At 47.2% G+C, this 269,762-nt stretch overlaps 2 protein-coding genes across 2 annotated transcripts; both read left to right on the forward strand.

The window, feature by feature from the left end:
• Positions 1-40,916: 40,916 nt before the first annotated feature.
• BRWD1 (bromodomain and WD repeat domain containing 1) lies at positions 40,917-190,520 on the forward strand. Its single transcript, XM_040423088.1, has 39 exons — positions 40,917-41,061; positions 45,627-45,685; positions 47,334-47,363; positions 49,298-49,357; positions 64,252-64,399; positions 67,124-67,222; positions 67,316-67,476; positions 84,835-85,056; positions 87,919-88,016; positions 88,103-88,173; positions 89,084-89,184; positions 90,662-90,702; positions 92,964-93,065; positions 99,625-99,778; positions 115,383-115,517; positions 115,812-115,940; positions 116,768-116,993; positions 118,046-118,192; positions 118,283-118,445; positions 119,764-119,854; positions 130,915-131,067; positions 131,221-131,288; positions 131,981-132,179; positions 132,267-132,389; positions 132,889-132,997; positions 140,347-140,470; positions 141,393-141,475; positions 147,048-147,159; positions 147,240-147,301; positions 149,150-149,305; positions 150,380-150,500; positions 150,607-150,732; positions 154,308-154,377; positions 155,428-155,541; positions 177,183-177,335; positions 177,438-177,601; positions 177,710-177,951; positions 187,666-187,842; positions 188,535-190,520. The coding sequence occupies exons 1-39, from the start codon at positions 41,013-41,015 to the stop codon at positions 189,455-189,457; spliced, it is 5,565 nt and encodes a 1,854-aa protein (XP_040279022.1). The 5' UTR covers positions 40,917-41,012; the 3' UTR covers positions 189,458-190,520.
• A 19,067-nt stretch (positions 190,521-209,587) lies between these two features.
• PSMG1 (proteasome assembly chaperone 1) lies at positions 209,588-223,077 on the forward strand. The gene is made up of 7 exons (XM_040423089.1): positions 209,588-209,761; positions 211,152-211,261; positions 214,434-214,588; positions 214,823-214,885; positions 220,714-220,912; positions 221,290-221,426; positions 222,862-223,077. The coding sequence occupies exons 1-7, from the start codon at positions 209,619-209,621 to the stop codon at positions 222,934-222,936; spliced, it is 882 nt and encodes a 293-aa protein (XP_040279023.1). The 5' UTR covers positions 209,588-209,618; the 3' UTR covers positions 222,937-223,077.
• Positions 223,078-269,762: the final 46,685 nt, after the last annotated feature.

The following is a 269,762-nucleotide window of genomic DNA, read 5'->3' on the forward strand; positions in this document are numbered from 1 at the left end:
CATATGTTTAAAAGAACAAAAAATATAAAATTGGATTAAAAACATGGCTAACAAAATCCCCCCTCTTGAAAAAAAACCAAATGATAATAGTTAAAATTCAATAACACGTGGTCATCGTCAACAGGTGTTGAATTCCTCAGAGGTCCCAAACATTATTCATTCACCGGACAGAAAGGAACAAGTAATTATGTGGCTGGAGGTATATTAGAAGGTCATTCAATATCAATTTTACTGCAGGCCAGTGTAGTACAGGCCCCAAACATTAGGCATTTACCGGACAGAAAAGAACAATTGATAATGTGGCTGGAGGTAAATTAGGCGGTCACTGTATAACAATTTTACTGTTGGCCAGTTAGATTACAGGCCCCAAAAATTATGCATTCACCGTACATAAAAGATCAAGTGGTTATGTGGCCAGAGATATACTAGACAGTCAATGGATATCAATTTTACAGCAGGCCAGTGGACTACAGGCCCCAAACATTATTCATTCACCGTACAGAAAAGCACAATTGATAATGTGGCTGGAGGTAAATTAGGCGGTCACCATATAACAATTTTACTGTTCGCCAGTTAGATTACAGGCCCCAAAAATTATGCATTCACCGTACATAAATGATCAAGTGATTATGTGGCTGGAGGTATATTAGACGGCCATTCAATATCAATTTTACTGCAGGCCAGTGTACTACAGGCCCCAAACATTAGGCATTCACCGGACAGAAAAGAACAAGTAATTAGGTGGCTGGAGGCATATTAGAAGGTCATTAGATATAAATTTTACTGCAGGCCAGTACAAATAGATGTCAAATACATATGTTTAAAAGAACAAAAAATATAAAATTGGATTAAAAACATGGCTAACAAAATCCCCCCTCTTGAAAACCCCCCAAATGTTAATAGTTGAAATTCGATAACACGTGGTTGTCACAGGTGTTGAATTCTTCAGAGGTCCCAAACATTAGGCATTCACCGGACAGAAAAGGCCTTTTATGCCGCTGTATTTACCTAAGACAGGGACCATTATTTGCTCTGGGTGGTGGCGGATATTTGTGGGCTGTCATGAGGAAATTCAAGTAAACCTGGTCGTCACAGGGGCAAGCCAAGAGTTCCATGGCAAATTGTGCCAGCTCTGGCCACAGGTCAAGCCTGCACACCCAGTAATCCATGGGTTCCCCGCTTCTCAGAGCGTCCACATCGGCCGTTAACCCGATGTAGTCGGACACCTGTCGGTCTAGGCGTTCCCTGAGGCTGGATCCGGAGGGCAGCTGTCGATGGGTTGGCTGCAAGACTGATCTCCTATCCGAAGTGACCAACACATCTTTAAACCGCCCTCTTCTTGCATGCGCTGTTGGTACTCGCAACTGTTTCGCTGTGGGTGGAAATTCTCTTGCAGCAAGACCTGGAAATGCTGCATTCTGACAGTCCTCTGTGATGCTGGTAATATGTCCGCCATTTTGTGTTTGTACCGGGGTCTAAATACATTGTCAGGAGTGCGGAAAAAAAGGTGGTGTCAGTGTGAGGGGTTTTACAGTAGAATGTCACCTACCGCTCAAGTGAAGGAAAAAATTAAATGAATAAAAATGATGAAAAAAAAATAAAAAGCAGAGAGGAAGAAAAGAGGCAGAAGAAATGAGCGCCACTCCGTTAATAAATCCAAATTTTTTAAAAGTGTGACCTTAACGGTATATCTGACCGTTAAGGTCACACTTTTTTAAATTGTTCTATTGCCAATTTTTGACATTTGGATTTATTAACGGAGTGGCGCTCATTTTTTCTCCCTCTTTTCTTCCTCTCTGCTTTTTTTTTAGTTTTTTATTTTCATCATTTTTTATTCATTCAATTTTTTCCTTCACTTGAGCGGTAGGTGACGTTCTACTGTGAAACCCCTCACACTGACATCACCATTTTTTCTGCACTCCCGACATTGCCATTTGAGAGTGTTCTTGATTCCCTCAGAACACTGCCTATATAGCTGCCTTCTGGAATTCTACCTTCTTTCACCTCCTCACTATCCAGTCCACACCCCTGTCGACGCCCAACTTTATTTCATTCTTCGGTGGGATTTGTGGATCCCTCTAGGTTTGAAGTAACTTCCTCCTTTTTCTCTTTTCATTCCTACTATGTCTAAGTACATTGCCACCCAGTACTGGTCCTTCCCCTTTATGCTTTTTATACGGGGGTCCCTCTTCAAACACTGGAGCATGAAGGCCCCCATTTGCACTAAACTGGAAGCGGTGAAGCGCCCTTGCTCCTGCTCATCGCCCAGGAGAATGTCATCGGTGGTCTCCTCCCCCCATCCACAGACAACATCAGGGATCCTAGAAAAGTTTAAAGCCTGCTCTTCTTGCTCCTCCTCCTCCCCCCAGCCACCATCCTCCTCTGACTCCTCTTCAGACTCCTGCTGACTTGTCTCAGATGGAGTAGCCCCCCCTGGGAATTCATTGAGCATTGCGACTTCCTCATCTTCCTGCTCCTGCTCCTCGACGGCTTGATCAATGACACAACGCAATGCACGCTCCAAAAATAAGGCGTAAGGTACGATGTCACTGATGGCACCCTGACTGCGACTGACCAGTTTGGTGATCTCATCAAATGGCCGCAGAAGTCTGCATGCGTCGCGCATGAGCAGCCACTGGCACGGTGAAAAGAAAATAAGCTCCCCAGAACCTGTCCTGCCGCAGAGTTCGTACAGGTAGTCGTTAACGGCACGTTTCTGCTGGAGAAGTCTATCAAGCATATACAAGGTGGAGTTCCAGCTCGTCGGGCTGTCACAAATCAGACGTCTGACGGGCAAGTGGTGTCGCCGCTGAACGTCAGCAAGGCGAGCCATGGCCGTGTAAGATCTTCTAAAATGGGTAGAGATTTTCCTGGCCTGGCGCAAGACGTCCTAGACCTCGGGGTATTTGGCAATGACACACTGCATGACTAAGTTCAGAACATGTGCCATGCACGGCTCGTGTGTCATTTTGCCCTGTTTCACTGCTCTCAGCAGATTGGCACCGTTGTCGCATATCACTTCACCAACTTTCAAATTGAGCGGGGTTAGCCACTGATCGGCCTCTGACCGCAGAGCTGAAAGGAGTGCAGGACCTGTGTGGCTCTTGGCTTCTAGGCACAACATCCGGAGCACATCATGGCAACATCTCACCTGGCATGTCGAATAGGTTCTGGGGGGCAGCGGAAAAGGCGGTAGCAGTGGAAAAGGAGGAGTCAGCCGAGGAGGAGATGGAGGATGGAGTAGGAGAAGAAGAGGCAGGCCTGCACGCAATCCGTGGCGGTAACACCAAATCCACACGGGTGCCACGGGTTACATGCTTGGCGGCCGTCAGAAGGTTCACCCAGTGGGCAGTAAAAGGTATGTACCTTCTCTGCCCGTGTTTGCTAGACCACGTGTCTTTGGTCAGATGTATCTTGGCAGCGAAACTGTGTGCCAGAGATACATTCACTTACCGCTGAACGTGGCCATATAGCTCTGGGATGCCCTGCTGGGAGAAATATTTCCTTCCGGTGACCTTCCATTGCGGTGTGCCAATGGCCGCAAATTTTCTAAAGGCCTCAGATTCGACCAATTTATATGGCAGTAGTTGGCGGGCTAGCAGTTCCGACAAGCCAGCGGTCAGCCGTTGGGCAAGAGGATTATCAGGCATCATCATTTTTTTACGCTCGAACATTTGTGCCATGGAAGCCTGCCTTGTGCTAGATGAACGCGACGACAGCACGGTGGAAGGTGGAGTGGAGGACAAATGGGAGGAGAAGGAGAAGAGGCAGGACGTGGAGCACCAGGAGTGTGGCTTTGTGGGTTCTGACGGTGTTGCTCCCACTGGGCTCGGTGATGGGAGGCCAGATGTCTTCTTAAGGCGGTCGTCCCTAATTGAGTGTTGGGCTTACCGCGACTTATGCGTTGACAGCACAGGCTGCAGATGGCAACAATATTATCAGCAGCTGACACGTTAAAAAAAAGCCCACACTGCGAAGCCATGTGCCGGCCTCCTGGGAGCGCAAGATGTGACCGTGCATGGTGGATGACTCGCTCCATATAAATTAGCAGTCTTCTTTTTGCCTCCTGTGCACTGTGAGTTCTGCCTGCTTCTCCTCCCTATCTGCTACTCTGTCTCTCCCTCTGAACTCCCCTCGTCTTCCTCTTTCATGGGCAACCACGTGACGTCCATCGACACGGCATCATCGTCACCTTCACCACCACTGACATTAGAGATCTCGGAGTAGGCAGCAACAGCGGGGACCACCCTCCTCGGGCTGACCTGGGTACTGTCGTCAGACCGCTGGGTGGCGGCTGTTGCTACCTCCTCTTCCTGATCCGATGCCAAGAATGGCTGCGCATCGGTAAGGTTTGGGAATTGATGGGAAAATAATTCCTCTGACTCGAGTGGAGGGGCTATAGTGGTGGCGGTGTCTTTGGGGGTGCACACAGCAGAGAGTGAGAAGGGGGCAGATACAGAGGATGAGGAGGGTGCAGAAGCGGAAGGCTGAGTGAGCCACTCAACAAACCCTGGTGCGTCCTTTGACGTAATCGCATGCACCTTCTCCAACTACCCACTTAGGCGCCGGCCTGGTGCACCTGCCCGACCCCTACCACCCCTGCGGAATGGCCTGCCTCTTCCTCTGCCTGTCATTTTCAAAATGACCCTGTGACAAAGTCCCTATAGAAGAGCAGTATTTGTGGAAGCAGGCATATAGAACCGTTTAATGATTATTGGCTGGAAGCAGGTAAATCAAAGCCCTTGATCAGTTTTTTTTTTGGGGCAACTGGTATATCACACCAGTTGAAATGATTTGTTCCAATAGCGTTTGTCCCTCTGTATAGATGCGGTATCTCAGCAGAACCGCACACAACTGCTGCACAATACAAATGTACTATATGGAAATTATAATCTAGGTATATCACTCCCCTGCCTCAATCAGTTTTTTTGGGGGGCAACTGGTATATCACACCAGTTGCAATTAGTTGTTCCAATAGCGTTTGTTCCTCTGTATACCTGCAGTATCGCAGCAGAACCGCACATAACTGCTGGATAATACAAATGCACTATAATATACTTTCTATGTTAGAAAGTATATTATAAGTATATTACACCCCTCAGTATGTCACACCTATCGATAACTCACCTGTACCAGTCCTTTAAAGGACTTTTGTGGCCCTATTAGCTAGCGTTTGGTGTCTCTATACTCTCTAACTGCTCCACACAGCAACCTCTCCCTACACTGGCAAAAGACTGAATGTAAAATGGCGGCCAGATCAGGTTTATTTATAGGGTAGGGGGTACGTCCATGTGCTGAAATGTCTCAATTGGCTGTCCTGTCCCACCTGATGGATGTGTCATGGGTCAAAGTTCGGCGCTATGCAAAAAAAATATGGCTCGTGCGAATATTGCCATATGTTCGCATGTTCGGCGAACGAGCAAAGTTCGCTGCAAAACGACCGCTGGGCGAACCGCAAGGCCATCTCTATTCACCACCAAACCCCCGGCATACTGTCGGTATATTGATGACCTACTGCTAATTTGGTCTGGCTAGGAATAGGAACTACTGACATTTCATAATAACTTCAACAAGTTTCACCCAACCATCAGACTAAGGTTACATGCACACGACCGCAATACACGGGCAAAGGCCGTGTGCATTCCGCATCGCGGACCCATTCACTTGAATGGGTCCACAATCACTGAGATGCGGAACGGAGGTACGGATTGGAACCCCACGGAAGCACTACGGAGTGCTTCCATGGTGTTTCTTTCAGTGCCTCCGCACCTCAAAAAAGTAGCGCATGCACAACTTTTTTGTGGTGCGGATCTCCGGACTCCATTCAAGTGAATAGGTCCACGATCCACATGCGGCTGCCCCACGGTCTGTGCCCGTGCATTGCGGACCGCCATTTGAGGTCCGCAGCACGGGCACAGAGCCCTAACGTTGGTGTGCATGTAGCCTTACTCTCAATTACTCCCAATCCCACGTACATTTTCTGGACACTACCATATACATAAGGAATAATAACGTACAAACATCTATCTATTATATATTTATCTTAGGTGGGACAGCTTTCATCCAAAACACATTAAAAAGTCCATCATTTTTATCCAGACCCTACGATACATCCGTATTTGTTCAGACAGTGAGGACATACTAAGGAATACATTCCTACAACAGGGATATCATCCCCTGGTCATAGAAGAACAAATACTTAGAGCCATGAGGATTTCAAGGAGCAGCCTATTGGAGTACAGACAAAATAAGGACACCAGCTGGGTGCTTTTAGTGGTCATGTACAGCCCCCAAATGAACATCCTAAAGAAAATTGCATCGGACCTGTAATCCCTTATTCAATAAAGTCAAAAGACTAAAATAAATATTTCCGGAGTTACCTCTTCTGGCATACGAACAACCATCAAACTTGAGGAATCTCCTTGTCAAGAGTGCCCTCTCATCACCATCACAGACGGGCACTTTTCCATTCAACCACAAAAAATGCAAGACCTGCACACATGTCCACAAATACAGCCCGTATACCCAACACCCAATGGACCTATAAGATCACAGACACCTTCTCATGTGAATCCTCCAATGTGGTGTACATGATACTCTGTACAAGGTGTCCTAATGGAGGAATTTATATTGGGGACACTGTATAGAAACTGCGATCCAGAATTAACTTGCACAGATTCAAGATAAACCACAAGGCCGATACAACAGTGGGAATCCATTTCCCTGGACCAGGACACTCCATGGAAGACTTCAAGGTTTTAATTCTCAAAGGGAATTTTAAGAATGATAGAGACGGGAAAATTAGGGAATTTAAAATGATGACCACATTCTAGTCATTAACCCCTTAGGGACACAGCCTTATTTCACCTTAAGGACCAGGCCATTTTTTGCAAATCTGACCAGTGTCACTTTAAGTGGTGATAACTTTAAAACACTTTGACTTATCCAGGCCATTCTGAGATTGTTTTTTCGTCACATATTGTACTTCATGACACTGCTAAAATTGGGTCAAAAAAGTTATTTTTTTTCCATAAAAAAATACTTATTTTACCAAAAAATGGGAAAAATTAGCAAATTTCAAAATTTCAGTTTCTCTACTTCTGTAATACATAGTAATACCCCCAAAAATTGTGATGACTTAACATTCCCCATATGTCTACTTCATGTTTGAATTATTTTGGGAATGATATTTTATTTTTTGGGGATGTTACAAGACTTGAAATTTTTCAGAAATTTACAAAAACCCAATTTTTAGGGACCACTACAGGTCTGAAGTCACTTTGCGAGGCTTACATAATAGAAACCGCCCAAAAATGACCCCATTCTATAAACTACACCCCTCAAGGTATTCAAAACTGATTTTACAAACTTTGTTAACCCTTTAGGTGTTGCACAAGAGTTATTGGCAAATGGGGATGAAATTTGAGAATTTAATTTTTTTGCCTAATTTTCCATTTTAACCCATTTTTTCCACTAACAAAGCAAGGGTTAACAGCCAAACAAGACTGTATCTTTATTGCCCTGACTCTGCCGTTTACAGAAACACCCCATATGTGGCTGTAAACTACTGTACGGCCACACGGCAGGGCGCAGAAGGAAAGGTGCGCTGTTTGGTTTTTGGAAGCCAGATTTTGCTGGACTTTTTTTTTGACACCATGTCCCATTTAAAGCCCCCTGATGCACCCCTAGAGTAGAAACTCCATAAAAGTGACCCCCATCTAAGAAACTACACCCCTCAAGGTATTCAAAACTGGTTTTACAAACTTTGTTAACCCTTTAGGTGTTGCACAAGATTTAATGGAAAATAGAGATACAATTTCAAAATTTCACTTTTTTTGGCAGATTTTCCATTTTAATATTTTTTTTCCAGTTACAAAGCAAGGGTTAACAGCCAAACCAAACTCATTATTTATGGCCCTGATTCTGTAGTTTACAGAAACACCCCATATATGGTCGTAAACTGCTGTACGGGCACACGGCAGGGCGCAGAAGGAAAGGAATGCCATACGATTTTTGGAAGGCAGATTTTGCTGGACTGTTTTTTTGACACCATGTCCCATTTGAAGCCCCCCTGATGCACCCCTAGAGTAGAAACTCCAAAAAAGTGACCCCATTTTAGAAACTACGGAATAGGGTGGCAGTATTGTTGGTACTAGTTTAGGGTACATATGATTTTTGTGCGGCAAGGTAACAAGAAATAGCTTTTTTGGCACGTTTTTAATTTTTTTGTTATTTACAAAATTCATCTGACAGGTTAGCTCATGTGGTAATTTTATAGAGCAGGTTGTCACGGATGCGGCGATACCTAATATGTATACAATTTTTTTTATTTATGTAAGTGTTATACAATAACTTCATTTTTAAAACCAAAAAAATGTTTTAGTGTCTCCATAGTCTAAGAGCCATAGTTTTTTCAGTTTTTAGGCGATTATCTTGAGTAGTATCTCATTTTTTGCGAGATGAGATGACGGTTTGATTGGCACTATTTTGGGGTGCATATGACTTTTTGATCGCTTGCTATTACACTTTTTGTGACGTAAGATGGCAAAAAATGGCTTTTTTTACACCGTTTTTTTTTTTTTTTTTTACGGTGGTCATCTGAGGGGTTAGGTCATGTGATATTTTTATAGAGCCAGTCGATATGGACGCAGCGATACCTAATATGTATACTTTATTTTTATTTATGTAAGTTTTACACAATGATTTCTTTTTTGAGACAAAAAAAAATCATGTTTTAGTGTTTCCACAGTCTAAGAGCCATAGTTTTTTTAGTTTTTGGGCGATTATCTTGAGTAGGGTCTCATTTTTTGCGGGATGAGATGACGGTTTGATTGATACTATTTTGGCGTACATGCGACTTTTTTGATCACTTTTATTACCTTTTTTGGAAAGTAAGGTGGGCAAAATTTAAATTTTCTCATAGTTTTTATTTTTTTATTTTTATGGCGTTCACCATGCGGGGAAAGTAACATGACCGTTTTATAGATCAGGTCGTTACAGACGCGGCAATACCTAATATGTGTAGTGTATTTTTTTATTTATTTTTTTATTCAGTGATAAATGTTTTTTTTATCTTAACTTTTTTTACATTTTTTTGACCCAGACCCGCTTGGTTCTTGAAGATCCAGTGGGTCTGATGTCTGTATAATACAATACAGTACAATATATATTGTACTGTACTGTATTTTACTTACACTTTGTCTGAACAGATCTCTGCCTTTAGCACAGATTTGTTCAGCACCATGGACAGCAGGACGCCTGAGCAGGCGTCCTGTTGCCATGGGAACCTTCCCCGTCTGCCACAACTTCACAGACGGGGAAGGGTGAGTATCGGGCTTCGGGGGGCTCTCTCCCTCTCCATCGGGGGGCTGCAAAGGCACAGCAGCCCCCCGATGGGAGAGGGAGGGAGCCCCTTGACCCTGACAGTTAACCTTTTCCATACCGCGGTCCGTACGGACCGCGGTATGGAAAGGGTTAAACGGCTGACATCTGCACAGATGTCAGCCGTTTATACCAGGGTGTCAGCAATGTGCTGGCACCATGGTATAACCCACTAGAAGCCAACAAATTTTCAAGGGGAGGCGGGCGGGGGATCGCGATCCCGCCTCCCGCAACGCCCCCACTGCCCTCGACACCCCCTCTGCACCACCCGCCGGCATCAAATCGTGCAGGGGTGCAAAATCTTGATTTTAGGCACTCTAAAGTTTCTGATCCCCGCGGTCAGGGACCGCGGGGATCAGAAACTGCAAAAAGCGCAGCAAACCGCAGGTCTGAATTGACCTGCGGTTTGCTGCGATCGCCGACACGGGGGGGGGGGGGGTCACATGACCCCCCCTGGCATTGTGACAGGATGCCGGCTGAATGATTTCAGCCGGCATCCTGTTCAGATTAACCCCTGGGGCGCCGGAATGCCTATTTAAAGTTAGGACGTACCGGTACGCCCTGTGTCCTTAAGGGGTTAAAGGGGTTATCCAATATCATACAACATGGAGTTGGCCCTCTTGGGCAAAGACTCGTTTCATAGAATATGGCTGCCTGGGGGATCCGGGGGAGAGACCAAAATTGACAGTGTACTCACCAGAGGAATGCTACACACCTGCCACAGATCAAAGGAACTTAATTCAGGGCAAAGTAAGATTTTCCCCCTGGCCCCTATCTCAGTATTACCCACTCTTATGTGCCCCCAAATTAAATATCCCTCTGATATATGGCTTTCACTGTCAAATCATAGATTGGGAGATTTAGTGAGACTTGAAGCTACTGTTGATTTCTTAAACACCCTTTCAGGCGATATAGGCCTGGGGAAAAACTTTATTCAGAGAAATGATTTTGAGTCCATGTGTAGACAGTTCAAGTCCTCAAAGCTTGTCCCTTTAGCAGACCCGACGTGGCTGGAAAATTTTGTTTTACTCCCACGTTTGCCCCATAAGTGCACCACTCTCATATACAGACAAATCCTCAATGCCAGGGACTCCAACCCGCCGCCATGGGTAGCTGACTGGGAGAGGGAACTGCAACTCACTTTAAATGAAGCCGATAGGAAATGGATCCAAAAGTGTTCACACGGCTTTTCTAAATGTATAAAAATGCAAGAAAACTCTGTTAAGGTAGCATTTAGGTGGTATAGGACCCCTGAATTTCTATATAAAATCCAGTTGCTCCCCACAGATTTGTGCTGGCGATGCAATATTGCCACTGGCTCCATTTCTCATATCTGGTGGACGTGTCCAGGCATCCATAATTTCTGGGCGGAAGTGGAGCGTACTATAAATACGATTTGTAGCACATCCTTGAAGCTCACAGCCCAATTAGTACTTCTCTGGATACCTACCCCAGATTTTCGCCCTGGGAAACACTACCTGACCACACACTTGCTGATGGCCGCTAAACTTCTGATCCCTATAAAATGGAGGTCAGTAGATCCCCCGACCCTGGATATGTGGAGAGATAGGGTCCACCAGATATGCCAAATGGAGGAACTGATTGGGTGGACATACCATAACAGAAACCGCTTTCTACAGATCTGGCAGCCTTGGCTGCACTATAGAGCGGAATACCTGAACTCATTGCAGCCCGGTACTATTTAACCTATGAAAGGCGAGATGTCCATTCTGGACACTTTTTGAGACCCTCTCTTCCCCCCTTTGCCCCCTCCCAGCACACCTGTTTTTATCTCTCACTGGTAGGTTTTGACCAGAACTGATATGTTTGAAGATTTAGTTGACGCAATAAGCTATATTTTCTTTCTCAAACACTATGCGGATTGTAGTTTATTACATGAGGTGACGCAGTGTTAGAGCCGTTAGCTCTGTTCACTTGTTCTGTACAACATTCTTGTTTCTGTAGGATCATTTATCTAATGAGACTATTTGGTCTTAGATGAGTGGTCACCTCGTGATTACATGTATTGTTGGGCTATGCCCTTGATGATGTATGCCTTGCTTCCATAACGATGTGACTCACTCAACTTTGGATTGCTTTATTGAATTATGATCTTTTTTTGTCTAATAAAAAGAGATTTCAAACAATATCATACAACAGCTCCCCCCCCCCCCTATGTTCTGGGCCACTCAGAGGGAATATACTTAACCCGCTCTTGGTCCCCGCACCGCCGCTTCTCCCTGTACACGGATAAAAACATCCGGTGAGGGGGGGCAGCCGCTGCCATTTTTCATCCGTGTACAGGGAGAAGCAGCGGCGGGGACCAGGAGCGGCGCATGGAGCGGGGGTAAGTATATTCCCTCTGAGAGGCCCGGCACATGGGGGGCTGTTGTATAATATTGGATAACCCCTGTAACTGATGGACTGAATCTCACCCCTTGGTTTTATGACCCACTATTTAGACAAAGTTCACATCTCCCTCAGTTCGTCTCCCAATCCCTAATCTACATTGTCTCCGCTAGTTATTTCTACTTGTTGCTCGCTTTATCTTAATTATGCACCCCCCCCCCATGTACATGTTTTGCTGTAACATCCTTTAAGTGTTGTGCCTGTTTCTCAGTCTTCCATTTGTAACCTTGCCTGAAGGCTATGAAAGCTTGCAATATGTTTTTTTCTGGTTGGCCTATAAATGTATGACTAACTTAATACTTTTTTTTTCAACGTCACATCGTGTTTTCCGACTAACAAAGTACTATGCAATTCTTGCCACACACCCTTTCTAGTGGGGAAAGCAATCATTGATTATCCCCTTAATGACCAGGCCTGATCCTGCGATCATGTTTTTGCCATCCGTTTAATGTATACAAAAAATGTATATGTTAACGGATACCTAAGACTGATGCGTTCTATTGTAAAAAAAAAACTCTGGAAACATAGGTTAATCTGAATTGCATTATTGCTATACCTACTATACATGAAAATGAGAAGCTCTTTGTGCACATTTCAAATCAAAATTGTGATGAGCCCATCTACAGTCGTGGCCAAAAGTTTTGAGAATGACACAAATATTAGTTTTCACAAAGTTTGCTGCTAAACTGCTTTTAGATCTTTGTTTCAATTGTTTCTGTGATGTAGTGAAATATAATTACACTTCATACGTTTCAAAGGCTTTTATCGACAATTACATGACATTTATGCAAAGAGTCAGTATTTGCAGTGTTGGCCCTTCTTTTTCAGGACCTCTGCAATTCGACTGGGCATGCTCTCAATCAACTTCTGGGCCAATTCCTGACTGATAGCAACCCATTCTTTCATAATCACTTCTTGGAGTTTGTCAGAATTAGTGGGTTTTTGTTTGTCCATCCGCCTCTTGAGGATTGACCACAAGTTCTCAATGGGATTAAGATCTGGGGAGTTTCCATGGACCCAAAATGTCAACGTTTTGGTCCCCGAGCCACTTAGTCATCACTTTTGCCTTATGGCACGGTGTTCCATCGTGCTGGAAAATGCATTGTTCTTCACTAAACTGTTGTTGGATTGTTGGAAGAAGTTGCTGTTGGAGGGTGTTTTGGTACCATTCTTTATTCATGGCTGTGTTTTTGGGCAAAATTGTGAGTGAGCCCACTCCCTTGGATGAGAAGCAACCCCACACATGAATGGTCTCAGGATGCTTTACTGTTGGCATGACACAGGACTGATGGTAGCGCTCACCTTTTCTTCTTCGGACAAGCCTTTTTCCAGATGCCTCAAACAATCGGAAAGAGGCTTCATCGGAGAATATGACTTTGCCCCAGTCCTCAGCAGTCCATTCACCATACTTTCTGCAGAAGATCAATCTGTCCCTGATGTTTTTTTTGGAGAGAAGTGGCTTCTTTGCTGCCCTTTTTGACACCAGGCCATCTTCCAAAAGTCTTTGCCTCACTGTGCGTGCAGATGCGCTCACACCTGCCTGCTGCCATTCCTGAGCAAGCTCTGCACTGGTGGCACTCCGATCCCGCAGCTGAATCCTCTTTAGGAAACGATCCTGGCGCTTGCTGGACTTTCTTGGACGCCCTGAAGCCTTCTTAACAAGAATTGAACCTCTTTCCTTGAAGTTCTTGATGATCCTATAAATTGTTGATTGAGGTGCAATCTTAGTAGCCACAATATCCTTGCCTGTGAAGCCATTTTTATGCAACGCAATGATGGCTGCACGCGTTTCTTTGCAGGTCACCATGGTTAACAATGGAAGAACAATGATTTCAAGCATCACCCTCCTTTTAACATGTCAAGTCTGCCATTTTAACCCAATCAGCCTGACATAATGATCTCCAGCCTTGTGCTCGTCAACATTCTCACCTGAGTTAACAAGACTATTACTGAAATGATCTCAGCAGGTCCTTTAATGACAGCAATGAAATGCAGTGGAAAGTTTTTTTTGGGATTAAGTTAATTTTCATGGCAAAGAAGGACTATGCAATTCATCTGATCACTCTTCATAACATTCTGGAGTATATGCAAATTGCTATTATAAAAACTTAAGCAACAACTTTTCCAATTTCCAATATTTATGTCATTCTCAAAACTTTTGGCCACGACTGTAAGATGGCTTCTGCAGATGGGACTTACACTATCAGACTTTCCTCTCCTGGTCCCAGACATACTATATCTGGATCCTACACTGTCCTGAATTTTGTAGGCCTAGGCCAAGCAGAGGCAAGTCTGATACCAGTGAGCACTGCGGCCTCTTCCTAGGTTAGTAATATCACGTTCATCAGTCATGTGGCCTAGGGGCAGCTCAGTCCCATTCATGTGAATGGGCTTCAGCTGCAATACCAAGCACAGCGGCTATCCAATTGACATCACTGTGCTTGGTATGCCTTTCAAAGCCGATCGGGGGGGTGGGGGGTTGGTGCTGGGAGTCAGACTGATCAGTATTAAACACTTGTGTCGGGATCATGACTTAGACTGAGGATGGCAGCTTAAAGGCTCACCTACATTTTAACGTCAACTTCCTACTCTGATCCACAGGGTTCCCCCTTTTAGCTATCGGACATGTCACGATCCCTCCTGTGACAGAAGTTAGATCTGAGAGACTTGCATCACGTGAGGTTATCTGACAGCCTCTCGGTTTCACTTTGCAGTGTTGTTGTTGGTATGACCACACCTCTTGTTTCAGGTGTAGCTTGTGGTCATTACTATTCCTCTATTTAGTCTGGACTCACACTTCCTACCATGCAGTTGATATTATCTGCCTGGAGTTGGAAGAGCTGGTGTGTTATCCTCTTCTGAGTTCCTGCTCATCCATTTTCAATTGAAGATAAGTGTTCTCCCCTTTGTATTTTGTTTTCCCCTTTTGCTCATTGTTTCCTAGGCCTCAGGGAGACGCTAGCTCGTTCATCTGGGAAGGAACCAGTGGTCTTAGACCCTGTCACTACGCCTAGGGATTTTCAGGGTATCTAGGGCCTAGGTATACGGTGTATGAATATTCCCACCTTCAGGGTCTATTCATACTGACAGGAGTCAGGGCTAGGTTTAGGGTTTTCCTAGGTGGTGACCTTTTCCTTTCCCTAGCCGTGAGGCCTAGTTTCGGGTCATTTTCCTTCTAATTGTCATTCTGGTGTTCCTCCCCTCCCCCTACATTGTGACAGGACATCTACATCTAAGGGATATTAGCTGCCACCACTTGTCATATTAAGCGGACAAGACTCCTTAAACTAGTTAACTTACAATTACCCACTCCAACCCTCTACTCTCTCTATAATTCACAGGGTTACTGCACCAGTATACATAATGCTTCTTCTGAGGTCGTAGAATTGTTTAGAAAACAAAAAGGCTCTTCTTAAAGTGAAGTTTTAATATCTAAAGGACAGTGCGTACAATAAAATAGTTATCAACAGGTAAAAATACAAGGACATAGAAATACAATGTAAAACATAATAGTTTGGAAATAAAAAGGATAAAAGAAATGGGACTTAATAAGTTACGGTAGAGGTCCAGTTGCCTGGGGGTAGCAGGAAAGTTGGCCAGTTCATCAAACAAGTTGTCCCCAAAGAAATGATAATTTGCTACAGTGACGCATACACCTTAAGAAGGTCTGCAGATTTCCCCCGTTAACTCCCCTGCCTCTGATGTCAGGGACAGGCTAGTGTGTATGATAATGGTCTTCTACGACCAAGTTTTATGAGGTCAGTTCTTGGCTCAGAATCTGTTCACTAAGATAAATTTTCTTGTGGGCATCATAACGACTTCATACCACTTTCATCCAACCCATCAGATTGTTCCAGACACGTGCATATCAAACATGGAGGGGTTACAGGCAGTACGGTGTGCGTTTTTTAATTACCACAACTTGCAGAGCCCTAATTGAGGTGATGCCGGTGGATGGCCTTATTCCAATCATAAGCAGCACATGGCCAAGTTATGGATTAGGTCCAGTATTTCTTTGATTCATTTTCATCTGTATGGTTTTTAATACCTGACCCCTTCTCTACCTGGCCCTTTAAATAGCTCCACCAGGTCTAGGAGCTCTGAGGACATCTCAAATGCTAGGATAAGGTTTATGGTGTGCAATCTCCTGTCTGTGTGAAGTTGTTCTGCTTCCTTTGTTTTGTTTAGGCCTCATGCACACGACCGTTTTTTTTTTGCGGTCCGCAAAACGGATTTCCGTTGTTCCGTGATCCGTGACCGTTTTTTCTTCCGTGGGTCTTCCTTGATTTTTGGAGGATCCACGGACATTAAGGAAAAAGTCATTTTGGTGTCCGCCTGGCCGTGCGGAGCTAAACGGATCCGTCCTGGCTTACAATGCAAGTCAATGGGGACGGATCCCTTTGACGTTGACACAATATGGTGCAATTGCAAACGGATCCGTCCCCCATTGACTTTCAATGTAAAGTCAGGAGTCCCTATTATACCATCGGATCGGAGTTTTCTCCAATCCGATGGTATATTTTAACTTGAAGCGTCCCCATCACCATGGGAACGCCTCTATGTTAGAATATACCATCGGATTTGAGTTAGATCGTGAAACTCAGATCCGACAGTATATTCTAACACAGAGGCGTTCCCATAGTGAGGGGGACGCTTCAAGTTAGAATATACTGAAAACTGTGTAATAACTGCCCCCTACTGCCTGGCAGCACCCGATCTCTTACAGGGGGCTGTGATCCGCACAATTAACCCCTCAGGTGCCGCACTGTCGCTTACGCGTTTGGGCATACAAGCCCTTACTCATAGCATACAAGACATAGAAAATTATAAAAATGTATATACTAACAGGCATACTGAAAAAGCAGTAACACAGAAAATCTGGCATGGATGAAATAGGAGCTGGACTGGAAATATATTAATAAAAGAGTAATATAATATATCAAGCCTAGTACAGCCACATATTACAAAATATGCATATACAGTGCGGTCCATAAATATTGGGACAGCAACACAATTCTAACATTTTTGGCTCTATACACCACCACAATGGATTTGAAATATGTGAGGGGGGAAACTTTTCAAGATGGGTGGTGACCATGGCGGCCATTTTGAAGTCGGCCATTTTGAATCCAACTTTTGTTTTTTCAATAGGAAACTTGAATAGGAAAGTGGTCAGAAACTTGTAAATAACTCATGAAAGAATAAAGTTACGTTAAAACCAAGCACACCATTGTTTTTCTTGTGAAATTCCCAATAAGTTTGATGTGTCACATGACCCTCTTCCTATTGAAAAAACAAAAGTTGGATTCAAAATGGCCGACTTCAAAATGGCCGCCATGGTCACCACCGATCTTGAAAAGTTTCCCCCCTCACATATACTAATGTGCCACAAACAGGAAGTTAATATCACCAACCATTCCCATTTTATTAAGGTGTATCCATATAAATGGCCCACCCTGTATTTTGTTGCAATAATCTAAGTTCCCTTTCCATGATATTTTAGAATTTGTCCATGGAGTTGGTTCTTGACTGTAGCGGATAAAAACCAGGATTGGTGATAATAATAGGTGTCACCATAGTTTCACTAATTTTAGTGGGAAAAGCACTTAACTGTTCTGCCTGAGCCCAGCTTGGGCAGAAGGGGAAGGGGGGGGGCCACTTTAGCTGCTCATATTTCTGAATTGGTAGACATGGGCCTAGTCCAGGGATGGGCAAACTTGGCCCTCCAGCTGTTGTAAAACTACAAATCCCATCATTACCAGTCTACCTACAGCACGGCATGATGGGATTTGTAGTTTTAAAACAGCTGGAGGGTCGAGTTTGCCGATCCCTGGCTTAGTCACACAAGACCAGAATTACAGCATTAGCACAACGTCAGCAGGAGATATCACTGTTAGAAATTGAGTTGGGAATAAATGAAGTAAAAGCTGCTTTTACTTTCTCTTTCAGCTACGTTTACTGTATCCTGATTTCTAACAGTGATATCTTCCCATGTTGTGAAGATAATGCTGTGATTCTGGTATTGTTTGAAAACTTGGAATGTCAGCTTTCAACCATATATCTAGCTGCTAGCTATCTAAAGTCTGAAGGAGGGGAGGGGCAGTTGGGGAGGAGAGAAAAAAATAACAAAAAATATATAGAAATTTGTCATTATCATCATTGCAGTGACTCACAGAATAAAGTTGTTATTTATACCACACAGTGAACCTGTATATAAGTTTTTTCAGCTTAAAATAAAATGTTATTTAATACACTATATATACTCCAAAATGGTTCCTAAAAACTCTACAACTAAGGCTACTTTCACACTAGCGTCGGGGCTCCGCTTGTGAGCTTCGTTTGAAGGGGCTCACAAGCGGCCCCGAACGCATCCGTCCAGCCCTAATGCATTCTGAGTGGATGCGGATCCGCTCAGAATGCATCAGTTTGGCACCGTTTGTCCTCCGTTCCGCTCAGCAGGCGGACACCTGAACGCTGCTTGCAGCGTTCGGGTGTCCGCCTGGCCGTGCGGAGGCAAGCGGATCCGTCCAGACTTACAATGTAAGTCAATGGGGACGGATCCGTTTGAAGATGACACATTATGGCTCAATTTTCAAACGGATCCGTCCCCCATTGACTTTCAATGTAAAGTCTGGACGGATCCGTCTGAAGCTACTTTCGCACTTAGAATTTTTTCTACAATATAATGCAGACGGATCCGTTCTGAACGGATCCCAAGTCTGCATTATATGAGCGGATCCGTCTGGGCAGACCCCAGACGGATCCGCTCTGAATGGTAGTGTGAAAGTACCCTAATCCTGCCAAATAAAAAACATTTTTAGAAGAAAAAATAAAACAGCTATGACTGCTGGAACACAAAGGGGGAAAATGTTACTGGTCCTTAAGGCTAAAATTAGTTGTCACCAAGGTTTTAAAAATGCAATTGTGTCCCCCGAGTTGTGTGCCAACAAGATTTACTTTAGATACATATTAAAAATCTACAATAGAAAAAATATTATGTAATCGCCATCTGGTAAAAACAACTGACATGGTATGCGGTCTGTGACAAACCTGTGGCATGTTAAAGCAGGTGGTCATGCTTGGACCCTCCGAGGGCACTGTGGTGGTTTACACAATTGAAGTAGGAATTACATGGGATCAATTTTTTTTTTTATAGCAAAGTGAAGTAAAATTCAGCACTACATAAAAGTGTATCATTTTGTTTTTTGCACCTGCATCCCATGTGTTGAATTCGTATATAAAAACAGGGTCAGAATGGCATGAGAAAAAAAGAAGTCCTACTCACCGTACTGAGCCCCCACTGCTCCTGTCTGACACTTTTTAGGTTCTCCGCGCTGGTCTCCACTTCCTAAACCCTTTTGACATAAAGTGATTGGCTGAGCGGAAGCCTCAGACTGGGAGAGGTGGGGTGTCAGTGAGGCATCCCCCTTTTTTAAAAAAATTTACCGGCCAAACAGCCCTTTTAAAAGTCCTGTACATTTACAACCTTTTATTATTGATCCAGATTTCAGTCTCTATGGTAACAGACTACAAACAAACTCTGCGCAGTCTGATTATGCAGTTATCCTTTCTTCCACTCGCAAACTAGTTATAACTAACATACAATCCTTTTTCCTGTAACAATACAAATGTAGTGCCATCGACTTGCTTATAATTCTACCAGCCATGACATATTAGTATTGCTATAGTACAGTTTGTTTTTTGGCATAGAAAAGCTGCAAATTTTGTCACCAAAATGTGTGACTTCTTGCAGTTTTACACCACCCCTGTCACTTTTGTGTGGTTTAGTATGTTAATGAATTTCACTCCAAATTTATCACTGCACATTTTATAAAAAAAAAGAGGCAAGGAAAGGTGGTCGCTCCAGTAGGGGGCGGCATAAACAAAATGTAGTAGAATTTTTAGACAAAAAAAAGTGAGGTTTAACCCTTTCTACCCCAGGCCAGTTTTCAACTTCCTGCCCAGGCCATTTTTTGCAAATCTGGCATGTGTCACTTTATGTGGTAATAAATTTGGAACACTTTCACTTATCCAAGCCATTCTGAGATTGTTTTCTCCCGACACATTGTACTTCATGACAGTGATAAATTTGAGTCAATATATTTTTCCTTTATTCATTGAAAAATTTACCAAAAATTTAAAAAAATTCATAATTTTCTGAACTTTAATTTCTCTACTTTTAAGACAGATAGTAATGTCTCATAAAATATTTATCAGTCATTATTCCCCATATGTCTACTTTATGTTGGCATCATTTTGTAAATGTCATTTTATTTTTTTAGGACGTTAGAAGGCTTAGAAGTTTAGAAGCCATTTTTAAAATTTTCAAGAAAATTTACATAACCATTTTTTTAAGCACCAATTCACATATAAAGTGATTTTAAGGGGCTTACATAATGGAAACAACCCACAAATGACCCCCATTTTAAAAACTGATGTTACAAACGTTTTAACCCTTGAGGTGTTTCACAAGAATTAAAGGAAAATGGAGGCGAAATTTCAAAATTTCATTTTTTTGCATATTTTTTATGTTAATCAATTTTTTCTTGCAAAACAGCAAGGTATAACGGCAAAATAAACCTCAATATGCATTACTCTGATTCTGCAGTTTACAGAAATACCTGATATGTGGTGGTAAACTGCTCTATGGGCACGTGGCAGTGGTCAGAAGGAAAGGAGCGCCATATGGATTTTGGAGGCAGATTTTGCTAGAATGGTTTTTAGGCACCATTTTGTATTTGAAGAGACCCTGACCTACCCCTACAGTGGACACCCTCAAAAATTTACCCCATTTTGGAAACTACACCCCTCAAAGAATTATTAAGGGGTGTACTGAGCACTTTACGGAAGCGTTTTACGGAATTTGGAAACATTTGGCTGTGAAAATGTAAAGTTTCATTTCTTCCAATAAAATGTTGGTTTAGACCCAAATTTTTAATTTTCACAAGAAGCAAGAGGAGAAAAAGCACCCCATAATTTGTTACCCATTTTCTCCTGAATACGGCAACACCCCATATGTGGTGGTAAACTGCTGTGGGGGCACACAGCAGGACTTAGAACAGAAGGAGCGCCACATGGCTTTTGCAACGCAGATTTAAATAGATTGGTTTACGGGTGCCATTTGTTTATTTTTTAAGCAATTGTCTTATGCCAGGGTTCATTATTTGCAGGATGAGGTGACGTTTTAATTGAAACCATTTTGGGGTACATATGACTTTTCGATATTACGCATTTTGTAAGGTGAGGTGACAAAAAATGACTGTTCTGGCACAGTTTTTATCTATTTATTTTTACAGTGTTCATCTGACCGGGTAGGTGTCACGGAACCATGAACCAGACGTACAACAAGAGATAAGTGAAAATAAGAAGGCTTTATTGAAAATAAAGCTGTAAAGCAAAAGTCCAAACGGATGGTGAAACCGAGCAGTGTCTTTGCGAAGCCAGAGGTCAGGAACCAGAAGGGTAGTCAGATGAAGCCAGGATCAGGAACCAGCAGGGTAGTCAGACGAAGCCAGGATCAGGAACCAGCAGGGTAGTCAGACGAAGCCAGGATCAGGAACCAGCAGGGTAGTCAGACGAAGCCAGGATCAGGAACCAGAAGCAGCAGCAGTCTTAGAAGCATGTGAACACAAGAGGACCAAGCAAGGAACTGAAGCCACAGACCTCCTATATATATGAGCTAGGCATCCAGCTCCTCCCAGGGGAAGGAGGAGCCGCAGGGTGGAAGGCTACAAGAAACCCAGGACCCAAGATGGCCGCCAGCACATGTCAAACGAAGGAGAGCAGCAAGCAGGTAAGACCATGACAGTACCTCCCCCTCAAGGGCCCCTCCTCCGCGGAGCACAAAACGGTTTCTGAGGGAAGCGTGCGTGGAAGGCTCGGAGCAAGGCAGGAGCATGGACATCTGCGGAGGGAACCCAGGAACGCTCCTCTGGACCATAACCACGCCAATGGACCAAAAACTGCAACCGACCGCGGACCAGGCGTGAGTCCAGGATATTGCTCACCTCATATTCCTCACGATTGCCCACTTGGACCGGACGAGGCCGAGGAACCGAGGAAGTGAAACGATTACACACCAGTGGCTTCAACAGGGAGACATGAAACACGTTGGAGATCCGCATGCCAGGAGGAAGCGCAAGGGCATAGGCTACCGGGTTTACCCTGCGAAGCACTCGGAAGGGACCAACAAAGCGAGGCGCCAGCTTGGGAGTGGGCACTCGAAGGTTGAGGTTGCGGGTGGACAACCATACACGGTCTCCGACCTGGTAGGAAGGAGCAGGCGCTCGTCTGCGATCAGCCTGGAATCTCTGGCGCTGCGCAGAGACCTCAAGGGACTTCTGGATCTGTACCCAAGAAGCACGTAGGACGGAAAGGTGATCCTCCACAGCCGGAATATCCTGGGGAGAGAATACCTCCGGTAACACGGCAGGTTGGAACCCATAATTGGCCATGAAGGGAGACGTCCCAGAAGAAGAGTTCACCGCCGTGTTCCTGGCAAACTCAGCCCAAGGCAGGAGGTCAACCCAATTGTCTTGGTGATCGGAGACATAGCAACGAAGGAATTGCTCCAAGGCCTGATTGGATCGTTCAGCGGCCCCATTGGACTGAGGGTGGTAGGCCGAGGAGAAGGAGAGATGAATCCCCAACTGGGAGCAAAAGGCGCGCCAGAACCTGGACACAAACTGACTCCCCCGATCCGACACAATCTCCTTAGGCAAACCGTGCAACCGGAAGACCTCCCTGGCAAAAATCGTGGCCAACTCTTGTGCAGAGGGTAACTTCTTGAGAGGAACACAGTGGCACATTTTGGAAAACCGATCCACAATCATGAGAATGACCGTATGGCCTCGGGATGCAGGGAGGTCCACAATGAAATCCATCCCCAGGTGTGACCATGGGCGCTCCCCGGTGGCTATGGGTTGCAGAAGGCCCAACGGAAGGTGCCGAGGGGACTTACTCTGGGCACAAACGGAGCATGCCGCTACATATGCGGCGATGTCGGAACGTAGGGAAGGCCACCAGAACAGACGTGAAACAGCCCAGGACAGCTGATTCTTTCCAGGATGCCCCGCGGTCTTGGAGTTATGGTAGGTTCGCAACAACCGAGTGCGCAACTCCTCAGGCACAAAACATCTGCCGTTGGGTCTCCCAGAGGGAGCACCAGATTGAGCCGCCAAAATCTGCTCACCCAGGGGAGAGGTCAGGCTGGTGCGAATGGCGGCCAGGATCTGATTCGGAGGTATGACCGAAGTCGGAATCGACTCCTCCCTGGACAGCTCGGAGTACTGCCGTGATAAGGCATCCGCCCTGATGTTCTTGGAACCGGGTAGGTAGGAGACCACGTAATTAAAACGTGACAAGAACAGAGCCCATCTGGCCTGACGTGGTGTCAATCTCTTGGCCTCAGAAAGGTAGGTCAGATTCTTGTGGTCCGTCAGGATGAGAACCGGAACCACCGAACCCTCGAGCAAGTGCCTCCATTCTTTAAGGGCCTGCACGATGGCCAATAACTCCCTGTCACCAATCTGATAGTTGCACTCCGCGGAAGACAGTTTCCGGGAGTAGAACCCACAAGGAAGCAGAGGACCCTCTGGTGTTCTACGCTGAGACAGAAGGGCGCCTACTCCCGTCTCAGACGCGTCCACCTCGAGGACAAAGGGCAACCCAGGGTTGGGATGCGACAGAATCGGAGCCGACACAAAGGCGGACTTTAGGGCCTCAAAAGCTCGGATGGCCTCGAGCGGCCAGACCTGGGAATTACTGCCCTTCCTGGTCAGATCCGTGAGAGGCTTGGCCAGCATGGAAAAGTCCCTGATGAACTTCCGATAATAATTGGCGAAGCCCAAAAAGCGCTGCAGGGAACGAAGACCACTGGGCTGGGGCCACTGTAAGACAGCCGAAACCTTCTCAGGATCCATGGAGAACCCCTCAGCGGAAATGATGTAACCTAAGAAGGTTACCTGGGATCGGTGAAATTCGCATTTCTCAAGCTTACCGAACAGCTTGTTCTCTCGTAACCGTTGCAACACTCGTCTGACATCCAGAATGTGGGCCTCCATGGATTCAGAATATACCAAGATGTCATCCAAATAGACTACCACACACTGCTGCAACAGGTCACGGAAAACATCGTTGATGAATTCCTGAAAGACTGCGGGCGCATTGCACAACCCAAAGGGCATAACCAAGGATTCGTAATGACCGGTCCTGGTGTTAAACGCGGTCTTCCACTCATCGCCCGCCTTGATCCTTACCAGGTTATATGCCGCCCTCAGGTCGAGTTTGGTAAAGACCGTGGCCCCTTTAAGGCGATCGAACAGCTCGGAAATCAAGGGTATCGGGTAAGCGTTCTTGATCGTGATGCGATTGAGACCCCTGTAATCGATGCAAGGCCTCAACTCACCGCCCTTCTTTTTCACAAAGAAAAATCCAGCCCCTGCCGGGGACGAAGATTTGCGAATGTGTCCGCGTGAAAGCGCCTCCCTCACGTACTCCTCCATGGCCTCATTCTCCGCTACCGACAGTGGATAGACTTTGCCACGAGGAGGAACGGCACCAGATTGTAACTCTATGGCACAATCGTATGGGCGGTGCGGAGGTAGGGCAACCGCGCGCACCTTATCGAATACATCCCGGTACTCCTCGTATTCAGGAGGCAACAGAGAGTCCGAAGAAGTACACAGCAACTTGACAGACCCATGGATGCAACTAGCCCCACACTGCGGTGACCACGAGAGGATCTCGACCGATCTCCAATCGAAAGTCGGATTATGCTTCTGGAGCCAGGGGTACCCCAAGACCACCGAGTAGTGTGGAGACGAAATAACCTGGAGGCAGACCGACTCTCTGTGAACGGCACCAATGGCTATCCCCACTGGAAGGGTCTCATGAGTCACGTGTGGCGGCAGAAGGGGTCTGCCGTCTATCGCCTCAAGAGCCAGTGGGGAACCTCGAGCCTGCAGAGGAATGGAATTGGCGGCAGCGAACACACTATCAATGAACAAACCACCAGCACCAGAGTCCACCAACGCCTGGGTCGTCACCGAGCCCCCGACCCAGGAGAGGACAACAGTGATCAGTGGTTTGTCAACACGGGAAACCGGGGACGAGGAGACTCCACCCAAGATCTGCCCCCGACAGGATCTCAGGGTACGAGCGTTTCCCGGACGGTTCGGACATGCCAACCGAAAATGCCCACCGAGACCACAGTACATGCATCGGCCCTCGCGTCTCCGGAGTGCCCTCTCCCCCTCGGACAGGCGAGCAAACCCCAGCTGCATGGGTTCACCTCCAGACAAGTCATCCCCAGGAGGCGTGGGAGGAGAGGGAGGCACGGGTGGGACAGCAAACGTAGGCACCAATCTGTTAGAAGACCTCCGCAGGTTCTCCTTAAAGGAAGGTCTCTCCCTGAGTCTGGTGTCAATCAAAATCAGGAAAGAAATAAGAGACTCGAGCTCAACTGGTAGGTCCTTAGCTGCAACCTCATCCTTCAAGGCATCCGAGAGACCATGAGAGAAAGCAGCGACCAGAGCCTCATTATTCCAGCCCACCTCTGCTGCCAGGGTACGAAACTCAATGGCGTATTCAGCTACGGATCGTGAACCCTGTCTGATGGACATAAGGAGCTTCGCAGCAGAGGCAGCACGAGCCGGCACATCGAATACCTTCCGAAGAGAAGCAACAAAACCGGAAAACTCGGCAACCACCGGATTGTTGTTCTCCCATAAAGGGCTGGCCCAGGCCAAGGCCTTGTCCGAGAGCAGCGAGATCAAGAAGCCCACCTTTGATCTCTCAGTAGGAAAGGCATGTGGCAGCAACTCGAAATAAATGCCCACCTGGTTAAGGAAACCTCGGCACTGAGTTGGCTCTCCCCCAAAGCGCTGTGGAAGAGGGGCAGAACCGGTCATACCCCGAAACACCGCAGGCGCAACAACAGGTGTCGGGGTAGACTCTGGCGCAACAACCGGAGCGGCAGTAGGAGCGAGCCCAGGAGCGACAACCGACCCATCGGCAACGGGAGCGAAATGAGCCGTGCGTTCAAGCAGGGTTTGCAACGCCACAGCGAACCGACCCAACAGGTGATCCTGCTGATCAAGTCTGGCAACCAGCGTGGGTAGCGAGGATGGCCCTGTACCGTCAGAATTCATGGCTTGGTCCTAATGTCACGGAACCATGAACCAGACGTACAACAAGAGATAAGTGAAAATAAGAAGGCTTTATTGAAAATAAAGCTGTAAAGCAAAAGTCCAAACGGATGGTGAAACCGAGCAGTGTCTTTGCGAAGCCAGAGGTCAGGAACCAGAAGGGTAGTCAGATGAAGCCAGGATCAGGAACCAGCAGGGTAGTCAGACGAAGCCAGGATCAGGAACCAGCAGGGTAGTCAGACGAAGCCAGGATCAGGAACCAGCAGGGTAGTCAGACGAAGCCAGGATCAGGAACCAGAAGCAGCAGCAGTCTTAGAAGCATGTGAACACAAGAGGACCAAGCAAGGAACTGAAGCCACAGACCTCCTATATATATGAGCTAGGCATCCAGCTCCTCCCAGGGGAAGGAGGAGCCGCAGGGTGGAAGGCTACAAGAAACCCAGGACCCAAGATGGCCGCCAGCACATGTCAAACGAAGGAGAGCAGCAAGCAGGTAAGACCATGACAGTAGGTCATGTGATATTTTTATAGAGTAGGTTGTTTCGGACGCGGCAATACCTAATATGTCTATTATTTTATTTTCGTTAAGTTTTGTTAAAAGCATTTTTGAAAAGAATAAAATCTTGCTTTTGTGTTGCCATTTTCTGAGAGCCATATTTTTTTTTATTTTTTGAGCGATTGTCTTAGGAAGGGCCTAATTTTTTGCAGGATCAGACGACGGTTTGATTGGTACCATTTTGGGAGACATATGACTTTTTGATCACTTGGTATTACACTTTTTTTGAGGCATGGTGACAAAAAATGGTTGTTTTGGCACTTTTTACTTTTATTTTTTTGACAGCATTCAAGTTAGGGGATAGATATAGAGCAGGTTGTTACAGAAGCGGCGATACCTAATGTGTCTATTTTTTTTATTTTTGTTAAGTTTTACTCAGTAAAAGCATTTTTCTAAAGAAAAATATGCTTTTGTGTTGCCAATTTTGAGAGCCATATTCTTTTTATTTTTTGAGCGACTTATGTAGGGTCTAATTTTTTGAGGGATGAGATGACGGTTTGATTGGTACCATTTTGGGTTACATACGAATTTTTGGTCGCTTGGTATTACACTTTTTGTGAGGGGAGGTGACCAAAAAACAGCTGTTTTTTTTTTACAGCATTCACCTAACGCGGTGGATCATGTGTTATTTTTATAGAGCCTGTCGTTACAGATGCGGCGATACCCAATATGTCTACTTTTATTTATTTTCCTATTTTTTTTTTTTTTAAATGTATTACTTAATTATGGGAAAAGAACACTTTTTTTTTTTTACTTCAAACGTTTATTTTTTTTTATTATGCAAAACATTTTTTTTTACTCCCCCCCCCCTCGAACTTTTGGGGGTCTGATCCCCTCTCCAATGCATTACAATACATCTGTATTGTAATGCATTGGCTGTAAGTGTATTACACTGTGTAATACACTTACAGCCTTCCTGCCTGTGAAATCCGGGGGGCTGGGTCTCACAGGCTAAGGCCTCTTTCACATGGGCGAGATTTCCGCGCGGGTGCAATGCGTGAGGTGAACGCATTGCACCCGCACTGAATCCGGACCCATTCATTTCGATGGGGCTGCGCACATGAGCGGTGATTTTCACGCATCACTTTTGCGTTACGTGAAAATCGCAGCATGTTCTATATTGTGCGTTTTTCACGCAACGCAGGCCCCATAGAAGTGAATGGGGCTGCGTGAAAATCTCAAGCATCCGCAAGCAAGTGGGGTGCGATTTTCACGCACGGTTGCTAGGAGACGATCGGAATGGGGACCCGATCTTTATTATTTCCCCTTATAACATGGTTATAAGGGAAAATAATAGCATTCTGAATACAGAATGCATAGTAAAATAGCGCTGGAGGGGTTAAAAATAAATAAATAATAATTTAACTCACCTTAATCCACTTGTTCGCGCAGCCGGCATCTCTTCTGTCTTCTTCTTTGAGGAATAGGACCTTTGATGACGTCATGTGATGGACCATGTGATGAGCGCAGTGACGTCATCAAAGGTCCTATTCCTCAAAGAAGAAGACAGAAGAGATGCCGGCTGCGCGAACAAGTGGATTAAGGTGAGTTAAATTATTATTTATTTATTTTTAACCCCTCCAGCGCTATTTTACTATGCATTCCGTATTCAGAATGCTATTATTTTCCCTTATAACCATGTTACAAGGGAAAATAATACAATCTACAGAACACCGATCCCAAGCCCGAACTTCTGTGAAGAAGTTCGGGTCTGGGAACCACATTCAGTTTTTTATCACGCGCGTGCAAAACACATTGCACCCGCGCGATAAAAACTGAACAACGGAACGCAATCGCAGTCAAAACTGACTGCAATTGGGTACCTACTCGCGCGGGTTTGCCGCAAGGCATCCGGACCTTATCCGGACACGCTCGTGTAAAAGAGGCCTAACAGGGAAGGCAGCCTTCCCAGCAGCACAGGGATCTGATGGGGACGGGGAGGGAACTCCCTTCCTCCACACACCCCGCACATGCCGCGGTCAGCGCTGACCGCAGCATAGTGAGGGTTAATGCACCAGCATCTGTGTTTTCACTGATGCCGGCACATACAGTACAGACCAAAAGTTTGGACACACCTTCTCATTCAAAGAGTTTTCTTTATTTTCATGACTATGAAGGCATCAAAACTATGAATTAACACATGTGGAATTATATACATAACAAACAAGTGTGAAACAACTGAAAATAGGTCATATTCTAGGTTCTTCAAAGTAGCCACCTTTTGCTTTGATTACTGCTTTGCACACTCTTGGCATTCTCTTGATGAGCTTCAAGAGGTAGTCCCCTGAAATGGTCTTCCAACAGTCTTGAAGGAGTTCCCAGAGATGCTTAGCACTTGTTGGCCCTTTTGCCTTCACTCTGCGGTCCAGCTCACCCCAACCATCTCGATTGGGTTCAGGTCCGGTGACTGTGGAGGCCAGGTCATCTGGCGCAGCACCCCATCACTCTCCTTCATGGTCAAATAGCCCTTACTTTCAAAGTTTTCCCAATTTTTCGGCTGACTGACTGACCTTCATTTCTTAAAGTATTGATGGCCACTCGTTTTTCTTTACTTAGCTGCTTTTTTCTTGCCATAATACAAATTCTAACAGTCTATTCAGTAGGACTATCAGCTGTGTATCCACCTGACTTCTCCTCAACGCAACTGATGGTCCCAACCCCATTTATAAGGCAAGAAATCCTACTCATTAAACCTGACAGGGCACACCTGTGAAGTGAAAACCATTTCAGGGGACTACCTCTTGAAGCTCATCAAGAGAATGCCAAGAGTGTGCAAAGCAGTAATCAAAGCAAAAGGTGGCTACTTTGAAGAACCTAGAATATGACATATTTTCAGTTGTTTCACACTTGTTTGTTATGAATATAATTCCACATGTGTTAATTCATAGTTTTGATGCCTTCAGTGTGAATCTACAATTTTCATTGTCATGAAAATAAAGAAAACTCTTTGAATGAGAAGGTGTGTCCAAACTTTTGGTCTGTACTGTACTTTTTTAGGCTCTATTTAACATCCTGTTTATATGGGGACTTATAGGTTAACAGATGTATCAGTTGTCCTTAGGATCCCATTGTTAAAAAAAAAAAAAAGTATACTATACTTTAGTGGATCCCATTGTAAGGAACAGAGTAGTCTGCAATGCTATTCTATACTGATTTCCTGCATCTCTTAAAGGGGGTTCTTCTATAATTGATGTAAAATTTTTTAATCAGATATCATATAGCACATGACAATACCTTTCTAATAAAGCTAAAACCAGCCCTGCACCTCACAAGGATCCAGAGATCTCCCCATTCACTGCTCCAATTGCTCTGCTAGATTATCTTCAGCCTGGCAGCTCAGGGGGCGTGTCCTTTCTGCTACAGCTCTCTCCTTGTAACTGCCACAGCTTCTAATAGAACATATGGCTGGTGGCATTTAAAGATTTAAACTGAGCACGTGCAACCACCTTAGTTAGGGTGGGTTCACATCACTGTTAGGCCTCATGCACACGACCGTTGTGTGCATCCGCGGCCGTTGTTCCGTTTTCCGTTTTTTTTCGCGGACCCATTGACTTTCAATGGGTCCGTGGAAAAATCGGAAAATGCACCGTTTGGCTTCCGCGTCCGTGATCCGTTTTTCCAGTCCGTGAAAAAAATATGACCTGTCCTATTTTTTTCACGGACAACGGTTCACGGACCCATTCAAGTCAATATCACGGATGCACACAAGATAGTCATCCGCGTCCGTGATCCGTGTCCGTTTTTCCTATCATTTTCAATGCAAACTTGACTTGTTTTTTTTTTCACTTTTCATGTCCGTGGATCCTTCAAAAATCAAGGAAGACCCACGGAAGAAAAAACGGACACGGATCACGGAACCCGTTTTTGCGGACCGCAAAAAAAAACGGTCGTGTGCATGAGGCCTTATGGATTCCGTCATTGTTTTCCGTTATAACATGGTTATAACGGAAAAACACGGAATCTATAAGATGGAAGTCAAAACGGAAGCCTTTAAAAGGCATTCCGTTTTGCTTTCTGTCATAATAGAAGTCTATGTGAATCATAACGGATCAGTCTGGTTCCCGTTATGCAAGACGGAAAAAAAAAGTCCTGTCGTTTTGACTTCCGTCTTATAGATTCCGTTATTTTTGATTCGATTTAGATACCATAAAAAAGTATTGCGATACTTGATACCATGCGAAAAAAATAAAACACCAAAAAAGCTGCGTGCATTCCGCATTTTATGCAACATAATAGAACAGTTCTTTCCTATTTTTGGGAGGGACAGGGTGACTAAAAAAATTTAATATTACAGCGTTCACCGCATAGGAGATATTTTTTAAGATTTTAATAGTTCAGATTTTTTTCGGACGTGGCAATATGTTATATGTTTATTTATTGTTTATATATTTTATATGTAAAATTGGGAAAGGGGGTGATTTAAACTTAATATTATTATTTTTTTTTTTTAAATAACTATTTCCCCCCCCTTAGGGGCTAGAACCTGGGATCTTTTAATCCCTTTTCCTATTCACCCTAATAGAGCTCTATTAGGATGAATAGGACTTCACACTCTCCCTGCTGCCCTGTGCATAGTGCACACGCCAGCAGGGAGATTACCATTGAAGGCTTCAGTAGCGTCCTGGCTGCCATGGTAACTGATCGGAGCCCCAGGATTTCACTGCCGGGGCTCCAATCACAACTGCCACTGTACCACCAATGAAGAGGAGGGGACCCTGTGGCCATTGCCACCAATGACTTTAATTCTGGGGAGGTTGGGGGTGGGGTGCACTGCGCAACCAATGTTTTTAATACTGGGGTTGGGGGGGCGCACTGCGTCACCAATGAAGATAACTAACCTATTAATTAAAATATAGGATTGCAGCGCCCTGTCATAGAGGTCGGGTGCTTGGTATGTGATTCTGACGCCGCACCCACCTCCTGTATTTGTATTAATGGGTTAGTGATCTTCATTGGTGGCGCAGTGGCCACAGCCCCTCCCATTGGTGGCAGCAGCGGCACAGTGGGAGAGAGAGACTGTGCTGCTGAGGGGAACATGGCGCGTGCTGAGAGCAGCGCGTGCCATGTTCTCTGATACTGCGCAGCCTAGTATCGGGAAAAGGCAAATCCCGGTATCGAATCGATCCGGGTACAAAAGTATCGATTGGGTATCGATAATTCGATACCCGGTGCAAGCCTATTATTACCGGCGGCATATAAGGGGTCAAACAGCCCGGAATGGCACTCTTGCTCTCCTGTGAGAGCCGAGCCCCCGCTCTCCGCAGCACGCTTAGACTTTTCACGACGGTGGCCCAGCCTAAGGCCCCTTAGTGACCGCTGTAAAAATGCATATTGGTGGTCAATAAGGGGTTAAAGGGTTTGTACAAAGTTTAAAATTTACCCCTTATCCACAGAATAGAGAATAGCTAACTTATCGGTAGAGGGCCAATCACTGGGATTCCAGCGATCAAGAGATTTGAAGTTCCCATTCCGTTGTCTAAATGGAGCTCCACTCATTCTCTATGGGATTGGCGGAAATAGCCAAGTGCTGCCCTCGGCTACCTCCAGCAGACCCATAGATATGAATAGAGCAGCAGTGCGCATGCTTGGCCAGCCACTCCATTCCTTTCAGAGGCAGATATCATGCTCGACCACCACTCCTTTTCTAGCAGCTGGGTAGAATGGGGTCCTCAGTTCTGATTAGTCCCTGCTGTCAGACCCCAAGGGTATAGCATAATTACCTCTGACTAGAATGCCGGTTGTGCCATTTAAAATATTCAACATTTTCAAACCGGCCCCTGGATCTGAATACTTTTGTAATTGCATGTAATTAAAAATTTAGTACAGCCAGTGAGCTATTCAATAAAATGTATCTGTACAGCGCCACCTGCTGTTTGTTCTTTTCCTTTATTCTCAGTCCACCTCACTGAGGTGTCCGCACGCGCTCAGTTTAAAACTCTCACAAGCCATATCGTCTGTTAAAGACTGTGGCTACAGGGAGAGAGTTGCAGGAGAAAGGACACACCATTAAGCTGTGCTGGGAAGAAAGCTTCAGCAGAAAGGACACACTCGCCTGACCTGCCAGCCTGATATAAATCTAGCAGAGCAGTGAATGGTGATATCTCTGGACCCATGTGAGGTACAGGGCTGGTTCTAGCTTTGTAAGAAAGAGATTGTCATGTACAATATGATGTCTGATTCTCATTATTTACATCAGTTATGGGATAACTCCTTTAAATTGGTGGTTTACTACAAAAGTTTCAGTATATAGCCAAGAAATAAATATGGTGGCAAGGAAAATGAAAGGCATGGGATCTACCTCCTGACGAATGGCTGCAGCTGAGTATTAATTCTGGAGAGGGGAGGGTAATGTAGGTAAGCTGCATAGCATTAGTTCATCTTACAACCTGTTGAGAAGGATTACATGTTATTTTTGGATAAGTAAACGTTCACTGGTTTCTCTGAAGCTGCTGAAAATACTTTTTTTTTTTTCTTCTAATTTTGTGAAAAGTTTAGCTTTGAATTTTCAGGAATTCTTAAAATTTAGGGAAAATTCTATTTTGTTTTCTAATTATAAGTCATCATCCAATCAGGGGCAAAACAAACATAAAGGGAGAATCCGCTAAGACCGACGTTTTATACCTTAGTCCAAAGTGTGCTTGACTAAGGGACAAAGACAATGCAGCAGCGCTCTGCAAACACAAATAATGTACAATAACGCCATAATTATAGAAAACATTCTGGCGCTAATGCAGCGCTTATTTTGTAAAATTGAGATTCTTGGCAAATACATTTTGTACAAAATTATTTGGGCCCGTCTGCCAAACGTCAAGGCGATCTCTATAAGACGGGAACCTAACACTAAATACTCCCTGGTATGTGCCATAACGGCCACCATAAAATACCAGGTAGTATTTACTGTTAGGTTCCCGTTTTACAGAGATCGCCTTGACGCATGTGTTCGACAGCGAACACATGCGGGCTGCCATCTTTACTAAGGTAGACTCACCCGTCCGGCGATGCACAGCGATTCATCGGGCTGTTCTCGGAACTGCCTGCTCCCGGTGACTGCATTTGATTTCAGATGGGCTCCCGACACAGGTAAGGGCTTACCTGTGCATCGCCGGTTGGGTGAGTCTACCTTACTAAAGATGGCAGCCCGCATGTGTTCGCTGGCGAACACTACGAACTGGCCATCACTGAATAGGAGGACGGGCATAGGCAGAGGCTGGGAAACAATGAAAAAAGGCAGAGCAGCCTGGGCTCCAACACAGTGAACGCCGCCCCTGGGCACCTGCGAGTGCACATTTGCGTATGAATTAAACTTAGTTTTTCCAGCTTCTGCAAGTGTAAAGACAAAGGTACCATAACATTCATGTATAGGTGTGCTATAGGGCAATGTAAGCACTGTGTATGGCCATATGGTGTTGACAGACTCCCTTTAAGAACGAACCATAGCCACATCTCAGACCACATGTACATAACATGATTTTGTCCCCCCTACAACTCCGTGAAGGCCATCCCACACTTTTCCACAACGCTCTTAGGCCTCTTTCACATGAATGATACGGATTGGCTCTGGAAGCGTTCAGTGAAACTTGCAACATTTTGCAAGCAAGTTCAGTCAGTTTTGTCTGCGAATGCATTCAGTTGTTCAGTTTTTTCCGCGTGGGCGCAATGCGGCAGAGGATCTCAATACCGGAGAAAAACGCTTCCGTTTTGTCCCCATTCATTGTCAATGGGGACAAAACTGAACTGAACGGAGTGCTCCAAAATGCATTCCGTTCCGATTCATTTCAAGCTGTGGTTTTCTGTCAGGCATGGGATCCGGAGCAAAACGAATCTGGCATGACACATAAAGCAAGTCAATGGTCTGTTGTCTAGGACACAATAGAAAACGGATCCAGCACCTATTGACTTACAATGGTTTAATGCCGGATCCGTCAGTTATTTTAAAAATAATACAACCGGATCCGTTCATTACAGATGCAGCCTGTTGTATTATCAGAAACGGAAGCGTTTTTGCTGATCCCTGCCAGATCAGACCAGGGCCGGTGCAAGGATTTTTGTCAACACAAGCGAATCTACATTTTGCCCCCCCATCATTTCACATTTCTGCCCCTCATGATTCATGTCCATTTCTTGCCCCCCCCCATGTGCCAGTATCATAGTGCCATCCTCTCCCCCTGCCCCCTAATGTGCCAGTATCAAGTGCCTCTCTCCTCCCCCTTCCATGTGCCAGTATCATGGTGCCAATAGCCCCCCCTCCCCTGTGGCAGTAAAGTAACAGTCCGGTATTTAAAAAAAAAAAAAAAAAACTTTTATACTTACCTCCATGTCAGCGATGCGATGCAGGCCTCTTCCAGTGCTGGATCCTGTTTCTAGTGTTGAAGATTTGGTGCTCGTGTTCCTATTTAGCCTGTCTTTCAGAAAAGTTTATGCTGGGATTCGAACCCATGACCTTCTGTATCAGAGGCAAAGCACTTACCCACACAGCTATGAGAGCTGCATAGCCAGTTACTTAAAAAAATAAATATAAGACTTCTACTGTAGATAACTTTGATACCTAGTGTATACCCATACACATGACAGCTGCCCCAGTACACTGTGTATGGATGTAGCAGAGGTGGGTGTGTTGGGGCAGCTGTCATATCAAAGTTAGAAAGGAGAAACTTTTCTGAAAGACATGTTAAATGAGACTTAAATACACCAGGGTCTCGTGGCTACGTGCCGCTCGCTCTGTGACTGAGACAGTGAGGGCCGGGGGGGGGGGGCTGCATGGCACACAGGCTCAGTGGGGCAAGTTTAAGTTAGCAAGTTAATAGTTTTCCGCCCCCCCTTCTCTGCGCCCTCAAGCAGCTGCTTGGGCTGCCTTATGAAAGAGCCGGCCCTGCATCAGGCCAACCTATAACACATCCTAGCATCTTCCCTACCCCAGCACAAACTGCACACTACACCCCATGATGACTGCCCCCCCCCCTCACAGACTACACTACACGACACAGCCTGACAACTGCTCTGGGTGCACAAAAACTTCACCTCATGCTGCTCAAAGATGATTGTCGGGAGGGAAGCATAGTGAAGGAGACACATTTACATGCAGTGATCCCCTCCACAGTATGGGGAGCAGTGATCACCAATGTCATCGCTCGTCCTCATACAGAAGCATTCCTTCTCAGCAATCACCTGGCTGGCTAGCGGAGGAGACTGCTATTACCTGCAGCAGTCTCCTCCTCAGTGTGTAGAGGGGTGATCGCTAATCGCTCGTCCCCATACTGAATCATTGTTTGCCGACAGCAGAGTGCTGATTACACGGCAGAATCTGCCGCCAGCAAACGAATATTATTAAACCTGTTGAAAGACTCGGATTTCTCAATGAATGAGTGTTTGCTCATTCATCAGGTACCGTATTTTTCGTCCTATAAGATGTACCGGCCCATAAGACGCAGGTTTTTAGAGGAGGACAATAAGAAAAAAAATATTTTCAGTACACCTCTGGTCAGACTACCAATCATACCCCCAATGTTAATCAGACCTCAGCTGACAGCCCCAATAAGACCCCCAATGTTAGTAAGACCTCAGATCAGAGCCCCATGCCTCTCACCAGCCCCCATTGCCTCTCACCAGCCCCCAGCAGCCTTATATCAGCCCCCAGGAGCGTTATAAGAGCCCCATGCCTCTCACCAGCCCCCAGCAGCCTTATATCAGCCCCCATTGCCTCTCACCAGCATTATATCAGCCCCCAGGAGCGTTATAAGAGCCCCATTGCAATAGGCTATTGAGAGACTTTTTGGCGGTACCAAATCTCTATGAAGCGTTAGAGGCAGATAAGCTAAAACTGTCGGGTGTGGCGTTCCCTACATTGCGTCTCTTACATAAAACTTGGTGGAAAGTGAGGGACATGCAGGGCATGAAAGGCGTCACGCAGTATACCTCTATATGGGACACCCCGTGGTTGCCTCATTTAGGCTCTTTGCAGGGAATGGGGGGTTGGCGCAACAGGGGCATTATTAGAGTCCACCAACTTATTGATGATACTGGTCTCAAATCTTATGAGCAACTTCAGACGGAAACTGGATTACCGTCCTTCGATTTTTATAGGTATTTGCAGCTGCGCCATGCCTTCCGGGCTGACCATGACGGCGGTATGTTGAGCACGGTACTTCAAAACAAGATTATATAGATAAGTGGGATTCCTCCTCTGGAGTTACTTCTCTGCTCTATCAGAACCTGCTGGATCTATTTCTGCAAGACCACCCGATAAATAGTAGGGCAAAATGGGAAGCGGAGATGGGGCTGTTAGAGGAAACTCAGTGGCAGGAGATATTGGAGAGGGTTCCGCAGCTCTCGCTCAGCGAGGCCCATAGGCTGTCGCACCTATATCTAATACATAGGGTTTATAGAACTCCTCAGTTTCTGTTTATTATTGGACTCCGGTGTGATTCCAAATGCCCGCGATGTGGGGAGGAAGATGCGGGTATGCTGCACATGCTGTGGTCATGCTCGGCACTGGAGGGTTTTTGGCGCACGGTGCTGCATCTCATTGATTCTCTTTTATGAAGTTACACTGGATGTGACCCCATTTGTCTGTATATTCGGGTATGTGGAGGACTTGCCAATCACTGAGCCCAGGAAGATAGCAGTGGCCAGAATGTTGTATATGGCTCGTAAGCTGATTGCTCAACATTGGCTGGATGAGGGTAGTCCTAGTAAAACCGAATTTATAGCCAAGATTAATTGGTTACTTAATTTGGAACGAGGGGTGTATAGGAAGAGGGGTGCTATGGCCAAATTTGAAAAGCTCTGGACTCCTTGGATTGATGCCCCCGGGCTGGCGTCCAGGGAACTTCAGAGATACCGTCTGGGATTAGTGTGAGGGTGCTATCGCTTGATGTGCATATCTGGCTCCGTGGTTGGCGATTTCTCGCAGGATACATGGAGTGTTTCTACGCTATGTAATGTGGGGAGGTTCTGGCTGATAACAAATGTATATTCCATTATAGGATCGCAGTTCTGCTATTAATGTTCTGTGGGGAAAGGGCATGTACCTTTGTAGTTATCATGCGGTTGTGATGGTGTAGCCGAATGCTGGAGGTTATGGAAGATGGAGGGCATCATAATGATGGTTTGTGGGGGGAGGGTATGTGGGTGTTGGGGACTTATGTTTGTATTATTAAAATGCTAATAAAAATTACTTAATATAAGAGCCCCATTGCCTCTCACCATCCCCCATCAGCCTCATATTGAATAAAATAAAAAAGCACTTACCTCTCCTGCTCCCGGGCGCCACCGCTCCTCTCCTCCAGCGCAATCTTCTTCCTCCTGCCGCCGGCTCTGCTGTGAACTAGTGCGCACAGCGTGAGGTCACAGAGCGCCCTCACGCTGTGCGCAGCCATTGCACAGCCGACAGCCAGGAAGCGGTGAGTACAGAGCCTTCACCGCTTCCTGGTCCTTTGGTACTAATGAGTGCTTCCATAATGGAAGCGCTCATTAGTATTCACCCCATAAGACGCAGGGGCATTTATCCCCGCTTTTGGGGGAAAAAATGCGTCCTATGGGGGGAAAAAATACGGTAATCGGCAGCTGTATTGCAATAGCAGATCATGGCTAACGAGCATATGAATGCTTGTTAGTGTCTGTACAGAATCCAGCACTTGAGCGCTCCCCTCCATCTCTACAGGATCCAGCACTGGAGCGCTCCTCTCCGTCTCTACAGGATCCAGCTCTGGAGCGCTCCCCTCCGTCTCTACAGGATCCAGCACTGAAGCGCTCCTCTCCGTCTCTACAGGATCCAGCACTGGAGCGCTCCCCTCCGTCTCTACAGGATCCAGCTCTGGAGCGCTCCTCTCCGTCTCTACAGGATCCAGCACTGGAGCGCTCCCCTCCGTCTCTACAGGATCCAGCGCTGGAGCGCTCCTCTCCGTCTCTACAGGATCCAGCGCTGGAGCGCTCCTCTCCGTCTCTACAGGATCCAGCGCTGGAGCGCTCATCTCCGTCTCTACAGGATCCAGCACTGGAGCGCTCCTCTCCGTCTCTACAGGATCCAGCGCTGGAGCGCTCCTCTCCGTCTCTACAGGATCCAGCGCTGGAGCGCTCCTCTCCGTCTCTACAGGATCCAGCACTGGAGCGCTCCTCTCCGTTTCTCCAGGATCCAGCACTGGAGCGCTCCTCTCCGTCTCTACAGGATCCAGCACTGGAGCGCTCCTCTCCGTCTCTACAGGATCCAGCACTGGAGCGCTCCTCTCCGTCTCTACAGGATCCAGCACTGGAGCGCTCCTCTCCGTCTCTACAGGATCCAGCGCTGGAGCGCTCCTCTCCGTCTCTACAGGATCCAGCGCTGGAGCGCTCCCCTCCGTCTCTACAGGATCCAGCGCTGGAGCGCTCCTCTCCGTCTCTACAGGATCCAGCACTGGAGCGCTCCTCTCCGTCTCTACAGGATCCAGCACTGGAGCGCTCCCCTCCGTCTCTACAGGATCCAGCTCTGGAGCGCTCCTCTCCGTCTCTACAGGATCCAGCACTGGAGCGCTCCCCTCCGTCTCTACAGGATCCAGCGCTGGAGCGCTCCTCTCCGTCTCTACAGGATCCAGCGCTGGAGCGCTCCTCTCCGTCTCTACAGGATCCAGCGCTGGAGCGCTCCTCTCCGTCTCTACAGGATCCAGCACTGGAGCGCTCCTCTCCGTCTCTACAGGATCCAGCGCTGGAGCGCTCCTCTCCGTCTCTACAGGATCCAGCGCTGGAGCGCTCCTCTCCGTCTCTACAGGATCCAGCACTGGAGCGCTCCTCTCCGTTTCTCCAGGATCCAGCACTGGAGCGCTCCTCTCCGTCTCTACAGGATCCAGCACTGGAGCGCTCCTCTCCGTCTCTACAGGATCCAGCACTGGAGCGCTCCTCTCCGTCTCTACAGGATCCAGCGCTGGAGCGCTCCTCTCCGTCTCTACAGGATCCAGCGCTGGAGCGCTCCCCTCCGTCTCTACAGGATCCAGCGCTGGAGCGCTCCTCTCCGTCTCTACAGGATCCAGCGCTGGAGCGCTCCTCTCCTTCTCTACAGGATCCAGCGCTGGAGCGCTCCTCTCCGTCTCTACAGGATCCAGCGCTGGAGCGCTCCTCTCCGTCTCTACAGGATCCAGCGCTGGAGCGCTCCTCTCCGTCTCTACAGGATCCAGCGCTGGAGCGCTCCTCTCCGTCTCTACAGGATCCAGCGCTGGAGCGCTCCTCTCCGTCTCTACAGGATCCAGCGCTGGAGCGCTCCTCTCCATCTCTACAGGATCCAGCGCTGGAGCGCTCCTCTCCGTCTCTACAGGATCCAGCGCTGGAGCGCTCCTCTCCGTCTCTACAGGATCCAGCGCTGGAGCGCTCCTCTCCGTCTCTACAAGATCCAGCGCTGGAGCGCTCCTCTCCGTCTCTACAGGATCCAGCGCTGGAGCGCTCCTCTCCGTCTCTACAGGATCCAGCGCTGGAGCGCTCCTCTCCGTCTCTACAGGATCCAGCGCTGGAGCGCTTCTCTCCGTCTCTACAGGATCCAGCGCTGGAGCGCTCCTCTCCGTCTCTACAGGATCCAGCGCTGGAGCGCTCCTCTCCGTCTCTACAGGATCTGGAGCTAATTCACAGCAACACCCCCTACTCCAGACGGTGTAGTTCCTATACCCCATAAACATATTACAACTGACGGCCCCTGACTTTAGGGACTACACTAAAAAAGTCCTAGGACCACTCCTCATGCCACCCCACTCTAGCAGACAGCAGGACAAGTACCCCTGCATGGGTCCCATATACATATACCAACACACTGGTCGCCATCTCTGCCCCCTTCCCCCTCAGCACACATGTCGCCATCTCTACCCGCCTCCCCAGCACACAGGTCGCCATCTGTGCCCGCTTCCCATAGCTCTCAGCAATGTGTGAGTAGTAGCGCAGCTGTGTGCACGGGCCTGCTAAATGTATAGCAGTCACATGACCACCGTGCCATGTGACCACTGACGTCACACCTTACTTCCCATGAAGAACCCCACCAAAGATCTGCACCCTTATGTCCCCCCTCCCTCACAGATTTACACCCCATAAAGCCCCCCCACACCCTTCTGTCCCCAGAACACACCACCTGCCTCCTCCTCACACATTTACACCCCATAAAGCCCCCCCCCACCCTTCTTCACCCTTATGCCCCCCCTCCCTCACACATTTACACCCCATAAAGCCCCCCCCACACCCTTCTGTCCCCAGAATACACCACATGCCCCCTCCCCCCCAGACCTGCCCCCTCATATAGGAGCTCATTATGCTGCCCCCCCACGAGGCTCTGTGTACTCCAGGACTGCCCCCCCACTTCCTCGCTCACAGACACAGCCCCGCCCCTTCCACAAGCTCCTACACTCCGTGTTTGCCAGCATTTCCCACATTTGGTCATGTGACCGCGAAGGAGCATGTGACCAGTGACGTCACAAACCTCCTTCTAACAACTCCATTCTAGCGTCTACCCTGAGAGGAGGCCGCACGGAGGCTCGGAGGACGTACTCTCAGCCGGGCTCCTGACCTCAGCCGGCATGGCACTCCAGCCTGTGCCCAGCTGCTCCTCGCAGCCGGCCGAGTCAGGTAACCGCCTCCCCCCCGGCCCCAGCAGCTCTCGGGGTGCTCTCTGAGCAGCGGCAGCCCATCTACTTCACACCTGTCCCAGCTGCTGTCACTGACCAGCTGTCACTCTGGGGTCTAGGTATCAATGTGTCGCAGTCCGATAAGCAGCATTGCAAAAATTCTTAGCCACTTTTATAAAAAAAATTATAATTCTCTATTTGAGGCACCGCTTCCGAGGATTCTGGCGTAAATTTTTTTTTGGGGTGGACTTAGGGTGCCTTGTCTGATGTGGCCGTCCAAAAGATGTTACGCGGTCGCATCTCGCTGCGTTCCCTGCTCTACGAGCATCGTATAGAGCGCAGGAAACCGTATTAGCGGCTTCGCGGAGCGATGTCTCTCCTCGCGGAGCGATGTCTCTCCTGAAGCTTGGATTTGTAGTCCCCCGTGCGCGACTGATCAGGTTTGTTTGCAAAATTCTCTTAATCCGGCGTCTGATCCAAAAATGGCACAAAAACTGCGAGATGACATGGAGGACTGAGCCGAAATAACAGGTTGTGGGGGTCAGCGGGTGAACCTTCGAGTTGTAAGTTTATGTCCTAAACCGGACAATTCTGCAAAAAAAAAAAAAAAATCTGGATTGTTTTCGACATAAGGGCGATTATCAATTTTTATTTTTATTTTTTCCTTCTGGCATAATTATTATTATTTTTTTTTGTGACACCATTTTGGCCTACATATAGTTTGGTTATAATTAGAAAATTTTCCCTATTCACAGGACTCATTGCTTTGGGACTGGGACCCCGCCGATCACCAGAATGGGGGTCCTGTTCCCCCCCCCTATCTTGATGGAACGGCAGGTCGTACATTCATACTGTACTGTACTCTATCTCCTGCGCCCCCATAGAGAATGAATGGAACGCCGCTACATGTGCATGACCTGCCGCTCCATCAGAACGTGGGAACAGGACCCCGATTCTTGTGATCGGTGGGGATCCCAGCAGTCCCCCCCCCCCCCGAGCAATCAGTCCTGTGAATAGGGCATAACTTATAAACGTGGCACAAAGGCTACTTTCACACCTGCGTTCAGGTGTCCACTCGTGCGCTCCGTTTGAAGGGGCTCACGAGCGGTCCTGAACGCATCCGTCTGGCCCCAATGCATTCTCAGTGGAGGCGGATCCGCTGAGAATGCATCCGCCTGCCAGCGCTCAGCCTCCGCTCCGCTCAGTGAGCGGACACCTGAACGCTGCTTGCAGCGTTCGGGTGTCCGCCTGGCCGTGCGGAGGCGAACGGATCCGTCCAGACTTACAATGTAAGTCAATGGGGACGGATCCGCTTGAAGATGACACCATATGGCTCAATCTTCAAGCGGATCCGTTCCCCATTGACTTTCAATGTAAAGTCTGGACGGATCCGCTCAGGCTACTTTCAGACTTAGAAAATTTTCTAAGTTATAATGCAGACTGATCCGTTCTGAACGGATGCGAACGTCTGCATTATAGGAGCGGATCCGTCTGATGAAACATCAGACGGACCCGCTCCGAACGCTAGTGTGAAAGTAGCCTAAATTGACGATGTTCACAGTGTGACATAATTAGCCTGTACGTTCACATCTCCATTAGAGATGATCCAGCATAAATGCCGGACAGAAAAAAAACACGTTATTTGTCAGGCTGAAACCTGCCATTTATGCCGGAAAGCAGTTGGATCACTGACTGATCCCATTATGGTCATTTGGGATCCAGCAGTGATCTGTTGCCTCCGGCAAGCTGTTCTCTGATGGAAGCTATTCACCTGAGATTTGAACGTACCCTTAGGCTAGGTCTACACGACGACATTTGTCGCGCGACACATGGGGCACAACTAAACGGCAACATATATTGCGCGTCAATTTTTATTATGATAGTCTATGGTGTCGACATGCTGCGACATCTCAAATGGATTTTTTTACTACTGTCGCAGTGCGACACCACAGACTATCATTTTTAAAAATTGACGTGCGACAAAGGTCGTCATGTAGACCTAGCCTTAGAGCTTTTGCAGACGAGCGTGTGCTGCGCGGACTGACTTACAATTCTGTGACCTATAGCAGTATGTCACTATGATTCTGAGGTCATGCAGAGTCACACAGCATTATAAATCAGTATAATGCTGTGCACTCCTGCTAAACGAGCAGTGTCCATAACAGGGGATTGCACTCGCACACAGAGCGTAACTCCATCACAGGACACGCTCGTCTGCAAGGGCCCTAACTTTTATTGTACAGTGATACCAAATCCGTATAGTTTTTTTTACTACTGTTGCACAATAAAAGCCCGCCTCACACAAAAACGATGGCTTTTTATGTTGTTGCATTCCAAGAGCCGGAGCGTATTCATTTTTCCACTGATACAGGCTTGTTTTTTTTGTGGGCCGAGTTGTGGTTTCATTGGTACCATTTTGGGGGTACATAGGGCTTTTGGGGTAGGTTCACTCCTTTAATCTGAGATGGAAAAATAATGCCACGTACCGCCTCATCCACATTGACTACAGCAGTTCTCAGCATTACCGGAAGCGCTGAACGCTCTGTTCCTCTGCGGGAACGGCCTTCTGGATTTTGCAAAGCAGCAGTCAACGCAACGAGTGACTCGGTAGAGCAGCACAGCAGACTACACCATCCCATACGGCGGAAAAATGTCTACCGACATATACCAGTCCAGTGGAACTCGGAGGCATCCAAGTGAATGCGCTCCTACATTTGATGTGTATGCCAGGACCTTTTCATAGCACATGCAGTGTGAATGTAACCTTATATCCATTTGCCACCTGTAAACTTACCCTTCTGGTCCTCGTCATCATTGCTTCCAACTTTTTGGCTTAACCTTTTAAGGATGCAGTGATATCTGTCATGAAAGCCATACGGCACTCATTTTCTGTAGACAGCAAGTAATTTTGAATGGTATTTTGGGGTACCTATAACCCCCTGATTAACAGAAGTTAGTGCAGAATTTGTGCAAGACAGCCTGCACCCGTATACAGGTAGCCTAAAAATGAATTGAGGACCGTATTTTCCATTGAAATCCATTGGGGCGAGTATTTCAGTGTGCAGTACGCATGTTTTTTATGCCAAAATTCACATGAAATTGCGCTGTGGGGTTAACTGCATTAGCTCATGATAGGTGGGCTCGAGTTATGACTAGTGCCGGTGAAGCTTGCAGTTTACTGCTGATTGCCAGGCTAAACCATAAGGCCTCTTTCACACGGGCATCGCGTGTGAGGGCTGGATAGGATGCGGGTGTGTCGTGGGAAAATGTGCGATTTTTCCGCGTGAGTGCAAAGCGTTTTAATGTGTTTTGCAGGCACGTGAGAAAAATCGGCATGTTTGGTACCCAGACCCGAAGCCGGACTTCTTCACAGACGTTTGGGTTAGGTGTAGTGTAGATTTTATTATTTTCCCTTCTAACATGATTAAAAGGGAAAATAGCATTCTTAATACAGAATGCTTAGTAAAATGTCCATTGAGGGGTTAAAAATAACAAATGTAACTTACCTCATCCACTTGATTGTGTAGTGGATCTCCTCTTCTTTCTTCTTTCTTCAGGACCTGGGTAAAGGACCTTTGATGCCACTGCGCTCATCACATGGTCCATCACCATGCTGATGGACCATCTGATGAGCGCAGTGACGTCATCAAAGGTCCTTTATCCAGGTCCTAAAGAAAGAAGAGGAGATCCGCTACGCGACCAAGTGGATGAGGTAAGTTACATTTGTTTATTATTTTTTAACCCCTCCATCCCTAATTTACCATGTTTATAAGGGAAAATGATAAAGATCGGGTCCCCATCCTGATCGTCTCCTTAGCAACCAGGCGTGAAAATCGCACCGCATCCGCACTTGCTTGTGATTTTTCACGCAGCCCCATTCACTTCTATGGGGCCTGCGTTGTGTGAAAAACGCACAGTATAGAGCATGCTGCGATTTTCATGCAACGCACAAGGGATGCGTGAAAATCTCCGCTCACGTGCACAGCCCCATAGAAATGAATGGGTCCGGATTCAGTGCGGGTGCAATGCGTTCACCTCATGCATTGCACCCGCGCAGAAAACTTGCCCGTGTGAAAGAGGCCTAAGGCTACTTTCACACTCGCGTTTTGTGCGGATCCGTCATGAAAACCATTGGAAGTCAATGGAGGACGGATCCGTTTTCTATTATGCCAGATTGTGTCATAGAAAACGGATCCATCCCCATTGACTTACATTGTGTGCCAGGACTGATCTGTTTCGCTCAGTTTCGTCAGACGGACACCAGCGTTTTTTGGTGTCCGCCTCCAAAGTGGAGACAGAACGGACGCAAACTGACGCATTCTGAGCGGATCCTTTTCCATTCAGAATGCATTAGGGCAAAACTGATCCGTTTTGGACCGCGTGTGAGAGCCCTGAACGGATCTCACAGACAGAAAGCCAAAACGCCAGTGTGAAAGTAGCCTACTGCTCCCAGGTCATAGCACCCTTATACTGCACTGGTTATTGTTACCTTTTATTCAGGTTTTCTGCATTGCTGTGATTTCTTCATTCACAGTCTTATTCTCTTTTCTTTGTTTTTGGTTGCAGAGCTCTATTTCTTAATAGCTCGTTTTCTCTCCAAGGGCCCCTGTGGGAAATCTGCTCAGGTAAGTGACGCACCTGTGCCCACCTTAGATATTTGGCATAATATCCTCAAGGATGGACAGGACACTTGTTTATTTTCTTCTAAAACTGCACGTGGAACAAAACCGCGCCATATGGATTAACATGCAGATTCCCCCGAAATAAAGACGGGGGGGGGGGGGGTGTTACTATCTCAGAAATGCGCCTATATTAGGCGTTTTTCTGGCGCAGATTGTGGCGCAAAGGTTATTTGCGCCGCAATCTGCAGCTTTTCCCTGCTCACAGGTCTAAAAAAAGGGGGCATGGTGGGGAAGGCTTGTCAGGTCCCGTCGTATTCATTATTTTCTATGCCTGGTCTTAATGTAAGGAAGCTGGCGTAGATTTAGACTGGCGGCTGGATAAGCCAAAGTTATGTAGAGGCCGGCGTCCTCATAACTTTGGCGGATCCACCGCCACCTATAGGGGTTATTTATACCGACCAGCGTCTTAATAAATGTGCCCCCGTGTACTTACCCTGACAGATGCCACGCCACGGCTCTGGTTCTTCTGGTTGGGCTCTATTTACCTGGCTGTAGTGGTGATGACACATTGACAACACTTAACCCCTGCAGCCAGTCACTGTCCTCAGCCACCCAACAGGGGCAAATGATTGGCTACAGCAGTCACATGCTGTGGACATGATTTAAAGGGAACCGGTCACCGGGATTTTGGGTATAGAGCTGAGGACATGGGTTGCTAGATGGCCGCTAGCACATTCGCACTACCCAGTCCCCATAGCTCTGTGTGCTTTTATTGTGTCAAAAAAACTATTTGATCCATATGCAAATTAACCTGAGATGAGTCAGGGACAGGACTCATCTCAGGTTAATTTGCATATGGATCAAATAGTTGTTTTTTTTACACAATAAAAGCACATAGAGCTATGGGGACTGGGTAGTGCGGATGTGCTAGCGGCCATCTAGCAACCCATGTCCTCAGCTCTATACACAAAATCCCGGTGACAGGTTCCCTTTAATTAGCATTAAATCAGATTATTATTACATAATATGCTACAGATCACAGCTGTCCCCCAATTTTAGCTAAAAGCACTAAATAGATGCAGTATGAGTGCTGGCAGGACCCCTGATTGAAATGCCTCCCCTTCCACAATCGAGAGATCTGCCTGTGGGTCACATCAGTCATTGTACAACAGCTTTAGTGGCCATACTTTGCAGGCTTTCACAGAATTGACTCTTTTCTGTGCTGACTTACTGCATGTCCTGTCCCTACAGCAACTAATTCAAAAATCTGACCAGACTGCTGCAGCAAAACCGTCAACAAAGTGAATTTTTGCGGCAGCGCGTACCAAAATTGTTAAAGGGGTTTTCCAGGCTTTTACTATTGATGACCTATCCTCAGGATGGCAGCGGGCGAGCAGGAAGGGAGACGGGACACGGCACGTATGCATGGCGCGTGCATTCTCTTCACACAACCAATCGGTTGGAGTACCTGGTGTTGGACCTCCGCCGTTCTGCTGTTGATGACCTATACTCAGGATAGTTAATCAATATTAAAAGCCTGGAGGACCACCCCTTTAAAGATCCCATGACTTCATAGCAGCCACTGTGATCAGGACTCTGCGCGGTCTCTCTGGTTTATTATCTACTGATGGTTTGTGTTTTGTCCGTCCAGATGCTGATCCAGGAGTTGAATGAACAGAACGTAAGTACGGCTCACACCATTGGAAATGTGTAGTGTCTGGTTACACAAAATGCAGTCACATAAAGAAGAATGCGATCGCTGTTGGTCTCTGTCTCTCTCTCTGTCTATCTTTCTATCCGCACATACAAGGGCAAAGCAAATTGACAGACCTTCTGTTATTTGGTAATGGAGGCCTCAGCACACTCCAGAACTTTGCTCTGTCATGAACCAGTGGTATTCAAGCAAGAAGCATTTATCACCTCTCCAATGGATAAATTCTAGATTGGTCGGGGCCCAAGCACTAGGAACCATCACTGATCACCAGAACAGAGCTCCCCCATTCATCCCACCCACATCTCGCCCCTCCCCATGCCACTGAATGTTATAAAATAATCAGCTTATACCCACCTGCTTCTGTCATGATGTTCCTCCCGGTCTTCATGTATAAGGTTACAGCAGTGACGCAGAACTACCTCTGTATCCATTCACTGGTCTCATGCTGTATACCTGTGATGGCTAACCTCCGGCACTCCAACTGTGCTACAATTACGACTCCCAAGATGCCCACTTGCTTGGCTGTTCTCAGAACTGCATAGAAATGATAGGAGCATGCTGGGAGTCGTAGTTTCACCACAGCTGGGGTGCCGGAGGTTAGCCATCACTGCTGTACACTGTTGAGACTAGCGATTGGCTGCAGCAGTCACATTCTGTGTATTACAGCTTTACTGCTGCAGCTTTGTTCACAAACACCAGAGATGCTGCACAGCGTGGGGGAAACGGGTGAGCATAGGCTGATTTTATATTATAATATTTAGTGACATTGGGAAGGTTTGGATGAAAGAATTGTGCCCAGGTGCTGGCAGCCTACCTTAACTAGAGACAGAACCACACTTGCCTGCTCTCCACACCGCCCTGGTCCTGCATGTCCGTCTTCCGGTCCATGGCAGTGGTCGGCTGCAGCAGAGCAGATGACCATGCCGGTGAGGAAGTCAACAAGCCGTGGACAATAGACAGGTGGGAGCCAGCGGGGAACAGATAAGTATAATTATTTCTCTAGCTGCGGGCACCCGAGAAAAATTTATTTCTGGATAACTTCTTTAAGGGTACGTCTACACGTGGTGAGTCTGCTACAGTGGAGAATCCGCAGTGGATAAGGGCAAAAAAAGCTCAAATTGGGCTTTATTTTATGGCAGCAACGCAGGTAAAACCCGCAAAATGAATTGACATGCAGATTGAAAGCCTCCAGGCCAGTTTTTGCTGCACATTTTCTTCAGTGTTCTAAAATCTTATCCAGCTTACTTGTTCTGTAAATGTGGATTTTTCACATAAATTCCTCTGTAGAGAATTTGTAGCGTTTAAAGGGAACCTGTCACCAGGATTTTGTGTATAGAGCTGAGGACATGGGTTGCTAGATCGCCGCTAGCACATCCACAATATCCAGTCCCCATAGCTCTGTGTGCTTTTATTGTGTAAAAAAAACGATTTGATACATGTGCAAATTAACCTGAGATGAGTCCTGTACGTGAGATGAGTCATGGACAGGACTCATCTCAGGTTAATTTGCATATGTATCAAATCAGTTTTTTTACACAATAAAAGCACACAGAGCTATGGGGACTGGGTATTGCGGCTGTGCTAGCGGCCATCTAGTAACCCATGTCCTCAGCTCTATACCCAAAATCCAGGTGACAGGTTCCCTTTAAGCCACTTTCTGTTGTCTGTAGCCAGCAGGACTGAACGTGTTGGGCTCTGTTCACATCTGCTGCCGGGGCTCTAATGCATTGCTTCATATTTGATGCAACTGTATTCTTGGAAAAATGATGGACACCATGACTAAGCCCCACTGACCCCGTTATAAGTCTGCCTGGCTCTGTTGGCGCTGCATCACTGTTACCGTTCTAAATGGCAATTGCCAACAACATGGACCTAATGAACTTTTTGTTTTCTGTTGATAGCTTCTTCCTTACAGATTGGATTGGCTAGGGAATGAACACTCAAGATCATTTAATGAAATGGTAGGTGTGAAAAGAGAAATTGGTTATTTGTCTGCTGTCTAATGTACTTTTGGTTATGGATCCCAGATTCCCTGAGAGGAAATGTATCAAGGCTCCCTTTAATGTGAGTAAAATACACTAACCCCATTTCTTGAATGGGCACGGTCTTGCTTACTGTTTTCTTACGGGCTCTTTTACGCCAGCGAGTTTTCCGTACGGGTGCGATGTGGGAAGCAAACACATGGCATCCGGACTGAATCCTGATCCATTAATTTTAATCGTGTACGCACCATTTCTGCATTCAGGAAAAATCACAGAATGTTCTATATTCAGCATTTTTCACGCTGCTCTGGTTCTTTCTATAGAAGTGAATAGGGCTTACGTGAAAAATGGACGGCATCCGACGCCTTTTTTTTTACTGATGGTTGCTAGGAGATGTAGATTGTTTTTCTGTCTTTTTTTTTTTTTTTTCATGCATGTAAAAAAAACGGATTGCACCCGCTGAGAAAAAACTGAAACACTGAACACAATTGCAGACAAAAGTGACTGAACTTGCGTGCAAAACCATCCTGAATGGATCCTGACACAATCCGTATAGTTCGTGTGAAAGAGTTGGCCCATCTCACACATTAGTGGCATATACTAGCGATATGCCACCAATGTCAGACTGCACATTCGTGGCTTTCTCTCCATTCACTTCTATGGGAGTTCCTGAAAAGAGCTGAGCAAGCCCGCTCGGCTATTTCCGGAACTTCCATAGAAGGGTATGAAGAGCACACCATGCAAGTGCAGCCACGGGCCGGAGCTCAGCTATTATTGTCACTCCCATAGAAGTGAATGGAGGGGGCAACCTCGTTCACTTTGGGGGATTCATTTTAAATATAGGTGCAGGTCCCAGAGGTGAGACTCGCACCTATCTATCGCTAGGATATGCCACCAATGTGTGAGATGGTCCAACCCCTTTAAAGGAAGTATAAACACAGGAAATGCAAAAAAATGTAAAATAATAAAAAAAAAATCCAGAATTTCAATTCATCTCCTTCTTTTCTTTGATCGATTTTTATTTTATTTTTTTCTTATATTACAAATAGAAACTGAGATCTATAAAAACAAAATCTCCATGTGTCTCCGGAGTACAGTCATGTCCCCTCTCCTCATTGTCCTGTGCTTGGCTGTAAGACACCTGTCTGCAGCAGGAGCCTCTCCCTTCCCTGTCTGCAGCAGGAGCCTCTCCCTTCCCTGTCTGCAGCAGGAGCCTCTCCCTTCCCTGTCTGCAGCAGGAGCCTCTCCCTTCCCTGTCTGCAGCAGGAGCCTCTCCCTTCCCTGTCTGCAGCAGGAGCCTCTCCCTTCCCTGTCTGCAGCAGGAGCCTCTCCCTTCCCTGTCTGCAGCAGGAGCCTCTCCCTTCCCTGTCTGCAGCAGGAGCCTCTCCCTTCCCTGTCTGCAGCAGGAGCCTCTCCCTTCCCTGTCTGCAGCAGGAGCCTCTCCCTTCCCTGTCTGCAGCAGGAGCCTCTCCCTTCCCTGTCTGCAGCAGGAGCCTCTCCCTTCCCTGTCTGCAGCAGGAGCCTCTCCCTTCCCTGTCTGCAGCAGGAGCCACATGGAGAAAATCATCAAGAGATTGACTCCTGTAGTAATTCTACAAGGCTGTGTGGGGGCAAGATTATCTCCTATTTTACTTTAGTCTTTTATTTCCAGGTTTACTGTTCCTTTAACGCTACTTACACCGCAATGTGACTGTATGTTGGGGTTAGGATTACCTTCCTGCATCTTGACGTACAGATAAATTGCTAAGATGGCGTGGGCACAAGAAGAGTTTCCGAGTCACCAGCAGTGAGCATGGGGTGTAGTATACAGCTGACATTCCGCTGCAATGGCTGTGATCAGAGCTGGCTCTGATCCCAGCCGTTTTAACCCTTACTCTAGGATCATGTTAGTGTTATGCCTATTCTAGTAGCCTGTTCCAGCATAAATACCGTCTGTCGACCAGACAAAAACCGCTGCATGCATGAGTGGTCTTCGCCTGGCTGAAAGCTGGCATTCATGCCAGAAACCAGCCCGATCAACATTGGAAACCATGCATTCTCTGCTGGAACAACCTGCCAGATTTCTTAACGCTTGGGCTCCGATGTGTTCCTGACTGGAATATATTGGCCAAATTCTCTGTTTTTAACATCACAGTGAGGGTTTGGCCAGTATTGGCAGTAGCATATTATTGTGGTGCACCTTTTGCAGTGATTTATGGATTCTCATCCACACGTTATTCCATCTTGTGTAGGATGCCATTGTGGTGCATGTGCTCCGCTGCCGGCATCCTCCATTGTATGCATTTTTGCTGGGGATTGCCGTTAGCAGCGGATCACAGTACACATTTTACGCAAAAATTTGAATTTTCGCTGTGTGTATTTTATTTTTATACACGGTATGCTGTGCGCTCTCATAAAATGTCTATTTTGGTAACAGGCGCTGTTTGCCATGTACAATATTCAGTATATACTTTGGATGATGGCCAAATATTACATGGCCTCTTTTCCAGTGTATTTAAGAGCACAAGCTCTTGTGGTGTATATGAGCTTTTAGCATCTTAATATATCAAATTTATGTTGTTTTTACGTGTAAACGTCAACAGATGTTGCGTTAACGCCTGTACAGGCAGTTTCACTCTTTTGGTCCAGAATGCTGTATCAATGCAGCCGGTCTAGTCTGTTCAGCCCCTGCCGCCCTCCCTCATAAATCCTGCCGCGGTCAGGAACTGAGCAGAGTAGACAGGCTGCGCAAACATGGCACTCTGGAGCACCATGTGTCGGTGCAGTGCCATGGCAGTGGGGGCCTAAGAGGCCCGGGTCCTGACAGGGCTGTATGTCTATTAGACTGTGCCGCAGACACAGCCTAATAGACATGGTACATTGACGGGATATATTGCATTGGTGCGAGGTATACCAGTGCATTATAAGAGCCATGTTTTTCAGAGGGACAAAAATAAATAAAATCAAGTTTATTAAAAATACAAAACATTTTGACATAAAAAGTGGTTTTATCTTGTAAAAGTGGTAAAACATGCACAATATCACACATGTTGCAGCAGTCCATGTAATAAAGGTATTGTTACCGTTTTTGTAAAAAACACGCCCCCAAAAGAATAAGTCTTATTTATTAATCCTGTGTAACCCAAAAATGGTACCAATGACATCTATTTCGTTCCCTGCAGAAAAGAAGCCCTCATACGGTTACAGCAGTTCAAAAAACAAATGAGTGCAGAGACATAAAACAACGTGCTATTGTACAAAAGTAGTAAAAAATATAGGAAACTACATATTTGGTATCACCATAATGGTACTGACCTGTACAGTCGTGGCCAAAAGTTTTGAGAATGACACAAATATTAGTTTTCACAAAGTTTGCTGCTAAACTGCTTTTAGATCTTTGTTTCAGTTGTTTCTGTGATGTAGTGAAATATAATTACACGCACTTCATACGTTTTCAAAGGCTTTTATCGACAATTACATGACATTTATGCAAAGAGTCAGTATTTGCAGTGTTGGCCCTTCTTTTTCAAGACCTCTGCAATTCGACTGGGCATGCTCTCAATCAACTTCTGGGCCAATTCCTGACTGATAGCAACCCATTCTTTCATAATCACTTCTTGGAGTTTGTCAGAATTAGTGGGTTTTTGTTTGTCCACCTGCCTCTTAAGGATGGACCACAAGTTCTCAATGGGATTAAGATCTGGGGAGTTTCCAGGCCATGGACCCAAAATGTCAACGTTTTGGTCCCCGAGCCACTTAGTTATCACTTTTGCCTTATGGCACGGTGCTCCATCGTGCTGGAAAATGCATTGTTCTTCACCAAACTGTTGTTGAATTGTTGGAAGAAGTTGCTGTTGGAGGGTGTTTTGGTACCATTCTTTATTCATGGCTGTGTTTTTGGGCAAAATTGTGAGTGAGCCCACTCCCTTGGATGAGAAGCAACCCCACACATGAATGGTCTCAGGATGCTTTACTGTTGGCATGACACAGGACTGATGGTAGCGCTCACCTTTTCTTCTCCGGACAAGCCTTTTTCCAGATGCCCCAAACAATCGGAAAGAGGCTTCATCGGAGAATATGACTTTGCCCCAGTCCTCGGCAGTCCATTCACCATACTTTCTGCAGAAGATCAATCTGTCCCTGATGTTTTTTTTGGGGGGGAAATGGCTTCTTTGCTGCCCTTCTTGACACCAGGCCATCTTCCAAAAGTCTTCGCCTCACTGTGCGTGCAGATGCGCTCACACCTGCTTGCTGCCATTCCTGAGCAAGCTCTGCACTGGTGGCACTCCGATCCCGCAGCTGAATCCTCTTTAGGAGACGATCCTGGCGCTTGCTGGACTTTCTTGGACGCCCTGAAGCCTTCTTAACAAGAATTGAACCTCTTTCCTTGAAGTTCTTGATGATCCTATAAATTGTTGATTGAGGTGCAATCTTAGTAGCCACAATATCCTTGCCTGTGAAGCCATTTTTATGCAACGCAATGATGGCTGCACGCATTTCTTTGCAGGTCACCATGGTTAACAATGGAAGAACAATGATTTCAAGCATCACCCTCCTTTTAACATGTCAAGTCTGCCATTTTAACCCAATCAGCCTGACCTAATGATCTCCAGCCTTGTGCTCGTCAACATTCTCACCTGAGTTAACAAGACGATTACTGAAATGATCTCAGCAGGTCCTTTAATGACAGCAATGAAATGCAGTGGAAAGGTTTTTTTGGGATTAAGTTAATTTTCATGGCAAAGAAGGACTATGCAATTCATCTGATCACTGTTCATAACATTCTGGAGTATATGCAAATTGCTATTATAAAAACTTAAGCAGCAACTTTTCCAATTTCCAATATTTACAGTGGGGGAAATAATTATTTGACCCCTCACTGATTTTGTAAGTTTGTCCAATGACAAAGAAATGAAAAGTCTCAGAACAGTATCATTTCAATGGTAGGTTTATTGTAACAGTGGCAGATAGCACATCAAAAGGAAAATCGAAAAAATAACTTTAAATAAAAGATAGCAACTGATTTGCATTTCATTGAGTGAAATAAGTATTTGAACCCTCTAACAAAAAAAGACTTAATACTTGGTGGAAAAACCCTTGTTTGCAAGCACAGAGGTCAAACGTTTCTTGTAATTGATGACCAAGTTTGCGCACATTTTAGGAGGAATGTTGGTCCACTCCTCTTTGCAGATCATCTCTAAATCCCTAAGGTTTCGAGGCTGTCTCTGTGCAACTCTGAGCTTGAGCTCCCTCCATAGGTTTTCGATTGGATTAAGGTCCGGAGACTGACTAGGCCACTCCATGACCTTAATGTGCTTCTTCTTGAGCCACTCCTTTGTTGCCTTTGCTGTATGTTTTGGGTCATTGTCGTGCTGGAACACCCATCCACGACCCATTTTCAGTTTCCTGGCAGAGGGAAGGAGGTTGTCGCTCAGGATTTCACGATACATGGCTCCGTCCATTTTCCCGTTTATGCGAATAAGTTGTCCTGTGCCCTTAGCAGAAAAACACCCCCAAAGCAAAATGTTTCCACCCCCATGCTTGACGGTGGGGACGGTGTTTTGGGGGTCATAGGCAGCATTTTTCTTCCTCCAAACACAGCGAGTTGAGTTAATGCCAAAGAGCTCTATTTTGGTCTCATCAGACCACAGCACCTTCTCCCAGTCACTCTCTGAATCATTCAGGTGTTCATTGGCAAACTTCAGACGGGCCTGCACATGTGCCTTCCTGAGCAGGGGGACCTTGCGAGCCCTGCAGGATTTTAATCCATTGCGGTGTAATGTGTTTCCAATGGTTTTCTTGGTGACTGTGGTCCCTGCTAATTTGAGGTCATTAACTAACTCCTCCCGTGTAGTTCTAGGATGCTTTTTCACCTTTCTCAGAACCATTGACACCCCACGAGGTGAGATCTTGCGTGGAGCCCCAGAGCGAGGTCGATTGATGGTCATTTTGTGCTCCTTCCATTTTCGAACAATCGCACCAACAGTTGTCACCTTCTCTCCCAGCTTCTTGCTAATGGTTTTGTAGCCCATTCCAGCCTTGTGCAGGTCTACAATTTTGTCTCTGACATCCTTGGACAGCTCTTTGGTCTTTCCCATGTTGGAGAGTTTGGAGTCTGCTTGATTGATTGATTCTGTGGACAGGTGTCTTTTATACAGGTGACTAGTTAAGACAGGTGTCCTTAATGAGGGTGACTAATTGAGTAGAAGTGTCTAACCACTCTGTGGGAGCCAGAACTCTTAATGGTTGGTAGGGGTTCAAATACTTATTTCACTCAATGAAATGCAAATCAGTTGCTATCTTTTATTTAAAGTTATTTTTTCGATTTTCCTTTTGATGTGCTATCTGCCACTGTTACAATAAACCTACCATTGAAATGATACTGTTCTGAGACTTTTCATTTCTTTGTCATTGGACAAACTTACAAAATCAGTGAGGGGTCAAATAATTATTTCCCCCACTGTATGTAATTCTCAAAACTTTTGGCCACGACTGTACAATAACAGTAACGCTGGTTATGCCGCGCAATAAACGTCATAAACTAAAAATGCAGAAAACACTGGCGGAAAAGCTTTATTACCATCCCAAAAAGGTAATAAAAGTGAATAAGCTATATGTACCCCAAAATGGTGACTAAAAAGTGCAGTTTGCCTGCAAACAACTAGCTCTGGTGCTCCGTTTGCCCCGTTTTTCCCCACCCTGAGCGTTGCTTCTCCCCAGGAGCCCCCCACACCTGTGTTTTTTCCTTCTGGAGGGCCCCCGGTCTCCCATAGTTCCGTCCCGCCGACGGCGTTCCTTTCCAGCCGGTCCATTAATCAAGGCCCCGGCTTTTTCCTCGCCTAGGCCGCATCCTTCTCGGCCGCACAGGCTTTTGCCTGGGGGCGGGGTTTGACTTGTTCTTGGTAGTTCTTCTTCTGGGCCTTCATCTTGCCAGCTCTCCTGAGGGACTCTCTCCAATCTCTCCTGCAGCCTTCCTGGCACTCCCTGCGACTGCTGCAGCACCTCTACGGGGACGCAGCACCTCTACGGGGACACAGCACCTGGGGTCCGGTAGGACAGCCTCTGGCTGCTTTTTTCCTTTTTTTCAGGTTCCCATGTCCTCTTCCAGAGAGGACTCCCATCCCCAGCCCCCCTCGGGTTGCCATGTATTATATGTGCGTTCGTTGTAATAAAAAGTTGCCATGTGGTCAGCCTGAACCTCTTTGTGTCGGTTCCTCCTGAATGGGCTTCTTCCCTGTCCCAAGCTATAGGGAACCTTGCCCGACTCTCCCAATCCATAGTTGAGTTGCTGGACCGATTGCCTGCCCAAATTGCAGGCGCCTCTGCCCCTCCCAGGGTCTCCTCCGCGGACGGGGCATGCTCACGTTCAGACACAATGTCCCGCTCCTCCTCGGCTTCCTCGGGTCACCCCCAGGACGTGTCTGAGGCTGGCAACGAATCCTCCCTTGCCGCACCTTCCTCTGACTCTGATTCCGGATCAGAGCAGAGCACTGCCCTAGCTGCTGCCATGCAGGATCTCATCAGGGCAGTTAGGGACGCTCTCCACGTGCAGGAAGACCCCTCCTCCTTGGCTCAGGAATCTGTATCCTTCCGCCATTCTAGGCACCCCGCTTTGGTTTTCCCTAAGCATGCGGATCTGACGCACTCCTGGCTAAGAGTTTGGATGTCCTCTTTACCTTCTCAAGTAGTCCATTACTATGTGATCTGTTCCTCCTCAGGTAGACCCACAAGTGGCCCGACTTGCTAAGGCCACCACCCTTACTTTGGCCAACGCGGCTTCCTTGTCTGATCCGTTCGACAAGAAGATAGACTCCTTGTTTGCATTCGTGGCAGCAGGTTCCGCTATCCGTCCTGCCTTTGCTGCATCATGGGTGGCAAAGGCATGTGAGGTATGGGCCAAACAGCTTGTTCGGTCCTCTCGTTTTCTCCAGGCATCCCGGTACCTTTTGTGATGCTTCCCTGGAATCAGCACGCCGCTCTAGCAGGGCGGCTGCTAACTCTGTGGCTATCCACCGCACGGTTTGGCTTTGTGCCTGGGCAGCGGATGCCGCCTCCAAAAAGGCATTCCTATCTCTCCCCTTCCTGGGTGGTAGACTTTTTGGGAAATGTTTGGAGGAGCTTATTTCTGAGGCCATGGGTGGGAAAAGTTTGTTCCTGCCCCAGAACCGTCCCCGCTGCCGCCGTCCTATGTCTGCATCGCAATCTTAGCGTTTTCTTAGGATTTCTCTTCCCGTCAGGACAAAATGACTTCTCGTCCTTCCTTCAAGGCCAAGCCCTCCTGGCACGCCCTAAGCCTTCCAAACCCCAGTCTGCAAAGCAGTTATCTGCATGAAGGGGTTTCCCCCACTCGAGTCGCCCCCTCGAGTGTGGGCGTTGTTTGCTGTCCTTCCAGGATCAATGGAGCATGAACGTGGACAACGCCTGGGTTCTTTAGTTAGTTTCCTCCGGATACAAGATAGAATTCTCCGCCCTTCCCACGGGTCGGTTCTTCCAGTCGTCGCTGCCCAGGTCCCCCTCCCGGGCGGCCGCTTTTTTTCAGGCCATTCATTCCCTTCACGCGCACGGAGTGATTGTTCCTGTCCTGACCTCGGAACATTTTCAGGGTTTTTACTCAAACCTCTTCACTGTTCCCAATAAGGACTGTTCTCTTCGCCCCATTTTGGATTTGAAGGCGCTCCAATATTTCGTCCGTGTCCGCCACTTTCGCATGGAGTCACTCAGGTCGGTGATTGTTTCCCTCAAGGTGGGCGAGTTTCTGTCGTCCATCGACATCCGAGATGCTTATCTGCATGTCCCCATAGCTCTGTCTCAACAGAGGCACCTTCGCTTCGCGGTAGGTTCTCTACATTTTACCCTACCTGGATGATCTTCTGGTGAAGGCTCCGTCCCGGGAGGACAACCTGTCCAGCCTCCACATCACCCTGTCCGTGCTGTCCCAGTTCAGCTGGCTGGTTAATCACTCCAAGTCCTCCCTTGTTCTCAGCCAGAGGATGGTATTCCTAGGCATGGTCCTCGGCCAAGTGTTCCTTCCTCAGGACTTGGTAGTGGCTCTCCAGTCAGGGGTGGCTTGCCTTCGCGAGCGGTCTCCTCTATCCATCAGGGTGTGCATGCGCGTTCTGGGCCAAATGGTTGCCGCCTTCGAGGCAATTCATTATGCCCAATTCCACACCGGTCCCTTCAACTCTCAATTCTTGCCTGGTGGAACAAGTCTGTCAGGCCTTGATCGCCCGATCTGCCTGTCCTCCTCGGGTATTCAAACGCCTCAAAATGGATCGGGTCCCGGCGATATTGGTGGCTCCAGACTGGCCCCGCAGAGCGTGGTACGCAGATCTCGTCTTCCTGCTCGCCAATGCCCCATGGCGGCTACTTCTGTGTCCCGACCTCCTTTCGCAAGGTCCTCTATTCCACCAGAGTTTACCTCAGCTTCATTTAACGGCGTGGCTGTTGAAGCCGCGGTCTCTGAGTCAGTCCTCCAGAGTATGCTTCATGAATGCAAACCCCAGTAGGCCAGGATTTATCATTGTACCTGGAAGGCTTACAGTCATGTGAAAAAATTAGGACACCCTTTGAAAGCATGTGGTTTTTTGTAACATTTTTAATAAATGGTTATTTCATCTCCGTTTCAACAATACAGAGAGATTAAAGTAATCCAACTAAACAAAGAAAACTGAAGAAAAGTCTTTTCAAGATCTTCTGTAAATGTCATTCTACAAAAATGCCTATTCTAACTGAGGAAAAAGATAGGACACCCTCACATGTATTCCCTCTTAAATTGGCTCAGATCTCACACAGGTATATCACACCAGGTGCACATAATTAGTAGATCGTTACTCTGCATGTTGAATGAGGCTTGCCCTATTTAAACCTCAGACATTTAGTTTGGTGTGCTCCTGACTGTTGAAGTGAGAGTGAGCACCATGGTGAGAGCAAAAGAGCTGTCAGAGGACTTCAGAAAAAAGATTGTAGCAGCCTATGAGTCTGGGAAGGGATTTAAAAAGATCTCAAAAGATTTTGAAATCAGCCATTCCACTGTCCGGAAGATAGTCTACAAGTGGAGGGCTTTCAAAACAACTGCCAACATGCCCAGGACTGGTCGCCCCAGCAAGTTCACCCCAAGAGCAGACCGCAAGATGCTAAAAGAGGTCTCCAAAAACCCTAAAGTGTCATCTCGAGAACTACAGCAGGCTCTGGCTACTGTTGATGTAGAAGTACATGCCTCTACAATCAGAAAGAGACTGTACAAGTTTAACTTGCATGGGAGGTGTGCAAGGAGGAAACCTTTGCTTTCCAAGAGAAACATCGAGGCCAGACTGACATTTGCCAGAGATAAAGTTGACAAAGACCAGGACTTCTGGAATAATGTTCTTTGGACAGATGAGTCCAAAATTGAATTATTTGGACACAACAGCAGAGGACATGTTTGGCGTAAACCAAACACAGCATTCCAAGAAAAGAACCTCATACCAACTGTGAAGCATGGAGGTGGAAGTGTCATGGTTTGGGGCTGCTTTGCTGCAGCAGGACCTGGTCAGCTCACCATCATAGAATCCACGATGAATTCTACTGTGTATCAGAAGGTGCTTGAAGAACATGTGAGACCATCAGTTAGAAAATTAAAGCTGAAGCGGAACTGGACCATGCAACATGACAATGACCCAAAACATACTAGTAAATCAACCAAAGATTGGCTGAAAAAGAAGAAATGGAGAGTCCTGGAATGGCCAAGTCAAAGTCCAGATTTGAATCCCATTGAGATGCTGTGGGGTGACTTGAAAAGGGCTGTACGTGCAAGAAACCCCTCAAACATCTCACAGCTGAAAAAGTTCTGCATTGAGGAGTGGGGTAAAATTTCCTCAGACCGATGTCGAAGACTGGTAGATGGCTACAAGAACCGTCTCACTGCAGTTATTTCAGCCAAAGGAGGTAACACTCGCTATTAGGGGCAAGGGTGTCCTATCTTTTTCCTCAGTTAGAATAGGCATTTTTGTAGAATGACATTTACAGAAGATCTTGAAAAGACTTTTCTTCAGTTTTCTTTGTTTAGTCGGATTACTTTAATCTCTCTGTATTGTTGAAACGGAGATGAAATAACCATTTATTAAAAATGTTACAAAAAACCACATGCTTTCAAAGGGTGTCCTAATTTTTTCACATGACTGTATTTTGCTTGGTGTGAATCTGGCGAGGTTCACCCTCTCCTTTTTTCCATCCCTAGGATTCTTGCTTTTTTTCAGGCCGTCCTTGAGAAAAGTCTCTGCCTGGCCTCCCTCAAAGGTCAGGTCTCGGCCTTGTCTTTTCTTTTCCAAAGGCCCTTGGCTTCTCGTTCCCAAGTTCAGACTTTCCTTCAGGGGGTGGCTTATCACATTCTTCCCTTCCGTTCTCTGGTGGAACCCTGGGATTTGAATTTGGTCCTAGATGCTCTTCAGTCCTCTCCCTTCGAGCTCTTGAAGGAGGTCTCCCTTTCTTATGTCTCCTTTTAAGGTTGCCTTTTTAGTCGCAATTGCTTCCATTCGCAGAGTCTCCGAGCTGGCGGCGCTCTCTTGTCAGTCCCCCTTTTTGGTTTTTCACCAGGACAAGGTTGTCCTGTGCCCAGTTCCCTCCTTTTTGCCCAAGGTTTCCTCCTTCCACATTAATGAGATTTGTCCTGCCTTCTTTCTGCCCCAACCCCTCTCATCCCAGAGAGTGGTCTCTCCACCGTTTGGATGTGGCTCGGGCGCTCCGGATGTATCTCCAGTTAACGGAGTACTTCCGTCGTTCTGACTCTCTCTTTGTCATCCCTGAGGGCTCACGCAAGGGTTTACGAGCCTCTAAAGCTACCATCTCCCGTTGGATCAGGTCGGCTGTCAAGGAAGCCTATATGGCGAAGGGTCATGAGCCCCCCTTCCGTTTGACCGCTCACTCCACTAGGGCTCTCAGGGCTTCATGGGCGGTCCGGCATCTAGCCTCTGCTTCCCAGGTCTGCAAGGCTGCCACCTGGGCCCCGGTTCACACCTTTTCCAGGTTTTACCATATCTGTTCCTTGGCCTCTGCTGCTGCCAGTTTGGGTTGCAAGGTTCTGCAAGCGGCTGTGCGCTAGGTTCTTCGCATGGTTGTCTCTTCCCACCCTTGGGGACTGCTTTGGGACGTCCCATGGTGCTGTGTCCCCCAATGCCATTGACGAGAAAATAGATTTTTGTACTTACCGTAAAATCCTTTTCTTGTTGGATGCATAGGGGGACACAGATCCCACCCTTGTTATTTTTTTCTTTGTTCAGGTTTTCCGGGTTCCCGGGACTCTTTTGATGATGGTCCTCCTTCTGGTTTAGGACATGTTGGATTTACTTTTTGCTCTTGGTTTTTAATGCTCATACTGCTTTAGGACCAACTGGTTAGTTTAGTGTCTGTGCAGAGGGTATAGCCCATCTGGGTGGAGCCAACACTTTTTTTTCTTTCTAGTGTCAGCCTCCTAGTGGCAGCTGGGCATATACCCATAGTGCTGTGTCCCCCAATGCATCCAACGAGAAAAGGATTTTACGGTAAGTACAAAAATCCATTTTTTTTTTTGCTTTATAAGACACACCCGATGATGAGATGCGCCCCAGGTTTTAGAGGAGGAAAATAAGAAAAATATATTTTTCATCAGACCTCATATCAGATTCTCAGATCAGACCCCCATAAATATCAGGACATTGGATCAGAACCCCATCAATCAGACCTCAGATCAGCCCTCAGTGTGAGACCCCCATCAGACCTCAGATCAGCCCTCATTGTCAGACCCCCCCAGAGTTCCTTTGCCAGACCATCAGACCTCAGATCAGAATAAAATAAAAAAACTCCTCTTACATCTCAGTCTCCGGCAGCGCTCCCATGTCTTCTCCACCCCACGCTGCACTGTCACCTGACTGCGTGCAGTATCCGCTCCTAGTGCGTGCACTACGTCCTGAAGCTGTACGGGGTCAGGACAGTACAGCACCAGCCCCAGGAAGGAAGACAAGGGAGGGTGAGCACTGGAAGCGCTCGCAGCGCTTCACTCCCCACTCCCGGCACCTAATGCATACTAGTGAGCGCTTCTATAATGGAAGCGCTCACTAGTTTTCGCTTTATAAGAAAAAAAGTGCGTCTTATAAAGCGCAAAATAAGGTAGATTATGGTCCGAATAAACTCCCACCCAGCATCTTATTTCATACTTCTTGGCTGATGGTACTCCCCAATAATGCTAAGATTTGTATTTTTACTCTTTCGGAATATGAATGTGACCTCTGGTTATCAACAGTTCGTCATGGTTACTGCTATCATCATATTGTCTGCTTTCAGGAAATATTTTGGTTTTGGGGGTGCATTTACTTTTCAAGGACTGCATTTGTAAATCCCTTTATTTTATAGGTTGCTACTTTTTTTTTTATTTTCCTTTTTTAAAACCAGATTGTTGGTCTTTCCAGTTCTGGTAATTTTATGAAGATGTGTGCATGTAAATTTAGGCCTAAGTGGCATGTATGAACTCTGAACATGTTCAAGGTTTATTTTTTTTTAGCCTATGTACACCTCTTGGGGGCATTTTTTTTTTCTTATTGCATTGTACTCATTGAGTTAAAAATAATTTTTTCAATAGGTCTTTATTAAAAATGTTGAGCTCCTTTCTCTTTACAGCCTTGAGATTCTGTAGTAGCAGGCTTTGTATTTTTACTATTTCCCATCAGGCAGATCAGCGGGCTCCTTATCTCTGATCTTCTAAACACAAATTATAGTTAAGTTCTTATCTTACTGATAAGAATGTGGCTTAACTAAAGGCTGTATTACACAGCCCGATGTGGCAGACGATTGTCGGGAGGGAAGCGTTTGCTAGCGGAGGAGCTATTATGTGCAGCGATTTCCTCCAGAGTATGGGGAATAGCGATCGTTATGCCATTGCTAGTCCCCGTATGGTTTAGTGGTTTGCCGGCAGCAGATTGTTATTAGACCCCACGATCTACTGCCTGCAAATGATAATTTTTTTAACATGTCAAAAGATTTGGATTGCCCAATGATCGAGCGTTTGTTTATTCATCGTGCAATCGGTGGCAGTATTACACTGCTAGATGATCGCTTACAAGCCTTCATGTGAACGCTCGTTAGCGATTATCTGTCAAAAACTCAGACAGCTGCACTGTCACCTGGCCATGGTCACGACAGTGATGTAAGGCCCCAGGGAGGAAGACCGTGGAGCGGTGAGTACAGGCAGTGCCCTGCTCCCCGCACCTACTGCATGCTATTCGCTTTATAAGACGCACAGCCATTTCCCCCCACTTTAGGGGGGGCAGGGGTGTGTCTTATAAAGCGAAAAATACAGGTTTTTTGGGGGGGGGAAACCACAACAATTTTGGTATTGTTTGGTAGAGTTTTGTCATGGTTTTCTCTGTGCCATCTAAATAACATAACTTTTTAGTTTGGTCTGTTCCAGATGCAGTCATACTAAATATGTGTACTTTAACTTCTGTATTTATTATAGTGTCTTATGTCTGTCAGTAATATCCTTATCGGCTCACGTCTATGGCAGACCCGCGGGCCTTTATGAGCTGCCTTGACAACCCATCAGCCCCCCATGATCACATTGTCAGAGTGCCAATGGGGTGACAGAAGAAGCTCACTTCCTATTTAATTACTTACATGCCACGGTCAATTCTGACACTGTCATCTATGGGGTCCAACAGCTAGGATCGGAGTGGTCCCTGGTTCTAGCTGTTAGGCGGGTGTGTCAGCATAATGCCGACACCAACGAGTAATAGGGTTGTCACAACCCATGTGCCTGCACCATCACTGGGACATACAGTTATGTCAGTTTGTGTGAACTTTATAGCTGCCGTGGCATAATAATAAATCACAGGGCGTTGATATTACGGTGCATGCATGGTTATCGTTGTTGTCTTACTTTATTCCAGGTTTCCGCTAACAAGTCGGTGACTCCTGACCATTTGCTGAGGATCTGTCAGGGTTTAACGTACTTCATTGACAAACAAGCTCCAGTTAATGTATCGAGAGCGAGCTCTTTACTTGGAATTGCCAATAAGCCACTATGCACAGTAAAAGGTACTGATGGGTCCGCTGCGTGAGTGTAAATGGACTGAGATCCTAGAAGTCTTTCAGTTTGCAGGTGTTCAGATTTAGCAAAAAATCCAAATGCGGTTGGGACAGAAGGAGGTGCTAGAACTTGAGGTTTTTTGCTCATAAGCCTACGATATCTACTATACAGAGGAGCCAAAATGACCCTTATTGGTTCCCTACACCTCCCTGCTGCCACCCTGATGGTCAGTGGTGAGCTTCAATCACTCAAGGAGTCTGAACCCTGCTTGGCGCCAGTTTTTACAGGGTTTCTCATCTTCTGGTGTTTGCTGCGGGCGGTGTCTCAGTCTTCAGCTGGGTTCACATCACATGTTTGTCATATGTTTAATGTATACAATAAAACGTGTTAGTTGACAGATGCCTCAGACAGACGCCATACAGTGGCATCCGACACCATAGAGTTCCAATATATGTCTAATGTATGACAGAAATGTGATGTGAACCTAGGCCTCCATGTGGCAGTCTGTCCACATCATGAAATGGCGCTCATCAGGCCTCTGTCTCAACATGCTAGCATCATTTCCCACAATATTCTTGTGTCCTTGATTGATAAGGCTTGATCCTGGCGATGGTATGTTCTCCTGCTTTTACCCTGTGCCCGACATATGCTTGTGTTCTGCTGACTACCCAAGATGGCTGCAATGCTTTTGAGCCCTTGCGCCGGCTGTCTGGACAGAGTTATGCCTGGCCGCCCTCTTTGCTGCATGTGTTTGTCTTATATGCACTTAGTTATGTTTATATTGCCTCCCAATATTTAAGGTGTTGTCCTTTCTTCTTGATATACTTTACAAGACAGGAATACAACTCTGGGCAGGGGTCTCTGGCCTACTGAAAACCCCCCTGAAAGCTGTAGCGGTGGCCATTTTGGTTTACATTGGGCTTTTTATTGTTCGTATTCCAGAGTTATTAGCAGAAATAAATAAATGGCTTTGTTGCGATCGTTCTAATCAATAAAAGTCATTGCTGGATCCTCAGAAGCCTCCGTGCCCTGGGTATCGGGGATATCTTCCAAGACATATGGGCTCCAGTCAGCCATCCATGCTCATGCAGTACAGTGATTTCCCATCGTTGTTTTTACGTTACCTTGAGTAATAAAAAGTTGCCTACGTTTCAGGCTGCAATTGTTATTCCTTCATTCGTTTTCAGACCCCCTGATATTCGGTTTACAATCTGCTCATGTGGGCGTTTGACTCCCAGTAATAAATGCTGATTGTGAGGTCTGTGTGTTCAGGATGCTGCTGGCTTTACTAGCTCTCATGTATTGCACAGATTGGTAAGGACTGCTTTATCCTTCCACAGCTTATCAGAGATCTCTTTTTACTTTTACTGATGTTGAGTAGTGTGTGATTGCCGTCCCCCTGCAAAGTCGCCCCTGGGCTCTCTGCCTTAGGCCTTGCTCACATTTCGGTGTCCGTTTGATATCAGTGGAAAAATCTGTTTCATCCATAAAGATGTCCGTGTCTGTTTTTTTGCCCTCGTGTGTCATCCATATTCCAGGGACACTGCTTAGCTGAAAATGAATTTCTAAATCTCTCTCCTACCTGTGGTCAGTGAAAAACGGATCAAACACGGATGACATCTGTGTTGTGTGCGAGATTTTCACAGACCCATAGACTTCATTAGGGCGTGTGTGGTCACATCAGGGAACAAAGTACTGCATGTCTCTGTGATTTATTTATTTTTTTTCCCCCTGATCCATGGTTAGTAAAAAAAAAAAAAGTCTGAACAAACTCATTAAAATTAACACACACTGTGAAAATAGAAATGTGTAATATAACCTTATAATATAAAAAAAAACAAAAAAACTGAAATGTGGAAAGGCGGTATCTGTGCAAGGCCTGTGTGCTTCTCCCTCTGCAAACTACTTTGTGCTTTCCTCACCTAAAGCCTGTGTGAGCTGTCCTCCTCCTTGGATGCTTTCCCTCCTCTCCCCTTCTCAGTGTTAGGGCTCATGCAAACGGCCGTAGTTCCAGTCAAAAAACTCGCACCATTCATCAATGGAGCCGCAAAAGGAGTGTGCTGTCCGCATTAGTGTGTCCATTCCGTGGCCCCGCAAAAATATAGAACCTGTACTGGGAAATTGTTAATGAAGACTATTGAGTTAGTTGCTAAACTTGCATTTATAAGTCAAATAAAAAAAAAAACACTGCAAAGGTGCCGTAGCCTTTAATAATAGAAGAAATGCATGTTCTTAAAGGGGTTGTCCACTCCAATTGTATTGCGTACCCGTCCTTGGGATAGGCCATCAGTATCTGATCTGTGGGGGTCCAACACACTGCACCCCCAGAGATGAACTTTTTTGGAGTAGATCCAGCGCCGGAACTACACAGCTCTGTGGGTTGTGCAGCAGATGGAGCTGGTTACCATTCACTTTAATGGGAGCAGAATGGACGGACCTGTGTAGTTCTGGCACTGGAGCTACTCCCGCACAGCTGATTGGAGTGAGTGCGGGGTGTCGGACTTCTGCTGATCACATGTTTGATGGCATATCCTGAGGCCAGGCCATCAACACAGTATATAAAGAGTGGACAACCCCTTTAAGGGGGAGTTCACTTGTGAAAGAAAATGAGCTGTAGCCTAATGAGCTGAGCCCCCTGCGTGAAGTGCTGGGTGACTCCATCTATTATTTGGGACAGTGCTGTTTCTCACCTCTTCCCGCCCTGTTTCTTATCAATACATTATACTCGCCAGGTTACAGAAATTCTCAGTGGAGCCACAAATCATTTGCCACTCTTCAACGAGGGAGACCCCCAGAAGTGCAATTTAACGTGAGACGACCTCCAGATGTTGGTACGTTGTGTTGGTGTGCACTTTTTGTTGGTGTGAATTGTATTTTAATTATTTTTTGTACTTTTTATAACTGGGTGTTTTTGCGTATTGCAGTGAATGTGCACCGTGGCAAACACTTAACCGGTGCTATGCGCTTCAACTCTGCTTTTCCTGTCACCATGTACCAGCAGATCAAGATGCATAAGCGGATTCTCGGCCATCTCTCTTCTGTTTACTGTGTCGCATTTGATCGCACTGGTCAAAGGATTTTCACTGTAAGTAGACGAAGTCCATGAAAAGTAAATGTGAAATGGTGTCCACAAGAACCAGATGGATCCGTCTGGCTGGAATCTATCTTGCTTTTCTCTTAGATCAGGGATCAGCAACCTTTGGCATTCCAGCTGTTGCGAAACTACAATTCTCAGCGTGCACACTTACTCGGTTGTTCTCTACCACCCCATAGAAGAAGTGAATGAAGCATGCTGGGAATCGTAGTTTAACAGCAGCTGGAGTGCCGGAGGTTGCTGATCCTTGTCTTAGATCTTTACTGTCTGTATGTTCCTGAGGCCTCCTGTCTTTGACCTGTAGAAGGGGTTGACCACAAAGGAATTTTATCATCTATCCACAGGATTGGTACTCCCACCATTCACGAGAAGGACTGGGGGTGTCCCAATTCCCCAGTCGCTATGTGAATGAATGCACGACGACTACTCTGTTCACTCTGTTGTCTGTGAGACTGCTCAGCATGTCTCAGCTATCTGTCAGTCCCATAGAAATGAATGGATTAGTGGTTACGCATGTGCCCTGCCACTCCACTTGCACAAGGGGACTGTGGGGTCAGATCACCAGCAAACATACATGTATTTTCACACATAAATTTGTGTGGTGTTTTTTTTTCATTTTTTTTTCTTTCTTTCACCTCTAAAAGAATGCCAGAAAACGCAATTTGTTGGTGTTTCTCATCTTTGTCATTAGGGTGACAGACTTTGGGTATAGCTGCTGCCACTAGGAGGTGGACGGTAAGCAGTTAATTGTTCATTCCTCCCATCCGCTATGCCCTTCCGACAAGGATTAAGCTAAATCCGTCTTAGCTGAGTGTCTGTAGGAGGCATATCTGCTTTTTTAAAATTTTTTTATTTTACTAGCCGGTCTGCAGGCAGTATGAACCCCTTGTTTTCCCATACTAAGAGGTGGGAGACCAGCGGGTCATCAAACCGCTTGCTCCTTCCCCACCTCTGGAAGGCAGAGCACGTAAGGTGGACCCCCAAATCCACCGTTTCCCGACAGCCATAGAATTACCTACGTTTTTGGACCCCCACTTTACCAGTGTAACAGCTCTCTCCAAGGGACAGCGGACTGAAGGAGGAGATCCTGCTGGTCCTGGGGACAACATTCCTGTGAAGGACAGGTGAGTATTCACAGCACTGAGTCTCTCACCTGGCCCTTGTCCTGACTAGCCGGGACCAGAGACTAGGAATACCTCATAGCCTGTTATAACTGTCTGGTCCTATTCAGTGTCTGGCCTAGCAGAGACCCCTAACATCCATACACTTAGATTCCCCCTGCTTTTCGAGCTACAGACCCAGTTTGAGACTTATCTTCCTTGCACTGAGTGGACGGCCAGAGTGAAGTCCATATTCATAGCAGTTCTGGGATCTTGCCTTCCGCTGGCCTGGATCTTCACTCCGAAGCACTGGCCTTTCAGCACTTGTGCAGCTAGTAATATAGATTGGCCAACCCCTTTAAACCCTGCCCTTCGTAGCATTCCTGTACCAGCTCCTTTAAAGCATCTTTCTCCAAGTTCACTTCTGAATGAATCGCAGCCCTCATGAGCGTCGTCTCAGCTGCGGTGCACTTAGGGCCTGTTCACGCTGAGTTTTTTGGTGCGATTACCATATCGGGATCAGCAGCAAAAAAAATGACAAAACACCAAGCAGCCTCCTATTAATTTCTGTGGGAAACACTTGATTTCATAAATCGGCACAGTATCCATTGTTTTTCAGAATCCGCCATGTGAATGAGCCCTAACTTGGGATGTCTCGCATCTGCCTCGCGGACATTTATCAAGGTTTTTGTGTCACTCACGGCTTTCCTTCACTCCAGAGGGATTGTCGCAATTTCAAATTTAGATGACATCTTAGTGAAAGCTCCCTCCAGGTCTTTCAACCTAGCCAGCCTAAAGATAGTCATGGATGCCCTTCACCAGTTCAGATATCTAATAAGCTTCCAGAAATCCAACCTGAGGCCCTCTAAACGGCTTGTATTCTTAGGGATGTGCTTCGACACCCATCTGGCAAGAGTTATCCTTGTCCAGGATAAGATAGCTCGCCTATGTTGTCTGTTCTTTTACAGTGTCCTCTCGTTTACAGTTTGTTGGTTTGCTCCTTTCTTCCGGATGTGGCTCATGTGGCTTCCCCTTACAGATGCCTCCATGGGATCTCAGCCATGTCCTAGATGTACTGCAGAGGTCTCCCTTTGAGCCTATAAAGAACATTTCTCTTTGCGTCCCATTATTTGAGGTAGCCTTTATGGTCACCATCGCATGTATCTGTAAAGTTTCAGAAGTGGCAGCCTTATCGTGTACATCTCCCTTCTTGGTGCTTCAACATAAGGTTGTCCAACTGCTTCCCTCTTTTATATCGAAGGTCGTGATGACTTTATCTTAATGAGGATAATGTCTTGCCCTCATTTTGTCCAGATCCTACCCAGGCAAAGGATCTCCATACACTGGACCTAGAGCGGGCAATACATATCTACCTCTACTCCATGGCCCCTTTTAGGAGGTAGCAGTCTTTTTTTTTTTTTCCTTGCTCGTATCATTGGGGGACACACGACCGTGGGTATAGCTGCTGCTGCCACTAGGAGGCGACACTAGGCTGAAAAGTGTTAGCTCCTCCTGTGCCGGCTATACCCCCTCCAGCCAGGAGAGAGCATATCAGTTTTTAGCCTAGTGTCGCAGGAGGCAGACCTCCCTGCTTGCAGGGAGACTTCGTTTTGTTATTTTTTATTTTCCCTTTTTAGGTAGGGAAACAGTTGCCTAGCCTCTCTGTCTACCTCGGGAGCAAGGCCTGTGTCGGATACACCCACCGCTCGACCTCCCCCAAGAAGCAAAGGTGGACCAGGGCAGCCTAGCTCCCCTGCTTCCCACCAGCCAAAGGGTCACCTGGATCCGGCAAGACCCCCCTGCCATTCCAGTCTCGTGCAAGCTGCTGAAGAGGTGACCCTGCTGGTCCTCTGAGTGGGGGTGAAGAGGATGAAGATGGGGTGAGTAATCGGGTTTGGGTGAGTATTCCCCTGCTCTATGAGCAAGCGGGCGCCTCCTGCACACTGCTCCGGGTCCCTCTGTTCTCCGGCTGACCGGAAGTGCCTCCCGGTTGGCCGCGTGCCGCAAATTTAGGCCCCTGCTTCAGGGGAGTGTAGGCCGCAACTCGGCGCCTCCCACAGTGACGTGAGGGGGCGGAGCTAGGCTTCCCGCCGCAGCTCAGAAGACTCGGCAGGACTGCAGCTACCAGCGCGGACCCAGCTTTACCTTGCAGTGCGATTCTTCAGGGACCACAGGGCCTGGGATCCCCTGCATGCTGGTAGGACGGTTACTTTCCCTCTCCAGCCTTGAGACCAGTAGTGGGCAGCCATGTCCGAACCCACAAGTGACCCCCGCATGCTAACAGCTGCCACTTATTATGCATGTGTTAAATGCAAAATTAAGTTCCCTCGCGGCCAGCTGGACTCTATATGCTCCGCATGCTGTGCGCCCACACAGGTTCTGCCCCCCCCCCCGCCTACACAGCCGCATGACCGCCCTGACCTTGTGGAACCGGACTGGGCCCGTGCCTTATCTCGGGCAGTGGAGGACCTCTCTAAAATATCCCAATCCACCCTCTTTCATGGGTCGTTTGGTTGATAAATCACCACCTGCGCAGTCCGCGCCTTTCTCAGGAAGAGCGCCTTAGCGGCAGACCTTCGCACAAATGGCCCAGAGCAGGAAGTCATTCCTCCTCTGACGCCTCAGCATCTCTCCCCCCCCCCCTTCCCCCCCCCCCCCCATAGTTCACGCTCGGACGCATTCTCCCTCCCAGGGGAAGTTTTGTCCAATGGGGAGATTGGTGACTCAGATTCGGATATGGATCCGGAACAATCTTCAAAGGTTGCTTCCATGGTGGACAGCTTAGTTTCTGCCGTCCGTGACACCTTCCAGGTGCAGGATGACTCCCCTCCACGAGCCACCAGGAAGTGTCTTTTCTCCGTTCCAGCGAAACTCCTAAAGCCTTCCCCTTGCTTGACGACTTTTCGGTTGTCATTGCCAAGGTGCGGGACCATCCAGATCGTCGCTTTACCACGTCCAAGCGGCTTGATCTGCTTTATCCCTTTCCGGCGGATTGGGTGGCTAAAATGGTCCTCTCCTCCCAAGGTGGATCCTCCGGTAGCGCGTCTCTCCAAACACACCGCCATTCCGGTAGCCGATGGCTCAGCCCTTCAGGATCCCGTGGATCGCCGTATGGAGTCTTGGGTGAAGTCCATTTTCGCATCCGCCTGGGTGGCTAAGGCGGTCTCGGAGTGGGCACTCCGGTTAAACAAAGACTTGGTGGCGGACCTCCTGCTAACTGAGCTCCAGTCCTTGGCTCTGCAGATCTCACAGGCGGGAAAATACCTCTGTGAGGCTTCCTTGGACGCGGGTGTACTTGTTGCTTGCTCATCGGCTCTCGCTGTAACCTTGAGGCGTGAACTCTGGCTTAAGGTTTGGGCAGCGGACTCTTCATCAAAGCGTTCCCTTACCAGCCTTCCTTTTGCCGACTCCCGATTATTCGGGGCCCGGCTAGATGAAATTATCTCCGAGGCTACGGGCGGTAAAAGTACTCACCTCCCACAGGGCAAATCCAGGCGCACGTTTCGCGCTAAGCAGACAAGTGCCCAGGCCCAGTCCCTTTGCCGCTTCTCTGGCACACAGGAGCCACTCCCAGATCCTCCACGCAGGACCAGTGGAAGAAGCCATTCTTAAGGCCTCAACTAGCCTGGCGCCGGTGGGTACAGCCTGCCCGTCCCTCGGCCAGCAAGCAGTCCTCCGCATGAAGACGCGCTCCCACCCTCTCGGGTGGGGGGTCACCTACTCCTTTATCAGAAAGTGTGGTGGGCCCACATCTCAGACGTGTGGGCGCTCAAAATCGTAACCTCGGGTTACAAGATTGAGTTTACGTCCCCTCCTCCACAACGTTTCTTTCTCTCCCATCCACCCAGGGATCCAGGTCGGGCTGTCGCCTTTTTCCAGGCAATTTAATCTCTCCTCGCGTGTTTTTATTCAAACCTGTTTGTCGTCCCCAAGAAAGAAGGATCAGTTTGCCTGGTGCTGGGCCTCAAGTTTGGTGAATCGGTTCCTCTGGGTTTAACACTTCAGAATGGAATCCCTTCGCTCTGTGATTGCTTCACTAGACCGAGGCGAATTCCTCTCTTCAATAGACATTTGGGACGCGTACCTACACTTCCCTATTGCTCCGGCATATCAGCGCTTCCTCCGCTTTGCAGTGGGGCTGCATCACTACCAGTTGATAGCTCTTCCCTTTGGCTTGGCAAAGGCACTGCGAGTCTTCACGAAAGTACTCGCTCCTCTCCTGGCACTTCTTCGTACCAGGGGCATCACTCTAATTCCCTATCTGGATGACATCCTGGTCAAAGCGGCGACCTTCGATCAGAACAAGGACAGTCTGCTTATCACTCTGGATACCCTAGAGCGGTTCGGCTGGCTGGTGAACTTCCAGAAATCTTCCCTATGCCCCACCAGACGGATCACTTTTCTAGGCATGATCCTCGACACGACCGCGGCGTTAGTGCGCCTCCCTCTGGACATGCGGCTAGCCCTTCGTCGGTCAGTCCGCTTTCTCCTCCGGCGCAGGTACCCTTCAATTCGATTTTGCATGAAGGTCTTGGGTGCAATGGTCGCTTCCTTCGAGGCAGTTCCGTTTGCACAATTTCACACTCGTTCACTTCAGCTGACAATTTTGTCGTTGTGGGACAAGTCACTGGATTCTCTGGACCGTCACATCGTCCTTCCCCCAGGAGTGAGTTCGGCACTCAGGTGGTGGCTTTCGACCCCAACCTTGGAGTCGGGGAAATCCTTTCTCCTGGTCTCATGGACGGTCATCACCACTGACGCCAGTCTTCAGGGTTGGGGCGGAGTCTTCCCACCCCAGACAGTCCAAGGCGTATGGTCTCATTTGGAGTCCAAACTGCCCATCAACATTCTGGAACTCCGGGCCATTCATCTGTCCCCTCTACATTGGGCCCCTCTCCTGAAGGGCCGGCCGATCCGGGTACAGTCTGACAACACCACGGCTGTGGCTTGTATCAACCACCAAGGAGGAACCCGCAGTCAAGCGATGATGGCGAAGTCGGCCAAAATCCTGCGGTGGGCAGAAACCCATGTTCCAGCTCTTTCGGCGGTCTACATTCCGGGATTGGAGAATTGGAAGGCAGATTTCCTCAGTCGGATGACAGTGGACCCGGGGGAGTGGTCTCTGCCCCCGGAGGTGTTCCAAGCGATCTGTCTCCGGTGGGGTCAACCGGACATGGACCTGATGGCGCCCCGGCTCAACCACAAACTCCCCGCCTTCTTCTCTCGAACAAGAGATCCCAGGGCATGCGCCGTAGACGCGCTGCTGGCACCATGGGACGGGTTCTCCCTGGTGTACGTGTTCCCGCCTCTTCCTCTCCTGCCTCGAGTCTTAAGCAGGATCAGGATGGAGGGCATCCAGATGATTCTCATCGCTCCGGATTGGCCCCGTCGTGCATGGTACACAGACATCGTCTATCTTCTAGGACACACGCTGTGGCCCCTTCCGCTCAGACCCGATCTTCTCTCTCAGGGTCCTGTCTTCCACCAGCGTTGAGTTGCTACGTTTCACGGCGTGGCTGTTGAAACCGCCATTCTGAAGCAGCGAGGTTTCCCGGACAGGGTCATCCAACCCATGATTAAAGCCAGGAAACCAGCCTCGTCCAGGATTTATTACAGAACTTGGAGGTCTTTTTTGCATTTCTGTGCGGAACGTAACCTCCACCCGCTACGCTTCTTCTCCCTTCCCACCATCCTTTTTTATTTCTGCATTTGGGTCTTGCCATTAGTTTCTTGAAGGGGAAGGTGTCGGCGCTGTCAATTTTTTACCAGCGTCCTCTGGCACTACAGGCTCCGGTTAAAGGGAACCTGTCACCGGGATTTTGGGTATAGAGCTGAGGACATGGGTTGCTAGATGACCGCTAGCACTTCCGCAATACCCAGTCCCCATAGCTCTGTGTGCTTTTATTGTGTATAAAAACCGATTTGATACATATGCAAATTAACCTGAGATAGTCAGAGCTTGAAAATATGACTCTTCTCTGGTCACACAAGTAAGATATGACTCTTTTATGTTAATTTGCATATGTATCAAATCAGGTTTTCTCGCCCAATTCCTTGGGGGACACAGGAAACCTTGGGTATAGCTCATCTCCATAGGAGGCGTGACACTAAGTGAAAGACTGTTAAGCCCCTCCTCCAGCAGCTATACCCTCAGCCTGGAGCGAGCGACTACCAGTTTTTTGCTTAGTGTCAAGGAGGCAAGACACTCTCTGCACTGCAGAGCTGTCTTTGCTAAAGATTTTATTTTTTCTCTTTTATTATTTTCAACTTTTTTTCCTTTTTTCAACAGGGACAACAGAGTCGCATTAGACCTCTCTGTTTTCCCGGGGTTGAGCTGCGCCAGTGCCGGTTATCCGCACTGCTGCCTCCCCCACAGAAGAAAAGGAGGACCAGGGCAGCCCAGCTCCCCTGCATCCCGCCAGCACAAGGGTCGCCCACCTGCAAGCCCCTCTCCAGCTCCCTGCCACTTCGGTGCCAGTGGCTGAAGGGGCGTCCCTGCTGGATGGACAGAGGGTGAAAACGTCGATGGTGAGGTGGCTGTGCAGCCGTTCTACCCCCTCCCCCCCCCCCCGTTAGGGCCTGATGCTGCTGTCCCCTCTGCCTGACCTTCATGTCAGTTACAAGTTACAGCTCTCTTAGCTGTGAGTCCTGCGGCTCCTTTGTGTGTGGGGCAAAAGCGGAGCGATGCTCGTGGGGGAGGGTTACAGCGCAGTTTTACCTCAGGTGCGGCGGCCCACTTTCGCCTTTCGTTATCAGCTGCTGGATAGCAGGCACACGTGTACTGCGGCTGTGTTCAACTGTCGGCTGATATTCTGACAAGCGCACGCTCTTGTCCGGCCACTGGTGTGCGTTCGCCTCCACTTATATGGAAGTGAACGGGGGACATTATTCTGTGGGGTTTCGGCGGCATGTAATATTTTGAATCACGCGCGCGCGCGAGAAGTTTTATCGGTGGGCGGAGCTTCGTTCCGTTCCACTGTACATGTTAGGCTTCAGTCAAGGGGCGGACGTCTTTCTTCCCGCTCCTCACTAGCCCCGCCTCCTCTTCGTGCCTGCCTGCTCTCAGGACAGATTACCTCAGGGCTCTGAGGACCGCTGCTGTTGCCGCTGCTGTTGCCGCTGCTGTGCCGTCTGCTCCCACTGTGACCTGGTAGGACTGTTGACCCCTTCCAGCACTGCAGCCCTCTGGCCTGGACGTTTTTGTATATTACTTCCAGCCAACATGTCTGACCCCTCAGTGCCTGCTGGTCCTTGGTATCATACCTGCACCGCATGTAAGGCACCCCTTCCTCAAGGGCAGCCTGACCCGCATTGCTCGGCTTGCAAAGCCCCATTACAGGGTCCGCCATCTGCTGTGTCACCCCCTGGCCTCTTGGATCCCCCTGACTGGGCTAGATCCCTTTCCCAGGCTGTGGTCAGTCTCACTAATGTTGTGGGCCGCCTTGCAGATACATTGCCCTTACCGCAGCTGGATAATTCCCCTGCTGGGCCCTCCGGGTCCGCTACCTTAGCTGACCCGTCTGAGTCTCTCTCTCCAGGCGACACCTCCAGAGTCCGTCAACTCCAGAAGCGGTCCAGGGCGGAGCACCTATCATCCTCGGATGCTTCGGTATCACCCCCAAGGGTGCGCCCTCAGTCGGGTCCTTCCTCATTACAGGATATGCCCTCTGAAGGGGAACTAGCCGATTCTGATTGGGATATGGACTCGGCCTTGCCTTCAAAGCTGGCTTCTGCTGTGGGCCATCTTATTAACAATATCCGTGATACCTTTAAGATTCACGATGACCCTCCTAATTCTGAAAAGGCCAGTGTTTCCTTTTTTCGCCAAAAACAGGCGTCTGCGGTTTTTCCCCTCCACGCTGACTTCTCGTCGGTGGTTTCTAAGGCCTGGGCCCGTCCTGATGCCCGTTTTACCCCGCCTAAGAAGTTGGATATCTGTTATCCATTCCCGGCGGATTGCATTACAAACTGGGCGTCACCACCTAAAGTCGACCCCCCTGTGGCCCGTTTGTCCAAAAGCACGGCTATTCCCGTTGCAGATGGTTCTTCCTTACAATCCACGGAAGATCGCCGGATAGAGGCCATTACAAAGGGTATCTTTGCAGCCTCCGGTTCCGCCCTCAGGCCGGTCTTTGCCTCCGCTTGGGCTGGAAAAGCGGTTTCAGAATGGGCGTCTCAGCTGGATCAGGAGCTTGAATCCGACGTCCCTATTCAGGACCTCCGCGCTCTGGCCCAACTTATCGTTCAAGCCGGAAAATTTGTCTGTGAGGCATCCCTGGATGCGGGGGCTCTTATAGCCCGTTCATCTGCCCTGGCCGTTTCGGCTAGAAGGGAGCTTTGGTTAAAGGTTTGGACGGCGGACGCCACGTCAAAGCGGTCTCTTACTGGCCTTCCCTTCACTGGTTCTCGATTGTTCGGGGCCCGCTTGGATGAAATCATCTCTGAAGCCACGGGAGGGAAGAGTACACATCTTCCCCAATCAAGGACTAGGAGCACCACTCAAGGCCGTCCCACCTTTTCTCGCTTCAGGTCTTCCCGCAGAGCTCCCTCACCTCGCACCACTTCAGGTCCATCCTCTAACCCTGTCCAAGACAGACGTAAGAAGCCTTTTTTTCGGACCCAGCCCTCCTGGCGCAAGTCACAGCCTGCTCGTCCTCCCGCGACCAAGCAGAACCCTACCTGAAGGTGCGCCCCCACCCACCCGGGTGGGGGGACGTCTCCTCCTGTTCAGGGACTTCTGGCAGACGCACGTCTCCGACGCCTGGGCTCTCGAGGTGGTGTCTTCCGGGTACAAACTCGAGTTTGCGTCCCTCCCCCCAGTTCGGTTCTTTCGCTCCCGGGTTCCTCGAGATCCCCAAAGGGCGGCCGATTTCTTTACTGCCACTCGTACCCTTCTGGACAAGGGGGTCATCGCTCCGGTTCCTATGGAGGAAAGATTCAAAGGGTTCTATTCGAACCTTTTTGTGGTCCCCAAAAAGGAAGGCTCGGTTCGTCCCATTCTGGATTTAAAACGGTTAAACCGTTTCCTTCGTCTTCAGCGGTTCCGGATGGAGTCTCTCAGGTCGGTGGTGGCCTCTCTGGAAAAAGGGGAGTTCCTGGCCTCTATCGACATCCAGGACGCCTACCTTCATATTCCAATCGCTCGGTGTCATCAGTGCTTTCTGCGCTTTGCAGTGGGGTCCGACCACTACCAGTTCGTTGCCCTCCCCTTCGGGCTGGCGACAGCCCCTCGCGTTTTCACAAAGGTCCTAGCCCCTGTCCTCGCCTTACTTCGTTCCAGGGGAGTTTTTCTTCTTCCATATTTGGACGATCTCCTTATCAAGGCACCCTCTCTGTCACTGACATCTGCCAGTGTGGACCTCTCGCTACAAACCTTACGCCGGTTCGGTTGGATTATCAATCTTCCCAAATCCGCTCTTGTTCCATCCAGGCAACTGATCTTTCTAGGGATGCTGCTGGATACAGATGCAGCGGAGGTTCGGCTTCCGTCAGAGAAGCGCCAGCTCCTTCATCGGTCGGTTCAGAGCCTTCTGAACCACCGCCGTCCTTCCTTCCGGTTCAGCATGCGGGTCTTGGGACAGATGGTATCCTGTTTCGAAGCAATCCCCTACGCGCAGTATCACTCCCGCACCTTTCAGACTGCCATTCTGTCCGCATGGGACAAGTCCCAGGAAAGTCTGGATCAGCACTTTCCCCTTCCCCCCCAGGTTCGCTCCTCTCTACTCTGGTGGTTACGGACCCCTCTCCAAGGGAAGTCCTTCCTACCGATAACTTGGTTGGTGATTACCACCGATGCCAGTCTGCGGGGTTGGGGGGGGGTGTTTCCTCCTCGGTCCGTACAAGGCACTTGGTCTCCATCGGAGTCCAAACTGCCGATCAACGTTCTGGAGCTGAGGGCGATTCTCCTCTCACTCCGGCATTGGACTTCGCTGCTTCAGGGTCACCCTGTTCGTGTCCAATCGGACAATGCCACGGCTGTGGCATACATAAATCATCAAGGGGGCACTCGCAGCGCGGCAGCAATGAGGGAGGTGTCTCTAATCCTTTGCTGGGCGGAAGTTCATGTTCCAGCCATTTCCGCCATTTACATCCCGGGGGTGGACAATTGGGCGGCGGATTTCCTCAGCCGGACGACGATCGACCCGGGCGAGTGGTCTCTGCACCCCGACGTCTTCGAGTCTCTTTGCCTCCGTTGGGGTCGTCCGGACGTGGATCTCATGGCCTCCAGATTCAACCACAAGCTCCCCACCTTCATGGCCAGAACCAAGGATCCGGACGCTTACGGCGCGGACGCGCTCGTCCTTCCCTGGACGGAGTTCTCTCTCCTCTACGTTTTTCCGCCCCTGCCTCTTCTTCCACGAGTCCTTCGGAAGATCGCGGCGGAGGGCACGCCTGCGATCCTAATAGCCCCGGATTGGCCTCGTCGTCCTTGGTACGCCGACCTTATGTTGCTCCTGGCAGACGCCCCCTTGCCTCTGCCTCTAAGAGAAGACCTCCTCTCTCAAGGGCCGATCTTCCACCAGCATTTAGGGTCGCTACGTTTAGCGGCGTGGCTATTGAGACCGCGGTCCTAACGCGGCGGGGGTTTTCTGCTGACGTGGTCCGTACCATGATTCGTGCGCGTAAACCGGCATCGTCCAGGATTTATTACCGAACCTGGCGGGCCTATTTGAACTTCTGCGAGACCTTAGATGTTCATCCCCTTCGGTTTTCTCTCCCCACGATTTTATCCTTCTTGCAGTCTGGTCTGGACTTGGGTTTGGGTCTCAGTACCCTAAAGGGTCAGATCTCAGCGCTTTCGATCCTTTTTCAGCGACCTCTGGCTCCGCTCGGTCCAGTTAAGACTTTTCTGCAGGGGGTTGCTCACTATGCTCCCCCGTATCGCGCTCCCGTTCCATCTTGGGATCTTAATGTTGTGCTGACGGCTCTCCAATCTTCTCCTTTCGAGCCTTTGCGCAGGGTTTCCCTTCGCTTGTTGTCTTGCAAAGTTTTTTTCCTCGTAGCCATCACGTCTCTTCGGCGTGTGTCTGAATTGGCGGCACTTTCTTGCGTAGAACCCCTCTTGGTTTTTCACCAGGACAAGGTGGTTCTCCGCCCGGTTCCGGATTTCCTTCCGAAGGTGGTGTCCGCTTTTCACCTGAATGAAGATATTATCCTTCCTTCTCTGTGCCCGTCCCCGTCTCATCCTCGGGAACGGGATCTTCACCGTCTGGATGTTGTTAGGGCTCTGAGGATCTACTTGGATGTAACTAGACCCTTTCGGCGCTCGGATTCTCTATTTGTGGTTCCGGAGGGTCCGCGCAGGGGGCTGGCGGCATCTAAAGTGGTTATTGCCCGCTTCATCAAGATGGCTATTGCTGAGGCTTACAGTGCTAAGGGCAGGGAACCGCCCTTTGGTGTTACCGCTCATTCTACCAGAGCGGTCGGGGCTTCCTGGGCTCAGCGAAATCGAGCTTCGGCTGAACAATTGTGTAAGGCGGCCACCTGGTCTTCTTTGCACACTTTCACCAAGTTCTACAAGGTGAACACTTATGCATCGGCGGATGCTGCTTTGGGCCGCCTGGTCTTGCAGGCGGCGGTGCCTTAATGCCTATGGTGCTTTAATTCACTTTGGGTTGTGGTCCCTCCCTATTTGTGGACTGCTTTTGAACGTCCCAAGGTTTCCTGTGTCCCCCAAGGAATTGGGCGAGAAAACGAGATTTTTGTATAACTTACCAGTAAAATCTCTTTCTCGCTCTTCCTTGGGGGACACAGCACCCACCCATTGTTTTGGTTGCCCTGACGGGAGTTTTGACTTGTTGGTGTTAATTTGGTTGATCCTTGCCTTTGTTTTAACTACTTGGGCACATAACTGGTAGTCGCTCGCTCCAGGCTGAGGGTATAGCTGCTGGAGGAGGGGCTTAACAGTCTTTCACTTAGTGTCACGCCTCCTATGGAGATGAGCTATACCCAAGGTTTCCTGTGTCCCCCAAGGAAGAGCGAGAAAGAGATTTTACTGGTAAGTTATACAAAAATCTCGTTTTTTTTACACAATAAAAGCACAGAGAGCTATGGGGACTTCAGGTGAGTCCACAAAAATCTCTGGGTTTTTTTCCCCAGTATCCTGGACAGTCCTTGGAAGGGTCTGGTGGCCTCCAAATCCACTATCTCCTGCTGGATCATTTTTTTTCCACCACAAATTTTTTTTTTTTTTTTTAATCAACCATTTCTTCTCCATAGGGAAATTAACACCAGAAAATAAAATACTAAATTTAAACGCAAAAAGCCATTACTACAAAATGCTGGATTAAAAAAAAAAAATGTTCACAAATGCACCCTAAATGAAAAAAAGGACCACTAGCAGAAAAACATATTTTACTGTAATTCCCATAGACTTTCAGCTAACATTTGGACTTGTCATTTTTTTTTTTTTTTTTTTTTACAACAAAAAAATCACCAGAAAACAAAGGAAAAAAAAACAGGAAATGCAAAAAAAAAAATGGCACCATAAAAAAAACTGTGTGAATCTAGTATAAAGTTTGGGCACTAAGGATGCAGTGATTTATTTTTGGTTTTGCATTTTTAAAGCCAGAACAATATTATTATTTTTTTTTTACTTTTGTCTTCACATAGCAGCATTTTTTTTATATTTTTGTGTGATGAATTGTTTTAGTTGGCACCCTTCTTGGAGATATTTATTGCATTGTAAAACTTTTTAGCAGTTTTTTTTGTAGGTGCAAAATAAATCAAGTAAATAAATAAAACTGTGTGCAAAAGAAATAAAATCTACTTCATCTCAGTACTGCTGATTGGATGCCCTTGTCGTTTGAGAAACAGTGTGTGAAATTGTGAATAGAGATGAGCAAATTGAATAGTTCATCAAAGAGTTCTTCACCTCTGAGGTGCTGTCCTCTCTGGGCTCTCCCCGGCAAGATATCCAGTCCTATCAATAAAGCGGCAGGGCAGTGGGGACAGCTCCTTGCAAGTGAAAAACTCTTGTTGATGATTGAATCGTTTCGATCTTCTCCACTTGCGAAGAGTGGAGTGCCTTATGTCACCAGCCATTCTCCGGTGTAAGAAAGTGCATTGAAATTCCTGTCTGTGGTACCCTGACAGGCAGTCTATAGGTTTTTGTGTACATAGCAGATCTGAGGTCATTGTCAGGCCCTCGACTCCCGCACCTTGCAGTTGCGTGGCATGGGTGCTGATGGGATTGACCACGGCATCTTAGGGCTTAAATGACCTAATCAAAGTGGTTTGATCCCGGCTGTTAGAATAAGGTGTTAAATGTATAATTAAATATGCTTCGGCCAGTGATGGCAGCTACTGTTTCTGCTCCTTACAAGTTTGCAGAGATTGCGTACTTTCTGCAATGTAATAATATGTCAGAGTGGGAAAGGGTTAATATTCTGTATTCCAGGGGCTAAGTGCATTCTGTCCCATCGTGTGAAGTAATTTCTGTTACTTGCACTTATTGGTGCTGGGGGAAGGCTGACTGAACGCCATATAGACAATGACGGTTGATCGCAGCTGTGTTGTCCACCTGTCGTCTTCACCGCTTCTTCCTCTGCAGTATGTAAAATGTGCTCGGCTCAGCCGTTCCTGTTTATGTGGTGACTTTTGACAGTCTCAAACTTTAGTAACTTATCCTTCCCACTTTCTGACCACAATCTTCTTTCATTTACCATAAAGACCTCTCACTTTTCTCATGGCAATCCTACTTTTCACACTTACAGAAACCTACACACCATTAACTGCCAGCAACTTATTAACACCCTACAACTAGCTCTTACCCCAATCACTTCCCTTCCCTGTCCCGACTTGGCTGCCAATCATTACAACCAGACCCTCAAAACCACCCTAGATGAAGTTGTTCCAATATCAATCCGTCCCTCTCGACACAGAACAAGACAATCCTGGCACACACCTGAAACATGGTTTCTACAGCGCTGCTCCAGATGTGCTGAACGCTTATGGAAAAAATGGCGAATATCAGCAGACTTCCTCCATTATAAGTTTATGCTCAAAACCTATAATTCGGCTCTCAACATTGCCAAACAAAAGTACTTCACCTCTCTCATCTCCTCACTCTCAAATAACCCAGAACGACTCTTTGACACTTTTCATTCCCTTTTTAAGCCCTAAAGTTCCAGAACCTGTCACTGACCTCTGCGCTGATGGCATGGCCACTTACTTCAAAGACCAGATTGGCAGTATCCGGGCAGATATAATCTCCCAGTCCCCAAATAATTTCAATCCTCCTCCCTCCAATTCCTCCACATGCTCTCTATCCTCTTTTGACCCTATAACAGAGGAAGAAGTCTCCGGGCTTCTCTCTTATTCTCGACCCACGACCTGTATCAGTGATCCTATTCCATCACACCTCCTCCAGTCCCTCTCCCCGGCTGTCATCACTCACCTAACTGCAATTTTTGACCTCTTTCTCTTCTGGTATCTTTCCCTCCTCTTTCAAACACTCGATTATTACCCCACTACTAAAGAAACAATCTCTTGACCCGACCTGTGCTGCTAACTACAGACCTGTTTCTAACCTCCCCTTCATCTCTAAACTCCTTGAACGTCTTGTCTACTCTCGCTTAATAAGCTATCTCTTTGCAAACTCTCTTCTTGACCACTTACAATCTGCCTTTTGGCTCTTCACTCTACAGAAACTGCCCTTTCTAAAGTGTCTAACGATCTCCTAACAGCAAAAAGAAATGGTGACTATTCGCTATTCATTCTGCTGGATCTCTCTGCAGCGTTTGATACCGTAGACCATAAACTCCTCCTCACCATGCTCCACTCAATTGGCCTTAAAGACACTGCTCTCTCTTGGTTCTCTTCCTATCTCTCTGGCCGCTCCTTTAGTGTATCATTCGCTGGCTCTTCTTCTCCTCTTCCTTTTGATGTCTGCGTTCCTCACGGCTCAGTACTAGGTCCTCTACTCTTCTCCCTCTATACAGCCCCCATCGGACAGACTATCAGTAGATTTGGCTTTCGATACCATCTCTATGCTGACGACACCCAACTATACACTTCGTCCCCTGACATCACCCCTGCTCTACTCCAAAACATCACTAATTGTCTAACATCATGTCCTCTCTGTATCTAAAATTGATCCTCTCAAAAACTGAACTTCTTGTCTTTCTCCATCTACTAACTCACCTAAACTTGATATTTCAATTTCTGTCTGCAGCACTATCATAACTCCTGTGCAACATGCCCGCTGTCTTGGGGCCACATTTGACTCTGATCTTTCCTTTGTTCCCCATATTCAATCACTTACACACTCTTGTCGTCTGCACCTCAAGAATATCGCCAGAATCCGCCCTTTTCTTACGGTGGAAACAGCAAAAACTCTTGTTGTTGCCTTGATTCATTCTCGTCTTGACTACTGCAACACATTACTAATCAGTCTCCCTCTCCCTAAATTCCCCCCCTCCTTCAGTCTGTCCTAAATGCTGCAGCCAGGCTCATCCATCCATCCATCCATCCATCCATCCAACCGCTATACTGATGCTACTAGTCTGTGCCAGTCACTCCACTGGTTGCCCATCCACCACAGAATACAGTTCAAACTTCTCACCCTCACCCACAAAGCTCTCCACAGTGCTGCACCTCCATACATCTCCTCCCTCACTCCATCTACCACCCTACTCGTGCTCTCCACAGTGCTGGACCTCCATACATCTCCTCCCTCATCTCCATCTACCACCCTACTCGTGCTCTCCGTTCTGTTAGCGACCTAAGATTAATAACCTCCATAATTCGTACCTCTCACTCCCGTCTTCAAGACTTTTCTCGAGCTGCACCTACTCTCTGGAATACTCTGCCCCGGAATACTAGGTCAATCCACATCTTCTCCACCTTCAAACGTGCCTTAAAAATACATCTTTTCAGGCAGGCTTATCAAGCTACCTAAACTGACTATTCCCCGACTAAACCTCCCCCCACCAACTCCTCTGGCCTGAATCGATCCTCTAGTAGTCCCAAACCCGAAGCAGATCGGCCGGCACCACTCCTGTCAGTTCAATAATGGCTCAAATCCTACTTATCACAATCAACTACCTTTATGTGTCCTCCCCGAATCATCATAGATTGTAAGCTCTTGCGAGCAGGGCCCCGACTCCTAGTGTTTCAGTTGCATATTAGTCAGTTAGTTTTGTTTCGTACCCTATGAATTTGTAAAGTGCTGCGGAAAATGGTGGTGCTATATAAATTAAAACTATTATTATTATTTACATCCCCCTCCCCTTCCTTCTTGATACAGGGCTCTGATGACTGTTTGGTGAAGATCTGGTCTGCACATGATGGACGGCTGCTCGCCACACTAAGAGGTCATTTAGCCGAGATCTCTGAACTTACTGTGAACTATGAGAATACCCTGATTGCTGCTGCAAGCTGTGAGAAGATCATCCGAGTGTGGTCTCTCCGAACCTGTGCCCCCATAGCTGTGCTGCCAGGTCACTCAGGAGCTGTTACCTCATTACTTGTAAGCATAAGGAGCTACGTTAAATCATTTATTAATTTTTTATTTATTTTTTTGCTTTCATCTCCAAACCAAATTTTTTTGGCAATACAAGATCTCAGGATATGTAATCACGTCTGTTACTAACAACCCCATACTTCATTGTCTCACAATCATAGGCCTAAAACATAACTTTTAATAATGTATGATAATAAAAAAGACCACTAATATGGTCAGAGCCAACAGAGGAGGGTCCCCCTGACATACATAGAAAACATAACATAAAGGCATACTGTCTATGTTCAGGGAGGATATGAATGGAGAAATGTTAGAGGTACGTTATTGAGGGAAACTTTTCCTAAAATACCCTAGCTACCCCTGACACCAGGGAATAGCCCTGATGGTGCATGAACCCTGCACAGGAACCTACCCCTGGGTGGCCCTGATGCACCCTACACTGTCCCAACGTGTCTCCCCCTGTTGGGTTCATCAGGGGACCTATAGAGGGTAACGAGATTAATAAGCCAAAACAAAAAATATTAAACATTAAGTAGACGCGGCGCAGATACTTCACAGGACCAAATAGCCTAGGTCCAAAAATACAAAAATTCATATTGGATCCTGTGCACCCTAATAATACATTAAATAAACATGACAACAATTGCAGTAATGTCCAATTGAGATATGTAGATTATTCACAAATACATCATGGCCGGAGAATGTAGTCTGATATCGAAGTCACCCTTAGCCAGAAAGGTCATCAACCATGAGGACCAGCCACAATCCAGTCAGAAATAAAACCTAGCAGCCATAGTGGTAAGAAGAGGCACAAAGTGATACACTGGCCCTCAGTGGGGCCACTTACACATTCCAGTGAGGCAGATGGAGCAGGTAGGTAATTCAGTATGATGGGTTACAGTGGTGAGCAGGTAGGTAATCCAGTATGATCGATTCCAGTGGGAAGCGGCATGTGACCAGTCAGATGGAGCAGGTAGGTAGTCCAGTATGATCGGTTCCAGTGGTAAGCAGTGTGTGTGACCAGTCTAGCGTGGTACAGCGCTGAGGCTAGAGAGGCCGTATAGTTGCAGAACCTGTTGGGTTTAGCCAATAGTATAAGGTGTATGGGGGGGGGGGGGGGCCTTCCAACTCGGCTCATCCCACCGGCAATTCTTGGATTTCACTAGGGATGTCCTGATACAATTTTTTTAAGACAGAGTACGAGTACCGATACTTTTATTTAAGTACTCACCGATACCAATTATAACAGCGGCGCAGTTGCTGATAGCAATGAAAAAAATTTAAGCAGGAATTTGGTTGCTATGGACAACTGCTTTACTTTTCCTTTGTGCAAGGGTTAATACATTAATTAATTGGCATATAACAGTGTTTCCCAACCAATGTGCCTCCAGCTGTTGCAAAACTACAACTCCCAGCATGCTTGGAGGTGTAGTTTTACAACAGCTGGAGGCACACTGGTTGGAAATCACTATTATATGCCCATTCCCCCCACCTTATGAACATGAAATGGAGAGAAATTAACAGAATTTCTCCTCCATTTCATGCACCGTACCCACCTGGCCTGCTGTAATCCTTCCCATGCGGATGCACCAGAGTACTGGGAGGAAGTGGCTTTAAAGGGTACCTGTCACCTGGAAAACACATATTAAACCAACCACAGTACCTTACAGTATCCCCCAGTGTGTTGCTAATCATGATTTTCTTTCCTCATTCTGTCTCCTCATATTTGTTAAAATCGCAGTTTTAATGTCTGTTGGCGCCCTTCTCCAAGTCAGGCTTGAAGTCAAAGGGGCAGCGGCCTCCTTGCTTCAAGGCAGGATAAGGCCGCCCCTTACCCCTCCTCTCTACATTGTGATGGACATCTTGCCCGTGATGCCGGGACCGCGCTCTTCTCGCACATGCGCCGTGCTCTGCCTGTTACAGCGCGATCCCGGCTCCCTCACTCACCGCCTTCATTTTGCAGACTGCGCATGCGCAGTTTAGCGCCTGAAGCCAGTGATCACGCTCATGCTAAAGACCAGAAGCGCAGAGAGCGATGGAACTGAACGGCGCATGTGCAGTCTGCAAAATGAAGGTGGTGAGTGAGGGAGCCGTGATCCCGGCAAGATGTCATCTGGGGCACGGGACCCGCCTCTGCACGGCCATCAGGTATCGGCAGTGGAATCGGCGACATTTATGCGAGTACAAGTACTCGTGCAAGTGTCTGGTATCTGTCCTAATACTGGTATCGGGACATCCGTAGATTTCACCATGGAAGCTTCCACCAGAGATTTCTGGCATCAGCTTACTCCCCTTTCGCCAGGTAGAACAGATGCACTCTCCACCACCCACATGTAGGGTCCGTGTCATTGATCCCAACCAAGGTGTCCCATAGTGTTCATCTAAACAGTGGCAGGATTGTACTACCAGGAAGCCCCTCCACACAACCTCTCCTCTGACTTCTGCAGAATGGGTGGCCTGTGGACATATTCAGTGATTGATCCCCACAGCTCTGGAGAGACCTGCAGATCATAATTGAAGGATAAAAATAATCAAAAGCAAAACTTCTTTTCAGTGTGTGGCGGTCTGTAAAAATAGATGCGCAGGATATTGTGTAAGGTGTTAGTTGCCACTGTAATCTTGCCTGTGATGATGATAAGATGACTGCTGAGAAGTGACTCCTGCAGAACTGGAATTATCGACCCATTATTAGGTTTAGTGTGAAACTGCAGAACATATAAATAAAATTAAGAAAAAAAAAATAAAAAAATATTTCAACATAAAAACTTGATATAGACAATAGATCGCTGTCTGACACTTCCCCTTTTAAGCATTAGTTCTTCTTACTTGTATAACACATATGGGTCTAACCGTTCTCCTCTTTTCTAGTTCAGTCCACTGGTCCAAGGCTCCACCAGATACTTGGTGTCTACAGGAGATGCAACAGTGTGCTTATGGCAGTGGGATGTTGACACCTTGCAGTTCAAGTGTGTACCGCCATTTTTATACATAAACCTCTTTTTTACTTTTATTCTTGCTTATTCACAGCCCCTTTCTTTTTATTTTAATCCAGTGCTCGTCCCCTGAAATTCATAGAAAAATCTGGACCTGGAGCTCAGATGCTCTGCTCTTCGTGTAGCGCTGGTAAGCAGAGGTTGCAAGTGATTGCCGAATTGTATGTATGTGTCTAAAGGTTAATAATCGGATTTAGCGGGTAACCTGTTAGTTCCTTTTTTAGGATAGGTAAAACCTCCCTTTAACTGATCCAACAGGCTGTTTAGGCAGAGGCCAGCCAGCCGGCGGGGATTTGGACAGTTTTTGGCATTTGTACCAGATCCACGACCGTGAACAGCAGTATCCAGCTTGGCCAAATTGTGGTCATCTCCGTCCGGCTGTTCTCTGTCTGAACAGCTTGCCAGATCAGTTAAATGGAGGTGTGAGCCAACCCTTTAAGAGGTGTTCCCTTCAAATACTATAGTTTATAATTGGTACAAATGTCCCTTCAGCCGCCTCTCTGCACAGAGACAGATCACCAGTGCTCAACTAGCAGCTGCTCTTCTTTCATTTGGGGTATTGGTGGGGATTCCAGCAGTCAGACCCCAATAATCAGTAAGTGACAGGATATCCTAGTAATGAGCAATCTTTTATTATATTGGATAAAGGCCCTGGCGACTGCAGCTTTTATTTAATGGGGTGGAAACGGCATTCTGGATCCGCTAGCGCCGTACATTCATCCTTCACAAATCCGCAGCCTTTATGCTCAGTGTGCATATTCCCTTCATGTGCTCTTCTCCAGCTTTTAGGTTGTTGGCTGTATTCTTGAATTCAAAGGGGCACTTTGCATTGCCTCCCCGTATGCCATAAATCTTTGATAGATGCACCTATCTCCAGAACTGGGTCCCCCGCCGGCTGCTGCATCCTGGCGCAGAATGAATGAAGTGGCCGTGCCTGTCGATGGCTCTCTGTTCACTTCTAGTGGAGTCGTAGAAACAGCGGAGCGTGCAAATCTGCCATGTGTGACTATACCCTAAATCTGCTACCTTTTATATTACAGGAGGGATGTTTTTGGCTGTCAGTGGCAGTGACCACGCCATCCGACTCTATTATTTTGGTAATGAAGAGCCTGAAAAAGTATCTGAACTTGAAGGCCATAGCGTGAGTATCCGGACCTTCTTCACATTGCACTTTTGTTATGAAATCTATAGAACTTATAAAGAGACTAAATGTAAGAGCTACTCAAGGTTGTAGCAATCTCAACAATCCCCCCTTCCTTTATTACCCTCCTGTTAATTTACAATCAGAACTAGTGGAATTACTAGAAGAGTTCTTCTGTATGTGTCCTGGAGTTCCCCCGTAAGTCTGTCACACGCAGTAAGACAGTTGGCAGCACTGCTCTGTCTGCGGTAGGAGGCAGGGACTCTAAGGCCCGTCCCTTTAAGGTCAACCCCCTATTTGTCGTCTTAATGTGACCGTTTCAGTAGCCGCAGAAAATCTGGTACACCAAGCTCAATCCACCAGGGGTGTTTTTCTTTTGTGAACTTTTCACTTGTTTTGTTCCTTAAAGGGATTCTCCAGCAATCATGAGATTTTCTCAAGTGCCAACAGCCTGCCTCTCTGACCAGAAGATTCATACGTCTCTGCTCCACATCACTCTGGTCCTCCTCGCTGCCTCTGGTGTCTCCATATTCCACTCCCCGCAATATTGACATCCTGCGTACATGCTCCTCTGCAGCCAGTAACTGGCTTCAGCGGTGACATGGCCACAGCGGGCACCGTGAATGACCAGGGCAGCAGGGAGCAGACAAGTATGAAGCTTCTGGTCAGAGAGGCAGTCTTCTGGCACTTGAGAACTTCATTATTTCTAGAGAACCCCTTTAAGGTTACATGCACAAGGTTCGTATTACACATGGTTTTTGTACGGTTAATTCCCAACATAATAAAATAGCAGCTAAGTAGATGGAATTTTTTAAAATGTCATAAAATGTGCTGCATGTCAATTGTTTGTGTGGCTTTTCAATGCAGATTTCACCCTTTGCATTGACCATGAGATCTGGGGCGAATCCGCATCATAATCCAAAAATCCACATAAACTGCACTGCCGTGTGCATATACCCGAAGGCTGCAAAACATGCAATTGTGATGTATCCTGTGTCCCAAATATGCTCTACCATTGAGGTTAAGCAGTGACGTACCTGCAGTGGACGTAGATTATTAGGGCCACTGGACTAGGGACATTAAATGGGTTATCCCACAAGTATCAATGTTGCATCACTGGGGGGGGCAACTACTGGTATCACAACGATATCGACAATGGAGGGCCCACTCTCTGAAAGGAGCAGTGGTGTGCCTATTGGTCCGTCGCTCCAGTCACTTCTATGGGACTGATTTAGACAGTGCTCTGTCAGCCCTGTAGAAGTGAATAGAGCAGTGGACTGAGGTACACATTACAGCCTCGTTCACAGACGTCACTCGGGAATTCTCCATTCTTGGCACCAGTTCGGATCCCAAGTGATCTGACTTTACATACATTTAATGGATCCTCCCCTTTAATTCAGAGTGACTGCCCGGCCCACAGTATCTCTGATACATTTCCTTGTGGTTCGTCATCTAACAATGCTGCTTGTAATTACAGGATATAGTCGACAGCATTTTGTTTTCCTACAATAGTGAAAGGTACGTGAAGTTTTTCTTGTTTCATTTTGTATCCAGAACTGTAGGTTTTGAATGAGAATAGGATTTGCTACCATTAGGGTATGTACTCGTAGCAGCCAAGAACCGTGCGGATTTCAAATTGATATCTGCATACCGGCATAGCCACCACAACATTAACCATTTGATAACCATGCTAATTTGTGGTAAGCAGGGTTTTCAAATGCAATACGACCACTGTATGGGCCCGTACCATCAATAAAGGTATATTCATATGTGACAGATGTGTTGCAAAAAAGATCTCCTCTGAATAATAATTCCAGCACAAACAACCCCATTCACGTTTATGGAACTGATTTTTGAGTTGCAGAAATTGCCACACGTGGTTGCACTCGTAGGCTGAGTTCACACGGGCGTTGCGGGAAAAGGTGCGGGTGCGTTGCGGGAACATGTGCCATTTTTCCGCACAAGTGCGAAACATTGTAATGCGTTTTGCACGCGCGTGAGAAAAATCGGCATGTTTTGTACTCAAACCCGAACTTCTTCACAGAAGTTCGGGCTTGGGATCGGTGTTCTGTAGATTGTATTATTTCCCCTTATAACATGGTTATAAGGGAAAATAATAGCATTCTGAATACAGAATGCATAGTACAATAGGGCTGGAGGGGTTAATTAAAAAATAAAATAAAAATTTAACTCCCCTTAATCCGCTTGCTCGCACAGCCGGCATCTCTTCTGTCTTCATCTTAGCTGTGTGCAGGAAAAAGACCTGTGGTGACGTCACTCCGGTCATCACATGGTCCGTCACATGATCTTTTACCATGGTGATGGATCATGTGATGACCGGAGTGAGGTCACCACAGGTCCTTTTCCTGCACACAGCTAAGATGAAGACAGAAGAGAAGCCGGGCTGCGCGAGCAAGTGGATTAAGGTGAGTTAGATTATTTTTATATTTTTTTTTTTAACCCCTCCAGCGCTATTGTACTATGCATTCTGTATTCAGAATGCTATTATTTCCCCTTATAACCATGTTATAAGGGAAAATAATAATGATCGGGTCTCCATCCCGATCGTCTCCTATCAACCGTGCGTGAAAATCGCACTGCATCCGCACTTGCTTGCGGATGCTTGCGATTTTCATGCAGCCCCATTCACTTCTATGGGGCCTGCGTTGTGTGGAAAACGCACAATATAGAGCTTGCTGCAATTTTCACGCAACGCATAAGTGATGCGTGAAAAACACAGCTCATGTGAACAGCCCCATAGAAATGAATGGGTCCAGATTCAGTGCGGGTGCAATGCGTTCACCTCACGCATCGCACCCGCGCGGAATACTCCCCCGTGTTAACTCAGCCTTAGGCTAGTTTCAGACCTGCAGTGTCTGCCGAAACAGCCTGCCGGAATTCTCCGGATAGAATGCCCTCCGGCCCTATTAAGTATAATGGGATCCGGCAGAGACCTGTACGTATTACGGCAGACAGTGCTGAGGAACGGCCGGACTCAAACCGCTACATGCTGTATTTTGTGTCTGGACGATTCCCGGCTGGAGGTGTGAAACTAGCCTTAGAAGTCCACGTTTTATCTATTAAAGTTTACCTAAACGTTTGAGGATAATTTTTGAAAGGAAATGACCTAAAAATATTTTTTTTTAATATACTTTTATTTATTTTCTAATTTTACCACCAAAAGATGCCTCTGAAATTTGGGCCTCCTGAAGCGCTATTCCCTATAGCACATAGAGAATCTGTACGCCGCAGCCATGTACTGATTTGTATTATATGCGCTGCAGCGAGCCCTGTCCGACAGGAGTAAATCTCCCCGATCCAGCCTGTACCTTCTGCTGAACGCTCTGCCATGGGACATCAGCGCAGGATACCTTGCACTGCGATGTGCTTTGCGGAGGTTCCAGCAGAGCGCAGTGAGGATAGGCAGGAGCCCTGCACAGCACACCTCTGCTCCTGCCTGTCCTCGCTTCAGGGACCTCCTATTGGTGGTAACATTTGAAAAAAAGTAAGTGAAGTATATTAGAAATTAATTTTTTAAGCCATTTTTTAACACTATCGGAAAAAAATTGTTTGGTTTTGGCTGCGCAGTGCACTCATGCCGTTTTTGTAGCATGGCTTTTACAGCAAGGTTTTTATCACCAGTTTAACAAATTAAACCGTGGCTGCATAAAAGTGAAATGGAACAAAAACGATACATGACCTAATACTAATTTTGCATGTTTTGGGTTACATACCTGAACATTTATTTTAATAAAGTAACAGACGTCATTTCTTTTTAGGTTTGTAAGTGGAAGCAAAGATGGAATCGCACGAATATGGAGTTTAGAGGATCAGGAGTGGAATAGTATTGTACTTGACATGGACACGAATCTAGATGACAGGTGCGGTGCCTTTTATTCATACTAGTCCTAGCTTCTCGTGATTAATGGAAAAAGATTTATTCTCTTCTCAATACATTCAGGGCCTTGCATTGTCCTGTGTTGCTGCTTAGGCTACTTTCACACTTGTGGCAGTGTGATCCGACGGGCAGTTCAGTCGTCGGAACCGCCGATCTGCATGTGACTGAAAGCATTTGTGAGACGCATCTGGATGCGGATCCGTCTCACAAATGCATTGCAAGAACGGATCCGTCTCTCCGCTTGTCATGCGGACAGACGGATCCGTCTTGTATCTTTTTTCACATTTTTCTCGCCCATATTCATTGGGGGACACAGGAACCGTGGGTATAGCTATGTCCTCTAGGAGGCGTTGACACTAGTAAAAGCTGTTAGCTCCTCCCCTGGCAGCGATACCCCCTCCAGCCTGGAGAGAGAGCTTCAGTTTTTTCTAGTGTCCATAGGAGGCAAGACCTCTCTGCTCTGCAGGGATCTCCTGAAGATTTTTTATTTTAGTTTATTTTTTTCCTTCTTTTTCAGATGGGACAACAGTGGACGCCTCGCCTCCCTGTTCTCCCGGGGTCGAGTTGCGCCAGTGCCGGTCACCCGCACTGCTGCCTCCCCCACAGAAGACAAGGTGGACCAGGGCAGCCTCGCTCCCCTGCATCCCGCCTGCCAAGGGGTCACCCATCCAAGCCCCTTTTTTCCAGCATCCTGCCACTACGGTGCCAGTAGCTGAAGAGGTGACCCTGCTGGACCAGAGGAGGGGTGAAGATGGCTGCAAGACAGAAGATGAGGTGAGTACACGGGACTAGGTAAGTTTGTTTAACCTCCCCCTCCCTCCTCTGACCATCCCCTTCCATTCTTGGTTTTCAGGGACAGCCTATGACCCTATCCTGGAAACGATGGGGTGCCGCCAGTGTCTGAGTGGTAAGACACTCACTTCTGTTCACTTCCTCTGGGAGTTAGTCATGCTGGCGCTCTCTGGCCTTTTCCTCATTCACAATCACTGGGCGCACATTGGGGGTTAATGGCACTGTAAGCAGGAGACCGAGCGCACCGCTGCCTGGGTGCGCTCGGTCAGACAACAGAGAGGGGAGTGGAGGAGCCCCCGCTCCCCGACACCTACCACCATCATCCACACCTTCCGGGAGCGGACGCGCTGCAGTAAGAGCGCGCCGCTCCGGAGGTGGTTAACTGCAGCGCGATCGGCCGTTCACCGTTTCGGTGTTCCGGCCGCGTGTTTTCCCTGCTCGGCTCACGTTAGTATGAGAGAGGCCGAGAAGGAGAAGGGAGAGTCACTGTCCAGTCCGCAGCGTCGACGCCCCTCCCCCAGTTAGTTACGGGCGCATTCACTGCTCTGCTACCTCTGCGCCCCGGCCGACCTACGGTTCTGGTGTGCACAACATGCGGACCCGACCACCCCCGCTGCGAACCGGGGGAAGGCACCAGCGCAACAAACAGGGAAGGGAGCAGACAGGCTCCCCTCTCCCCTATGTAGATCGCTGCTGTCAGGGCACTAGGGGGTTAATAGGCGCAAATTCTTCCCTCCACTCACACCCCCCTGAAGTCGCTTGGCCCCGACCCCCTTCCTCAGGGCAGCTTAACTCCTTCGGCCGGCCCCAGATTTTCTGAGGATTCTATCTTCAGTACAAAGTGCCGGAAAGTTGAAACGGTTAACCCCTTCCTGCCTCTCTGCCCACTTGTCGTTGGGCATCCTAATTTCTTAAAAAAAAAAAAAAAAGAAAATGGAGAAAATGCAGAAAATGCAGAAAATGCAGATGCGCATTCATAAAAGACTCATCACAGCAGGACACCCCCCCCCCTTTTCTGTTTGTGTGGTACCAAGCTGGGCCCATGTCCTATACGGACAAAAGAGGACCTCTCATAGTTCCTAATCCGCCCCCCAGGGTCGTTGGTTGATAATCCTCCACCTGCGCAGATCAAGGGAGAACAGCTGAAGTATTTCAATCCACCCTCTGGGTCGTGTGGTTGATAGTTCTCTACCGTACTTCACAAGGATCTCTGGGTTCCCGATCCACCCTCCGGGTCGTTTGGTTGATAACTCTCCACCTGCGCAATACAGTGAAGGACCTCTGCAGGATTCCCAATTCGTCCTCCGGGGTCGTTTGGTGGATAATTCCCCACCTGCGCGATTCCAGTGGGGGACAACTGGAACTTCCCAATCCACCCCCTAGGGTCGTTTGGTTGATAATTTTCTGCAGGCTCAATTTTATACAAGACCCCTGTTCCCATTCCACCCCCTGGGTAGTTTGGTTGATAAGCCCCCACCTGCGCAGTCCGCAACTGCCAGGGGCGAGTTTCTGAGGGGTAGATATGCGCGTTAGCGGACCACAGCAGGTCATCTTCTCCTCGAATATCTCCACTCCCTTCCTCCCCGGGTCACGCTCAGGCGCACCCTCTCTCACAGGAGTGGGTCTGTCCGAGGGAGGGGGGGGGGGGGGGAATCACTGGTTTAGACCCTGACCTGAATCCGAAGCAATCTCCTAAGATTGCGTCTACGGTGGCCAGCAGCACTTGTCGTAGGCTTTACCCCCTTCCTTAGGCGGAGTAATTGCACTACTTCAGGATACAGTACTGACCTTATACACTGTCCTCTGCCATAGGTGGACTAAGTACAATAACACTGGTTTCAGTGCATTCCCCCTTCTGTAGGTGGCTGAATTGCACCTCCACTGGGTTCAGTACCTGCCGTATTCATTAGCTCCTTCCATAGGTCGCGCGATGACATTCTCACTGGTTACAAGGTGTGCTGTCTGCATTACCCCCTTACTCAGGTGCTAATTGCACTCCCACAGGGTACAGGACTGCCATATGCACTAGTTCTCGCCGTGGGCATTAACCCCCCTTCTTAGATGGGGTAATTTCCATTCCACCTCTATAGGTAGGGTAATTACACCACCATTGGATACGGTCCGACTGTCGCACTATCCTTCCATAGGCGGAGTGTTGCACATCACTATGCTTCCTGCCTGCCTTACCTCCTTTCGCAAGTGATCCACTAGCGGGGGAATAACTGAACATCTTCAGATACGGCAATTCAACTGCGCCACGGCTCTAGGTGCCTTCGCTTATTTCATGAGGGGGCGTGGCAACCGTCGGTACTCGACGGTGCTTTGAACTCTTACTCTAGTGCTATATGAGTGCCGCCAGTGGATACGGTGGCTATTCCTCTGCCTTCTCAGGGTTTACTAGCATCCCTTGTGTCCTAGAGACTCCCATCTCCATGGGCTTCCATTGTTCCAGTCGGTCATGATATTGCCCGCATCAGTAGTAGTGCGTACACCATTGCACATATATGATCAGTACGTTCCAGCGAGTCAAGTGTTACACTGACTCTCTATATTCTCTTTCCACCATTCCTGATGTGGGAAGTGGTTGTGCTGGCACTCTGGTTTAACTTTGCAGCCTGTTCTCCTCCGCTGGTGCGGATTTTACGCTGGTACTAGCGTTTGCAGTCGCTACAGTGGGGCAATCCCTCAGGTAGGGGTTCTACCCTGACGCTGGCTTGGCGGTTGTTCCTGTTCAACCCCCTTCCCAGGTGGAGTGTTTAAGGTTAGCTCTCCTTCCCCGGGGCAGTATGATACCATGGCTTCTACCGGATTCCTCTACTCTGCCCCTCAGTTTGTGCTGGCGGGGCACGCTGCAGCTCCTACGGTATGGGGGTCCTGGAGTAGCCATTACATACTCTGGCTCCTTCGTCAAGTGACTAATTCTTCTAACGCCAAATTCGGTGGCGTACGCTGCATGGCCGCCTCCTTAGGCGGAGTACTGTGTACTGCCAGTCTCGGATGGGGAATGGGCTTCGCCCTTCCCCCTTTTTTCCTTCCGTTTGTTCCTTCTCTGGCTCAGGGTTCACGACCACTCCGCAAACCTTGGTAGCTCCTATGTTACTACTTCCCCTCATCTACGTTGATGCAGGGTATTGATTCTGTGTTTTTTTCTTCCAGTCTTGTTCCGGACCGACTAATGGGCTGTGACGTTTTCGATATTGCTCCTTCTACAGGTGAATCCTACCCGTTGGTCCTGGGTGTACTACCCGTATCTACAACTACCTCTCTTGAGACTTGACAAGTGGCTGCCATGTCAGTCCGAGGTAGTCATACCTTTTCACTGCACATTCCGTGGCTAGACTACGAGACTCACCACGCCAGGCTGAGCGGGGATACTGTTACGACTGTTGATGGAGTTTCGTTCCTGGAACGGAACACCTCTTCTATTCTTCCTCATCGAGGCAGGAGTTTTCTCTCTCTCATCTTGGTCTGGTCGAAAGTTCAGTCGAGCAGTGTTGCTACATCGTCAATACACGGTCGCTGACTGAACTCCACCGCCGGTGATTCTCATATCATCTCTACTTTTACCTATCCAATGTGTTGATTCCTTGGCTTGCGGTTGGACATGCCCCATTCAGGCATTCCTTTCTCGGTAGTTTATCAGCCAGCTTCTCAGTCTCCCCACAAGCCTCTTCGGCTCTGAGGACATTGGTGGACCACTTACCGTTTCCGTGGAGCGCTTCCCTTTAGCAGGGGTGGATCCTGCGGTCCTGGGTTTTTGGTTGGACATTAGTTCCTTGCTGGGTCAGGTTCGGCGCTGTGTATCCTTTCCAGCGTCCTCTGACTCACCCGGGGCCCACAATACCTTCCTTCAGGGAATGGCACATACGGTTCCTCCATACCGTCCTCCTTTACTGCCTTGGGATCTGACCTTAGTCCTTTCAGCGCTCCGGAATTCTCCCCTTGAACCCTTTTGGGAGATGTCACTCCAACTCCTGTCCTGGAAGGTGGTTTTTTTCTTGTGGCTATCACATCCATCAGACGGGTGTCCGGGTTGGTGCGCTCTCTTGCAGAGAACCTCCTGGTTCTGACATGGATAAGCGGTTCTCCGGCCCGTTCATTCCTTTCTCCCGACGGTGGTCTCTGATTTTCATTTCAATGAAGAAACTGTCCTTCCATCACTGTGTCCCTCCCCTTCACACCCTAGGGAAAGGGAGTTAGGTCATTTGGACGTTGTCAGGGCTCTGACGATTTATTTGCCAGCCTCCAGTTCCTTTCGGCGTATGGACTCTCCTTTTTTTTGTCATCCGGAGGGTCCTCACAAGGCATTGGCGGCCTCCAGGGTGGCAATTGCACGTCTGCATTTGCTTAAGCATACTGCACCCGGGGCAGGGTCCCGCCCTTCGGTGTCACGGCTCACTCCACCAGAATGGTGGGCGCTCTTGGGCTCGAAGATTCAAGGTTCGGCAGCGCAGTTGTTCAGGGCGGCTACGGTCCTCCTTACGCACATTCACAAAATTTTGCCAGGTGCATACTTATGCATCGGCGTGCGCCGTCTTTGGGCCGCATGGTCTAGCAGGCAGCAGTTCTTAGTTGCCTGCAGGGACACTTGCTTCCATGGGTCTGTGGTTTTCCCTCCCTGTGGACTGCTCTAGGACGTCCCACGGTCTCTGTGTCCCCCAATGAATACGGGCGAGAAAACAAGATTTTTGTAAAACTTACAATTAAAATCTCTTTCTCGCTCTTCATTGGGGGACACAGCACCCACCCAGTATTGTTGTTCGACCACAGTTGTGGCTGTTGCTGGTTAGAACCTGGTTCGGTTCTTGGCATTGTTGCTGTTCCACATTTTTTCGTTGGTTTACTTGCTTCTCCTACTGCTTCTCACAAACTGGAGCTCTCTCTCCAGGCTGGAGGGGGTATAGCTGCCAGGGGAGGAGCTAACAGCTTTATCTAGTGTCAACGCCTCCTAGAGGAGATGGCTATACCACGGTCTCTGTGTCCCCCAATGAAGAGCGAGAAAGAGATTTTACTGGTAAGTTTTACAAAAATATCGTTTTACCGGTCTGCGCATGCGCAGACCGGAAGGACGGATCCGGCATTCCAGTATTTTGAATGCCGAATCCGGCACTAATACATTCCTATGGGGAAAATTTTTTCGCCGGACATAAAACCGTAGCATGCTACGGTTTTATCTTTTGCCTGATCCGTCAAAACGACTGAACTGAAGACATCCTGATGCATCCTGAACGGATTACTCTCCATTCAGAATGCATGGGGATATGCCTGATCAGTTCTTTCCCGGTATTGAGCCCCTGTGACGGAACTCTATGCCGGAAAAGAAAAGCTCTAATGTGAAAGTACCCTTAATTAGATCCGTTGTTGTGTAAAATGTGGGCGACAGCCAGGTCCAAATTACAGCTCTCGGGTCATTTTCACATTACCTTGTGTAGGGTTCATGTAACACACATATTTCTCAGTCTCGAACTCGCTGTATCATAGTGAGCTATAATGCTGTAAGTACAGTGCTGTGCTCACCGCATTATGTGAGTGCCCCTGTGATGTCACCCGTATGCCAGGGTCCTGTTCTGCTGCAAGAACCAGCAGTGTGGTGAGCCACCAGCCAGTGCAGGGGTCGGGGACTATTCTGCCGCGTCTTGGAGTCCTGTTTGCCATAGGTTGCTTAGTGAGAAGCACTGCTCTATTCACTTCTGAGGCAAGAGAAAGTTGATTTCAATTGACTGTTACGTTTTGTTTTTTTCCTCCCTTAGGCCGGCAAATGATAATGACAGTATATCATTTCAAAAGCCCAAGGTTCTGATGATTGCATGGGACACGACGGATAACTATGTGGTGACTGCCAGCAGTGCCCACCTACTGAAAGTGTGGGATTCACATACTGGGAAACTGCTGCATGTCCTAACGGTGAGTAGGAGACCTGAGTCATATCACTAGGGATGTCCAGGAGTATATATCGAGCTCAATCTGCTGCCCCTACTGGATAGGATGAAACTGAAAACTGAGGCCTGGATTAAGCTATCGCGATCCATGATAGGAAGAGCAAACCTGAATATAATGATACTAATGCCCCAATTGCTATACATTCCACACAACTCTCAAGGCAGTTCTTCAGGAGAATTGACGGGATATTTAGGGACTTAGTGTGGAGGATAGAGGTGCCTAGAATTAAACTGTCTAAGCTACAGCTGGCTGAAGATACCGGTGGAGTGGCATTGCCACATCCTTGGACGTATTTTCTTGCCGCACAACCTCAACATTTGCAGGGATGGAATCGGGAAACAATACGAGACTCTAGGAAATCCATTATTCAGTCCCTTATAGCGGATCATACCCCTCTTGGGGTGCTGGAGGCGTATGGCTTTAGTACATTCCTCTAGTTTGCCTACTTTCCAACTGATGCATAAAGTATGGTGGACTATTAGGGATCTGTCGGACATTAAGGGCTGCACTAAACATACTCCGCTGTGGCACAATGCCTTTTTATGGGAATTGTACAAACTGGAGGGTTTTGAGGGATGGGCACAGAAAGGGATTAGATATGTTCACCAGGTTTTTGAGAATAATATATTTAAACCCTTTCAACAACTCCAAACGGAATTTGGCCTACATAAGTCAGTTTTTTTTATGCATATTTGCAACTAAGACATGCTATTCAATGTCCAGGGAAGGAAATCCGTACAACTATTGCTACTACAGCGCTGTCTGACCGGGTGGTACCGGCATCCGCCGCTCATCTCCTTTGCTTATGGGTTTCTTTTGGAGAGGAGTCTGGGGGACCGATTAGCCGGTCTAAAGGACAAATGGGAGGCGGTTGTGGGGCCCTTGATGTCAAATGAGTGGCAGTCCATCCTGGAGAATACACCTGGATTATATCTCAATGAGGCTCAACGGAGATCGCAACTATCTTCATAGGGTGTACAGAACGCCTCTAATGTTACATAAGATGGGGATCCGATCGAATGCCCAATGCCCTCGTTGTAAAGAGGTGGAGGCAGACCTCATACTTATGTTGTGGTCCTGCAGAGGATTGAGTACTTTTTGGTCAGAAGTGTTTGAGATGGTAGATACCGTGTATGACACCGAGATTCCCAGGACGCCAACGGTTGGGGTGTTAGGGCACACACAAGATCTCGCAGTGTCGGAAGGGCATAGATTGGCGATAGCGAAAACTCTGTATTGCACTAGGAAACGGATTGCGAAATATTGGATTCAATCGATTAGTCCCACTAAGCAAGAGCTGGTAGGAGTCATAAACCAAATGTTACGTCTGGAGAGAGGTGTTTATTTGAAATGAGGGGCGCTTAACAAATTTCAGAAACAGTGTTCTGGATTGTGTGATCCGGATTATCTTCCCAGGAACTAACAAGGATATGGGTATTGGATGGTATGGTGGTATTTAGCTACTGTCGGAGAGGCAGAATTATCAGCAGGCGACCAAAGGATGCGATGGTTGCGAGAGGAGGGTTTGAGTTCTGGTAGGGTTACTGTTGGAGGGGTGTGGACATCGCATTGAGATGGGTGGGAAGGGGGGGGGGGCGCATTATGTATTTTATATGTTTTGTATCATTGATGCAAATGTCAAATAAAAAATAATCTGATTAAAAAAAAAGTTATGGCGACAGCTCAATTATTAGAGTTTCTCACTGGGACTATAGATCTTTGACCTCTAATTACCTGACCTGTGTGGTATGATGTTCTTGTCTGGCTAGAAAGATGGAAGTGAACGTCAGGCATCCATTCTGACGCTGCTCCAGTCCCAGCTGCTCTTCATTTTCTGGTTCTGCCTTAGCACATTGGAAATGCTAAGAAAGGAAAGGCCTACTCTGCTAATCACTGGCAGTAGCCGTGGCCTCGCCCTGTGACCAGCTGACTGCGTCTTTCCCGACATTTACAGTGTTTCATGGAAACGGAGCATTGGAGGGGAGAAATTATTCTTATTTTTTTTTTCTTTTTTACTTCTAACCCCTTCTGGAACAACAGGGGAAATTTATCATGTCCTTTGTGCCAGAAAAGTGGTTTTAAAAAGTTGCCAGCTGTGTGTTTGCGACTTTTTAAATGCGACTTTAAAAAAACAAAAACAAAAAAGGCCCATGTGCCTTTTTACAGGAAATGATGTGGCCAACACTGGAGACAAATTTATCTTCATTTATGTCCGTTTTCTGGTGCAAACGGGGCCAGAAATCTATGGCAGCTCTGAGGTGTTGTCAATTTCTGTTTTAGGCGCACGGACTGCCGGAAGATGTGCCTAATTTATGATTAGGCCTGTGCCTCGTCATAGATTAGGTGCATTGTCCGACAGTGCAGCCCAATAAGTGCCTGTCTTGATAAATCTTCCCCATAGTCTTAAACAAAGAAAAAAAAATCTCTGCAAACCACCATTAGACGTGGCATGTGCTGCAGACAGTAGTGTTAACTGTGAGAAGATGGGAGGGAATGAGCACAGACTCCTCACGATAAATGAATCCGGTGCTGAGCGACTTGGTTTATATGCATGCCGTGGGAATCAGTCGGCCCACACGTGCCACATTGCCAGTGGTCTGAGGGTGATACTTAGCGCCGCACCCTGCTAAACTAACCATCGGTTTGTCCATACAACTTGTGCCAGTGATTAACGCCATTACTGATTTTATAAGGCTCTAGCCGATCAATTGTGCGCTTTACCTACTGACTTAACTTGATCATACACATTCTATCCTTACTTTCGTGCCCGTTTTTTTTTTTTTTTTTCTTCAATCTATTTATTAAATATTTTCAAAACATTGGCTCAACCTGGCAAAAAGGCTTTGCGAGCTTGCCATGGCCTCCATACTTCTTCAAATCTGGAAAACCTTGAGTGGCCTATAGCTATCAACCTTTCATATGAGCATGTGGTGTCAAGCCCTGTAATAATCTCGTCTAAGGGAGACAATAATTGTCTCTTCCAGTATTTCGCCACCACAATTTTGGAAATAAGGATTTTGCAGATGAGAGGTCGTACTGCCCTAAATAATAGAGCTGTCTGTGGTGGTAGGGTCGTCTCCACCCCAATAAAGGGGGCGAGGGGGACCCTTTACCATATCCTGTGGGGTTGTCCTCTGTTTCAGCCACTGTGGAAACAGGTTGCTGACTGAACTCTGACCCTATTTGGGTAGAGACGACCCTACTAGCACAGTAGTTGTGGGGAACGTCAGGGATTTACCAGGCTTCGGAAGGGTGATAGTCAATGCAGATTGATAAGTCAGTAAGATGGAGAAGTAATGAGGACAAAAAGGGTCCTATAATACTCATTGAATAGGCAGTCTGGCCCGTGGGACTTGCCCTGTCGCAGCAAAGAGATCACTTTATGGCTCTCAGATAGGGAGATTGGAGAATTTAAAGATTCTACTTGGGCCAAATTAAGAGGGGGCATCCAGAAAGGCTTTAATGTCTTTTGAGAAGGGCTGAGAGGTAAATGGGTCATGTCTCAGGTTATACAGGGGAGTGTAATAGTCCTTAAATCTATTAGTAATGTCCTAGGTGCTGAACAGTTTCCCAGTATTAGAGGGGTGTAAGAGATATATATATTTTTTTTTTACTTAGCATATCGGGTTTTCAATCTAGAAGCAAGAAGTTTCCCGGCCCTGTTATCCTGAGAGTAATAAACTGATTTAGTTTTATGTAATTTATGTTCATAGGACGCCAGGAGACAATTGCGGCCTCCGTAATCGCATAAGCTGTTCAGCTGCCGCTGGTGTCTAAAGAGCGAATGTCCTTGAGTAAAGAATCCATCTGGCGGTTACGCTCCATCTTTACTCTATGGCGTAACTTAACCTCCTCAGGACCGCCGTACGCAGGATTGCGTCTTTGCGGCGGCCCTGCTCTTCTGGGTGGACGCGCCGGCGCGTCCTCTCGCAAGACGCGAGATTTCCTGTGAACGCGCGCACACAGGCGCGCGCGCTCACAGGAACGGAAGGTAAGAGAGTTGATCTCCAGCCTGCCAGCGGCGATCGTTCGCTGGCAGGCTGGAGATGTGTTTTTTTTTAACCCCTAACAGGTATATTAGACGCTGTTTTGATAACAGCGTCTAATATACCTGCTACCTGGTCCTCTGGTGGTCCCCTTTGTTTGGATCGACCACCAGAGGACACAGGTAGCTCAGTAGCACCAAGCACCACTACACTACACTACACCCCCCCCCCCCGTCACTTATTAACCCCTTATTAGCCCCTGATCACCCCATATAGACTCCCTGATCACCCCCCTGTCATTGATTACCCCCCTGTCATTGATCAACCCCCTGTAAAGCTCCATTCAGACGTCCGCATGATTTTTACGGATCCACTGATAGATGGATCGGATCCGCAAAACGCATCCGGACGTCTGAATGAAGCCTTACACGGGCGTGATCAATGACTGTGGTGATCACCCCATATAGACTCCCTGATCACCCCCCTGTCATTGATTACCCCCCTGTCATTGATTACCCCCCTGTAAAGCTCCATTCAGACGTCCGCATGATTTTTACGGATCCACTGATAGATGGATCGGATCCGCAAAAGGCATCCGGACGTCTGAATGAAGCCTTACACGGGCGTGATCAATGACTGTGGTGATCACCCCATATAGACTCCCTGATCACCCCCCTGTCATTGATTACCCCCCTGTAAAGCTCTATTCAGATGTCCGCATGATTTTTACGGATGCACTGATAGATGGATCGGATCCGCAAAACGCATCCGGACGTCTGAATGAAGCCTTACAGGGGCATGATCAATGACTGTGGTTATCACCCCATATAGACTCCCTGATCACCCCCCCTGTCATTGATCACCCCCCTGTCATTGATCACCCCCCTGTCATTGATCACCCCCCCCTGTAAGGCTCCATTCAGACATTTTTTTGGCCCAAGTTAGCGGAATTATTATTTTTTTTTCTTACAAAGTCTCATATTCCACTAACTTGTGTCAAAAAATAAAATCTCACATGAACTCACCATACCCCTCACGGAAACCAAATGCGTAAAATTTTTTAGACATTTATATTCCAGACTTCTTCTCACGCTTTAGGGCCCCTAGAATGCCAGGGCAGTATAAATACCCCACATGTGACCCCATTTCGGAAAGAAGACACCCCCAGGTATTCCGTGAGGGGCATATTGAGTCCATGAAAGATTGAAATTTTTGTCCCAAGTTAGCGGAACGGGAGACTTTGTGAGAAAAAAATTAAAAATATTAATTTCCGCTAACTTGTGCCAAAAAAAAATAATTTCTATGAACCCGCCATGCCCCTCATTGAATACCTTGGGGTGTCTTCTTTCCAAAATGGGGTCACATGTGGGGTATTTATACTGCCCTGGCATTCTAGGGGCCCCAAAGCGTGAGAAGAAGTCTGGTATCCAAATGTCTAAAAATGCCCTCCTAAAAGGAATTTGGGCACCTTTGCGCATCTAGGCTGCAAAAAAGTGTCACACATCTGGTATCGCCGTACTCAGGAGAAGTTGGGGAATGTGTTTTGGGGTGTCATTTTACATATACCCATGCTGGGTGAGAGAAATATCTTGGTCAAATGCCAACTTTGTATAAAAAAATGGGAAAAGTTGTCTTTTGCCAAGATATTTCTCTCACCCAGCAAGGGTATATGTAAAATGACACCCCAAAACACATTCCCCAACTTATCCTGAATACGGCGATACCACATGTGTGACACTTTTTTGCAGCCTAGGTGGGCAAAGGGGCCCATATTCCAAAGAGCACCTTTAGGATTTCACAGGTCATTTACCTACTTACCACACATTAGGGCCCCTGGAAAATGCCAGGGCAGTATAACTACCCCACAAGTGACCCCATTTTGGAAAGAAGACACCCCAAGGTATTCCGTGAGGGGCATGGCGAGTTCCTAGAATTTTTTATTTTTTGTCACAAGTTAGTGGAAAATGCTGATTTTTTTTTATTTTTTTTTCATACAAAGTCTCATATTCCACTAACTTGTGACAAAAAATAAAAACTTCCATGAACTCACTATGCCCATCAGCGAATACCTTGGGGTCTCTTCTTTCCAAAATGGGGTCACTTGTGGGGTAGTTATACTGCCCTGGCATTCTAGGGGCCCAAATGTGTGGTAAGGAGTTTGAAATCAAATTCAGTAAAAAATGACCTGTGAAATCCGAAAGGTGCTCTTTGGAATTTGGGCCCCTTTGCCCACCTAGGCTGCAAAAAAGTGTCACACATCTGGTATCTCCGTACTCAGGAGAAGTTGGGGAATGTGTTTTGGGGTGTCATTTTACATATACCAATGCTGGGTGAGAGAAATATCTTGGCAAAAGACAACTTTTCCCATTTTTTTTATACAAAGTTGGCATTTGACCAAGATATTTATCTCACCCAGCATGGGTATATGTAAAAAGACACCCCAAAACACATTCCTCAACTTCTCCTGAGTACGGGGATACCAGATGTGTGACACTTTTTTGCAGCCTAGGTGGGCAAAGGGGCCCATATTCCAAAGAGCACCTTTCGGATTTCACTCCTCATTTTTTCCTGAATTTGATTTCAAACTCCTTACCACACATTTGGGCCCCTAGAATGCCAGGGCAGTATAACTACCCCACAAGTGACCCCATTTTGGAAAGAAGAGACCCCAAGGTATTCGCTGATGGGCATAGTGAGTTCATAGAACTTTTTATTTTTTGTCACAAGTTAGTGGAATATGAGACTTTGTAAGAAAAATAAAAATAAAAATCATCATTTTCCGCTAACTTGTGACAAAAATTAAAAAATTCTATGAACTCACTATGCCCATCAGCGAATACCTTAGGGTGTCTACTTTCCGAAATGGGGTCATTTGTGGGGTATTTGTACTGTCTGGCCATTGTAGAACCTCAGGAAACATGACAGGTGCTCAGAAAGTCAGAGCTGCTTCAAAAAGCGGAAATTCACATTTTTGTACCATAGTTTGTAAACGCTATAACTTTTACCCAAACCATTTTTTTTTTTTACCCAAACATTTTTTTTTTATCAAAGACATGTAGAACAATAAATTTAGAGCAAAATTTCTATATGGATCTCGTTTTTTTTGCAAAATTTTACAACTGAAAGTGAAAAATGTCATTTTTTTGCAAAAAAATCGTTAAATTTCGATTAGTAACAAAAAAAGTAAAAATGTCAGCAGCAATGAAATACCACCAAATGAAAGCTCTATTAGTGAGAAGAAAAGGAGGTAAAATTCATTTGGGTGGTAAGTTGCATGACCGAGCAATAAACGGTGAAAGTAGTGTAGGTCAGAAGTGTAAAAAGTGGCCTGGTCTTTCAGGGTGTTTAAGCACTGGGGGCTGAGGTGGTTAATAAAAAAGCCTCTGATAACGGCCGGATCTGCCACCGACCCCACCATCCCCTCTAAGTACTCACTCACCTGGGTTGAGGGTGCCCAATCAGAAACTCCTTATTCCTCCGCACATACGTAGGGGATTGATTACAACTTTCTGAAAGAGTTGGAGACGGGCGCGTGGTCTGTCCATGTAATGTCCCCAATCAGGATTTGAAGCTTTAAGCGAGAGATCGCGATCCAGAACTATTAAATCTACTGGAGTAACTATTATGAGTAGGGGAGTGGTATGTATAGTCTCGCCCCGTGCCAGGTGTCATATAAGTCCTCACGAAAAAGGCGTATCAGTCCTAAAGGCATTCTATGAGAAGGGAAGGAGCTATCCATCTGGGGGTCAGGACAAAGGTTGAAATGTTGCAATCTTCCTTGTTGGCATTTACACACGACACACAGGACCTTGCGAATAAAATGTGCCTGTCTGTTATTCGGGGCATACAAAGACACCACCATGTATACGCTATTATTGATGGAACATACCAGAATGATATAACTGCCTCTAGGATCTATTCAAACTTCCAGTTCCTAAAAAGCTACTGTCAATTAATAGCGAGAAGCTCCCCTCTGGATTTAGCAGAATGATGTGAAAGAGATGATAATGATGTCTAATTCTAAACGCATCCCTTGCCACGATATGGGTCCCCTGCGCACATCATAACCAAGAGTAGACGCCGTATCCCGTATATAGCGCCATCACATTGAGTGATGCTAATTTAATAATCATTGTGACTGGATGAAAATGTGTGCTAGAATGGCTCCCCCCTTAAACAACTGTAAGGGTGGACACAGGAGATCCACTGTGGTATTCTCCCCAAAAACATTTCCCTTCCCCTAAGACCCCCCCCCCCCCCACCAAACTGTACCTCCTGCACCAACATATTCCACATAAAATAAGTCAAAATTTAAGGAATGAAACCACTAAAATTAACGACAGAAACATGGAGGTGGTTAAGCGTCACAAACTGAAAAGGATATGAATGAACCAGTAGTAGGCCTACTATTATTTCTAGGCTAACAGTGGGGGGGAAAAGTCTTGGACCAAAGTCCAAGCTCCACTTGAAGGCACTTGAAAAGTTCAGATTCCCTTCTCAGTGGTTAGGACGTTTACGGGACTGGGCGATGCTCCATTCTTCTGATGCTGGTTTCCTTGAGGCCCTCTGCGGTTTAGGGGGCTCAATATTCTATCTGTTAAACAAGGCAAGACCTTCCTCCAGGAACTTGATGACATGTAGCTGACCATCACGAGATGTTTAGGCGAGTCGGGAAGCCCCGTCTGTAAGGGATTTTTTTTCTCCCGAAGCGTGGTAATGCACGGAGGTAGAAGACGTCTCTACTGCAAAGTGGATACTGACAAAGCGGCTTATAGGAAAATTTAATGGTATGGCTCAGGGAGTGTACACGGCTGTCTCGCCTTGGCTAGGTCATTCTTGTGTAAAAATGTAAGTTACATTACGTGGAATGGTCTCTGGAAGGTTGGAGGGCTTCGGCAGGCGATGCGCCTTGTCTATGATTAAATCTCTAGCCGAGCATGAAGACAAGATAGTGTGGATAAACCTGTAACATAGATTCAGGTATCCCCTGAAATTTCACATTATTGCGGTGTGACCTATCCTCTAGGTCTGCAAGCTTTGCTTTCATCTGGTGGACCTCCGTTTCAAGGTCATGGTGTGCGTCAATGAGCATGTTATGAGATTTCACAACTTCGCCCATATTGACCTCTACATGGTTCACTTTCTCTTCCACTCGCTGGATTGAAAGGGTTAATGGCTGGACCAGCCTGGACATATCTATCTGTAAAGACTTAAGGAGCTCTGTCAGCATCATTTGCGTGGAGACTTCTGAGATGCTGTTAGGCTATTTTCACATTAGCGTTTTTTGCGGATCCGTCATGGATCTGCAAAAACGCTTCCGTTACAATAATACAACCACATGCATCCGTCATGAACGGATCCGGTTGTATTTTGTCTTCTATAGACATAATACAACCGGATCCGTCTTGAACACCACTGAAAGTCAATGGGGGACAGATACGTTTTCTATTGTGCCAGAGTGTCAGAGAAAACTGATCCGTCCCCATTGACTTACATTGTGTGCCAGGACGGACACCAAAATGCTGCAAGCAGACTTCTGGTGTCCGCCTCCAGAGCGGAATGGAGACTTAACGGAGGCAAACTGATGCATTCTGAGCGAATCCTTTTCCATTCAGAATGCATTAGGGCAAAACGTATCCGTTTTGGACCGCTTGTGAGAGCCCTGAACGGATCTCACAAATGGAAAGCGAAAACGCTAGTGTGGAAGTAGCCTTAGACGTTTCAGGCATGTAGTCTCCCGTTTTCGGGTAAAAAGAAGCAGGTATCTCCTGAGATGGGGTTGCAGTGATGCCGCCGTGTGCCAGAGCTAAGAGTTCAAGCCGCCATTTCGCTTGCTCTTCCACACCCTTGTTTTTGCCTCCACATGGATCAGTAAACCTATAATGAAGTGGGCAAACCAGTTGCGCCAGGGCATACTATCTGGATAATCTCTTGAGGAGCTGCCTGATATTATCTTACATTTTCCATTCCAGCTCGTCTTTGTAAGGGCTCATTCCCACAATATTTTTGGCGCTGTTTTTCACGTGTTTTCTGGCACGGAATCTGTGCCAAAAAACATAGAAACATAGAATGTGTCGGCAGATGAGAACCATTTGGCCCATGTAGTCTGCCCAAAAATGCCTCTAAAAAGCTTTCCATTCATTTCAATGGTAGGCAGAACTTTTTTTTACCACCTGAAAGAAACAGCATGTTTAAAAAGCAGCAACATGCTCTATTTTGGTGCAGAATCCATGCTGATTCTTCCATTTAAATGAATGGTAAGTGTCATACGCTCCAAAACCATGCACAAAATCTGCCCTCTAATTCTGCTCAGATTTTTTATATTGTTTTCTAAATCCGTCATGTGAATATACCCTTGGCCCTCTCTTGAGCTCTCATGAGGTCCATTCGCAGAACTCTCTGACTTTCCTGCTGGGCAGCGAATAGGGCATTAAAAAAAGGAAAAAATTCCTCTTCCTCGAAACACTCTTCTGCATGATGTGTGGCCCCATGTGATTGTCTTCGGGTGGGAGGTCATCTTCACTTGTTTCGAGGGCCCACAAGGGTCTTCACCAGGGTGCTCGCCTGTGTCATGGTTCTCCTTTATGCTCAGTGGATAGTAGTGATCCCTTAGGCTTCTTTTACACCTGCGGCCTCTTCCGGTGGGTCCAGCAGACGAGGAGCGTTTTTTGTCTGGGCGATTCTTAGCCTGTTTGCCGTGTAGCAGCCGGATATCTGCCAGACCACGTTATAGTCAATCAGTCCGGTGGGAAGGCGGTAGTTTCTAGCCGTGCCAGATCTGGAGAACTTCGATAGGCTGTTCCCTGCTGCAAGTGTGAAACTAGCCTTACCTGGAGGGCATCTTGTTCAAGGACCCGTCCTTTTCATCCAAACTCTACAGTTTGAGGATCATCTTGGACACTCTGGACCATTTTGACTGGATCATCAATCACTTGAAGTCCTGATTCCTACTGCTTTGACACCTGCTCAGCCAGAGTTTTTCTTCTACCAGAGAATCTTTTAGACAACTTCAGCAGAATGTGCTTCCCCTTCTGCAACTGCATCCCATTGCAATTTGCCAGTGCATGAGAGTACTGGGTCTCATGGTCTCAGCCATAGAAGCAGTTCCCTACTCTCAATTCCACACCCGTCCCACCCAGTGAGCCATTCTGGATAAATGGAATAAGTCCAAGGGGATCTGTGATTGCCTACTTCATCTACTTGCAGCTAGTTTTCTGGGTTTCTTATGGTGGATGACATCATCTCCAACGGTGACGATGGGCCGCTACTACCTTCCCTTACATTGGTCATTGTTACAGAGTTTGCCAGCCTTTGTGGACGGGGAGGAGTGGCTACTAATCTATAATTTCTGGGGGTTTGGTCCTATTTAAAAATGTTCTTCCGACCAACCTCTTGTAACTGAGGGACTTTCTTCTGTCTCTGGGGCATTGGACTAGTCTGCTAAGGGTACGTTCAAACAACAGTGAAAGACCATTAAAAAGGAATATGTTTTTCATGGCTGTTTTGCATCATCTGCTTTTACTAGCCGTTAGAAACCGCTATTATAAATGGATGAATTTTGTAGGCTTTTTTTTTTCTTTTAACCCCTGCAGTGCCTTCAGTATACATAATGCCCCACCCATGGTGCCCCCCAGTATGATTGGTGTGTGTGTATATATATGTGTGTGTGTGTATGTGTGTATATATATATATATATATATATATATATATATATATATATATATTAATAAATACACTGCTCAAAAAAATAAAGGGAACACAAAAATAACACATCCTAGATTTGAGTTAATTAAATATTCTTCTGAAATACTTTGTTCTTTACATAGTTGAATGTGCTGACAACAAAATCACACAAAAATAAAAATAGGAAATCAAATTTTCAACCCATGGAGGTCTGGATTTGGAGTCACACTCAAAATTAAAGTGGAAAAACACACTACAGGCTGATCTAACTTTGATGTAATGTCCTTAAAACAAGTCAAAATGAGGCTCAGTAGTGTGTGTGGCCTCCACGTGCCTGTATGACCTCCCTACAACGCCTGTGCATGCTCCTGATGAGGTGGCGGACGGTCTCCCGAGGGATCTTCTCCCAGACCTGGACTAAAGCATCTGCCAACTCCGGGACAGTCTGTGGTGCAACGTGACGTTGGTGGATAGAGCGAGACATTATGTCCCAGATGTGCTCAATTGGATTCAGGTCTGAGGAACGGGCGGGCCAGTCCATAGCATCAATGCCTTCGTCTTGCAGGAACTGCTGACACATTCCAGCCACATGAGGTCTAGCATTGTCTTGCATTAGGAGGAACCCAGGGCCAACCGCACCAGCATATGGTCTCACAAGGGGTCTGAGGATCTCATCTCGGTACCTAATGGCAGTCAGCCTACCTCTGGCGAGCACATGGAGGGCTGTGCGGCCCTCCAAAGAAATGCCACCCCACACCATTACTGACCCAATGCCAAACCGGTCATGCTGGAGGATGTTGCAGGCAGCAGAACGTTCTCCACGGCGTCTCCAAACTCTGTCACGTCTGTCACATGTGCTCAGTGTGAACCTGCTTTCATCTGTGAAGAGCACAGGGCGCCAGTGGCGAATTTGCCAATCTTGGTGTTCTCTGGCAAATTCCAAACGTCCTGCACGGTGTTGGGCTGTAAGCACAACCCCCACCTGTGGACGTCGGGCCCTCATATCACCCTCATGGAGTCTGTTTCTGACCGTTTGAGCAGACACATGCACATTTGTGGCCTGCTGGAGGTCATTTTGCAGGGCTCTGGCAGTGCTGCTCCTGTTCCTCCTTGCACAAAGGCAGAGGTAGCGGTCCTGCTGCTGGGTTGTTGCCCTCCTACGGCCTCCTCCACGTCTCCTGATGTACTGGCCTGTCTCCTGGTAGCGCCTCCATGCTCTGGACACTACGCTGACAGACACAGCAAACCTTCTTGCCACAGCTCGCATTGATGTGCCATCCTGGATAAGCTGCACTACCTGAGCCACTTGTGTGGGTTGTAGACTCCGTCTCATGCTACCACTAGAGTGAAAGCACCGCCAGCATTCAAAAGTGACCAAAACATCAGCCAGGAAGCATAGGAACTGAGAAGTGGTCTGTGGTCACCACCTGCAGAACCACTCCTTTATTGGGGGTGTCTTGCTAATTGCCTATAATTTCCACCTGTTGTCTATCCCATTTGCACAACAACATGTGAAATTGATTGTCACTCAGTGTTGCTTCCTAAGTGGACAGTTTGATTTCACAGAAGTGTGATTGACTTGGAGTTACATTGTGTTGTTTAAGTGTTCCCTTTATTTTTTTGAGCAGTGTATAAGGCCCCTCTTAGCGTGCCCCAGTATTTTAATATCCCTTCTAGTGCCCCCAGTATAGTCGCAGAAAAAAAAAACATAGGCACTTGTGGGGACTCTTACTCATCACTGGGTGAACTTTGTGACCCTCGTCCACTAAACAGAACAGTGCTGCCTATGTCACTTCCATTTTTCTGCTTTTCTGACTTCTGGTCTACATCTTCACCGGTGGTGATTTTATTGTCATTCCAGCACGTTCAAAACTGTGATGTCTGCTACATCCTAACCTTTTTCAGGCATCACATTACATTGAAAAACACACAGTATAGTAAAAGGGTGATGCTTACAAACAAACTACACCAATCAGATACATAAGCAGAATACACAATAATAAGCTACTTGCATCATAAATTGCCCAAATTGAACTCTATATTCGGCGCACGCGGTTTTAGTGACTAGAGTAAATATCCACGTTAATTCTTTTTTTCTGCAATGCTTTATCCCGGTCAGCGCCCCTCCTCAAATTCCCCACCGAATCGATGACCCTGAATCTCGATTTACACAATGTCCTGATTCCACAAAATGTTTGGCTCCTGGTAACTCCACCATAGCCTTCCGCATTGTACTCTTACGTGTATTAATCCTCTCCCTCATTTCCGTAGTCGTTTCACCCACATAGATCAGACTACATGGGCATTGTATGATTCATACCACACAGGTTGATGACCGGGTGAACCATTGAAGTGAAGGGGCTGAGATGCAATACCAAGCACAACCAGCAGAAAAAAGTCCCAGCACTATTGAAGATTCTGTTGCTTTGTCTTTATTTTCAGTAACAAATTACATCATGTGGACACCATCTCCCAGTCCCACGCGGTTCGAACTATACCGATCTTAGTCGTAACTGAAGCACAACCACTGTACTATGTACGGCGCGGTGCTTGGAAAGCTGTCTTGAGCTGGCTGCGCTCACCAGAGCTTCGGGGAGCGCGGTGACTCTCTGAAACAGCTGATTGGTGGGGGTCCAAGTCCCAGCACCTCCACCAATCTGCTAATAATGATCTATCTTGAGGATAAATCATCATTATCCAGTCCTGGATAACCCCTGTAATAGATTGGTTGCATTTCTGCCGCCAGAAACTGAAATCTACGACCGCCAGGGGGCTGGCCTAGACTTGAGCTATAACTTCTACCAGTTTGGGGCTTAAGTTATAGTAAATCTGCCGGGGTTTTTTAGAAAAGCGGCAAGAAGCTTATGTCTCAAATTATAGAGCAAATACGGCGTGCTCCATAATCTGTAACTTTTTAATGCTGCACCAGTGGCATAAAAGCTTTCATAAATGTCACCCGGTGACTCCACCAGCAGAATAATGAGTGCAGCTCTGCAGTATAAAAGGGGCTGGAACTCGCAATCAGAACAAGTAATATCATTTATTTAGAAAATGGTGTTTTATAAATTGCTTATAATGTATGCCGCTAAGGCCTCTTTCACACTTGCGTTGTCCGGATCCGGCGTGTACTCCACTTGCCGGAATTACACTCCGGATCCGGAAAAACGCAAGTGTACTGAAAGCATTTGAAGACGGAACAGTCTTCCAAATGCGTTCAGTGTTACTATGGCACCCAGGACGCTATTAAAGTCCTGGTTGCCATAGTAGTAGTGGGGAGCGGGGGAGCGGTATACTTACAGTCCGTGCGGCTCCCGGGGCGCTCCAGAATGACGTCAGAGCGCCCCATGCGCATGGATGACGTGATCCATGTGATCACATGATCCATGAGCTTGGGGCGCCCTGACGTCACTCTGGAGCGCCCGGGGAGCCGCACGGACGGTAAGTACACTGCTCCCCCGCTCCCCGCTACACTTTACCATGGCTGCCAGGACTTTAGCGTCCCGGCAGCCATGGTAACCACTCTGAAAAAGCTAAATGTCGGATGCGGCAATGCGCCGAAACGACGTTTAGCTTAAGGCCGGATCCGGATCAATGCCTTTCAATGGGCATTAATTCCGGATCCGGCCTTGCGGCAAGTGTTCCGGATTTTTGGCCGGAGCAAAAAGCGCAGCATGCTGCGGTATTTTCTCCGGCCAAAAAACGTTCCGTTCCGGAACTGAAGACATCCTGATGCATCCTGAACGGATTTCTCTCCATTCAGAATGCATTAGGATAATCCTGATCAGGATTCTTCCGGCATAGAGCCCCGACGACGGAACTCTATGCCGGAACACAACAACGCAGGTGTGAAAGAGCCCTAACACTTCTTCTGTAACTGATTTCTATATTTCTTGTCACAGGGTCATGAAAATGACATTTATGTTTTGGAACCTCACCCCTTTGACTCCAGAATGATGTTATCTGCAGGACACGATGGAAATATATTCCTATGGGATATTAAAAATGGCACTAAAGTCATGCATTACTTCAATTTAGTAAGTCGCTCTTCAAGATTTAGGCTTTTTATTTTTTATTTTTTTTTTTCGCCACAAATCTCTACCATTCCTTATTAACATTTCTTTTTATCTTATTTGCCACACAAATGGACCTTCTTACCTTTATCTTCTAATGCACATCTACATTGCACGTGTCCCCTGGTTTCTGCCGTCTTTTTCCCCCTTTCTTGTGCGCTTCCTAGTCCATTTCCTGCTTAATAAAGCAATGCGGGGTACGGTGTCAATCTTGGCCTTTGGAAAGTCATTGCAGTCTGTACTTATTTTTCCCACAAGATCGAAGGACAAGGCCATGGTGCCATCCTGGACTGCAAGCTGTCAGCTGACGGGCAGCGCATGGCAGGAACCGATTCACATGGATATCTGCTGATTTTTGGCTTTGGCGGTGGCAAGTTTTATGAGAAGGTAAATGTTAACTTACACAATATTTGTGTATTATACTTAAAGGGGACGTTTGGTTTACAAACAACAACAACAATTTTATTACATTTTGACTAGTAGTTTATCCCTATTCAACACCCTCATCAATTATCCAGAGGACTGGGCATATCTGCATTACATGAAACGGCTCTGAGATTTCAGGGAGAACTGTGTAATGCTTCATTTCTCCTGTGGTGGAGCTGCACGACTAATGGTTCCGCCACAGCTTGCAGTTGATCGCTGCAGAGCTTAGCAGCGGGAAACTGTGATGAGTCTTATTCTCTTCTAGCAAAAAGATTTAATAAGAGTATTCCGGTTGTTTAAAGTTGTCCCTTATCCACAGGATTGCGGATAACTATTAGATCAGTGGGGGTCCTACAGCTGGGACCCCACCGATCACGAGAACAGGAGCCCCAAAACTCCTACAGCCTCCCTGAAATGGTTGCTCCATTAATTTCTATGGAAATACCAGAGATTGCCGAGCCCTGTACTTGGTTATCTCTGGAACTCCCATAGAGATGAATGGAGCGGCCGTGCGCATGTGCGACCGGCCACTGCGTTCAGTTCAGGGGGGATGCAGGGGGTACAGGGCCCCCGTTCTTATGATCGGGGAAGGGTTTCAGCGGGTGTACCCCACCGTTCTAATAGTTATCCTCTATCCATGTGGACTTAAAAAAAAAAACAGAACACCCCTTTAAAATAAAAAAAAGCCCTTTAACCGGTTTCGGTTTTGGTCAGGTTTTCAGTACTTTCATATTTTATATATTTTTTGCAGACTATTGACTGGTTCTTGATCTGCACTTTTATTTCAGATTCCAGAGCAGATGTTTTTCCACACGGACTATAGACCCCTGATTGGAGATGCAAACCATTTTGTCATTGATGAACAAACCCAGCAGGCTCCACACTTGATGCCACCACCGTTTTTGGTAGATGTTGACGGAAACCCACATCCACCTGCATATCAGCGGTTGGTTCCTGGGAGAGAGAACTCTGCAGATCAGCATTTGGTGCCTCAATTGGGATACATAGAAACTGGTAAGAACTGTTTTTATGATGCTCTCAGTAGTAAATTTAAGTTTTAACCCTTTCTGCTTTATGCTGTAATACTACGACATAGGGTAGTAAGTAGTTCTAACCCCAAGCCGTACTATTATGGCATATGGATAATGCAGACTCAGGAGCTGTTCCCCGTTATGTTCATTGGCACCCAGGATTGGAGAGAGCACAGATCTTGGGCATTTAACCCTCACTGATAACACGAACAATAGCGAGCATGTCACCTAAATGGTTTTACAGACACAGATGGTTCTGTCTGTATGACCATCATCACCCCACAGGGTGCTGATGGGTTTCCATGCCAGCCAGGGTCCTAAAAAAAGGCCCCAGGTCTGCTAGTACATGTACCTAATAGGCTACCTGTCAGTGTACATTGCAATACAGGAATATTGCAGTGCTTTATAGAAGCAATCAGAGGCTCTTATGTTTAAGTCAGAAAACATGTTCTTAAAGGGGTTTTGCCATGTCAGACAATGGGGCATATCGCTAGGGACCCGCTCCTACAGTGAGAACGGAGCGGGGAAATGAACGGAGGGTGCACTGCGCATGCGCAGCTGCCCTTCATTCATTTCTATGGGGCCTCTGAAAATAGCCGAGCGCTGGCTCGGCTATTTCTGTCTGCCCCATAGAAATGAATGGGAGCAGCAGGCAGTAGCACTTGGTGGTGGATGGACCCCAGGAAATCCGGGGTCCTCCAGCTACAGCTTTCCCCACTCTGTTCTCGTTGTAGGTGCGGGCCCCACCTCTGGGACCCGCACCTATCAGACAATGGGGTAATATCCTGGCGATATGCCCTCATTGTATGTGATGGAAATGCCCCTTTAAAGGCCTACAGAAAAATATGTAGAGGATAGAATCAAAATATATATATATATGTATATATTTTTTTAACTGGAAAAGGTCAACACATTATTTATATGCTTAGTGAATGAGTCGAGTGTTTTATTATGTTTGTTGTATAGTCTTCATTCTGGTTAAGGACTGGCTTTGGCTCCTGGCCTCATTACTTTTGTAAATTCCTGTCTCAAAAGTTGATGGTGAAATAATGGAACAAGTGGTCAGTCAGCAGACAAACTCTGATCAGCAGAACCAAGAGCCCAACCTGCACCCGGATCAGCGGCCAAATCCAGAGCAAGAACCTGGCTCCAGTGCTCAGGCCAACAATGCAGCCAGAAGAGGTACTGTGTGCTTATAATCTGCTGTCATGTATGCAGGAACTTTTAGGTAAAATTCCTTTTACATTAAATTTTTTTTATTTTTTTTATTAGATCTTGCTTCTCCGCCAAATATCGGCCTAAGGCGTAGCGGTCAGGTAGAAGGTGTTCGTCAGATGCATATTAATTCACCTCGCAGTCAGATTGCTACAGAGAGGGATTTACTTGCCTGGAGGAAAAGAGTTGTTGTGCCAGAGATACCCAGCGTCATTTACAGGTGCGTGTTTTATATTTCTATAAAAAAAAAAGGGGTAATTTTATTTGTTTTTGTCTTTTAATGATTTCATATTTGATCTCATGGATCCCAATTATCTGGTGGTTTCAAAGTGTTTTTCCGGTAGTAGAATATCAGATCAGTGAGGGTCCACCTGGCACCCCCACCGGTCATCTGTTTGGATGGGCTGCAGTGCTCCTTTCAGCATAACGAGCACATGCCGTACAATGTTTAGTGGCTGTTCTTGGTATTGCAGCCCAGGCCCATCACTCGAATGGGACTGAGCTGCACGTAGTCCTTGTGACCGAAGAACGTGACATCACTGACCTAGAAAGAGGCAGCAGGGCTCAGTAGCGTTCGTATCTTCAAACAGCTGATCGTGGGGGTGTCGGGAGTTGGACCTTCACCGATCAGGTATTCTAATCAGGATAGGACATCGATATTTCACTACTGGAAAACCCCATTTTAAACACCATTAGGGTCCATTCAGACGTCCGTAGTGTATTGCGGATCCGCAATACACCCGGCCGTCACCCCCCATAGAAATGCCTATTCTTGTCCGCAATTGCGGATAAGAATAGGACATGCTCTATTTTCTTGCGGAGCTGCGGACCGGAAGATCGGGGGCGTGCTCCGGAAATGCGGAAGTGAAGAGCACATAGTGTGCTCTCTGCATCTCTTCCGGCCCCATAGAGAATGAATGGGTCCGCACCCGTTCCGGATAATTGAGGAACGTATGTGGACCCGTTCTACGGACGTGTGAATAAGGCCTAAATATAATAATGTAATAACGGAAAAGGCACAGATCCGTTTTGCAGCCCAATAGACTTCTATTAATAACGGAATGCCTTTGAAGGCATTCCGTTATGCATTCCGTCATAGAATTGCGTTATGGTCCGTGGTATGGTCTGCTTTCACCACCAAACGAAGCGTGAACTAATTTCAAAATATGAAATTCGCTCATCTCTAATCATCAGTAACAATAGCTCGGAAAACCCTTTTAATCAGTAAGTCGTATTTTTCGTAAAACGGGACTCCGAGTCATATGGTCTGTAGACGAAAAAATAGTTATGGCCCTCAGGATATGGTGACACAAAATCAAAGGAAAAGCTGTCTTTTATAGACTGTCCCCAGAGCACTCGGAAGCACTTATTGAATACTACATGTTAGAATACATTACTAATACTATGATTTGAATGTAATATACAAGCTAAAAGGATAATGAAAACTGAACCAAGGACTGGTCACCCCCAAATTCAGATAAAGAAGCAGCATCCGTGTGATGTGATCGTGGCTTCATGGTTTTCTGCGTCTCTTACAGGAAGGAGGAAGATATTAGAATTGCAAAAGCAGAACAGGAAAAGTTTATTGTGGATCAGAAACCACGTTGTCTGTCTGACTTTTCTCAAGAGGTAAGATTTATTTATTTTTGACAGGGATTTCACAAATGTCTTGCAGTAGACAATGCTACCACTAGGAGGCGACACTAGATATCAAAAAGGTTGGCTCCGCCCAGGTGGGCTATACCCTCTCCACAGCCACTAGGCTAATCAGTCTGTAAGAGGCAGACATGACCTGCTATGTTTCTTGCAGGTTTTGCTGCTTTTCATTTTATTTTATTTTTTATATATTTTGCCTGCTGCAGGATTGGGCTCCATCGTGGATTACCACTTTAGTTGCACCCCCTGCGGGCACGTACTTGAACTCCCTAGGCCGGACGCCCAGTCCCCCTATTACTGCATTCGCAGTGGCATGCCGGCAATCTCACGTAAGTGTTGAGTTTGCCGAAGGGGTGACCCTGCGGCGCCTGAAGACGCTGGACGGTAAGTATTCTCCCCTGCATCCCTGCCCCAAGAGGTTCCCCGGGTTACTACCCCCTTTCTGGCCAAGGGATGGGATTCATTTTATTTGTGGGGCCTGGTTAGGTCCCTCCTTTCCCCTTTTTCTTCCCTCCCTTGGGTATCCTTCACCTCCCTGGCCACCCATGCCTCTCCCGGCCTTTCCCTCTACTTTAGTCCCGGCTTCTGCCGGGACTAGGCCGTATCTTCCCCGGCCTGTTCTCTGGCCCCTTGTGCTCCTTTTGCCCTGTTTTACCCTCCCTGAGCATCGCTCCTCCTCAGGAGTTCCCCTCACCCGTTTTTTTCATTCCGGAGGTCCCCAGGTCTCCCGTGGTTCTGGTCCGCCAGCGGTGCACTTTTTCCGGCCACCTCATTAATCGAGGCCCCGGCTTCTTTCTCGCCCAGGCCACGTCTTTTCCCGCCCCCGTCCCCTGCTTCCCAGGCTTTTTTCTTGGCCCCTCCCAGCTCCTCTTGGCTTATGGGAGGGGTTATTTTCCCCTCTTATCCCAGCCAAGCGCTGGATTTAACCCTGTGGGGTGGAGGTTTCCACTTTTCCAAAGAGCCTCCATCTTGCCAGCAAACATCCTTGCACCTCTTCGGGGACACGGCACCAGGTCCCGCAAATGACCTTGGGTTGTCACAACTATGTCCCGCTCCTCCTCGGGTCACCCCCAGGACAGGTCTGAGGCTGGTGACGTATTCTCCCCTGCCGCATGTTACGCCTCCTCGGGGGACACCTCTGCACCTACTCGGAACAGAGCATCAGGCGGTCTTCCACCATACAGAATCTCTTTGGGTGGTCAATACAAATGTCCACTGAGGAAACTCTCCTCTCCAGGGTTGGTATCCCCTTTAGTGGATTTTCAGATGGCACTTCCCTGGCTGCACAGGATTTTATCCACACAGGTAAGTCAGCTTGCCGCCTCTCCAGTACGTGGCGCTTTACCCGTCACCATGTTTAGCACGCCAGCACACCTATGTGGTGTCCCAGGTACGTACGCCTTCCCCTTCACAGGGGGGTACTCATACCACTGCCAAATGCTGTATCCGGCAGACTTTCCTTGTTCCAAGGTATCTCCTTTTCAGCTGGAGTAATTTCTCTATTCCAGGTGCTATATTCAACACACTCTCCTTGTCTCCTTGGTTTACCATATTATATCATCTCCAGAGGCTGTAGCCATTACACCTGTTTGGTTCTAGTGTACACCACAGGCGAAGTATACATGCCATGTTCAGTCGCTGTAGCCATGGCACCTGTCTGGCTCTAGTGTGCACCATGCAGCCACCTTGCTTCCTTCTTCAGTGGAGTACCTGTACCATCTCCAGATGCTGTTGCCATTACATCTGTCTGGTTTTTAGTTTGCACTGCACAACGTATTACTCCCTTATTCGGTAGAGTACCTGTATCATCTCCAGATGCTGTAGCAAGCGCAGTACCTATGCCATTTCCAGATGCTGTAGCTATGTCTCCACTCTCATTATCGTATGCACCATGCAATCAGATTACTCCCATTCAGGCGGAGTATTTAAAGTATCTCCAAGTGCTGTGCCCTATTGGTACAATCTGTGTCCCATACTGCTCCTGCATTACTGGGTGTATTTTCCTGGCTCTAATGTGTGCTAGGCAATCATGGGACCTCCTCTTCATGCTGAGTGATGGTACCATCCCCAGACGCTGTATTCTTCACCCTTTTCTCGTTCTAGTATGCATCTCATTACCATCATGCTCGGCGGTGTACTTGTACTATCTCAAGGCAGTGTATCTGACAGGCCATTGTGGTTGGAGTATGTACCTGGCAACCATTTGTTCTCCCCCCTTTTTGGGCGGAGTAGAGTTGCAATTCTTAGATCCAGTATATGGCTGGCCTGTTCAGAGCTGAGACCCGGTGCAGTACTTCCACGTCTTCTCATTGCCACCTGTTGTTGGCTGTCATGCTAGATTTTCAACCCTATAAAGTACTACTGTATTCCGCACAGTCGCGTTACCCCATTTCATGATGGAGTACTTGCGTTGTTTTTACTGCTTTTCTGTTTTATTTTCAGAGTTACGTGGTCCATTCCTGACAGAGTTCCTGGATCCCCACTGAATGCTCTGTCCTGCAGGGATACGAAGCATTGTGAGCACCAGCCGCTACTGCAGTTTTCGGGTCATCGCTGGACGTCCTCGCTGATATGGCTGTGACAGGACTAGTGAGCGCCACACACCTACTTGGCGGGTGGGATTTTCCGCTGCTCGCCCTGGTATCGGACATGGTCCCGTAGTTCTTCCATGGTCCGGGCGTTCTTGTACACCCTTATATATGTGGTGCTACATGACAGTAGTGCCGTCCCCTTGGGCCTTACCGTTTTCTGCACCTGTCAGTTCCTTCCCCCTTCCCTGGGGGTTTCATTGTGCTCTGCTGGTAGCTGGTTTCTACAGGTCAGTGTGGTCTCTCCCGGCTTGCCCTGACGAATTCTGCATCCTCTTCTGACATATGGATGTCTGGCCTTTCTTTTACAAAATCCAGGCTGCTGTACTTTCCCATTCCGGAGCAGTGTTATACAGTATGCTAGCCACTACACTTGGGATGGTTGGTTAACCATGGCCGATGTTGTTTTTCCCTATGATGGATACATTTCATTTTTCCCTTGATAATCTGGCTATTATTGTCCTCATGTGGTCCAGTCCTGTGGACCCTACTTGAGCCTCTGTCTGTGTAATCCTGCTTGGAGTCCCTGCCCCAAAGATTCTTTGTCCATCTAGCTGGCTGGTTACCTCTGGGGAATCTACTCGTGGCATCTCTGACTGCACATGCTCTGTATGACAGCTGCTTCTTTGGGCTTGGTTTGGTTCTTTTCCCTCCTGGGTCCCCATAGACTCTTCCCGTCTCCCCAGGTCAAGTACCTGGTGTCTGGGAGTTTAATGCTACGGTTTGCAATTTGGATTGTATTGCTCACTTTCGGGATGGAGCTTCCCTCTTTTTGAGAACTGTTCCTCCTTAGACTGTTTGGAGTCCTCTCCCTTCTACTCCAATATTTCTCAGACGTGTGTCTCCGCTTGTATTACCAAGGCCTGCGACTGTTTCCCTTTTCCCTGAGACTTCATGTGGCCAGGGATATCTCTGGTCTTACATTTCACAGCGATATTTTGTTAGTTTTTCGGAGGCTCGATCCTAGCCTCATTTTTTTAATGGGAAGCAGGTCTTTACGTTCCCTTCTACTGGCCATTACCTAGGACCCCCTCCTCCCCCAGGGGTTGGCTGTTTTCTCTAGCAGGATGGGGTTTCCACCTTCTCATAGGGTGTTTCTCTTTGCCCACAAGCCTTTGCTGCGGAAGGAGGCTCGCTCCCTTCCCATGGTTTCCTCTCTACCCTGGCCTTTACAGGAGGTTGGCCACAGACAGGCCATGTTTTTGGTCTGCAACAAGTTAGCTTTTTCCTTGCTGGGTCCTCTTTCTGGGTGGGTTCCTTTGCTTCCAGGATTTATTGAAGCGCCTTCCTTTTGCCCAGGGGTGGTCCACAGGGTCTTTTACCTTGTTTCCAGGAAGTTTTTCTCCTTGGTTAAGGACTGCTCTGTCCTTTTTTCAGGCATTTTTCCTCCTACCAGGTACCCTCATAGTCTAATTTTCTTGTTGGGTCTGTCCTCTTATGGAATATCCTCTTGGAGCATCCTTCCATTTGCAGAAGGCTAGTTCGTTACCAACAGACGTTGCTGACCTACTCTCCTGTTTGTTCAGGAGGAGCCCTGGTTCTTCCAGATCCTTCCTCGGGCTCTTTAGTCTGCACTTGTTCAACTCTTGGTTCTTGCGCAGGACATCTGTCTTGCTCACTATCCCACCTCGGGAGGAACTGGATGTTTCCCCTTGTTCCTTCTTGGGCTCTTTTCCCAGGCACTTGTCCTTGGAATCCTGACGGTCTCCTATATTTTTTCCTTTGGAACCATTTCATGCTATGGCCTCTCCTGGTCCGTTTGGGTCACAGGGTACTCCAGCACCTGTGCGTCCAACTTTCTCGCCCAATTCCTTGGGGGACACAGGAAACCTTGGGGTATAGCTCATCTCCATAGGAGGCGTGACACTAAGTGAAAGACTGTTAAGCCCCTCCTCCAGCAGCTATACCCTCAGCCTGGAGCGAGCGACTACCAGTTTTTTGCTTAGTGTCAAGGAGGCAAGACACTCTCTGCACTGCAGAGCTGTCTTTGCTAAAGATTTTATTTTTTTCTCTTTTTATTATTTTCAACTTTTTTCCCTTTTTCAACAGGGACAACAGAGTCGCAAAGACCTCTCTGTTTTCCCGGGGTTGAGCTGCGCCAGTGCCGGCTATCCGCACTGCTGCCTCCCCCACAGAAGAAAAGGAGGACCAGGGCAGCCCAGCTCCCCTGCATCCCGCCAGCACAAGGGTCGCCCGCCTGCAAGCCCCTCTCCAGCTTCCTGCCACTTCGGTGCCAGTGGCTGAAGGGGCGTCCCTGCTGGATGGACTGAGGGTGAAAACGTCGACTGGTGAGGTGGCTATGCAGCCGTTCCTACCCCCCCCCCCCCCCCCTCTGTTAGGGTTCTAACTTCTGTGTTCCCTCTGCCTAGCCTTGTCACATTACAAGGCTTACTGTCGGCTTCCCCCCTTTGTGTGTGGAGCAGGACGGAGCGGTGCTCGTGGGGGAGGGTTTACTGCACAAGTTTACCTCAGGTGCTGCGGCCATGTGGGGCCGCCTTTTGTTATCTCGGCCAGTGCTGCCGCTGTGTTCAGATGCCGGCTGACTTCTCTTGCCGGCTACCGGTGTGTCATTCGCCGCCGGTGTATAAGGAGGTGGTCGGGGGGCAATATTTTCTCGGCGGCATATTTGTTTGAATCGCGCGCGCGAAAGTTCCAGCGGGGGGCGGAGCTTCGTTCCGCTTCTCCTGTACATGTTAGACATTCAGTCGGGGGTGCGGACGTCTTCTTCCCGCTCATCGCTGGCCCCGCCTCCTCTTCGTGCCAGCCTGCTCTCAGGACGGATCGTTTTTACCTCAGGTGTTGCCGCTGCTGTTGCCGCTGCTGTTGCCGTCCGCTCCCACTGTGACCTGGTAGGACTGTTGACCCCTTCTAGCTCTGCACCCCTCTGGCCTGGACGCTTTTATATTACTTCAGCCAACATGTCTGACCCCTCAGCGCCGGCCGGTCCTTGGTATCACACCTGCACCGCATGTAAGGCGCCCCTCCCTCAAGGGCAGCCTGACCCGCATTGCTCGGCTTGCAAAGCCCCATTACAGGGTCCGCCATCTGTTGTGTCACCCCCTGGCCTCTTGGATCCCCCTGACTGGGCTAGATCCCTTTCCCAGGCTGTGGTCAACCTCTCTAACGTTGTGGGCCGCCTTGCAGAGGTATTGCCCTTATCGCAGCCGGATATTTCCCCTGCTGGGCCCTCCGGGTCCGCTATCTTAGCTGACCCGTCTGAGTCCCTCTCTCCAGGCGACACCTCCAGAGCCCGTCAACCCCAGAAGCGGTCTAGGGCGGAGCGCCTATCATCCTCGGATGCTTCAGTATCACCCCCAAGGGTGCGCTCTCAGTCGGGCCCTTCCTCGATACAGGATATGCCCTCTGAAGGGGAACTAGTTGATTCAGATTGTGATATGGACTCGGCCTTGCCTTCAAAACTGGCTTCTGCTGTGGGCCATCTTATTAACAATATTCGTGATACCTTTAAGATTCACGATGATCCTCCTAATTCTGAAAAAAACAGTGTTTCCTTCTTTCGCCATAAACAGACGTCTGCAGTTTTTCCCCTCCACACTGACTTCTCGTCGGTGGTTTCCAAGGCCTGGGCCCGCCCTGATGCCCGTTTTACCCCGCCTAAGAAGTTGGATATCTGTTATCCATTCCCGGCGGATTGCATTACAAACTGGGCGTCACCACCCAAAGTCGACCCCCCGGTGGCCCGTTTGGCAAAAAGCACGGCTATTCCCGTTGCTGATGGCTCTTCCTTACAATCCACTGAGGATCGCCGTATAGAGGCCATTACCAAAGGTATCTTTGCAGCCTCCGGTTCCGCCCTCCGGCCGGTCTTTGCTTCCGCTTGGGCTGGAAAAGCGGTTTCAGAGTGGGCTTCTCAGCTGGATCAGGAGCTTGAATCCGACGTCCCTATTCAGGACCTCCGTGCTCTAGCCCAACTTATCGTTCAAGCCGGCAAATTCGTCTGTGAGGCATCCCTTGATGCGGGGGCTCTCCTAGCCCGTTCGTCTGCCCTGGCCGTTTCGGCCAGGAGGGAGCTTTGGTTAAAGGTTTGGACGGTGGACTCCACGTCAAAGCGGTCTCTTACTGGCCTTCCCTTTACTGGTTCTCGATTGTTCGGGACCCGCTTGGATGAAATCATATCCGAAGCCACGGGGGGGAAGAGTACGCATCTTCCTCAATCTAGGACTAGGACCACCACTCGAGGCCGTCCCACTTTTTCTCGCTTCAGGTCTTCCCGCAGGGCTCCCGCACCTCGCACCTCTTCAGGTCCATCCCCTAACTCTGTCCAAGACAGACGTAAGAAACCTTTTTTTCGGACCCAGCCCTCCTGGCGCAAGTCACAGCCTGCCCGCCCTCCCGCGACCAAGCAGAACACTACCTGAAGGTGCGCCCCCACCCACCCGGGTGGGGGGATGTCTCTTCCTGTTCAGGGACTTCTGGCAGGCGCACGTCTCCGACGCCTGGGCTCTCGAAGTTGTGTCTTCCGGGTACAAACTCGAGTTTACGTCCCTCCCCCCAGTTCGGTTCTTTCGCTCCCGGGTTCCCCGGGATCCCCAAGGGGCGGCCGATTTCTTTACTGCCACTCGCACCCTTCTGGACAAAGGGGTCATCGCTCCGGTTCCCATGGAAGAAAGATTCGAGGGGTTCTATTCGAACCTTTTTGTGGTCCCAAAAAAGAAGGCTCGGTTCGTCCCATTCTGGATCTAAAACGGTTTAAACCGTTTCCCTTCGTCTTCAGCGATTCCGGATGGAGTCTCTCAGGTCGGTGGTGGCCTCTCTGGAAAAAGGGGAGTTCCTGGCCTCTATCGACATCCAGGACGCCTACCTTCATATTCCAATCGCTCGGTGTCATCAGTGCTTTCTGCGCTTTGCAGTGGGGTCCGACCACTACCAGTTCGTTGCTCTCACCTTCGGGCTGGCGACGGCCCCTCGCGTTTTCACAAAGGTCCTTGCCCCTGTCCTCGCCTTACTTCGTTCCAGGGGAGTTTTTCTTCTTCCATATTTGGACGATCTCCTTATCAAGGCACCCTCTCTGTCACTGACATCCGCCAGTGTGGACCTCTCGCTACAAACCTTACGCCGGTTCGGTTGGATTATCAATCTTCCCAAATCCGCTCTTGTTCCATCCAGGCAACTGATCTTTCTGGGGATGCTGTTGGATACAGATGCAGCGGAGGTTCGGCTTCCGTCAGAGAAGCGCCAGCTCCTTCATCGGTCGGTTCGGAGCCTTCTGACCCACCGCCATCCTTCCTTTCGGTTCAGCATGCGGGTCTTGGGACAGATGGTGTCCTGTTTTGAAGCAATCCCCTACGCGCAGTATCACTCCCGCACCTTTCAGACTGCCATTCTGTCCGCATGGGACAAGTCCCAGGAAAGTCTGGATCAGCACTTTCCCCTTCCCCCCCAGGTTCGCTCCTCTCTCCTCTGGTGGTTACGGACCCCTCTCCAAGGGAAGTCCTTCCTGCCGATAACTTGGTTGGTGATTACCACCGATGCCAGTCTGCGGGGTTGGGGGGGGGGGGTGTTTCCTCCTCGGTCCGTACAAGGCACTTGGTCTCCATCGGAGTCCAAACTGCCGATCAACGTTCTGGAGCTGAGGGCGGTTCTCCTTTCACTCCGGCATTGGACTTCGCTGCTTCAGGGTCACCCTGTTCGTGTCCAATCGGACAATGCCACGGCTGTGGCATACATAAATCATCAGGGGGGCACTCGCAGCGCGGCGGCGATGAGGGAGGTGTCTCTAATCCTTCGCTGGGCGGAAATTCATGTTCCAGCCATTCGGCCATTTACATCCCCGGGAGTGGACAATTGGGCGGCGGATTTCCTTAGCCGGATGACGATCGACCCGGGCGAGTGGTCTCTGCACCCCGACGTCTTCGAGTCTCTTTGCCTCCGTTGGGGTCGTCCGGACGTGGATCTCATGGCCTCCAGATTCAACCACAAGCTTCCCACCTTCATGGCCAGAACCAAGGATCCGGACGCTTACGGCGCGGACGCGCTCGTCCTTCCCTGGACGGAGTTCTCTCTCCTCTACGTTTTTCCGCCCCTGCCTCTTCTTCCACGAGTCCTTCGAAGATCGCGGCGGAGGGCACGCCTGCGATCCTAATAGCCCCGGATTGGCCTCGTCGTCCTTGGTACGCCGACCTTATGTTGCTCCTGGCAGACGCCCCCTTGCCTCTGCCTCTAAGAGAAGACCTCCTCTCTCAAGGGCCGATCTTCCACCAGCATTTAGGGTCGCTACGTTTAGCGGCGTGGCTATTGAGACCGCGGTCCTAACGCGGCGGGGGTTTTCTGCTGACGTGGTCCGTACCATGATTTGTGCGCGTAAACCGGCTTCGTCCAGGATTTATTACCGAACCTGGCGGGCCTATTTGAATTTCTGCGAGACCTTAGATGTTCATCCCCTTCGGTTTTCTCTCCCCACGATTTTATCCTTCTTGCAGTCTTGTCTGGACTTGGGTTTAGGTCTCAGTACCCTAAAGGGTCAGATCTCAGCGCTTTCGATCCTTTTTCAGCGACCTCTGGCTCCGCTCGGTCCAGTTAAGACTTTTCTTCAGGGGGTTGCTCACTATGCTCCCCCGTATCGCGTTCCCGTTCCATCTTGGGATCTTAATGTTGTGCTGACGGCTCTCCAATCTTCTCCTTTCGAGCCTTTGCGCAGGGTTTCCCTTCGCTTGTTGTCTTGCAAAGTTTTTTTCCTCGTTGCCATCACGTCTCTTCGGCGTGTGTCTGAATTGGCGGCACTTTCTTGCGTAGAACCCCTCTTGGTTTTTCACCAGGACAAGGTGGTTCTCCGCCCGGTTCCGGATTTCCTTCCGAAGGTGGTGTCCGCTTTTCACCTGAATGAAGATATTGTCCTTCCTTCTCTGTGCCCGTCTCCGTCTCATCCTCGGGAACGGGATCTTCACCGTCTGGATGTTGTTAGAGCTCTGAGGATCTACTTGGATGTAACTAGACCCTTGCGGCGCTCGGATTCTCTATTTGTGGTTCCGGAGGGTCCGCGCAGGGGGCTGGCGGCATCTAAAGTGGTTATTGCCCGCTTCATCAAGATGGCTATTGCTGAGGCTTACCGTGCTAAGGGCAGGGAACCGCCCTTTGGTGTTACCGCTCATTCTACCAGAGCGGTCGGGGCTTCCTGGGCTCAGCGAAATCGAGCTTCGGCTGAACAATTGTGTAAGGCGGCCACCTGGTCTTCTTTGCACACTTTCACCAAGTTCTACAAGGTGAACACTTATGCATCGGCGGATGCTGCTTTGGGCCGCCTGGTCTTGCAGGCGGCGGTGCCTTAATGCCTATGGTGCTTTAATTCATCTTGGGTTGTGGTCCCTCCCTATTTGTGGACTGCTTTTGAACGTCCCAAGGTTTCCTGTGTCCCCCAAGGAATTGGCCGAGAAAACGAGATTTTTGTATAACTTACCAGTAAAATCTCTTTCTCGCTCTTCCTTGGGGGACACAGCACCCACCCATTGTTTTGGTTACCCTGACGGGAGTTTTGACTTGTTGGTGTTAATTTGGTTGATCCTTGCCTTTGTTTTAACTACTTGGGCACATAACTGGTAGTCGCTCGCTCCAGGCTGAGGGTATAGCTGCTGGAGGAGGGGCTTAACAGTCTTTCACTTAGTGTCACACCTCCTATGGAGATGAGCTATACCCCAAGGTTTCCTGTGTCCCCCAAGGAAGAGCGAGAAAGAGATTTTACTGGTAAGTTATACAAAAATCTCGTTTTTTGCATGAGATTTCCTTCCCACCCTCGGGGACTGCTTTGGGACATCCCATGGTGCTGTGTCCCCCAATGACATTAACGAGAAAATTGGATTTTTGTAATCTACCGTAAAATCCCTTTCTCGTTCAATTCATGGGGGGACACAGATCCCACCCTCTGTTTTTCCTTACTCTCCCTGTCACCGGGCTGCTGTTCTCGTTTCCTTTCCCGGTCCAGGACATGTTGGTTCTTCGCTTTTGTTTCTCTCTGCTACTGCTATTGGTACAAACTGATTAGCCTAGTGGCTGTGGAGAGGGTATAGCTCCCCCTGGGCAGAGCCAACCTTTTTAATATCTAGTGTCGCCACCTAGTGGTAGCTGGGCATATACCCATGGTGCTGTGTCCCCCAATGCATTGAATGAGAAAGGGATTTTACGGTAAGTACAAAAATCCAATTATCCGCTTGTTCAGTCCCCTGCGGCTCCAGGGCAGCTATTTTGGTGTTCCCCACTATCATGCACTAATGATTTCACGTGACTGTTGCATTCCTGGTCTGAGTAGCTCCGCTTGCATTTACGACATGTGACCATAGAGGGCAGCGATTGGCTGCAGTAGTCACATGAGGCGGGGGTTTTTATTTTTCAAGTCTTGGAATAGCCCCCTTTTGTGTTTCTGTTAGCCTGTCACAAAAAGGCAGCAGTGTTTAAGCATTATTTTTTATTTATTTTTTACTTTGCGGTGTCTAGGAAAACTTACGGGCTCATAATTTGAGGCTGCGCAAGAAGATAGCATCTCGTATACGACCATCGCGCCGTACTGTGGAAGAGTTTCTTGAGCTGTCTTGCGAAGAAGATGACGGTACCAGGTCTTCTGCAGAGGAAGAGAATGCAAGTGACCAAGTATGTAATAGATGTATTTTTATAGTCTGGGTAGATCAGACTCCTTACAAAATCATTAAGGGGGTTTCAAAACGCTACCGCAGGCGCCCTATCCGATGGCCAGCAGCATTAAGAGGCTGTTCACATTAAATGTATGATTTCTTCTCTTTGCAGCTGGAAAATCAAACTGATAATTCAGTGGAGTCTTCTTCAGAAGATGAAGATGACTGGAGAAACACAAGGTAAAATTATTAACCTTATAATGGAGGTTATACCGTGTACCAAGGCCTCATTCATTACTCATGAGATCTAGACTGTCACTAGGCTCTTTTTAAGAAACCTATTTGAGGCTACACAGACTTTTTGTAGCAGGATTTAACTATTGAGCTGCCGCAAATTGTTGAAGTGCACAGCGCTTTCCCCAAAAAAGTGTGTGGGGTTTACCGAGAGGGGGCAAGCTCATAGCTGGTATGGATTGGACTCATCGAGGGCCAGAGATGCACATAATTAGGCACATCTTATACCAGTGCAAACTTCACCATGACTGACCTATGAATCCATTGACTTTCATGCAACTAAGTGCACTTTTGTTGACAGCAGCTGTCACTTAATTGGTAAAAAAAAAAAAAAAAGCCTGGCTACAAATGTTCCCATCTGCATCAGAGGCTCTGTTAGGAGCATCCATCGCAGATTCTGTTAAAAATGCAGAGAAAAATAGCACAGCACTATTTTGTCAGGTGAAATGGCAAACGGAAACCCAACTGACAGAACGATAGTTAACGAGGGCCAGCGAGTGCCTTTAGTTTCCATCATTGTCCTTTTTCTGCTCCTATAACAGAGCAGAACAATAGAAATAAAGAGCAGCGATGTGAACAGAACCGAACATGTATGAAGAATGTGTATAAAGCTGCATCTTCTTTTCTGCTCCCCGTAGTGACTTATCCAGCGAGTACTCTGATTGGACCACAGATGCTGGAATTAATCTTCAACCACCAAGCTGTAATTCCACCCGGCGTAAAGTTAAGAAGCTGGCAAGCAGTTCTGAGGAGGAGACTTCGGCAGGAGAGAAATCCACAGAAGGAAAGCGCACCCCCAAAAGGGAGAGGCGTAAAAAAGCCACTACGGGAAATGAGGTATGTTGTAACATCAGACGTAAGGCATTTGATTGTGATTTGTATCCATTCTATGTGTACGTTACACTCTGTATGACCTGTACATAGACAGCAAGATTGCCTGAAAGGGTTCCTCTAAACAGAGAAATCTCAAACGACTGTCGTCCCTCTAATTGGATCACGGACACAACCCCTCGAAGGTCCCCTTTTGTTCCACAGATGGGAGATGAGGTGAGTTCTGTGTTTTATTGAAGTTTTATATCAAGTTATTTTAGCAACGTCAGCAGTGGTCAGCAACCTTCGGCACTACAGCTGCTGTGAAACTACAACTCCCAGCATGCCACACTTGCTTGGCGTTTTTTTTTTTTTAAAGTCCCATAGAAGTGAAAGGAGTAGTTTCAGAACAGCTAGAGCGCTGGAGGTGGCTGAATCCCTGCTTATATAGTCAACTGAAAATGCTGTGTCTGGCGACTGGTGTGGGTCTGACATCTGCAAATCTCGAAAATGACGGTGGTCCTTTTCCTGAGTGAGCACTCTCGACTCTGCTGAGTCTTCCATTCCCTTTGATAGGAAATGATGACAAAGGCTCACATACCCATGTTCTCTTAATTAGCGGTCAGACCCCTCCAAAGAAATGTGTGTTTGATGTGCCATAAGGGTATCGTGTGAAATCCCCTTTAAATCGGACTTGGTTCTTTTTGATTCATCTCTCAATTTCTCTGTTTATTAGGTCATCTACTTTCGACAAGGCCATGAAGCATACATTAATGCTGTCCAAAGAGCCAACCTCAGTATTGCTAATTCATTAAAGGAGCCATGGAGAAAATGTGGGGCTCAGGGTAAGCCTCTTCTACTCATCTACTAGGGGTCTATTGACGTTTTGTTTGGCAAGTTCTACTGAGCGGGTCCCAGCACTTGCACTATGGGGAATTTATTATGACCATGGATATTTAAAGTCAGTTTTGCTGGAATTTTTTTTTTGTAATGTGTATGGGCAGTAATAATGACCATTTTTGTAATATTCTTTAGTTGCTGAAATTGTACATTTCTCCCCGTCTTCTATTTAAGGACGTGTGTGTGTGTGTGTGTGTGTGTGTGTGTATATATATATATATATATATATATATATATATATATATATATATATATATAATGTCCAAAAAACGGGCAGCACTCCAGGCTTGTAATGAAAAATGCAAAACTTTACTCCCCCATGTGACAAGGCAATGTTTCGGGCTCAATGTGAGCCTTTCTCAGGCTTGAGAAAGCCTCACATTGAGTCGAAACGTTGCCTTGTCACATGGGGGAATAAAGTTTTGCATTTTTCATTACAAGCCTGGAGTGCTGCCCGTTTTTTTGGACTTTACACATTGGGCAAGCTTATTCCCATTGGGCTTTGCACCTGAATTTTTTTTCTATTTTAATTTTTTTTTCTCTTTTTGGTTTCTAGTGCTGCCATCTTTTGGTATGTATGTATGTGTGTGTATAAAAAATATAAAGGGGCTCACACCGGGTCGTAATGGATGCTGAGGGTTCACCACCTTACTGGGTCACCCAGTCCCAGTAAAGGATTATATATATTAGTTCCCTGTCGGGCAGTGTGATCTCTACATTTCTCGCCCATATTCATTGGGGGACACAGAGACCGTGGGTATAGCCATGTCCTCTAGGAGGCGTTGACACTAGTAAAAGCTGTTAGCTCCTCCCCTGGCAGCTATACCCCCTCCAGCCTGGAGAGAGAGCTTCAGTTTTTTCTAGTGTCAATAGGAGGCAAGACCTTCCTGCCTTATGCAGGGTGGCTTACTCAGCCAATTCTTTATTTTTTATTTTTTATTTTTCCTTTTTCCCTTTTAGGTTTGGGAAACAGTCGCCCAGCCTCTCTGTTATCCCGGGGGAGCAAGGCCGGTGTCTGAGTCCCTCACCGCTCGACCTCCCCACAGAAGCGAAAGGAGGATCCAGGGCAGCCCAGCTCCCCTGCTTCCGCCAGCAGCAAGGGGTCACCTAGGTCCGCCAGGAAAGGAAAGGAAGACTAGACCCTCCTGCCACTCGCCGGTGTGGTGGGTGCCAGCTTGCTGAGGAGGTGACCCTGCTGGGAAAAGGTGACCTTGAGGGTCCACTTAGGGAGGATGAAGATGAGGGTGAGTACACGGGACTAGGTGAGTATGGTAACCCTCTTTCCCCCTCCCTCTCCCCTTTGGCGGCATAATTTTAAGGGGTCTAATAGGGGGTTAATAGGCAACTCGGGCTCCAACTTATAAGTAGCCCTGGACCCCTGAGGACAGGCTCCTTCACTCCCCCTCGGTGCAGATGGTGACTAGGGCAAATATAGGGGGTTAATTTTCCATGCCCCTGCTATTAGCCTAGGACCTCCTGAGGACAGACTCCCCTCACTTGTCCCCTCGTGGCCGTTGGTGACTTAGGCACTAGATGGGGGGTTAATTCTTTGTCCCCGACTCACATCGGCGGGGCGAACAGGACAGGCAGGGAGGGGAGCGGATGAATCTCCCGCTCCCGATATCCGACGCCATAATTCCGCCCTTTTCGGAAGCGGGCGGCCAAGCGCCCTTTCGAAAAAGGTTAATGCCTGCACTGGCCGATATCGCGATGACTCGCGCCGCGAGGCTCTTACTTTACATGGGGCCGCGGGGGTGGACATCATCGGTCAGCCGGGCGCCGCAAAGATTTAAGCCCCGTTTTCACATTGGGCTTACAGGTGTCCCGAAGGGGGATGTTTCCTTTCAGCCCTGTTTTTTTCTCCCGACCCGCGGCCGGTGTGTGCATCTCGTGCACTGCTGCAGGTCCTCCAGCCGTCCGGCAGGGTTTCTCGTCGGGCCACGCATCAAACTTTAGGCCCAGCTTTGCGGCATGCTAGGCCGCAACTTCCTCCTCGGGTATAAGAGGGAGGGGGGGGGGGGCAGCGCACTGGCGCGAATTCTCCCGCCTAGCTTGTCCCCCCTCCCTCAGAAGCCCGCTGAGCACTGCCCCTGGTCTTTTTACCCCTTCCTGGCCGGCCACTTCTGTTTAGGCCGGTACCGTATTTTCAGGGGTTTAGGCCTCTTTCACACTTGCGTTGTTGGGATCCGGCATGCACTTCCGTTGCCGGAGGTGCCTGCCGGATCCGGAAAAACGCAAGTGTACTGAAAGCATTTGAAGACGGTTCCGTCTTCAAATGCTTTCAGTGTTTACTATGGCACCCAGGACGCTATTAAAGTCCTGGTTGCCATAGTAGGAGCGGGAGCGGTATACTTACAGTCCGTGCGGCTCCCGGGCGCTCCAGAATGACGTCAGAGCGCCCCATGCGCATGGATGACGTGATCCATGTGATCACATGATCCATGCGCTTGGGGCGCCCTGACGTCACTCTGGAGCGCCCCGGGAGCCGCACGGACGGTAAGTACACTGCTCCCCCGCTCCCCGCTACACTTACCATGGCTGTCAGGACTTTAGCGTCCCGGCAGCCATGGTAACCACTCTGAAAAAGCTAAATGTCGGCTCCGGCAATGCGCCGAAACGACGTTTAGCTTAAGGCCGGATCCGGATCAATGCCTTTCAATGGGCATTAATTCCGGATCCGGCCTTGCGGCAAGTGTTCCGGATTTTTGGCCGGAGCAAAAAGCGCAGCATGCTGCGGTATTTTCTCCGGCCAACAAACGTTCCGTACCGGAACTGAAGACATCCTAATGCATTCTGAACGGATTACTCTCCATTCAGAATGCATTAGGATAATCCTGATCAGGATTCTTCCGGCATAGAGCCCCGACGACGGAACTCTATGCCGGAAGACAATAACGCAGGTGTGAAAGAGCCCTTAGAGATGCAGTGCGATTTTGTTTTTCATATGCAGGATTTAACCCCTTCCTGCCTCTTATCCAGCTTGAGGCTAGGCATCACAGTTTCATAATATTGTCCGCATCAATACGTAGTGGGTACACCATTGCACATAATATGGTGAGTGCGTTCCAGCAAGTCGAGTGTTTTCACTGACCCTGTATTCTCTATCCACCACTCCTCCTTCTCTGGGAAGGTGGTTATGCTGGCACTCTGGTTTAGCTACTACAGCGTGTTTTCCTCCACAGGTGCAGCTTTTATGCTAATGGTCGTGGTCGCTGCAGTGGGACGTCCCCCTCAGGTAGGGGTCATACCCTGGCGCTAGCTTTGGCAGTTGCTCCTGTTCAACGCCCTTCCCAGGTAGAGTTTTTACGGTAGCTCTACTTCACTGGAGGCAGTATGGTACATGGCTTCTACGGGATAGTTTCAGGCCTCCCCCTCAGTTTTGCGCTGACGGGCAAGCGCTGGCTATTACTGGGGGAGTGGTATTTGTGTTACCACTCCATACTAGGGTTCTTACTGCACAGCTCCTTCGTCAGGTGGTGGATTCTTCTAGCACTGCATTCGGTGGCCTCTGCGGGTGGCCCCTCCTCTGCTGGGGTATGGGGCTAGCAATACAGTGTGACTCTCCTTGCCTGGCTTCCTCCTCAGGCGCAGTTTTTGCACAGCCACTATATCCTTGGCTACTTCTGTATAGCGCCATTCTCAGATGGGGAATGGGCTTAGACCTAGCCTATTCCTCTCCTTCTGTCTTTTTGCTCCTCTGGCTTATGGTTCATAGCCACCCCGCAAGCCTTGGTAGCTTCTGCGTTACTACCTTTCCCTTAACTGCATTGCACGGGGTATTTCTTTGGTGGCCGTCCATTTCCAGACATGCTCCGGTCCCGACTGGTGGACTGTGGCGCCCACCACATCCCCTCCTTCTACAGGGAATCCTCCCACTACACGAAAGGTTCCCTCCTTCTCTCCGAGCAAGAGATCCGGAAGCATGCGGCGTGGACTCCCTGATATCCCCTTGGCAGGAGTTATACCTACTTACGTGTTTCCCCCCTTCCCACTCCTACCGGGGTTCTACGGAAGATCTAGATGGAGGGCATTCCGACGATCCTAGTCTCCCTGGATTGGCCCCGTCGCGCGTGGTATGCCAACATCGTTCTCCTTCTAGGAGACGTCCCTTGGTCATTGCCACTCAGAGACGACCTTCTTTCTCAGGGTCCGGTCTTCCATCAGCATTTAAAGTCTCTTCGTTTGACGGCGTGGCTATTGAAACCGCCATTCTGACGCGGAGAGGGTTTTCGGCGGACGTCATCCGCACTATGATTCAGGCCAGGAAGCCTGCATCGCCCAGGATCCATTATAGGACCTGGAGGTCCTTCATGGGCTTCTGTGAAAGCCGGGGCATTCCCCCATTCTGTTTTTTTCTCCCCACGGTCCTGTCCTTTCTACAATCAGGGTTGGACCTTGGGTTAGCCCTTAGTTCCTTGAAGGGTCAGGTGTCGGTGCTTTCTGTCCTGGGGGACACAGCTTTTCCAGCATCCCCTGGCCCCCCTTGGCCATAAAAACCTTCCTTCAGGTAGTAGCCCATACGGTTCTTCCGTACCGTCCTCCTCTACCGCCTTGGGATCTGAATATAGTCTTCTCAGCGCTCCAGACTTCTCCCTTGAGCCCTTGCAGGAGATCTCCCTCCGACTCCTGTCCTGGAAGGTAGTTTTTTCTTGTGGCTATCACATCCATCTGACGGGTGTCCGAGTTGGCGGCGCTCTCTTGCAGAGAAACCCTTCCTGGTTCTTCACAAGGATAAGGCAGTTCTCCGGCCCATTCCTTCTTTTCTCCCGTAGGTGGTGTCTGACTTCCATATCAACGAGAAATTGTCCTTCCCTCACTGTCCCTCTCCTTCACACCCTAAAGGAAAGGAGTTATGCCATTTGGATGTTGTCAGGGCTCTGAAGATTATTAGCAGCCTCCACTTTCTTCCGCCGTACGGACTCCCTTTTTGTCATTCTGGAGGGTGCTCGCAAGGGATTGGCGGCCTCCAATGTGGCAATCGCACGTTGGATTCGGGCTGCAATTGCGGAGGCATACTGCTCCCGGGGCAGGGTCCCGCCCTTAGGTGTCACGGCTCACTCCACCAGAGTGGTGGGCGCATCTTGGGCTCGGAGGAATCGCGCTTTGGCTGCACAGTTGTGTAAGGCGGGTACTTGGTCCTCCTTACGCACATTCACAAATTCTACCAGGTGCATACCAGATGCATTGGCAGACGCTGCCTTGGGCCGCATGGTCTTGCAGGCGGCAGTTTCTTAGATGCCTGCAGGGACGCTGGCTTCCATGGGTCTGTGGTTAACTTGCCTTTCCTACTGCTCGTGCACAAACTGAAGCTCTCTCTCCAGGCTGGAGGGGGTATAGCTGCCAGGGGAGGGGCGAACAGCTTTTACTAGTGTCAACGCCTCCTAGAGGACATGGCTATACCCACGGTTCCTGTGTCCCCCAATGAAGAGCGAGAAAGAGATTTTACTGGTAAGTTATACAAAAATCTCCTTTTTTCGTTGTGTAAGCCCGTATGCTGAGAGCGAAGTGTAACAAGTTGACAGGAGAGAGATAAATTACAGCGATTGCTCGCTATTGAGAAGGCAGAGAGACAGGGAAAAGCTGTTCTACACTATACGTATAACTGTCCCTATATAGTGTAGAACAGCTGTCTCTCTGCCTTCTCAATAGTGAGCGCTCGCTGTTTGCTGTAATCCATCTCTCTGTCAGCTTGTGACACATCGCTTCCAGGATATGGGCTTACTCGGGTAACAATGTAGAGATCGCAGCCAGTTGGGGGAAATAATATATATATATTTTATAGCCAGTTTTACGGCTATATAGGAGAGAGGCAGTGAGGGCAGCAGCAGTCAGCCTGGAGGCATCTTCACAGTTCAGTAAATAGAAGCCGGGGAGCGCTGGACAAAATGGGCCCCTTCAGAGCGATTTTTTTATTTTTTTTTCCTAATAGAAATGTACAATTTCAGTAATTAAAGGGGTTCTCCAGGCTCTCCTTTATTGATGACCTATACTCAGAATGGGTCATCAACATCAGATCGGCGGGGGTCTGACACCCAGCACCCCTGCCAATGAACTGTATGAGGAGACGTGCAGTCTCCCGTCTCTTCCTGCTCTGCTGCTGCTGCTTTGCAATAGACATACAGCGGAAAGCCGGAAAAGAGACGGGAGACTGCACGCCTCCTCATACAGTTGATCGGCAGGAGTGCTGATCTGATATTGATGACCCATTCTGACTATAGGTCATCAATGTAGGAGAGCCCGGAGAAGTATACTACAAAAATGCTCATTATCACTGCCCCCTACACATTTATAAAAAAAACTAATGGCAGTTCCACTTTAAACCTAAGGGCTGTTTCACACGAGCGGATGCCGTGCGTGACATCCGCTGCGTGAATGACAGCCAAGACCCGATGCAGACTGCAGAAGCACGGAGCATTAACATGATTGATAATGCTCCGTGCCTCTCTGTGATCTCTTTACTACGAAATCACAGTGAGATAAAGTTATCACTGTGATTTCGTAGTAAAGAGATCAGAGAGGCACGGAGCATTATCAATCATGTTACTGCTCCGTGCTTCTGCTGTCCGCATCGGGTCTTGGCTGTGATTCACGGAGCGGATGTCACGCACGGCATCCGCTCGTGTGAAACAGCCCTAACACTTTAGTCTAGAAAAACGTTTCCAGTTTTCCTACTCCACCCTCGTACTGGAGTAAGGTTGCGACATTTTACAAGGGTTCGGTGATAAATCTGGAGTGAAGCTCATTAACATAGCTAACCACGCCCATTTCACCCATATTTCAGAACTGGAATAAGTGGTGTAAAAATGCAAAAAGTTGCATAATTTTTGGAAAGTGAGCCCAAAAAGCCTAATTTTTCCGATTTTTTTAAGCCAGAATTCTGGAGTGAAGGCATGATAAATCAGGGCCACTGAATATATCCTTGGGCCCCTATGTACCCAGCGTATGCCAAAAGTCTTTTTGGAGCATGCTGGGCTGCTGTTAGTCAGTGTACACTTTTTTTTTTATATACTGTGCATAGATGGACACTTTTTTTTCTTATATTCGAGAACTTGTGGAATATTTTATATTTTTCAGTGGGGGTCTTTGGCCAAAGTGTGTCGCTATAAGACTGTATAGCGGCATATGTAGGAGGCTTCCTTCGAAGTGTACATCCAAGAGAAACAAATTGTGAAGGGACCCTTAGTTTGGGGTGGCGGTGTTGTAGAGTTGACCCAGGCTCTGTAAGAAAACTTCTGCATTAGAGGATGCTTCACCCCCACATCTTGGAGAGATTAACGTATTATGTTTTGACTAGGACCAGGAATTGGTGAAAATTGTTGGATCCGATATGAAATTGGACCTCCCACTTTGTGCTGTCTTAAACTTGCCTTGATAGACCATGTTAGTGGAAAGATCACGGAACAGTCCTTCTCTCTCAAGTATGTTCTTCTTTGTTTCCATGTGTCTATAATATTATCTGACTGCTATCTGCAAACACAAAGAAATGTCAAAATGCATTTAAAGGGGCTGTAGATGATCGATGGGTCCTCCCTGGTTGTTGTAATGTCAGCGGTAAACCAGTATGAGGCTTTGGTAAGACAAGGGTTAAACAGTTTCCAGGAAAGACCAGAAACGTCTCACTGCTCTTGCACGATAGATTAAGGCTGGATTCAGACGCTCCGGACTGAACTTCCAGCACTGCCGGGGTCTCATAGCATTATGTTGATTTATGATGCTATGGAAGCTTTATAGTTCTGGAATTTATTGGATAACACTGACAGCTTTGTCACTGCTATACAATACATTCCAGAACTCTTAGGGTTACATAGCATCATAAATCAATATAATGCTTTGCGACCCCGGCAGCGCTGGAAGTTCAGGACAGGACGGGTGCTGCACTGCGAGTCCGGGGCGTGACACTCGCTCATCTGAAAAGGGCATAAGGGGTTATTCCCATCTACTAAAGTAATGGCATGCTGCTAGGATGTCCTATGAAAATTCTGTCACTTTATAAGACTGGAACACCCCTTTTTAACTTCCCATTTACTATACTACTATGGTCTTATAGAAGTGTTTTAGCTCAGGTCGAGTTTGAAACAGCGGTGGTCAAAATCAGTCCCACAAGTGACTTTTGAAGTAAGCTTCCCCCAGAAATAGCAGAAAACACACTAGCCTGTACACTGCACTTTCCTTGCTGTAAATAATTGTAGAAACTCTGCTAGTGTGAACAAAGTCTTCAGCTTATAGAATAGTATTCCAAGGGTAAGTTACAGTTTTAAAAATGTCGTAATGGTAATATACCTGAAAGTAATAACGAGCACGGTTTTGGCTTCATATTTTAGACTGTGTTTTTATTTTTAGATATCATGACATGCCGGATGTGATAGACTTCCTTGTCCTGAGGCAGTTCTATGATTATGCACGTCGCACAGATTGGCAGGCGGGTAAGTTCAGGTATTGCTGCTATATTTCAGTGAAGAGTAGCCTGCACATAAGGTCATGCCTCCATTAAAACTTTAGTGGGGACTCCTGTGTTGTGGAAAATATGGGACAATGCCCCACTTCGTCTGACAAATACACATCAGATGGAGCTTTCTTAAAGGGAGTCTGTCACCAACCTGACCGGTTTTAAACCAGGGTGGATAAAAATCTATGATTTAAATATTTTATTTATTTTTTAAATCAGATTTTTTTAATTTTATATAAAATGCTTTTTGAGGAAAATATATTACCATCCAAAGGTTATTCCATCATGAAATAAAGATACATTTTTTAATTATGTAGAATAAGGCTGCGTAGGTTTAATTTTTTTGGTAAATAAATTCCATTAATCCATTCACAATGGGAGGGAAGAAATGCAAATGAGCTCCTAACAAGCTTTGCCGCTAATGCCACCAGATGTAAGGCAGCTATCCTATAAGTCAATATTCAAATCCTAAAATAAGCCTTGAGACATGACTTGGATATTAAATAAGCCAGCACCTCATCTGCAGACAGCTGTTTCGGGGTGATTGCCCCTCATTAGTGCAGAGCAGAGAGTACTGGCTTAACTGGGTAGGAGGCCTGTGTCCGAAACAGCTGTCTGCAGATGAGATGCTGGCTTATTTAATATCCAAGTCATGTCTCAAGGCTTATTTTAAGAGCTGAATATTGACTTATAGGATAGCTGCCTTACATCTGGTGGCATTAGAGGCAAAGCTTGTTAAGAGTTCATTTGCATTTCTTCCCTCCCAGAATTCCAGAAGAGCATGTATGGCCTATAAGTCTCCTCACACTGATTTAAGGTGCTCTCTCCCTAAGGAGAGTTAGTTTCCCCCTTTGTCCATTCACAATGTCATGCTTTTCCAGAGGTTTTTGTAAGATTATTGGGCAGTTTCTCTGCCTACAAGATATTATCACAGATGCTTGGTTTACTTTTGCAGTTCTCAAAACTGAATTTGACTCAGCAGAGATCACATGCCTCTTCACAGCAAAAATGTTATAACATGAACAGAGTTGAGAAAAAGACCTTAAACGGGTTATCCCATCTTAGACAATGGGGGCATATCGCTAGGATATGCCCCCATTGTCTGATAGGTGCGGGTCCCACCGCTGGGACCTGCACCTACAAGGAGAATGGAGCGGAGAAAGTGGAGGAGGGCGCACTGCGCATGCGCAGCCGCCCTCCGTTCATTTCTATGTAGCCGCCGAAAATAGCCCAGCTGGCTCGGCTATTTCCGTCGTCCCAACAGAAATGAATGGTAGCGTTGGCCGCGCATGCGCAGTGCGCTCCCATTCACTTCAATGGGAGAGGCTGGGAGCTGTGCCTGGTGGTGGACGAACCCTGGGAAACCCGGGGTCCTCCAGCCACAACTCTCTCCCCGGCTCCGTTCTTGTTGTAGGTGCGGGTCCCAGAGGTGGGACCCGCACCTATCAGACAATGGGGGCATATCCTAGCGATATGCCTCCATTGTCTAAGATGGGATAACCCCTTTAATCCTAACTTCTACAAACCTATGAATGCAGAATCAACCTAATCAAACTAATATGAAAAGTTATTCTAAAAATCTTCATCTACTTGCATATTATAAGTTATACCAGCAAGAATTATGTAGAAAACTATGATTTAAATTGTGATTTAAATCCTTTTGATTTAAATCAAATCCACCCTGCTTATTTCACAAGGGGTCGTGGCAACAGTTGGTACTCGACGGTGCCCGGTATTCTTACTCTAGTGCTATGAGTGCTGCCAGTGTATACGGTGGCTATTCCTCATTGTGTTCTTTTGGTGCTGGTTTTGGGCATGATTATAACTCCTCTGTCTTCTCAGGGGGTTTACTAGCATCACTTGTGTCCTAGAGACTCCCATCTCCATGGGCCTCTGTTGTTCCAGTCAGTCATGATATTGTCCGCATCAGTAGTAGTGCGGTACACCATTGCACATATATGGTGAGTACGTTCCAACGACTCAAGTGCTTCACTGACTGTATTCTCTATCCACCACTCCTCCTTTTCTGGGACAGTGGTTATGCTGGCCCTCTGGTAGCTGCTAGAGCATGTTCTTCTCCACAGGTGCAGCCTTTTGCTAATGCTCGAGTTCATGGAAGCTGCAATGGGACATCCCTTCAGGTAGGGGCCCTACCCTGGCGCTAGCTTGGCAGTTGCTCCTGTTCAGCGCCGTTCCAGGTAGAGTTTTTAAGGTTGCTCTACTTGAACTGGGGCAGTATGGGACGTGGCTTCTACGGATAGTTTCAGGCCTCCCCCTCAGTTTTGTGCTGACGGGGCAAGCGAGGTCTACTACTGTGGGAGCGGGATTGCGTTACCACTACATACTTGGGTTCTGTCTGTTCAGCTCTTTCGTCAGGTGATGGACTCTTCTAGCACTGAGTTCGGTGGCCTTTGCGGGTGGCCCCTCCTCTGCTGGGGTATGGGGCTAGCAATACAGTGTGACTCTCCTTGCCTGGCTTCCTCCTCAGGCAGAGTTTTTTTTTTTTTTTGCGCAGCCACTTAATCCTTGGCTACTTCTGTATAGCGCCAGTCTCAGACGGGAAATGGGCTTGGACCTAGCCTATTCTTCCCCTGTCTTTTTCCTCCTCTGGATCATGGTTCATAGACACCCCGCATGCCTTGGTAGTGCCTATGGTACTACCTTCCCTCATCTGCATTTGCACGGGGTATTCTTTTGGTGGCCTTCCATTCCAGACACGCTCCGGTCCCGACTGGTGGGCTGTGGCGCCCTCCACATCCCTCCTTCTATGGGGACTCCTTCCATTGGTCTGGGTGTGCTAACGGTATCTACACGAAAGCTCCCCACCTTCTCTCCCGAGCAGGAGTTCCAGGAGCATACGACATGGACGCCCTGACATCTCCTTGGCGGGAGTTCTCCCTCCTGACGTGTTTTCTCTCCTACCCAGGGTTCTACACAGGATCAGATGGAGGGCATTCCGACAAATCCTAGTCGCTCCGGATTGGCCCCGTCGTGCGTGGTATGCCGACCTCTGTCCCCTTCTAGGAGATGTTCCTTGGTCACTGCCACTCAGATGACCTTCTTTCAGGGTCCGGTCTTGCATCAGCATTTAGGGTCTTGGTTGATGGCGTGGCTATTGAAACAGTCATCCTGATGTGGAGAAGGTTTTTTGGCGGACGTCATCCGCACTATGATTCAGGCCGGGAAGCCTGCACCGCCCAGGATCTATTATAGGACCTGGGGTCCTCCTGGGCTTCTGTGAAAGCCGGGACATTCCCTCACTCAGTTTTTTTTTCTCTCTCCATGGTCCTATCCTTCAGGGTTAGCCCTTAGTTTCTTGATGGGTCAGGTGTTGGCGCTTCTATCCTGGGGCAGCTTCCAGCGTCCTCTGGTTCCCCTGGTGCCCATGGAAACTTTCCTTCAGGGAGTGGCACATACGGTTCCTCTGTACCATCCTTTACCGCCTTGGGATCTGAATATAGTTCTCTTAGCGTTCCAGTCTTCTCCCTTTGAGCCCTTGGGGAGATATCTCTCCGGCTCCCGTCCTAGAAGGTAGTTGTTGTTTTTTTTTTTTCTTTGTTTTTTTCTTGTGGCTATCACATCCATTAGACGGGTGTCCGAGTTGGGGGTGCTTTCTTGCAGAGAACCCTTCCTGGGTCTTCTCAAGGATAAGGCGGTTCTCCGGCCCATTCATTTTTCTCCCGAAGGTGGTCTCTGTCTTCCACATCAATGTAGAAATTGTCCTTCCTTCACTGTCCCTCTCTTTCACTCCCTAGGGAAAGGAGTTACGTCATTGACGTCAGGGCTCTGATCATTTATGGCAGCCTCCGGTCCCTTCCGGCAAAAGGAACCCTTTTTTCTTGTCATCCGGAGGGTCCACGCAAGGGATTGGCGGCCTCCAAGGTGGCAATTGCACGATGAATTTGGTCTGCAAATGCTGTATCATTCCGCACCCGGTACGGGGTTCCGCCCTTAGGTGTCACGGCTCGCTCCACTGAGCGGTGGGCGCTTCTTGGGCTCTGAGGCATCACGCTTCGGCTGCGCAGTTGTGTAACGCGGCTACCGGTCCTCCTTACACACATTCTCAAAATTTTACCAGGTGCATACTTATGCATCGGCGGACCCTGCTTAGGCCGCATGGTCTTGCAGGCGGCAGTTTCTTAGATGCCTGCAGGGATGCTTGCTTTCATGGGTCTGTGTTTTTTTTTTTTCTCCCCGTGGACTGCTTTTGGACGTCCTACGGTTCCTGTGTCCCCCAATGAATATGGGCGAGAAAAGGAGATTTTTGTATAACTTATCAGTAAAATCTCTTTCTCGCTCTTCATTGGGGGACACAGCACCCACCCAGTATTGTTGTTCGGCCACAGTTGTGGCAGTTGCATAATGTGTGTGTGTGTGTGTGTGTGTGTGTGTGTGTATATGTATGTGTGTGTGTGTGTGTGTGTGTGTGTATGTATATATATATATATATATATATATATATATATATGTGTATATATATATATATATATATGTATATATATATATATATATATATATATTATGTGTGTATATATATATATATATATATGTGTAAATATAATTTTTAATTTATTTACCATAGACTGCAAAGGTATACTACTTCAGTCTATGGGGATGCTTCATATTTCCTATGAAGCCTTGCCCAGGCTGCCTTAGCAACTGATCTGAACTCCATAATTTCACTGCAGGAAGGGGGGGGGGGATAGGTATTATGGGAGATCAGGGGGACCCTCTAACCTCTCATGCTGCAGTCGCTATTGACGGCTGTAAATGAGAAGTTAAATGACTGGAATCAAAGTTATGTCCGTTCCCAGTCATTGCTGGCAGGTGTTAGCTAAATTACAAAGCCCTTACCTGGCGTGTATTTAGCAGGTCAGCTTATGAGCCCAGCTCCATGCACCCCTCATGAACCAAAACTATTATTTATTTAATATTGTGGTGAATGGCATAAAAAGTGTCAGAATTGCTGTTGTTTTTTTTTTTTTTTTTTTTAGACAGACCAGCTTCCTAAAAAATAAAGTGACCAATAAATCATATGTGCCTCAAACAATTCATCCAGCATAAAAATGATGACAAAAATAACAGTTATGGCTCTAAGATTGTGGTGACGGAAAGTAAAAGTAATACTATGTACATTGGTCATCATCCTAATTGTATCGCAATTATTATAGAGATAATGTCATTTATGCTGCATGATGAATGTTGTAGAAACACAGTCCAAAAATTCCAAAAGTACAGTTTTTTTCCCATCCCACCCTCCCAAGAAATAAACTTTTTTGCAGTGCTTTTGATGTACCCCAAATGGTGCTTTAAAAAAAAAAAATATGCAAATTGCCCAGCAAAAAACAAGATGTCATACAGCAATGTTGATGGAAAAATCAAAAAGTTATGAGGATGACAAAGCTGTTACACATGCAGAAATTGTGGGACTAAAAGGAATAATACAAAATGAGTCCTCGCACGTTGTATAGTGGACAGTGAAGTCTGACTTGACCATCTGCCTGCGTGATTGATGCGAGTTACATGTTGTCTTTCAATCCCTGCTTTAGGTGACCGGTTCCGGTCCATTATAGACGACGCATGGTGGTTTGGGATGGTTGTTGGTCAAGAGCCATATCAAGCTGAAAATCCAGACAGCCTGTTCCAGTGCTACACTGTGAAGTAAGAATACCGCGTCCTCTGCTAGAACTTCTCTGTGCACAGAGCTCCTCTCTGAACATGCTTTACACTTCTATTCACAGGTGGGACAATGGAGAGAATGAAAAACTAAGTCCCTGGGACATGGATTGCATTCCCGATGACAGTATGTCCTTTCTGTACAATAATTCATTATTTTTCTACTGTTTTATTATATTTGGTCTTGTACATGGTTGTCACCTAGCTTCGCCATCTTGTCTACAGTGGACCCTTTTCCAGTATCTCTGCAAAGCTAGGTAGGTTTGCCAGTTATGAGTCCAGAAAAGCAGAATGACAGCGTGATTCCCATCAGTAGGAATTTTTGTCCTTTTCTTTCTGTAGGGCTCATGCAGACGTCCGAGCTTGTATTGTGGCCAGCGGGTCAGCAATATACTGGCCCCGGCCCCTTGTGCACTGCATCACAAATGCGGACCCATTCACTTGAATGGGTCTGCAGTCTGGGAGGTGGAGTGCCGAAAGGAGGCACGGAAGCACTACAGAGTTTCTTTCTGCACCGCAATTTTTTTTTAACTTGTTGTTTTTTTGGGGTTTTTTTTGCGGTGTGGACGTTCACGGACCTATTCATGTTGAATGGGTCTGGATCCGTCTGTGGAAACCGCACAGATGTTTCCCGTGCATTGAGGTCCCCAATGCACACACAGGCCGGCTGCATGAGCCCCTTAGGAAGAGATTCTTAAAGAAAGGGGTTGTCCACCCAGGATAGTTAAGTATCTGATCATTGGGGGTCCAACCACTGGAACACCCACCTAGCAAAAAAAATAATACATTTCAGTGTTAACTTGAAAATTAGAAAATAAAACTATAAACTGATTTTTTTTTTTTTTTTTAAGCCTTTAAGCCTTTATACCTTTACCTTAATTGGCATGTTCGGACTGCTGACTTTCAGTGCAGATCGCTCATGTTACGAAGTACTTTTGCCCCCGCTGTTTTATCATTGTACAGAAAAGTCGATGGGTCAGTTATTGGGGCAGTCTCTGTATATGAAGCGAGAAAAGGTAGCCATGGGTGTAGGGCTACAGTAACCGATTATTTTATAAATTGAGTATTCCATTGATTATTTTTTACGATTAATCGAGTAATCTAATAAGAAAAAAATGAATTAATAGACTGTTTTCCTTTATAAAAACTCATCAGACCCCCTGCCATCAGTCCCCAACACCCTTCGTTCCCCCCAGTGCCATTAGCTCCACTATCCCCCATGCCATCGGCTCCCCCCCCGTGCCAGCAGCTTGCCCCCCCCGTACCAGCAGCTTACCCCCCAGTGCCACCATCTCCCCCTCCTAGCCATGTCCCCAGCGACAGTACTTACCATTCCTGTGGGGGCGCACAGGTCCTCCATCTTCTCCTCTGCACGCTGCACTCTCATCCTGATGTCACATAGTGTCGGGTCATGGTGCGCGCTTATGTGCACTATGACCGGACGATGTGTCAGAAAGAAAGTGCGGGCTGGTGGGTGACCACGGAGCGGTAAGTAATGGCAAGCGCTTCACTCGTGCTCCGTGGTCACATGACGCAAACAAATCCTCGATGCAAAAAATTTCCATCGAGGATTTCTTTGTGTCTAATTACTCGATTCAATCGAGTAATCGTTTCAGCCCCAGACGTGTGGATCTGCAGCAGAAATCTGAGGCCGAGTCTCAGATTTCTAGAACATAAATTGTTTTAAATTAGTGGCTGGTTGTTCACGCGCCCTAAAATCTCTACTAAAAACTTCTCTAAAAAATATTGAAAAAAACCTGTCCTATTTGGTGCAAAAATGATTTTGGTTAACTAAGAAATAATACATGTGCACAATTGCTGAAGTGTGTCTGGACATTTAGGACTGAAACACTTTTTTGCTGGAATTGTATCTTTTCCAATGTTTTGCAGATCTTGTTATCGGCTGAGCCCATTGGTAAAAAACCTTTGTCGTATTTCATTGCCTGTTGTTATTTTTTTTCCCATCTCCGATTAGTCATTCCACCTGAGGAACCGGGATCCAGCATCTCCATAACTGAAGAAGAGCGGGATACTTTGTTGTATTCCCCCCAGGAAGGAGAATGGGGAAGAGGGAACCAGGACAGTGAATGTGAGCGAATTATTTGTGGCATCGATCAGCTCCTTAATCGAGGTGAGAAGCTAAATGGAGGTATATATGTGAAATACGTATTACATATTAGTTGGATTGTCACCCGTATGCCATGGGGGATTAGTAAGGAGCTTATTTGAGGTAATTGGCCTCTTCTGTGTTTTTCCAGGCAGAGCAAAACCTCCACTGTGCCTGTACTGTTCATCCCCATTCAAGCAAATGTCCCTTTTGCCCTGCTCATAGGTGGGGGTGTAAGGAGTACTGATGACACACTAATGGCTTTATTATTAAAGGGGTTTTCTCATCTCAGGCATTAATAGGTGCGGGACCCACTCCTATTTTCCAGAATGGGCCCTAGAAGTGAAGAAGAGCATCTTGTGCATGCGCCTCCACCCTCCGTTCACCAGTATGGGAGTTCCAAAAATAACAGAGCGCCGGCTCGACGATTTACGGCAGTCCTATAGCGGTGAATGGAGAGGTGGCCGCGCATGCGGTGCGCACTCCACTCACTGCTATGGGACTTGTGAAAATAGCAGACCGAGCTACAGCAGTGGATGGAGGGGTGCTCTTCACTTCGGGGGCCCATTTTGGAGATAGGAGTATGAGATGAGACAACCCCTTTAATGAATTGTGAATCATTATTATATACCATTCAAGAAACCCTTAAGCCTCATTTACACATCCGTGTCCGTGCGGAAATCCGTGAGCAGGTGGTCAGTGTTTCATCCGTGTAGCTGTCAGTGAAGGATCTGTGTTGGGTCAGTGTGTCTGTTTTTTGCTGTCCATGTTGCATCCGTGTTTCACTGACACTGAACAGCTGAAAAATAATTTTTTAGTGATCCGTGGTTTTCACTGACCCATAGACTTTAATGGATGTGATGGAACCATGAACACAGACAAAATAGAGCGTGCATCCCTGCTAAAAACTCGGACCCACGGACCGTGCTAAAACACTGATGTCTGAATACACACATTAAAATGAATGGGGACGCGTGCTGTCCGTGGAGAACTCGTACAGCACATGTCTGTGAAACACTGACATGTGAATGAGGCTTTAGGCTGTCTCCATACGTAAAGTTTAAGTGTCTGACTTGTGTCACTTGTCTTTTGTGACAGACATGGCGGGTCCTTTCGCTGCACCTGTAGATTTAACTATCTATCCATCATACAGCATGATGATCGCTTATCCCACTGACCTCAGCACTATACGGATGAGGCTGGTGAACCGTTTTTACAGGTAAGAAGCTGCGTCTCCTTCTGACATTACATCTGGTAATATTTAGGAAATCTTTGACTGCTCAGTGAATTTTCTGATTGTTCACATTTGTGTTTCTCATTCACAGGAGGCTTTCTGCACTGATCTGGGAAATCAGATACATTGAGCATAATGCTAGGACGTTCAATGAACCAGGCAGCAACATCACAAAGTCTGCAAAGAAAATCACAGACGTGCTTTTAAGATTTATAATGTAAGAAGGACACATGGACTGCTTAGTGATAATTAGTCTTCAGGTTTACACACTTTACACAAGCTCCCTCAGCACTTCTAGCTGTGCAGGAAACTCCAGCACAACTCCATTCATAGTAATAAGGCCGGCTGCAATCCCCTACACGGCCAGGTGACCGGGGGCGCTGCTGTGTAGGGAGAAATGTAAACCTGCCACAGTGCTGAATCAGCACCCCTTCATGCTCAGGAGTGGGGGTGGGTCCCATAAGTCAGACCCCCTCTGATTGCATATCATAGTGCTATATGATAACTCTTTAAAAACCCAAGTAGTTTTTCTGGGTGAGGCATTAATTTGATGTAGGGGAGTATTTCTCTATGAAACTTTTACCTCCTGCTTCTGTGTCTATACAGGGGACAGGGGAAGCTACAAGTTACATCAGGGAGATCATAGGAACTGCATGTCATCACCCCTCCCTCTTAGGGTCCATTCACACGTCCGTAGTGCACCCGGCCAGCACCCCCCCATAGAACTGCCTATTCTTGTCCACAATTGCGGACAAGAATAGGACATGTTCTATTTTTTTTGCGGGGCCATGCTTCAGAAATGCGGATGCGGAGAGCACATAGTGTGCTCTTCGCATCTCTTCCGACCCCATAGAGAATTAATGGGTCAGCACCTGTTCCCGATATTGTGGAACGGATGCGAACCCATTTGCGGACGTGTGAATGGACCCTTTTATAGGTCAGAGAAAATATGTGTTGTCCTATTATTTCTTTTTCTCTACTATTAAACCGTGAGAATATGAGCTCTAATCACCTGCACCTAATCGGGACATTTTTCAGCTCATCCGTATCTCATCTGTATATCTGAGATGTTTAGTTCTGGTGAATGTGATGATCTGTAACATGTAGGATATCACATTAGTGACGTGTGAACTCTGCACCTATTGAACTTTTTATATATAGGGGGTTTTCTGGATTTTTACATTTTTCTTTTTTTTTTTTTCTTTTTTTAAGAAATTATTTGAAGCTGCCAATGTTTGTAAACTGCTGGGTGGTGTTTTTTTGTGTGTTTTCTTTCAGAAAGTACGGTATATAGCTATGCGTGAATAGTATGTGTTTTTATTTTTTTTATCGTAGAAATTAAGGTTTTACTGTGCTTGTCGAAAGTGTAGAAAGTTGTCCTAGCAGTGAAATCTGGAAATATGCCAAAATGTATTAAAGGGGTTGTCCGGGTTCAGAGCTGAACCCGGACATACCTCCATTTTTACCCCTCCGGCCCCCCTGACTTGAGCATCGGAGCAGTTCATGCTCCGTTGCTCTCCTTTGCCCTGCGCTAAATCGCACAGGGCAAAGTCATTTTCCAGAGTTCTGGTCACGTACCGGGGTCTCTATGGGGCTGCCGTCGCCGGCACTGATGGGCGGGCTTTAGTGCTGCCCTAGCCTGTAAAATGGCTAGGGCAGCGCTAAAGTCCGGCCATCAGAGCCGAAGACGTCACCAAACACACTGCCGGGCTTAAGCTTCCGCCCGGCAGTGTGTTATTGTAAACAAAAGAGCCCGTGCCCTGCGCGAATTAGTGTGTGAAATTATGGGTATGTCCGGGTTCAGCTCTGAACCCAAACAACCCCTTTAAAGGGGGTTGTCCTGTTTAATGCTTTCCACAGCGAGATGAGACTAAGCTCTTGCCCCAGATGGCCGGGCTTATGGAAACTGCAGAGTTGGGCTACTTTCACACTAGCGTTAATATTTTCCGGTATTGAGATCCGTCATAGGGTCTCAATAGCGGAAAAAAAGCTTCCGTTTTGTCCCCATTCATTGTCAATCGGGACAAACCTTTACTGAACAGAACTGAATGCTCCAAAATGCATTCCGTGCTGTTTGGTTGCATTCCCATACCGGAGAGCAAAACGCAGCAACCTGCTGTTTTCTTTCCATCATGGGATGCGGAGCAAGACCGATCCGTCATGACCCACAATGCAAGTTAATGGGGACGGATCCGTTTAACTCTGACACAATAGAAAACTGGTCCGTCCCCATTGACTTTCAGTGGAGTTCATTACGGATCCGTCTTGGCTATGTTAAAGATGATACATCCGGATCCGTTCTGAACGGATGCAGAAGGTTGTATTATCAGTGTGGATCCGTCTGTACAGATCCATGATGGATCCACACCAAACGCGATGTGTGAAAGTAGCCTAAGTTGGTGCGTTGCTGTTTCTGTGGCTCCTACTGCAGTGAATTGGAGCTACGAAACAGCATAGCCAAAGAAGCTATGCTGGCTTACGTAACTCCAGAGTTAGGGCTCATTCACATGACTGCGTCATGTTTTGGGGTCCACAAAGTGCGGATTCACAAAAGAAGAATTGCAATTTGCTGATCGGGCAGCCCATTCTAGAAATGCCTATTCCTGTCTGCGATCGTGGACAAGAATAGGACATGCTCTCTATTTTTTGCGGGGCCACAGAACAGAGCAGTAGATGCGGACAGCACACAGTATGCTGTCTGCGTCTTTTGCGGCCCCATTGAAATGAATGGGTCCGCACCCATTCCGCAAAATTGCGGAACCATTCATACGGTTGTGTGAATGAGCCCTTATTGAAACAGCCTAGCTTGCTGTACTACACTATTTGCAAAGCTCCCATTCACTGCAGTAGGAGCTACAGAAACGATGGTGCACCGGCCCGCTTGGCATTTTCCGTAAGCCCGGCCATCTGAGGTCAGTGCTTAGTCTCTTCTCGCCATGGAAACTGCGGGATGGAACAACACCTTTAATTAAAATCCACATGTGGCAGGGAAAGTCAGCAACAAATTGCAACATTTGTCCTCGCCTTATTGCAGGCATGGGCAACCCGCGGCTCTCCAGCTGTTGTAAAACTACAACTCCCACCATGCCCTGCCGTAGGCAGTCTGGGCATGCTGGGAATTATAGTTTTGCCACAGCTGGAGAGCCTCAGGTTGTCCATCCCTGCCTTATTGGCTGATTCACACCACTGTGGTCAGTCTGGGAAACATAGCCTATGTGTTGGCCGTGTCTCCCCTGACCGGACTGACTGCGTCATAGTGATTTAGGATGCAGTCAGTTGCTGTCTGATTGTGGGTCTATTGTACTGTCCTCCTATTATCCCGTGGGTACAGTACAATAGACCAGCGATCAGACAGCAACTGACTGCATCCTAAATCACTACCAGTCAGGTCAGGGGAGCCATGTTTGGTCTGGGAGATGCAGCTGACAAACGGGCTGCGTTTCCTAGGCAGATCAGTCGCGTGTGAATCAGCCGTAAGGTTGCGTTCCGCATGGGACATAAAAAAATCTGTTGCAGGTTTTTCGGCAGAATTATTGTGGATTTCCGTGGGTGCAATCCATTGTGGATATCCTCAGAAACAATTGACATGCTGCGGATTTAAAAAATCCAGCATGTGGGTGAGATTTCTAATATTTGGTCTTCCAGTTTGTTGGCTCTGAAATGCACTGTGGATTTTCCGTCTGCAAATCCGGACAGGAATATACAATGTGTATCCGCTAAGTGTGAACATACCCTGACACTGTGTAGCTTTCCACATAAAAGTATTATTTTTTTTGTGTCTTTCTCTCCCAGGGACAGCAGCTGTTCCAGCATTACAGACGTGTGCACTACTACTGAAGGAGAGGAGACGTGTGATGGCCAGGTATAGCCTTTGAATCCACCTGAAACCTCATTTCAGAACTTGAGTGATGTCACTTTTGACCAAATTTAGTTGTGTTCTTCAATCTCGCAAATAGTTGTTTGTTTTTGTTTGTTCTGCTTGGAATCCATTCCACTGCTTCAGAACGGTCATTAAAGCTATTCAGTTGCATTCCTCTTCTTGGGAAGTCCTGCTGAGTTGTGGAATGCCTGTCTTAAACAGGTTGTGCAGGAGTTTTATATGGATGACCTATCGGATCGCCAGGTTCCGGCATCCAGCAACCCCGCGTATTAGCGGTTTGTAGAGGAGGAGGAGGAGAGGCGCTCCATGCCAGTGCCGCTTCCTTTTCATTACACTGCCCATCTTCTCGGAAATGCATTGTAATGAGAGGTAGTCGCTCCAGTCACATGAATGGAGCAAGTACTTGTAATTACAATATGCCACTGCTACAAGGCAGACGACACGTAGTGTAATGAAGAGGAAGTAGCGCTCGCATGGAGCAACACCTCCTGTTCAAACAGCTTATCAGCCGGGGGTGCTGGGTGTCAGACCTCCACCGTTCTGATATTGATGACCTATCCTGAAGATAAGTCATCAACTGCCCAAGCCCTTTAAGATTTGTTAGATAATACCTGAGTACATTAGGATGCTGGATGCTTGGTAAATTAGCACATTTAACAGCTAAATAACAAAGTGGATTAAAAAAGTACAAACAAAACATTTAAAAGCCTGTACATTTTCTCTATGTTGGCTAAAGATGGCCGTACATATTAAATGTATGTTGGCTGAACCCACCAATTTTCGTCCGGATCGGTCATGAGGCAAATGGTCGGAGTAGAGGAGATTGGGCTGTTCTCGGGGGGGATAAGCTGCCTGTCAGCAGTTTCTGCAACCCTCCCTGTTAAAACACACATTTTGCTGAGCTCGGCATGCGTATGTATGGGGTTGGCACTGATGACGGTTTTCTGCACTGCAGCCATCTAATGTGTACGATTATCCTAATACACAGGACTTCATTTTGTTACCATATAGAACTTCTGTTTATCACAATAGGGAGAGAACCACGCTAATTCCTGGAAGAGTCGCTGCATGGACCTGGTGGACTTCATAATAGACTGTGAAGACTCTGAGCCCTTCAGGGAGCCGGTGGACCTGGAGCAGTTTCCTGTAAGAGAATCTTTATTTTTGCCTTTTTTAGCCAAATGCAAAATGTGAACAAAGAGTGAAAAGATACGGTTTTCAGTGCCCCAGAAAATGGGCTTTCCAGCCATTGCATGCAGGTATGGCACTTTTTTTCTGGCATTTTTCACCCCATGGACTTAAAAAACACTAGAAAAATTTTGCGTGTTAAAAATGTTTAAAGGGGTTTTAAATGGTGACGGCCAGCATGATCTGATCTGTGAGGGTCTGGCACCCCCACTTGTCAGATGTTTGATAGTACGGAACGCTGGCGCCCGGAGTCTGCACCAGAATCGCACAACTCCATCTGTTATGTAATGGATGGAGCTTGTAACTACAGCACTGCCCCCATTCACTTCAGTGGGAGCAGTACTGCAGTAACCAGCTTCGTCCACTACAAGGTGGGGGGAGCTGTGTAGTGCTGGAGCTACTCTGAAACAGCTAAGTTTATGTGCCAGACCGCTGCCGATCAGATATTAAAGGCTTCTCCATCCTGACGATAGGTCGTCAGTATTAAAATCCCAAACAACCCCTTTAAAGTCATTTAGTAAGGCTTTCTCGCTTATATTATTGGGGGACACAGACCATGGGTATAGCTGCTTGCTGCCACTAGGCTGAAAACTGTTAGCTCCTCCCCCGCCAGCTATACCCCCTCCGGCCAGGAGAGAGCCTTCAGTTTTGTTTTTTTTTGAATCACATCTTTTTTTATTGAGCATTTACAATGTAAATACACTGTTTGTACAGATCATAAGCAGATATGATACACAGACATAGCTTTCATAAGGCTGACAGCAGACAGGTTACCAAACCGTAATTAGCACTCAAATTTCCACCCACCCCACTTTAGCACAAAAGTTGCAAAGAAACAATATTAAACATTTCTATTCAGACGTCGAAACGACAACCATGGTTCCCATAGTTTCTCAAATTCTGATGGGCATCCACGCTTCTGGTACACCACTCGCTCATAACTTAACATCGTATCAACTGTACCTAAGAATTCGCCTAGGATTGGCGGCGCTGTCTGTATCCAATGTAAGGCAATTAACTTTCTAGCAACATATAACACTCTACCTATTGCTGTTTTATGTACCTGACTAGTGGCCAGTTCAGAGACATAACCCAACACACACACTCTAGGGTCAGGCGGTATCCGTACCTCATATGCGTCCTGTATAGCCATTTCCCAGTATCTCCCTAGCTTCTCGCACTTCCACATCATGTGCATCAAGTCCGCAGATTCTACAGAGCACCTTGGACATTCAGCCGAAAGGTCTAAAACCTATGCGGAACAAAAAAAACGGTGTCTTGTGGACCCTGTGGACTATAAACAGTTGCGAGAGTTTACGTCCTTCACTCAAGGAAGAGAGAGGTATCGCCTCCAGTATGTCAGACCATTGGTCATCTGTTCGCCTACATCTTTTTCCCACTTACCCCTAGCCGCCAGCGGATGTAATAGTAAAAACATATCGAGCAGCAGCTTGTATATACAGGAGATCATACCTCTCTTCGCCCCTTTGGACAGAATCTGGTGCAATGCGATATCCCTCCCTGCCACCACAGTCGGACCCCTAAATGTGGAGTTGTATGCGTGTCTCACCTGAAGGTACTTATAAAAGTGGGTCCTAGGCAACTCATATACTTCTTGCAGCCTGGCGAAGGACATGAAATTTTTATCTTCCAGAAGGTGGCCTAATCTCATGATACCCTTCCTTTTCCATGCTCCAAAATCAGACAAAGAGAGAAACTCCGGCAGCACGGGATTGTCCCACAGTGGAGTGTATTCCGTATTGCCGACAACACCTCTTAGCTGCTTAACCCTGTTCCATGCGGACTGCATCAAGTATCCCAGATCCCCCATCGGACCACTTTTCCCGGCCCCCCCCCTCTCCAGGAGCAACATTAGGTCACTAGACGACAATCAATGAGCAAACAGCTGACATGTCACCTCACTCGGCTCCGGGTCCATCCACCCTTTAAAGTCTTGGCATTGTGCAGCCAGGAAGTACACCCAGGGGTTCGGCACTGCAAGGCCCCCTTCTGTTTTAGGATATTGCAACGTTTCAAGTTTAATTCTCTGTTGCCCCTTGCGCCATATGAGCTCCCTGAAGGTAGCATTAATCTGATCAAATTTAGACTGCGACAGCCAGACCGGGGAATTGTGTAAGACATAGAGTAGCTGGGCATCAACACCATTTTAATAAGATTCGCTCTTCCCGCCACCGACAGGTACAGTTTACACCATGCCTTGACTTTATTCCTAAATTTAATAACCAGCGGGTCAAAGTTAAGGCGCTCAAAGTCCCGAATTCTAGGGGATACATGAATACCCAAGTACTTAAAGGTTGCTACGCATGGGATATTTCTTTCTCGCACTGTCTGCGACTGCACTTGTCCATCAAGCAGCATAATTGCCGATTTACCCCAATTTATAGTCAAACCCGACAAGGCACCGAAGCGATCAATAATTGTCATAGCCGCTGCCAGGGATGGACCAGTGTCCCCTAGCAAAAGCAAAGTATCGTCCGCATACATCGCCACTTTATTGTTAACTGCTCCATATTGGAACCCCCGAATGTCTAACGACCTGCGAATCGCTGCAGCCAACGGCTCAATCGCAACTGCAAATAACAGAGGCGACAACGGGCACCCCTGTCTAGTACCCCGGCCCAGACAGAACTTGGGGGACACCCCACCATTCGCCCTAATACATGCTTTGGGACTAGAATACAACACTCGGACCCAGGATATGTACTCCTCTCCAAATCCCATATGCGCCATAACTCTCCACAGGAATCGCCACTCGATGCTGTCAAAGGCCTTGGCCGCGTCTAAAGAAAGGATAGCTCTATCTCCAACATTTTCAGCTGGGAGTTGAATACTGGCAAACACCCTTCTTACATTGATTGACGTAGATTTCTGAGGCATGAAGCCAGTCTGATCAGAGTGTATGATAGACAAAATCACTTTAGACAGACGCGTGGCCAATACCTTCGCAAGCAACTTAACATCAGTGGATAGCAAAGAGATCGGTCTATATGAGTCCGGGAGAGAGTGATCCTTGTCCGGCTTAGGAATGACGACAATGAGCGCCTCCTGCATAGACGGAGGCAACACCCCCCCCTCTCTAGAATAATTGAATACCCTCAAAAGTTCCGGGAGCAGCACTTCCGCAAAGGTCTTATATACTTCCGCCGGAAGCCCATCTAAACCTGGCGCCTTGTTGTTAGCCATCGCACCCAGTGCCGCCCTCATTTCTTCTAACTCAATCGGCTCCTCTAACCGCATACTATCTTCCCTTGACAGCTTAGGGAGATTCAATGTATTCAAAAAGGCGTCAATCTCCTCATCTGAACATGACACCTTAGAAGTATACCGAGAGGAATAAAAATTGTTCAGTATATTTAAGATGTTTTCAGTATCACGCCTCAAGACGCCATTGGAATCTATCAGGCCAGTAATACATTGCGAACCTTGCTGAGCTTTCGCTATAATCGAGAGCATATGACCTACACTCTCCCCTTCAGTAAAAAACTGTTGCTTGTAAAAGAGCCGTTTCCTCTCCGCTACCTCCAAGAGGTGACATCTCAGCTCCTCCTGCCTAGTCTTTAAAGCATTGCTTGTTAGGTTAGATGGGTTCAGCACAAAGGCTTCCTCTGCTAGCTTCATATTATTATGTTTCTGTAGATCGAGCTCTCTAGATTTAGATTTAATCCGACTGACTGTTTTAATTAGGGAGCCCCTGAGGAAGGCCTTCATCGCTTTCCAAACAACTATCGATGATGCAGTCCCCTCATTTATGCGAAAATATTCCCTAAGGGATTGAAGCGTATCAGACGTATCACCCATCAGTGTTAGCCAGGAGCCTTCAGTTTTTAGCTTAGTGTCGTAGGAGGCAGACCCCTGTTATTCTTATTTCCATAGCATCATCACGACGGCATACAAGGAGATTGACCCCTGACCTCTGTAGGGGCAGGAACAGAGAAAGGTTAAATACCCTCCTCCCACCACCAACACCAGTGTTTCCTGTCCCTACAGAGGACAGGGCAGAGAAAGGTCTCCCTGTATGCAGGGAGATGAAGCTAAGGAAACTTGTCTCTTTTTTTCTTATTTTTTAGTTACCTTAGAAAAATCGCCGGCACCCTGCAGGCGTCCCCCTGCCCTCCCACGGTCTGGTACTAACGCTGGGCAGGGGGTGTGGGGCTCTATCTCGTCCCGGTAATTCCGGGGCCTGTTCCCTCGGCGCAGACTCCCTCCTGGCCTACTGAGGCTGCAGCTGGGTTGCGCGCCGGCGCCTGAGGCGCATAGTTATGACGTCACGGCCGACGTCCGGGAAGTGACGTGGACGGCGTTCAGCGTGGAGCCAGGCTTAAAGCTGAGGCCGGAACTCTAGGGAGACGCTTCCAAGGATCGGTCCCCCTATTTGCGGAACCCTTACCTGCCAGGAAGAGGACGAAGTATCCGGTACTATGTCTGGGACAGAGCGGTCCCCTAGAGCTGAACCGACGCTGCCTCCATCTGTGAGTCCCCTTCGGGGGTATTATAAGTAGTGGGTCAGGGAGTCTTCTTGATCCCCCTCTCCTGCTGTAGAAGAGTGAGGGGGGGGGGGGGGTAGAGTGAGAGAGAGAGAGTTTAAACACCAGTTTTTACTGTGGGTTTTGTCTCTGCTTGGGGGAAGCTCGCCTCCCCCACGCCCCCCCCCCCCCCCCTCCCCATCTCTCTCGCGCGCTCTCTCTCTCTCTCTCTCTCTAGTTGTCCATTCCCTTATAGCTGCCTTCTCCTTTCTTTTAGGTATCTAAAGAAACCCCAAAGAAGATCAGGAAATCCCTCAAATGTGTCTCCTGTAGTGGCAGACTTCCTGACAACTATCCCAAAAAATTGTGCAAGCATTGTATATCTAATATTGTACGGGATGAAGCACCCTCTAAAAGAGGAATTGAAATCTATGATTCAGGAAGAGATTCGTTCATCTTTGGCCCACCTGTCCACTAATCCCCCCGATTTGCCGCAACCTAAGAGAAAGCGGGTTAGATCTCCATCCCCTTCTGACCTAGAAGTTATAGCAGACGAGAGTGTCCACTCCGTCAGGTCATGGGAAGAGGGGGAAAGAGTCTCTGATTCGGACTCAGTGGATAATGGTCGTAGATATTACTTTTCTACTGAAGATATGTCCGACCTATTGAGGGCGGTCAGGTCTACCATGGGAGTGGAGGAGGTACAACGTACCCATTCTGTACAAGAAGAAATGTTTGGGGGTTTGACAGTTAAAAAAACTTGTGTATTCCCCATTAATGAGAGTATTAAAGATATGGTCCTTGATGAATGGGCAGACCCAGAAAGACTAGGCTAGGAGTCTCGGCTTCGTTCAAAAATAGATTGCTATTTGATCCTGAGGAGTCTAAAATTTTCAATCAGATCCCCTAAATAGATGTACAAGTCGCTAAAGTGAACAAAAAGACATCCCTTCCATTTGAGGATGCCTCCCAACTTAAGGATTCGATGGATCGTAAAGCGGACAATCTTCTCAGGAAATCCTGGGAGGCGTCCATGTTTAATATTAAAACCAATATTGCGGCTACCTCAGTCGCCAGATCCATGTATCTTTGGTTGGGAGAATTGGAAACCCATATAAAAGATAAAACATCTAGGGAGGAAATTCTCAATTCTCTCCCTCTCTTAAAATCCGCCACGGCCTTCCTGGCGGATGCCTCAGCCGAGTCAGTCCGATTCTCCGCCAGAGATGCGGCACTTTCCAACGCAGCCAGAAGAGCCCTTTGGATGAAGTGCTGGTCTGGTGACAAGACATTTAAATTAAAGCTCTGCTCTATACCCTTTTCTGGAGAATATGTGTTTGGCCCGGTCCTAGATAAAATTCTAGAGAAGGCCGCAGACAAAAAGAAGGGGTTTCCGGAAGATCGTCCATTCAGACGTCGGTATCCTTTTCGCTCCTCCTCGAATCAAGAGAAAAGCTACAGGGGGAAAGGGAAATCGGGGCGCTGGAGTTATCCAAAACGGGGAAGAGGAAGAGGCCAATCCTCCTCCCACCAAAGATCCTCCGATAAGCAATGACGCTGGAGTGGGGGGAAGACTCTCAAAGTTCCTGGGGACATGGGAATCTATTTCCCAGAATCCCTGGATCTCCAAGGTAGTCGGCGCAGGCTATCAAATAGAGTGGTCTTCAAGACCCCCAAACAAATTTTCACTGACACGGTTCCAAACAAACCTTTGGCAAGGAGTCCAGAAACTTCATCAGATGAATGTAATCTCACCAGTTCCGCCTCCAGAAAGAGGCAGGGGTTACTATTCAACTTTATTTCTAATCAAGAAAAAAGAAGGCACATTTCAGACTATCATAAACCTGAAACCATTAAACAAGTTTATTCGTTATCAGAAATTCAGGATGAAAACCCTGGCATCTACAATCCCACTGCTAAGCAAAGACGTCTTCATGTGCACAATAGACCTTCGAGACGCTTATTACCACATTCCCATTCACACCAATTCACAAAGTTTTCTCCGGTTTGCAATCCAGGATATATCAGAGAACATCTATCACTTCCAGTTCAGAGCCCTTCCCTTCGGGATTTCATCAGCCCCGAGAATATTTACCAAGGTAGTGGTAGAGATGGTCACCTTCGTCCGGAGGAAGGGACTTATGATAATTCCTTATTTGGACGATTTCCTTCTGATCAGCGAAGACTTCAGCCAAATCAATTCAAATCCGAGGTACTTTCTCTCCATCCTAGACAATCTCGGGTGGATCGTGAACAAAGAAAAGTCCGTCCTTACCCCCTCAAGGGAAGTTCGGTTCTTGGGCATGATTCTGGACTCCCGAAAGCAAGCGGTATTCCTACCTCTAGAAAAAATATCGGTTCTTCAACAAAAGGTCAGATCCTTTCAGAAAAGAAGATCTTGCTCTATCAGAGAGGCGATGAGTATGCTAGGTCTGCTAACATCTTGTATTCCGGCAGTCCCCTGGTGTCAAATACACTTCAGACCTCTTCAGTCCTGGATCCTGAGTGTCTGGAACAGGTGCCAATCCTCTCTAGATCATCAAGTGGTTCCGCCAACCCGGATACTGCAGTCCCTAAATTGGTGGAAAAACAACGGAAACTTATCCCGGGGAACTCCCTGGCAGAAAACTCCCCAAGTACAGGTAGTAACAGACGCAAGTCTGTCCGGCTGGGGCGCAAAGGTGGGGGATCATCTATTCCAGGGCACTTGGCCAAATTCAATCAGATCCCAGTCATCAAATTTCAGGGAACTGAGAGCAGTCTGGGAGGCGTTGAAGGTAGCAGAGAGAATGCTGTGTCATCATCACATAAAGGTGCTATCAGACAACACTACGGCCATTGACTACCTTTCCTATCAAGGGGGAACACGGTCAACAACCCTCCAAGCACTGACAACAAAAATCTTTGCATGGGCAGAGCAGAAGGTGGCCTCTATATCGGCAGTTCATCTGAAAGGAATACTAAATCAGGAAGCGGATTTTCTCAGCCGCCACAGCATCGATCATACAGAATGGTCCCTAAGCCCAGAAATATTCAGGCTAGTGGTGAGGAAGTGGGGGATGCCCGACGTGGACCTGTTTGCCACCAGGGCAAACTCAAAGGTGGAGACATTCTGTTCTCTAAACCCCAGGGACAGACCTCATTCTTTAGACGCCTTCGCCATCCATTGGCATTGGAAACTGTGCTATGCTTTCCCTCCACTTCCCTTAATTCCGAAGGTGATACAAAAAATTCACCAGGACAAGGCCACGGTAATTGTGATCGCTCCCCTATGGCCAAAGAGAAGTTGGTTCTCATCTCTCCAGAAATACTCCCTCCAGGATCCGTGGCCCCTTCCTGTGCGGGGGGATCTACTCCAGCAGGGTCCGGTTCTGCACCCAAATCCGCAGTTTTTGAAATTGGCAGCTTGGATCCTGAGTCCCAAACCCTGAAACTTCAGGGCCTGTCGGACAAAGTTATTACTACTTTGAAAGCCTCCAGAAAGAATATAACGTCAGCAATCTACCTTAAGATCTGGAAACGTTTCTGTTCCTTGAGTGGGGACAAATCTCCACATTTGCATAAACCCAACATCCGAAAAATTCTGGATTTCCTACAGCAAGGTCTAGACCTGGGACTTAGACCCTCTACCCTGAAGGTCCAGATCTCAGCCCTAAGTTGTTTCTTTGACCAAGATATAGCTAGCCATCGTTGGATCAAAAGATTCATTAGGGCAGCGACGAGGCTCCGCCCAACGATCACCGCCTGTGTCCCTTCCTGGGATTTGAACATCGTTCTTACAGGCCTTACTCTACCACCTTTTGAGCCCATGTCCGACTGTCCAATAAAATTGTCCCTGAAGACGGCCTTCCTAATTGCAATAACTTCGGCCCGCAGAGTAGGAGAGTTGCAAGCTCTATCGATCAGGGAACCCTACCTTCGTATTCTAGATGATAGAATTATTCTCCGACTGGACCCTGGTTTTCTCCCTAAAGTTGTATCCAATTTTCATCGGAAGTTACCCTACCTTCTTTTTGTCAACACCCTTCTAATGACAAAGAATTCTCATTTCACTCTCTGGACGTTAGACGGGCAGTCCTAAACTATATCGCTGTGACGGAAAAGTTTAGAAAATCCGACAACTTGCTAGTTCTCTTTGGAGGAAGATTTAAGGGCCAAAAAGCCTCCCGTTCCACTATAGCTAGATGGCTCAAAGAAACCATTAGTCTGTGTTACCAAATACAAAATCTTACATGTCCAGTCAACATTAAGGCCCATTCCACTAGGGCCATGTCTTCCTCTCAGGCAGAGAGAGCTGGGGCTTCTCTGGGGGAAATCTGTCGTGCTGCCACTTGGTCCAGCATCCATACTTTTATAAAGCACTATCGCCTGGATCTTTCCAGATCATCTGATCTGTCCTTTGGACGGAAAGTCCTCCAGGCTGTAGCCCCCCCTTAACTGATATATTTTTTATATCTCCTTGTATGCCGTCGTGATGATGCTATGGAAAAACCAGAATTAGTCTTACCGGTAATTCTGTTTCCATGAGATCATCATGATGGCACGTTATTCCCTCCCTATGATTTAAAAAACATTTTTGGACCTAGAGGGTCTCTAGAAGGTATGAAGTAATACCTTTTTTCACTGTTTGCCACCACCGGGTTACTATGTGTGATTTTGGAAGCACTGGTGTTGGTGGTGGGAGGAGAGTATTTAACCTTTCTCTGTTCCTGCCCCTACAGAGGTCAGGGGTCAATCTCCTTGTATGCTGTCGTGATGATCTCATGGAAACAGAATTACCGGTAAGACTAATTCCGTTTTTTTATTTTTATTTTCTTCTTTGTCGTCTTCTGCCCCCCACAAGAAGACAAAGTGGACCAGGAGGGCTTGACCTTCCTGCTCCCCCCAGCCATGGGGCCACCTATTCCTGCCCTCAAACCCAGTCCCTGTCACTTGTGCCAGGGACTGAAGAGGTGGCACCGCTGGTACATATCAGATGGGTGAAGAACACAGATGAAGGCAGGTAAGTATGCCTGTCTGTGTTCTGTGTACTTAGGGGCTGGACTCTCTAACGGTGATTGTACCTGGGGACCTTCTGCAGGTCACCGCCGGCACGGGGGGAAGTTAATCAGGCGTCGTTACACTGAACAGCGGGAGCGGAAGGTTTTCAGAGTTACCTATGTGGCTGCTTCTACTCGGCCTCAGCGATCGTGGACGGCGGCGCTGCGCTTTCCGCCGCCCTCCCCCTCTTGTTCTGACCCTGGGAGACATCTCCCATTCATACATTGCCTTGGCCGGGACCCCTTCTCCTCCGGATCCCGCCAACGCGGGGGGGCGGAGCTTGGCGCCATCGGTCCGTTTTTCCGCCGGGTGGCTGGAGGGGGTTGGACCTAATTTTCCCACCACGCTTCCCTTCCTGCCTGCTCCAGACAGAAGTTCATCGCCCGTGCGCATGTTTCCAGCCTGAGAGGAACGTCTTCTCGCTGCAGACCGCCGCATCCTGCCCCTGGGGACACGTTCCAGCAAGGGTTAAACTGCTCCACTCTGGTAGGACCAGCGCTGCTCCCCTCCTCTGTACCCCCTGTGGCCCCCTGGCTCAGGTCTATCTAAGATCTCCCAATCCACCCTTTCCTTAATGATTCGCTTGGTGGAGACGTACTCACCTGCGCAACCTGCTCTCTCCCAGGGTGCACCATCCAGGAGCAGACACCCCAGCAAGCGTCCCTCGGATGCATCGCCGCCTTCTCCTCCCCCCGGTTCGCTGTCCAGGGCGTCCTCGTTGGTTGGGGACCCTTCGTCCGGAGGAGAACTCGCCGAGTCGGACACGGATCTGGATCCGGACCGCTCGTCCCAGATGGCCGCCTTAGTGGACAGTCTGGTCTCTGCAATCCGGGACACCTTTCAACTTCAAGAGGAGGGCCCCTCTTCCAGTCACCAGGGAGTTTCTTTCCTGCGTAACAAGCAGGCTCCCAAGTCATTCCCGGTACATGACGACTTTTCCATTCTCACCGCTAAAGCGTGGGAACAGCCAGGTTCACGTTTCCTGATCCCCAAGCGGCTGGATCTTCTTTATCCGTTCCCCCCGGATTGGGTGGGTAAGTGGTCTTCCCCTCTAAAAGTGGACCCGCCGGTGGCTCGCCTGGCCAAGAACACCACTATTCCGGTTGCGGTTCGGCACTCCGTCCCATTTTCGCTTCAGCGTGGGTGGCTAAGGCGGTTTCTGAATGGGCCCTGCGCTTACGTCAGGATTTAGACTCGGACCTTTCCGCGGCTCTGGACACGGGCTCCATGGTCGCGCAGTCCTCCGCCTTTGCCGTCTCCATTCGGCGGTAACTCTGGTTAAAGGCCTGGCAGGCCGATTCTTCTTCCAAGCATTCCATTCTCTCCCTTCCTTTCGCTGGTTCTCGTCTTTTTGGGCCCAAACTTGACAAAATTATTTCTGAGGCCACGGGTGGCAAAAGCACCCATCTTCCGCAGCCCAAACCCAAGCGCCCTTCCTGACCGCGTCCTTCCGCGCCTCACCAGTCCTTTCGCCGCTTCACGGGTGTCCGCATTCAAGCCACAGCCCGCCTGCCGTTCCCGAGTGCAGCCTCATCGCTCTTCCTCTGGCAAGCAATCCCCAGCATGAAAGTGTGCCCCCACCTTCCTGGGTGGGGGGTCGGCTCCTTAATTTTCAGGAGGTTTGGCAGGCCCATATCTCAGACACCTGGGCGCTCGAGGTGGTCACTTTGGGCTACAAGTTGGAGTTCAAATCCATGCCTCCAAACCATTTTTTTCTGTCCCGTCCCCCCAGGGAGCCATCTCGTGCGGGAGCCTTCTTTCAAGCGGTTCAAGATCTGCTGGTCAGGGGAGTCATCTCCCCCGTTCCGGCGAGGGAGCGGTTTTCCGGTTTTTACAACAACCTCTTCATTGTGCCCAAGAAGGAGGGTGTGGTCTGCCCGGTGTTGGACCTCAAGATGGTAAACCGTTACCTTCGAGTGCGCCGTTTTCGCATGTAGTCTCTTAGCTCCGTGATAGCTTTTATGGCGCAAGGGGAATGGCTAACTTCCGTGGATATCCAGGACGCCTACCTGCACGTCCCCATCGCGATCGCCCACCAGCGTTTTTTGCGCTTCGCGGTCCACTCGGACCACTACCAGTTCGTCGCCCTGCCATTTGGCCGAGGGTGTTTACCAAGGTGCTCGCTCCGCTTATGGGCCTCCTTCGCTCCAGAGGCATCACCTTGATTCCGTACCTGGACGACATTCTCATCAAAGCGTCGTCATTCCGGCAGTGCGAGAAGAGTCTGCAGATCATCTTGGACACTCTCGCCTGCTTTGGGTGGATAGTGAACCTTCGGAAATCCTCCCTGGTTTCGTCCACTCGGATTCGGTTCCTCGGTATGATTCTGGACTCCGGGACAGCTCGGGTGCGTCTTCAAGCGGACAAGGTGAAGGACCTTCGCAGAGCGGTGCTCCGGTTGCTTCGGCAGCGCACAGTCTCCATCCGGACTTGTATGCGGGTGTTGGGCCTTATGGTGGCCTCGTTCGAGGCGGTGCCATTCGCTCAATTTCACACCTGGTCTTTTCAGCGAGCGATCCTCTCGACCTGGGACAAGTCCCAGGAGTCCTTGGATCGTCTGTTTTCCCTTTCTCAACAGGTTCGGTCGGACCTCCAATGGTGGCTCTCCACAACTCACCCGGAGATGGGGGAAGTCTTTCCTTCCGATCAGATGGATGGTCATTACGACCGACGCCAGTCTTCAGGGTTGGGGAGGAGTCTTCGGCACTCGGACTGCCCAGGGCGTATGGTCTCCGGAGTCCAGACTATCCATCAATGTCTTGGAGCTTTGTGCTATTTTTCTCTCACTGCGCCATTGGTCTCTCTTGCGGGGCCTTGATGTCCGAGTCCAGTCGGACAATGCCCCAGCGGTGGCGTATGTCAACCATCAGGGGGGGACTCGCAGCTCAAGGATCCTCAGGTGGGCGGAGGCCCATGTTCCGGCCCTGTCGGCGGTCCACATTCCCGGCGTTGTCAATTGGACGGCAGATTTCCTGAGCCGGACGACGGTAGACCCCGGGGAATGGTCTCTCCATCCGGAAGTATTCTACGCTCTGTCATCGCTGCCGGACGTGGATCTGATGGCCTCCAGCCTCAATCACAGGCTTCCGTGCTACTTCGCCCGCGCAAGGGATCGCGCAGCTTGCGGAGTGGACACGCTCGTGGTGCCGTGGGATGGATTCACGTTCCTCTGTCTTTCCACCGTTGTCCCTTCTGCCTCGGATTCTCCACAGGATCAAGTGGGAGGGCGTTCAGACTAGGGGTGGGCGATATGGCCTAAAATCTATATTGCGATATAATTTTAAGCATGTGCGATATGCGAAATATATTGCGATATATTGTTTTCTATATGGGGAGGGTGTTTAAACTTTTTTTTTTTTTTACTTTTTATTTAATAACTATTAGCCTCCTTAAGGGCTAGAACCCTTGTCATATTCACCCTAATAGAGCTCTATTAGGGTGAATAGGACTTTACACTCTCCCTGCTGCCCTGTGCTTTGTGCACACAACGGCAGGGAGCTGACCATGGCAGCCAGCCTCTCATGTGCCCCCCAGCCTCTCATGTGCCCCCCAGCCTCTCATGTGCCCCCCAGCCTCTCATGTGCCCCCCAGCCTCTCATGTGCCCCCCAGCCTCTGATCTGCCCCCCCAGCCTCTGATCTGCCCCCCCCAGCCTCTGATCTGCCCCCCCAGCCTCTGATCTGCCCCCCCCCAGCCTCTGATCTGCCCCCCCAGCCTCTGATCTGCCCCCTCTGGTAACTCAAACCCACCCCCCCTCCCTCCCAGTATTAATCATTGGTGGCAGTGGCCACAGGGTCCCCCCCCCCCCCCTATCATTGGTGGCAGTGGGCAGGTCCGATCAGAGTCCCAGCAGTGTAATGCTGGGGCTCCGATCGGTTACCATGGCAGCCAGGACGCTACTGAAGTCCTGGCTGCGATTGTATGTTAGTGAGCAGCATTATACTCACATGCGCCGTGGCCGCCGGTCGCTCCTTCTCATAGGTCTGTGCGGCGCATTGCTAATTCTATAAGCATTAGCAATGAGCCGCACAGACAGAAGAAGGAGCGCCCGGCGGCCACGGCGCACGTGAGTATAATACTGCTCACTAACATACCATCGCAACCAGGACTTCAGTAGCGTGACTCTTGGCTGCCATGGTAACCGATCGGAGCCCCAGCATTACACTGCTGGGACTCCGATCGGAACTGCCCACTGCCACCAATGATGGGGAGGAGGAGGGGGACCCTGTGGGATATGGCCGGCACATTCATTGGTGGCGCAGTGGCCACAGTCCAGTCTCTCCTCCTCTGTCCTCATTGGTGTTCAGCGGCAGCCGCGCACAGTGGGGAGGGAGGAACTCCCTTCTTCTCCAGTCTCCACTGTGCTGGCCGGCTCAGGAGAAAATAGTGCGCGCAGAGAGCGCGATCATATCGCGGTCCGGCGATATGGTGAAAATCCATATCGTGGCCCAAATTTATATCGCATATCGCCTATATCGCCTATACCGCCCACCCCTAGTTCAGACCCTGCTGATCGCTCCGGACTGGCCGCGCCGGGCCTGGTATTCGGATCTGGTCCTCCAACTAGGGGACGTTCGGTACCCGCTCCCTCTCAGACGCGATCTTCTGTCGCAAGGGCCCGTCTTCCACCCGAGTTTAGATACTCTATGTTTGACGGCGTGGCTCTTGATACCTTCCTTTTGAAGCAGCAGGGTTTTTCCGATGCAGTGGTTAGGACGTTCATTCGGGCCAGGAAACCTACCTCTTCCAGGATCTATTATAGAACCTGGAAATCCTTCCTTCGTTTCTGTAAGGAGCGGGACCTATCTCCCAGATCCTTCTCCCTGCCGGTCGTTTTAGCCTTCCTTTAGTCCGGACTGGAACTGGGCATGGCGCTCAGCTCCTTGAAGGGCCAGGTGTCGGCCCTTTCCATTTTCTTTCAGCGATCCTTGGCGGGACTGGGTCCTGTTAGGACCTTCCTTCAGGGTGTTGCGCACTCCGCTTCGCCTTACCAGCCCCCGCTTCATCCATGGGATCTCAAATTGGTATTGGGGGTTCTGCAAGCTTCTCCTTTCGAACCCTTGCGGGAGGCTTCCCTCCGCCTGCTGTCCTGGAAAGTGGCCTTCCTGGTGGCCATCACATCCATACGAAGGGTTTCAGAGTTGGCAGCTCTGTCATGCCGTGATCCATTCCTAGTCTTTAATTAGGACAAGGTGGTCCTCCGTCCGGTCTCTTTTTTGCCCAAGGTAGTGTCGGCTTTTCACCTCAATGAGGACATTGTCCTGCCGTCCTTTTGCCCTGGGCCCTCCCATCCGAGAGAGGTGTCGTTACACCGTCTGGATGTGGTGCGGGCTCTGCAGATTTACCTTTCTCGCCCATATTCCTTGGGGGACACAGGAAACCATGGGTATAGCTCTGCTCTCTAGGAGGCGTGACACTAAGTGAAAGCTGTAAGCCCCTCCTCCATCAGCTATACCCTTCAGCCTGGAGAAGAGACTGCCAGTTTTTGCTTAGTGTCCAAGGAGGCAAGACACCCCCTGCTTATGCAGGGTTGTTTTCCTATGATTTTTTTATTTTTGCGTTATTTGTTGTTTTTAATTCGATTTTTTTCTACCTACAGGGACAACAGAGGCGCATTAGACCCCTCTGTTTCTCCCGGGGTTGAGTTGCGCCAGTGCCGGTAATTCCGCACTGCCGCCTCCCCCACAGAAGACAAGGTGGACCAGGGCAGCCTCGCTCCCCTGCGTCCCGCCAGCTCAGGGTCGTCCGCACGCCAAGTCCCTCCCCCGGCTTCCTGCCACTGCGGTGCCAGGAGCTGAAGGGGCGACCCCCGCTGGATGGACTGAGGGCGAAGACAGCGTATGGTGAGAGTGGCTGCTCCAGCCTCCCCTTCCTCCCTCCCACCGCTGCTACAGGCCTCCTGGGCTCCCATGGCCACTGCTACATCCCCCTTGGCCACTGCTACATGGCCACTGCTACATCGTGCGACCAATCCCCCCACCCCCCCCGGGCATATCGGGACCGTTACCGGGCAGGGGAGTTTATCTGGGCAAGTCCTTGGCAGGGACGCTGCCTACAGGGGACGGCAGCAGAAAAAAAAAAAAAAAAAAAGCAAGCCGTCTGCCACATCCAGGCGCGGCGGGGGCCGCTTACTTGGCGTGAACGGCGCCATTTCAGGCCGGCACTTCATCATCCTTGGGGGTTAAAATCATTTTGCCGCGCGCGCGCGGCCTGCTTCTTCTTCAGCGCGGCAGAGGGGGGGCGGAGCTTCCTACATGCGCTCTGCTACTTCCGGTTTCATCGGGCTCCACTTCTCAGTGCTGCGTGGAATCCTCTCTGCCGTGCGATCCTGAAGCCATTCATCTCCGTGCTGCTGCCTCTCCTCCACAGCCTCCTCAGTCTGTTCCCCTTACCGCTGCCACTTGCATCATCCGGGTCTGGTAGGACTGTTAACCCCCTCCGTGCCACCACTTTTCTTGGGGTCTCCCACTTTAAGTGCAACATCTTTTTTTCCACCATGTCAGACCCTTCTGCAGCCGCCAAGCCTTGGTACCATGCCTGTACTGCTTGTAGGGAACCCTTTCCCCGGGGGCAGTCTGATCCGCACTGTACTGCATGCCGAGCTCCACCGCAGCCTCAGTCGCCCGCTGTGTCGCTCCCTGCTTCCTCTGACCCGCCTGACTGGGCTAGATCCCTGTCCCAGGCCGTGGAAAGCCTCACTCATGTCGTGGGCCGCCTAATAGACAGGCCACCTACCCCGCAGGACGCCTCTCTGACTGTCGCGCCCTCCGGGTCCACTGCTTCTGCCGCTGCAGCGGGTTCACTCTCTCTTAGTGACCCCTCCCGAGCTAGGCACTCTCAGAAGCGTATTAGAGTAGAGCGAGCCTCCTCCTCTGAGGCCTCACTCTCCCCGCCACGCGTGCGCACCCAGACGAGCCTCTCCTCTCCAAAGGATTCGCTCTCTGAAGGTGAATTGGCGGTTTCAGATTTGGAAATGGACTCGGCCCTGCCGTCCAAGCTTGCCTCAGCGATGGGTCAGCTCATCTCTGATATTTGTGACACCTTTAAGGTGCAGGATGATCCCCCTAGCTCTGACGCAGCTAGCGTCTCCTTTATCAGACCCAGGCAGGCCTCAAAAGTCTTTCCAATCCACTCTGATTTCTCCTCTGTGGTGTCTAAGGCTTGCTCTCGCCCGGACGCCCGTTTTGTCAGCCCCAAGAAGCTGGACATTTGCTATCCCTTTCCAGCCGATGTCGTGGCCACATGGTCTTCCCCACCCAAGGTGGACCCCCCTGTGGCCCGGCTGTCAAAGAACACGGCCATCCCTGTTCCCGACGGGTCCTCTCTTCAGTCAGCGGAGGACCGTCGCATGGAGACCCTTTCCAAGGGCATTTTTGCTGCCTCCGGTTCTGCTCTCAGACCGGTTTTTGCCTCTGCTTGGGCAGGGAAAGCAATCTCTGCTTGGGGTGCGCAGCTGGAACAGGAGTTGGACTCGGACGTCCCCATCCAGGACCTACGTTCCTTGGCCCAGCTTATTATTCGGGCCGGGAATTTTGTTTGTGAGGCCTCCCTTGATGCGGGAGCCCTTATTGCACGCTCCTCCGCCCTGGCAGTTTCCGTCAGGAGGGAGCTCTGGCTGAAGGTTTGGAAAGCGGACGCTGCCTCCAAACGTTCCTTGGCGGGGCTACCGTTTGCGGGTTCCCGCCTTTTCGGGGTCCGCCTAGACGAACTTATTTCGGAGGCCACGGGTGGTAAAAGCACCCATCTTCCTCAACCCCAAGCAAGGGACGCCCCCCGCGGACGCCCTGGTGCGTCTCGTTTTCGGTCCTCCCGCAGGGCCTCTGGGGCTCCCACCACAGCTGCCGCTTCGGCTCCTCCCCAGGACAAGCGTAGGAAGCCGTTTTTTCGGGCCCAGCCCTCCTGGCGCCAGCCGCAGGCTGCCCGCACACCCGCAGCAAAGCAGTCCTCTGCCTGAAGGCGCGCCCCCACCCACCCGGGTGGGGGGCCGGCTCCTCCTTTTCAGGGACGTCTGGATGGCTCACGTCTCCGACGCCTGGGCCCTCGAAATTGTGTCCTCCGGATACAAAATCGAATTTGCATCCTTCCCTCCAGATCGGTTCTTTCGCTCCCGCCCGCCGCGGGACCCGAAAAGCGCGGCTGCGTTCTCCGCGGCCGTTCAAGCCTTACTGGACAGGGGGGTGATTACCCCCGTTCCTCTAGAGGAAAGGTTCCAAGGGTTCTACTCGAACCTCTTTGTAGTTCCCAAGAAGGGAGGTTCGGTGCGGCCCATTTTGGACCTCAAAAAGCTCAACCGTTTTCTCCTCCTTCGACGCTTTCGGATGGAGTCCCTCCGTTCCGCGGTGGCTTCCCTGGAGCAGGGAGATTTCATGTCTTCCATCGATATACAGGATGCCTACCTCCATGTTCCGGTAGCCCGGTGTCACCATCGCTTCCTCCGATTTGCCGTGGGGGACCTCCACTTCCAGTTTGTCGCCCTTCCCTTTGGGCTGGCAACTGCCCCCCGGGTGTTCACCAAGGTCCTGGCCCCGGTTTTGGCCTTACTCCGTTCCAGGGGTGTTTTTCTGCTACCGTACTTGGACGATATCCTCATCAAGGCTCCGTCCCTTTCTCAAGCGGTTGCCAGCGTGGATCTCACTCTAGAGACTCTGGCGAGGTTCGGTTGGGTCATCAACTTCCCCAAGTCCTCCCTTCCCCCCTCCAGACAGCTAGTCTTCCTGGGAATGCTTTTAGACACAGGAGCGGCGGAGGTACGTCTTCCCTCGGAAAAACGTCTGACCCTCCGTGGAGCGGTTCGGGGTCTCCTTCTCCACCGTCGACCGTCCTTCCGCTTCTGCATGCGGGTCTTGGGGCAGATGGTTGCCTGCTTCGAGGCGATCCCATTTGCGCAGTTTCACTCCCGCCCTCTCCAACGGGCGATCATCTCCTCCTGGGACAAATCGCCGGAGTCTCTGGATCATCCCTTCCGTCTATCGCCTCCGGTGCGGTCATCTCTCCGCTGGTGGTTACAGTCCCCTCTTCTGGGCAGGTCCTTTCTGCCACTCAACTGGTTGGTGGTTACAACCGATGCCAGTCTCTTGGGCTGGGGAGGCGTGTTAACTCCCCGATCCGTCCAGGGCATTTGGTCTCCATCGGAGTCCAAACTCTCGATCAATGTCCTGGAGCTGAGAGCGGCCCTTCTGTCTCTACGACACTGGACTCATCTGCTGAAGGGTCATCCTGTTCGTGTACAATCGGACAACGCCACGGCTGTGGCGTACATAAACCACCAGGGGGGCACTCGCAGCGCTGCAGCAATGCGGGAGGTCACCAGCATTCTCCGTTGGGCGGAAGCCCACGTCCCGGCCCTATCTGCAATTTTTATTCCAGGGGTGGACAATTGGGCGGCGGACTTCCTCAGTCGCACCACCGTCGACCCCGGCGAGTGGTCTCTTCACCCGGAGGTATTCGAGGCCATTTGCCTTCGTTGGGGCATACCGGACGTAGACCTCATGGCCTCAAAATTCAATCACAAGGTCCCCGCCTATCTGTCCAGGGCCAGGGATCCGGGAGCTTGCGGAGCCGACGCCCTCGTTCTTCCTTGGCGAGGCTTCGCGCGCCCATACATATTCCCTCCCATCCCTCTCCTGCCCAAGGTCCTTCGGAAGATAGCGGCGGAAGGCGTCTCGGTGATTCTGGTCGCTCCGGACTGGCCCCGCCGGTCTTGGTATGCCGACCTCATGCTGCTCTTGGCAGACGCGCCCTGGCCGCTGCCCGCCAGGGAAGATCTTCTCTCTCAGGGACCGATCTTCCACCCGCGTTTAGGGTCCCTACGTTTGACGGCGTGGTTGTTGAGACCACCGTCCTGACGCGTAGGGGTTTTTCTGCGGACGTCGTCCGCACCATGATCCGCGCCCGTAAGCCGTCCTCTTCTAGGATCTATCATAGGACCTGGAGGACCTTTTTGGGGTTCTGTGCCGATCTGGGGATTCCTCCGCTCCGCTTTTCTCTCCCCACCATTTTGTCCTTCCTGCAGAGCGGACTGGCCCAAGGGCTGGGCCTTAGTTCTTTGAAGGGTCAGGTGTCTGCGCTGTCCATTTTGTTTCAGCGCCCACTGGCCCCCCTTGGTCCTGTCAAGACCTTCCTTCAGGGCGTGGCTCACGCGGTTCCCCCGTACCGTCCTCCGGTACCGCCCTGGGACCTGAACCTGGTTCTCTCAGCGCTCCAGGCTTCCCCTTTCGAGCCTCTGCGGACGGTTTCCTTGCGACTTCTGTCCTGCAAGGTTATTTTCCTTGTAGCCGTCACCTCTCTTCGGAGGGTGTCCGAATTGGCTGCACTCTCCTGTCTGGAACCTTTCCTAGTGTTCCACCAGGACAAGGTGGTTCTTCGTCCGGTCCCTTCCTTCCTTCCTAAGGTGGTCTCCGCCTTTCATCTGAACGAGGACATCGTTCTCCCCTCTTTGTGTCCTTCCCCTTCCCACCCGCGGGAGAGGAAGCTTCATCGCCTGGACGTTGTCAGGGCGCTCAAGATTTACCTGGAAGTAACCAGCTCTTTCAGGCATACTGACTCGCTCTTTGTGGTCCCGGAAGGGTCGCGCAGAGGGATGGCGGCATCCAAAGTGGCTATCGCCCGTTTTGTCAAGATGGCTGTTACTGAGGCTTATCTCGCCAAGGGCAAGGTTCCGCCCCTTGGTGTTACCGCTCACTCCACTAGAGCAGTCGGGGCTTCCTGGGCTCAGAGGAATCGGGCTTCTACGGAGCAGATTTGCAAGGCGGCCACTTGGTCCTCCTTGCACACCTTCACCAAGTTCTACAGGGTGCATACTCATGCGTCGGCTGACGCTGCTTTAGGCCGTCTGGTGTTGCAGGCGGCAGTTGATTGATGCCTCTGGTGTTGGTTGAGTTTGTTCTGGTCCCTCCCTTCTGGGACTGCTCTGGAACGTCCCATGGTTTCCTGTGTCCCCCAAGGAATATGGGCGAGAAAAGGAGACTTTTGTATTACTTACCAGTAAAGTCTCTTTCTCGCTCTTCCTTGGGGGACACAGCACCCGCCCTTCATTTGGGTTACAGTTGTGGTTCCGGCTTGGTTGCCCCCGTTGGGGCTCGACAGTTCTTTTTCCGGTTGGTGGTTATCTTTCACTACTTGGACACGCAACTGGCAGTCTCTTCTCCAGGCTGAAGGGTATAGCTGATGGAGGAGGGGCTTACAGCTTTCACTTAGTGTCACGCCTCCTAGAGAGCAGAGCTATACCCATGGTTTCCTGTGTCCCCCAAGGAAGAGCGAGAAAGAGACTTTACTGGTAAGTAATACAAAAGTCTCCTTTTTGGCCGTGGCTCCCTTTCGGCGCACAGACGCCTTGTTCGTCCTTCGGGAGGGTTCTAGGAAGGGAATGGCAGCTTCAAAGGTGACGATCTCCTGTTGGATTCGCTCCACTATTTTGGAATGTTACCGCGTTCGGGACAGGACGCCCCCTCCGGGGATCACGGCCCACTCTGCCAGGGCACTTGGGTCCTCCTGGGCTCACTTCCACCGGGCGTCGGTGGCTCAGTTGTGTAAAGCCGCGACCTGGTCTTCCCTCCACACTTTTACAAAGTTTTACAGGGTTCACACTCTCTTCTGCAGACGCTGCTCTGGGCCACCTGGTCTTGCAGGCCGCAGTGTGATGGCTGTCACGAGGTTCTCTATCTTCTTCGCTCCGTTTTGTGTTCCGTCCCCAGGGACTGCTTTAGGACGTCCCATGGTCTGTGTCCCCCAATGATATAAGCGAGAAAACGATATTTTGTGAAACTCGCCTGTAAAATCTGTTTCTCGCTTGATTCATTGGGGGACACAGCACCCACCCCGTTTGGGTCTGTTGACCGTGGAGTTGGTTGATGTGGTTATATCCTTCTGCTTCTCCTACTGCTTTTGCACAAACTGAAGGCTCTCTCCTGGACAGAGGGGGTATAGCTGGCGGGGGAGGAGCTAACAGTTTTCAGCCTAGTGTCGCCTCCTAGTGGCAGCAAGCAGCTATACCCATGTTCTGTGTCCCCCAATGAATCAAGCGAGAAACTGATTTTACAGGTGAGTTTCACAAAATCTCGTTTTTCTTTTCTTTCAGGATTACAAGGACATTATTGAAACACCTATGGATTTTGGGACCATCAAAGAAATCCTGGCAGCCGGAAATTACAGCAGTCCTTATGACTTGTGTAGCGATATGAGATTAGTCTTCTTCAATGCAAAGCTATACACACCAAATAAAAAATCCAGGGTAAGTTCCCATGTCCTGAAACGTCGTCATTCGTGCAATACGCTTTTCTGTGCTGTACGTCTTAGAACTTATGTAGAAGCTGCATTTTTTTTTTCTGTCTAGATCTATGGTATGGTGTTAAGACTGTCAGCACTTATAGAAGAGAGGATGAAAGGCATTCTCTCTGATTACAAAGCTTCTCAGAAATCTCACACAAGTCCTAAAGATTGCCGTGTAGTGAAGAGAGCACATGTAAAAGAAATGCAGCACGAGAGAAGGTCACAGAGGTGAGAGCTGTCCTGTGTGTCATATTATGTCTGCAGTAATATACAGAAAATTCTATATCTATAGTTTCTTGGATGTCACCTTATAAACATATTTTTATCATTTTGCAGTACTATTTACAGAAAGGTCAGACAAGCAAGGCCATCAACGTCCGATGGAGCGAACCAGTGTTTCTTAGAAATCTCTTCACCACAGCCTACCTCAAGTGGAGCACTGCGCGCTCCCAGTCCCCTCAGCGTAGCCATTTTCTCTTCTAGACACCTTAATGGACAATCACCTGGCTCCTCACCCTCAAAATCCCATGCGTCAAGTAGAGAACGTGACTCCTCAGCAAGCTGCTCCATGTCGTCAGGTGAATACTTTAGATGTAGGAGATGGGAAATATAGGTTTGTTTTTATTTTAAATAGGTCACAATAAAAATCCATACACCACCTCACATGGTGAGGTCTTCTCTACCATCCTAATCACCATATCTACCATGACAGATCAGTTAGAACTGCATGTTCCTGAGATTGTTCTTGCAGCCATCTTTATTATAGTCTACGATGGAGTGACTATGCTCATTCAGGGTATCACTTGCTATCCGTTACCTCTGTGCAGGCTAAGGGTCCATTAACACATCCATAGTGTATTGCGGATCCGCAATACACCCGGCCGGCACCCCCCATAGAACTGCCTATTCTTGTCCGCAATTGCCCATATTCATTGGGGGACACAGAGACTGTGGGTATAGCTATGTCCTCTAGGAGGCGTTGACACTAGTAAAAGCTGTTAGCTCCTCCCCCTGCAGCTATACCCCCTCCAGCCTGGAGAGAGAGCTTCAGTTTTTTCTAGTGTCAATATCTCCTGAAGATTTTTTATTTTAGTTTATTTTTTTCCTTCTTTTTCAAATGGGCAAACAGGGACGCCTCGCCTCCCTGTTCTCCCGGGGTCGAGCTGCGTCAGTGCCGGTTATCCACACTGCTGCCTCCGCCACAGAAGACAAGGTGGACCAGGGCAGCCTCGCTCCCCTGCATCCCGCCAGCCAAAAGGTCACCCATCCAAGGCCCCCTTTTCCAGCGTCCTGCCACTACAGTACCAGTAGCTGAAGGGGAGACCCTGCTGGACCAGAGGAGGGGTGAAGATGGCGGCAGGAAAGAGAAGAGAAGAGAGGTGAGTACCAGGGACTAGGTGAGTATGTTTAACCCTTTGGGTTGGCCCCCCCTCCCCTGTGGTGGCAATAGTCTTGCTTTATTATAGAATTAGGGGTCTCTGCCTCAGGATATGGGGCAGATTTGCTGCTTTCATGGGGCCTCACTAGGTTCTGCCAATCATGACTGCAGACAGGATCTGAGGGCCCTCAGTTATTAGTTTTCAGCAGATCTGCGCCACACTGTTGTTGTGGCACCAGGACCCCCTCATTTCTCCTCTAGGCCGCCGGCTACGCGGTCACTTAGGGGGTTAAAAACTTCCTTGCTGCGCTCCTGCCTCGGCCGACCATGGTTATACTCCGTGGTGTCTCGCAGCTACCACCATCTAGGAAAAGGAGTTACACCCCTCTCGGGGACCGGCACCAACAAGCGCCGCTCTGGAAGGGTTAACGCCGGTATGATGCCGGCCGCCGTAGGATTTTTCAGCCAGCGATCTTTCCAGTCCGGGGTGACATTCCCCGGCCGGTGGGCGAATGCGGCGCTTCTGCTCTCTTCTCAGTCCCTCTACGCTCCGGCTGACCGACAGCTTCCGGTCGTCCGTGCGCGAACACTTTGGCCCGGCCACAGCTTCATCCACTGCGGACCGGGACCATGCACCGGTCGACAAGCAAGGAATGGAGCGGAGGAGCTCTCCCACTCCCCTATATGCGATCCGCTCATGTCTGGGCGCTTAAGGGGTTAATCGCATCTCTGGACTGGGGGTGCGCTATGGCGCGAATTCTTCCCGCCTCACTTCCCTCTCCCACATGCCGCTAAGCCCCGCCCCCGGACTTCAGACAGCTTAACCCTTTCTGGCCAGCCACCTCTGTAACCGGCACCAGCCTTCCATAGGCGAGTAATTGCACTCATCTGTGACCTTATCTCCAGTACAATGTGCCTTAACCGTTAACACAGTTAACCCCTTCCTGCCTCTCTGCCACTTGGAAATCATAGTTTAAAAAAAAAAAAAGGAAAAATGGGCGTTCATACTGCCCCCCTCATCACCGCAGGACCACCCGGTCTGTGTGGTACCAGGCTGGGCTCGTGTCCTATAGCAGACAAAGGAGGACATCTCATAGTTCCCAATCCGCCCTCCTGGGTCGTTGGTTGATTTTCCTCTACCTGCGCAGATCCAGGGATGACAGCTTGAGTATTCACAATCCACCCTCCGGGTCGTGTGGTTGATAGTTCTCCAGCACAGGACCTCTGGATTACCAATCCGCCCTCCGGGGCCGTTTTTGGTTGATATATTCTCCAGCGCACTCCAGCACAGGACCGCTTGTTCCCAATCCGTCCTCCGGGGCCCTTTGGTTGATAATTCTCCAGCGCACTCCAGTACAGGACCTCTGGTTTCCCAATCCGTCCTCCGGGGCCGTTTGGTTGATTATTCTCCACCTGCACGATCCAATGGAGAACCTCTGGAAGTTCCCACTCCACCCTTCAGGGTCGTTTGGTTGATAAGCTCCACCTACGCAATCCGGTGGATGGACCTTTTTGATTCCCACTCCACCCTCTGGGTCGTGGGTTGATATATCCCCACCAGTGTGGCCTACTCTGCCACGGGCAAATTCTGTGAGGTAGAACTGCCCGCAAGCGAGCCAGAGCAGAACATTTCTCCTCGGTCTCCTGCACACCCCCAAGGGTCCCGCTCAGACGCGCCCTTCCATCCCTGGAGAGGGGATCAGTGATTTGGGCTTCCGAGATTGCGTCCACAGTAGCCAGCAGTTCTTGTCGTTTGCATTACCCCCTTTCATAAGGTGGAGTATTTGCACCATTGCTGCATACCATACCTACTTTAAGGCATTATAACTGCTAGAGTGCTGTTGTCAGTGACGCCCGTAGGCGTTTCCCCTTCCAGAGGGGACGGAATTAATTTCCACTAGGTAGTCTCGTTATGGCATTATCACCGTTTTGGTTGTTACCGTAGGCATTACCTCTTCCTTAGGTGGAGTAATTGCATATTGCATATGCGTACCCCTCCATAAACGGCGTAATCTCTCTACCGTTGCATTCAGTTCCTGCTGTATGCATGAACACTTCTGCTAGCAGTACTCCTTGTATGCATTACCCATTCCATAGGGAGTAATTGCACTACTACGGTTACAGTACTTGCCTTATATATTGTCCCCTGCAGTTGGTGGACTAAGTACAATTACACTGTTTTTAGTGCCGGACGTATGCATTCCTCTTGCGTTCCCCTTCCGCTAGTGGTCCGCTTACAGGGGAATACCTAAGCATCTTGTGCTGCAGTTGAACTTCGCCACGGCTCTGGATGCCTTAGCTTCTTTCATAGTGGGGCGTGGCAACAGCCGATACCCGCGGGTGCTGGTGCTCTGCATCTGTAGTGTATGGGTGCCACTGGGGGATACAGTAGCTGTTTCCACATGGGCTCCTTCTTATCTTTCAGTGCTGTTTTGGTGCATGGTTGTGACATCCTCTGTCTTCTCAGAGAGGTTGCCTAGCAACACTTATGTGTCAAGTCGAGGGTTCACTGACTCTGTAGTCCCCCTCAGCTGGGGGTTCTACCCTTACGCTAGCATTGCTGTTGCTCCTGTTCAGAGCCCTTCCGAGATAAGTGTTTAAGGCTAACTCTACTTAACTGGGTCAGTATAGTGCCATGACTTCTACGGGATAGGCTCCCCCCGCCCCCCTCCAGTTTCGCGCCGATTGGCAGGCACTGGCTACTTCTGGGGGAGTGGGATTTGCGTTACCACTGCATGCTATGGTTCTTATTGCTCAGCTCCTTCGTCAGGTGGTGGATTCCGCTAGCGATACAGTTGTGGCTCCCCTTGCTTGACTTCCTCCTCTGGCGGAGTTTTGGCACAGTCACTAAACGCCTGTTGCATCGGCATTTGCACAGAGTGTTCCTTTGTGGCCTTCTATTTCAGAGTTCTGGCCCCGGCTGGTGGGTTGTGGCGCACTCCACATCTTTCCTTCTACAGGTGAATCCTTCCCACTGGTCCTGCATGTGCTACTTGATTCTGCATTACTTTCCTTAAGACATGACTAATGTCTAGGTCACGTCAGCCCTCTGGTGGTCATACTTTCCACCGCCTATTCCGTGGGTAGGCTACGAGACTCCCCACACCAGACGGAGCGGATTTGCTGTCACGTCTTGCGACGCTGATAGACGTTCCATTCCTGGACCGGAACACCCTTCTGTTTCTTCTTCCTCGGACAGAATGGCTACAGGCCTCTCCCTTCTGTATTCCGGGACTGCGGAAGGTGTTCGAGGCGATCTGTCTGCGTTGGGGTCGCCCGGACGTGGACTGGTTGGCCTCAAGTCTGACTCAGAAGCTTCCCACCTTTCTCCCCTGAGCAGGAGGTCCGGAAGCTTGCGGCGTGGGCGCCCTGATTTCCCTTTGGCAGGGGCTCTCCCTCCTTTGCATTCCCCCCTTCTAGGAGACGTTCCTGGTCACTGCCGCTCAGAGATGGCCTTCTTTCGCGGAGTCCGGTCTTCCATTGGTATTTCAGATCTCTTAGTTTGCCGGCGGATGTCATCCGCAAACCTGCATCGTCCAGGATCTATTCAGGACCTGGAGGTCCTTCCTGGGTTTGTGTGGAAGCTGAAATGTCCGCCACTTCGTTTTTTCTCTCCCCACGATCCTGTCCCTTCTACAATCAGGGTTGGACCTTGGTCTGGCCTTAGTTCTTGAAGGGTCAGGTGTCGGCGCTTCTATTCTTTCCAGCATCCTCTGGCTTCCCCCCCCCCCCCGGGGCCGGTAAGGACCTTTCTTCAGGGAGTGTCACATACAGTTCCTCCGTACTGTCTTCCTTTACCGTCTTGGGACCTGGATTTAGTCCTCTCAACGCTCCAGGTTTTTTCCTGGAGCCCTGGCGGGAGATTCTCTCTTACTCCTGTCCTGGAAGGTAGTTTTTTCTGGTCGCTGTCACTTCCATTAGACGGTGTCTGAGTTGGCAGCGCTCTCTGCGGAGAATCCTTCCTGGTTATTCATAGGGACAAGGTGGTTCACCGGCCTGTCCCTTCCTTTCTTCCAAAGGTGGTCTCTGACTTCCATTTTAACAAGAAACTTGTCCTTCCCTCACTGTGCCCATCTCTTTCACACCCTAAGGGAAAGGAGTTACACCATTTGTACGTTGTCAGGGCTCTGGAGCTCTATTTAGCAGCCTCTGGTTCCTTCCGCCGTCCGGATCCCCTTTTTGTCATTCCGGAGGGTCCTCGAAAGGGGTGGGCAGCCTCCAAGGAGCCAATTGCACGATAGTTTCGGTCTGCAAGTGCTGAACCATACGCACCCGGAGCAGGGTTCCTGTGGGCTCTTCTTGGACTCGGAGGAATCGCGCTTCGGCTGCACAGTTGTGTAAGGCGGCTACTGGTCCCCCTTACACACATTCAAAAAAACTTACCAGGTGCATAAGTATGCATCGGCGGATGCTGCCCTGGGCCGCGTGATTTTACAGGCGGCAGTTTTCTTAGATGCCAGCAGGGACGCTTGCTTCCATGGGTCTGTGGTTTTTCCCTCCCCTTGGACTGCTTTCGGACGTCCCACGGTTCCTGTGTCCCCCCATGAATATAGGCGAGAAAAGTAGATTTTTGTATAACTTACCAGTAAAATCTCTTTCTCGCTCTTCATTGGGGGACACAGCACCCACCCAGTATTGTTGTTCGGTCACAGTTGTGGCAGTTGCTGGTTTGAACCCTGTTGGGTCCTTCGGCATGGTTGGTGTTCCATGTTTTTTCTTGGTGGGCTTGCTTCTCCTACTGCGTGTTCACAAACTGAAGCTCTCTCTTTAGGCTGGAGGGGGTATAGCTGCCAGGGGAGGAGCTAACAGCTTTTACTAGTGTCAACGCCTCCTAGAGGACATGGCTATACCCACGGTTCCTGTGTCCCCCAATGAAGAGCGAGAAAGAGATTTTACTGGTAAGTTATACAAAAATCTCCTTTTTTGCGGAGCTGCGGCCCGGAAATGCAGATGCGGACAGCACACTGTGTGCTGTCCGCATCTTTTCTGTCCCCATATAGAATGAATGGGTCCGCACCCGTTCCGCAAAATTGCAGAATGGATGCGTAACCATTTGCGGACGTGTGAATGGACCCTAACCTAAACATTTTACTTTTGTACATGGGCTCTCCTTGGCACCACTCTTCGCAAGGCTCTAAGTTAGCCGCTCCACTATTCCCCAAATAGCCCCCTGCAAGGTTATCCCATTTCTCGGGATCAGACTTGTCACAAGCTAGTTGCTTACTTCTGTTGTGCACTTATATAGGGCATTCCGGAATTTTTTATTCTCATCATTTTTTTATGGACTTTCTGGTGGGACATGTTGAAATATCCCTCCTTGGTATATTTGTCTCTCTTAGGCCGAATGCACACGGCCGTGTTCCGCGGCCGAGAGGGTCCGTGGTATGCCGGGCTGGGTTCCTGTTCAGAGCAGGAGCGCACGGTGTCATTGGTTGCTATGACGCTGTGCGCTTCATGCCGCCTCTGCTGTACAGTAATACACTTGTATAGATCATACGAGTGTATTACTGTAGTGCAGCAGCGGCATGAAGCGCATGGCGTCATAGCAACCAATGACGCCGTGCGCTCCTGCTCTGAACAGGAATCCAGCCCGGGATACCAAGGACCGCTCTCGGCCGCGGAACACGGCCGTGTGCATTCGGCCTTACTGAGATTATAGACTCACAAGATTTTTAGGATCTCCATTGGCGAGGGTTGGTCAGAGGTTTTTCTATTCTCAGACATCATTCTGATCAATTTCCGCTGAGACGTGCTTCTTCGTTTTCATCTCTACAGCTCTTCCACGGGCTGTCTCCATGGACCTCCTTTTTTTTCTTTTTTTTTTTTTTTCTTCTAGCTCCCTTGTTTTTGTGGCACCAGCCCTATCCAGTCTGACATAACACACAGCCCACCTGTCCTCTTTATTCCCATTAGAGACGGTGAATCTATGCTATGCTATACTGTGTGGCCTGAATGGTATAGTTTCCTCCAGAGTACTGCAGTTCCATGCTAGGTCCCCTCTCTCCTACGTTTTCTGTGTCCATCCTCATGTTTTTGTTTTTTTGGTGCTGCTCTTTCTGTCCAGAGCTTCTGTGGCCTTTTGAGACTTTAGCTCAATAGAACAGGGCTCATACTTGTCATGCCCTTGTCAGACACCATGACGTCTCTGCTCTACTCTGGCTGGACTGCTTTTCACATTCCTCTCCCGTCCTGTAGAAAGTTACCTTCTGCATGCTTCAATATTTTTGGTGTGCAATATGGCCAGCCTTTGTTTGTGGTCTGATCCTTTGTTCACTCCTCATGGTCTGCGACTAGTTTATTTGATTTTAGGGTGCATTGGTCAACTGCGTTTCCACAGTAAATGAGGCTTAGTTATCCTCTTCTCGTTTGCATTGATGGGCAGCATCCCCACTGGCAATGTCTTGGTGCAGTGAGATGCCGCAGCCTGTCACTATACTCCTCCTGATGTCTACTAGGCAGTTGTTTGGCTTCGCCATTAAACAGACCCATTTTGCTTGCTGATTCCCTATCTCTCCAGTCACAGTACAGCATGTCATGATGTTACAAATTCTCCTTTACATATGTATGGCACTGGGACTACCAGTAAGGCGCTGTCCCTGTAATGGCTTCACAATGGTTACATACTCCAGTCTGCCACACTACTCCATTAGAATGATGGACGTGATCACAGTGCACCTTGTATTTTGCGTGGCTGCACTCTTGTGGCATGCATTGGTCACCCTTGACACAATGCTGCTTCCTGTATCACATTAGTACAGTGTCTGTGGATAGCAACAGATGCCATGCCTGTCCCAGAAGAGCCTGCACTCAGCAGGAGCTGTTAGTTATTTATTTTTTTCCATATTATCGCTTCCTACGACAAAGTAATTATCCTGTTGCAAAGTATTTCACGCTTCTAGCCAATATACTTGATCATTATCGCCTGGTCCCAGGGTGCCATCCAGTAGGGGCGTAACAACCATAGCGGCAGACCAGGCGACAGCTATGGGGCCCAGGGCAAGAGGGGCCCAGTCTTAGGGTACTTTCACACTAGCGGCAGGGGACTCCGGCAGGCTGTTCCGGCGGGTGAATAGCCTGTCGGATCCGTCCTGCCGCTAGTTCACGTGTGTCCCTGGACTGCCGCTCCGTCCCCATTGACTATAATGGGGGCGGAGTTCCAGCGGCAGCACGGCAGCGCACGCCGAGAGGCAGCCGGACTAAAAGTACTGCATGTATGAAACTAGCCTTAGTTGGGATTATCTCCTCTTCTACTGGAGGTGAAAACTTGGTCAGGACTCTACCCTCTAAGGCCGAAATGCCGTGAACGGTCCGTGGTTTCCTGGCCTGGATTCCTGCTGACAGGAGGAGCGCACGGCGTCATTGGTTGCTATGACGCCGTGCGCTTCATGCCGCCGCTGCACTACAGTAATACACTCGTATAGATCATATGACGCCGTGCGCTCCTGCTGTCAGTAGGAATCCAGGCCGGGATACCACGGACCGTTGACATTGCATTCGGCCTAAAGGAACAACTTCTAGCAAATGAGGCAGTGGAAGAATGGCCCAAGGGTTATTGAAAAGGGTTTAGGCAGAAACCCTTCTGTCCTGTGTGGGGGGCCTGGTTATATCCTTCCTTTGGGGCCCTTACTTCTCTGTGTACGCCACTGCCATCCAGGCACCCTACTGCTTCTGTTTTCCTCTAGGAATTGTTCTGGTCACATTTGGTGTCTTCTTACTGATTCAATCCTCATAAGTCTTCTCCCTGGGTGTCTTGGACTTTCTTGCCTCTGTAAACAGGCCCTCCTTTCAATAGTTTTGTCCCATGTCGCTAAGTTTTAGTTTTTTTTTCTCTTTTTATCCTTCAGTCCAGTATTTTCCCCCACATTGTGGGCTGAACAGAGTCCTCCTACTCTACTGGAATTTCCCCAACTGTGTCTCTATTCTGTACAGAATATCTTGTGAAGTCCAGGCCTTTAGAGCCGTGGTGCTAGCCACCAACTGACAGGAATACGGTCTTATCAGGTCTGAGTTTTCCAGACTTCTACCCCTGACATGACGAAGTCTCTTTTGGGTAACTTCTGCTAGTATAGAGACTTGTTCTTTTTCAGGCACCTTCAGTCAGTTTTTCTTCGATGCATATGTCCACTGGGTACTTTTTGTACTATAGCCTTCTCTATCCGTCATCACGGTCCTCCAGAGGTTCTTTGCCACAGTCATGGCAACTCGCTGCTTTGGTCTGCAGGGTTTGTTCTCCAGTCTCTCTGGACCATCTCTCTCTTTATATTCTTGCAATGCAATTCAATGTGGAGGGTATCCAGCAGCTCAACGACATGTACTGCATTCAGCTATCTGGTGGAGCCACTATCTGGAGTGCCTTGACTGTCTCCTCACGGACGGATTCTTGTCCCATGCAGCATGCAGTCTCCTCGGAACCCTCACTAGATGCTCATCTTCATGCTTAATTTCACCCTCATGTTCATCTTGCTAGTGCACAGAGCGATCTTTTGCTCTTATTCCTTCTGTTACAGGTTTATAGCATTTCGTCAGTGCAGTTTGGTTCTGGGGTTTTTGCAAAGAGTTGCCTCTCTGAGAGGGGGGGGGGGGGGGGGAGATCTATGGGATAAGTGTCTCACCCGCAGAGGTCTGGCGACTGGGGCCCTTGCCGAGAACTAGAATGGGGGCCAGTGTTCCCCTGTTTGAATGGAACGGAAGATGTGCATGCACACTGAACTGCATTCAACTCTTTGGGGCTGCAGGAGAAAGCCTCTTCCTGTCTGCTTCTCCATTGAAGCAGGAGAACGCGGGCCCCTGTTCTAGTGATCGGCCAAGGTTTGACCGCTGGGGATAGTGGGGATAAATTGTTGTAATAGGACAACCCCTTTAAGTACTGAGTGTATAGCATTGCAATTCCAACACTGTTTCCATGACTTTGTAGGAAGTGAAACAGACTCATCTTCTACCTCGGCTTCTGAACATTCCTCCAGCTCTTCATCTTCCTCCAGCTCAGAAAGAAATCACAAGACTGATTCAAGTTCAGTGTCGCACAGGGTTAATGGTGTGAAATCTAAAATGACTAATGGCAGACAACAGAGAGCAACTGCTTCAAAGCAAGGTAAATTACTTAATGCAGGGATGCCCAACCTGCGGCCCTCCAGCTGTTGCAAAACTAAAACTCCCAGCATGCCCGGACAGCCCACAGCAGAGCATGGTGGGAGTTGTAGTTTTACAACAGCTGGAGGGTCACAGCTTGAGCATCCCTGACTTAAAGCCACCACCTCTTATAATGTAAGTGACATTATAGTCTAATCTGTCGGACCCCCATGGATTAGATATTGGTGACTGATTATGGGCATAGGTCATCACTGTTAAAATTGTTGGAAACGCCATGGTGGGGGTCTTGGTCAACTGTGGTGCTGGCTGTTGCAGCAGGGTGTCAGCTGTATGTTACCGAGGAGCAGGCATCCTTTCATGCAAGACCGGCCATAGGCTGTAGCCCCGTCTACCTAGTGAAAAAATCTCATAGAATCCTTTCTTCTGATTTGGTTTCATAGATCAGATATGTAGTTTGGGGAGAGCTAGTGGGGCCAGAGGTGGCAATAAGTAGCCATTTTACTTGACCTACAGTGGTAAAGGTCTAGGGCAGTGAACCAAGTATTTACCCCAAGTGATGAGAAGCCTCCCTACCCCTCTGGGCTGTGTTAGAGAGGCAGAGTTGTGTGAAGACTCCTTACCTTATGGCAACTATTACCTTATGATCTCAAACTATTATTTCATTCCATTTTTAACACCTTTTTCTCTCTGCAGCATCTCAGGGCAATAACCAAAGGAGAATTGCATCCAGCAAAAGGAGAATTTCAAGTTCCTCCGAATCAGACTCTGAATCAGCTGGAAAAAGTCATCAGGGAATGCGGAAGAAAACGCTCCGCAAATGTGCTGCCCTGGCAGCTAATAAGATCAAAAACATGTCCGATGTAGAAAACAGCGCCTCCACTTCAGACAGCGACTGCAGCGCGAGCAAAAACAGCAGAACACTGCCCCAGCGGTCAGCAGCAGAAAGAGCAAAGAAACGGCTCCTCCACAACAGTGAGGAGGAGGTAAGCTTAAGAAGCGACAGCGAGAGGGAACTTCCAGTGCTAAAAGCAGCAAAGTCTCAGTCTCCGGAATGCAGAGTCGTTCTAACCAATGTTTGTTCAAGCGGCACATTTGGGGGTAGATTATATCCTCAGCCCCGCAATGGGGAAGTGTCAGATTCAGAAAATGAATCGCCTGAAAGAAAAGGACCGAAAAAAAACACCTCTCCTCCGCGTGTGAGAAAACAAAGGTTAATAAGCGATTCTAATGACTCCTTGGTCTCCAGCTCTGTTGAGAGTTCCCGTTCCCCACCCGGTAATGTAAATGGCATTTCCTCAGACTCTGAGTCCTCCCTCACAGATGACAGCGAGCAGACCCGTAACAAAGTGTGTGTGGCGGGCAGATCCAGGGGTCAGGATCACAAGAGGAAGCGCATCCTCAGCAGCTGCGATGAGGACTGGCAGGAAGAGGAGAGCACGCGTATCCGCAAATTAACCCGCCGCTCAAAAATCCGCACAAGAAGCCAAGGGAAAAGGACAGTACGGTATGACGAGAACCCAGCTCAAAGTGACGAAAACTTGAACGGCGCGCAGTCTCGAGCCTCTCGTCTTCACAGGATTTCCCCCCGCGAGAGGGCGAGGCAGTTCATAAACTAATTCACTAAATACAAGTCGACTCTACCAGTTGTTCCAGTTCAGGGATTAGACATCTTTTGGTTTTTCTCTTCTGTGAATGTGTCCAAATTGAGACTTTTTACTTGCACTTGTTACTGAAGCATTTACAGCACAGATGCCAACTTGTGCCGCCCAACCGGGGGCAGAGGTCACCGGAGGGCAGAAGGTGTTTGTATTTACAGAAAGTTCAGTAATCTCGAGGCGTCTGGCGGGAACCTCCTTTAACTGACGTATCGGCCATTGAACACTAATATTTGCACAGCTTACATTACGTTTACAGATGTCTCTAGTTTTGTAAAAATATTTTCCTGTTACTTTTTTTTTTTTAAGAATTGCTTAAAGTTATAAAAAACAAAGTTCATCTATGTTTTTTCCCCCCTTCTTAACACTTGAATGCAGCGATTTTTTTCAGAATCCAGTATATGCCATTAATTTATTCTTCATCTTTGGTAATGAAATCTTGTCTCCACGCTGAAGGTTCTTTTTTCCCATAGTTTTTCTTTGGTTCCTCTCGGTTTTCTTTCAGTGAAGACGTTCCGAAGTGTTCATTTCTGACACGCTGGCACCGGGTAGCTTTTGCTGTAGTTATATGAGCATTTGTAGGCTGCCATTCTATAGGTGCAGCAACCACTGTTAAAGGGCAAAATATAGATTACGTCAAGCTTTTATCTGCAGATTTCTGTCTTCCGTTGATGGAAAAGTTTTCTACCTAAATTAATTTTTTTTCTTGTTTTAGTGAAAATCTGATTACTACTGCTGTATGAGGTGCAGAGATTTCTAGTAAGCTGCTTTTCCAAACTTTGAAGGGGGTTAATCAGGAATTAATAATGATTTATCTTCAGGATAGGTCATCATTATCATATCATAGGGGGTCCGAGTCCTAGCACCCTCCCGATCATCTGTTTCAGGGAGCCCCCGCACCCAACGAAGCTCTGGTAAATGCAGCTGGCATCCAGCAGCTTTCCAAGCACAGCGCCGTACGTTGTATAGTGGATGTGCTTGGTATTGCAGCTCAGCCCCTTTGATTTGAATGTGACCGATGTATTGTGACTAGAGATGAGCGAACTTCTGTTTTAAGTTCGGCGTCTAAAGTTCGGCTTCCGGTTAGCGGAGGATCCCGATATGGATTCCGAATTCCGTTGTGGTCCGTGGTAGCGGAATCAATAATGGTCATTATTGATTCCGCTACCACGGACCACAACGGAATTCGGAATCCATATCAGGATCCTCCGCTAACCGGAAGCCGAACTTAAAACAGAAGTTCGCTCATCTCTAATTGTGACATCACATGGCCTAGGAAGCAAAGCCTCTTCTAACATCTGATCTACGGGGCTCACGGGTGTTGGAACCCCGCCGATCTGATATTGATGGCCTTTCCAGAGGACAGGTCATCCATAGAAATTTCTGGATAACCCCCTTTAGGCATAGTGCCAATCCACCTTTAAAGTGAATGTCTGTCCTATAGTATGTTGCTTAAGGTCCAGTTCCCATGAGGATTCATTTCTTTGTACATCTTTATAGTAATTAGAGCTCTGTTTTTCTGATACACAGCTCCAAACCCCCATGCAAAGAAAGGTTTGAATGATGAAATGCTGTCTGCCAGCAGCTGCCACTAGGGGGAGCTTACTGCATACTGTTTATACATAGAATTCAATAATGAGCTCCCTGATGGGTGTAGGCAGCCACAAATTGTCTTCTCTCTGTACTGGTGATTTTAAGCTGATGTTATAGAATTTTGATCTTGCATTTGATTGTTGGACATTCACTTTTAAGCTTGGTCGCTTTAGATTAACGATTACAGTATTTTCAGTTAGGTTGTTAGAAAGACATGTCCACAGCGACCAGTCTGTCTCAGATGGTTTAGCAATAAATACCACTAAACCAAGAAAGGAAGCAGTGAGAAGGCTCCGCAAGATCAAACCAAAGCTGCACAGTGAAGCTCTAAGGGGTAGGAGTATAATATGAAACTTGTATTTTTCCTCTTTCTTTCCTCGGGATGCTCAATTTACAGCAGTCTGTAGTCAGGAGCCCAATAGGTGAGGGAATCTAAGCCGTGGGGGATGGGCAGATGCAGGTTCCTAGTCGGTGCATGTAGATAGCGGCTTCTTAAAGAGGAATTCCCGGCTGTTCATGGTGGAGATCAGAATAATTGTCGTGTGCGGTGGCTGGGGTTAAGGAAACGGCCGAGCAGGGTGTGCCATGCCATTTGTGGACCTCCCATTCACTTCTATGGGTAGCGCCCTGCGCTCAGCTTCTATAACCCCTTCCCCCGCCCATAGGACGAGTATTCCTAAGTATTGCTGCGAGGTGAGCCTCTGACTCTTCTGCTACATGGTGGCTCCTGTCCGGTGTCAGGTCTGCCATATTGGCACCATGCAGGGTACAGCGGCCCTGCAGAATAGGAGACCGCCTGTAAACTGCACTTGGGTGGGTTTTAGTTCTTGGGTGCTGTTCTTTTATAAAAGGCCACCAGCAACTTATCCAAACCAAAGCTTTCCAGCAGCACATTGGTATTGTTTTCAGGGCAATGCCCATCCTATTTGAGAGAGTTTTTTGTTGTTGCAGATGACCCTGAACGCAGAGAGATCAGCCGAGACTGCTGCCTATAGACGAGACACGCACTGAGCGCCTAGAGCCAAGATTTTCGCCGTTTACCCTTGTTTTAAAGGGCCGGCGCGTGCGGTGCTGGCTTTTCATTGTGTGTATATGAACCGTGCTATCTCTTTTGGATGTTTTTTTTTTCTTTTGCACTGTTTGCAGTTCGGATCAGATTCGTGAGCGTGCTAGAACGATGGAGGTATCCACGTTTTGACATCTAATGCTACATAAAAGTATTTTCTGCGATAAATTAAACGTTTATGTGCTATTTGGAGACCATTGCTTTATTTTGAATAAAGAAAAGTTGTACGGGTTTCACTTGTTTGGTTGTAGTGGACACAGTCGGCGTCATTGGGGAAGAGGACACAATCCTGCGGGGGTCTCCCGACAGCCAGTTGTAACTCCCAACTAGTGTTGAGCGAACTTCTGTTTTAAGTTCGGCGTCTAAAGTTCGGCTTCCGGTTAGCGGAGAATCCCGATATGGATTCTGAATTCCGTTGTGGTCCGTGGTAGCGGAATCAATAATCGGCCATTATTGATTCCACTACCACGGACCACAACGGAATTCGGAATCCATATCGGGATCCTCCGCTAACCGGAAGCCGAACTTTAGACGCCGAACTTAAAACAGAAGTTCACTCAACACTACTCCCAACCTGTCGGCTCTTGGGACACATCTGCTGTCCTGAATACTTGCATGAAATAACATGAAGCATCTTTTCCTAAAATTTTGTGTTGTGTGGTTACTCTGTTACTCCTCCAGGAAATGTAGTAATTGCCATTTCACTAGTCAGTAAGGCATGTTGCTACTCACTGGCCAAACTGTACTGATGGCATCTGAGATGATTGAGGGACACACTATTGGTAAGAAGGGCAACACCCTGTTATCCATTTATTCATACATTTCCAGGATGAATAATCGGGGAACAGCAGAATGCAGTGTTATTTCAAGGGGAAATGTAAGTATTTACTAAAAAGGATTCGATATAAAAACAGGCACTCACCATCTGGTATAATATAGAATTGATACTTTACTCGATATAATATGTAACGGTTCACTGTAAATTACATAGTAGTATACATAAAAATATACATAACATTATGCTTTAAAATACAAAAATTACAAAGATTATATGAAAAATAATAAAATATCAGATAGGCAATACCCCTATACTATGGTTGCTGGTTCTTATTTGCTGATTGGTATATAGTTTTTGTGATACAATAGACCTAATATTTAATGGTGCTAATTTCTTATTCAGATACAATAGTGCACATACATCCGTGTTATTCACCCCAATTGCGGTGCCATGTGGAAATAGTAAATCTGCGATATATTTGTGAAGTGTAAAGGATTGAAAAAGGTTAGGTAAAACTTTTTGATAAAATACGGTGAAGAGTCTCTTATAGTGTTCAGTCTCAAAAGGAGTGTCATATACCACAATTTCTTTCAATGTCCCCAGTCAGTACGATTTTTTGTTTGCCCTAAGGGTTAGGTATTAATATATAGGGCTTGCGTCTGGGGCGTCCCCCTGATGCAAGCCCTATATATTAATACCTAAGCCTTAGGGCAAACAAAAAATTGTACTGACTGGGGACATTGAAAGAAATTGGGGTATATGACACTCCTTTTGAGACTGAACACTATAAGAGACTCTTCACCGTATTTTATCAAAAAGTTTTTCTAAGCTTTTTCAATTCTTTAGGCCCCTTTCACACGGGCGAGTATTCCGCGCGGATGCGATGCGTGAGGTGAACGCATTGCACCCGCACTGAATACCGATCCATTAATTTCTATGGGGCTGTTCACATGAGCGGTGATTTTCACGCATCACTTGTGCGTTGAGTGAAAATCGCAGCATGCTCTATATTCTGCGTTTTTCACGCAACGCAGGCCCCATTGAAGTGAATGGGACTGCATGAAAATCGCAAGCAAGTGCGGATGCGGTGTGCGATTTTCACGCCTGGTTGCTAGGAGACGATAGGGATGGAGACCCGATCATTATTATTTTCCCTTATAACATGGTTATAAGGGAAAATAATAGCATTCTGAATACAGAATGCATACTAAAATAGCGCTGGAGGGGTTAAAATAATAATAATAATTTAACTCACCTTAGTCCACTTGATCGCGGCCCGGCATCTCCTTCTGTCTCCTTTGCTGAACAGGACCTGTGGTGAGCATTAATTACAGGTAAAGGACCTTTGGTGACGTCACTCAGGTCATCACATGATCTTTTACCATGGTGATGGATCATGTGATGACCGGAGTGACGTCACCAAAGGTCCTTTACCTGTAATTAATGCTCACCACAGGTCCTGTTCAGCAAAGGAGACAGAAGGAGATGCCGGGCCGCGATCAAGTGGACTAAGGTGAGTTAAATTATTTTTATTTATTTTTTAACCCCTCCGGTGCTATTGTACTATGCATTCTGTATTCAGAATGCTATTATTTTCCCTTATAACAATGTTATAAGGGAAAATAATAACATCTACACAACACCTAACCCAAGCCCGAACTTCTGTGAAGAAGTTCGGGTTTGGGTACCAAACATGCGCGATTTTTCTCACGCGAGTGCAAAACGCATTACAATGTTTTGCACTCGCGCGGAAAAATCGCGGGTGTTCCCGCAACGCACCCGCACATTTTCCCGCAACGCCCCTGTGAACCCAGCCTTACACTTCACAAATATATCGCAGATTTACTATTTCCACATGACACCGCAATTGGGGTGATAACACGGATGTATGTGCACTATTGTATCTGAATAAGAAATTAGCACCATTTAAATATTAGGTCTATTGTATCACAAAAACTATATACCAATCAGCAAATAAGAACCAGCAACCACAGTATAGGGGTATTGCCTATCTGATATTTTATTATTTTTCATATAATCTTTGTAATTTTTGTATTTTAAAGCATAATGATATATGTATATTTTTATGTATACTACTATGTAATTTACAGTGAACCGTTACATATTATATCGAGTAAAGTATCAATTCTATATTATACCAGATGGTGAGTGCCTGTTTTTATCTCGAATTCTAAATCCGCACAAGCTATATTGGATGAATAGGTGAACCATCCAAGAAACAGCACCTTAACCGTAAACCAGATACGGGAGAGCCACGATATATCTTTAATATTTCTATTTACTAAAAAGGACATATCCGAGGAGCTGCCAGGTCCTGGTCAGGGTGAGGTTTGTTTTCAGCAGCATTAAAGAAAATAGGAAATTGCATTGGAAGTAATTCTGGAATGTTAAACCTGTTTTCCAGGGGATATATATATATATATATATTTATATTTATATTTATTATTATTATTATTATTATTATTATTATTTTTTTACAGGTCTTAAAGGGGTTAAAATAAAAACTCATTCCAATCCCCTCCTGCTGGGCATGTCAAGAAAGGCCCACTCGGCCAATCATGGGTTGAGGCGTGGCACCACTATGTCCAGTGATTAGTTAAGCAGGCCTGATTTTATAAAAAAAAATAAAAAATATTTTTAACTTTTAACCCCTTACATGCGTGCATAAAATTCTCCCTGAAAAAACACTCCTTTGAGATGGTGTCACAGCTTTTTGTGGCAGTATTATGACTGAGTCCTTCCTCTATATTTCTCATTCCCTTCCAACCCCCTTCTAGGTTTTTGAAAAAAAAAGAAAAAAAACTGCAAAAAGTTGTGTGTGATGCCCCATAAGGGCGGGTTCACATCACTGTTATGGATTCCGTTTTTGATTTCCGTTATCACATGGTTATATCGGAAAATGACGGAATCCATAAGACGGAAGTCAAAACGGAAGCCTTTAGGAGGCATTGCATTTTGATCCTTCATAATACAAGTCTATGGGCAGCAGAACAGAAGCCAGGACGGATCCGTTATGATTCCCACAGACTTTTAAGGCTTCCGTTTTGACTTCCGTCTTATGGATTCCATCATTTTCCATTACAACCATGTGATAACTGAAATGAAAAATGGAATCCATAACCGTGATGTGAACCCGCCCTGAAGGGGATTTCTTCCGTGACGAGCAGCAGCAGTTTCCTTCATGGGCTGTAAATGAGCCCTTGAATTCCAAGGACAGAAGTCATGCTCCTTCCCCTATTACTTTATATGAGTGTTGTCTAGAGAAGGCATGCTCAACCTGCGGCCCTCCAGCTGTTGTAAAACTACAACTCCCACAATGCCCTGCTGTAGGCTGTTCGGGCATGCTGGGAGTTGTAGTTTTGCAACAGCTGGAGGGCCGCAGGTTGAGCATGTCTGGTCTAGAGTGTTCCTTTAAAGTGGTAGTCTAGTTACATTGTTATCCACAGGATAGAGGATAAGATTGGTGGTGGTCCTACCACTGGGACCCCCCCCCCCCCCCACCACTCACAAGAACATTGGCCCCGTATCCCATGCAGTGAACAAAGCACCCGGTTGGGCATGCGCACAGCTGCTCTATTCTTTGGGAATTCCAGAGAGCACTGTATCTCTGGAACTCTCGTAGAAATCAAAGGAGCGGTCGCGTGCATGACTGACCGGCAACTATGTCCATTTAAAGAGGGCCTCTCCTGACATGCCTGTTTTAATAGCGTCATGCATTCCCCATGTAATAACAGTTCTGGAGCACCTATTCTTATGGCTCTATGTTGTGCCGTTCCTTTATTATTTCTACTAGAAGTTATGAATGAATTGCTAGCAGTCTGCAGTAAGGGTACAGAGGGGTGTTACCAGTTGGGGGGGGGGGGGGTGTACCTGCACAGTCTGACAATGGCAGCACTGATTGGATAGAGTGAGACTCCTGCATAATGGAAAGCAGACGGATCCGTTATGCTGCCTCTTAAAGGCTTCCATGGTACATTCCGTCAAAGAATTCCGTTATGGCCCGTGGTAACCGAAACCATATCGGAATTGTAATAAAACCCGAGCTTGTAAAACACAAGTTTGCTCATCCCCAATTATAAACACCCTGGGATTTTCCATTTTTGCGTTTTCGTTTTTCACTCCCCGCCTTCCCATAGTCCTAACTTTTTTATTTTTCCATTCACATAGCCTTATGAGGGTTTATTTTTTGCTGGAAAAGTTGTACTTTCTAATGGCACCATTTATGGTTGCATACCATGTAGTAGGGAGCGGGAAGAAAATTTCAAATGGGGTTGAATTGGGGAAAAAATGCAATTCTGATAAAGGTTTTTGTTTTTTTACACTGTACACTATGCAGTAAAATTATCTTCATCCTCCAGGTCAGTACGGTTCCAACGATACCACACTTGTATAATTTTTCTTGCGTTTTAATACTGAAAAAAAAAACCTTTGAGGGAAAAACATTTTTTTTTTCATAACCATATTCTGACCCCCCTTTTTTTGTAGCTATGTGTACGGGGCTGTGTGAGGGCTCATTTTTTGGGGGCGATCTGTTCTTTTCAGTGATACCAATTTTGTGTGTGCGACTTTTTGATCACTTTTTATAAAAAAATGATTGGGTAGTTGAAGTGACAAAAAATGGCAAATTGGCTGTTTTCATTTTTATTTTTTTACTGCTATGCCATTTGCCGTATGCCATTAATATTGTTATATTTTAACTGTATGGGCATTTTCGCACATAGCAATGCCCATGATGTTTATTTTTTTATCGGTTAAGTATTTTTATTTTAAGGAAAGGGGGGTGATTTGAACTTTTTAGGTTTTTTTTATATTTAGAAGTATATATAGAGGGCGGCTCACTAAAGCCCAAAAGATGGAAAAGGTGCTCTATCCGAACAGAGCGTACCCAACGCTCGTGTGTAGGGGGTAGTTGTAGGAAAAGTAAAGGGATGGCACTCTAGTCATACGTAATGCATGGAAATGAGTATTTTATTAGTATTAACTGGCTGGTAGATACCAGCTGTTGGCAATGAATATAAGTATAAAAGTTGATTGGATCATGTAATAAAACTTAGGTATAAAATATCGTACTCCTAGAAGTATAAAATAGAGACAGAATAATAACAATGCATAAATAGTGGATAATAACAACAATGCATAAAAAGTAAATTGCCGGTATGAGCCAATATGACTGGTCTATGTCAGCTGGACATAATGTAGATAATAGTATTAGGCCAGTTGGCGTAAACTTTGGAGGTAGATGTTTAGACAATGCACAAATAATACCAATGCATAGGAGGTGGATTTACAATAAATAGAAGTCAGATAAAAATATATATACAAAGGTCAAGTAAACCTATTGGAGATAGGTGCAGGTATACTGTCCAATGAGATAAGAGAGGGAACAGCTGTGGGTGAGAACTGGGGACATCCCTTTTGTGGGAAATGGTAGTTCAATCCGATCTAAGTTTGCCCCCTTTGTTCTGGATCAATAGGGTGTTTCACCTCCGATCGGTAGTTTTGTTTCCACAATTTGTCCAACAGTAGTGTTATAATAAAGTGCTGCTGATTTAGCAGATACGTTACCCTCCTGTAGGTCAGAGGCAGGTTGGTGAGCGGCTCCTGGCGGGCGGGTGGCGTCCACGTGTGTTCTTCCCGCTCGAAATCTTTGTTTCTGCTTACGGAGCTGTGTGCTCAGCCTGTCTACTGCTGTGGCTGATCGTCACTTCCGGTGACGTCACTTGCGCTTGCTGACTCTCCCGCTCGATTCTCATCGGCGTTACACGTGGTGTCCGATGGCGGGAATGAGAGGCTGCGACTTTTTCAAAAGTTTAAGGGAGCTCCGGAGCTTTTGAGATTCTAGGATCCTTTTAGCTAGCTTGGTATGAGTATGGCTACCTCAAATTACCCCATACGCGTTTCGGAGCTTGCTGCTCCTTCATCAGTGGGAGCAGCAAGCTCCACTATATTTTACTTTTGAAAAAGTCGCAGCCTCTCATTCCCGCCATCGGACACCACGTGTAACGCCGATGAGAATCGAGCGGGAGAGTCAGCAAGCGCAAGTGACGTCACCGGAAGTGACGATCAGCCACAGCAGTAGACAGGCTGAGCACACAGCTCCGTAAGCAGAAACAAAGATTTCGAGCGGGAAGAACACACGTGGACGCCACCCGCCCGCCAGGAGCCGCTCACCAACCTGCCTCTGACCTACAGGAGGGTAACGTATCTGCTAAATCAGCAGCACTTTATTATAACACTACTGTTGGACAAATTGTGGAAACAAAACTACCGATCGGAGGTGAAACACCCTATTGATCCAGAACAAAGGGGGCAAACTTAGATCGGATTGAACTACCATTTCCCACAAAAGGGATGTCCCCAGTTCTCACCCACAGCTGTTCCCTCTCTTATCTCATTGGACAGTATACCTGCACCTATCTCCAATAGGTTTACTTGACCTTTGTATATATATTTTTATCTGACTTCTATTTATTGTAAATCCACCTCCTATGCATTAGTATTATTTGTGCATTGTCTAAACATCTACCTCCAAAGTTTACGCCAACTGGCCTAATACTATTATCTACATTATGTCCAGCTGACATAGACCAGTCATATTGGCTCATACCGGCAATTTACTTTTTATGCATTGTTGTTATTATCCACTATTTATGCATTGTTATTATTCTGTCTCTATTTTATACTTCTAGGAGTACGATATTTTATACCTAAGTTTTATTACATGATCCAATCAACTTTTATACTTATATTCATTGCCAACAGCTGGTATCTACCAGCCAGTTAATACTAATAAAATACTCATTTCCATGCATTACGTATGACTAGAGTGCCATCCCTTTACTTTTCCTACAACTTTTTTTTATATTTGTAAAAACTTTTTTTTAAACTTTTTTTTTTTTAAAGTCACCTTGGGTGACAATAACTGGCAATCATTCGATTGCCCATAGTATTCAGTGATGGCTAAATAGCCATCATTGAAGCCTTCATTTGCACTATATCAATACAAGGCTGCCACCTAGTGGCCTGTATTAATATACAGTAGATATAAAAAGTCTACACACCCCTGTTAAAATGTCAGGTTTCTGTGATGTAAAAAAAAAATAATAATTTCAGAACTTTTTCCACCTTTTAACCAGCACCCGACCGCCTAACACAGGAATGCGTCCTGCGGGCGCCCGGGTTATTCCTCCTAGATGCATCGGCGCGTACTCTCGCGAGACACGAGATTTCCTGTGAACGCGCGCACACAGGATCTGAAGGTAAACTAGTTCATCTACAGCCTGCCAGCGGCGATCATTCGCTGGCAGGCTGTAGATGCGATTTTTTTTAACCCCTGAAAGGTATATCAGACGCTGTTTTGTTAACAGCGTCTGATATACCTGCTACCTGGTCCTCTGGTGGTCGATCCAAGCAAAAGGGACCACCAGAGGACACAGGCAGCTCTGTAAGAAGCACCACACTACACTACACCCCCCCCCCCTGTCACTTATTAACCCCCTGATCACCCCATATAGACTCCCTGATCACCCCCCTGTAAGGCTCCATTCAGACGTCCGTATGTGTTTTGCGGATCCACAAAACACGGACACCGCGGATCCGCAAAACACGGACACCGGCAATGTGCTTTCCGCTTTTTGCGGATCCGCACATTGCCAGAACTATATAGAAAATGCCTTTTCTTGACCGCAATTGCGGACACGAATAGGACATGTTTTATAGGCTCTACAGAAAACGCAGTGTTCGCCCGATCAGGCCTGATCTTGTGCACACACTTGCGTTCAGTCCGCCCCACCGCAGTGACAGAAATTATTTTTTTTCTGATCACTGCAAAAACACCGTAAAATTGCTGCGGCGCTATAAAGATCACTTTTTTTGTCACAAGTTAGTGGAATATGAGACTTTGTAAGAAAAAAATAAAAAAAAATAATTATATATATATATATATATATATATATATATATATATATATATATATTATTTTTTTTTTTTTTTTTTTTTTCTCTTACAAAGTCTCATATTCCACTAACTTGTGACAAAAAATTAAATCTCACATGAAGTCGCCATACCCCTCACGGAATCCAAATGCGTAAATTTTTTTTGACATTTATATTCCAGACTTCTTCTCACACTTTAGGGCCCCTAAAATGCCGGGGCAGTATAAATACCCCACATGTGACCCCATTTTGGAAAGAAGACACCCCAAGGTATTCCGTGAGGGGTATGGTGAGGTCATGTAAAATTTTATTTTTTGTCACAAGCTAGTGGAATATGAGACTTTGTAAGAAAAAAAAAAAAATAATCATTTTCCGCTAACTTGTGACAAAAAATAAAAACTTCCATGAACTCACTATGCCCATCAGCGAATACCTTAGGGTGTCTACTTTCCGATATGGGGTCATTTGTGGGGTGTTTGTACTGTCTGGCCATTGTAGAACCTCAGGAAACATGACAGGTGCTCAGAAAGTCAAAGTGCGTAAATTCACATTTTTGCACCATAGTTTGTAAACGCTATAACTTTTACCCAAGCCAATAAATATACACTTATTGCATTTTTTTTTTTTATCAAAGACATGTAGAACAATAAATTTAGAGAAAAATGTATATAGAAATGTAGTTTTATTTGAAAAATTTTACAACAAAGTGAAAAATGACTTTTTTTGCAAAAATTTCGGTCAATTTTGAGTAATATAACAAAAAGTAAAAATGTCAGCAGCAATGAAATACCACCAAATGAAAGCTCTATTAGTGAGAAGAAAAGGAGGTAAAATTCATTTGGGTGGTAAGTTGTATGACCGAGCAATAAACCGTGAAAGTAGTGTAGTGCAGAATTGTAAAAAGTGGTCTGGTCATTAAGGGGGTTTAAGCTAGGGGAGATGAGGTGGTTAATGTGACCTATAAACTGTACAACTCCATTGAAAAACAAACTGAAATCTTTTAGATAGAGGGAAGAAAAAATATGCAACCAAATTATTTTATTTTTATAAGTGTGCAAACCTTTAAACTGGCAAGATTTTCCCACTCTTCTTTGCAAAAACACTCCAAATCTGTCAGATTGCGAGGGCATCTCCCGTGCACAGCCCTCTTCGGATCACCCTACAGATTTTCAATCGGATTCAGGTCTGGGCTCTGGCTGGACCATTCCAAAACTTTCATCTTCTTCTGGTGAAGCAATGCCTTTGTTGTTTTGGATGTATGCTTTGGGTCACTGTCACTTCCGGTCTGCGCAGATGCTATGGTCACATTTGACCACGGCATCTGAAAGCTAAGATGTATGCGATCAGCTTCATGGCTGATCGCATACATGTGCTGCGGGTCGCTGCTATTTCAAAAAGCAGAGACCCCGCAGCACGCGCGAGCGAGTGCCATGTTTAGGGATCGGACCCATGATGTACAGCTACATCATGGGTACTTAAGGGGTTATTAAAGCTCAATACTTCTCTTACTGATGAGAAAGAAAACAACCATTTTGTGACAGAACGGCTCAATATTTTTTTTTAATAAAGACCATTGAAAAAATTATTTTTAGCCCAAAATGTGTAAAATGCAGAAAAAAATAAAAATAAAATGTTCCTGAAGGTGTACATAGCCTTTACCATTGAAACTGGAACACCAAGAAGGACAAGCTGTAAGGTTATGCAAATTGAGGAAGCAGCAGATGTTGCTAAGATCTACAGATGATCAAATTTTCCAGCACCTAGCTCCAATCTGTGGCATGTGGGAGGGGCATAAAAGCCAGATGAAAGCAAGTTTTTTTTTTTGTTTAGCCACATGAAACCTAATAAGAAAATAAATATATATATATATATATATATATAGAATCAAATCATGTGGGATGATTGTGTGATGCCTCCTATATGTGCCAGTTATCACCATTTGAAGGACAGGCTCCTTGTACTAGGGGTCCCTTTACATGACACGACAGAGCAGTAGATTATAGGGAGACAGGTGCATTTACATGTATGGGGAGTAATGATCGCTAATGCCATCGCTCTTCCCCATACTGACTTGTCGTTTCCTGGCAGCAGATCGTGTTTACACAGCACCATCTGCTGACTGGAAACGATGATTTTTGGGTATGCACAAACAATCAGATTACCCGATGAATGAGCGTTTTGCTTGTCCATCGTGTAGTTTGGCGGTACATTTACACCGCCAGATAATCGCTAATTAAGATTCTCGACCTGTGTAAAGGGCCTTTAAGAGACCTTGGTTTATCACTTCGGTAGCGCACTACCCACCTAGGCCAACGTTACGTGTCCTGGTGGTTTGGAGAATGACTACACTGGAATGACAGCAGGAGGTGCACAGAGGACAACCTCTGCCCAGACGGGTTGTCTGATTAGAAGAATAGTGCGAGGTGATCCACTCTGTACTGCAAGTGAAACACATCCCAAGCCTAGGGTGGAAAACAATGTTTACACAAACCATCAGAAGGTGTGTGCACAATCCTGGGCTATGAGCCAGATGTCCAGCTACAGGTGTCCACTGACCTCACACCACCGCTCTGGTCATGGTCTTCAGCGATGAGTTCTGCTTTTGTCTTGGATGCAGCAATAGCTGAAGATTGGTCTGGAGACCACGTGGGTAACACCAAAAAAAAAAGCCTTCACAAGGGCACCCCATCAGTCCAACTCCTGGGATTATGGTGTGGGGCGGCATAATGTACGGTAGCCTGACCCCTCTAGTCTTCAGTTTAGCTACACGACATTTTGTCTCACCAATGGTGTCGCACTGCAACATGCTGCGACACGACAGTCGCAAAAAAAACATTCAAGATGGATTTTTCTGTGACTGTCACGTCGTAGTGCGACACCGTAGACATTAATGTCGCACGACACATGTTGCAGTGTAGTTGTGCCCTATGTGTTGCGTGACACATGTCGTCGTGTAGCCCCGGCCGAATTTTTTTTTTTTTTTTGCGACTGTCTCAGTCGCAGCATGTTGCAGTACGACACCATAGATAACTATTATAAAAATTGTTGTGTGACATTAATGTCGCACGACACATGTTGCAGTGTAGTTGGGCCCTGTGACACATGTCGTCGTTTAGCCCTAGCCTAACAGCTCGGTAATTACATGGATTTGGTTGTATAACCAGTTGGACAGACTGGCCATAGATCCTACAAGTAATTTCCCAGTCGGCCGATTTAGTCGCCATACCCCTCACGGAATCCAAATGCGTAAATTTTTTTTGACATTTATATTCCAGACTTCTTCTCACACTTTAGGGCCCCTAAAATGCCGGGGCAGTATAAATACCCCACATGTGACCCCATTTTGGAAAGAAGACACCCCAAGGTATTCCGTGAGGGGTATGGTGAGGTCATGTAAAATTTTATTTTTTGTCACAAGCTAGTGGAATATGAGACTTTGTAAGAAAAAAAAAAAAATAATCATTTTCCGCTAACTTGTGACAAAAAATAAAAACTTCCATGAACTCACTATGCCCATCAGCGAATACCTTAGGGTGTCTACTTTCCGATATGGGGTCATTTGTGGGGTGTTTGTACTGTCTGGCCATTGTAGAACCTCAGGAAACATGACAGGTGCTCAGAAAGTCAAAGTGCGTAAATTCACATTTTTGCACCATAGTTTGTAAACGCTATAACTTTTACCCAAGCCAATTAATATACACTTATTGCATTTTTTTTTTTTATCAAAGACATGTAGAACAATAAATTTAGAGAAAAATGTATATAGAAATGTAGTTTTATTTGAAAAATTTTACAACAAAGTGAAAAATGACTTTTTTTGCAAAAATTTCGGTCAATTTTGAGTAATATAACAAAAAGTAAAAATGTCAGCAGCAATGAAATACCACCAAATGAAAGCTCTATTAGTGAGAAGAAAAGGAGGTAAAATTCATTTGGGTGGTAAGTTGTAGGACCGAGCAATAAACCGTGAAAGTAGTGTAGTGCAGAATTGTAAAAAGTGGTCTGGTCATTAAGGGGGTTTAAGCTAGGGGAGATGAGGTGGTTAATGTGACCTATAAACTGTACAACTCCATTGAAAAACAAACTGAAATCTTTTAGATAGAGGGAAGAAAAAATATGCAACCAAATTATTTTATTTTTATAAGTGTGCAAACCTTTAAACTGGCAAGATTTTCCCACTCTTCTTTGCAAAAACACTCCAAATCTGTCAGATTGCGAGGGCATCTCCCGTGCACAGCCCTCTTCGGATCACCCTACAGATTTTCAATCGGATTCAGGTCTGGGCTCTGGCTGGACCATTCCAAAACTTTCATCTTCTTCTGGTGAAGCAATGCCTTTGTTGTTTTGGATGTATGCTTTGGGTCACTGTCACTTCCGGTCTGCGCAGATGCTATGGTCACATTTGACCACGGCATCTGAAAGCTAAGATGTATGCGATCAGCTTCATGGCTGATCGCATACATGTGCTGCGGGTCGCTGCTATTTCAAAAAGCAGAGACCCCGCAGCACGCGCGAGCGAGTGCCATGTTTAGGGATCGGACCCATGATGTACAGCTACATCATGGGTACTTAAGGGGTTATTAAAGCTCAATACTTCTCTTACTGATGAGAAAGAAAACAACCATTTTGTGACAGAACGGCTCAATATTTTTTTTTAATAAAGACCATTGAAAAAATTATTTTTAGCCCAAAATGTGTAAAATGCAGAAAAAAATAAAAATAAAATGTTCCTGAAGGTGTACATAGCCTTTACCATTGAAACTGGAACACCAAGAAGGACAAGCTGTAAGGTTATGCAAATTGAGGAAGCAGCAGATGTTGCTAAGATCTACAGATGATCAAATTTTCCAGCACCTAGCTCCAATCTGTGGCATGTGGGAGGGGCATAAAAGCCAGATGAAAGCAAGTTTTTTTTTTTGTTTAGCCACATGAAACCTAATAAGAAAATAAATATATATATATATATATATATAGAATCAAATCATGTGGGATGATTGTGTGATGCCTCCTATATGTGCCAGTTATCACCATTTGAAGGACAGGCTCCTTGTACTAGGGGTCCCTTTACATGACACGACAGAGCAGTAGATTATAGGGAGACAGGTGCATTTACATGTATGGGGAGTAATGATCGCTAATGCCATCGCTCTTCCCCATACTGACTTGTCGTTTCCTGGCAGCAGATCGTGTTTACACAGCACCATCTGCTGACTGGAAACGATGATTTTTGGGTATGCACAAACAATCAGATTACCCGATGAATGAGCGTTTTGCTTGTCCATCGTGTAGTTTGGCGGTACATTTACACCGCCAGATAATCGCTAATTAAGATTCTCGACCTGTGTAAAGGGCCTTTAAGAGACCTTGGTTTATCACTTCGGTAGCGCACTACCCACCTAGGCCAACGTTACGTGTCCTGGTGGTTTGGAGAATGACTACACTGGAATGACAGCAGGAGGTGCACAGAGGACAACCTCTGCCCAGACGGGTTGTCTGATTAGAAGAATAGTGCGAGGTGATCCACTCTGTACTGCAAGTGAAACACATCCCAAGCCTAGGGTGGCAAACAATGTTTACACAAACCATCAGAAGGTGTGTGCACAATCCTGGGCTATGAGCCAGATGTCCAGCTACAGGTGTCCACTGACCTCACACCACCGCTCTGGTCATGGTCTTCAGCGATGAGTTCTGCTTTTGTCTTGGATGCAGCAATAGCTGAAGATTGGTCTGGAGACCACGTGGGTAACACCAAAAAAAAAAGCCTTCACAAGGGCACCCCATCAGTCCAACTCCTGGGATTATGGTGTGGGGCGGCATAATGTACGGTAGCCTGACCCCTCTAGTCTTCAGTTTAGCTACACGACATTTTGTCTCACCAATGGTGTCGCACTGCAACATGCTGCGACACGACAGTCGCAAAAAAAACATTCAAGATGGATTTTTCTGTGACTGTCACGTCGTAGTGCGACACCGTAGACATTAATGTCGCACGACACATGTTGCAGTGTAGTTGTGCCCTATGTGTTGCGTGACACATGTCGTCGTGTAGCCCCGGCCGAATGTTTTTTTTTTTTTGCGACTGTCTCAGTCGCAGCATGTTGCAGTACGACACCATAGATAACTATTATAAAAATTGTTGTGTGACATTAATGTCGCACGACACATGTTGCAGTGTAGTTGGGCCCTGTGACACATGTCGTCGTTTAGCCCTAGCCTAACAGCTCGGTAATTACATGGATTTGGTTGTATAACCAGTTGGACAGACTGGCCATAGATCCTACAAGTAATTTCCCAGTCGGCCGATTTAATTTACCCCCCTTAGGCTGGGTTCACACGGGCGTTGCGGGTGTGTTGTGGGAAATGCGTTTTGCATACGCGTAAGAAAAATCGGCATGTTTGGTACCCGAACCCGGACTTCACAGAAGTTTGGATTTGGGATCGGTGTTGTGTAGATTTTATTATTTTCCCTTCTAACATGGTTATAAGGGAAAATAATAGCATTCTTAATACAGAATGCATAGTACAATAGCGCTGGAGGGGTTAAAAAAAAAAAAATTAAACTCTCCTCATCCACTTGTTCGTGCAGCCTGGCTCATCTTCTTTCTTCTTCTTGAGGACCTGGGAGGAAAAGGACCTTTGGTGATGTCACTGCGCTCATCACATGGTCCATCACCATTATTTTAACCCCTCCATCCCTAATTTACTTAGCATTCTGTATTAAGAAAGCTATTATTTTACCTTATAACCATGGTATAAGGGAAAATAATAAAGACCGGGTCTCCATCCCGATCGTCTCCTAGCAACCATGTGTGAAAATCGCACCGCTACCGCACTTGCTTGCGGATGCTTGCGATTTTCACGCAGCCCCATTCACTTCTATGGGGCCTGCTTTGCGTGAAAAAAGGCAGAATATAGAGCATGCTGCGATTTTTATGCAACACACAAGTGATGCGTGAAAATCACCGCTCATCTGCACAGCCCCATTGGAGTGTATGGGTCCAGATTCAGTGCGGGTGCAATGCGTTCAACTCACGTGTTGCACCTGTGCAGAATTCTCGCCCGTGTGAAAGGGGCCTTAAAGACACCAGCTACTTATTCAAATCAGAGAACAGTGCCCGTCTGCCCACTTTGGTGCCAGTTTTCGTGCCCAGAACCTGTTTGGGCCAGGCTGATCTCCACTGTATCTGATGTCAGCAGTGGGAGGTCACTGGCCCAAATTCACTTAATTCTTTAAATCACACTTTTTTGTGCCCACTTTGAAGTCCATTTTGTGCCCGTCATTGGTATTTTAATGCAACTTTTTCTTTTACTGTTGATAAGGTGTCCTAAAAATTCATAAAAAAATAAAAAATACAAATGATGTGAATAAGAAACTGACGAATAAGAAACCAACTTCAGCCTCGTTTAGATTGCCTCTAAATACTGTAGTTCTATGCAAAAATACAACCTGCCCAAAAACAACATTAACCCTTATGCCTCATTCATATGTCAGTGTTCGGTCAGTGATTTCCATCAGTTATTTTGAGCCAAAACCAGGGGCGGCCCTGACCACAGAACAGGTGCAGATCTCTCCCTTATCCCTTATGTCTGTCTGTGGAGGCTCCAATCCTGGTTTTCACTCACAATCACTGCCAAAAACACTGATGTGTGAATGAGGCTTCATACGGTCCACTACATCAGCGAGCTAAAAAAAAACTGCATGGCAGAAAAGGGGTTAAACTTGTCAAGGCGGGTGCAGCGCTACAGTTCTCCACACCGTTGTATTGGCTCCCTCTTGCGGACAGTCGTCATTATTACATTATTTGTGAAAACATAAAATCCGAGACTCCCTCTAGCGGTGGGCGTTGGTAATATTCTATGCAGCCGCAATGCTCACTCTCCCAATAGCCTGGTATTCTGTCTCCCTCTAGTGTCCGCTGCTGGTTAGTACAACGCGAATACACGTGCACAATAGATATGCGTCGCTCTCTCTCTCTCTGGCGCCCATCGTGGTGCTCGGCCTCCCCCTGGTGTCAGCTGCTCGTTAGTACAACGCCAATCCCTTTGTGTATGTTGGTTGCCTATGGGCTCGCTTTGGCACCCAGCGTGGTGTTCGGCCTCCACCTGGTGTCAGCTGCTGGTTGCTACAATGGGAATCTTTGCGTGTATAGTTTTGCCTTACTCTAGTGTTATCTGCCGGTTACTACAACTATCTGGATTTATAAGCAATAGCGTGTCAGCTGCAGCAATAACTGATGTTCTGGCTCCCTCTAGTGCCAGGTGCTGGTTAGTGCACGCACTGGTCTGCTTATAGGTCTGGCAGTAGTTTCTGCGCATCTTACACATATTAGGTTACGAGTGGACTCTCGGGCTCCCTCTAGTGCCAATTCATGGCTAGCGCAGCGCGAATCCATGTATGATTTATGGCTCCCTCTAGCGGTAGTTTTAGTCACAATCAGCATCCGCGAGTGGTGTTCTGGCTCCCTCTAGTGCCAATTCATGGTTAGCGCAGCGCGAATCCGTGTATGATATATGGCTCCCTCTAGCGGTAGTTTTAGACACAATCAGCAGCCGCGCGTGGTGTTCTGGCGCCCCCTAGTGCGGGCTGCTAGTTACTACAAAATGAATCCGAGTTCTGCGGAGCAGCGTGACTCAAGGCTTCCCTCTAGCGGTGCGAGCGGAGATTTGATCCCTCCTACATGAAGTCTGTGTCATGCTGCTCACAGTCACTTCCTGCCGCCCGCAATAGACATGGCTACCTTCTTTGGGGAGGTTGTATCTGTGTTCTCCAGGGCTGTGGAGGAAGATGAGGAAGAGGAGGATGAGGAAGAAGAAAGAGAAGAAGACTTGGATGAAGAGGACAAGGAGATCAGGAGGGAATTAGCAAAGAAAAGGTGACTGTGCGTTAACATCTCGCTGCAGCCTCGTTACAATAGCATCACTGTGAGTCAGGTTTTTGTACAGTCTAGCTTCAGTGTAAGGCTCTGTTCACACTCTACATATCAGAAACAAGCGGTTTTCCTTAATTTATCCCAGTTTTGCAATGTGGTCCTTTTGACCCTGTGTTGTTGTTTTTTTTACAGCCAAAATGCATAAAAAAAAATAAAAAATCTATTTCACCATAAGAACCAATAAGCTCGTCACAAACTGCAGCAGTGAGGTTTTTCTGCGTGACCGCACCGCAATGTGTGAACACGGCCTTTACCTGGAGTACTTAACATGTATATTGGGCCGTCATTTCTTGACCCTACTGTGCAGAGGAGTCACTGTGTGACTGGTACTTTCGCTTTGTACCGGTGTTCGTCATCATGAGTGCGGGATATTGGGGGACACCGCTTATGTGGTGACCCCAATATCGCGCACTCAGCTCTGCTATGTGGTGACCCCAATATCGCGCACTCAGCTCTGCTATGTGGTGACCCCAATATCGCGCACTCAGCTCTGCTATGTGGTGACCCCAATATCGCGCACTCAGCTCTGCTATGTGGTGACCCCAATATCGCGCACTCAGCTCTGCTATGTGGTGACCCCAATATCGCGCACTCAGCTCTGCTATGTGGTGACCCCAATATCGCGCACTCAGCTCTGCTATGTGGTGACCCCAATATCGCGCACTCAGCCCTGCTATGTGGTGACCCCAATATCGCGCACTCAGCTCTGCTATGTGGTGACCCCAATATCGCGCACTCAGCTCTGCTATGTGGTGACCCCAATATCGCGCACTCAGCTCTGCTATGTGGTGACCCCAATATCGCGCACTCAGCCCTGCTATGTGGTGACCCCAATATCGCGCACTCAGCCCTGCGGTAAGGATGAACTGCTCCTGATGATTTGTGCGCGCGTGCGCACTCAGGGGTAGGTAGATCTGATGGAACATTTTGCGCTGGAAAATCTACCTACCCCTAAGTGCGCATGCGCATGAAGTCCTTCTCCCGCGGCGCTGCAATGATTTTTTGCTAATCCAGTGGATGTGCACTTGCGCAGCGCCGCACACACCCTCCTCCAGCTGATTCCGGTGCGGCCGTGTCACTTCCAGTATAGCGTTCTGCCAAGGTATAGGAATCTGGCAGAACACCGGTCATCTAATAGCCCTCATCTCTAAACTACTGAGAGGTCATAAAGACTCATTTAAGCCACATTCTTATCAGTAAGATCAGAACTGAGCTATAATAAGTATTTATAAGGTCAGAGAGCAGAGATAAGGAGCCATCAGCTCCTGGTCTGACGGAAAATCCAAAGTTACTGATTGGTAATGATTTCTGATGTCTTGTGTTGTATCCGCAGGGAAGTGACCCTCACGTGGAGCTGTGAGACTGGCGCGGCCATGGAGAAGTCTGACGACCATACACTGCCCTGCTCCAGCCTAATCGTAGGTGTCGGGGACAACGCCACAGGTACGGCAGCAGTTATATGTACTTATATACTCAGTAACCCAATCATAAGGGAGTAAGTGCACTCCTCTCCTGAAATACTCTGTGCTGCTGGTGGACCCCGCCACTTTGTCTCTAACCTCCTTCTTGTCTCCTTTCTCTTCTTCACGGCATGACAGTGCTTCTGTCCTCTCTATAGCCATCACATACGTAGTCAGATCACTGCCCACCACAAGACCAGCAACCGACTCCTTCCCTGAAATACTCTGTGCTGCTGGAGATCCAGCTCCTTCCACTGCCTAAGGGAGCATTCACACGACCGTGTTTTTCTTCCGTGTCCGTTCCGCAATTTTTGCGGACAATGCACGGACCCATTCATTTCTATGGGTCCGCAAAAATTGCGGAATGCTTTTCATTGTCATCCGTGTGCTGCCCGTTCCGTTTGTCCGTTCCTTTTATTTTAGAACATGTCCTATACTTGGCCGCAAATTGCGGTCCGTGGCCCCATAGAAAGTCATTGGGTCCGTAAAAAACGGATAGCACACGGAAATGCATCCGTATGTCATCCGTAAAACATTCTAGGAAACCCCATTTCAGTTTTTTGCGGACCATGAAAAACGGATGACACACGGAAGCACCACGTCCGTATTATACGGACTTACGGAACGGAAACGGAAAGATAACTGAAGACATACTGAACACACGGATCCGTGATATGCGGACCGCAAAACCAACACGGTCGTGTGAATGCTCCCTAATACTCAGTCTGTGACCTCCCACTTGTCTCCCTCCTCTCTTCATGCCCCACCACAAGCAGCCATGTCCTGACATCATCTCATAAGCGGACAGGTCTTGACCCTCCCACAAAACCAGCACACTCGTCTGCTGAAATACTCTGTGCTGCTGTCATTTCCTAAGGTCTATTTAGTCACAGGGTGTTGGTTCACAAAGACAAATAGAAGGTGAAAAATAACAGAAAGCAAGGTCATATATGGCAAATACCTTATAGGGGTCTGTGGCTGTGAGATTTAGGGTTCATGGCAGTCCAATAACCGTATATTGTGTTCCTATCTATGCAAAGGTTTGGATGTTTTCCCCCCTCTCCACTCTCTGCTCTGCTGTGTACATCTAATTCGTCTTTTAAAAAAATAATTTCAGCGTTTTTTGTCTTATAGTGTTAAGTCTCAGCCTCCTCTGCAGAGTATCTAAGTTTCAGTTTCACAGTGAGTCCCATCATTAGGGCTGCAGCTATCGATTATTCTAGTAATCAAGTATTCTGCTGATTAAGCCAACAATTAATCGAGTACTCGAATAAGAAAAAACTAATTAAAAGAACGTTTTCGATAAAAACTCATCAGCCGCCCATGCCATAATTAGACCCCCCTGCTATCCGTATCCCCCCCATGTCAGCAGTCCTCAGCACCATCAGTTCCCTCCCCTGTGACATCAGCTCCATTTACTGCCACCAGTCCCCCCCTCCCCCCCACTGCCATCAGTCCCCAGCCGCAGAGCCAGTCAAATCAAATACTTACCTTTCCTGCTAGGGGAGCCGCCGACACAGCTCTTCCATCCTCTTCTTCACGCGATGCCCTAGGACCTGACGTCGCACAACGCTTAATTGCACTACACCCTGACGATGTGTGTACGTCAGGAGGACAGTGCAGCGTGGTGCCAGCCGGTGGAAGACCACAGAGTGGTGAGTAATAGCAAGCGCTTCACTCGCGCTCCGTGGTCGGATGGTAGAAACGAATCCTCAATGCAAAAATTTTTCATCTAGGATTTTTTTGTGTCGAGTTACTCGCTTGATTCCAGTAATCATTTCAGCCCTATCCATCATGTTCCTGTTCTGACGGCTGGACGTATAAGCCTTATCTCTGAACTTCTGACAGCTCCTAAACACTCAGGAATATGACAGACAGGACTCGCTGAAAGTATGATACTCTGCAACAAGGCTAAAACTTAACCCCGTAGGACAAAACTTGCAGAATTTTTTATTTTTATTAGCAGAAGAGAAATAACATGGACATCATACGCTCCTGTTACACATCATAGTACAAACAAAGATAAAGATTCCTTGTTATCAATTTCTTCAATCGCCTACTGCACTGTTGCGAATTCCATATTCCATACATTCAGGTGGCCCCACTAAACCGGCTGAGCCATGGATCCTCGAGCCGATGACAAAGCTTGCCGCAGTCTCGAGGTTGAGTACAGAGAGTGGGGTGACCCACACCACAGGCCCCGGACCTTCTCACATTTTTGAGGTTTATTGCAGTGTTTAAACACCAACACTATATATGGTAGGATATGGTTTATCTGCAATTTCCACATGGACAAGTTCGGCGTTTTGGGGTTGTACCATCTCGGAGCAATACATTTACGCGCCATAAATAGTGACTCCCTCAAGAATGTCGTCGTGTAATGATCCCAGCTGTCTTCATTCAGTATTCCTAGAAGGCAAACCTCAGGGGTGCAAGCTACCTGAACTGGCAGTAAATTGGAAAGAAAGGCCGTCACCTCCTTCCAGAATGTAGCGATCGGGCTGCATCTCCACATCACGTGCCAGAAGTCCGCCTCCAGTTCACCGCACCTTGGACATGCCGTGGATGATGTTTGCTGAAATTTTTAATAAACACCAATTGAAAAAAAAATGATTTTTAGCCCTAAATGAGTAAAATGCAGCAATAAAAATTATTGGCTCGGAAGGTGTTCATAGCCTTCAACAATCCCCCGCCATCTTAGCCGACCGATGACAGACCTTCATCTGGAAAGAAGTCCGCTGTCCTTAGCATTTTTGTCCTCGCTACAATCTTTCTTTGAATGAACATTCCCAGAACATTTTCAGAAAGATGGTTCCTGCCTCGCCTGGTGTCGGTGAACATGTATGAACCATTATAAAGACCAGCAAGGACTATAATGGGTATGGCTGCCCTTGGCAAAACCATCGTTCACCGGATGCTCGCTCAGGGTTCTCCATCCATCCTCCTACTTCTGTCTAATGGGTATGGCCATCTTAACACTGAGAGAAGGGAGGGGGAGAGCAAAGAGAGCCAAATCACCCAGGAGCATTGTTCTGTCTGATCTGTGTCACAAGCAGCAGCACAGCCAGCTAGGTGAAGGAGTTCCACACACTCTACAACAGCAAAATAGTAGGAAATGGTACTGCTGAAGAATATAAATGTATTTCTGTTTGCAGGGTTTCTGTCAACTTATATCCTGAGCTCTGGGAGCTGGGAGGTCGCCGGCCATATCAGATTATGGAATGAGCGATGTCGAGACCACACTGCCAGAACTGATGCAACGGCTTCTCCATCATCCTGTGTCTTCTACCGATCAGTCACTGATTCCTCCGTAAGTTCCAGCATTAGTTCATGGATAATGATGGTGGGCTTCTGCTCCTACACAGCAGCCAATCTGAACAAGCAGAGCTGCAGTATAAACTATTATGGAGGGTCACAGTAGCAGCCTGAGCCTCTGATGAGACCAGGTAGATTTCAGGCTATCCCAGACCCCCCATAGACAATGCAGCTCAGCTGGAGTCACCCAATTACTTGTCCTCATTTTATTGGGTTCCTTCCGTTTCAGGTGATGCTCTGTCTCTGTAAGTCCTATGTGGCGGAAGATCAGCAGTTCCAGTGGTGCGAGAAGGTGAGAGACAAAATTATTCATCCGGGATGTGGTATATATCCTGCTGGAGTTAATTGGAACAAGCCCATGTAGTATGCGGGCTACAAAAGCTGCTGGTTGGGACTGGATATTAACCCCCCCCCCCCCCCAACAGTCACACTGAAATTGAAAAAACACTCCCGAAAATGTCACTTCTTATTATTGTTGATGTTGAATTTATGTCTGAAGTAAATTTAGTTGGTGCACAGTTCAGGCGGACATGGGCCTATTTTTTTAATTAAAAAAAAAGTGACATGACTACCGTATATTTCGCTCTATAAGATGCACCTGCCCATAAGACGCACCTAGGTTTTAGAGGAGGAAAATAAGAAAAAAAATATATTTTTCATCAGACCTCCCCCCAATGCTAATTAGACCTCAGATCAGACCCCCAATGTAAATTAAACTGTAGGTCAGAGCCCCAAACAGACCTCAGATCAGACCCCAGTGTTAAGCGCACGTCAGATCAGACAAAAATAAATCAACTCCCCTCTCCTGTTTTGGCCGCCGCTCTTGAGATCCATCGCCCTTCCTGCCATTCTGTGCTGTGACTCGACGTCGCACAATGGGAGGTCACAGAGTGCGCCGATGTACTCGTGCAAGTCACAGCACGGGGTGCGGCGCCGGCAGATGAAGACCAGGGAGCGGTGAGTACTGCCGGTTCCCTCTAAGCGCTCCACCGACCTCCTGTACTAATGAGCGCTTCCATATAATGGAAGGATGCATCAGTAGTCGCCATATAAGATGCACTGACATTTTTCCTCCACTTTAAGCAGCGTTTTTGTGTCCGGTTTGCAAAACTGAACAAACCTGATCGAGCATGAAAATCAATGTAAGGCCTCATGCAGCAAAAAACGGATCTGCAAAAATACGCATGTCGTCCGTGTGCATTCCGTATTTTGCGAAACGGAACAGCTGGCCCCTAATAGAACAGTACTATCCTTGTCCGTAATGCAGACAATAATAGGAATTTTTGGGGCGGAACGGACATGCAGAAACGGAATACACACGGAGTAACTTCCGTTTTTTTACGGACCCATTGAAATGAATGGTTCCGTATACGGTCCGCAAAAAAAAACTTAACGGACACGGAAAGAAAATACGTTCGTGTGCATGGGGCCTAAGTCAATGGTGTCTGATCCGTTTTTTTTTTTTTACAAAAAAAAAAAACTGATCAGGCACCCATTGACTTAGGCCTCATTCACACGACTGTTCCGTTTTTTGCGATCCGCAAAAAACGGAAGCCGGCTGTGTGCCTTCCGCAATTTGCGGAACGGAACGGGCGGCCTATTGTAGAAATGCCTATTCTTGTCCGCAAAACGGACAAGAATAGGACATGTTATATTTTTTTTGCACGGCCTCGGACTGGAGCAACGGATGCGGGACAGTACACGGGAGTGCTGTCCGCGTCTTTTGTGGCCCCATTGAAGTGAATGGGTCCGCATCCGAGCCGCAAAAACTGCGGCTCGAATGTGGACCAAAAAAACGGTCGTGTGCATGAGGCCTTACAATGATTTTCACGCCTGATCAGTTTTGTTCAGATTTGATTTAATACAACCGGATCCGGCCGAAACGGAGCCATCAGGATGTATAAATGGAACGGATCCTTTTAATTCAGGTTGTGAGGTCTTCTGCCTCAAAATCTGAATTAAAAATGTGGATGTGAAAGTGGCCTTACAGAGCGAAAAATACGGTAATTTTATCCTCAAGGAGCGGTAAAATCCCCCCCCCCCCGCCTTCCTGTGTTCCAGCAGTCATAACTTTTATTTAATTTTTTTTCAACTTGGCTATATGAGACCTTAACCCCTTCCCAACCAGCACCGTAATAGTACGGCGCAGTGGGACGTGACTTGCCGCCCAGCGCCGTACTATTACAGCGGGCTGATCTGGCAGGAGCAGGAGTTGCGCCCGCCCGATTAGCGGCAGGGTTCCGGCAGTGACTTATAGCCGAACCCCTGCTGTATGTACCGGCATCGGTAAAAACCTTTGATGTGCCGCGGGCCGAGCTGACCGCGGCACGTGCGATGTATGGGGAGGGAGGGAGCAGCCATCGGGTCCCCGCGCTGCTGTGACGGGGACCTGATGGCAGGGAAGGCAGCCCAATGCCTTACTTATGTCCGGTACAAAAAATCCCTTTATTGGGAGACGCTTTAGTGAACAAACGTGGGAAAGGTTGTTAAGTTTCGGCTAACACACGTTTGTTCACTAAAGCGGCTCCCAATAAAGGGATTTTTTTGTACCGGACATGCTGCCTCCATCATCATTTATTGGACTGTATACATAGGAGCCTTGATGGATCTAGGTCTCCAGGCAGGCTGCTGCATTCCGGATGACCGCAAGTTCTGGTGAGTGCGACTCCACAATACTATCTTTATACAATGCCTTACTTAGGCATTGTGGCTGCCTTCCCTCTTAGGCCTAGTTCACACGAACGTGTGTGATCCGTGGCCGTAATACACGGCCACAGTTACGTGTGCATTCTGCATCACGGATGCGGACCCATTCACTTCAATGGGTCCGCAAATCCAGAATTGCGGAACGGCCGCACGGAACGGGACCCCTCGGAAGCACTACGGAGTGCTTCCGTGGGGTTGCGTCCCGTACTTCTTTTCCGCAAAAAGATAGGACATGTTCTATCTTTTTTGCGGAACGGGCGGGTCGCGGACCCATTAAAGTGAATAGGTCCGTGATCCGATGCGGCTGACCTACGGGCGACGATCGTGCATTGCGGCCCGCAATTTGCGTTCGTGTGAACTCGGCCTTAGCCTGTGAGATCCAGCCCTCTGTATTACACTGGTAATACACTTACAGCCAATGCACCACGATACAGAAGTATTGTGATGCATTGTAAAGGGGATCAGACCACCAAAAGTTGAAGTCCCAGAGTGGGACAAAAAATTAAGTGAAAAAAAATAGTTTTACAGAAAAAATGTAGTTTCAAGTAAAAAAATTAAATAAAAGTGTCCTTTTCCCAAAATAAAGTACATTTTATTTATTTTTTAAATGGGGAAAAAAAGAACAGTAGACGTATTGGGTATCGCCGCGTTCGTATCGACCGGCTCTATAAAAATATCAAATGATCTAACCCCTCAGGTGAAATAAAAACTGTGCATTTTATGGTTACCTTACATCACTAAAAGTGCAACACCAAGCGAAGAATGAGCCCCTACCTAATACAACTGCCAAAAAATTAAAATAAACTATGGCTCTCAGACTATGGAGACACTAAAACATGATTTTTATTTTTTTTTGTTTCAAAAAATGCTTTTATTGTGTTAAATGTAAAAAAAAAAAAAATGTACACATCTTAGGTATTGCCGCGTCCGTAACAACCTGCTCTATAAAAATACCACATGACCTAACCCCCCGGATGAACACCGTAAAAATAGATAAAATAAAAACGGTGTCAAAAAAAGCCATTTTTATTTTCACCTTACATCACAAAAAGTGTAATAGCAAGCAATCAAAAAGTCATATGCACCCCAAAATAGTGCTAATTAAACCGTCATCTCATACCGAAAAAAATGAGCCCCTACATAAGACAGTCGCCCAAAAAATAAAAAAATAACTTTCAGAATTTTTCTAAAATGCTTTAATATGTAAAACTGAAACAAACAACCAAAAAAAGTAGGATAAGTAAAAAAAAAAACTATGGCTCAGAATATGGAGACACTGAAACATGATTTTTTTTTTTCAAAAATGCTGTTATTGTGCAAAACATAAATAAAAAAAGTATACATATTAGGTATCGCCGCATCCGTAAGAATCTGTTGTATAAAAATATCACATAAACTAACCCCTCAGGTGAACACCGTAAAAAAATACTTGTCAAAAAAGCAATTTTTTGTCACCAAGCGATTAAAAAGTCATATGCACCCTAAAATAGTACCAATCAAACCGTCATCTCATACCGAAAAAAATGAGCCCCTACATAAGACAGTCGCCCAAAAAATAAAAAAATAACTTTCAGAATTTTTCTAAAATGCTTTAATATGTAAAACTGAAACAAACAACCAAAAAAAGTAGGATAAGTAAAAGTGTTTAAAAGTTATTACCACATAAAGTGACACATGTCAGATTTGCAAAAAATGGCCTGGGCAGGAAGGTGAAAACTGGCCCGGGGTAGAAAAGGTTAAAGGGCTCATCTCGCCGTTACTGTCAACAAGTAGGCTAGCTGATACCTGGTGAAACGGCTTCTGTTTTATTTTGGGTACGTGTCCAGCACAATGCATCTCATTCAAGCATGATAAATAACATGACATTTAATATAGCTGGCATTTTTGGACACGGCGATACCAACTATGTTTATCTTTTATCATATACATTTTATATATGTGAAATTAGAAAGATTTTTTTTTTTTTTTTTTGTAACGTTTAATATAATTTTTTATTATTTTTAAAACTTATTTAGACTTTTTTTTTTTTTTTTTTTTTTTTTTTTTTTTTTTTTGTACCCTTACAGGACCTTATCACTTGTACTATTCACAGCAGTAGTTTTCATTGACTAAGGCCTCATGCACACGGACGGTTTTTTTTGCGGTCCGCAAAACGGATTTCCGTTGTTCCGTGATCGTTTTTTCGTCCGTGGGTCTTCCTTGATTTTTGGAGGATCCACGGACATGGAAAAAAGTCGTTTTGGTGTCCGCCTGGCCGTGCGGAGCCAAACGGATCCTTACTGACTTACAATGCAAGTCAATGTGGACGGATCCGTTTGACGTTGACACAATATGGTGCAATTGCAAACGGATCCGTCCCCCGTTGACTTTCAATGTAAAGTCAGGAGTCCCTATTATACCATCTGATCGGAGTTTTCTCCAATCCGATGGTATATTTTAACTTGAAGCGTCCCCATCACCATGGGAACGCCTCTATGTTAGAATATACCATCGGATTTGAGTTACATCGTGAAACTCAGATCCGACAGTATATTCTAACACAGAGGCGTTCCCATAGTGATGGGGACGCTTCAAGTTAGAATATCCTACGAACTGTGTACATGACTGCCCCCTGCTGCCTGGCAGCACCTGATCTCATACAGGGGGCTGTGATCCGCACAATTAACCCCTCAGGTGCCGGACCTGAGGGGTTAATTGTGCGTATCATAGCCCCCTGTAAGAGATCAGGTGCTGCCAGGCAGGAGGGGGCACCCCCCCTCCCTCCCCTGTATTACATTCATTGGTGGCCAGTGGGCCCCCCCTCCCTCCCCTGTATTACTGTCCATTCATTGGTGGCCAGTGGGCTTCCCCTCCTAATTAAAATGGAAAAAAAAATCACACTAAAATCTTAATTTAAACAATAGGGACATTTCTGATGACATATTCCCTTAAGATCAGAGTATTAGAAGACCTGGTCACATCAGCCGTTATCAGTGACATTCATTTGAAAGGAAGCTGAGCTGCAGTACCCTGGCGCGGCCACTACGCGGTGTGCGGAGCCGCCTTCTTCCAGCCCCACCCACTTTATAGTTTCCAACACTGGCAGCAGACCGACTGAGCTGATTGGTTGGAGTGTGGGGTGTTGGATCCCCACTGATCTTGAGGGTGAGGGTAGGTCATCAGTATCTAACGGAAAACCCCTTTAAGATATGGCTCCCCCTAGTGTTGGTGTATGTTACTACTCAAGTTGTTGTTGGGACAGCTGAGTGACAACCTGTAAGGCCATCATGACAGGTCCTACTGTGGTTGTCACTTACTTCGATGGTAGATCTGCCATCTCTCATACTGGAGAGGGAGACTAGGTCACTGGAAACGTGTCCATACTGGTGGTCACCCCTGCACTTCTATAACTTTGTTCATCTTGGTCTCTTCCAGGTTTTCCGCTGTCTACAGACGTCCGGTCTCAAGGTGACCATCCTCTCCACATGTCCAGTGACGGACTATAAAACCGCAGAATCCACACACAATCTGCCGGTCCCATTTCTGAAAGTGGTGACAACGCAGCAGTACACGGACCGCACCCCGTGCAGCTACCTGGAGCAGCCGAATATCGTGGACGGGCTGCCTGCAGCAGGTATTCCGGATTACTGATCCCATTAGTCCCGGCAGATGACGCCTCTATTAGGTGTCTTGGTCTGCACGGAGTTGCTGTTACAGGTGTAGTCAGCTTCCTGCCAGCAGGGGGTGCACTATAGGGTTGTGGGGAGACAGCAGACTGGGGGCTTCTATGTAGGCAGTGCGGTGGCTGGTGCGTTGTATGTCCGATCCTTCCCCGACATCTACTATCAGCTAGTAGTCTGGACATACACATGAGTCGAGCACCTTGTGACCGTTGCAGTGGAAATTGTGCAGGGAGGGGGAGTAGTTAAGCTTTGACATGGCTTATTCTTTCCAGTGTCCCGTATTACATTCTGGACCATTAGCTCTTAAAATACACCATTCCTTTTCCAGTGATGTCGTATTGTCAGGTGTGGGGGATCCCTGCCGCGTTCTACCGGTGCTACACGGATATCGCCCAACTGGACACGGTCACAATTGAAGCGTTTCGCCCCGTGTTATCCTGTCAGAACATGAGTCGCCTGGCTGCGGTAAGAAATAACCCAACACTGTGAGAAGCTACCGGATTAGGACACGGTGGAAGCCGCAGTACAATTGCTCCTGCCCACCGTTGACATCATGGAGGGTCCTTGCAGCACAAAGCGAAGGAGATATATATATATTTTTGCTGCATCTGCTGAACAATCGTTCAGCCTTCTCTCCTGCCTGCACTGATCTCACTCAGATCACACACACTTCTCTCACTGCTGTATGAGCGCTCTGCTAGATCATCAAGCTTCCAGTCAGGGAGGTCTGGCACTGCTGGATCATTCCGACTGCTGACTTCAAAGAGGACCTTTCACCGATTCTTACCCTATGAACTAAGTATACAGACATGTAGAGCGGCGCCCGGGGATCTCACTGCACTTACTATTATCCCCGGGCGCCGCTCCGTTCTCCTGCTATGCCCTCCGGTATCTCCGTTCCCTAAGTTTATGGTAGGCGGAGTCTGCCCTAGCGCTGGCCAATCGCATTTCAGAGCTCACAGCCTGGGAGAAAATAACCTCCCAGACTGTGAGCTCTGCGCTGCGATTGGCCAGCGCTAGGGCAGACTCCGCCTACCATAACTTAGGGACTGGTATCTCCGCCTACTATAACTTAGTGAGCGAAGATACCGGAGGACATAGCGGGAGAACGGAGCGGCGCCCGGGGATAATAGTAAGTGCAGAGAGATCCCCGGGCGCCGCTCTACATGTCTGTATAGTTAGTTCATAGGGTAAGAATCGGTGAAAGGTCCTCTTTAAGATGCAGACACTTTTTAGCAAGATTTTTTTTTTCTAAAAAAGTGCGTCTCATAGTCCGGAAAATACTGTATTTTATTATTTTATTTTTTTTAAATCGAATGGATGGCTTTTTGGATATAATTTTTTGAAGTCGCTTCATGTATTCTACTCCCTGTCCTGGCTCCTTAACTTCCTCTTTGTTTGGACATTTAGCTCAGCAGACAGTCTCGCTTAACTCTCTCTGTCAGACCATCACTGTGACCAGAGAGATCCCCTTAAGTGACTATTGACTCATCACACCGTACACTGATCAATGCAATGCTCCTCTGTGGGCATCTTTATCTCGGCCTATCGAGAGAACAATGGCGCTGTCATACTGTTATCCCAATTCTACACCTACTATTATCATCAGGATTACCCTGCAGACATCTTCCCCTCACAGCAGCAGTAAACTCACTGTTGATTACCCATGTATATAGGAGATCTTATGTGTGATTGCTACAGAAGGACAAGATTTTGTATGTAATTTTCAGTGGTATAGTACTGCCAAAATCAAAAGGAAAAATGGCCAAAAATCATCAAAAAAATTTTTTTTTTTTTTAATAATAAAATAAAATATACCCATTTCTGACGGAAGTGTCCCTTTTAAGATGGGGAAAAAATGAAACTAGTAACTGCTCCCTTTTTTTTTATTTTTTTTTAGAAATCTGAAAAAATTGAAGAAACTCTGAAGAAAACGGTGACGACCATTGAAGTCCAAAGCAACCTGTACATATAGGTTTGATGTTCCCACCCGGATGTTTCACTGATGGAACTTGTCAGGGACTAATAGACTACAACAGAAAAGATCTGAAGCTGTGATTTAGCAGTTTTTTTTGTATAGAAGATATGGTGGGGATATGCCATAAATGTAATACCCCTTTAAAGAAGAACTCTGAGTAAAACTGACGCACTGTGTTAGGGCTTGTATGTGTTCCGTTCCATGCATTGGGCACCACAATTTACGGTCCCCAATGCACGGAGAACGTTAAATGGGTCCGCATCCTTCCGTTCCGCAAAAAGATAGAGCAAGTTCTATCTTTTTGCGGAATGAAAGAACGGAACCCCATGGAAGCACTCCGTAGTGTTCTGTTCCATGCTTCCGTTCTGCACCGTTCCGCATCTGTGGATTTGCGGACCCATTGAAGTGAATGGGTCCGCATTCATGATGCGGAATTCACACGGAACGGTGCCCGTGTATTGCGGATCCGCAATACTGAAACGGAACACATACGTTCGTGTGAACAGGCCCTTTATGCTGAGGGGATGGAGCATGACAAAGGGATTCCAAGAAGACCAAAAAAAGAAGCTTTGCATCAGTCATCAGTAGCGGGTTGTGCGCGACTGACATGGACTATACATGGGAGCGACCACCAGAGGGCGCCGATAGCTATGATCAGTGTGCAGGGAAGAGAGAACAGAGCCGCTGTCTAATGACCGCTCTCCATTCTCTACATCAGAAGGATGCCGCTGTCCTCCTGAATGATCGGGATGTGGACAAGCATTTGTCCTGACTGTTGTGAGCACCTTGTGCACCCCTGATTTCTAGCACTTTTGCAATATTTCATGATCCCTGGGGGCTCCAACTACTGGGACCAGTACCGGTCAGAGCGGAGGTCCCCATGTGTATGGAGCGCATGGCAGGTGGTCATGCGTGGGCAGCACCACTCTATTTACACTGGGACTCTGCGTTCGCCTGATCAGTGGGGTCACAGTGGTTGGACCCCAGTGATTATACATTTATCACCTATCCTTTAGAGGGAGTCTGTCAGCAGCGAAATCACTGGTACACCAGGCACAGTGCCTTGTAGGGCTAGCTCAGCTGAGTGTAATGATACCTTACACTTGGCATCTGTAGCTTTATTCTGCAGAAAAAGAACGAATCCATATGCAAATGAGCAGTTAAGTGCACTGAGGGCGGTTCCAGGTCACTCTGTGCACCTTTGCTCCTCCTGCTTCCTCTGCCTGCCCCTCCCCCCTGATTGACAGGGCCCAGTGAGATGGCTGTAAAGGAACTTGCCCTCGTCAATGAGGAAGGAGGGGCAAGCAGAGGAAGCAGGAGGAGCAAGGGTGCACAGAATGGCTTGGGCCCGCCCTCTGTGCTCTTAACTGCTTACTCATTTGCATATGGATTACAAGTTCTTTTTCTCTAGAATGAAGCAATGGATCACTAAGTGAAAGGTATCATTACATTCAGCTGAGCTGGTGATACTCCCTTTAAGCCTAGTTGCTATTACCGGAGTGTGGTATTTCCCTTTAATGGCAGTAGATGGCAGTATTGAGCTTTCCAGGAGGCTACCGCTGCAGTAAAATGTATTTAAAGGTGATAGAGACAAGTCCGCGGTGTCCTCCCAGGACAGTTTGTACACTTTTGTCAGAAATGAAACCTAAATTATAAAATAAAACCGTCCTATTATTACCCCCCCCCCCCCCTTCCCGCATATCAATAAACTTTCTTAAGTAGACGTCTGGCACATTGGAATAAAGCTGCCCAGCACTTTACATTCATGGGCGCCTTGATGCAAAGCTGGAGACATACAACACTTCCTAAAAGCAAAGGTTCCAGATTGCAGGGTTCATAGATGCCACACGTCTACCTGTATCTTCCCCCGATCATTAGCCAGAAGTGAAGAGACAAATCATTTTCTCGATCCGGAGAGCAGTGTACATTTTGAGTCATGTGGACAAAATTCCTGATTAGTCGCGGTGGGTGATTAGTAAAAAAAATAAAAATAATTACAGGTGTTCTCCCATGATTAATGCAAAAAATGAAAATAAGACATCATATAGTACATGACAATCTCTAACCAAAGCTAGAACCAGCCCTGTACCTCACATGGATCCAGAGATCTCATTCACTGCTCTGCTAGATTTATATCAAGCTGGCAGCTCAGGAGGTGTGTCCTTTCTGCTTCAGCTCTCTCCCTGTCACAGCTCATGGGATATGCCCTTTCTGCTGCAGCTTTTTCCCTGTCGCAGCTCAGGGGCGCCCTTTTGGCTGTAGCTCTCTTCCTACCACAGCTTAAGGAGCATGCCTTTTCTGCTGCAGCTCTCTTAGAGCATATACCCTTTCTCAAGGGGTGTGTCCTTTCTGCTGCATCTGGTGCCAGGTGAAAGATGGAACTGAGCCTGTGTGTGTCCACCGCAGTGTGGTGGACAGTGAAATTAGAAAAAGAGCAAACAGCAGATGGCACTATACAGATCGATTATATTTATTTATTTTTTATTGAATAGCTCAGTGGCTATACAAAATTTTTACAAAAGTATTCAGATCCAGGTTCTGGTTTGAAAATGTCAGTGTTCTTGTGCACCAGCCCCTTTTTAAAGAAAGCACCTCCCTGAATGTGTCCATACACCCTCACCCTCTTATTGATAGAGGAGATAACATGAAGACCAGTTCCTGTATTTTCCCGGGGACACTGAAGCCGGACAGCAGAGAGATGACTCCTAACACTCTGTGATGTCACTTGGATCTACACTGAATGGTCCCATTGTAGAATAAGAACCTGCATGCTGAAGCAGCGTGTATGTGACGTGTACACTTACAATCAGAATTGTCCAACTCCCTTTTGTAAATTGTCCAAATTTACAAACTTTCAGGTGTATGCAATAAACCAATCAAACAAGAACAATTCTAGAGCTTCGTGACTGGCGTCGTTAGGACTTAGTAGAGCCCCCTTTGGCAGTTATGAGCTGCTTCAACCATGATGCGTAGCCAGAAAGCAGCATACCTGAGGAACCTTAAAGGCTATGTACACCTTCGGAGGCAATTTTTTTTTATGATTGCGTTTTACTCATTTTTGTCTGAAAATCAATTTTTCAATTGGCCTTTAATAAAAATATTGAGCCTTTCTGTCACAAAGGGTTAACTGTTTTTCTAGCTGTGTGACTGGTACTTTCACGTTGTGCCGGTCATCTAATAAACATTATCTCTAAACTAGTGAGAGGTCTTATTTAAGCCACATTCTTATCAGTAAGATAAGAACTGAGCTCTAATGAGTGTTTATAATGTCAGAGAGCAGAGATAAGGAACCGTCAGCTCCCCAAACTGATGGAAAAGTGAGAAAATCCAAAGGGGCTACTAGAGCATCTCGGCTCTGTGCAGAAAAAAAAAGGGCTCCATATTTTTAATAAAGACCAATTTGAAAAATTATTTTTAGCTCAAAATAAGTACAGTGCAATAAATAAAATAAAATTGCATCCAAAGGTTTACATATCCTTTTAAAGGGAACCTGTCACCAGGATTTTATGTATAGAGCTGAGGACATGGGTTGCTAGATGGCCGCTAGCACATCCGCAATATCCAGTCCCCATAGCTCTGTGTGCTTTTATTGTGTAAAAAACCCGATTTGATGCATATGCAAATTAACCTGAGATGAGTCCTGTATGTGAGATGAGTCAGGGACAGGACTCCTCTGGTTAATTTGCATATGTATCAAACTTTTTTTTTACACAATAAAAGCACACAGAGCTATGGGGACTGGGTATTGCGGATGTGCTAGCGGCCATCTAGCAACCTATGTCCTCAGCTCTATACATAAAATCCTGGTGACAGGTTCCCTTTAAAGTATTCCTGATGGGAAATAGCTTTCACTTCCCCAATATTTTTGGGTTTCCGTCTTGTAAACACCTTCTTCAAATCCCACCAATGTTTTTCTATGGGGTGCAAGCCAGGCGACTGTGATGGCCACTCCATAATCCTCCAGGGCTACTTCTGACATGACTTGGTGGACTTTGACCACTGCCATCTCTTCACTAGCAGATGACCCCCAGGTTGTCATTAAACCTGCAGACAAAGGGGGCAATATTGGTCATGGACTCGGTGCAATATAAGAATATGTGCAGGAACATACTGTCAGACACTGGGACGTATGAAATTTTGTACAACGACCCCACTGAGGGTTATAGGCGGGAATTGAAAAATATTCTGGATGAGGCGAAGGCCTCCAATATCATCACAGCTGAGGAATTCGCCTTTCTCTTCCCTATGCATCCCCGTAAATCGACATTCTATAGTCTCCCCAAAGTGCATAAGGGGGTCACCCCTCTTAAAGGGAGACCCATCGTCTCGGGGGTGGATAATCTCAATCAGAACCTGGGTATCTATATCGACCGGGTATTGGCACCCTTTGTTACGGCTCTCCCCTCCCATGTCAGAGATACCACTGACCTCCTCAAACGTTTGGAGGGTCTGACATTGGAGGAGAAATGTCTCCTTTCCAGTATTGATGTGGAGGCCTTCTATTCATCTATACCACACAATTTGGGCCTCACTGCGGTATAACACTTCCTCCGATCACGGGGATGTCAGTATCGCGCCCACAGGCAATTTGTCCTGCGTCTTCTTGAGTTCACCTTAACACGTAATTTCTTTACCTTTGACGGGAGGACCTACCACCAGCTCAGGGGTACGGCGATGGGGAGCCCCTGTGCCCCGTCGTACGCCAATTTATTCCTGGGCTGGTGGGAGAAAACCCTCGTCTTTAGGGAAGATGAAGCGTTGGACACATATGAAATTGGCTTGTGGGCGCGATACATCGATGACATCTTCATACTCTGGAATGGAGACCAAGGGAGCTTTGAAGCCTTCGTCCAGCACCTTAACCAGAACCAGATAGGTATGCGTTTTACTTGCGAGTCGCATCCCACGACTCTGCCATTCCTGGATATAAAAATTTCCAGGAATGATAGGGGGAACTGGACACGTCCATCTATAGGAAGGCTAGCTCCACGAATTCCCTCCTGAGGTGGGAGAGTAACCATCCTCTCCCACTTAGGAGAGGAATTCCTAGGGGCCAATACTTGCGACTCAGACGCAATTGCTCAGATAAGCATGACTTTATCAACCAGGCAGCTGATCTGAGGATGAGATTTTTGTCTAGGGGTTACCCTGATTATGTTTTGAGATCGGCATATCAGACAGCTCTGTCCCGACCAAGATCTTTATTACTCACTCCCAATCAACCATCTACCCCGCAAACTAAGATCTTGAGAATTATCACTAATTTTGATAGGGGGTCCAAACAAGTTAGGCACATCATAAAACGTCACTGGGAGGTCCTAAAAATGGACCCTGATCTAAAAGATGTGCTGGGTGATCAACCAGAAATCACCTATCGAAGGGGACCCAATATACGTGATAAACTCGTGCATAGTCATTACGCACCTGATCGCACAAAGTCCACCTGGTTGCGATCTAAGATTGTGGGCTGTTACAAATGTGGCAAATGCATAGCGTGTAAACGCATACAAACTACAAAATCATTTGTAAGCCACGTGACAGGTAAAACATATTCAATCTCACATTTCATTAACTGCAAATCCAGAGGGGTCATATACCTGATTCAGTGTGAATGTGGGATTGAATATATAGGTAAGACGATACGAGAATTCAGGAGGCGGATAGGGGAACATCTGGGGGACACCTCGCATAAACGGGATACCCCATTATCGAAACATGTACACACTGCCCATAATGGCAAAGCCTCCTTGAAATTCTTGGGTATCGATCTCGTAAAGCCTCCCATGAGAGGGGGTGATTGGGACAAATGTCTCCTTCAACATGAATCCCGATGGATCTTCTGCCTCAAAACATCTGCACCTCTGGGCCTCAATGAAAGGCTGGACTATGGGTGCTTCATATAAATTGCGGTGATGGGCCTTGTTAAAACATATAGGTATTTCTCATGTAAACGGCGTCATCCCATTCGAAATGATGGGAGGAGCCTGCATGAGATATCCCACTATCCCATTTTTATCCGGCATCATGTTCATTATTCTCTGTGACTGGTCTTTGTCCCTGTACTCCTGCAAGAAATGTCAGTCTAATCTTGCTACGATTTTGTGTCATAGCGTCACTATAGACGTCTCTATCATGAGACGTACTGTGCGGTTTTCTTCCTGTTGACATAGTCTCCAAGGTAACCGATTATACCCTCCCCCTCCCCATATGATTGGCCGCCGCTATCATGTGGTATCGGCGGCGGCGTCTGATGCGTTGCTGTGCGGCGCATGCGCGTGACGTCAGACGCCGACGCAGATGGTTGCAGGGCGGTCTCCTAGGAAGAGGCGCGTTTGGGCAGTGCAGTTTCTAGGTAAAATTTCTCTCAGGGCGAGTGTCAAAAAAACTCCCCCCCCCCCCCCCCCCCTCAAAACTGCTCGATGAAATAAGTGTCTCCCCATTGTAAAAAATGTGGAACCACATTGCACGGACGGTCACAGTGACGCACCCAGTGACGCACTGTCCCACAGACTCAGGCTCTCACTCACAGCAGGCTTCTTTCTCAGCACTGCTCCGGGCGGTAACAGGCAGGCAGTGCGGGCGGCGGTGCTCACCTCACTACTGTACGTCACGCAGTGCGTGAGGTACAGTGAGTGAGCGCCGCCGCCCGCACTGCCTGCCTGTGGGGGGACATTATTTTTAATAAGGATCACTATGGACATTATTTAGAATGGAGGCTGCTGTGGGTGTCATTATAACTGTATAATGTCTGATAGGCCTAGTCCTGAGTTATATTACCCTGCCCTGTATAATAATGTACCCTGATACCCCTTAGTTATATTACTCCAGCGGGGTAATATAACTAAGGGGTATCAGGGATGGGTACATTATTATACAGGGCAGGGTGATATAACTCAGGACTAGGCCTATCAGACATTATACAGTTATAATGACACCCACAGCAGCCTCCATTCTAAATAATGTCCATAGTGATCCTTATTAAACTTAATGTCCCCCACAGTGACAGTGGCCCCCATTTTCATGTCTCCCACAGTGGCCCCCCCCCCATTGTAATTAATGTCCCCCCCCATTGTAATTAATGCCCCCCCCATTGTAATTAATGCCCCCCCATTGTAATTAATGCTCCCCCCAGACCATCACTCGCCTCACAGCAGGCATCAGCACTGCTCAGGGGCTCAGGGCGGGCGGTAACAGGCAGGCAGTGCGGCGCTCACTCACTTACTGTATGTCACACGCCTGCGCCGCCTAGTGGGAGGAGCAGGCGCGTGACGTCAGTAAGTGCCGCCCGCACTGTCTGAAGAGTGAGAGGACTCGGCACTCGGGCACAGGTCAGGCGAGATGTCAGAGGGAGGCAGGGTCGGTGCGAGGATTTTTGCCGCCCTAGGCAAGATAAAAATTGCTGCCCCCCCCCCCTTATCAGACATCACATATGTTCCACCCCTTTCTCAGCTTTTAAATTAAAATAACTGCTATGCTTCCCTTACGGTTAATCCAGCTTCTTGTAGCTGTCTTTTTGCGGAATGGAATTGCGGACTCATACATTTCTATGGGGCCGCAATTCCGATCCTGAAAAAAATAGAACATGTCCTATTCTTGTCCACAATAGCGGACAAGAATAGGCATATTCTCTTAGTGCCGGCAATGTGCGGTCCGCAAAATGTGGAACGCACATTGCCGCTGTCCGTGTTTTGTGGATCCGCAAAACACATACGGACGTGTGAATGGACCCTAAATGTGAGGTAAATTAGTCTCCAATGTAGTATTAATAACTAAACAATTAAATAATAAACATATTGCATTGTCTACTTACCACCAGGACAATAAGATGATCTGGTCTCTGGCTGCAGTCTGGCTCTGGGGACTCCCTTGTCACTCTCTTCTCCCCCCCCCCCCCCTCCCTTGTCACTCTCTTCTCCCCCCCCCCCCTCCCTTGTCACTCTCATTCTACCCCCCCTCCCTCCCTTGTCACTCTCATTCTACCCCCCCTCCCTTGTCACTCTCATTCTACCCCCCCTCCCTTGTCACTCTCATTTCCTCCCCCCCTCCCTTGTCACTCTCATTCTACCTCCCCTCCCTTGTCACTCTCATTCTACCTCCCCTCCCTTGTCACTCTCATTCTACCTCCCCTCCCTTGTCACTCCCATTCCCCTCCCCTTGTCACTCTCATTTCCTCCCCCCCTCCCTTGTCACTCCCATTCCCCCCCTTGTCACTCTCATTTCCATCCCCCCCCCTTGTCACTCATTTCCATCCCCCCCCCCTTGTCACTCATTTCCATTCCCCCCTTGTCACTCTCATTTCCATCCCCCCCCTTGTCACTCTCATTTCCATCCCCCCCCCCTTGTCACTCATTTCCATCCCCCCCTTGTCACTCATTTCCACCCCCCCCCCCTTGTCACTCCCATCCCCCCCCTTGTCACTCTCATTTCCATCCCCATCCCTGTCACTCTCATTTCCATCCCCCCCCCCCTTGTCACTCATTTCCATTCCCCCCCTTATCACTCATTTCCATCCCCCCCTTGTCACTCATTTCCATTCCCCCCCCTTGTCACTCATTTCCACCCCCCCCCCTTGTCACTCTCATTTCCATTCCCCCCTTGTCACTCATTTCCATCCCTCCCTTGTCACTCATTTCCATTCTCCCCCCCCCCCCCTTGTCACTAATTTCCATCCCCCCCCCCCCCCTTGCCACTAATTTCCATTCCCCCCCCCTTGTCACTAATTTCCATCCCCCCCCCCTTGTCACTAATTTCCATCCCCCCCCCATGTCACTAATTTCCATTCCCCCCCCCCCCTTGTCACTAATTTCCATTCTCCCCCCCCCCTTGTCACTAATTTCCATTCTCCCCCCCCTTGTCACTAATTTCCATTCTCCCCCCCCCTTGTCACTAATTTCCATTCTCCCCCCCCCCCCTTGTCACTAATTTCCATTCTCCCCCCCCTTGTCACTAATTTCCATTCCCCCCCCCCCCCTTGTCACTAATTTCCATTCTATTGTCACCTCTAGTGTAGCGTGGCCGAGCTCTGTTCGGTCCGCGGTACAGGAGCATTTGCTTCCTGTACCCGGCCGGACTGAAAGGAAGTGCACACTAAGTGAGCACTTCCTGTCAGTCCGGCCGGGTACAGGAAACAAATGCTCCTGTACCGCGGACCTAACAGAGCTCGGCCACGCTACATTAACATGAGCACAGAGCAGAGACAGCAGGCAGGAGATTCTTTAGAGGAGCGGCAAGCGCTCAGGAGGCGCAGCATGACGGGCGCCGCCGGCCGGCAATTATATATAACCAATTTTTTTTTTTTTTTACACCACACAGGGCGCACGGCAGAGAAACGACAAGAGGGCGCCCCTGCCGGCGCCCCCCTTCTGACAGCGCCCCGGGCGGCCGCCTGTCCCGCCCGCCCCTAGAAACGGCCCTGCGTTTGGGCTTTATCTAAACTCCATGAAGGTATGTGTCAGTGTGGCTGGTATTGGTTGAGGAACCCCCTGAACTATAGGGACATTACCTTTAGCAAGGACCACCATATCCTCACACACCAACGAGCAGAGGAACATCTATCCCTCTGCAGCACGGATGTCAGCTTTTAGGCTCTCATTTCAATCTTTTGAGCCTGTCTTTTTGTAACTATATGACCGCAGTGTTTGTCTACCTGTTACCTGCGGTTACAGATGGTGCATATTGTCTTTTTCTACATGTACTGATTTCCCCTGAGGAGTCGACACGACAGAAACGTGCCACGTCGGGAGGTCTGTAGTAATTGCATGTTTAATATACTAGTGATCAGGTCCATAACTAGGGACAGGTATCCTGACGGGGTCGCCCTTTCCAGGGCGAGTGCTCTGTGTAGACAGGCAGTATGGGAGCAGCCCCCTTCCCCCAAGTTTCTAGGATGAGATAGGGCACAGCATCACCACTCCCGTGGCTGCCCGCCTGCTCTAGACTCCGTCTGACCAAGGCATTTCCCCTGCCACGCTGATCCTAGTCACCTGGTTGGTCAGGTAAGACTGTCTGCGTCCACACAGGCGCAGCAGTTTCTTTACTTACCCTTGCTCTACCAGCAGTGGGGTATCTATCACAGAACCCCTCATTTGTCTATATGTGTGTATTGTTGATGCATCCTCTGGTGTATATTTTATTACATATCTTATAAAGGTTATATTTTAATAAGGATATTTCCCCACACTTTCTCTGGTGGGCCTCTGGCAACTTTGAATCTTGAAATATCGGTGAGACTGCTGTAACTATTAGTCCCACTCAGGTACTGACTTTGAGGTATGCTTGGAATCATTCAACTGGTCGAAGGCCCAGTGATGCCCAAGCTTCAGCTTCCTCACAAAAGGCATGAGGTTTTCTGCTAGGACTTCTTAATACTTGATTAAATCCATTGTGTCCTTCACACCATGCAGGTTTCCAGTGCCAGAGGAAGCAAGGAAGCCCCAGAGCATCACCGAGCCAAAGCTATGCTTCACTGTAGGCAGGGTCTTATTTCCCCCCTCGCCTATGACAGCACCCATGGAGAGACCGCCTCCTACTCCTCAGGACAGGAACCAGAAACCACTTTAAAAGAGGGACCACCCTCTCCACCCCCCCAGTTCTGTTTCCTATCCTAAGGGGACAAAAGGGAGTCGGAAACCGTCAATAGATGGAGCTGCGGGTGCCCCAACTGTTTGAAAGTGTGTAGGAGGGCTTACCCGTGCGGCGAAAGTCTCCTTTAGGAGCCGCTGCGAAGTCTGGGCTGCTTTCTCCTTCCTCCCCGCTCCGCTCCTCGGCCCAGGGGGGTGTTTTTACCTTCCTGATGCTGCGGACCTCTGCGGCTGTGTCGCATGTCCGGCTGTCTGCACTGCGAGTGGCGTGCGCACGGACGCCGCGGCCTCAACGGTGACGTATTTCCAGTGCGACAGTGGAGGGAAGCTATCCCTGTAAGCCGGAAGTGGGGGGGAAGGGAGCCGGTGTGTGCGCGCCCGGGTGAGAAAAGCCCAGCAAGCTCACTGCCCTGCTGGCTGAAAAAGCGGGCAGTTCCTCCATTTGGGTGAATAGGACAAGGGATTAAAAGATCCCAGGTTCTAGCGCCTAAGGGGGAAAATGGTTATTAAATAAAAAGTAACAAAAAAAAAAGTTTAAAAAACAACAAAATATTAATTATAAATCACCTTATATAAACAATAAATAAATAAACATATCACATATCGCCACATCCAAAAAGTCCAAACTATTAAAATATGAAAAAAAATCTCCTAAGCGGTGAACGCCGGAACAGAAAAAAAAAAAATAACAACTGCACGATTCGCCATTTTTTTAAATGCGGAATGAACGTGTTTTTTTGGGTGTTTTCTTTTTTTCGCGTGGAATCGAATGGTATCAAGTATTGCAATACTTTATGGTATCGAAATCGAATCAAAATTTTGGTATCACAACAACCCTACCAGTGGCATACCAGAGCAAAAGGCAAGCGGTGAACCTGATCCTACCAACGCTGAGATTGATAAAGAATGTAGGAAAAAGGAGAGAAACAGGATGTTATGGAGGAATGTACATATGGTGGATGTGGACTTATCTTCATAATGTAATTGTGTTTATTACTGATTTATTTACTGTCCCTGTGACAGCGATTGCTAACAATTTTCCTAACCCGCTGAAATTGAGAAAAGGGAATAGATTTCTTAGTAGAGACCGGATGACTACTGGAAAATGCAAGTAAGCTATTGCGATCGGTCTCCTTTGTGAACAAGTCAGTATATAATCTTCCCTCTTCCCCCTTCAGAACCCATGTGTCTAGAAAGGAAATTTTTTCCATGTCATGGTGCATGACAAACTGTAGCTCCGCCCAGATTGAGTTCAGGTGGGTAGCAAATTCCGTAAGGGATCGAATGTCGCCCCGCCATACGCAAAAAATGTCGTCGATGAAATGACGCCAAAAGATGCAGTGCTGTTTGTATAGTGGGTCAGGATAAACAAAATGACTCTCAAAATATGACATATAGCTATTTGCGTACGGCGGTGCGACATTCGATCCCATCGCGGTCCCGCGGTGCTGTTGGTAAAAAGACTGGTTCATGATCGTCGGGTTTTGGGAGCGATATTTCAAGGGCCTTTTTTAGCCAAGCGACGGGGAGCAAAAAAGCCAACACCAGGAGAGCCGGGCGTCACCATGCACAAGGCAGAAGCTCCGAGGAAGACACGCTCGCAGGTACGGCACAGAACTTGATATTGAACCTATCGTCTAAGAACTTAACCCCTGCACAAATGAATTTGCTAGCAAGAGGCTTGTCTTTCAGCCCTACAGGGACTTTGGACACGTTTACTCTGGATATGGACTTGCAGCGCTTTTATCGCAATATGCGACTTAAAGCCCATTTCCATAAGGATAAAGATGGCACTAATCAGCATGTCTCTGCAGACTGTGGTATACTGACAGCCAAACTGTTTAACCGTAAAATTAAGAGCACCTTTATGCCTCCCAAAACACACCACCCAGTGGAAACCTTCATTCACCTGGTACAGAGGGACGTAGATACACTATTGCTACAGTTTAAACAAGGGAGCTTTAAAATTTAAAAAAAATTTGAATAGAGAGGAAACATCTGCACTTAAACATATGTTGGAGGACAATTCTCTTATCTTTAAGCCTGCTGACAAAGGGGGTGCCTTAGGCTACTTTCACACTTGCGTTCGGGGTTCCGAACGGATCTGTCCAGCCCCAATGCATTCTGAGTGGATGTGGATCCGCTCAGAATGCATCAGTCTGGCTCCGCTTGGCCTCCGTTCCGCTCAGCAGGCGGACACCCAAACGCAGCTTGCAGCGTTCGGTTGTCCGTCTGGCCGTGCGGAGCCAAACGGATCTGTCCAGACTTATAATGTCAGTCAATGGGGACGGATCCCTTTGAAGTTGACACAATATGGTGCAATTTTCAAACGGATCCGTACCGCATTGACTTTCAATGTAAAGTCTGGACGGATCCGTCTGACTGACTTTCACACTTAGATTTTTTTGTGAAATATAATGCAGACGGATCTGTTCTGAACGGATCCCAACATTTGCATTATAGGAGCGGATCCGTCTGTGCAGACACCAAACGGATCCGCCCCGAACGCAAGTGTGAAAGTAGCCTTAGTTGTTTTAGATAAGGAATACTACATAACAGAAATCCTGGGTCAATTGAGGGACACCAACACATACCAAAAAATAGAAACCGATCCGGTTTTTCATATTAAAGGCCTTATTCAGAGTATTGCTGATAGGGCCAGAGAGGATAGAGTCATCGATGCCAAATTAGGAGAATTTCTGATTAATCAATACCGATCACCCCAGTGTTTTACACCTTACCCAAAGTACATAAATCTATGACCACCCCCCCAGGGCGTCCCATTGTGGCATCGACTGACTCCATCCTGTCTCGCCCAGCAATCTTTTTAGAAAAGGTATTGACCCCTTTGACCCAGACATCCTTATCATATATACAGTACAGACCAAAAGTTTGGACACACCTTCTAATTCAAAGAGTTTTCTTTATTTTCATGACTATGAAGGCATCAAAACTATGAATTAACACATGTGGAATTATATACATAACAAAAAAGTGTGAAACAACTGAAAATATGTCATATTCTAGGTTCTTCAAAGTAGCCACCTTTTGCTTTGATTACTGCTTTGCACACTCTTGGCATTCTCTTGATGAGCTTCAAGAGGTAGTCCCCTGAAATGGTCTTCCAACAGTCTTGAAGGAGTTCCCAGAGATGCTTAGCACTTGTTGGCCCTTTTGCCTTCACTCTGCGGTCCAGCTCACCCCAAACCATCTCGATTGGGTTCAGGTCCGGTGACTGTGGAGGCCAGGTCATCTGGTGCAGCACCCCATCACTCTCCTTCATGGTCAAATAGCCCTTACTTTCAAAGTTTTCCCAATTTTTCGGCTGACTAACTAACCTTCATTTCTTAAAGCAATGATGGCCACTCGTTTTTCTTTACTTAGCTGCTTTTTTCTTGCCATAATACCAATTCTAACAGTCTATTCAGTAGGACTATCAGCTGTGTATCCACCTGACTTCTCCTCAACGCAACTGATGGTCCCAACCCCATTTATAAGGCAAGAAATCCCACTTATTAAACCTGACAGGGCACACCTGTGAAGTGAAAACCATTTCAGGGGACTACCTCTTGAAGCTCATCAAGAGAATGCCAAGAGTGTGCAAAGCAGTAATCAAAGCAAAAGGTGGCTACTTTGAAGAACCTAGAATATGACATATTTTCAGTTGTTTCACACTTTTTTGTTATGTAAAAAATTCCACATGTGTTAATTCATAGTTTTGATGCCTTCATAGTCATGAAAATAAAGAAAACTCTTTGAATGAGAAGGTGTGTCCAAACTTTTGGTCTGTACTGTACGTGATACAGGTCATTTCTTATCTGAGATCCATCTTTTGACAATAGATAGGGACTGCATATTAGTCACATTTTACGTATGCAGTCTCTATACTTCCATAACACATGAGAAGGGACTTGCAGCCGTTGCGGAAATGTTAGAAGCCATCACATATGAAGTAAAAGAAAAATATTTTTTTCTATCACTCTTGAGTATAGTACTTGAACAAAACGATTTCCTATTCCAAGATTCTTTTTACCAACAGCGCCGCGGGACCGCGATGGGATCAAATGTCGCACCGCCATACACAAATAGCTATATGTCATATTTTGAAAGTAATTTTGTTTATCCTGACCCACTATACACACAGCACTGCATCTTTTGGCGTCGTTTCATCAACGACATTTTTTGTGTATGGCGGGGCGACATTCGATCCCTTACGGAATTTGCTACCCACCTGAACTCAATATGGGCGGAGCTACAGTTTGTCATGCACCATGACATGGAAAAAATTTCCTTTCTAGATACATGGGTTCTGAAGGAGGAAGAGGGTAGATTATATACTGACTTGTTCACAAAGGAGACCGATCGCAATAGCTTACTTGCATTTTCCAGTAGTCATCCGGTCTCTACTAAGAAATCTATTCCTTTTTCTCAATTTCAGCGGGTTAGGAAAATTGTTAACAATACGGAGGTCTGTGAAACTAGGCTACAGGAAATGGAAAATAAATTCCTATCCAGAGGTTATCCTAGGCTACTTTTACAAGAACAGAGGAAGAAGGTAGATACTCCAGAAAAAAATCAGGACAGAGAAGCAACCGCGCATCCCATTGGTGGTCAAATATCACCCATTGACTCAACAACTAAGGGGTATTGTTAATAAACATTGGCATACAATTTCAAAATAATATCCTCAGATTGAGGAATTTTAGAGACCCCCCATGTTATGTTTTAAAAGGGCTGATAATATTAAAGATAAAATAGTCAGGGCCGACATTGGCAGTAATAAGCGAGATTTAACACAGAGTGTGTTGTCCTCTCCCAGACAGGGTACATTCCCATGTCTGAATTGTGTAAATTGCTCATGCGTGATCAGGGGGACTCATTTCTCACACCCGCATTCTGGGGAGAGAATTCCCATAAGAGGTGTATTCACGTGTGACAGCATATTTGTTGTTTATATTTTGAAATGTCCATGTGGACTATTATACGTGGGGGAAACCTCTATGAGGATTAAGGACAGGTTGAGCAAACACAAGTCCACCATTAGAAAGGGTAATTTATTGCTCCCCGTACCATACCACTTTCATGAAAAAAAGCATACAATAGCACAATAACGTTACCAGGGGATTGAAGGTGTCCCACTACCTCGCCGCGGTGGCGATATAAATAAATTACTTTTGCAAAAAGAAGCGTATTGGATCCATCGTTTGCAAACGATGGAGCCAAGAGGTTTGAACCGTGAATACAACATAAGCAGTCTGATCTGATATTTAAAATTCCTTTGCTTCTTTTCTTTTCAGCGGAATTAACTATGGGACTTTTCTCATTGCAACAAATGGAGACACATGGAGCTTCCCTATCCATTATTGTATCGGGTCAGGGGGAGGAGTCAGTGGTATGACGTCAGTTCCTTTGTAATTTTTTCATTCTTTTTGCTATTTAAGACATCTTCTGAGGATACTTGTGTATAGTCTGATGAAAGCATGTTTGAGTGCTGAAACGCGTCACTATGAATTAATATGTGACTGAAATTAAATTCTGCATCAAAAAAATCAAGCGCGAGTGCCGGTCCTTCCTTTACAGCTGTACTATTGGGATGTGTAACGGTCGCGTACACACACACACAGGGGGAAGGGAAGTGACCACTGCGCTCCACCCTTACCCCTGGCCCTGCCTACTTGCCTCGCGAGTCCTAATGACAGGGGACAACTGGACGGCAATCCCTAACTTGGAGTAAGTGCAGGGATGACAGACAGACAAACAACAGGACGTGGACGGACCGAGTCAATACCAGGAAAGCTGCAAAGTACAAATGGAGCAAGCAGAGAATTGTCAGGAGAAGCCGGGGTCATAAATACCAGGAGAGCAGAGAAGTACAAGAGGAGTCCTAAGAGAGTAGTCAGGTGGGAGCCGAGGTCACAATACCAGGACGGATGCGCAGTACAGGAGGATCAGGCAAAAGGATGGTCAAGGAACAGGATCAGGTAAGTATTCGGCAGTCCAACAAATACCAGGAACCTAGAAATTAACAGGCAACCTGTAGCCAGCAGGCTGCCTGTATTTATAGTGGGGAGTGAGGGTCATGTGACGTGGCCAGCGTCACATGACCGACAGACCAACCAGTCGAGCACCGAGTGATCAGCTCGGCGCTCAAGTCAGACTTAGGAGCAAAGAGCCACCCAGCTAGTAAAGCCGCCCTGGGAATGAGGTCAAACACAGAACCTCATACCAAAAGCTAAGCAACAGTTCTGAAGGCAATGGGGGACCGAGTGCACCTTCGGAACCCCGTGACAGGATGCCTGCCCGCTGACACGTGCACCGCCGAACAACTAAAGAGAGCAGTGCCGGCCATTTCATTCTACAAAGCATAAGTGACTGTCACATTTAGGACAGAAATACAGCTTTTTGGTTAGGGTGAAAAAAGCCTCTAATATACTGCACATCTGGGATTACACGTTCATAAATCACTGTCACATTTAGGACAAAAATACAGCTTTTTGGTTAGGGTGAAAAAACCCTCTAATATACTGCACATCTGGGATTAGACAAGCATAAGTCACTGTCACATTTCGGACAGAAATACAGCTTTTTGGTTAGGGTGAAAAAACCCTCTAATATACTGCACATCTGGGATTACACGTGCATAAATCACTGTCACATTTAGGACAGAAATACAGCTTTTTGGTTAGGGTGAAAAAACCCTCTAATATACTGCACATCTGGGATTAGACAAGCATAAGTCACTGTCACATTTAGGACAGAAATACAGCTTTTTGGTTAGGGTGAAAAAACCCTCTAATATACTGCACATCTGGGATTACACGTGCATAAGTGACTGTCACATTTAGGCCAGAAATACGGCTTTTTGGTTAGGGTGAAAAAACCCTCTAATATACTGCACATCTGGGATTACACGTGCATAAGTGACTGTCACATTTAGGCCATAAATACGGCTTTGGCATACTGGGGTGAAAAAAGCCTCTGATATACTGCACATCTAGGATTAGACGTGCATAAGTGACTGTCACATTTAGGCCAGAAATACGGCTTTTTGGTTAGGGTGAAAAAACCCTCTAATATACTGCACATCTGGGATTAGACAAGCATAAGTCACTGTCACATTTCGGACAGAAATACAGCTTTTTGGTTAGGGTGAAAAAAAAAACTCTAATATACTGCACATCTGGGATTACACGTGCATAAGTCACTGTCACATTTAGGACAGAAATACAGCTTTTTGGTTAGGGTGAAAAAACCCTCTAATATACTGCACATCTGGGATTACACGTGCATAAGTGACTGTCACATTTAGGCCATAAATTTGGCTTTGGCATACTGGGGTGAAAAAAGCCTCTGATATACTGCACATCTAGGATTAGACGTGCATAAGTGACTGTCACATTTAGGCCAGAAATACGGCTTTTTGGTTACTGGGGTGAAAAAACCCTCTGATATACTGCACATCTGGGATAAGACGTGCATAAGTGAGTGTCACATTTAGGCCACAAATACCGCTGTCATATAGAGTTAAAAAAATAAAAAATAGAGTGCAATACCCTACATCAGGGTTTATATTGGCGGTTAATTATTTTTAACATACTTAACCACTTTTTACTTTGCTTTGTGAACGCTAACTATGAGGCAAACATCTAATAAGGGACGCAGTCATGGTCGTGTTGGTGGAGCCTCTGGTGCAGGGAGAGGACGTGGCCGTTCTGCCACAGCTACACGTCCTACTGAACCTACTACCTACTGAACCTACTACCTCGGCTGTCTGCTCTACAGCGTAACTTCGGCCTTCCCGCTCACCGCCTCATATGCAACGTGCCCACCAGGTGGAACTCCACCTTGCACATGCTGGACAGACTGTGCGAGCAGCAGCAGGCCATAGTGGAGTTTCAGCTGCAGCACGCACGGGTCAGTCGCACTGCGGAACAGCACCACTTCACCACCAATGACTGGGCCTCCATGCGAGACCTGTGTGCCCTGTTGCGCTGTTTCGAGTACTCCACCAACATGGCCAGTGGCGATGACGCCGTTATTAGCGTTACAATACCACTTCTATGTCTCCTTGAGAAAACACTTAGGGCAATGATGGAAGAGGATGTGGCACAGGACGAGGAGGAGGAAGAGGGGTCATCTCTAACACTTTCAGGCCAGTCTTTTAGAAGTGGCTCAGAAAGAGGATTATTGCAGCAGAGGCCAGGTACAAATTTGGCCAGCCAGGGCCCACTACTGGAGGACGAGGAGGATGGGGATGAAGCATGTTCACAGCGGGGTGGCATCCAACGCACCTCGGGCACTGGTGTGTGGCTGGGGGGATACGGAGGACGCAGACGATACGCCTCCCACAGAGGACAGCTTGTCCTTACCTCTAGGCAGCCTGGCACACATGAGCGACTACATGCTGCAGTGCCTGCGCAATGACTGCAGAGTTGCCCACATTTTAACATGTGCTGACTACTGGGTGGCCACCCTGCTAGATCCCCGTTACAAAGACAATGTGCCGTCCTTAATTCCCTCACTGGAGCGTGATCGGAAGATGCGCGACTACAGGCGCACGCTGTTAAACGCGCTCCTGAGAGCATTCCCGACTGACGACGGGGGACAAATGGAAGCACAAGGCGAAGGCAGGGGAGGAGGAAGAGGTCGCCAACGCAGCTGTGTCAGCGCCAGCACCTCAGAAGGCAGGGTTAGCATGGCCGACATGCAGTGGCGTCTCTAGCTTTCAAATTTTGGGAGGGCACACTGGGGACCAGGACAAAAGTAGGGGGGGCAGCTATAACAACGATACATTTACACAAGTATGCTTAGAAATGCTGCGATACTTTACCCAATAACTAAAACCGCAACAGGGAAGAAAAGTCCTGCTGTAAATAAAAAAATAATAAAAATAAAAATCACTCAGATTTCAACATGTCCTAGTTGCCTGTGGATGACACTTTTATAGGGAGGGGGATCTGTGGATGACACTGCTATGGGGGGGATCTGTGGATGATACGTACCGTATATAGCATCTTATGCTATATGTGTCATCCACAGATCCACCCCATGACAGGGTCATCCAGAGACCCCCCTCCCTATAACAGTGTCATCCACAGATCCAACCCATGACAGGGTCATCCACAGATCCCCCTCCCTATGACACTGTCATCCACAAATCCCCCTCCCTATAACAGTGTCATCCACAGATCTCCCTCCCCGCCTCTCACAGGAGTGTACATTTGATATTTCTAAACTGTAATCCATATCCTGCATTAACTTTAACTTTAAATCAGGATTTAGCGGCTGCTCATCTCTTCTAGTACCTTAACCTTACACCACTCGGCTAGCTTCGGTAACAGGGCCAGGCTACAGCCTACAGGCACTGCCTGTTAGTTGTTATCAAGCGAGTGCTGTTTTCTGCAGGTCAGAGGATACGGATTACAGTTTAGAAGAAATGTACACTCCTGTGAGCGGTCCAGTGGCGGATCCAGAGCCTGGTCTCGGGAGGGGCACTTCCAGATTATTTTCTGTCCGCCGCCACAGAACAAGGGTGCTTATAGAACAGACTACACAGTGTAGAGGTATACAGTATATTGTGTGGCACAGTGTAGAGGTATACTGTACATTGTGTGGCACAGTGTAGAGGTATACTGTATATTGTGGGGCACAGTGTAGAGGTATACTGTACATTGTGTGCCACAGTGTAGAGGTATACTGTATATTGTGTGGCACAGTGTAGAGTTATACTGTGTATTGTGTGGCACAGTGTAGAGGTATACTGTATATTGTGTGGCACAGTGTAGAGGTATACTGTATATTGTGGGGCACAGTGTATTGGTATACTGTATATTGTGCGGCACAGTGTAGAGGTATACTGTTTATTGTGCGGCACAGTGTAGAGGTATACTGTATATTGTGCAGCACAGTGTAGAGGTATACTGTATATTGTGCGGCACAGTGTAGCGGTATACTGTACATTGTGTGGCACAGTGTAGAGGTATACTGTACATTGTGTGGCACAGTGTGTGCTATATGTGTAAAACAAACATATTTCACATGAAAACTTACAGTTACTTGGCTTGGCCCTTGGGGATCTCGGACACCACTTCAACACTTGGCCGGGGGGCTCGGCGGAGCTGATGTCGTGCTTTATCCTAATGAGAAAGATTTCATAATGAGGATTTGGAGAAGGGGCAGAGGGATAGCAGAGCAGGGAGAGGCTGGTGCTGCTACTAGGGGGTCATACCATGGGGGAGTAATAAAGCCCACCATAATGCCCCCTGCCCAGTAGAAATAATTCTCCTTATAATGTGACAATACAGAAAATACCCCCTTGTAATGCCTCCAGTTGAGCTAATGTCCCCATAATGTGCCAGTATGAAATTCCCCTATATAGTGCCCCCAGTAAATGCCCCCATAGTGCTCCTCTCCCCCTTCTTCCTAGTGCCCACCCTAATGTACCAGTATAAAATGCCCCATATATCGTGCCCCAATAGATGCCCTCAGTGTCTCCCATAATTTTTAAGTATAAAATACCCCTTATTAGTGCCCCCCGTAGATGACTCCATAGTACTCCTCTCCCCCCTTCCCCATAGTACCCACCATAATGTGTCCCAGTATAAAATGCTACTGTACAGAGCCCCCCATATAAAATACCCCTTCTTTGTGGCCTCAGTAGATGCCCCTATAGTGCCCACCAATAATGTGCCAGTAATAAGTGCCCCCAATAATGTGCCAGTAATAAGTGCCCGCAATATGTGCCAGTAATAAGTGCCCCCATCATGTGCCAGTAATAAGTGCCCCCATCATGTGCCAGTAATAAGTGCCCCATCATGTGCCAGTAATAAGTGCCCCCATCATGTGCCAGCAATAAGTGCCCCCATCATGTGCCAGTAATAAGTGCCCTAATCATGTGCCAGTTTATAAGCCCCCCCATCATGTGCCAGTAATAAGCCCCCCATTATGTGCCAGTAATAAGCCCCCCCATCATGTGCCAGTAACAAGAGCCCCCCTAATGTGCCTGTAAAACTATTGTAAAAAAATAAAAAACACTTATACTTACCTCCATGTCAGCGATGTGATGCAGGCCTCTTCCGGCCTGTGTCCCGCGCTGTATGGCTCAGGCGGCGCAATGACGTCATCGCGCCGCCTGCGCCGGCCTCTGATAGGCTGCCGGCCTAGTGCCTGCAGCCTATCAGAGGAAGGGGAAGGGACACGCCTCTCCCTCCCCTGCCCCGCCGCAGCACAGGCAGATGACTATGGAGATGAGCGCAATGGAAGCGCTCATCTCCCTGTGCCCGGCTGCAGCCGCTCAGTTGGGGGGGGGGCATTTTAGTTGGGGGGGAACATGGGGGGGCACAGCGTGATGTAGGGGGGGCCGTGGCCCCTCTGGCCCCCCCCTGGCGACGCCACTGCCGACATGTGGAAAAGCTTTGTGTCACGAGGGTGTCAAGAAGCACTCCTGACTCCGTTATACCCAGGGTCAGGAAGTCGCAGCGGTTGGCTGCGCGCTCTATGTAAGATAGGGCTGTTTCCTTATGGTAGCTTTCTGGGTTTGCTTTGCAACCCTTTTTGGCTCACTCAGGGATCCGTAGCTCCTTCTCCTCAGCTGTTCCTTGTCCAGCACTCCCAACCTCCTTATATTCCCCTCTCACACTTCTCTGGTTGCCAGATATAGAGCTTCCTGCCTGGACTTCTATACTGACCCTCTGGAGCTGTGTTGCTGCGTTCTCTGGTTGTTGGTCCAGAACGTTACCCTCCGGATCCCTGTTGGACCTTTGTGGTCTGCTGTGGTCGCCCACCTGGGTGTATGTGTTTGTCTGTCCTCTCCCTGGTGTTTCCCTCTTAGTGTCAGTGGTGCGGACTAGCGATCCCATCGGCCCGTTCACTATCTAGGGCTCATTTTAGGGAAAGCCAGGGTTTAGGCACGTGATCGCCGCACGGGTGAGGAACCCGTCTAGGGACGTCAGGGCAGTCAGGTGCCAGCCGCAAGGTGAGTTAGGGGTCACCACCTTTCCCTCTCCCTTGGGCAGGGCTTTCCCTTTTCCCTCCCTGTGCGTGACACCGGTCATTACACTTTGTCACCACGCCGCAACAACCGGCCCCAACTGCTGATATGGAGCGTGTTAGCAAGAGGCAGCATTTGAACAACATGGTGGAACAGTACCTGTGCATGCGCCTACACGTACTGACTGATGGTTCTGCCCCATTCAACTTCTGGGTCTCCAAATTGTCCACATGGCCAGAGCTCGCCCTGTATGCCTTGGAGGTGCTGGTCTTCCCTTGCTGCCAGTGTACTCTCTGAACGTGTGTTTAGCACGGCAGGAGGCGTCATTACAGACAGACGCAGCCGCCTGTCCACAGCCAACGTGGACAAGCTCACGTTCATTAAAATGAACCAGGCTTGGATCCCACAAGACTTGTCTGTAACTTGTGCAGAATAGACATTTATACCACCATCAAACATACATTCTTGTACTCAAGTCAAGTGCAATGATTCTTTTTTTTAGGGCTACCTACCCCAATAAAAAATAAAAAAAACATTGTTGGGTGCCTCCTCCTCCTCCATTGCTGCCTCCACCTACAACACCACATTCACCGCCTCCTCAACCTCCGACTCCATATCCACCTCTTTCTCTGAGTTGCAGGTTAATAATTTTTAATTTTTTGTTATTTTATTTCATTTTAAGTAATTTCCCTATCCACATTTGTTTGTAGAACAGTTGTCATGCTCTTAAGCACATTTTGATGCCTTTTGCAGCCCTCTAGCCCTTTCCAGGACTATTTTAGAGCCATTTTAGTGCCCAAAAGTTCGGGTCCCCATTGACTTCAATGGGGTTCGGGGTCAAGTTCGGGTCCCGAACCCAAACTTTTTTTTTCAAGTTCGGCCGAACCTGCCGAACCCGAACATCCAGGTGTCCGCTCAACTCTAGTTATTATCATTATTATTTTATAGTTGGATATGAATGATTTCTGGTAAATGACCATTGTTTCTGTTCATTTTGATTGAATGTATTGTTATGTTTGTTTATACTAATAAAGATTGCCTCCTATATACTAGAATATAACTACTATCATACTGCTCCTATGTACAAGAATATAACTACTATAATACTGCCTCCTATGTACAAGAATATAACTACTATAATACTGCCTCCTATGTACAAGAATATAACTACTATAATACTGCTCCTATGTACAAGAATATAACTACTATAATACTGCCTCCTATGTACAAGAATATAACTACTATAATACTACCTCCTATGTACAAGAATATAACTACTATAATACTGCTCCTATGTACAAGAATATATCTACTATAATACTGCCTCCTATGTACAAGAATATAACTACTATAATACTGCCTCCTATGTACAAGAATATAACTACTATAATGCTGCTCCTATGTACAAGAATATAACTACTATAATACTGCTCCTATGTACAAGAATATAACTACTATAATACTGCCTCCTATGTACAAGAATATAACTACTATAATACTACCTCCTATGTACAAGAATATAACTACTATAATACTGCTCCTATGTACAAGAATATATCTACTATAATACTGCCTCCTATGTACAAGAATATAACTACTATAATACTGCCTCCTATGTACAAGAATATAACTACTATAATGCTGCTCCTATGTACAAGAATATAACTACTATAATACTGCTCCTATGTACAAGAATATAACTACTATAATACTGCTCCTATGTACAAGAATATAACTACTATAATACTGCTCCTATGTACAAGAATATAACTACTATAATACTGCCTCCTATGTACAAGAATATAACTACTATAATACTGCCTCCTATGTACAAGAATATAACTACTATCACACTGCTCCTATGTACAAGAATATAACTACTATAATACTGCTCCTATGTACAAGAATATAACTACTATAATACTGCTCTTATGTACAAGAATATAACTACTATAATACTACCTCCTATGTACAAGAATATAACTACTATAATACTGCTCCTATGTACAAGAATATAACTACTATAATACTGCCTCCTATGTACAAAAATATAACTACTATAATACTGCTCTTATGTACAAGAATATAACTACTATAATACTGCTCCTATGTACAAGAATATAACTACTATAATGCTGCTCCTATGTACAAGAATATAACTACTATAATACTGCTCCTATGTACAAGAATATAACTACTATAATACTGCTCCTATGTACAAGAATATAACTACTATAATACTGCTCCTATGTACAAGAATATAACTACTATAATACTGCCTCCTATGTACAAGAATATAACTACTATAATACTGCCTCCTATGTACAAGAATATAACTACTATCACACTGCTCCTATGTACAAGAATATAACTACTATAATACTGCTCCTATGTACAAGAATATAACTACTATAATACTGCTCCTATGTACAAGAATATAACTACTATAATACTGCTCTTATGTACAAGAATATAACTACTATAATACTACCTCCTATGTACAAGAATATAACTACTATAATACTGCTCCTATGTACAAGAATATAACTACTATAATACTGCTCCTATGTAGAAGAATATAACTACTATAATACTGCCTCCTATGTACAAAAATATAACTACTATAATACTGCCTTCTATGTACAAAAATATAACTACTATAATACTGCTCTTATGTACAAGAATATAACTACTATAATACTGCTCCTATGTACAAGAATATAACTACTATAATACTGCTCCTATGTACAAGAATATAACTACTATAATACTGCTCCTATGTACAAGAATATAACTACTATAATACTGCCTCCTATGTACAAGAATATAACTACTATAATACTGCCTCCTATGTACAAGAATATAACTACTATCACACTGCTCCTATGTACAAGAATATAACTACTATAATACTGCTCCTATGTACAAGAATATAACTACTATAATACGGCCTCCTATGTACAAGAATATAACTACTATAATACTGCTCCTATGTACAAGAATATAACTACTATAATGCTGCTCCTATGTACAAAAATATAACTACTATAATACTGCTCCTATGTACAAGAATATAACTACTATAATACTGCTCCTATGTACAAGAATATAACTACTATAATACTGCTCCTATGTACAAGAATATAACAACTATAATACTGCCTCCTATGTACAAGAATATAACTACTATAATACTGCTCCTATGTACAAGAATATAACTACTATAATACTGCTCCTATGTACAAGAATATAACTACTATAATACTGCTCCTATGTACAAGAATATAACTACTATAATACTGCCTCCTATGTACAAGAATATAACTACTATAATACTTCTCCTATGTACAAGAATATAACTACTATAATACTGCTCTTATGTACAAGAATATAACTACTATAATACTGCTCCTATGTACAAGAATATAACTACTATAATACTGCTCCTATGTACAAGAATATAACTACTATAATACTGCTCCTATGTACAAGAATATAACTACTATAATACTGCCTCCTATGTGCAAGAGTATAACTACTATAATATTGCCTCCTATGTACAAGAGTATAACTACTATAATACTGCTCCTATGTACAAGAATATACTATAATAATACTGCTCCTATGTACAGGAATGTAATTATGAGGTTTCGGCTGGCACCCACAATCGCCCCAGTCTTCACTTAACCCCTTTGGCATTTTTAATCATAGAAGAAGAAATCCCGGGTATAGAAGAGTCTCGATGCGGTCATGTTCACGTGCCGCTGGCCTCTCCTCAGAGGTGATGACATATGGCTGCCAGACTCTGAATCTTTCTACATAAAACTTTAAAAGCTGCTACATTTTCCGAAAAACGAGGGGCCCCGAATGCAGACCATATTGTAACAATTGGGCCACCTGCAGAACATCCCAGTCATCCAAAAATAGCAAACGGGGGGTTTTGATGTGCTGCAGATGTCTTACATCTACTGCGCTGACACGTCAATGCAGATCCAGGAGAGACGTGCGGTTGTTCCAGGACCTGGACCCGTATTTGGGTGATAAATGTTGTTTTTGAAGTGTTATGTTCTCAGTCTCCTGGAGGGAGGAAGGTTCTGCTTCCTGGTTCTTACAAGGATAGTGGACAAGGAGTTTCCAAACTTGAAAGATGCTGAGGAACTGCATATGTTCTCATACTGATGTAGCAAACATGTGTTTGTCAAATGTTCATGCCTCTAAAACAGTTATGCCCAAAGCCCCTATGTTCCCATGACAGCACTTCTTGACATACCTTAGGAAAAACATTTCAGTAATGTCCACAGAAAACAATTCCAGTTTGGGGCCACACTGACCCCATTTATTATGCACGTGGCCCCTTTGAATCCGTGTTGACATCTGATTCGGCTTGACTTGCTGTAGATATTGACATGGTTGGTCATTAAAGTCCACATAAAATGAACTGCAATTTCATTTCAAATTGTTATGTTTCTCCGATATGACAGTATTCAGGCCTTCAGAGCAGTCCATCTGTGGGATATGATGGGATAAGTAGTTTGGATCCTTCGCCAGAAAGTGTCAGCTATGAGACACATAGGTTTCCAGGCCAGTACTGTCTTCCCACACCTTGGTTAAGCTGCGGCCAAGTGATTTCTGGCCATTTTGTATCTTGACTCACATTTAATGGCCTCCCACCATGTAGCGCATTTCTACCACTGAGTTGTCACAGCCAAAAATACAGTATAAACAGCAGCTGCAGAGATTTCCTTTACAGCAGAACATAAGTAAGCTGATGACTTCTATGGGAGAGTGTAGTGGGCATGCTCTGTGACATGTGCCGGGGTCATTGTGCAGGGAGGGGGAGGAGCGGTTCTTATAATCTGTTCTCAGCGGTGTGATTGGGCATGCTCTGTGACATGTGCCGGGGTCATTGTGCAGGGAGGGGGAGGAGCGGTTCTTATAATCTGTTCTCAGCAGTGTGATGTTGTGTCATTTACCAGCTTTTAAATAGAAAAAATTTGCTTCCAACAATTGTTTTAAAATATGTTTATTGGGGTTGTCTCGGATTTGAAAAAGCTCCGCTGTTGCCTATGGTAATACGCTAGTACAATATGGCCTTTTGGGTTTAAAACTCACCTCGTCCACCAGCTCGTGCAGAGGCAGTCCGTTCCTCTCTTGAGAGCCTGTGCTGAGAGCAGCGACATCACCACTTTACAAGGCCAAAATAATACTACCACACCATGAACACCACCATTATAACAGCAACTCAATAATACCACCACGCTGTTACTGAATAACAACCACTTTAGAAATACCTATATAACCAATAATATTGCTATACCAGGACCAGATAATACCACCATACAGTAGTTAAGTATTACCTCCATACCGCAAAGCCCAATATTACCAACGATACCACTATTTACTATGACCATTACTACCACACTTACTGAATAACAACCACTATACAAAGACCAGTATTACCGCCATACAATGAACGTACAGTGGTAGATATTACTTTGACACAGGTGATCTGCACACCGTCTAAGTAATTACATACAATTAAATTGAATGACTTATAGGTGATGTCTCTAATTGGAGTTGTTCAATTTCCCTGTCTTTTCCATACGACCCAGACCACCATGACTTTTTCCTGTGCCCCCTCACCAGCTTTAGTGCCATCTCATGTTTATAGTGTCCACTCACCAGGTCTCTATCCCCTCACAAGTTCTTGTGCCCCTGTAACAGTTCTAGTGCCCCTACAGGTTTATAGTGCCCCCTCACCAATTCTTGTGCCCAGGGATGCAGCTAAAGGCTCATGGGCCCTGGTACAAGAGTTCAGCTTGGGCCTCCATTCCCTCAGTGCTTTGTGGCCAAGAGCAGGGAAGCACATAGCCTTCCTGCTGCCTGAGGCAAAAATTGAAACGGCACCCCCCTCCCCCCATGCCAAATTCTTGACCTAACCCCTTCCCTCCAGCCAGTGGTGTAACTTGACCGCCATGCACTTTCTATAATACTGGCGTCTTCTCTTCTCATGTGGCACAAGGAACTTTGGGCCCCCTCAGGCTCCTGGACCCGGTAGCGGCTGTTGCCTCTGCACCCCCTATACAGTAGCTACGCCCCTGCTGGTGCCCCCTCACCAGTTCTTGTGCCTTTTCACCAGTTCTAGTGCCCCTTCAAGGTTACAGTGCTCCCCTCACCAGTTCTAGTGCTCCCTCATGTGTATAGTGCCCCCTCACCAGTTCTAGTGCCCCTTCAAGATTACAGTGCTCCCCTCACCAGTTCTAGTGCCCCTTCAAGATTACAGTGCTCCCCTCACGAGTTTTTGTGCCTTTTCACCAGTTCTAGTGCCCCTTCAAGATTACAGTGCTCCCCTCACCAGTTCTTGTGCCTTTTCACCAGTTCTAGTGCCCCTTCAAGATTACAGTGCTCCCCTCACGAGTTTTGGTGCCCCTCACCAGTTCTAGTGCTCCTTTAAGTTTACAGTGCTCCCCTCACCAGTTCCTGTGCCCCCTCATGTGTATAGTGCACCCAACCAGTTGTTCTCCCCCTCACCAGTTCTAGTGCTCCCTCATGTTTATAGTGTCCCCTCAACAGGTCTCTGTCTCCTCACAAGTTCTTGTGCCTCCTCACCAGTTCTAGTGCCCCTTCATGTTTATGGTGCCCCCAACCAGTTTTTTGTGCCCCCTCACCAGTTCTCAAACTCCCTCGCCAGTTCTCCTGCCCCCCTTGACAGTTCTAGTGACTCCTCATGTTTCTAGTTCCCCCCTAACAAGTTCATAGTGCCTCCACAGAAAATAATAAATATTTACTCACCTTACCCTGATCCCCTGGAGAGTGGCGTGCCTAAGGCCTCTCCGTCCTATGGAGTCAGCTGCAAAGCAGTGCAGTGACGTCATTGCTCCGCCTGCACTGGGACACAGATAACCTGAGTGCTGTCCTGTAGTCATTTAGTCCTAAAGTGACCTGTGGTCTACACGATGCCTATGGCTCCCTGCCCTGCCATAAATACCAACTGTATCGCCATCCTGAGGACACAGATACAGTTGAAAGTAGAGCTGAGCTCCAACCTCCTGCTAAAGCTTTTTGACTGATGGCAGGAATCCGGGTACCATCCCGCTTCTCCACGGTTCTCCGAACTGGCTGCTGTTTTAGCAACTGGATCGGGAGAACCTGGGAGAAGTGGCCGGATCCCTCCCCGACACAGTAAATGCTGTAACAATAAATCAATAAATAAAATACTAGAATTGCTGTTTTTAGTTTATCTGCCTTCCAAAAAAAACTGCAAAAAGTGATCAAAAAAGTAACACGTGCCCCAAAACAGTACCAATGAAATCAACGGCTGCAATCACTGAACTGGTTTTTCATGTGTTATTGATGCGATATTAATCATATGTCTGAATATACCTGGAGTGGGATTTTTTATGATCACCTGGATTTCTGATGGATTCGTAGTACTCTGATTCTTCACTATCTGTTCTTTCTTTACATTTTTTCATGTCGGGGAGAATATTTTGGGAATAAATATTACTGCTCTGTGTGATCCCTAGATCTGTACAGCCTGGTAATGTCCTGTGTGAGTAGAAGTGGCGTAAGATGTAATAGTATTCCCATCCACGTGCCACAGGTAATATCACCGCACAGTGATGTCAGGGCTTATATTTCTGAAGGCCGGTGCTATTGTCAGCTCTCACAATGCATTCCTTCACAGACTGTACGGTATATGATCATGAAGGACTCAATGTTCTGAATATTATTTTTCTGCTGTCTCATATTCAGTACAGTCACGTGGCTCCTGAGCTGTGGCTAAACTACAACTTCCGGCATGCTCTAATAGGTGAAAGGTTTAGAATTTGAGGATCTTATGGCCCCTAAAGTAAAAGAATAGAACTACTATAATACCGCAGGAAATGTCAGATACTATAACTGTAAATAGGATACCAAGCAACCAAAGGGTTTTGACTCTATCACTGTCTGAAACCCCTTTGATACAATGTAACTTTTATTTATCCCTCATTTAAAATATCAAAACAGGGGAAATGACCCAAAAATATTAAACATGCATCATAAAGTAATATGCAGTACGCAGCCCTGCAGGGTGAGGCGAATGTGAGGCCACGGTTAATAGGCAGAACGAGGGTTGTTCTTGGTACTCACAGTTTTTATTTACCCTGGGCAGGCGTACAGCAGTGATGGAGAGGCTGGCACTTGGATCCTCTGTGGCACTCTCTGTATATAGGGACCAGGCCAGGTGGTAGATGAGGTGCCCTGGGTGTTGCAGGTTTAATGTGCCTGTGGCAAGATCTCTTTAAGTTCGTGACGCCAGTGCCGGTAACGGTGGCACACCAATTTCTAGTAGTAATAATACAATACAAACTTCCTTTTACTGAACAATTCAACTATTTACAGTCTTTGGTCAGTTCCACATGTAAAAGGTGGTGACAGGCAGGCTTTACATCAAATGGCAGGCAATGTTCTTTGCAAGATACTCAGAGGGTTAAACACTTACAGATCAGGCTGCACTTTTCCTCAGGATCCTGTCTGTCTTTCTCCAAGGCCCGTATGCCCTATTGCTGGCTTTATCCTTGGTTAGGGAAAACTTCCTCTCGTATATGTCTCCTTACTTTAAATATATCCTTCTGCCCTTCAGCTCTCTGTTTGGCCGGAATAAACTTGGCTCTGCACTGTACTTTTATAGGAACTTAGTTTCTCAGGAGGTTGCTTCTTCTCCTGGTGGCAAACTAGAAGCCTGGGCTATCTAGCTGCATGTCAGAAACTGCTCCTCAGCTACTCTCTGGCTGAAGTGACCCTAGCCTTCTCAACACTCCCCTTTTTCTTTCCTCTCCCTGAACAGGACCTGACCATATATACTAGGGGGTTCCCTAGCTCCCTCTACTGCCTAGGAGGATAAACTACACCCCTAACAGGCCTGGTACACAAGGAATAACATAAATAACATGACAACATACATTAAAATGCAATATAAAATACAATGACCATGTTCCACAGGAGGTGGAGAACAACGTGACCCAATTGACCCTTGTGTAGTGCCCACCCTTACGTAGTGGGACACTACAATTATAATAAAGATAATGCTACACATTTAAGGGTGGGTGCGTAGTTGGAGTAGATGGGACATGGTACTGTTTTGCACCTCGTCCTTCTAAAGCTGGATTTAGACAGGATGATTTTGCAGCCGATTGTCGGGAAGGAAGCGTTCCTTCCCGACAGTCGGCTGCTCGTTCAGTGAAGGAGATAAGTGCATTTACATGCCGCAATCTCCTCCACAGTATGAGGACGACGGATCAATATTACGATCCCTCGTCCTTATACAGAATCAAGGTTTCTGGGCGGCAGATGGCTGTTTAGACCACACGGTCTGCTGCCCAGAGACTATGATCCGTGGTGCCGGCATAAACCACAGGATCCCCCGATGAACCAGCTCATTGATCATCGGTTAATTGGCGGCACATTTTCACAGGCAGAATGGCTTGTGTAAATGCAGCTTTACTTACAGGACCACCTCCTCTCTCCTATCCCTGCTAGTGTTGAGCGAGCATGCTCGGCCGAATACCAGTTCGGTTCGAACATCGCTATGCTCGGCACATGGCGGTACCGCATGTGCTTGAGCGCAATGCTCGAGTCTCCTCCTGCACATTTCGTGGCTGCTAAGCAGCCAATAAACGTGCAGGTAAGTACTGCCCTCACTGTAATGCCAGTAGCCATGTTGGGTACTGGCATTACAGTGATTGGCTGGCCGGAACACGTCATCTGGTGCTATATAGCACCCGATGACGCGGGTTCGGCTCATTCGTAGTCAGGGAGAGCTGAGGATAGGAAGGGACAGACAGTGTAGGGAGCGTAATTGAATATTATTTCTGTACAAAAACGTTTCAGAGACCCAAAAGTCCTTGTAAGGACTATTGTGTGTGACATCAGCAATATATGTTTGTAGCACAACCTGCGCTAAATTGCTCAGTGTTAGGGAGAGCTGAGCATAGGAAGGGACAGACAGTGTAGGGAGTGTAATAGGAAGATTTTTATACAAAAAACTTTTCAGAGACCCAAAAGTCCTTTTAAGGACTATTGTGTGTGACAGCAGCAATATATATTTTTAGCGCATCCTGCGCAAAATACTGTGTAATAGGCCGCTGCGGACAGTTAAATTATCCGCGCCACATCTGCTGTTTAAAGTGTGCGCATCCCTAAAATATCAGTGACATCCAGTGCACTTTTTCTGGAGACGGTGTCCGCTTCTGACATTGACCTTACCAGGGCCACATCTGCTGTGTAATGTTTGCGCTTCTAAAAATTTTCTCTGACATAAAATTTCATTTTTCAATAGACGGTGTCCTCTTCTGACAGTCGGGAGTGGGTAATTTGTGTGCCCCCCCCCCCCCCCCCCCCGCCGGTCCATGAATTTCACCTCTAGCGGCGCAATATGGATGCCACCGTCCCTCTTAATCATGGGCCCAGTTCCGAAAATCAACAACATTTTTGGCTAAACTTTCAACTTATATACAAGTAAATATACAGGAAAGAATGTTTCCTAACAACTTTTCCTCTAAAATCGATTTTATCTTCGGTTTTGTGCGTATTATTATCAGTCTGTAAAAGTGGCGTACTATTCGGACAACATCGTTCCCAGCAGCGACCTGGGAGTTCAAGATGCATCCAGACATCCTCCCCATAATGTTATTGAACCATTTTGGTGGTTTTTCCATCAATTTCTGTCATTTTCCTGTGAACCAGACACCCTCCCCTCCTCAGAGCAGGGGGTGCCTGGTTTAATGCTCGGGTTCTCCCATTGACTTCCATTATACTTGGCTGCTCGGTCGAGCACCCGTACATCCCGATGTGTTCAGCCCATGCCCCCGAGCACGACGGTGCTCGATCAACACTAATCTCTGCCTACAGGCTGAGCACCCGCCCGACAGGGCGCACTATATCATATCTTGCCAACATCTTTATGCGCATACATTTCTTATCCAGGGTGCCAGCATTGACTGGAGGGTACCACTATCTCTCTTTTTTATCTGTCTTGTCTCCTGATGAACCAGCTATGTGTTGGGGAAACGCACACATTGGGACTTTGATTCTTGTTGAGAATACAGGCACTACAGTTTGAAATTGAGGGTTTAGCCACCGAGAGGTGGGGGTCACACCTGTCGGGATGGATGCTCTGCCTGTATGCGGGGAGAGCTGTAAGGAACACCACAGGGCGAGAGGAGGTGGTCCAGACCGGGTATCTCTTACAGATCTTTACTGTATCAACAAACTATAAGACAAATGAGGTGCAAAACAGTACAAGTCCCATCTACTCCAGCTACACACCCACCCTCAAATGTGTAGTGACTCATTATCATCGTATGTTATTATGCTTGTTTAATATTTTTGGGTCATATAATACTTCTTTTTTCATAACTACTATAATACTGCTCCTATGTATAAGAATATAACTACTATCACACTGCTCCTATGTACAAGAATATAACTACTATAATACTGCCTCCTATGTACAAGAATATAACTACTATAATACTGCCTCCTATGTACAAGAATATAACTACTATAATACTGCCTCCTATGTACAAGAATATAACTACTATAATACTGCCTCCTATGTACAAGAATATAACTACTATAATACTGCTCCTATGTACAAGAATATAACTACTATAATACTGCCTCCTATGTACAAGAATATAAGTACTATAATACTGCCTCCTATGTACAAGAATATAACTACTATAATACTGCTCCTATGTACAAGAATATAACTACTATAATACTGCTCCTATATACAACAATATAACTACTATAATACTGCTCCTATGTACAAGAATATAACTACTATAATACTGCTCCTATGTACAAGAATATAACTACTATAATACTGCCTCCTATGTACAGAATATAACTACTATAATACTGTTCCTATGTACAAGAATATAACTACTATAATACTGCTCCTATGTACAAGAATATAACTACTATAATACTGCTCCTATGTATAATAATATAACTACTATAATAGTGCCCCTATGTACAAGAATATAACTACTATAATACTGCCTCCTATGTACAAGAATATAACTACTATAATACTGCTCCTATGTACAAGAATATAACTACTATAATACTGCCTCCTATGTACAGAATATAACTACTATAATACTGCCTCCTATGTACAAGAATATAACTACTATAATACTGCTCCTATGTACAAGAATATAACTACTATAATACTGCCTCCTATGTACAAGAATATAACTACTATAATACTGCTCCTATGTACAAGAATATAACTACTATAATACTGCCTCCTATGTACAAGAATATACCTACTATAATACTGCTCCTATGTACAAGAATATAACTACTATAATACTGCTCCTATGTACAAGAATATAACTACTATAATACTGCTCCTATGTACAAGAATATAACTACTATAATACTGCTCCTATGTACAAGAATATAACTACTATAATACTGCTCCTATGTACAAGAATATAACTACTATAATACTGCCTCCTATGTACAGAATATAACTACTATAATACTGCTCCTATGTACAAGAATATAACTACTATAATACTGCTCCTATGTACAAGAATATAACTACTATAATACTGCTCCTATGTACAAGAATATAACTACTATAATACTGCTCCTATGTACAAGAATATAACTACTATAATAGTGCCCCTATGTACAAGAATATAACTACTATAATACTGCCTCCTATGTACAAGAATATAACTACTATAATACTGCTCCTATGTACAAGAATATAACTACTATAATACTGCCTCCTATGTACAAGAATATAACTACTATAGGGGCGGAGCCTAGCCGCGCAGCTGAATGGCCGCACGAGCTTGAGCTCCTCCAGCATTCCGGCTCACTAACCCTATATAAGCCTATAATTTACTTTATTATGGGGAAACCTGGCAAGGAGAAGATCAGAGGAAGTTCAGAGTCGACCCCACGGCACTCCAAACAGCCAGAGATGGAGAAGTTTCTCCGGAAAACGCCGAGAGCTGCCACACAGAAAGGCGCCAATATGGCGGCGTCTAATGCTCATGACTCCGACGCAGGAGAACTCTCTGATGCGGGCAGCGGCTCTGATATTTCAGATAGAAGGCCCAGAGATCCGCCTCTATCGGAGCGGACCCTTCGCCGGGTTCTTGAATCGGCCCTTACGCCTCTCAAACAAGATCTGGCGGACATCAAAGACGACATAAAACATCTAGGCCAGAGAGTGGTCACATTAGAAGGCACGCAAGAAGCCATTTTGACCTATGAAGGCAAAGCATCAGAGGTGCTAGCATCTCACAAGGCCCTATTGAACGATGCCTTCTTGAAACTGGAAGACCAGGAGAATCGAAGTCGCCGGCGCAACATACGCATCCGCGGCCTACCTGAATCTATTGCGACGGAGGCCTTGCCGACAGTGGCGCGTGAGTTATTTTCCATGATGCTTGAACCGGAAAGAGCAGAGGGAATAGTGGTGGAGCGCATACACAGGGCGCTGCGCCCTAGGCCCAAACCTCAAGAACCGCCACGTGACGTGATTTGCGGCCTACTAAGTTTTGTAGATACCGCGGCACTGTTGAAAAGGCAAAGGGAAATGGAGGTACTAGAATATGAGAATACGCCGATTCAGATGTTCCAGGATCTAGCGCCATCTACCCTGGCTAAGCGGCGCTTATTTAAGCCCTTACTGGAAGTCCTCAGGAAGACGTCGACCCCGTTCAGATGGCTATATCCCTTTGGGCTGGCGATTTCCAGGAATGGAAAGCTGCTTACAGTTCGCTCTCCCGCAGACCTAGAGTCAGTTTGGAGGTCCCTGGATGTCCCTCCGGTGGAGATCCCCTCGTGGCTACCAGCCGATCAAGATGGCCCCCTGCCTATCCCGCCACGTGTGTCCTCCTGGCAGACGGCATCTGCAAACAAGTCAGATCGTTTGGGTCGCAGCAGGATGGACGGAGCCCTTACCTGAGCTCAAACCAAGGTGACATTGGTACTATTTGTCTGCTAACATAGACTGCCAATATTAGGTCCTACCTCATTTTTCTACTATAAGAGATGACTGTCTCCCGGCCCCTCGGCATAGTGTTTTATGCGGAAGGTAGTGGCCTGTTCACGATTGTTCTGTTTTTGAGCCAATTTTTTACTTTTTTACTACTGGCTTAGAGTTATGTATGAGACGTCAGACCTTAACCGGGACACTCTTCTGCTGTTTTGGAACTCTGCCTCCAAGAAGGCAACTTTTTCTTTCCCTATTTGCAGGGTAATGTCCGGATAGATTCCGGTGCTGGAAGTATTTTTTGTTGTTGGTCTCCCCTTTTTGTTGTAGACCAAAAGGTGCTTTACCTGCCCCCTCGCCAATCCAACCCTGTCTTGGATGGTGATAGGTAGGCACCTACTTTTCTCTAGATGAATATTTCATCTGAGCTGGTTTTATACCAGCCTGACATGTTGTTGGTTATCTTTCTCATTTTATATTATTTTATTTTATTCTATTTTACTTGTTCCCCTTTCCCCTCCTTTCCTCATCCTGCTCATATATGCTATGCTCTCTCAGATATTTCCATGGATAATATATGCTTTTTCTCCTTAGTATATATATTGTCATGTCCTCAATTGTAGTCGCCTCTCTAAACGCACACGGGCTGAACGAGCCATGCAAAAGGTCTCAAACCATCTCTCTCCTTCTGAGGGATAAAGTCTCGGTAGCCTTCCTGCAAGAGACACATTTTAGGACAAATAAAATCCCTAATCTTCCTCCCAGGAAGTTTGCTCAGTGGTTTCATAGTACACATGAATCCGCCAGTAGAGGTGTCAGTGTAGCTATACACAAAAACCTTCCTTTCAAGCATACCGCTACTTCAGCGGATCCTGAGGGCAGGTATATTTTTGTAAAGGGGGTAGTTGGTGACTCTCCAGTTACATTCGCCAATCTATATGCGCCTAATAGAGGCCAAGTACCATGGCTCGTTCAGACCCTCGCTTTATTGTCATCTTTTTCTGATGGACTGTTAGTTTTGGGAGGCGACTTCAATGTTGCTCTAGAACCGGCAGTAGACACGTCAGTAGGTAGACCGTCTGTGTCCTATAAGCTTTTGAAAAGGCTTAAAACTTCCCTGAGAAAACTGAAGGTCCGTGATGTTTGGAGTACTATAAACCCCAATGGCCGAGACTACACATTTTATTCACATGCCAAGATGTCATTCCATAGATTAGATTATTTGTTCTTGTCTGACTCACATATTCGTAATGTCTCTGGAGCCCGGATTGGTAGTATTACGTTATCTGATCATGCCCCTGTTATCATTAACTTCTCCTTGTCCGGACCACAGAGAAAAGAACGCCTATGGCGTTTGAACGACACCTTGATTTTGGACCCCACCCACGCGTGCAAAATCAAGGCCTCGATTTCCGAATTTTTCGCGCTAAATGATACACCAGATTCCCCGCCTTCTCCTTCCATACTATGGGAATCCCATAAGGTAGTTATAAGGGGGGAACTAATTGCACTAGGGGCCTATGTAAAAAAGCAAAGAACACAGGCATTAGACGCTTTGCTAGCGAAGATTGCTCGCCTTGAATCCTCTCACAAGGAATCACAAGCTAAGCGCACCCTGACCGAACTAACTGAAGCTAGAGTACACTTAAAAAACCTATTAAATATAACCTCTGCAAAGCTGATCCTACGCTCACGATTTAAAGCCTATGCACATGGGGATAGAGGAAACAGACTGATGTCGGCGATTGCCAAGAAGCAGTTCTCTGACTCCTTTGTTTCCTCTATTAAGGACCCCAAAGGTAAAATACATAAATCTACCCCAGATATAGCTAAGGCATTCTGTGCTTTTTATGAGACCCTATACAATCTACCCCCCCCAGATGGTGCATCTGTTAGTGATCTCTCAGAAGCTACTGATAAATTCCTACAGAATTTAGATCTCCCTTCTATAGCCCCGGCCAAGGCATCTCAATTGACTAGACCTGTCACTGATCTAGAGATTCACAAAGTACTCATGTCCATCCCCTCGGGCAAAAGCCCAGGACCAGATGGGTTCCCCATCACTTATTATAAATCCTTCAAAGATGTTCTAATTCCCCGTTTCAGGAACCTGTGCAATCATCTTCTCACTGGTGGCTCCCTTGCCCCTCATTCCTTATTGGCACACATTACTGTCCTACATAAGGAGAATAAGGATCCGACATGCTGCAGCAACTATAGGCCGATCTCTCTACTAAACTGTGATGTGAAGTGGTGGGCGAAGATCTTGGCCACCAGGCTTCAGGATGTGCTGCCTGACATCGTCCATGAGGAACAGGTGGGTTTTGTCCATGGCAGACAGGGGTCAGAAAATACAATAAGGCTTCTTCATCTTGTAAATTGGGCTAAAAGATCATCTAAGCCCTTGGTGCTAGTAAGTACGGACGCGGAAAAGGCCTTCGACAGGGTCAGTTGGCATTATATGTCGCGGACCCTGTTGAGATTTGGCCTACCTGACCAATTTATTACTGCCATTTATACGTTATACTCGACCCCCTCTGCCATGGTCAAAGTTAATGGAACACTGTCACCACCATTTCACATCACTAACGGGACAAGGCAGGGATGCCCTTTATCTCCTGCACTATTCATCTTAGTGATGGAGACCCTTTTATGTAGAATAAGAATGGACCCAGAGATAAAGGGCTTACAAATAGGATCTTGTACACACGTTGCTGCAGCATTCGCGGATGACCTTTTAATCATGACCTCAAACCCCAGAGAAGCCTTGCCCAGATTGCTGTTCATATTTGAAGATTTTGGGTTTATATCAAATTTTAAAATTAACTATGGGAAATCCATGGCTCTCAATATCTCTTGCCCACAAGCAGTGATTAATGATCTTAAGCGTACTGCTCCATTCACTTGGGCCTCCAGAGACATTGTGTATTTAGGTACTCATGTTTCGGCTAATGTCCAAGATCTGGCTTCCCTTAACTACCTGCCGCTCCTTCAAACGGTCCGGACACATCTTCAAAACCTGAAACTCCCATTTGTCTCTTGGGTAGGACGAAAAAATTACATCAAGACCTTTATCCTTCCCAAATTTCTGTATTTGCTACAATCCCTACCTATTTGGCTTCCAAATTCATATTTTACTGAAATACGTAGGGTATTCACACGCTTTCTTTGGAATGGCAAGTCACCACGTATTGCTTACTCTGTCCTCACAAGGGATAGGAGGTTCGGAGGCTTTGGGATGCCAGATGTGAAGCTTTATTATACTGCTGTACAGCTAGGCAGATGCGCAACTATTATGTCTCGCCAATCTAGCTCTCTTTGCTCCCGTCTTGAAAATGCACTATTGTCTAACCAAGAATTGCTTACTTTATGGGGTATTAGGCCTATCTCTGCTAATCACTGTTATACGTCCCCGGTTTGGAAAGGCATGTTGGTGGAATGGTCCAAAATGGTTCAGTCCCGTATCTTTAATTTCCCTAACACTGGTATGCCGCTTAGTCTACTACAAAGCCACATCCATCCAACGGTGTTAAACCCCTCCGGGATTTGGTCTAAGCTCGCTGATATTCCTCTGCGGGATGTCCTTCTCCCGGATGGCTGTTTAAAATGGGATTCAGTAATGGACCTCCCTGAGGTCAAAACAGCACCCTTTTTCCACCTAGCAAATTTCCAGAGAGATACCAAATTGTGTACCGGGCCATTTTCTGATAATAGTTCGCCCTCCTGGCTTGAAAAGAAGGTCTTGGCTACCAAACCCCCCCTTAGGCCATTATCTCAGATGTATAAAGAAATGCTTTCCTCCCTGCCCCCGGAGCTTCGTTTTGTGGCCTCATGGGAACGGGAGCTCTCTATATCCCTTACAGAGCCAGAGAAAGCGTTCATACTAGCTCATTCACACGGCTTCAATCGTTGTGTGAGGATTCAGGAGAATTCCTTTAAACTCCTGTGTAGATGGTACAAAACACCTGAATTCTTGCATAAATTGAACCCAGAAATTTCTGAAAAATGTTGGAGATGTGGCCTGGACACTGGCTCCTTGTCACATATTTGGTGGCTCTGCCAAAAGATTCAACCGTTCTGGACCTTAATTGAGGATTTAGTTAATCAAATATGCAATACCAAGATATCACTGGATGCTAAGCTTATCTTGCTATGGTGTCCGAACAAATCCCTCACACCCACCAAACATGACCTTCCAACGATGCTGCTCACAGCAGCTAAATTACTTATCCCCTACTTGTGGAAGAACGACTCCCCACCAACTCTCCTTATGTGGACTGATAAAGTAGACCAGATCTACCGTTTTGAGGAGCTAGCGCACTGGGAAAATAACTCACGCTCTCGCTTCCTAAAATTGTGGTCTCCATGGAAAGCCTATAGAAACTTTACATAATAGAGCAGAAATTTATCACCTCCTTGTTTCCCTCCCCTCCTTCCCTTCCTGATCTCCCCCTCCCCCTTCCTTTTCTTGGATATCACTCTAGGGTCAATGATAATAACTGTTTTGTATTGCTTACACTTGACATGTATGCTGGATACTATTTGGTACCATATTGTCATCAATGTACTGTCTTGTGTGGGTCACGGCCCTGAATTTTTCTTTCAATAAAAAGAAATATGGTTAAGAATATAACTACTATAATACTGCTCCTATGTACAAGAATATAACTACTAAAATACTGCCTCCTATGTACAAGAATATAACTACTATAATACTGCTCCTATGTACAAGAATATAACTACTATAATAGTGCCCCTATGTACAAGAATATAACTACTATAATACTGCCTCCTATGTACAAGAATATAACTACTATAATACTGCTCCTATATACAGGAATATAACTACTATAATACTGCTCCTATGTACAAGAATATACCTACTATAATACTGCTCCTATGTACAAGAATATAACTACTATAATACTGCTCCTATGTACAGGAATATAACTACTATAATACTGCTCCTATGTACAAGGATATAACTACTATAATACTGCTCCTATGTACAAGGATATAACTACTATAATACTGCTCCTATGTACAAGAATATAACTACTATAATACTGCCTCCTATGTACAAGAATATAACTACTATAATACTGCTCCTATGTACAATTATATAACTACTATAATACTGCTCCTATATACAAGAATATAACTACTATAATACTGCCTCCTATGTACAAGAATATAACTACTATAATACTGCACCTATGTACAAGAATATAAGTACTATAATACTGCTCCTATGTACAAGAATATAACTACTATAATACTGCTCCTATGTACAGGAATATAACTACTATAATACTGCTCCTATGTACAAGGATATAACTACTATAATACTGCTCCTATGTACAAGAATATAACTACTATAATACTGCTCCTATGTACAAGTATATAACTACTATAATACTGCTCCTATATACAAGAATATAACTACTATAATACTGCCTCCTATGTACAAGAATATAACTACTATAATACTGCTCCTATGTACAAGAATATAACTACTATAATAGTGCCCCTATGTACAAGAATATAACTACTATAATACTGCTCCTATGTAGAAGAATATAACTACTATAATACTGCTCCTATGTAGAAGAATATAACTACTATAATACTGCTCCTATGTACAAGAATATAACTACTATAATACTGCCTCCTATGTACAAGAATATAACTACTATAATACTGCCCCCTGCCTGTAAATATGAAATGTTAATTTGTAAAGCGCTGCAGAATATGGTGGTACTATATAAATAAATATAATTATTTATGAAATGTATATAGTTGCAGGGTATTTGGACTACAGACATGTAACTGCCAAGAGTACTGTGCCTTTCAGGGAGGCCGTGAATATGTTCTGTTGCAGCATATACCCTGAGCACCGCGCTCTGCTGTCAAGTTATTACGTGTATATATTGTACAGTAAAAGTTCTTGTGTTCTGCAAAAGATCTAGTGCATCCGCCTTCCCATCGTATTTCAACTCCAACAAAACAACCGCGCACTTTCCTGTCCTAATTGTTGTAGGTGTACATATGTGGACCACCTCATCTTCTCACCTAGGTGTCTACATATCTCTTCCATAGATTATACCCTGTATGTGTCAACAAAATTTGTAAAAAATAAATAAAATCTCAGCGCCCCCTTGCCTTCTGTGCAGGTATTGCAGAACCTGGTATAGTCAGCGGTTCGCTTTCCTTTCCCACGTTGTGCCGAGCTGCAGAATTCATTGGTGGCATGTAAAAGATGGAAAAAAGTAATTGGATGTGATTCCTCCAGAGCAGTAATCGTAAAGCTCCGGCACCGCTTCCAATGCAAACACTGTGCGGTGTCAGCTCCACGCAATTACACGTCCCCGCAGAGCTCACGTCTTAAAGGGCCCCTCGGTAATACTTATTTAAGAGCGCCATTTGCCCGCCAAGTGCTCTACACGTGGTAGACAGCTTAATGGCTGTGGTCAGGGTGTCTGGCTTTTTTCAGAAAGTCTTGGGTGCTATAATAATCCCCTCATTCCCGTAGAACCTTACCATGGTGGACCTGGCACCCAGAAATGAACCCGCAGGGACCTGCGCAGTCTCAACACTTTATGTTTCTTGTAAGACCCGTGTGTGAGGCCATTAGTGAGTCCAGACTACTGTTTTACTAAACCTCTTATTTACTGAGCCATTCATGCAACCTGATCTCACCGTGTAATATAGGAAACGTAACGGGGGAGGGGGATCGGTAAAATCGCCTGCTCTGCACTTTTTCCGACTAATAGCTGGATATTTGACATGTCACCAGGGATGGGGAGATATATGTGGAGACTAGAGTACTGGATCCAATTACAGTCAGTGATCGATCAAAAGTTTTAACATTTTCAGGTATAGCAGAGCTGGGTTTGTCATGCGGAACAGACGTGTCCCAGGATGTGGTTTTGCATAGGGGTACCGCACATAAGAAACAGTTTGAGGCACAAGGTTAATGGGCCTGAAGCTCATCAGGGCTACATCATCTCAGTGGTTCAGTGGAGGTAAGAAGTTCCTTTCCCATGGTAGCCGGTTCCAATGGCCAGGGGTGAATAAAGGAAGTCTCCGATTTCGCTGTTTAACCCTTGTGATACCACAATAAGTAGCGATCACGACACCCCCTCCCTTTATTATTAGCCAGGGTGCAGAGCAGCTCTGGAGGACCCGAGATGTCCTTACTGTAGATGGACAGCCCTTTGATTTCATCTGGAAATTTAGGAACTCCATAGTCCTTATCACCTGTGGTGGCGCTGCAGGAAATGGAGAAATTTCCAGCTGATGTCACTGTTATAATTCACATTAATATATATTTTTTTCCAGAAATTAACATAGAATTAAGATTTGACAGTTTTTGTAGGTATTTCACAATGGTGACTATGCCTACTGGTTTCCAGCCATAAGAGGGCGCTCTGCTCCTGCTATTCACGTTGGCAGGAAGTTCTTTATACTGCCGCTATTTTACTGTCAACAGTAATTGTGTAAAGATCTCAAGGTCAAACCTGCATCCTACACAGTTGAACGCGCTATTCTGCTGCGGAGGTCGCCTCGTCAATGTCGTCTTTTCACCCATTGTATTAGTGATGTGTCTGTGGGACGTGAGTCAGAGGAAAATGACATATCTCAGAGGATTTGTACAAATGCAGACCTTGTATGTGTGTGTACAGTCAGGACTGGCTCCAGGCTAATGTGGGCCCCTGAACTGTCCATGGATCTCTTAAGAAGACTCCTAGGGGGTGGGACAGGTGAAGCTGGGAGAGTCTGGCTGGAGGAGGAGAAGAAGTGGACACTCTCATGTAACTGCCTGGCGAGATGAAGACCTTGTATGTGTGTGTACACTGAGGGCTGGCTCCAGGCTAATGTGGGCCCCTGAACTGTCCGGGGATCTCACAAGAAGACTCCTGGGGGGAGGGACAGGTGAAGCTGGGAGAGTCTGGCTGGAGGAGGAGAAGAAGTGGACACTCTCATGTAACTGCCTGGCGAGATGAAGACCTTGTATGTGTGTGTACACTGAGGGCTGGCTCCAGGCTAATGTGGGCCCCTGAACTGTCCGGGGATCTCACAAAAAGACTCCTGGGGGGAGGGACAGGTGAAACTGGGAGTGTCTGGCTGGAGGAGAAAAAGTGGCCTCTCTCATGTAACTTCCCGGCAACAGAGATGCTGGAGCTGGAATTATGCCTTGCATTGATACTGGGGGCACTGTTGATGGGGGCACACTCTGGCTGGCACTGATGGCATACTGGCATAGTTGATTGGGCACTTTCTGGCTGGAATTGGTAGCACAGTGGCATAGTAGATGGGGGCACTCTGGGTGAAGGTGGGGGCCACACACAGTTAATGGAGACACTCTGGCTTCATTGGCCTATTGGGGCACTCTCTGGTTGGCATTGCTAATGGCAGCACTGACAATGTTGATGGAGTGGGTCTCAGGCTGGCATTGTGAATGAGGTACTCTTGCACTGTTGATGGGGATGACCTCTGGCTGGCAAGGTATTGGGGGCACACCAGCACAGTCGATGGCAACACACTCTGGTTTACATCGATAATAGGGACATACTGGCCCTCTTGAAGAGGACACTCCCTCTCTGGCAGTGTTAATGGAGGTGCTCTCTAGTTAGCCATGATAATGGGGGAACTCTGACACTGTTGAGAGGGGTGGCATTGTTAATGGGTACACCCTCTGGCTGGCAATCGTACTGGGGGCACACTGGCACTGTCAATGGCAACACTCTGGTTTGGCATTAATAATGGAGACATTCTGGCACTGTTGAAGGGGTCACTCTGGCTGCCATTGTTCATGGAGACCCACTGGCATTGTTAATGTGGGCACACTGATCAATTAGGGAAGAGTCTACAGTTAACACTGTTAATGTAGGCACATGAGCATTGATGAAGGGGGTTCTGACATGATTGGTGTGCAGCGTCCCACTCAGGAACACGTGGGCACTGCAAAATAACTTTAAACTGCATTTTTATATTGTCTGTTATTTTCCACTGCAATACCTGTGGTATCCCTGTTCATAGGCTGGTCTGGTGTAATTTATACATCCCACCACTAGATGGGGATAAAACTTAGGTTCTATATATATACACCTAGGTCAGGCCTAGTTAGTCAGTTGAGATCAGTGTGGAGATTAGACAGAATGGTTCATTGATCTCAAGTTACTCTGCTGAGTTTGAGAGAGGGCAGATCTAGCACTTCTACTCAGTTAAAGTTTAGTCCAGAAAGGGACAAAGAAAGGAAAGGATTCACAGCCAAAGGGTAAAAGCCACCAACCAGGCATTAAAGACCTTTAGATATTCGGGTGAAGGATACCATAGCCTCCGGCAACCTCACCAAATTACACTGAAAGCCAGGGAGGCTTTCTGCTAACCGTGAGTAAACTGATGAACTGTGTGTTATATTATTTGGCCCCTCATCGGTCCACCGTGCACCTCACGTGTTGCCCCTGCGACTGGCTGGCTGCAGGTGTACCTAATGAGAATCAGACATCACATAGGCCATGACAATCTCTTTCTAACAAAGCCAGAACCAGCCCTGGACCTCACATGGATCCAGAGATATCACCATTCATTGCTTCAGTAGCACTGAGGCTGGCAGCTCAGGGGGCATGTCCCTTCTGCTGTAACCGTCCGTCACAGATTCCAACAGGACATACAGTATGGTTGGTGGCAGTTGAAGATTTAAACTGAGTATGTGCGACCAGCTCAGTGAGGTGGACAAGAAATAAGAAAAATAAAAAACAGCAGGTGGCGCTGTACAGATACATTTTATTGAATAACTCAGTGTCTATACTAAAGTTTTAATCACATGCAATCACAAAAGTATTCAGATCCAGATGCTGGTTGGAAAAATGTAGAATGTGTTTCATGGCACAATCCTTTTAATGGGGTAACTGTTGATGATGTTACTTTCTGGTTGGCATTGTCCATGAGGCACTGTGGCACTGTTGATGGGAAATTCTATGGCTTGCATTATTAAAGGGTGAACCCTGGCACAGTTAGAGGACGCCCTGTGACTGGCAATTTTCAGACGTGTAAGCTGCCCATGCCATAGGTACTAACCCTATGCCATCATCAGAGATGCCGGCTTTTGAACTAGGACTGATAACAAGCTGGATGGTCCCTTTTCTCTTGAGTCTGCAGAACACGGCGTCTGTGGTTTCCAAAATTCCAAACTCCATTTTGCCTCAGTCCATTTTAAATGAGCTTTGGCCCAGAGAAG

Source organism: Bufo bufo, chromosome 3 (assembly GCF_905171765.1).
Source record: "Bufo bufo chromosome 3, aBufBuf1.1, whole genome shotgun sequence".
NCBI lineage: Eukaryota > Metazoa > Chordata > Amphibia > Anura > Bufonidae > Bufo > Bufo bufo.

Coding starts and splice junctions, on each gene's coding strand:
- BRWD1 (XM_040423088.1), top strand. CDS start 41,013: ATGGCACTCCAGCCTGTGCCCAGCTGCTCCTCGCAGCCGGCCGAGTCA. Junction 64,400..67,123: donor GCCACTATGCACAGTAAAAG/GTACTGATGGGT, acceptor TATACTCGCCAG/GTTACAGAAATTCTCAGTGG. Junction 131,068..131,220: donor AAGAGAATGCAAGTGACCAA/GTATGTAATAGA, acceptor TTCTCTTTGCAG/CTGGAAAATCAAACTGATAA.
- PSMG1 (XM_040423089.1), top strand. CDS start 209,619: ATGGCTACCTTCTTTGGGGAGGTTGTATCTGTGTTCTCCAGGGCTGTG. Junction 214,886..220,713: donor AGTTCCAGTGGTGCGAGAAG/GTGAGAGACAAA, acceptor GGTCTCTTCCAG/GTTTTCCGCTGTCTACAGAC. Junction 220,913..221,289: donor GGACGGGCTGCCTGCAGCAG/GTATTCCGGATT, acceptor TTCCTTTTCCAG/TGATGTCGTATTGTCAGGTG.